This window comes from Numenius arquata, chromosome 24, assembly GCF_964106895.1.
Source record: "Numenius arquata chromosome 24, bNumArq3.hap1.1, whole genome shotgun sequence".
Classification (NCBI taxonomy): Eukaryota; Metazoa; Chordata; class Aves; order Charadriiformes; family Scolopacidae; genus Numenius; species Numenius arquata.
In genome coordinates, this window is record NC_133599.1 from 5,284,879 (window position 1) to 5,548,136 (window position 263,258).

Sequence of the window (263,258 nt, forward strand, 5' to 3'; positions counted from 1 at the left end):
CTCTCAGCCTGTCCTCACAGCAGAGGGGCTCCAGCCCTCCCAGCATCTCCATGGCCTCCTCTGGACCCGCTCCAACAATTCCAATAATTTACTGAAAAATATAAGTTCCTAGTAACAGTTTCTACTGTAATGAGAAAACTGAGTCATACAATAACGAAGCAATATCCGTAACTATCAGGGTAATGTTATATGACATAAAAATTAAACTTCATTTTCAAATTGAGCCAGTGGTTGGATTTTGGATGAAACATTTCCTGATGAACTGTGATGCTTAATACTCCTTGTTAAAGCGAGATGGATTCAGTGTGTAAAGAGCAGGAGCATAGGAATTAGACAAGGCCAGAGCTACAGACACAGATGCCCAGCACTGACACCTACTTTGGCAGGCAGCTGGAGCCGAAGTTCACACCGTGCCAGAGGAGGTTTAACCCAGCAGCGCTTGGTGCCTGGTCCATGGTGGGCACCCAGCTCAGCAGGACTCTCCAGTTGCTTTCAGTTTATCTGTTTGGGGACAGCCTCTCAGGAGGAGCTGCACGTTGCCTGGCCAGGCCATACCCATGTGACGATGCTGCCAAGACAGCAAAACCCTAAACTCTGCTGTGGCCCTTTGTCCTTTACACCAGCCTGGCCAAGGCAGGGTGCAGACATTCTGCACTCCCCAGGACAAACTGCCCGGGGACGCTGGAATTTTTCCAAAACATAGCACCCTGCAATAAAAAATATCTCCCTTAAAGGCTACTATAAGGTAAAGACATTATCCTTACCCTCAGTCCTGGGACCTGCAGCAGGGGTATGACCTCCAAGCGCCACATTACTTTCTTCTGACTCATGGATCGCTGCAGTTCTGTTTTCCACAGAGCAACTGGACTCCGGATTTCTTGACCAGTCTGTCCCACCAGCACAGTTAACATTCATGCTGGGCCTCCGTGATGTCAGGAGTTGGTTGCGTTTCCTGAGAGAAGAGCTGGAAGAGAAAATATCGGGTTGGTAATTTTGGAAGAAACTCCCAAGCAATGAAGCTCAAATCCCTGTATCTGGTACCGCAAAGTCTCTTGGGCTCAAAAGGCTTTCCTTCAGATACTTCACTGGGCTTCAGAGAGGCTTATGATGCTAGTTATGTCCCTACACTAACCTAGGAAGAGGAAAATAAAAGGTATTAAAGTAACCAGGGGTCTATTTCATCTATAAACCTTTGCTTTTTTAAAAGTGAGTCTAAAGCTGCTGATGTCTTTCAATCACGTGTGTGTTGCTGCGAACCCCCTCCCAGCAGTTGCCTGATCTCCAGGCCACTAGAGCCCTTTAAAAATGTTTACACGTCTCTTGATTCCCAGCCCTGGCAAAATGAGCTGTGGAACACAGTGACAGCCCCAAAATACAACATTTTCCCAGTTACCAGCTCCGGCATTGCCTCTGAACCACTCTGAGGTTTGACCAGGAGGTTCCCTGCTCCCAGTGATTGCTTTTTTTTGGGTCTTCCTTCTTGATTTATCACCACCTCCTGTCATATAGTGCTCACCCCAGTGTTTAACCCACTATAGTCCTACGGAAATACTCATATCACACAGAACAGCCTCGACGGCAGCCCTACACCCATCCCACCCTGGCTCAGCCCGATACTCACTGCTTTAACCAACGCCCTCCAAATCTTAAATATTCTTTTGGCACAAGCAGAGACACATCTTTTATTTTTGCTCTTTGGCCATTTCACTCTGAAGTGAAATTCTTTTCCCCTGTTCCCATCTTTAAGACTCGCTTCATTCCACTCCTTTATATTTTCTAACAGATTTCTTTTGCTGTCTCTTTCCCTCACTCTCTCTGGCATCTATTTTGCCCTGCTATTGCCTTGGACAAGAACCAGCTCTCCTTTCTTGGCCTTAAGTGTTTTCCTTTCACTCTCTCAAACATAAAACACCAATTTCCTCATTAATGAATTTTCCCAATTTCCCTCCTGCAGAACAATTGTCCTGTGTCTTTTTCTTGGCAGAATTAAGACTTCCAGGGCCTGCGGGTGCCATCTCTAAAGCACGGCAGAACACTGGCATGGTCAGATACAAACCAGATAAAATACAGCACTAATAAAACAAAACAAAACAAAAAAGCCAACTAAGAGTTGGCGAGTTTTCTGGTCAGGACCTGCTGAGGATGAAGACCTTAATGAGCAGTTCAGTGGTGGGTTTCAAGCCCGTCGTTACTGGCAGGCGGTGTAAGCATTTCATTCTTAATTAGAAATTTGAAAAAAGGAATAACAATTCCTTCCTCTCCATCTGTAGAAGTGAAACCAAGTTGGCAGCATTATTATAACTGTATATTTTTAGAATATCTGTTGCTCGCGCATCATGTGACATTCATCAGAAGGAAGGTTTTTTGGCAATGGGAAAGCCATGTGAAAAGCTACTGTGTTCGTTCTTTTTTGAAAGGCTCTGCCTGGTAGAACAGCAGCGAGGAGCCAACGAGGGTCATCTTGGTTCCGGCAGACTTAACAGAGCATGGCCACGCACCTCTCCTGTCCCCAGCCACCCAGCGCTGGCCGGGGCCATCATCACAACCGCAGAAAACTCCCTCTCCCGATACTTTCCAGGGTGTTTCCCTGGGACCCACTGCCAAACATCCAGCCCTGCTGATAATCAGTCAGGCCAGGCTAACATTATTTTCCTGGCTTCTGTCCTCTCTTGGCATGCCCAAATCCTACACATTATGTCAGCAGAATTAAGGCAAATGAGTAAGGATTGCTTTAGCACATCTGGTTGGTACAATAAATACTCAAACTAGTCATTTAACATGACAAATAAATTGCAATCTCACATACAACCCAGTAGGGAAACCAGTACATAAAGACTTCAGAAGGCCACACTCATGCCCGACCAGCTTACAAATGTCCTGGCTTCCTTTCATGCCTCGGATCAAGGTGAACTACCCGTGGTGAGAATGAATACCTATAAATAATAATTAGCACTATTCACCTTCAAAGCTTTTTACAAATATTAACTGCTCCTTGCTCCTGAGAGCCCTGGGAAGCACTGCAGGGAAGTCTTTTATGAGAGAAAACAGGGACAGACATACTCTTCAGGCCCAGCCCCACTAACCCGGTGTTACAGTGACTTTTCGCACGTTCACGGCTCACACTCCCTGGCCGTGCAGCACACACAGGGAGTGCAGCAGCACAAACACCAACAGGTTTCCTTCTGAGGTCTATTTCCATGCACGTTTCTACCCTTCGGAGAGCATAAGTTGGCCCGTTCCACAGAATTGATCACAAGCAGCAAACAAACACCTGAATTTCTAAGCTCGCTTCTCAATAACTCGTTTGTACGCTCAGATCCTGAAGGACCAGGCAGGGACCACCCCGCAGAGGAGCTGAAGACTCACGGCTTGTGGACAGGTGGATTTTGGGAACCGGGAACTCATGAACATCAAAAGCCCGCTGTCAGGTTCAGCACTAAAGATCAGAGAAAGGGCTCCTAAACAGGTTGTGATTTATTTTTCAGTATCACAGTCCAAAAATCAAAATCCACATCTCACTCTGGCCGTTGTTTTTGCCCAGATTGGAGCAAGTAGGTGCCTCCTCACTCCAGAACACGCAACTGAACAAGCATCTCTGTTCTCCAAACCACGTGCTGATGGTCACGGTCAACTCATCTGTATTTGAACTTGTTTAGAGCCAAGATTTTTGTTGAGAGAATAATATAGAAGTGATATTTAAGTGGTGGTTTTTGGTTTTTTTTTTTTTTTTTAAACACAAGCGGGAAACTAAGTTTTATTTAGCAATGCATCTTTGGCACAAACAATTCATGTTACAAACCTCTTGTCGAGTTAAAAGAGGCTGATCCTTGTTGTATGTAATTCTTAAGACAGAAAGAAGTTTACTGGAATGTAAAAAGGCTGGGATGGTCTTCAGCACGTTATCCTTCCCCACCCTAACGAATCTGAGGCACATCCAAACCCACTTCCCGAGGTACACACTTCTCACCCAGCTACTGGAAGGAGCTGAATGGTTTAACTGGTACAGAGAAACATAAACAGAAGCAAAACTCAACTACAGTAACGTGGCCAGCAGAGACAAAAAAACGTTTAGATGCAGGACATTTTATTAAGCAAAAGATAACGGAAGCACCAGTACTGACTTGCTGGTTTCTAGCTTTTTATTGTATTACTTACTCCTTATCCTTACCATTGGGATTTTTTTTTTAATGAGCCATTACAGAATAGTTTAGGTATCAAGTTTGCAGATGTTCACCAAAACGTCAAAGAAAAACCATGAAAAGCCGAGCTGTCAAAATCCATTGAAGAGAAAAGCCCTTTACTGTAACATCTGTCAGCTTTTGCATTGCTTCCCTGTCATCTGGCATGACAAGAAGGAAGTCAGAAGAGAGTAAAAATAGTAGATGTGAGTAACCTCATTTCACCAGTCATTTGCCAATGGCAAAGAACGACCAGCACGTCGAACGAGTGAATCAGATGCTTAGCAATCTTCCCCTCTTCCTAAACCACAGCGTAACCGCCGTGACTTAAATAAAACTCCAAACAACTCATTTTTAAGGTGACAACACTCCTTTAAATCTACAAAAACATTCCCATGCACAATTATTCTCAGAAATATGAGCAAGCAGGAAACACGCATATGCAGGGTGTGCCTGACCTAAATTCTACAGTCTACTACTTTAGGACAAGACGGATTTTTAATATAATTGCACACCTTTCAAACGAAATTTAGCCTTGCTTTAATTTCTTAAAAGATATCCTTGGAACATAAAAAACAGACAGATAAATTAGCAATGATTGAATTCCTCCTCTGAAGAGAAAAAGGGAAATCTCACAGGGTTAAGATAAATAAACGAGAAGCATTTCCTGTCCCTAAGGATTAACGAATCAGTCCTGGGTAGGTCTGAGCCACCCTGGGGAGGGCAGCTCAGAGACACCCAACCAGGAGAGATCCACCGGCCAAGGCTTTGCAGGACTCACCACTCACACTCATCCTCTCTCACCTGGTCTGCTCTTGGGCAGACCTTGCTATGAAAAAAATATCATATTGGCAAGTAGGCAGCAATCCAACTTTCTAATTTACATAAAAACTACTTGCCGTTCATCATCAGATGCATACTTTCCCGGAAAGAGGGAGGAAAGTATAAAAAACCCATGCTGCTTGTCAGCTCAGCGGTAATAAAAATTCCCCAGTCGCAGGGAAGCATTCCAGAGGGCTGCACAGAATGAGAGTAATCCAACCATTAAGAAGAAAAGCAGAAAGCAAAACTTTCTTCTCTATTAAAGATTGAGAACAGATATGGGGGTCTCATTCTGTAAATATGAAGGAAAACAGCAGGTTTGAATTTGCATGAAGGAGTCTGGAGTCAAACCCGAGGAATTTCGGCCCCAGCAGTTCATTCCCACACCTTTAACTTGGGAGTCCCTGAAGATTTTAAAAAATAAAATGGAAAAAGTATGGAAAGGAAACAGCACAGAAGGGCACTGGAAAATAACCTACCAGGCTGTGCCTGCTCTAGTCTTGACTGAGCTTCCCATCCTATGCTCTGCTTTGTTCCCTTCTGTAATCCCACTAAGAGGAAAAACCAGCACCATTAGGAAACTGGAAAATACAAAATAAGTATTAAAATACAAAATAAGTATTAAAACTGCCTATCAAACCACATCTTCAGTATAAATCGTATAAAACTCTTCTAGAGTTTAAAGTGCAAGAAGCTGCCTTTCCTTTTACAAGTTGCTTGGAGTAAACACAAGCCTATCGCAATTCTTTATTTACTCAATAATAAAAGTGAGCGATGGGCCCACATCGTCAGGATTGCCCAGTTTGCAATGGAAGAAAGGTACTCCTAAAGCAACGACATATCTGGCTTTTAAATCCTACTCCCTGCTTTTGGCCAAATCCTACCGTCTTTAAACATCTTAAGATTCACAGGGGCTCTCAGTCATTAGCAGGTGGTTTGTTGTGGTTTTGTTGTTTATTTTTTAAATAATTTTTCCAGTTGTCAAGTACAAATGTGGTTCCTCACTTACTATTTCTCTTTTAAGCAGAAGACTTGTCTAGAAGATCAGTTTTTATCCTCTTCCAGAAGGTGAAGGGCCATGTGTGAGGTCTCACATGGGCAGAGAAGTTGGTGTCACCAGGTTGCCCTGGGCAAGGGGACCTCCTGGCACAAGGGCCTGAGCCCTGAGCACTGTCCTGTGTCACTGAATCAAAGAAAGGATGCTCAAGGCAATGTAAGATGTGGCAGAGCTGAGGTTGGCTACTCACTTTCACCTGTAGATACACCTGTACCACGGGAGAACACGAGTGCATTCACCCAAACCGCATCAGATAGAAAATCTACCTGGAGCCTTTAATATGCTTTTCTCATTCCTACTAATGATCCTCGCTTCATTTTCTGCTACAGACACGAACAAAGCAGACAGCAAAAGGGTGATTTATAGGTTGAACCAGCACAGGCACATCACAAAAGGCTTCTCCCTTGTTATGGCCTTGTTATATGTTAAACTATTAATATCCAGAGGATTCCTTTTCCATCTGGCTTCGAAATATAGATGGAAAATAATGTCCAGCAGGACTGATGCAACGCAGGACAGCCTGCAAATCCTGGCAAGAGACAGCAAGAAGTCTGATGAAATGCTCGATTGTTTTCCCCTATTCTGCGCATAGTGCTTCACTGTTCCCAAAGTTTATAGGCTTACTCCTTTACTCCACTCTTAACAAAAATCCACTGTTTCTACAAATGCAATTCAAACCTACAGTCGGCAGGATGGTTTTAATAGTTTAATGGTGCACATCCACACTGCGATTTGAGAGCCAGCGCCTGGTTTACGCGCCGAGAGCATCATTTCTTTTGCCAACCTATAATCGCCAAGACTAATATATGCAGAAAACTTGTTGAGATTTATTAACTTGAAGTATCTTCTCCAAAATAGGCAAGTTCTACCGTGGCAGCCTCATCAACTGGAACAGATGAAGTGCATCCAACAATGTCCTGTCACTGGGTGCCTCAGAAGGGAACATTTCTGACTAAGGCAACAGGTTAGTGCTTTTCTAGGGCTATTTCTGCCCCATGAGGCTCAAAGGTACCAGTGTTAAAGAGCACAACCAAGCAGCCTATAAAAGCTATTTCCACTATTCACACTATGGAGTTTAAGACAGTCATCGGAAAAATTATAGTCCTTATATTTGATCCTCGTAAAGAGCTTAACATTATAGTAATGGCAGCTTTGCTAGAGCTATCTGATTAAATATCAGTCAGCAATTTAAATAAAGCTGCCCACGCCAATATAGAATATATACCTCCTTTCTAGGCAGAAGGATGGAGGATGCAGATCTTGCCAGGGTAAGGGCAAAAAACCCTGGTGAAAGATGAGCTGTTGCAAATATAAACAGGATCTTCTTCTCTAGAGACAGGAAAAACAAATGGTCCCCTGCTAAAATACAGAATACTGAGCTAAAGAAAGTTTTAAGCCAGGTGACAGCTATGAGTTACACTTTGTCTTCACCTGTGTTAGATTAAGCTACAAATACTGCTGTAAAAATCTTCAACAGAAGCAACAGCAGCAGCCAAGAGTTTTGCCCTGTATTCTCTGTTCCACTGTTTTCTACAAAACTACTTTCAAAGCTTTCAGAAAAAAACCCCATGTTTTAACAAAGCATAAAACCATGACCTACCTTAAGCCTTTGCATTTTAAAATGCTATTTTTTTCCCCCTCAATTTTTCTTCTTTGGCAGTTAAATCTAACTTGGTTTCAAAATTCACACCAATTCCTACATCTACACTACCAGAAGCCAAACTTCTCAATTATAAACTATATCTAAAAAAGCATTAGGAAAACAGTATTTCTGAGAAGGCTCTAACCCCAAATCCCATGGACCCGCCACGATTGGAACTTCTGAACAGAAATAATCACCCCCATTTCCTCCTGCAACTCCAGAGCAAACCCTCTGCCTAGCCCCCCCCTCGCAAACACCCCCGCTCCTTACTTACTGGCGACTCATGTGTTCCCAGCGCTACCGGCACCAGTATCCCCAAATCCTGCTGTACTGGAGGGAAGCACTAAGTCCCGGCAGAGCTTCGGAGTTTAAACTGTCAGTGCAGCCATGGGCACTCCCCCAAAGCCCAGTGCCTGATTCATGTAAATATTTCACTTTAAAAGTCCTCCCCCCACCCTCCCAGCTGATTCATGAATAGAAAAATCTGTAGGGTAACAACTGGCTTTATTTTAAGCCTCCTGTTTTCAGCAAAGCTCCCCCCCAACAGTCTCTCTCCCCAGATGCCTGGTTGAGCCTGTTTTTGCAGGAAGCACATGGTAGAAAAGGCACAGTTTTATTAAACCCTCGATGCCACATGGTTCAATACAGCCCTGCCACTCACCTGCCACCCAGCCCTTACCCAGGCAGAGAGGAATTAGCCACCAGAATCTCTGAATACGTCCCCAACCATGTGCATACAGATTCCCGAGTCCAGAAGACCTTGGACTTGGGCCCAAACAAACGTACAGTAACTGAGGATAAAATTAGTTATTTCGATACGTTAATTCCTCTCAAGATGCATTGCTAATGAGCCCAAATAAGTGTATTCTTCCCTCCAAGCTGGGGTGCCTCTGCACAGCATTATGCATTTATGGCACCTGGAAATGTTTCCCTCCATCAGTTCAGACAATAAATCAATCTACTGTTTTTCTTAATGCTCTCCCCTAAGATGTATCTTGATTGCTCAGAGACTGCTCCAAACACCATTTCACCGAACAACAGAACTAAATATATCACGTATCATCAATAATATATTGTTTTTAATCGCAAATGGAAGCTGAAGAAGTAGGAAACTATTTTCATCATGACTCACGCCAGTGATAAAGAGTGTGTGTGTGTGTGTGTACTGTCAAGTTTTAAAGTCTGATCATTACACAGCACCTGATGAAGGAAAGATGCCTTACAAGGTATCTTACTTAAAAACAACCCAATCGATCCAGTTAATAAAAACAAGTTGTCACTAATTTACTAACTCATGTTTGTTCTGTACATACAAGGTACTGCAAACACTTTTGGTTTGGGGGCAAGCTTTTAACTCTTTAATACCCAATTATCTGTCCAAATACAGGTGCAATAAATCACCTGCAGCTTGTTAAGGACGTTGGGGGGATGTAAAGAAAGAGTAACAGCTTTTGATCACTGAGGTCTATTGTCCGAAACCGGGTGAGATGGGTCACATTCATTTGGGACAATGAAAACTCCACACAGAGGACATGATGCTCGAGATCAAGGCAGCTTGTTGCACCTTCAAAGCATACAGTAAAGCATTCACCCCAAAAATCAGCGAGGAGGAGACAGCAGGGTACAAATTAACACTTCAGCTCACACCTGAGGGGCTGAACAACCCGTAACCCTCCTGTCTCCTTCACCACAGTGGCCTCAGGAGAGCCAGAAACTGCAGACAGTATCTGAAGCCCAGGAGCCACCATCACCTGCAATTGTGACCTGCAGAGCAGGGTCCCACCACCACCCTCCAGCACCGTAAAGGATAAACGATGCTGTTTGCTTTTGGCATAACAACTACCCGGCGTGGACCCTCTCGAGATGTGGATCGGTGCATTAAGAACCAGTGTATATTGAAATACACAATGGCTTTAACACAAGCAGATTATTTTACGGCAGAACGTCGGTTGAGAGACTATTCAGACAGAAATAAATCCTCTCTTCGCTTACTGAGCTTTTAGTTTCCTACAAAAAGTTGGGTTGATGTTTCTCACCCGTAGCAAAAAGCACCCACTTGCTTTGACTCTTATTTTAGAGAGGCTGCGAGTGGCTTAAAACTCCACCTTCCTTCATTGGAAGGGATCCCAACAAGTAACTGCTAACTCATTCCCAGCTCATCTGCTACAACTCCAACTGCCATTCATTTTTAACCAATTGCACAGCAGCAACTTGAAAAAGACTCACAATAGATGGCAGATTTTTGAAAGTTGAATGCGGTTAGAGTAGCTATTCAAAAGAGATTTCAGAGTAACAGAGCATACAGTATTAAAAAAAACCCAACCAACAACCAGGAAAGCTGCATATTGATTAATGAAACATAATTAAATTTGAAAGTAAATATTCCAGCTTGTCTGTACTGCAGTGAGGAGCTCAGTGCTTGCTGATGGACCCAAATAAGCTCTGATTACCTACAACCCTGCCTGTTTCGGGGCCTGGGGGGCTGTGCGAGGGGGCTGGGAATGGGAAGCACCCTGCAAACCAGCCCCCCCACCCGCAGCACTGGGCCCTGGTGCTCAGGCCAGCGATGGAAGGTCCAGGAGGAAGGACCAGTGTGGAAGAGCAGGAGCAGGCTTGGCAGAACTCAAGTGCCATAACCCAGCTGGGGAGAGCTTTACCTAACTCTGGCCAGAGACGGGCTGGCAGGGGGTCCCTGCCAAGAAGCTAATCTGGCATCCCCATGGGGCACTGCCCTATCTCACCACAGCACTCAGCAGGGCAAGGCACTGGAAACCAGTTGAGATAAAGGCAGCAAAGCTCCAGCTGTCCCCTCCGCTGGGCTGGAGTACTCCCTACGAGCAGGGGCACAAGCAAAGAGAAGACCATCAGCGTTCACCGTAGAAACAAGGGAGTTCTCCCAATCAAGCAAGTTGTTTAACTCACATTAAAATACAGTCAATAACAAAAAGCAAAACAAACACAAGGCCTACCCTTTCAGAGCTACTAGTAAACTCTGCATGTAACAGTACAGTAATCCGAAACCAAAATAAACAGGAAAGTTTTATTTAGCACAACTGTAGCTCTTTGGGAAAGCACATCTTGATTTATTTTTAGGGAGGCGAGAGCAGGGGCTAAAATTTCAGGTAGGTAAAGCCAAGCAGCAGCACTCTGTCAATTTATGTCAGCGGAGAACTCGATACCTTATTTTCAAGAACTGAATAACATCTTGCTCAAGATTTCAAAATAACTAAGGTTTACGATGGTACGTTGGCAAGACACCCCTGGCTTTGTTTACACGTCTGGATAAATATTTTACATGTCAAGCATAGTTATAACACTTTCTAAGAATATTCTGTTACATTCTTTCTTATGTGACTAATAATTCTTTCACAAAAATATTTGGCTAGTGTCGTGTTTCAGCAAAATTAGCCAGGAACTGGAGCCATATTTTGTAGGACTTAAAAAAAAAAAAAAGGGAAAATACCACGAAGAAAAATACAAAATTGAAAAAGCTGAGATGATGCCTATTTCAACACACATAATGAGGTGTTCGTGCAGAGGAAAGGTGCCCATTTGGGCACTGAATAAGGTCGCTCTTGAAAGTGGAAAGTTCTAAAATTGCACTGTATTCCAGAACAGTCCACTCCAGTTCCTTTTTAATTTGACGAGCAAGAAACCCATCAATATTCTAGCCAAAACTGCAGCTGGCTTTGTGAGTGTTTATCTCAAAGACAGCAAGCAAAAGAAAGGCTAGGATTTTTAAAAAATTATTTATTTCAAGGGAACAATCTTCAAAGCCTGTCCTTGTGAGGAATATTCAACTCCTCTGCTGAATAATGCAAGAGATTCACAAAGAAATTAGCATATTCCAGTAGTGGAGCTTATGCATGATTTTAATAATTCCTTAACAAGAAGATAGGTCTTACTGCATCGCCTGCTAATTAAAGGGCTTATTAATGTACAAAGAAGCTCTCTCTAACCTTAGGATTTCACCTCAATCCCAATGAGACGTGACCAAAACTGTGACATTTCAGAGCACGTGGCCTGCGTGAAATGAGTTTGTTATTTCCAACACAGCAGTCAATGAGACAAGACACTTCCAAGAAACCACCGTCACCCAGTGAACCTCTTGGTGATAAACCTGGACCAAACCTCATGGGGGCAGGAGTCTCAGCACACCCAACGCACACCTAACACCAGTGGGTGAACCTTCTTCCAGCACGAGGGTGCTGGGACGCTCATGATGCTGGGAGGGCTGGAGCCCCTCTGCTGTGAGGACAGGCTGAGAGAGCTGGGGGGGTTCAGCCTGGAAAAGAGAAGGCTCCGGGGAGACCTTCCAGCCCCTTCCAGTCCCTAAAGGGGCTCCAGGAAAGCTGGGGAGGGACTCTGGATCAGGGAGGGGAGCCACAGGAGGAGGGGGAAGGGTTTGACACTGAAAGAGGGGAGATTGAGCTGAGATCTCAGGAAGAACTTCTTTGCTGTGAGGGTGGTGAGAGCCTGGCCCAGGTTGCCCAGAGAAGCTGTGGCTGCCCCATCCCTGGAGGGGTTCAAGGGCAGGTTGGAGGGGGCTTGGAGCAACCTGGTGTGGTGGGAGGTGTCCCTGCCCAGGGCAGGAGGATTGGAACTTGATGATCTTTAAGGTCCCTTCCAACCCAAACCATTCCAGGATTCTATGACTGTCAGGGCTCCAGCTGCTCCAGGGATAAGTGAAGCCTTTAAGTCTCAGGGCTGTCAATCTGGCTGGCCCAAGTTCACAGGAGGTTTTGTTTTGAATTGTTATTTTTAATTCAGCTGTGACAGGCTCCTAATTAAAGATAGCGCTAAGTGTCTGCACCACACAGGGTGAGAGACTGGAGGAGAGTCTATTTTCTGCATTAATAATAGTTTCATCTCTCAGAAATGCAATAATTCTACTCTGCAAGTGGTGAAATGGCATTTCCCATAAACGTCCACAACACCTTTAAAATGGTCTTGGAATGACTTAACAGCAGAAAGTGAAGACAGATACAGATGCCACAGCCACAGTACATTAATCAATTCTCTGAAAACAATTGAAGAGTTTCAAAAACAGCTTTTAAAAGGAGAGGCTCACCCCATGATCTTGGCAAAGAACATTTTGTAATAGGGACATTTGACAGACAGGGTACCATTTAAATATAGCACAGCCCTAATGCACTAAGCTCTTCACAGCTTTATAATTAACAGTAAACAGAAATCCAGTTTCCCCCTTGCTCACCCAACACAGGGTAACAGACATAATTAGACTGGTTTCACTTCAGTATCTTGCGCAGCACATTCAAAACCAGCTGTTTATCGCCGCTGCTCCAGCCTGACAGCAAAACTGCACGTCCACGCACTTCCTCACTACGGAATAGGTTCATTTAGGTATTTTTGAGAGCACCCCATCGTACGGCCCTACGAGGGGACGACCATCCCCAGGAGGCTGGGAGAAATGACGCAGGGTTGAGTCACAGCAACCTGTTCATACCACCAAACAGCAGCCAGAACAGCCCGTCCAACCACAGCTCACCCGTACCCGAAAACGGACAGGTTGCTGCAGGGAGGGGGGCAGAGACACCTGCTCAGGCCTCGTTACAGGATGGGAAACGGGGGACTATTCTGGGAGGTGACAATGAGGAAGCTCCTCTCCCACCTGCTGCTCACACACGCCCAAGAAGTGAGCACCATCGATATTTTCCTCCATTAGTGCAGCATCCACATCAATGGTTTTCGATCATATTCGAAAAGAAGGTTTAAAATTGCTGTGCAGTATAGATTAATCCAGAGATAAGCAGGGTTAAGGGTAAAATCTAAAACCTGTCTAGTCCAAAATGACGCAAACGTTAGCTAATTTACACACCGTAAGAACAGATCTCATAGAAACCAGAGATTAGAAAAAACTTGAGGTTTTGAGGTATATTGAAACTAAACCATTTCACAAATATACCTCAATCATCTGATTTGAAGATCACTGAGTAATCTTAAGATTTTTCTTATTTGTAACTCAGTCTGTCTGACAGGAAAAAGAACAAAATAGATCCTGTAGGAAACAGCCTGCAGAAGAAAAAAACATTGTGCTCATATAAAAAAAGATTGTGCTCATATTTAGTAGAGAAACGTCATAGATCATAGAATGGTTAGAGCTGGAAGGGATCTTAAAGATCACTGAGTTCCAAACCCCCTGCAGGGACACCTCCTGATGTAACAAATCAAATTGTAACAGCAAAGCAGCACTTAATAAAAATTGAATAGTCTAGATTTCTTTTCTTTTCCTTAGTTGGCCTCCTGAATAAAGTTACAAGAAATAAGGCAAATGTTTTGAAATTTTCCAAAGACTCCTTCCCAACACATGCAGTAAAGTCTTTTTCTAAAAAGACCGTATTTGTATAAAAGGCCTTTGCTATCGTAAACTTCCATCTCCTGGGCCTGTATCAGTCACTAACACCTGACGAAGGGCAGCCTTCTCCAAAAGCATTAGACTACGAGGAGGTCTGCAAGTGCCTGTCTGAATATTTATATCAATGGATTAGGGAACTCATTCATAACCACCAACTGCTGCAGCAGATAACATTGCAGACAGACGTAACCTCTTCCACGGCCAGAGATTACACAACGTCATGATTTTTAATCCACTCACCCAGAGGAAGAAGAAATTAGCTGGCTTTCACGTACGTTAAAGCTTCCTGATTATGTTTTCCTCCGTTACTGGTTCCAGTTATGCTGAACCAGCAGATGATATGAACCACACAGGATCAGGGAGACTTGTAAAACCCACCCAGCTAATTTCCAGTCCTACTAAAATCTCTGTTGCTGGGGCCGGGAACAGTTCCTCTCTCCCTGCCTTTTCCCCTGCTCACCTCCTTTGTGGACCTTTCACTCCAGTTCCTTCCTGAGCAAGAACTCAGTCATTCAAGTTATAAAACATATCACTTAAGAGAAAAATAATGATAATTATTATTAAACTGAGAAAAATCACCGAAGTTGGGGTACAGGCTTAATCAAGACCATTAACAGGACATTCTACAGCATCATGTGGACTCACAGATTAATTTGAGGAGAGGTGACTGGCTGTTGCCCCAGCAGAGCGAGCCACAGGGCCAGGCTCCAGGAGATCAGGCCACACTTTCTAGACCCAAAACTATATTTACTGAGGAAACCCTTTCTTTTATTAAATACGGCCTCGCTATTTTTGCCTGCCTAATCGATTTTTCCAAGCGATGTTGTCAAAACTTTACGTACAAGAAGCGTTATCAGGCAGCAGCGATCACTAATTATTACACAGCGTTTCTTACTGCTGTCACAAGAGCAGGCTGCCACCGGACTCGCACGTCCTCGCACCGCTCCGTTGTGATGAGCATTAGGCACAAGGTTCAGATCTGCTGGTTTTATGGCTGCCAAGCTCCACTTCCTTCTGAAAACTTTCTGATTCAATGGACTAAACTATTACATCCCAACACAGGGGTCAGGGACGTAGCGCTATTCTATGAGCACTACTTGGTAGCTGCATTCAGTTCCCAGTTCTTTTAATTCACGCTTTTGCCACTGAAAGTATGACTAATAAATTTTAATCCATATTATTTGTCCACACATTGCAAAACCAGACCTGACGCACACGCAGCTCTGCTCTCATTTCTCTATCTTTATTCAATTTCCCCTCAATCCTCTTTTTTTTCCCCCCCCGCTTCTTTTGGCTATTTCAGTATTGGATCCCAGGTAGTATTTTATTCTCAGAGTAAATTGCTGACTAGTTCTCTAGTCACTCTGACAGTGGGGCACATACAACCTGTTCCAATTCACAGTTCACAAGGGTATTACTGTATTTGCCTGTTCAGTAGCAAAACCGATGCAGTTACTGATCATTCCCACACTCAGGAGCAATCCATGGATTAACACCAGTTTTTAATAGCTGCACGTAACACATTTGAGGTTGTTCTGAGGGCAAAAGCCAGGGATAAAGCAATTCCAGCCACTGCAGACAAAATTACTGCACGTTGAACTCCAGGGACTACAGCCCATGGTCAATGCCCCTTCTAAGACTAACAGCCATTGATTTTATTTCTCAATTTCGGGCTTGTGCTCACGGAACAGCTGTCCTTCAAAAGTCCCAGCCCCCTTTTGTGCTCTGACAAGCAGAGCCAAAAAATACACAGGCCAGAATGCGGTCTGGGCTCAGGTCAGAGGCCACATTCCGACCACAAATTAGAACTTGAACAAGAGAAGGGAGGAAAAAGTGCCACAGAAGCTGATGAAACGAGACAGAGGGAAGGCAAATCCCAGGACTTGAGTCACTTACATTATTTCCCCGTAACAGACTCCTGAAACGCATTCACCCGAAGGCCCACTTTGCTCTGCCTTTGTGGTTCTGCTCCGCTACAACCCAGCATGGTTTGGGTCACCAGGCAGATAAAGTGGGGCTGCACAAGACACGCTTAAGCGCTTCCTATTTACCCTGGAGCACAGGGGGTTGGATGCATCTCACCTGAGCCACCTGGATTACGAGTCCCAGCTCCTCTACACAAACACCAGTAAGCAACAAGCAGCAGAAGGCGATTCAGCTCCTCAAAATGCAGATGGGATCAGTCAGGGTTATGGGACAGAAGCTAAAATTTGGGAATGTTGGAATCAGAGGGGATGTCGGGCTCGGAAACCTGAAATCAGAGCAAGTTACATCAGCAGTCTGGCCAAGTCCCCCCAAAAACTGATCCTCTAGTTAAATTTACATTCTATTGAACAATTCATTTAAAAATCAGGATATCCTTTAGACAGCTGACATGGCCTTTATCAGCAGGCACCAAGTCAGCATTTTTCCTGTAAAGAAAGAACTAGTTATCCACACACTCCTCTGGGATCCCTAAGCAAAAGGCAGCAGACCCAGAGTCCATTCCCAAGCTAAAGTTTTAGGGAGACTCATTTTGTATTTATTAACCAGGATTTTGCTTTCTAGTAGGAGGAAGAGTTTCTGACACCAGCTTTGGCAAGAACATGGAACTAAGAGAGACTGCAGGGGTACGTGCTGTTTCTGGCAGCTCTGAAAGTCTCCTTTCATAAGTTATGCCGCTGCTGAGTCGGCCCGTCATCATGCAGTGACTTTCGTAACAGGACTGCAACTTTGTGATGCAATTATTAATACAACCCCACTGCTGCCTACTGCTTGGCCAATATTCCTTTATGATCACAGCTTTTGGCAAAAGGGGACAAAGGTGTTGTTAATTGCTACATAGCACTGAAGTCTTAGAGCAAATTCATCACAAAGGGTGAAGTATTATTTACTTTTCTCTACACCCAAATTTTCTACTTAAGGGTTTTCAGGTATTTAAAGTGGAGTTAATAGCATTATTTTTAAACAGTATTATACTCTGCTTCCTCTGACTACGCTGCTATACTGAGAACTAAACACTTGGCTGCCTGTCACGGGCACATGGAACGAGTTCAAGACAAGGTCGAGTGACAAACACATCGTAGCACGCCCCAAACTTTGCGCTGAAAGCGTCAACTAATAAAACCAGAGATGACTCTCACTTCTCATGACCTGTAAAGACAGACTGAATGGCCACACAAAAAAAAGATGTCACAATATCCTAAACAGAGAACCCAAAGCAGATGGTTATGAAACCTCTTGGATTTGGAGAAGGCAAGACTGAACATGCCAGGACATGAAGGCACCTCAAAAAGACTGAGGGAAGATCAGATTTATGATCGAATCAGCTAAAGGAAGAGGGTTTCTCTAGTCTGATGGTTGAAAATACTTTGGGGAAGGAAACAAAGATTACTGCTGTGTATAGCTCAGGTAAGGCTACCTTTGGAACACAGAAAAATAAGGTATAATATTGAGTAATTTTATACTGGACACATCCATGTGGATCTTAGATGTTACACTTCTGTTATCACAATTATGACCAGTGATGAGGCTTCCTGTTTTTGAGGCTCTGGAATTATGGTCTTACCTTCCACTTAAAGAAGGTAAAAAACCTGTCACAAAACCTTTCCAGGAAATAAAAAACCATGCACTAAAACCATGAACAAAACCCCCAAACCCCAACCACCTTCGCTGCCTGCAGGTCCGTGCAATCAATCTACCTCAAACAGCTCTGATGTATTTGCTATAACTTGTTTCTCATCACTGATGAGAAGTATATAAATAATCGTTTTGGTCCTTTGGACTACAACTTTTTCCAGGTCGACACTTGCAGCTTGACTGGGCCCACTAAAGTCCGCTCAACTTTATACAGAATAACTACAAAACAGAAAACTCCCAAAAAATAAAATTATGTGATTAACTCCTACCAGAAAGATCACTCCTTTTAAGCCCAAAGCAAACACAAAACATTCCCTTGCAACTCTAGCAGCAAAACCCAGTACTGAAAGAGATCAAAAAGCATTTCACGTGCTGCAAATAAATCTATCTTAAAACAAACACTTATTTGGTTAACTTGGCACACACCTATTTCCTTGAAAGCATAACTTACTTCAACCTGCTCTTAATTGCTTTAAGACAAGCTGAAATAAGTCTGGACAATCTTCTGCATGGGTTTTACTTCAGATTAGTCTACATGAACTGCTCCATTTCAACCATATGATGAGACCATATAGGACCCCCTAATGGGGATGTTTTTATAGATTTGCCGGTATAAGCAATTTTGCCAGTATAAGCAATTATTGTACAGGCTGCTTTGCAAAAGAGCATTTTTTTAGTCACACAGAGTTTGTAAACAGTATCAGTCTGTCTATTTTAGCAAAAGGTGACTGTTTCCCTACAAAAAATTGCTCCACTGTAACAAGGGCATGTGTAAATCCAGTCTGAAGAATAATAACTAACAACTCCTCCAAGCAGCTTTGCCTACAGATTAACCCACAGTTTTTGAGCCCAATAATTCACTGTTTTGATGCTTACATCACTGAAAATGCTTCTACAAACTGAGGGCAGATGTATTTATAACCCTTAAATCCAGGTGACTGTCAGCAGTGCAGTCTCCCAGTCCAGGCACGGACTGGGACACACCTCAAAAGGGAGAGCAGAGCCTTTCTGCTGATTCCCGACACACAATCTCCTTCTGATTAACAGTTCGCGATTGCTGCTAATGCCAGCAGGAAGGATTGCGACTTTGTGGTGAGGATAAAGCAGGCACAGAGAGCACAGGTGAATTTTCTGCATTTAAAGCCATAAACCTACTGCTGCAACAGGATTTGTGTTTGTAGCAACCCTGGCAAAGTAATTCAAAACACTCTCCCTACAGAGGTGCGTTCTCAGCCCCCAGGTTTATGCCCAAGATTGTTTATTATTACCCATTCCCTGAAAAGCCTAAGGTCACTGAGAAGGCAGAATCAGAGACGGGAAAGTCAGGACACAGAAAGGTGCCTACAAGCAGGGGCAGGCTGAAGTCTCACCTACTGCACCCATTTAGGGGAAAAACCCTTAGAAACTCCTACTCCCTTTCAAAAGGCAGAGGGGCCAGAGGGAGGAAAGGGAAGATAGACTAAAAACATGCTTAAGAGTAATAATGCACCAGCCTACAACCCCAGAACACGCGTAGGAGGGCAGCGTGACCAACCAGCACCCTGAGAGGACGATGGTTCCTGCTCCGGGGGTGGTGATCACAAGCACTGGCCTCACCAAAGGGTGCTGGGCACACAGCAGGCCCCGAGGCCTCCCCCACAGCACAGAGGAAAGGGGTAACGTGTCAAAGATGCAGGGATGCAGCACTAACTCAAGGGATAACAGTCCCACCCCCGGCCAAATACGGACAGAGTGGAGGAGGTCCCTTCTCCCAGTAAACACGGGCCATGGGGGGGGGAGCATCCCCAGCCCCATAGACGGCCCTCCCTCAGCGCACACAAAGAAGGCCCCATGCCCACCTCCTCAGAGGGAACGGCAGCCCCCCCGGCCCCACAGGCCCCTCCGAAGCCCGTACAGAACAACGGAGCCCGCTGGGACCCCACAGACATTCCCTCGGCCCCGTCGACATCCTCCTCAACGCCGGCAGGGGATAGAGAAGGCCTTCCCCGAACCCTGAGCGCCCTCCTCCTTCGCCTGAGCACACAACGGACTCCCCCAGGCCCATAAGCCGCCCTCAAAGCACAGGGAGAGGCCGGAAGGCCCCCAAAGCCCCCCCCTCCAGGCTCACAGAGGGCCGGAAAAGGCCTCTCCAAGTCCCACAGAAGGCCGGGAAGGCCCCTAAAGCCTCCCGCAAGCCCCACAGAGGGCTAAGGCGGCCCTACAGGCCACCCCGGGCCCCACGGAAGGGGAGGAAGGGCCCCCATCTACCTCCCACCTACCCCCCACCGCCTTTAGGCCTCACTCACCGCGTCCCCGCCGAGGCCGCTCCCTCAGGCGGGCGGAGGGCGGGGTCTCGCCGCTAGGCCACGCCCCCTCCTATGCCGCTACCCGATTGGCCCCGCACTCGCAGCGGACTGGCCAATGGGAAGCCGAGGGAGCGTGAGGGGGCGGGACGCGCCAGGGGGCGGGGCGTCCCGGAGCGCGCGTGGAGCGGCGCGTGCGTCCCGGAGCGCGCGGCGGTGTCCCGGTGCTCGTGGCCCGCAGTTCACGGACCGGTGCGCGTCGTCCCCCCGCCCCCGCTCCCCTTTGGCTCTGGGAACTTCCCCCCTCCCCCCCCCCCCCCGTGCTCCTCCGGTCCCTCTCGCAGCCGCGCTGTCCGGTCCCCGTCGTTCCCGGTGGAGAAACGGGATAAAAACACATGTTCCAGCTGCCCACCCCGCCCCCGGCGTGTCCCGGGACCCCTCCATCCTCCGGCAGCGCGTCCGAGAACAGGGCCCCCAGGGACACAGAGACTCCCGGGGACACCGGGACCCCCGGGCCGGCGGGCCGCCCCGCTCCCGGCAGTGGGCGGGATCCCCCGGTCGGAGGCGGCGGTCGTGCGGGAGGGGACGCGGGGGCCACGGCCCCGGGAGGGGAAGGGAACGACACGTCCCCTGGCGCTGCCCCTCGCCGCTCTCCTGCCTCCCGGCGCTCCGGCTCGTTTCGATTTCGTTTCCCGGAAGGATCGCGCCGCAGCGGCCGCAGGGCCGGGACCCGCCCGCACCGGGGCAGCGCCGAGCCGCGGGTCGCAGCGGGCCGGGGGCAGCGCCGAGCACCGCTGCGGGGACCGGGCACCCGCCGCCACCGGGGATGCAGGTAAGAACCCCCCGACCCCCGCCCGGTCCCGTCCCGTCTCGTCTCGTCCCCCCCCTCCCTTTCTCAATTAGCGGCTGGAAGTTGATGCCCCGGGAGGGGGTGACCCCTCCATCCGCCTCACGGCCCGGAGCAGCCGGGGGGCTCCGTCCCCCCGGGTTTGGGACTGAGCCGAAAGCTGCTCTGACACGTCTGAGGGTCCCTTTTCACCCCCTTTTTCTCACTTTCCCGCTCAAACACCTTCAAGGTCAGTATTTCCCCTTGAAGCAAGGGAACGCCGGCTCGGAAACGTGTGAAAGCAGCTAAACAGGGGAAAAAAAAAAAAAGCAAAGCAAGAATATAAAATTGGTACAAAGTAATAAAAATTAAGGATGCGTCTCATGCCCTTGAAATCTTCAGGAGCAAGAAAAATACCAAACATTCGGCCTGTTTTTATTGTAAATCTCGTCGTAAGAGAGTCACCCCCATGGGAGAAAACTAAAACACCTTTTTGAGGAGTTCTAGACAAAAGCCACCGCTAATTTCTTTCACTTTTATTTTTCCCGTAGCTTGTTGCTTAGAATCAACCCGAAAGAGTTTGCATCGCTGTCAGGCCTGGTCAGAGTTTATACTGGAGTTTCTCTGGTTTCCCTCACACAATATTATGCAGCTTCTTGCTCCGCTAAAACCAGCAACCCCGAGACAGCCAGCAATCGTTACCCCATCCGCAGGCAAATTAACACTCATCCTTCCGCTGAAGAAAACCCCTCGCCCATCACCAAACCACCGCCTTTCTCCCCCTGGAACTTCCCCGCACCCCAGGGAAGTATTTTCCTGGGGAGGGATGGAGCCTTTTGCCCCCTGCTCCCAGTTTTGGGGACACCAGGTATAAGATGTGCCCAACCACCATCTGCTCTCTCAGGGCACTCTTGTGATTTTTTTTTTTTGTCACCCCTGATTTTCAGGGGTGGGGGCTCAGCTCCTGGACCCCCACATAGAGTCGAGAAGCGCTGGCTGCTCAAACCACCTCTGAAAATCTGCCTGAGGGTGTATTGAAGTGTCCAGAGTTGGCAACTGCTTCAGAAAACACTATTTGTAGGCAAAATTGTTAATTTTCCAGAGAATGAAGCTGAGAAATTGCTGGGATTTATGTTAATAGATTTTTAAGGGGAAACATTATCTGCTTGGCTGCCAGTAATATTTCATGATCAAGATGGGGCTGACAGCGGGATCTGGGCTCCCTTCTGCCACACGTGCTCTGGATGAGAGCCCTGAGCCAGAGCGGGGGCGATGGTGACCCCCCTCCTCCCCTCCAAGCCCAGCCGAGGTGCTGGGGCTGGCTCTTCTCCCAGCACTGACCATCTCACCCCCGCTTCGGTGGGGCTGGAGTGGGTCCTTAATGAGCAACCAAGAGGGAGGAGTAATTCTTGAGGGGCTGGGACTTCACAGCAGGAGAGCGAGATGAGTGGACATCTCCCTAAACCCAGGGATGGCCATTTCCACCGATGTCCATATGATGATCCCTAGGGGAAAAGGTAGAGAGATCTCTTCATACAGAGTTTTTAAAGACAAAATCTAGGCAGCTGTATTTTCACAACTCTAAAGAACTGTCCTAAACCCCTTGGGTATCCAACAAGCATCTGAGGATCTGGAGGAAGTGAGAGCCAGCAATGGGGACACTGCAGGCTCTGCCAGTCATGGCTCCATCTTCTGCTTCCCTGTGGCCATGGGGCAGTGGGGATGGATAACCCACATCTGGAGCCTGGATGAGGGCAGGTACCTCCACTAAAGAGAGAAACTGGAGAAAGAGAGGAGGATCTGGCCACTAATGTGCCTTGGGCAACCAGATTCATCCTGGGGCTGGTAAAGGGTCTAGAGCTGGTGTGGAAGAGCTGTGGACAGCCCATCTGAGAAACCAGTTAGAAACTATCTGAGCAGTGGAGGCATCTCCAAAGCAAAGGCAGGTCTGGAGTTGGGAATTTTCCCCCGCTGACGTGTTTGACCTCTTTTCCCCAGGGAAAAGTGGCAATCAGCTCTTCCAGCCCCATTGTCACAGCTTCGTTACCAGCCCCGTCCCGGGCCAGACACACACCCGTCAGCGAGAGGGAGATCTTCAAGCTTCCCGGCAGGCTGAGTGAGTAGATGTTGAGCAAGTCAACGCTGCTTAAAAAGAAAGGAGCTCCCACAGGGCGGGACATGGAGGGTACAGCTGTGGTGTCCCACCCAGGGACCATTCCCTGCCATCAAGGGGCACAAGATGGACCACTCATCAGGGTTCGTTTTCTCTCTTTGGGGTTTTGACCTGTGAGTACTTAATATAGAGGGAAGGTTTGGTGATGGAGAGGACCAGTGCCCCCCCCTGCCCCTCAGCAGTTTTGAAGATGAAGATGGAGACAGTTGTTTCAGAGGCTGCCCCTGGTTTCAGGAATCCAGCCCTCACTGTGGAGCAAGGACGACGTGATCCACTGGCTCAGATGGGCTGAGAAAGAGTATTCCCTTCGGCAAACGGATGAAAGCAAGTTTGAAATGAACGGCAAAGCCCTGTGCATCCTCACCAAGGATGACTTCAGATACCGAGCTCCCAGCTCAGGTTAGACCGAGTGCAAGGGTGTTTGAGGACCATCCAAGTACAGCACAAGCTGTGCTCTGCTGAGAGGGGCTGGATGGGTCCCAGCAGACCAGGCTTTAGCCCTATCTGGCCAGTTGGGTGCTGGAGACAAGGGCAAGCCTCTTCCTTCAGTCTATCTGGACTACAAATGCTTTGAGATGGGGAATGACCTCTTGCTCTGTAGCACAGAAATATAAGCAGCGACATCAACTGAGAATCTCTACTATAACACAAAATCATCTGAGCAGACTTTCCTTCCCTGCAGGGGATGTCTTGTATGAAGTCCTTCAGTACATTAAGACTCAAAGAAGAGCTCTGGTGTGCAGCCCTCTGCTGAGCTCACCCTTCGGGGAGGCCAGGAGCACAGAGGAAGGTATGGTGGAGAATGGTAGCTCTCAGCTACACTGGGTCACACACGTCTAGGGCTTGAAGATCAGCCAGCTGAACCCATCCCACGGTACCTCAGCAAGGCAGGCAGGACAGACCTGGAGATGGTAGCCAGGTCCAACAAAGTCCATGTCATCAAGGAAGCTTGTGGTGATGAAGCAGGTCTAGTCAGAATCAAGTCTAGAGATCACCAGGTGGGTCCATGGAGACCAATCAAGACTATGGCTACTCTAGGAAGTCTTTCTGCAAGTTGAGATCTGGATGGGGGTTGTGGTCAATAGCCAGGCAGAGACATGACCATAGCTGGAGGGAAGTTCTCCTGCAGCATAGATGAGAAAAAACTGAGGGGTCAGGGCTGGGTTTAAATAGAGCTTCTGGGCCAATGGGTAGGGTGGGCAGAGGTCCCAGGTGAGGCTGCTCAAAGCTAGTGAGGCTTCTTAGTGTTCTTGGGGTGGAAGGGATGACCCTAGGTAGGAGTTGGGGTGGGGATGGGTTGGTGGCTGGCTTTGTAGTGTGGTGGTTCTGGGAGTGCTTTCCTGAGCTCTTTTGCTGGCTCAGGTGTAGGGTGATGACCATCTTAAGCTTCTACTACAATTTACAAGGGAGTGCTTGGGCTCTGGATCATTCTCCTATTCCAGTTTTTCTTCTGTGTCTGAACCTCACCCTACTTGGCATCTCCTCTAAACCCCCTGCGTGTTCTACTTCTTTTACCTTAAGAAAATCCCCAGCTTTCCACAGTGCCTGTCTCCTCTGGCTGGGCTGGTATTGGGCTGACAACCAACCTGGGCTGTCCCTCCCCACGTGTTTCAGGGCTTTAGACCTCCTGGGACCTGCCATAATGCACCTCAGGGTGTTTTTTTTTTTTCCCCAGGGACAGATTGTAGAGCTGAGGCTGCCCCGGTTGTTGTTTCCTCCCACCTGGGTGGTGTGGAGCCACTGAACCTCTCCCATCACAGCTCGGAGGGCAGCTGCAGGGCAGAGGCCATCGTCTCTCTTCCTACAACCCTGTTAGCCCCAGTGGATGGGAAAATTGCAGGTAAATCTGAATTTATAGCCTGGTTCCTTGGGTAAATGAGATCATGCTTTGTCCTGCCTGCCCATCTGTCTCCCATGTGTTCCATGCATCAGTGGGTGCTTCCCTGCCTCAGTTTCCCCACCTGAAAAATGGTAGTTCCTGCTCGTGTTTTGAGATCTAGCAATAAAAGTGCTGTGTGTGAGCTCTGGGCTCTTCTTGCCTTTATTATCACTGCTAATGCGTGCAGTCCTGTTGCTGATCGACCCTCAGTGGAGTGTAGGTGCCTTGGTGGGAGCTCTGTGACCATGTATTCTCCACCGATGCCCAGACTGCAGGTTGCTGTGGGATTACGTGTACCAGCTCCTCTCCGACAGCCGCTATGAGCCTTACATCAAGTGGGAAGACAAGGAAGCCAAGGTCTTCCGGGTCGTTAACCCAAACGGACTTGCCCAGCTCTGGGGGAACCACAAGGTAAATGCAGTTGAGAAGAAATTTGTCATTCCTGGGCTTCTGCATGTTGCCTTCATGATGTGTTCCCCCGAGCTGGTGGCACAGGGACTGGGAAGGGTGATGGAGTGGGCACAGCGCTGCTGAGGAGTGCTAACCTCCTGGTAATTAAAGAGGGAGGATTTCTCATCTTCTGGAAGGCCAACCATGATGGACCCAGAAGCCTGTCTGGGTTAGAGACCCACACCGCAGCCTGCAATGCCCAAGACCCACCTCAAATGTCCCATACGTGGTCCTCCTGCAGACAGCCCCAAACCAGGTGTTGGCGTTTGCTTTTACTCAGATCCCTCCCAATTCTTTTCTTCTTCTAGAACCGGATGAACATGACATACGAGAAGATGTCGCGAGCGCTCAGACATTACTACAAACTCAACATCATCAAAAAGGAGCCGGGGCAGAAGCTGCTGTTCAGGTGAGATGGAGCAGATCAGAGAAATGATCTGCTTCAGTGGGGATGGGGCACAGGAAGGTGGTGGCCTCCAGATGTTGGCAGCTGCTTCGTCTTGCTGGATCCTCCATGGTCCAGACTGAGCTGAGGTTGCAACATCTTTGTTGTATGTTGGGGTAATGCATGGGGACATGGTCTGTCTTCTGGGTTTGTGGTGCTGCAAGGGAGAGCAGGGGCTGGTCCCAGCCTGGCCCAGTGACTGAGGTGTCCCACAGCGTCTGTGCGTGTCTCGGAACTGGAACCAGCCTTCATGTTGAGGTGTAAGAGCCTGGGCTGGTTTCAGTTTTGCAAAACCTCAGTGGTCGCTTTTTGGCTTGTTTCTTTTTATCCTTCCCTGCAAATGCAACGCCCCACTGGGTTTGTCTCCAGGCTTTCTCCTGTGACAGCCAGGAGATGGGACACCTGGGCTCTGGGTCCCACCAGGGCTGTGGGCCAGCAGCCTGCCCCAGGGCCACCATCCAGCCGCTCTCCTGCCTGGGGTCCTGCAGTGTCCCCAAGCCCACTTGAGCTGGAAACTTCCCTCCTCTTCCCCAGTGACACCGGGTCTGAAGTCCACCTCCAGACAGAAGAAGGGGTGGAAAGAAGTTGGGAGCCTCCTGTTTTCAGTGCTGGCTGCTTCCCTGGGACTAGTTTGGACTTAAAGCCCCTGCTCTGGGCTGATGAGTGCTGAGCTTTGTCACCCTGGGTGCAAGGCCAGAGCTGGGATCCTCAGCAGAGCCCAGGGATCACAGACACCCTCTGGGAAGCTCCAGAGCTCAGCTGATGAGGGCAAGGGCTCCAGCATGGACGGACTGGTTTGGGGCTGGGCTTGGACATGCCCTTTAAAGCACTTAAAAATGATTGCAGGTTTTTGAAGACTCCTGGGGAGATCATCCATGAGAAATCCAGCAAGCTGGAGCAGCTGGAGAACGAGGACCATGAGGATTTGAAAGAAGACCCAGAAGACCAACTGGAGGTTTCACCGTAGGAAATCTTTGAAAGCTGCATTTGCAGTGTGTCGCAGGCAGATTTGCGCTCTGCTGGGAAGTGCTGGCATCTCCTGTGTCTCCTGGACGGAAGAGCCAGTCCTGCATTTCGAAACCTGCCCTGAGCCAAAGCTGGGACATCTCCGGGGCTTCATTAGCAAAACACAGCCAGAAACTGTCCCTCCAGCCCCGAAAGTGCAGGTGAACGTGTGGGCTGGCCTTCTGCTCGCTCCTCTTCTGTCCTCGGGGAGGGAGCGTGGTATTTTTGCTCTGTAAATTTTGATGCTTGTCTTTAAGGTTCCAACTTGCCGGTAGAGGCTGCTCCGTCCTCGCAGCAAGACGTGAGGAGCAGAGAGCACCGGAGCCCATGCTCCTGGTCAAACATCTCCCAAAGGGCTTCTGCAGTGAGCGGTGGCCCAAAGTGTGGACGCGCTGCTCTGAATCTGAGCCATTTCCCTGATTTGAGGATGGATTTACCCTGCAGACGTGCCGTACTCTGTCATCTCACCGTCTCCTGTGGGGTTGCTGAAATATCCACCCGGATCAGACCTGGCTGGAGCTCCAGGATGCGCGGAACCCCTAAGCTGGGTCTCGTTTCAACTCCTTTCCCTCCATGTAATGCTGTTTGTAATTAGCTGACTAAATAATGTGAAAAGAAACGAAGCCAGTAATGAGTATGAGCTCGCTCGTCGTCAGACACGTGGTTATTTGCTTTTGAGTTGGAAGCAGGAATTCCTGCAACCCCAGGTCCTGTTAGTGACCTGGAAGGAACAGTGTGTGTGTGTGTGTGTGTGTGTGTTTGTTTTTTTTTTTTTTAAATCCAAAAATATCCACTAATATTTTCAGATTGCTTTTCATTGAGGAAATAAAACCCCGTGACTGTGTACAGTTGAAATCCCACTTCTTCCTGGCGGAAGGTCTGAAACTGGGAAATCTGAGCCTTCCTCATTTAGAACCAGCTCCTGTGGGCACCCAAATCTTGTCCCCGAGCTCAGCAGCCCCTAAACCAGAGGGCAACAGCCGGAGCTGCTCACAGGTGGGTGAACACAGTGCAAAGACACGGTGTTTTGTAGCTACGTGGACAAGCACAGGTATACAGGTCGTGAAGCAACATCGTGTTTCATGGCTGATAGGACAAGGTGAGTTCCTTCCAACCTCGGTTTTGCACCACTGCAAAACTTCTCCTGCTGCCTTGTGTCTTTGCTCTGGACCCTTTCCTAAGCCCAAGCTGCCGTCTCACAGCTACATCGGCTTTTGAGGCAGCAGTTCTGGGTCTGGGAAATGTCAGCTTTGTGGAGAACTTTGGTAAGGGTTGGTGACTGAGGTTTCCACCAAAACTGGTTGTTGCCAACCTGAAAGTACAGTCCCTTTCAATGTAACTGGTGTTGCTCCTCTAAAACTACTTTGCACCCATCAACGGGAGCCTGAAGGTACTGGTGGGCTGTACCCAGCAAGAGATGGTGGTGGGACACATGGTGGCTGGTTGGCAAAACATCAACAGTACGATATCTCCGGAAACGCTGGCTGAGAAGTTTCACTTCCAGAAAGAATCACCAGTTCTTTGGCAAAATGCAAGTGTTTGCCAAGTCAAGCGATGGAGGAGAAGGAAACAAGTAGCCCTAGTGGGGTAAATGAGCAAAAGTGTCACAGCCTTTGGGAGGTCCTAGATAAGAAGGGAGGCAAAAATCTCTGCTAGGAGAGGGGCTGGAGGTTACCCAGCACCCAGCCAAGCCACTGCCTGGGGATGTGCCATACCAGGAAGGTGCAGTGAAGCACCCAGACCTCATCCATCCTTCCACCAAGGGTTCTGTTTGCCCCAGAGAAGACTAAAGCCAGGTGGTTTTGGGGATGAAATCTAGCAGAGTCAGAGTATGTCCTGCCCAGCCCTGAGGGACAGCTTTGGTGGGAAAGAAGACCACCTTCCTTGGCAACTGTCCTGTCCTGGCCCTGCGTCACTCTTAGGACACACACCCATGGGTGCATTTTTCCTGACCTTCTCCTAACAAGACATCCCCCATTCTTGGGGGCTTTCTTGCTGTGGAAACAGCCCTGATGACTCCTGAGCACCCCACCACTTCTCCAGCCTGCCCTGATTGTTTTTTTTTGGAGCGGTGGCAGTTGGTGACCCCGGCGCTTGTGCCGTGCTCGCAGGGAGCATGCGAGATGCCCTTTCTTCACCCGGTTTTCCAGCGATGACTAAGAATCCTGCTGGACTTGGCCGGGGATTTCCTCTCCTGGTTGGGAAGCTGCCAGAAACACTCAACCCTCCTTGTGCCACGGCGGCTCCGCAGGGATCCTGGAGGGTGAAAATCAAAGGGCACCTTTGCACGGATGAGCTGCAATGACAAACTCTTTCCATGCTCCCAGGACGCCCTCCTGTCCTCCCCAGGGCAATGTGTCTCTTTTCCCTGCGGTAAACTGAGGCAGGAGGGCTGGAAACCTGCTGCTTTCCTGGAACAGGGACCCATCCCTTTCGGTAAACAGCCGCTCTGCCGGGCTGTTTGCTGTGGGTGTGTGGGGAGGCAGAGCAAAGCAGCCGGTGACTTTTGCCATGTCTGAAGTCCAGGGGCGGTGGCACGACGGCAGGTGCCCCATGCGGGCTTTCCTGAAGGTGCTTCATTCCCTGGAGGGCATCATCCACGCTTCGGCAGCCCCAGGTCCGGTGCTTTTTGGGGCAGGGTGGTGCATGGCAGCAAACGCCTGTGCATGCCCGCTGCTCATCTGCCAAGGGAAGCAGCTAAAATCAGCCCCGGGGCTGGAGGAAAAGAAGGGTTTGCTTTGGGGGCTGGTGCCCACAACCTTCTTGGATCAGAGGCACCACGCGAATGGGCTGAGAGGTTTCCACCGAGGCCATGTTTTGGCTGTGCCGTCTGCCCAAACCGTGGCTGCCCTCAACACCCTGGTCGTGGTTCAGATCTGAAACTGCAGATGTTTTCTCCCTGAGTGGCTGGTGTTGGGTCAAAGGGACCTTTGTGGTCCACTTAAAACACAACCGCCCCCAGCACCCAGTCAGGTTCGCTGTGACTTTGGCTGGCCGAATCTTGAAGACCTCCAAGGATGGTGATCCCCCACCATCTGGACATCAGTTTGAGGTTATCCCAGCCTCCTGCAGAGGAGGTTTTTCCTGATGTCCAACCTCAGCCTCCCAAGCTGTGGCCTGTCTGTCTTGTTCCCAAGAAATTCAGGTGTGTTGACTCATGCCTTCTCCTGAGCCCATTGAAACCCTTTGCACCTCACAACTCCATGGGAGGAAAACCTTCCCTTTGGTTTTTTTCCACCTTCTGGAGCAAGTTCCCATAAACAGGCCAATTCCTGCTGCCATGTCCCTGTGCTTTTAGTTCTGCTTTTCCCTCCAACGTCACTGGCCTGAAGATACCAACCTCGGTGTTGTGTGCTACCTCCACGTGACTGCGTTTCCAGCCAGCTTCCTCGTTCTCTGTTCGTGTTGATAAGAAAAGCAGACAAATTGGGATCTAGATCTCTTCCCCCAACTCTGGAAATGGGCTTTTGGTTTGTCTTGGGTCTCTTGCAAACATATTTTCCACATGCTTTTTTCCCATTAGGTTTGAGAGTGTCCCAAATCCCAGAAGGGACCTGAACTTGGATAAAGGTTTGGATCCGGAATCACAACTCAGGTCAAGATTTGGGTCAATCTGGGTATCCCATCTTCAGGCTGTGTCCAGAAATGCTCCTACACAGAGGAAAAGCCTTCAAGAGGCCGTAAGTCCATGCTGATTCCCAGTGTAATCACTGGGATCACAGAAGTCCTCCATGAGTTGATGGTTGGACTAGATGATCTTAAAGGTCCCTTCCAACCTAGACAATTCTATGATTCTATGACTCTATGAGCAGGGATGATGTTTGGACTCAGCCTTGAATGATCTCCAGTAGCAAGATCTCCAAACTGGAGGTGGCCAAACGGTGCCCCACGGCCAGAGTGGATGTAGGGTTTTTGTTATATGGATGTTGCAGAGAAAAAAAAACCCAAACAACCAACCAAAATTGACTGTGAAACTCCTCACCCACTGGAATCGACCTGCTTACGAAAGGACCTGGTCATACGCTAGTTAGCAGCGTGGAGCTCCTGATGGATGGTTTAATTATTTATCAGAAGGAGATGGGGAAGCTGAAAAACAAAGCCATGTAATTCCTAATCAATACCAGGCGCTGATTCATCCGTGGAGGCTCAGGAGAAACGGAGGGAAATAGACTGGATCTCTCCCAATTATAGGAAATTATAGCACTGAAAGTTTGTATTCAACTTTTTTTTTTTCTGTTTCAATTGCAAACTGAACCCATTATCAGGAAAAGAGCGTTTTTATGAGGGAGGGACCCAGGCAGCACATTATCCCAGCTGCAAACTGGAGGAAATGCGGCGCTGCTCAGAGGGAAATCTTGCCAAGGGGTTTTCCAGCATCCAGCACCATCCCTGCAAGGTGCAGTGCGGGATATTGCCATCAGATGGCAAAATAGCGATGAGGATGACGGGCAGCAGCCGGGCGCAGGGGTGTAAGGGGGTGGCTGTGGGGCCAAGCGGATCCCTGGTGTAAGAGGGTCTGTGTAGCCCAGGGGCTGGTTGCGGATGTTGGGATGTGCAGATGGGTGTTGGGTGGGCTCAGCCCTGGGAGATGCTCAGCCCTGGGAGATGCTCAGCCCCCGGGCAAGGCTGGGTGGGGGCCATGGGGGGACAAAGGATTTGGGTCATGAAGCTGGTCCTGTGTCATATTTCATGTGGGTGTGTGGGCTGTCTGAAGGACCCCAGGGTGGGTTTCCAAGGCGTTGCAGCCTGGCCATGCTCAGGGTTAAGCAACAGCCTGGTAGCACCATGCCCAGAGCATCTGTGGTCCCACAACGGCCCCCAACACCCACATCCCTGGAAGCTCCTGAGATGTGAGCAGGGTGATCTGCTTGCTGCATTGAAACCCATTTATCTGACAAAGTTATGACTTCTCCTTACAAAAACAACCCAGAAAAGCCCATATATGTCATCACACTTATTAAAAAGAACAACTGCGCAACAACAACAAACCAAAACCACATGCCAAAGAGCTGGCTTAGATAGCTGGTTTCAAAGGCCAGTGCTTACACCAGGTGACAGGTGACTTTTATGTTGTTTTGCTGCTGTTTGTCATAAGGAAATTGCTTTCTCCTCCAGTGAAACTCACGCCCGCAGGTTTTCCGCCACGAGGAAGGTGATAGCAGGGATCCCAGGCGGAAGCATTGGCCGCTCTCTTACCTGAATGGCTGATAAAAATAGGACTTAACTCAGCCAGTCCCCACCCTTGGGTATAAAAAAGGCACCTCACAGGAGAGTCTGACAACCCTTAGCACCTGTGGCCGAGGACCTGGTCTTGACATATGTCCAGAACAGCAGAAATACTGATGGAAAGGTAAATACCAAAAGAGCAAATAAAGAAGGATGCGGCGAATGTACCAGAATCAATCAAAGCAGGACGGGGGCTGTTGCTTTGCTGTGGTTTATCAATGGAATGATTTATTATCAGGTGGTCGGGTGGCTTTAGTGTTGGCTTGGATGAAGGAAACTTGTCTTCTTGATCCTAAAAAAAAGGCCAAGTTGGGGTGGGTGGGTGTCCTTGTGCGTTGTGATGATGCTCATCAACCGGCTCCAGGGTGGCTTGCACAGCCAAGCGTGCCGGGTTTCGGTGTTGGCTTCCCCCGTGCTGTTCAGTGGTGGGGAAAGTCTGGTTTGGGTCCTGTTTTCTGAAGGGTGAAATTGGTTTTGGAAGCAGAGCCAGCACGAGGCACGGGCACGGCTCTCTGGTTTTTCAACAGCAGCATGTCCTGTTTAATTTTGTTCGAAAACGCAGAGGAAAAGGGTGTTGGGAAAGGCAGGGACTGAGTGTTCCACGCTCCGGTCACAGCCCTACGCTGGTGACAGCTCGTGGAGGGGCTGGAGCATTGCAAGGTGCTCGGCTGATATTGGCAGTGACTGAGGATATTTGCAAGAGCCCACCTTGCCCTTGGCTTCTCCGAGGGCTGGAAGCCCCCAGCCTTGCTGGAGAATGTCTTTTTGGTTCTTTTAGCAGCCATTACTTCAAGGGGAGATACTAAAAAAGTCCGTGTTGTGTGATGCATCGGGGGGATGGTGCTCCTGGAGTGTAGTTTTTCACTGTGGTACGGGAATACATTGCAACAGGAAGATGCAGCACCACGGTGTCTGGATGACACCCTTGTGGGATCTGACCCTCTGGATGATAACCAGGCTCTGCCCCTCGGACCTGTCCGGCTCATCTCCCCCTTCCCTGCAGTTTCGCTTCCTTTATCAGCGGTGTCTATAGCCCATCATAAAACCCCGTGTGTGCAGCCTGCATAACGGGCACTCAGATAACACCCATAAAAAGGGGTTGATCATTTACTGGGAACACAAACAGTCTTGGACACCCAAAGCACCCTTGGGCTCCAGCGTTTGGTCCAAAATGGGGGTGATTTCCATCGTGCCCAACCTGACAGTGCAGCATCCCGGGGAAAGCGAAAACCGGGCTGAAAATATTGTTTTTTCCCGCAGCAACATGCAGGCTCTGGCTGTGGAGAAGCCTCCGTGGGATGCGGGGAGGCAGCCGTCGGGGAAGATCCTCTCGCTGGACAGGCAAGGGGCCAAGAAAGTGCTGGAGATCTACGTCCAGCGCTCGCTGAGCTGCTGCGAAAATTCTGCTGCGAAGAAGTTCCAGGAGGGATCCAGAAGGCGAGGGAAGAAGGGAGATGGGCTTCAAAGGTCGAAAAGTGACTTCTGCAAGTATTCGTGTGCCAAACTCAGCCCCAGGAAAGACCAGGAGGAGGGACCCAAAGCATCAGACCTGGATGAGTCTCTGGATGATGAGAGCAAAGCTCCCGGGGAGGTCCCTAAAGAGGAGCCGGAGCCCAAGAGGAAAAGCACAAAAAACTCTTCCCAGGGCAAAACCCAACGCACCTGGTTCAAAAGTCTCTTAAATTTGCTCTTCAAGAAGAGCCCTGAGGATCAGAAGGAAAACACAGGGCAAAAAGCAAAGGAGAAAGATGCCAAAGCTCCTCACATCTCCAAACCAGAAGGGGCTAAAAGACCCGCAGGGGAACTGGGCACGTCCCTGCCGCTGGGCAGAGCCCCGAAGAGGAGACCCAGCCTCAAGAAGGTTTTCTCCTTCAAGAAGCACTCGGAGGAGGAGCGGGGAGATGTGGCAGTCGGGGCAAAGGCCAAGAGACCCAGCTGCCTTCCCCTGCGGCACATCCAGGCACCAGCCACCCCAGGTTGGACTCCCACCAACCCTAACCCAACCCTACGGCCAATGGGACCTCCACTGGCCTTCCTTTGGGAAAGCAGTAGGGTTCAGTGCTGGTTTCTAGCCCTAAGCATCACCCTCCTGGTGCTTTCTGGGGGTTGGGATGGGTTTTGGAGACTCTGATCTCAACCTGCTGCCCCAGGAAAGGGGCATCTCCCCGTGCCTTGAGCACACATCGTTGCTCTGACTTGTGAGCACAGCAGATTACCCCGAGCACCAGCCAGGCACAGGTTTCCCCCCCTCTGGCAAGCGAGGGACACGGTGGTTTAGTTTAAACCTGCATTCAAGGCCTGAGATTAAATCTTAAGCCACTCTAGGGCCATTGTGCAGCTGATTTCAATTTGCTGTGGGGAGGGGTGCAGGCAGCTGGCTGTGGTGGCACAGTGGCAGAGTCTGTGGGACACCCCTGTCCCCATCCCAGCCCTTCCCCTGCCGAAAAGCCATCGAAGGGGTTTCTGCAAAGCTTCGGCAGATTCCGGGCAAGTTGTAGCCGCTCAGTTGCAGCTCAGAGAGTGGGATGCACTGGTCCAGGCTGGGCACGAACATCACGTGGATGCAGTCACCTCCGCAGCTGCTTCTCTCTTTCAATGAATGGCCAACGAAAAAATAACCCTCGCTTCTGAATACGTGTTTTTCTTCCCGCAGACGAGGACCAGCCCGACGGTTACTACACACGAGTCTCGGAAGAGATTGGGCTGATCGTGCAGGGCAGTGAGAGCCAAGGAAGCAGAGGACGTGGACGTGGGGAGCCACCACAGCCGGCCAGTGCTGATGCAGTCGGTGAGTGTTGCCCTCGTATGTGCTTCATCACTGGCACGTACAGAAAACACATGGACATGAGACTTGTCCCCACGGAGAGCCTGCACAGGACCCAAACCCTGTTCCAATCCTGACCCAAGGGCTTATGAAGACGTTGGGGGACATTTTCAGCATCAGGGCTTGATCTGGGGTGAGAGAAATTCCAAGGCAGGAGGGGGTTTTTGCTGGCTGAGGGTACCAAGGCACTTGGCAACAGGCTGAAATGGGGTGTGGAGGGATGGAGGTGGATGCAGGTTGCTCAGGGAATTTTTCAGGGGGGGCTAAAGAGGCAGTGCTGTCCCCCCAGAGCGTCTGGGGTTTGAAGAATGGGCTGGAGGTAACGTGGGATCTCTCTCTGCAGATGAAGCCATCAGGAGAATTGTTGCCCTGCTCCAGAGTGCAGGAGATGAGCTGGACAGGCAGGTAAGTGGAGAGTTGTGGTGGGATCAAGGGAATTCGGGCCAAACGCTGTACTGCTGTAAAATAGAGCAACATCGTTGATTCCCTGGGGCAGGGAAACGCTCAGTAAAATCAAGGAAACGGCACCTTTTAATTCCCCGACTGGGTGTGATGGTGGCTGTCTGTCTGTCTGTCCTCCCTGCAATCCTCGCGTGGAGTGAAGGCGTCGACACAAGGGTGACACACCGAGGTATTTGCTTGTAACGTGTGTATTCACCCGCTTCTTGACCAGGTGAGGGAGGACGTGCGGCTACGGATGTTCTTCAGAGACATGTCCTACAGCTCCTTCAAGAACCTGGCCGATGCCTACGTCCACAGGGAAATGACAGCCAGCAGACCTGACGTCAACCCCCAAGAGATCCAGTTCGCCTTCGCGGTCCACCTCACCGCCAAGGTGGCCGGCATCTGCAACCAGGCAGTCAACAGAATCATGGGCTTCGGCACCCGCTACCTGGAAGACTCGTTTGCACCCTTGTCCTACAGCAAAATTCTCCAGGTAGGGAGGAGAACCGGGTCTGGGGCTGAGCTTCCAGCAGCAAGTGAGGGCAAGTGGTGTAATTTTAGGGTGATCGATAGACCTGGGTGGGTAGCAGTGATGCTGGTTCATACTGGGGGGGTGATGGGGTGCTGGATCTTGCCCTGTTTGGGCACCTTCTGTTTTTCTCCAACATGGTCCATGCACACACAAGGAGCAGGACTTGCTTTGCCTGTGGAGATGCAGCTGTGGGATGCCCCGCTGTGCGCAGCATTGCTGTCACGGGGTGTAACCGCAGCTTTCCCCGGGGACAATTTCCTCCTCGAGCCACCTAAAAGACCAAGAGCACCAGCTGCGTTTGGGAAGGGACCTCATGGATGTTTCCTTCTGTCTCAACAGGACAGAGAGAAGTTCAGCACAGACAACTGCGAGAGCCCAGACTGACGTCGGCTGCTCCCAAGGGCCTGGGAAGCCAAGGATGGAGATTTACTGGCGCGGGAGACAGTTCCCAATGGTGGCCTGGATGGGGGGTGGTTTTCTGAGCTGTGGATTTAAAATCTTCTGAGGAAAACCACAGCAGCAGCCACAGCAACACGAAATGCTTAAAAACCACCTGGCTGGGGGCAAAGAAGTCTGAAAAATCAAACAAAGCCCAAATTTCAGCCTGTATTTGTGTTTTAGCTCTCACCAAGGGCGTGTGTTGAACCTCGCGGTTTGTGTTTGTGTATTTATTTACCTGCTTTTCTATACGTATCTGTGAATGTAAAATATAGTTTTTGTAGCTTCTGCTGTCAGCCAAATGTCCAGTTGAGGGAAAAAACCCAAAAACTCAAATAAATTGGTTCCTAAATGACATCCAGTCTTGTCCAATGGGTGATGTCTACGGGCGTTATACCTGGAATAACGTTTGCTTTGCTGTTGGGAGCTGCTCCTTCCAAGCCGGCTGCGGAGCGGCACAAAGGGAGCAGACAGCAGACACACGGCGCGGTCCCGCTCCTTTGTACTATTTATAGCCATTCCCTTTCCAGCAGCAGGAGATTTATGAGCCAAAGCAGCTTGATCTGACACCAAGAACTGGGTAAAGCTTCTCCCGAGTGGCGCAGGAGCTGCCCTGGCTGGCGCTCCCTCGAGGACCAAGGGGATTTATGGCTGCTGGGGTCTCACCTACGAGGCCTAAGAAGATGTGAAATGTCAAAGCGATTAAACCCTAATCGCCGGGAATGTTCCCAGCTAATCTTTGCCCAGACCCCTAAGTAGGACCATGGATTAAGGGAGCTCAGGGCAGGGGGGGGAGGTTTGCCGGCGCTCAGCGTGGTGGCACCAGCAGGAGCATCCCCCTCACCAGGGTTGGACCCAGCCTGGGGGTGAAGGGGACAAAGTTTTGGGGCTTGCAGTGTGCAAGTGGTGGGATGATCCAATGGGATGAAGGAGATGACGGATCAAATGATGACGGATGTTTTGATGGCAAACCAACTCGCGAGGCCTGGATCGGTGCCATGCATGGGGTGACAGTCCCCCGTGGGCCACCTGTGACAGCCCGTGTCTGCCCAGCACCTCTTATCCTGGAGGATCTGGTCTTTTCAGTCCTTTTAAAAACCTGGAATAAAACAAAATGGGGAAGCAGAGCCCTCGCAGGAGGGCAGCAGCCCTTCCCCGCACAGATCAACAGCCCTCTGATCATGAAACCTTTAAGGAAATGCTTGATAGATCCACAGAGGGTTCAATCACCGGCTGCTGAAAAGCCCCAAGGTGGGGGGGGGGGCAAGGGGGGCTTGCAGGGGTCTGTCTAATTTAGCTCAGGGTAATTAGGACCGTGAAAAACATCACATCCCACTCCTGGATCCTGCCCGGCGATGCCAGCACCGAGCACAGCACCAGCACCGTGTTTCCTTTTGGCCGGGAACCAAGCCCAGGAGAGTTTTATTGCGGGAGAAACCGAAACCGCTCTCGCCTTTTTACAGCCCTCACGACATCCCTGTCCCTTCCTGGAGCGCAGGGGACTCTGCCGGGGCTGTGACCGGGGCAGGGCAAGCTGGTGTCGGGGACACGGCGGGGACGTGGTGGGAGGATCACGCGATGGCTCTGCTTGTTTTGCATCTGAGCTCACGCGGGGCCGGGTGTGGGCTGGGATTTGCATGGAGCAGAAGAGGGTTTTGTCTCCTCATCGGCTTCCCAGAGGACATCATAGAATCATAGAATCATTCAGGTTGGAAAAGACCCTTGGGATCATCGAGTCCAACCATCTACCCTACTCTACAAAGTTCTCCCCTACACCATATCCCCCAACACCACATCCAAGCGACTCTTAAACTCACCCAAGGATGGTGACTCAACCACCTCCCTGGGCAGCCCATTCCAGTGTCTGGTCACTCTCACTGTGAAGAACTTCTTCCTAATGTCCAGTCTAAACCTACCCTGTTGCAGCTTGAATCCATTCCCTCTTGTTCTATCGCTATTTGCTTGTGAGAAGAGACCGGCACCAACCTCTCTACGATGTCCTTTCAAGTAGCTGTAGAGAGTGATGAGGTCACCCCTCAGTCTCCTCTTCCTCAAACTAAACAGTCCCAGCTCCCTCAATCGTTCTTCGTACGATTTATTCTCCAGGCCCTTCCCCAGCTTCGTTGCCCTCCTCTGCACCCGCTCCAGCACCTCGATATCTCTCTTGGATTGAGGTGCCCAAAACTGGACACAATACTCCAGGTGTGGCCTCACCAGTGCTGAGCACAGGGGCACAATCACCTCCCTACTTCTGCTGGTCACGCTATTTCTAATACAAGCCAGGATGCCGTTGGCTTTCTTGGCCACCTGGGCACACTGCCGGCTCATATTCAGCCGCTTGTCAATTAGAACCCCCAAGTCCTTTTCCACCAGGCAGCTCCAGCCACACTTCCCAAACGGCACGTGGGACGCGCCCTGCCAGGAAAAGCAGTGAGAAAAACAACTCGTCTCTCCCGTCCCCTTCTCCTGCGCTTTTCCCGATACCATGGCTCAACCAAATATCCTCTTTCTGTGGTCGCTGGACCTTTTCCCACCCGTCGGGGCAGCGCTGCCGGGGAAACAAGGAGTAAAACCTGCACAGCACCTTGCACAGGGGGCTCCTGGTCCCGAATAACCCAACCCACAGCAGGGATGATGCTCCAGCCCGGCACGGTGGGATGAGGATGGGACCAGCCACCGCTCCCGTCAGCGCAGCGTCCCGGGGTTGGTGGCTCTCGCAGCCCAGGTCCCTTCTCCTGAGCGACTCCAGCACCTTGAATTAATCTTTTGATTATAAATTTGAGACCCTGATTGCCTGCGGCCACTGAAGACATTAAGAAGGCATTAAAGAAGAGCAGGTTATTAGCCCCCGGGGTTTTGATCGGTTTCCAACTCTGGGTATTACCTTCATCCTTCCCTAAACACCCTGTCGTGGCTTCAAACAGCTCAGGCGATTGCCTCGCCCGAAAATCCCTGGGATCACGGACACAGGCCATCTGGGCACTGATCCTGCCTGGGCACAAAGCAGCCCCCTGCCCACCCCGGAGCTCCCCGCGAGCCAGGGGGGCCTCCTCTGGAAAGCATCTCCGGCTGCTTCTGGGATCTTGCGTCTCCAAAGTCGTTAGTCCCCGCTAATCCCGCTTTGGTGACCGCCAGGTGGGGGAGGGCGGCTTAGAAAATCAGCCCGGCACTTAAATGAGCCAATTAATGCAAAATTCGCTGTCACTAAGAGGATGACGACGAGGTTTCGTCTCACGGGAGCGTGGCAGCGGGCCAGGGAGGGTGCTGTCCTCTGGGATGCTCTCCCGGGGCCTCGGTGTTTGGAGCGGGACAGGGTGCGGGCAGATTTCGTATCCTCCCGGCCCCTCCTCACCCCCCCGTCCTTGAGAAGCCCCCCCCCATAATTCATCGCAGGACGGGGCAATTTGTGGGAAGTGCTGTGATGTGGCTCTGCACCCCCTCGGCTGGCAGAGCCCCCAGGTGTGTCCCCAAAGCCCGGCTCCTCTTGGGCTTTGAGGATCCCCAGGGCAGCCCAGGGTATCTGAGGGTGCTGTGAAGTCCTCAGGGGTCTGAGCTGCCACCTTTCAGGGTGCTGCCCCCATCCCTGCCAGGTCAAACATCTCCTGTCCTTCCCTGTGCATGGACACTTGTCCTCTTGTCCGTCCTGCCTTGGTCCCTGTCCTTCTCCCGGCGCTGGCCCTTCCTCGGCGCGGGGCTGTGCTGTCTGACGGGCTTTCTCCTTCCTAGGGACCTTCTCGCGTTGCCTGTGCACCTCCCCATGGAGCTACTCCCTTCTCTTCCTGCAGGGATAACGGCTTCTTCATGGTGGAAGGACCACACCATCCTTCATCATCTGGCTCTGGGAACGGAAAATCCCATTTAACACGTTATTTCATGGCAGCTGCAAGAGAAGAAACTGTTCGGAGAAGCCCAAAGGAGCACCCAGGGTGAGAACATCTCCTGGCTCAGCTCGGTTGGGGTTTGTGCTCACGAGATGTTCCTGGAGCACCACATTTTGTAGCGAGTCCAGCTCCCACAAGGAGAACATCCTCGTGCCGTGCGCTGGATGGAGGAGCGTGTTCCCGCAGGTCCTGTGGGATCATTTCCCACTTTCCCAAAGCTTGGCAGCTGGGGCTGGGCTCCGCCGAGGAGGTTGCGAGTGTTGAGTGAAGCGGGAGCATCCCACGCCTCTTCCGTGCAGAGCCTGCCGAATCCCCTGGGGGTCTGGTGCCCGTAATTGTCAGAGTTAATGCACGGAGAACACGGAAACGCTCACACACTTCCGATGTATTCGCCTGTTCGGCTCAGTCCCAGCAAGAGATGACGGGTTTTTGCCCTTGTCCTACCTGCAGATGTTTTCCAGCACTGGAAGAAAGTCCTTTAAATGAAAGAATTTGTTTTCCCAAGGCCTGGAGGAGACGGTGGCGTGAATCACGCAGATCAAAGCCGAGATATCACCCCAAGGCTGGTAGAAAGGCTGGGACGTGTGGGAGACTCACCCAGCGAGGGGATGGTGTCAAAACAACATCAAACACTGGAAAGACAAGAAATGAGAAGACCAAACCCAGTAAGGCCGTGTCTCCACGGCAGGGGGTGGGCACAGGCAAGTGCCCTAATTCAAGCGGTTGTTCACCCCCGGGGTAGTGGAGACCCCATTGCAGGACGTCTGCACGCTGAGAACTTGCTCCTGCTTCTGCTGTTGTCCAGGCAGCGCCGTCGAGGACAGCTTTGGCCATGCCCAGTGACAGCCATCTGGGGGGGGGGGTTTGCAGGCAGATGGGCAGCCACCCGTGAAACCTCAACCCAGGGACATCCTGTCCATCAAGGTGGGGGGGTCTCTGTCCCTCTCATCGTAGGGACCTTGCGATGGCTGGAGAGGCAGAAAACGCGTGAAAATTTGGGGTGAAACAGCACCGCAAAGGTTGTACCAGGATGTTGGGACCGTCCCCTGTTTCCTTGCCCTGTCCTGGCCAGGCTGGTGCACCAACACGGGGATGGAAGCGCTCTCCTCCTGCCCGTTACCATACACACACCCGTGTGTATATACAACCCTGAGTTAACATATGTGATATTCATTATAGAGCGTGCACGCTGTATGCATTTGGACAACATAAGCAACACAGTATTTGGTAACATTTAATAAATACATCTGTTCAAAATGGCAATTTTTATTCTGCATGTTGGCAGCAGCATTAGGTTATTAAGGCGGAAAAGACACCAGAAATCTACTGACTTTCTCCCTGTTTTTTTTTTTTAATTATCACCCAGCCAACGAAGACAGCCCCATTTTTGGTTCAATAACCCCAGATTTGGGGAACACGGTGCTGCTGCGGGTATCCTGCTGGGGCCTTATAGAGCACAGTGCCGGGGGGGGGGGGGGGGGGGGGGAGGAGAAAAGCAAATCCAGCTCCTTGTTTTATCCCCTCCAAGGATATCCAAGAGTCAGGCAAAGCCAAACCCCTTCCAACAGGGAGGGAATATAAGCAACATTTCCAAACCTAACCCGGCGTAACGCCCCGCATCCACCCCTTGTGTAACACCCTCTGCCTTTAAGTGTCTTATACAAGCCTTTACTCACCCAGCACCGAGCTGTGCCTAAGCCGGGATTGATGGAGAATCCAATTTAGGAAAACACCCTCAGATGAAGAAAGCACGAAGCAAAGAGGAAATTTCGCGTGGACGTTTCCGAGTGTGACGGCACCGCAACGCGAGGACCGTCTCCAGGAGGGTTCCCGGGGCAGGTCGGATCCCTGGGTATAAAAGAGGAGCCTGGATTCAGCCCTGAGCATCCGAGCTGGCCGTGGTGGAGGATTACAAGAGCTGTTTTGATCAGGGGAAAACTTCTGTTTTTAGCACAGGTGGCAATTAAAATAGCTCGTGAATCTAAACGCCTCGGGGAGCTGTCATAAAAGGAGGCGGAAAATCCATCTTCTGGCCTCCTCTGGAGCCGGAGATGAGCCTGGAGAAAGCAGAGGAGACGAGAGCTTGAGGTTCACCTGGTGAAAAAGGACCAACCCCAGACGTCGAGCCGGATACGCCGATTTGATCCGGAGATGGCTGAGGAAGATCTCCGGGGTTCTAGCACCCCGTTCTCACTCTCCTTTTCGGGCAGTGGCTTTCTTGCCCTCTACCAGGTCGGGGTGGTGCAGTCCCTCCTGGAACTGGCTCCCGAACTCCTCAAATCCGCCTGCAAGGTCTACGGCTCCTCCGCCGGCTCCCTCATCGCTGCCGCCGTGGTCTGCGGCATCGGCCTGGGTGAGACACGTATTGCCGGCATTTCCTTACCGGGGGGGGTGTGTGTGTGTGTGGGGGGTGGGTTTATTTCAAAATAGAAATAGAGAAGCGAATGCCTGGAAGCCCCGGTGGGGACGCGATACTGGTGTAACTCGTGTAACTCCCAAGGCGTAAAAGAAACCTGCAGATGTTGCCACTTTCGGCAGCCACTGCGGAGCAATTTTGGGTGGGCGTAAGCTGAAAAAGCCGGTTTTTACTGTCTGAACGCTATCTCAGATCGTCGGGCAGATACCGCGTGGGTAAATCTGGATGTACCTGTATTTGACTGGCCCATTTTCCTGTTCCTGCTGCAGGAGCAAGTTTCCTTCTCTCCTGCTACCAGGTCGAAGAAGTGCTGAGATGTGTCTCCAAGCGGGTCTATGTGGCCGTGGTGGGCAGATGCCCACGTAAAGCCCCCTTGTCCCCTATGGATCAGGCCCCCCGGCACCCTTAGCTGCGAAGGGACACGAGTGGCAGTCACACACAGGTTTCGATAGAGCTGACAGCCCCGTTTGCATGTTGCTCGGGGTTGTCCCACTCACCCTTCCCAGCACAAGGGGAGACGTGGCACGATTCCCATCTCCAGATTGAGGAGCACCTTTTCGCTCGGCAAAAGCCCGAGGGCTCGTCTGCGGGACGTGCCCAGGGAGGAGTCGCGGTCCCCGCTCCAGCCCGGGGCTGGGCTTTCTCTTCCTGCTGCAAAAGAGGTTTTCTTCTGAAGCTCTTTAGACAATGTGGAAGCAGCCCCCCTCCCCAGCCCCCAGCAAAGCTCACCTATGTGTAGAATTAATTCAGAACAGTTAATCCACTTTTAATAATCACATCCTCCCATATTTCCAATTAGCGTCCACGTGTAAACAAGCGTACACAAGACTTAAGCCCTCAAAGGCTGATCCAAGCCCGGCTTCAAGCAACGGGGACATTTAGGAGGAGCAGGGATTTTAGGGCCCAAATAATGACGGAGGAAGCAGGGAGGAAAACACGCCGTTCCTAAAACCTCTAGTTGATGCTAGAACCACTCTGCTGGAGCTAAAAATAACTCAAAACTTTGGCAAATATATATTTAGACGATGCAGAATGGGACCTTTCTGCCCATGTGGGAACAACCTCCTCTACAAATCAGCGAGGGCCCCAAAACTCTCCTCTCTGATTCCTCACGCTGGTGTGAATGGATGGAGCTGGGGCTGCCCAGGAGGTATAAATCAGTTTGGTAACTGGTCTTGCTGTGGGCACCAGCGCTGAAATGGGGGTCTGCTTCACCGGGGGTGGTGGGCACCACGCATCTGTAGGTGCTGAGATGGTCTTGTGTCCAAACCATCTTCCCCAGGAGAAGGTAGGACCTTTTGGGTAGTGGTGGCTCCGGTTGGGTTTCGAATAGGGAAAATGAGTGCGGCAGAAACTCTGTCAAATTCACATTGGGGAGAACTGGGGCAAAAGGAGGGTGGAGGGTGTCCTTGGCCACTGCTGGGTGACCCGTGGGGTGGCTGCGATCGTGTGCCCTGACCTGGGCTGGGTGAGCAGCTCTGAGCTCCCCGAGCCAGGCTGTCCCCTGCCACCCCACAGGTGACCTGCCAGGCACGCGTTTGTCCCCAGCAAGCGGGTGCAGGCGGGGACAGTCATGGCATTCCACACCAGGGTCATCCCTCGCTCGCCCAGAGACAAAGCCCCGTCCAGACCCAAAGCCTCCAAAGCTGGGGTCGGTTCTCACCTCCTCCCTGGCAGCCTGTGGGCAATTTTTCCAGGTTTCCCTCCATTTCCAGGACACAGCGCAGCCAGACAGTGCCTGGCTGGTGCAACACCTGCCTGGGGTATCTCCGGCTCTTTCGGCATCCCTGGGGACCCCGCGTGAACCCGTGGAGCGATAATCATCACACCACATGGCCTGAACATCCGCTCAAACCTTTATAACCCCTCTTAATGCCCGTGTTGCTCCGGTTGCCTTCAGGACACTCCATCTAATCCGTCTGTCTGTCTGTGCTTTTAAAGCAACCTCACGAGACAGCCCGGGAAGCTCTGCCCCTACAAAGCCACGGTGCTAAGGAGAACCCATGGCTTTGTGCCAGTGCAAGGTGCTGGGGAACCCCCCTGGGCACAAGGATGGCTCTTTGCAGCACGGAGGAGCCAGATAAACTTTACGCTGCAAGAGTTTAACTGGTCAAGGTGGGGTATTAATAGAATCATGAAATCATAGAGCCATAGAACGGTTTGGGTTGAAAGGACCTTAAAGACCACCCAGTGCCACCCCCTGCCCTGGGCAGGGACACCTCCCACCACACCAGGTTGCTCCAAGCCCCCTCCAACCTGGCCTTGAACCCCTCCAGGGATGGGGCAGCCACAGCTTCTCTGGGCAACCTGGGCCAGGCTCTCACCACCCTCACAGCCAAGAAGTTCTTCCCCACATCTCATCTCCATCTCCCCTCTTTCAGTGTCAAACCCTTCCCCCTCCTCCTGTGGCTCCCCTCCCTGATCCAGAGTCCCTCCCCAGCTTTCCTGGAGCCCCTTTAGGGACTGGAAGGGGCTGGAAGGTCTCCCCGGAGCCTTCTCTTCTCCAGGCTGAACCCCCCCAACTCTCTCAGCCTGTCCTCACAGCAGAGGGGCTCCAGCCCTCCCAGTATCTGATATTCCCCCAAGTGAGGTCCCCATTTCAGCAAAGGCACCAAGCTCTCTCCCTGGTGTCACACTGACCGCGGGGTTTGCTGCTTCCCTCCTGCCCCCATCACTGCCTTTAAAACCCGGTGTCTCCTGAACCCTCGGCCGGGGCTCTGCATTTCTGCTTCTTTAATCCAGCTTCTGGGACATGCAGACCCATGTAATGACTATTAACACCGGCTGGGAGGTCACTGAGGGAGCTCAGATGAGCAGGGAGTCCCAGCACGGTGCAGCTGGGGTTCCTGGCTCACAGGAAAGCCCTAAGTGGAGGAGGTGGATGTCTGTCCCTTCTCATCACCTTTGAGCCATCCAAGTTCCCCAGGGAAGCCTGGGGCTGCCCACGTGCAAAATCGGAGGTGGAAGGAAAACAGGAACGTGTCCTGCAAGTCACACTGGCATCGATAACTCTGTGTCTGTACCCACGTCCCCCTTCCCGGGGCTCCTTGGAGCCTTTTCCTAATCCCCGGCCAGGGTCTTGAACACCCATCTCCGGTGCTGCCGGGGATTTCACCACGCTCAGCAATACATTGTCCTTTGAAGACATCTTAGGGGTGATCTCCCTCTTTCTGCCCCCCATTATAGCAGCAGGATCAGCCTGGGGTCATGCTCGGAGCTGCAAGAGGCTTTATTTGTGTGGAGTGTTAAAATCAGGATTAAAAATAAAACTTTTAGGGCAGCAGGAATATTGATTTTCTCTCTCTTTTTTCCCCCCTCTGCTCCGTGTCAGATGACCTAAAGGAGTTTTTCTTTGCCATGGCAAAGGAGGTCAGGAAAACCATCCTGGGCCCTCTCTCCCCCAAGTGCAGCTTGCTGGCCAACATCAAGACCGTTCTGCAGCGGATGCTGCCAGAGGACTCCTACCAGCTGGCGTCGGGGCGGCTGCACATCTCGCTCACGCGGGTGATGGACGGCCAAAACGTCATGGCCTCTGAGTTCAGCTCCAAGGAGGAGCTCATTCAGGTAAAGGCATCCTCCTCTGATGCTGGAGGAAGATCTCTACCTGCTTGAGGTGGTGGGACCCAAGCGTCGATGTTTTCTACTCAAGATGGGGTTAGTGTCAGGAAGCTCTTCCCAAGCTGCGGTCCCACCACAGTGAGCTCTATCAGGCTTGGAGGGAAGGAGGAAGATGCTGTTAGGACCAGAGCCATCAGGGAATAAATCAAGCTAAAATAGCAAAAGGTTTGTTTCCAGCCTCAAAAAGCTGATGCCGGCATGTCGGCCAGCTCTAATAAGTGCTAATGACTCTTTGCAAAGAGCTGTTACTGCTACCGTGACCTCTCAGCTTTCTGGACAGGTCTCCTCTCAACCAAGTCCCCGTTGGCAGTAATTGTTCTTGTTGCCTCAGCACTTTCCTGGGAGGGAAGAGCTGGACGAAGCATCTGTGCTGCCAAGCAACAAGCAGCTGATTAACCAGTAAATTAGCTGCTGGGGAAAGAATCCCAAGGTAGAACCTTAATGAGGCAGACCATGAGGTGGTGGGCTTGGGAGATGATAGAGGATGACAAGTCCATGGAGACACCAGAGTTCACCCCATGGTACCTGCCTTAGGTCAACCCAGGAGCCCAGGATGCTCATTCCCAGCTGATGAGATTGGTGAGAAATGGATGCAAACAGCCCTGCAGCGGCTTTGCCATTGACAAATCCCCGCAGAATGAAAATGCATTTTGTGAGGATGTCTTGATTTTGTCCAAAACCCCACAAATATGAAAAACGACCCCAAAGTTTCACCTTGCCACCGTCAAAGGGCGGTGTTTGGACAGTGATATATGGATAGACAACTCTAGCATTGCTGGCAGCTTTAACAATAAAAAATGAAGTGCTGTGCCCTTCTCAAGAGAAGTGTTTCAACTTTCTTGAAATGAGATGTTTTCCCTTTCTTGAAAGCTTTCTTCTTGACACAGTCAAGAGCAAAGTCCAGGTGGTACCGACAGCCTGGCTCCGGACCATTTGTCAAGCCTGAATTTGCAGGCACCCGGTCGACAGCTTTTGTCCAGGAGAACTTTGACAGGAACATTTACTTCTGCAATCCCTCTCCTCCCCCAGGCTCTCCTCTGCAGCTGCTTTCTCCCCATCTACTGCGGATTCATCCCTCCGTCCTACCGAGGTGTGGTGAGTGATGTTTCCAATAAAACGCATGCTCCCGGCAGTATGTTCTAGGGTTTAAGCTTTACGTTGCCTTGAGCAGGGAGGGATATACATGTCTTGGCTTCTTTAGTTAATGGAGGATGATAAAGCCTTTCAGCTTGTTCTTCATCCCCTCCTAAGACGATAGCCAGGTGGAAGTGCCATCTGGAGAGCCTTCTCCTGCTTTGCCTGTGGACATAGCCCAGATGACTAGATTTTGCCTTGCAGATCTCCAAAGGGAGATAAGAGGACGCCCATGCTCGGGGACTTTGCCACCCAACCCAGTTATCCTGGGCAGGATCTGTCTGTCGTGCAGATGTCTCCATTAGCTCAGGTGCAGACTTGCACGGCTGAAATATCGAAAGGTGGTGGGAGGATCCTCCCCCAGCCACGTGCATATTCATACTCTGTGAAACACCACAGCGAAGTCAACCGATTGGGGCTGGCTTTTTTAGGGCTCGCTAACCCTCACTGAAGGAGGAGCATTGAGGTATTGGTGAAGCATCTGCAGACGGACCACGGAGCGGCCAATGCACCGTCACCCGTTGGGTGTTAAAGCCAACACAGCCACGACACCAGATTTATTCGCAGCTGGGATAGAGCCAGGATCTTCCCTTGACTCTTCTTGGTCTGCACTGATTGAGTGCTCAAATGTCCGTACTTGGCTACCAGGTCAGGTCTCCAGCTTGCCCCAGGACCTAGAGCCCAGTGGCTTTGCTCCGTGAGGCTCCCCTGCACTGTTATTTCACGAGCATTTAATTCGATCAGCTCCAGTCCTTGCAACATCAAATGCCACCCAGGTGGGTGGCAAATTTCAGATTCCTTTCGGAATACGGCAAATGACATTTTCCTTGCCCAGTGAGTAATCCTCCGGGGATTTGCAGGCGGTTATTAAATGTGGGAGCCCTACTGCTTGCGCTCGGGACTTGAAATTTATACAACACTGTATATTCAGTGATGTTTGGATTGGCTAATGACTGCCAAAATGACTTTACAAAGCTTTGTGAATTAAAATAATTATATTTCTATTTTAATAACCGCTGTGGATTACAGCCCCTGGTCGAGGAGCTGCCTGGGTGCCGCAGGCAGGGCAGCAGAAGGAGCTGGGAAAAGTCAGGATAAAGAGCAAGGGGTGGGAAGAGATGCTGTGGCAAGTGGGAAGGGAGGACGTGCTGGGACTGGCTCGTGGCAGGAGAGGTCGCCTTTGCAGCTACTTGCTCCTTGCTCGGTGACGCTGTGCAAGGCTGTGGCAACTCTCAGAGCAAATCCTCCCCCTGCTCTCCCCCCTCAGCGATACGTGGATGGAGGATTCACCGGCCTGCAGCCTGTTTCCAGCCTGGAGGAAGCCGTGATCACCGTGTCCCCATTCACGGGAGAGCTTGATATCTGCCCACGGGACTGTCCCGCTATCTTCTTCTGCTTCCAGATCTTCAATGGCAGCATCCAGATCTCGATAGAAAACCTCTGCAGGATCAGCTATGCTCTCTTTCCCCCTAGCACCATGGTAAGCCACCAGGTCTTCTTCTCAGCTTTGCTTTGGTTAAAACAAATTAATGTTGGACCCACCTTCCCAAACGCTGAGGTTCAGCTTAGTCTCCATCGTTAATTAATCAGATTTCAAGAGTAGCACATTTTTTTGGAGGACACTGCTGATGGGTGGCCAACATGGGATGGGGTCTTGGTTTGACAACCTGCAAAGGACCAGTGCTTTGGTGGGTGGAAACCAGCCTGGGCTTGCTGCCTTCCCAAACGGGCCATCTCAACCCCCCATAGTCAAACAGCCTTTGATAGAGCCTGATGGTGCCTGGATGGAGGGCTCTTTAGTGACCTCAAGTGTTTCTCCTTGCAGGTCCTGAATGACATTTTCTCCCAAGGGTACCAGGACACTGCCCTTTTCCTGTACAGGAACAGTAAGTGTCACCCCAAGACCCAAAGGGCAGCCTGGAAGCGTGACCCACTGCCCATCGGCACCGTGTGGCCAATGCAACTGGCTAAAAATCAGCCCTTTCTTTCCGTGTCTCACAGATGCCTTTGGCTTTAACTACTTCGATGGCAATTTCCGCTTCGCCACCATGTGTGGGAAGAACGACTCCGCACAATCCAACAGGACCTTCACCGGCCTCTGCAAAAGGGTTCCGCAGCGCCTGGCCCCCTGCTTCCTGCCAGGTAGAGGATCTGGGGGACTGGTCTGGGGTTTTGGGGGTGGTGGGGGCCACCGAGGGCTGCTGCAGTCTTTGAGATGAGAAGCATTATATTTAAGACAATATTTATTGTTGTTAAGTATTTCTATATCTGCAGTAGTTGTTTGCAAAGAGGCTTTGAAAGCTCAAGCTGGACCCTGGCCTGGGCTTCATCTACAGCCTGAGCTGCAGCAAGAGTTGCTGGACGAGAGGGATTACTGCATTTATTGGGTTATTTCTAATTATTGGTCTTTATTTACTTCTCTGTTATCATTCACGGGCACAGGCTTGGCTCTGTGGAAGAAGGAACAGGTGACTGGACTCCAGGATCCACTGTCAAAGCTCCTGTTGCAGCCATACCGGCTGCCAGCTTATGCCAGGAAGGGGTAAGAACATCTTGAAAGAGGCATCGAAGCTGAGAGTGACGCAGAAACCAGCGGCTGTGCCTTCAGCAGCGGCGAGTCAGCTGAAGGGACGCAGTGCAGTATCAGTCGGAGGCCCCAGGCATCTCCACAAGCTCAGCACCGGGGTGCGCAATGGGCTGTGGCATCCTTCAGATGGCAGATCCAGGGGAAACACACGGGGTAGGCTCTGGGGCAGCACGGGCTGGCAACGAGTCCCTCCTTTTCTATGGACCAGGGTGAGCTGATGCACATCTACTGCAGAAATAGGCTTAGCGGCATCCCCTTCCTCTGCAGAAGGATTCAGTATTCCCTGAAGGCAAGCTCTTGGGGAGAGCGGCCATGGCTAGCGGGAAGACCAGAGGATTGCTTGGTTATAAAAAAAAAAAAAGAGTATTACATTTACCGTTAACACCCTCCCCCTTTTGCTGCATTTACTGGTGATTAAAATCTGCCTGTTTATTTTGGTTTCAGGCTGAAGAAGCTGTGGGGGCTGCTGGAAGGTATCAGCTCCATGGTAAAATGGTGTCAAAAGCTCCTCCAAACCATGGTGCCTGGTTTGCCTACAAGAGCCGTGGCCAGGAGGTGAGGAGTCGAGAGATGCAAACCCTCAGCAGGGGGAGGACAAGGCCTAGAGCACCCCGGGGAACCTCCCCCATGGGTCACTGCTGCTGAACATGGCTAAAAATTCCAAATCTGGCGTCCCCTACATTAAAAGTAGCTAATTTTTGTGCCTGCAATATTATTTATTTCGTGACATCTGAAAGAAGCCATGAATTAGCTTAGTGCTTCTTCCCTACAGCAACATGTTCTTGTTCCAGAGCATTTATCTGCTGGGCTCTGTCCCAGCAGGACGTCAGGCACTTCCACCAAGATCCTGAGAGTGTTTTGGCATTAAACTCAAGGATTCAAGGCATTTAACTTTTTCACACAGATAGCTTTTAAGCCCAAAACCTGCTTGCAAGTTATTTCACATGCAGCTGGTGGAGAGACTTGCAGGGAACGATTTCATACCGTAGGCAGCTCCACAATTCCTCAGCCATAAAAAAGCCCTTCGGTATCAAACGTCCCTGGGGTTACTTGTTCCCATTGGATCATTGGCCCTGACTCAACTAACCACCAGTTTGTCCCCTTAGGTAACCATCCTGGATGGGCCCTGGGGGGGTCTCCGACACCACGCCATCCTGCTGCCCCAGGAAGTGGTGGGTGACACCGCGGCTCATTTCACAGTGACACAGCTGTTGGGTTTTATGGAATATTTTGGGAGTGGGTTTCCTTTTCCTCCCTGAGGAAACCGGCTGCTTTTGTCCCCATCGCTGCTTCTGCCGCAGTCTCGCTGCCCGGGCCTGACCTGCTTTACCATGACGGCCAAACCGCAGCCTGTGCAGGGGAGACTGGGCATCTTTACTTGCCCAGCCATTGTTTTCCCTAGCCACTCTGCTTGCTGATCGCCAGCAGTGTCCCTCCCCCTGCTTTAATGCAGATCACAGGGCAGGCATTTGCCAGGAAATGTCACATTTTAAGTGTTTTCCTCCCACTCAAAAACTTTCAGAGATTCATCAAACAGAAATCAGAGAGGGAAAAGCCTTAAGGAGCATCCCTCTGGGCAGGAACTCATTTTTATCCAGTTTCTTGAAGTTATTTTACCAGTTACCTATTCTTGAGCTTCGTGCACCCTCGGTGACCTGCTTCTCCTGCCAGCAGAGGTAGGTGCACATTTGGACCCCTCTGAGTTTGCAGCTGCAGAGAAGGATGGAGAAACCTAAAGATTAACCTTCCCTTAATTCAAAGTCCACAATCTTGCAGATTGCATCTCCTCTTGCACAGGGAGAGCTGACATTTCACAAATACATTAGTTCTTTCCATACAATTTTCTGTAATTCGCTGCTATAAACAGTGTACGGTTCAGGCAAACACAGCTCGTGTTGCTGGTCTGACCGTGGAATGAGCTGGCACTCATCATCCCAAATACATTTTGCACATCAGAGGCTGATGGGTTGGCTGAACCCCAACTGTCTCCCCGTTTGTTGGTTCCCGATGGGCAACAAATGGATCACAACAGCACAAGCTGTTTATTGGAATAAACAGCTTGTTTAACCGCTAAAAGGGAAACGGTACAGAGGGAAGTTTCATCCCAAGTGCCCTAGAGAAACGTGGGGAATAGCTGAAGGCTGCATGGATGTAAACAGATTCAAAGTTAACTATGAATGCTCAGTGGAAAATTAATATAATATGCTCTGCTATCTCTGGTTGAAATCAACGACCCAGGAACATTTTCTCTGCAATGAACTTACTAAAAGAAACTCAGATGCTTCTTTACATTGGATCCATGAGAACCTTCCTCCTGTCTCTCCTTCCATCCTGGATGGATTGACATCTCTCGACGTCCAGCTAAAGCTGGGCTGCTCAAAACCAGCTCGTGAACCGTGAGTGTTCCTGCCACTGATGGAAGTGGGGAGGGGGAAGAGACACCCACTGCTCCCTGGGCAGGAGAGGGGGCTGTCAGCCTGTCATCTGCTTTTGCTTGTACTGCACTTCTGCTTTCCCTCCCGAACAGGCAGTCCTGCTTCTGCAGCAGCCCTTCTACCTTCTACCAGGCTCCTGGTCTTCACAGCAAGCACCACCTCAGGCAGGACATAACCATTTCAGTCAGCCTCAGGCAGCTACACTATCCCTATTCAAGTGGGAATTAAAATCCCCCAAGAGAAAATTCTCACATAGGAACTGGACACCCAAATCCACTAATATTTGTCTGCAAATCTCAGCCACAGACAGAAGCACAGTTTGAACTCCCCACCTGCCCTTAATGGCATGGTGCTTGGTCATACAATGTTAGTAAAACTTGAGAACTTTAACAAAAAAACAGCCTACAAGGAATACCCAAATTAATGGTCACAGCACAGAGCCCTCCTGCTCCAAACCAGCAGAGAAGTGCTAAGATACAAGTATTTAATGACTCTTAATTGAAATTAGCTGTCTTTTGTTTTATTAATCTTCCATCTTTTCAAGAAAGCACACTGGGTGCTGTCTCCTCTGCATGAGCGTGGAGCTAATGGCAAAAGGAGGCTTTGCCAGAGGCAATGGATTGAGGCAAAGTTGGGAATCTCTCTGAATCACCTCATGCAGGAGCTCGTTTCATCCCCAGGGAAGCCAAGCTGGGAAACCCAGCTCACCCAGTTCAAACCAGCTGCAACAGAGCCTGTCTTGAACCTGAAATGCTTGAAATCACCTGGGGTCTGTGGGGGATAAGATGAGTGTTGTGGCCCTGCCTGTGCTGGTGACATTGCTGCCACCGTGTGCTCCTCAGTGCAGCTCGGTGTCTGTCTGCAGGCTGGGCTGCAAGTTGCTCTTTCTCTCTTTAAAACGTGAACTGGTGCTAAAAGGCAGCAGCGGGGTCAAAAATGCTCTTCTGTGGCTGGCACAGCCCTAAAGGGAGCAAAACCATATTGGTCAGTCTGATGGACACTTCTGGAAGTTCCTCTGAGACAAACTGGATTCAAATACCTGATGGGGGCTGCTTCCCTCCCTCCTGTTCTCTAGAGGGTAATGGGATAAGTAGGTTTTGATATCCTTCAAATATTGCCCGTTGTCCCGTTGCTTGCCCTGGTCTGCGCTGACCTCAGCTGAGCTGTGAAGCCTGAGGTGGAGGAGATGAGAGTCTGGAGACAACCCAAGTCAGCAGGAGCTCTCTCTAAAGCTCGATCCCGCCACAGAGCTACTGGGGAGCGCTGGGGTCCCATCCATGCAGCCGTGCCAAACGAAAGCAAACACGAGCCCAGCCCTGCCCGTGTCTCTGGCTGTTGGCTGCAGGTGCTTTATGCCAGACTCTGCGCCTGGTCTCAATTCTAGTGAGGGTGCAGCTCGTTGTGCAACTGTCCTGGTGGGCACATGGATAAAAATGCAGTTGTTCGGGGTTAACCTGCTACTCCTGAGCAAGCCCAAGCCCTGCTGGTGTGCAGCCCCTACTGCAGCAGCCCTCCTTTGGAGATATTCTGACTTATTCAGGAAAATGGGTTGTGTGCAGGTTTATACCCTTGTTTCTTCGGTTACATCAATGATACTATACTATTGTGCAGAGAAACAGTAAAATAGACTTTTCCTGGCCTACATCATCAGGGCTTTTCCTTCCCAGACCTGAAAAATCCAATGTGCTTCTCCCCAGAGACCAAGGGACTCCTGAGAGCCCAGGGCCTGACTAACCTCCAAAGAAACCTGGTTCCTACCGTGTTGCTCTCAAAAGCTCCACATAGTTCAGGGTGATGAAGCCTTTAAAAAAGCAAAAGCACGGAAACAAACCGTATAGCCTAACACAGTGTCCTGCATTTCTATAGTGGGGCTCTCCCCATAGGTAGAGTTGTTTTGTTTTCAATGGAAATGTATCCCTGGCTTTTATGTTTTCCAAGCTTTTATTTTTAGATCTGGAATGGTAATGGTCCTGTTCTTTCGCCTTTATATTCCCCATTCGGTGTCGTCCTTGTGGATACAGCAGAACAATATTTGGGTCGTTTTTTCACTATTTCTTTAATTGATATGGCAACATTTTAAACGATTATCATGTTTCCTAAGCTGACAAATTCTGAAATGTTGAAAGACTCAGAAAGAAAATAAATAATAAAATGAAATGTTGCACTCCAGCACACAGTTCTTTGCATTCTCCTAGTAACAATAAGATAAAGTGGAGTCCGAAATGCTGAAGGTTCACCAGATTTCCATGCCCAAACTGAAATGGAAAAGGGCATTTTTTCGCATAGGATTGCGGAAAACTACTAGTTTGGATTTAAATCTGCCTTACGTTGCTTAAAAATTACACAGGTAGAGGTTTACTTGTAGCTCTAATAAGCTTTTTTTTGCACTGAGGTATTTGCACGTGGCTGCACACCAGAGGAACTACATAGCAATTTTGATTTGACTGGCACAGCAAACCCTGCTCTAATCACTGAGACTCTGCTCCTTCCCTCGTTCTTAATGAACTGATTAATTACCTTTCAATGGCTTTCTTCATAAAAGAGCTCTTTCTCCAAAGAGCCCTTCTGACCTGGCCATAACCTAAGTCCTCAAACCTCACCCAAAACAAGCTCAGCACGAGGCTTCACTAACAACCACTGACACAAGAGGGGACTCTCTCCCATTCCTGATGTTCTCACCTCCTGCAGCCTGCAAAAACCCAGACGTCTTCTTTTGGCAGCGAGAGCCCCGGGCAAGTGTCACTTAGCTAATGAAAACCGATGGAAGTGCTGGTCCTCTACCTTTCTGAAGGTGGAGAAGGTGGCTTCCTCTTCCGCTTCATCTGCTGCCCGGATGGTCCCTGGATTCTCTTGGGTGACATCCTCGGGGTCTGTGGCTCTGTAGCGAAGTACTCTTGTTTCTGGCTTCCAGTGCAGGGTCCATTCACCTTTCTGACGTGATTCATTGGCCAATGAAAACATAAAGTCCTCATCAAGGTAATTTATACCAAATTCACCTGGTGGGAAGAGAATCCAGCTGTCACTGCTTGTTGCTCAAGTCCCAGGTCTCCAGCAATGTGAGGCACGACCAGGGTTGACTGGGAAACAGGGGGACACTGGGAAACACAGCGCACGGCTAATCTGAGGTGGGGTTTTGGGTCAGCGATCACCAAACTTTGCTGATTTGTGCATCAGTGGGTAATCAGTCCAACACCACACCGGGCACACAAGCCTACACTTCTCCTCTCTAGGTTTTGGCGACCCGCATTCCCTGGAAAGCTCTACGATGCCCAGTGAGGCGGGGGAGAGGGGACCTAACACCATCAGAGGGGAAGGGGTGAACAGGGAGCTTCAGGAGAGGCCACAGAGAGGATGGGACACAGGTAATTCTGGCAACGTCAGGAATGCAGGGATATCTCTGCCCCCGTCACTCTCCAAGCACTGGCAGCATCTCTTACCTTCTGTCAGCAAACCAGTGGTGTAAGAGAAGCACCCAACCTACCTGCTCCTCACTTCCAATCACTTACTCAGTCTTTTAATGAAGGAGACTGTGTCCTGGTAGCCATGGATAAAAGTCTGGTCCATAACCTGCAGGGGAGAGGTGGCAGTCAGGGCAGATGGGCCAACTATAGCAGCCTCATGGCTCTGGGTACCTCTAGAAGCAGCTCACTTGACGTGTAGGAAGCTGAAAAATATACTGCATGCGGCAAATGTTTCTTTTGGATATCTGTAGAATACAGTCAGAGAGCTGGAAGGTGAAGAAGGCAGCTGGGCCATCTTTGGGACAGATGTCATATTCACCAGCGAAACCAGACACGGTGATGGTGGTCCGGGTCACGAAATTGGCCCGCCACATGCCGAGTTCCCCATCAACGTAACGCTAGGAGAGAAAACAAGGAACCCTGACATTTTATCTTTTCAGAGAGAACATGGGTTTTTTTTGGGGTTTCTTCCCCACCCAGTCCCAAACTAGACTGAGGTACTGGGGCCAGAGAGATCCCCTTCCAGGGAGCAGCCCTGACTACTGTCCTCCGTGCTCCAGGTCTACACACCCACCACTTCCTCCTTTCCAGCTGAAAAATTACTCTTTAATGAAATTCGGGGAAAATGCAGCAGAAAGAAGTTGAGTTAACCCCATGGACAGGATGAGGGTGGACGCTTTTGGGAGAGGATCAGTTCTGTTCTGCAGTGAGGTCAGATTGTGGGGCACCTGGGTTCAGTTTTTCCCTCTGCAGACACCGTGTGAACGCATCATCAAGCAATTTTGGTGGCAAACATGGGTATAAACATGCTTAATGCCACCACCAGAGAAAGCACATGGGCTAGATGGGCCCTGGGCCTGAGCTGGGATGGAGTCTCCAGCCCACGAGGCTACTCACCACTCCATGGTACTTAGGAAGTGAAAGCCCAAAATACACAGGGATGAAGCAGCTGCACATTATGGCCTGGAGAGGAGAGATGAAAAACACAGACATGAGCAAAGAGCCACAAAAACCTGTTGCCTTTGGGAATGGCGGCCCACAAATGCCAAAATGGGGACCAAGGGCTGGATTGCTAGGCACCACTGACTATCATGGGCTAGACCATGACTGATATCCACAGCCAGGGTTGGAGAATTAGGAAGAGAACTTGTGAAATGCCTCATTTTGCTCCCTGCATACTCAGGCCCTGTAGATCAAATCAAAGAATTGTCTCCATTGGAAGGGACCTTTAAGATCATCAAGTCCAACCATCAACCTAACACTGACAAAACCTACCACTAACCCATGTCCCTCAGCACCACGACTGCCCGGCTTTTAAATACCTTCAGGGATGACAATTCCACCACTTCCCTGGGCAGCCTGTTCCAATGCTTGATAACCCTTTCAGTGTAAAAATATTTCCTAATATCCATCCTAAACCTCCCCTGGCACAACTTGAGGTCGTTTTCTCTTGTCCTAATTAAAGATAATTCAGCCAGCAATAAAAAGGGCTGATTTTTTATTATTACTATTTTCAGCTTGTGGCCCTGTCTGGCTTCAGAGGGTGGCAAGGACAGAAATCACAGCATGGAATACTGGGAGGACCCAGATTTCCCCCAAGGACGCCGTGGGGCACAGGCAGGCAGTAAATGTCACGCAGCTCGTCCCCTCGCAGGGTGGCAGTGGCTGCTCTCACCTGAATGAGGTCCTCCCTGGAGGCAAACTCTGAAACTACCACGCTTCTCCAGTCGTGCACACGGGTGAGGATAATGTTCAGCTTCCCAGATACCAGCTGGTGGGCATTCGGAGGCAGATGTTTGTTCAAGAAATCTCTTAAGATTTTAAGGATTTTTCTTCCAGGAAGACGCATCCACAAAGAGTTTGTCAGAGTATCAAAGAAGGACTGCTTGAGCAAATCTAAAGCAAATCAAAGTAATCATGCGACATCCCTTGTATTTATGGACTTTCTCAGCTGTGCTTCCACCTGGTGAAGGGGCACTTTACCATGCTCATAAAGAGCTGCTATTTATATTAGGGCTGAACATCTCATGAATGGACCTAGATTTCCCAAGGATCTTCAATATTGCAAGAAGCGGAAGTATTTTGTATTCTTTTCCCATTTCTCTCAATTTCCTCCACAAGACATCTTAAACATTTTTGGAGATATGGGATAAAATTGGCAGGAAGCTTTTGTGTAATATTTCCTCCTGTTGGCTCTGTATCTATATCCCCTGATGTATTTCTCAGCTCTGTGACTATAATTTTCTTTTTATTTCATGCAAGAGCAATACTGATCCTCTCTATATTCAATATTTTCTTTCCTCTCTGTGTTTTGGGAATCTACCAACAACCCCAAATTAGTGAGGGCACTCCTGTTTCTTATATTAGATACGCTTACCATTCACCCAAATTAATAAGATGCAATGACTTATTTAATAACTATATCTAGTCTATTTTCTCTATGCTTGTTAATTTACACACCTTTTCCACTATTAAAGACAACAATGAATTAAATTCTGGGAAATTAACCACTGATTAAGAATAATTAAAAAAAAAGATCTTTTGCAGCTCCAAATTTTCCAGACATTCAATCTCTTTAGACACAGAATAAATAGGAGCTCAAAGCCCTTACCTATATCACTCCCACACAATCCAAGTGTGGCTACAACCGATCCTGAAGACGCCCCATAGACCCTGGATGCAGATTTCAGTAGGTCAGGCGACAACTTCTGCAAAGCAGTTATCACTCCGGCTTCGTAGAGCACCAAGAAACTGCAGCCTCTAAACAGTATAGAGAAAGGTTTTCTCTTGTTTCCATTTATCTTCATCACCTCTGCTACCACCAAGCACTCAAGCCACAAGAAAGCAGCTGCCCAGGACAGCTTCAGGGTTTGTTTTTTTTTTTTTTCCTACACCCAGACAATATTCAGCTGTGGCTGTTCCCAACCTGCTGCTGTTTCTGACCACATTCTGGCTGTCTTATATCTCTGAGTCTCGAAGCCAAATGTTCAGTGAAGCGTTAGCAGTGGGCAGAAGTGGATGACGTGATGTCTTAATACCTAAGGCCACTCATTAAAATAAAATTACTACATTGCAATAGGTTTCTAAGGTGTGCACTTAGCTGCTGGGTGAAAGCCCCAGGCCATGTGGAGGGCCATATGTCTCACTGATGTGACCGGGAGGGTCAGCAGCGCCTCAGAATTGAGTCCCCCCAAAGCTGGTGGACTGCTTTAGTGGCACCCTGAGGTCCCAGTCTAAGTTTCCAGCTTCTTGGGAAGTAGGAATCAGCAAATATTCCCTGGTACATGAGAGCCTTACAAGATGGTGCTCAAAACTGCCTTGCCCCACTTGTAACAGGTTACCAAACCCCATCCCAGGGAGTGGGATTATTAAAGAAATCACAAGCCAAGTTGTTCTCCTGATTTCACAATTGGAGGGTTTGGGTTTGCTTACAAATGGGTAAAAATACAGAGTCCAGGTAACAACTCGTGGCTTCATCTGCCTCCTAAATGGCTGAGATTTCAATAGAGAGGTCAGTAAAGAAGTAGAGAGGGCGGAAAAAAAGTCTGACAAACACAGTGATCTATTGATTATCCATCCAGAAATGCAAAGCCTTCTTAACCCTGCAGCTAAGAGAGACACTGGGAAACTGCTACGGGCAAAATCAACATTGTAAGCCAGGCAAGAGCAGAAACGGCTGTCCAAAACAAACAGTAAGAACTTGGACATATTTCTCAGAGATATATGGAAATCTACCCCATGTCTTCAGGTAAAAAGGCTTCCAAAGCCACCTAGGAGATGCTTTTCTCCCTCTTGCTGGGTGTTGAGGCAGCGCTGGGTGAGTTTTGTGGCTGGATGCAGCTCTGATCTATGCAAGGGGACTGCAAAGCAACCCTGATGCTCACGTGGCAGCTATGCTGGACGTGCTGGTGCTTACAGGGTTGTGGTCTCTGCTAAACCCCAAGCTCTTGCTTGAGCACCATCGGCACAGCGTTAATCCAGCTGCAATTCCACATGGGAGCCGTCTATGTCACCACTCAGCCCCACCCAGGAGCCAAGCCACTAAGCTCCTTGCACACACCTTGCATGAACATTGCAGATCCCACTGCTGAACTGTAAAGGACAAAGACCAAAGAAAAACCAGCAAAGAAAAACCGAAGGCTCAAGAAGAAAGGAATAAATACATTCCATGCCTAGTCAAGAGAATAAATGCACTGGAAATAATTTTCCACCTACTCTTTAGTGTAAGGAACCCCCTAAGAATTAACTGCAATGAGAAGAGTCAATTCCAGAAGCTGCTCTGTGCTGTTTATCAGGTGCAAGAAGAATTGAAACCCACTGGTGAGGCACACAAAGGTGATAGGACAAGAGGAAATGGCCTCAAGTTGTGCCAGGAGAGGTTCAGATTGGAGATTAGGAACAATTTTTAAACTGAAAGGGTTATTGCACATTGGAATGGGCTGCCCAGGGAAGTGGCTGAGGCACCATCCCTGGAAGGATTTAAAAGATGGGTTGACATAGTGCTTAGTGATGTGGTTTAGTGATGGTTTTGATCAGAGTTAGGTTGATGGTTGGACTTGATCTTAAAGATCCCTTCCAACCCAGACAATTCTATGATTCTATGATTAAGGAAAACTTCAATGCCCCACTCCAGGACAAGGGCAAAAAAAAAACCACAACAAAAAACAAAAAACCAGACCCAGCCTCGCAGAAGGAACAACATTCCCGTTGGTTCAAGCCCTCCTCCCCTAAGTCAACAGCATGGGCAGGGATCTGAAAATGTGACACATTATTGCACTGCTTTCCAAACACTGCTGGACAAGGGTATTACTCAAAACGCAAACCAAAACCACGGATCAGGCCACACAGGCCACGTTTTACTCTTAATCGTATCTCTGTGTTATTGAGATAGTTTGTAAATCCATTTGTTTTAGCTTCTTACCCAATCTTGCAGCACCAAGAAGTAAATATTGTTTACAGTGGAAAAGTCAAGGGAGGTCAAGTCTCCACCTGCTTATTCCATCACTAGCAGGTGCTGCCTTCTCTCCCTGTCTTTCAAAGCCCAGTGTCTTTTAAAAGGAGCAAAGAGTGAAAAAAAATAATTGCAAATCTGTTTACACAGCCCTGGGTGGGGTTTGTGCCAGTGAGAGGTACCTAGACCTCAACAGTGGGGCTTGGAATGTAGAAGAAATCCAGGGGATCTGAAAAGAGTGACCCAGATGGCGTAAAGAGCAATTGAGAAATCCTGCTGTGGAAATGCAGAAGCTGATTCTTGGCCCCTCTCTGCCCTGCACCAGGCTGGGACACAAACCACGTGCATCCCTGCGCAATGCCCTGAGTTTTAGGTCTGTTGTTTTACCAGGCCAAATGCCCTCATGCTCTTTGGCACGTCTTGTATCTCCATCACCGGGTCAGAAACAGCCCCAAGCAGAGGGACCCTACTCATTTGTCTCTCGTTTCTTCATCCCAGCGTTGGGGACAAAGCCAAGCTTGGCCTCATGGGAACTGGCCATCCAGGGCGGGCCACTTTGAAGCCCCACTTCAGGTAGCCAATGAGACAAAGGAATCCATGTACATTCATGAAATGACTGACAATACAGGGCAATACCCAAAATAGGATTTTCCTCCTATGGCATTAAAACAAAGCAGAAGCCGACGCAGCAGCGCAGTCAGGACACAGCAGGGAACGGGCTGACAGATGCCAGGAGGTTACCTTGGCTCCCCCAGGGTGGCATATTTTAGCCTTGAGCTGACGCTAGGCCAAAATGTTTCTTTCCCAGATCTTCTGCAATGACAAAGCTGTGACCTCGGGGCTGCAGTGTTCCAAGAATCCAGTGGGGTTCTTAACCCACACCGGGTTTCTGATGTGCAAGTCATTTCAAGAGAAAGACTTTGAGGAATTAATTTCTGTGGGACAATGAATCACCTCAGCGCTTTTGAATGAGATGTGCAGTTTGTCAGACTTCAAGCACTAGCACGTACCTCAACAAAGGCATCAAACGTGCAGGGGATGAGCTGGTCCTGCTGTGCTTTGCGGGATTTAACTCGCTGTGAGCTGCAGGTGCATTGCTTCCCACGCAGACCACTGAATGTCCAGAAATATCATCTCCTGCGACTGAGAAAAAAGGAGAAGCCATGTCCTGAATGTATTTTTCACTCAGCCATGTATAAAAATTCATTCCCCTTAGCAGTGTTTGGCTACTCTACATGCATCACCCTGGATGAGGAAGCTTTCAGCACGTTCAGGGCAAAAGGCAGAGGTCAGGGAGGGCTGAGCTCACCCGAGTTCTGCGCTGAGTCACCTCCCAAAATTTCCTACTCCAGCTGTACTCATAGCAGTGCCCAACACGGATCTAAAAGCCCCATGACAGCTGGAAGATCCCTGGCAGGGACAAACCCTGTGCAGCACCAGGAAGAATTTTGAACCCCGAAGCTGCTGATGCCAAAGGCACTTGAAAAAAAAGTTACTGACTGGAAGATGCCGAGCTGGAGAGGGCTCATGGCTCACCAGAAGAGCAAAGCTGCTGTGAGATTTCCAGAACACAGACAGACTGCCCGTTGTTGTTAGGAGTCTGCTTCCTCTCTCCTGGGGTCTGTGGGGATTAGCCTGGGCTGTAATCCTCTGTCACACGTCCTGGAACAAAAGCGTGCAAGTTCAGGCTTTGGCTTCACATTTAGATTAGCAAAACTGTCACAACACTGAAGGATTCCTCAGCTTTGTCTACAGCCCATGTCCTCCTTCCCCACACACAACCCCAGCCTCATTCCCCTGCTGCTTCTGTGAGTAACCAGGAGCAACCTGTGATGCCACAGGGTCCAAACCAGGCATTCCCTACAGCAGGAGGAAAAAAGTAAAGGATTGAGGGAGAGAAAGGAATCGCTGTAGAAATTCAAGATAACAGTTTTATTTTGGATTGAAATCTTCTCATGTAGAGTCTAATCTTAGCAAAAAATCAGTTTATGTCTCTCTTTTCACCTTCATGGGAGCTGAACATTTTTTATTTGTGTTTAAACAGACTGTAAAGTGATTAATCAAGGAGTTTCCTTGGCACCTCCCCAGCTTAGGGCACTGAAACATAAGTGTGAACAAAGGTGTGGCTCTGGCAGTGGCCTGAACTTGCCCACGCCGGGGGAAATGCCGTTTCTCCCAGCTTGGCAACGCGTGCCGTGCTCCATCCGTGCACCTTGCTTGCCTCTTACCGAGCTCAAGTGTTATATCAGCACATCGCACTGACCTGGAAACAAATCACTCGCTGCCTCCTCACCAGGAAAGGCTGATGCTGGTCCCAGAGACCCGGCTCCCGTCTGCCCGCTCTCCTTCCAAAACACCAATTTTAACAGAGTTGATAACGTGATCAACGTTTTTGCCACTGACTTCACCGGCAACCTTTATTATAAGTAGGAAAGAAAAGATAAGGGATTAATGATCCATCCTAGACCTTGCTGTATGAATTAGTATTTCTGTGACTTTGGCAGCTCCCAGAATGTGCCCCAACATACTGTTTTGTTTTTTCTTTTAACAGGAACGTGGCATAGAAACCTCCAGTCTATACTATGTTTACCATTAGTTATAGAAACCCTTCCCCTGCTCACGTGACAAGTATCTCATCCAGGCACATGACATGATGTCAGCGTCTACAGCAGCCAGATGAACTGTGCTGATGGTGGTGAAAACCCCTGACTTCACAGGTGTCCTACGGCTGCAGGCAAAGGCTGTGCCATATGGTGCTCGCAGACAGACAGACGACTGCCTTGAGACCGAGGCTCTCTGCTGTAGGTGCTTTCCTGCTGATAGCTGCCCACGCTTGGGGCTTGGAGGACGAAGAGATGTTTGAAGCAAATCACCTCCAGTCTGAAGAAGGCAGGACAGGCTCTATTTCACATCAGGCTAGCTGAGGTTCTCTAGCCTTAGCAGACCTGTAAAATCACCCTGTTAGATTAATAAAACAGTTCATAGCTCTAGATGTTACATGGTATCAGAGCAAAGTTGCATCATCCCCTCTTTTTAGGTAGGGGAGAAGACGGGGGAAGAAATCCTTCCCCATCAAAAGGCAGCCAGAGACACTCAACCCGAGTGTTCACCATCTGCACCTAGGGAGCTTTTCCATTAAGGAGCTTTTCCGTGCTCTTGGCTGCAGGGTTGCTATTGCCATCCAGGACACCACTTTAACATATTCTGCAAAAGAAAAGCCCAAGGAAAAGGCAGACTTTGCCCCTTAAAAGTTTTAAGGCCCTCAGCAGTGCAAGGATGCAGAAACCTACAGGCCCCAAGGAAGAATCTGAACATCTTGCACAGGCAGTTTAACAAAAAGGGCTATCTCATGCTCTGAAGAGAAAAACCACAACTTGCAGAACACCCTCCTTATCTTTATGGGGGCATTTAGAATTTTTCACCAATAATGCAGCTACTACAATTAGTATAAGCCAGGACATCCAAACTTCTCCATGATGAGGTAGTAGAAAGGAGCCCTGAGGAAAGGGACTTGGGGGTGTTGGTGGATGAGCTCAACATGAGCCAGCAATGTGCACTGGCAGCCCAGAAAGCCAACCGCATCCTAGGCTGCATCAAGAAAAGTGTGGCCAGCAGGTCGTGGGAGGTGATTCTACCCCTCTGCTCTGCGCTAGTGAGACCCCACCTGGAATACTGTGTCCAGCTCTGGAGTCCTCAACACAGGAAGGACATGGACCTGTTGGAATGGGTCCAGCGGAGGGCCATGAAGATGATCAGAGGGATGGAGCACCTCCCCTATGAAGACAGACTGAGAGAGCTGGGGTTGTTCAGCCTGGAGAAGAGAAGGCTCCAGGGAGACCTCATAGCAGCCTTCCAGTATCTGAAGGTGGCCTACAGGAGAGCCGGAGAGGGACTCTTTGTCAGGAAGTGTAGTGACACGACAAGGGGTGATGGTTTTAAATTGGAAGAGGGGAGATTTAGATTAGATATTACGAAGAAATTCTTTACCGTGAGGGTGGTGAAGCACTGGAACAGGTTGACCAGGAAGTTGTGGATGCCCCGTCCCTGGAAGCGTTTAAGGCCAGGCTGCATGGGGCTTTGAGCAACCTGCTCTAGCGGAGGTGTCCCTGCCCAGGGGGTGACACTGGATGGGCTCTAAGGTCCCTTCCAACTCTAACCATTCTGTGATTTGGGAGCACCAAGTCACGGTGGACATGACAACAGGCCTCTTACTTTAACATTTGCCTCAGACACAGCGTAGGAAGGGTCTGGCACCCGCTGGACCTCAGAGCTGCCAGCCCAGGCCCGACTCTGGGGTCGGTTAAACCCCCAAGAAGAGCCAAGGCAGCTGAGGGGTTCCTCAGGAGACCAGTAGCAGAAGCCCAGAGAGATCTGAAGGCCCCACCCCAGCACCACTAATGAGGAGGGTCCCAATGCCAGGCCCTAGGCCTGGCCTCGGTGGGAGCCGGTGGGGCCTGCCCTCGGGCGGCCCCACAGCCTTAGCAGGAAGAGGCCAGGCCTGGGCCTCCCCACCTCACACACCGCCCGCCCAGCCTCACTCCTACCACCCTAGCCTCACACACCACCTCACCCCTCTTTCCCTTCCCTCTCTCTTCCAGCCCCACACCACCCTACAGAGAGAACCGAATACACCAACCGAATAATCCCTTCGTAACAAAATGATTCAAGACCCACCCTCTCCTCGCATTTTTAAAGGCTCCCGTCGTGCGCATGCGCGCAGCCGGCGCTGGCCGGGCCCGCCATGTTGGAGAAGGGCAAGGGTGAGGGCAGGAGGCCACGCCCCCTAGCTCCGGGTATAAAAGGCGGGCGGGGGCAGCCACGCCTCACTGAGGCGATGCTTTGCGTGAGGGGTTGTGTCTGGGCGCTGCGGCCTTGGGCCCTTTATTTCCCTCTTTCTTTTTTCCTGTCTGTTTAATCCCCCTCTTAGGCTGCTCTGTGTATATTGTAGGTGGGCTGAAATCTAAGTCTAAAGCACCCGGGGTATAAAGGCCGAGGGTGTTTGCTAGACCCTGCAGGGTCCCAGGGACACCAAGAGGCCTGAGGGGAGCGAAGGAAGCTTTGCCTGAGCTTTCTCTGCATGTAGCTGCTGTCTGTATTGTAGCTTCTTTCCTTGAAGGTAAAAGAGCAAACAGACTTGTAGGCCTGATAGAGCTTTTTAGGGCTTTTGGTATTTATAGTTAGAAATAATAGGAAAAATTGGGCTGAGTGATCTTAGAAGAAGGCTGTGTAGTCCAGCTCTCCTAGCCAGAGCAGTGTGAGCCAGGGGATCAAACCAGGGGGCTGGAGATACGGTTTAGGTGTGCAGGAGTGCTAGGCTTCAAAAAGAAAGGCCTCCTTGTTTGCAGGAGGAGTTGATAAGCCTGAGTAGATGGGCCCATGTGTCTGAGGGCTCCCCCCAACACTTGGCAATAGTCACAGCCTCATGAAATGCAGCTGCTTGTGGTGAAAGGCACCAGCTGCTTTGCACTGGGAAGAGATGGAAACTGTAGGCAGAATTCAAAATATTTTAGCAATAAGGGCTTCAGCAACTTAAATAGTCAAAAAAAAACCTGAGTTGTTTTCCTGTTCTGGGCATACAGTCAGGTCTGGCTCTGCCTGGTGGCACAAATGCTTCACTGAGGGAGCATCAGCTTGATGAGGACGATGGTCCTGATGCTCCTGGTAGGTGTTGGGTGCTTTCCTGTTCTGGACGTTCAGCTTTAGCACCGAAAGCGACTGCAAACTCCTGGAGACTCAGAAGAAGCAAGACTAAAGCAGCTATTGGGAAGTCTTAAGAGCAGGCTTCCAGTCTTTAAACGCTTTGTACTGAAGTATGGCACCAAGTTCTCAGCAAACAGATGGTTTGACCTTCCTCCTGCCTGTCGTGTCAGAGCGCGTTGGACTGTGAATCGGTGAGTGTCTGTCTGGGAGCAGAGCGGGGCGGCCGTGCCATCTGGTGCCTGGCTCCGGACGCACTGGATCACGCTGATTGTCGGGTTTTTGGGATGTATCCGACATTGATAGGAGCAGCTCTCTGGCAGCACCTGCCTGGTTCAGAGCCCGAGCAATGAAAAGCAGCTCTTGGAAGGGAAAAGTCTCGGTGTGGTGGTGTTGTGCTGTCGAGTGCAATCATGCAATTCAGAATAAAACCCTACATTTGAAGGAACAGCCCACAGAATGGCCATTACAAATGACTGGAGGAGACCAACTGGAGTTTGTTGTCCTTATGTCCATGGCATTTAAAAGCCCAGCGGGCTGTGCAGTGTGTGTTTTGTATTGCGTCATCATGCCAAAGTCAAGTAATTGATGGGACCAGTAACTATATGAGAGCAGTAAATGCCTTGGGAAGATGAAGATGACCCCGGGGAGCCTTTGGCATCTGTCATTGACGCTTCTGGGCAGGAGGAGAATGCCAATTGCTGGGCAGAGATTAACCTGGAGTGGCTTTTGTAGCCAGGACATGTTGAGTGAACCCTTTGGTGTCTAATAAGGCTACGTGTTTCCAAGTCACAGCCCTTTTTGTGCCTCAGTTTCCCTGTTGTAAAGGAGGGGATGCTGCAGGTTGTAGGCACAGGGAGAGTTGCGGCTGTGGATTTATGGAGGGACCCATCTGGGTGGGTTGGTGTGAGATGTACCATTTTCTGTGAACAAGAACCTGACTTGTTGATCAGATGGCGGGGCGGTGGGGATTCGGGTGGAGGGGAGGAGGGATGCTCGGAGGGCAGCGAGCACAGCAAGGCAGCAGCCCTCCCCGTCTGTCCCTCGGCTGTCTCCCTTTCAGAATGAGTCACGTCCCTTCTGTCCCTACGGGAGAGATATGGGATTGACGTGGAAATTTGGGCCGTGCTGGTACGGCCCACGCTGTCACTGAACATGGATTAGAGCCAAAGGTTCCTGCTCCTTCTGGACACAACTTTTGGCTTTAGCAGGCGGGAACACGCTGAGCCCCAGGCTGCTTGCTGTATCCCTGCCCTTTCCCAGTCATATCTCACAGGATAAGCCACCAAATCCTGGTGTCCCATGGAGGCAATACAAAAAATAAGGTTATTGGAAGGAGAGGAAGGGATGAACCCTGCAACATGCTGGCTGGTGCACCTGTTAGGAAGAGCACACAGACACACTCGGGCTTTTTATAATCAGTAGATTGATCACCTTTAATCCCATGGGATCCTGGGGAAGCCCTGGGCTTGGCTGGATGAAGAGAGCAAGAGCTTCTCATTCAGAAGGGGGAATCTCTTGGCTCAGGGCTTTAAAAAACGATCGATGGTAGGATAAAATAGGGTTGAGCCCAGTGCAGGCTGTTGCAGCACTGGTAGGAATGCAGAACTGGTAGCAATGCTTTTTTTGGGAGAGGTGATGGTCCTTAAAGCCCTTTGTTCACCCGCAGGAAATCTTTAGTGCTGTACATTGGGGACAGTCATGGTCTCTTTGTGTCCCTGCATGGGGGAGCCTGGTGTGGGAGCATGGGTTTGCAGAGCTCTAGTGGTGGATTTCTGCAGAGCTTCACAAGAGGGCAGAAAACGGCTGCGGAAACGCGTGCGGCTCCGGGAGCCTGACAGTGAGTTTCTGATGGAAAATTCTTAGGGACGCTCTGGTCTGCTGGGAGGCAGGAGCGTGTTGCGGTTTTGCTGGTGTAAACATGTAGGAGAGAGCAAAACCAAGAGAAGTGTCCCTGTCATGAGCACCCTGTGGGAACGGTTGTGCATTTTGTATGCCACGTCTCTACTACCCTTGTCCCTCTGTCTCCTGGGGAGGGCGAAAGGGGATTTATTCTGGATACAAGCATGGGGAAAATGGGGAGGAGAAATGAAGTTATGGAAGGGTGTTCACTCAAAGCTGTGGGATGTTGGAGAAGGGATGGTGGGTCGTGGTTTTGTGGTTAGCTGTTCCCTCACTGGGCTTAAAGTTCAGCCCCTATTGTCCCAAACACGCTGCTTCTCCTGCTCCCAGCAGTCCCCAAACAGGAATTGTGGTTTACACCTTTGCATTGACCTGGGAATTGGTGTGATGGAAGGAGATGTGTGTTCTCCCTGGTGCATGCAACCCACCAGCCACCACCAGAAGTGCACGGTGGAGTGTCCAGGGAGACCCATTGCCTGGAGTGTGCACAATGGTTCTCAGGGTGGCAGTGCTTTGCTTTGCTTAGGTCCGGCTGAGGGAGAACCCTGCTCTGGCCAGATCAAAGCCTTGGCCCTGGGGAGCTCCACGTTTGCCAGCAATGTGAAGCCATAAGAGGAATTTGTATGTGCAGAACTAAAGTCATCACCCATGTGAGCAGGCGCCTAACCCCCTTTCTCCAGCTCCTGTCAGACGGGGTGCCCCGGGTGTTTTGAGACCTCCTTCCAACAAGCCTCGCTGGTGAAACGAGGCACAGAGCGATGCTGTGGCCTTAGTCTGGCACCCCAGGGAGGAGCAGTCCCAGCTTGTCCTTTCCTCCAGGCCGTGACCGAGCCTCGGGCAGCCCTTCTCCTCGCACCAGGGTCAAATGAGTGTCTTTGAACCCTGAGAAGGAAGCTGGAAGTGCTGATTTTCCACTCCTCTCTTTATCATTGCACCTTGGGCTCTAACTTGTTGGTAACGTGTTTCTCTGGGGCTGGGATGGGTGTTTTGTGTTGTTTTCCCTTTTTCCCCCCACTTTTATAGCGGAGGAGACCACCTCAGGCTCTGGATGTTCTCGCTCCCCTCCATTGATTTGTCTATAGGAGAAGAGCTCAGGAGTCTCGACTCATGTCCTCCCCGATGCCCGTAACCCTGAGACAGCACCCACCCACTCGCCATGGGAGCAGATGGTGAACCCTGTGGAGCAGACGATGCCCCAAAATGAGCTTATGGTATAACCCTACATGGCAGCCCCTGGGCGGGGAGTTTGCAACCTGCTCTGGGTTGCAACCTGGCACCTGGGCACGAACTAAACATCCTGCAAAGCCAAGTCTTATCTCTTCAAGCCTCCCCTGGGAGGTGGGATTTGTCTGGGATGTCCCGACAGCCAGGCTGACTCCCAGGGAAGCGCAGAGCCGCATCCAGCGCTGGTGGCACCTGGGCCACCAGTTTTCCCCAGTGCTGGAAAGTGGGATGTGTTCACGTGGATTTGCTTTAGGAAATCTGTGCCAAAGTGTTTAAAATAATTTACAGGCCAGTTTTGCTTTTCAGTTTTTTTTTTTTAAAGGTCCTAAAAATAAATCTTTAGTTGTAAAGCAAAATAAAAACACTGCCATCTTTCATTCCAGTTATTATACAGTAGCTGGCATTCTTTAGACAAAGCTTAAAATAACCATGAACGTACCAGTGAAAATAAATGGGTGAGTCATGTTTGTTAATGCAGGATTAGAAGTATTGCTCTTGGCTCTCCTGCCGTGTAACATCGCCTGCTCTCTCAAGCAGATACGAGGTTTTGGCATGAAAATTTGGGATCCAGCAATTCCAGGTCCTCCTGAATGGGGCCTGTGTAAGGAGGTTTTGAACCCTGGACTGTTCTTTGTTTATTTGTATGGTCTCCATCGCTGTGGTGGTGTAAGGGCCGTGTGGTGTGAAGTGTCAGTAGGAATTAGACTTACACCTCGGTCTTTGCCTGCGCAAGCCTGATTTTGAGAGGTTTAATGGGGAAACTCAGTCAAATACTCATCCCCAAAGCGGCTGTGTGCTGGTCTGGCTCCTGCACTCCTCTCTGCTTCCCCTTTGTGGATCCTCCCTGGGGCAGGAGGTGCGAGAGGAAGAGGATGGTACCATCACAGTGTTTTCAGAAGTTGCTGATGGGCTTGAGGCCGCATGGGTTCCTTCAGCTGCTCTTTGTCTACAAAAAAACCCAAATTTCTCCTTAGGATGGAAGGGTCTCAGGACTGCTGGTGTTTGGTGCTCTGCCTCCTGCCTGCAGTTGGATGCAGAGCAGGGCAGGATTAAAATCACATTTCTCAACTGGTTTTGGGGGTTCTGGAGAGGGAGGAGAGAGAAGCTATGGAAGTGAAGAGCTGTGACCTGTGGTGATGTGCTGTTGGACATGGCTTACCGGCTTGATGCCTGTCAAAATTAACTCGTTGCGGCCAAAGCAATGGGAATTTGTGACCAGCAGGACAGATGCTAGAGTTTTCCTGTCAGGTTCCTCACACAGGTTTCAGGGTGGTTTAAGGAGATATCAATGAACCTGTGTGTGGAGCAGCTGTGATCTCTAGCGCTTAAAGGCTTTGACAGCCTGGCTCTGCTGAATCTTGCTGGTGCTCTGGAAGGAGCTACCTTCCTGTCTGCCTGGAGGTGACTGTCCCTGCAGGAGGGACAGCTTAGTGCTCACATGTGTCTGTGTCCTGCTGCTGTGGTTCACAGCCTGCCCTGTCAGCACATGCTGCAGATGACAGTGATTGAAGTCAGGTGTGACATTCGGCAGTGAGGGAGGTGAGAGATGGCAGTGTCAGCTGGGTGCCTTGTGTTGTGGGGCCAAAGAGCTGCTGGGGGCACAAATACAGTGTTCTGGCCTTTTCATAGAATCAGAGAATGGTTTGGGTTGGAAGGGACCTTAAAGCCCACCCAGTGCCACCCCCTGCCCTGGGCAGGGACACCTCCCACCAGACCAGGTTGCTCCAAGCCCCCTCCAACCTGGCCTTGAACCCCTCCAGGGATGGGGCAGCCACAGCTTCTCTGGGCAACCTGGGCCAGGCTCTCACCACCCTCACAGCAAAGAAGTTCTTCCCCACATCTCAGCTCAATCTCCCCTCTGTCAGTGTCAAACCCTTCTCCCTCCTCCTATGGCTCCCCTCCCTCATCAAGAGTCCCTTCCCTTTTGTGAAAGAACAGACCCAGGCAATCAGAGGGGACTCTGGGAGACACATGTGGCTGATGTGGAAGATGCAGGGCAAGGATTCAGGCAAGCAACTGGTCAAGGACCTTTCGGAAGATCCTCAGCAGAGTCTCAGCTGAACCAAAATCCATCTGCAGTCGGGTACCTGCCTGCAACTGCCCCGGGTACATCCCGAACCCCTCTGTGAGGGTCTCGAGTGGTGCCAGGTGGAGCTCAGCGCTGCCTGGAGGTGGTTGATGCTGTGTCTGGCTATGGACCTCAGCACCATCATCCACCCAGGGGGCTGGCAAAATGGGAAACACACGTTACCCCCTGCCCTCAACCTTCATCTTTTCTGATATTGGCCTCTCCCTTTAGGGGGATTTCCCTTTCTTCCTCTTTCCACGTCTTTAAATATCCCAGTCCAAATATAGGCCAGCGAGAGGCATTGCTTATACTTCTAGTTATGAAAAAAAAATCCCAACCCACCAGGGATGGGGAGCACCACCTGATGCAGCGTGACTGCCTCTGTGCCTCTAGCATGATGCTCTTTCGTATGTGTTGTGGCTCTGAGTCCATAGGTTGTGCTGTTCGGGACAGACACGAGTTGAGAACCTTGGGAGGAGATTCAGGAAAAAAAACCAACAAAACAACCAAAAAATAATCTCCAAGTGGTGCTGCGTGTTGCTGACAGAAAGCATTAGTGTTCAGATCCTGGGACAGAGCTTGGCTTCATTAGGGAAGTTAGTAGTGATGCATATTAATTGAGGAGGAACACATTTCTGTTATTTATGAAGGCAAGTAATGCTTTTTCATATGAATATTTAATCAAGCACCCCCCTCCTTCCTGTTCTAATTTTTCCTCCTTGTTTCAGCTGAGTTCAAGTGCGTTCCTGGGCAGGAGGAGCCAAACTCACTGCTGTGCTATCTGAAAAGCCACCCTGGGTTGTGACCTTATCTCAGGGGCTTAACACTTCCCTCTGTGGCTCGGTAATTTTCTTTTATTATTGCCGATATGCAAAGCGTCGGAGCACCCGGTCTGGTATGAGCATTCCCCCCATCCTGCTCCTGATGTTGTCTGCCCATGGTGCTCAGGCCCTGCGAAAATGTCCAAAATCTTTTTATTCCTGCAGAGATTGAAAATCACAGTTTGAAACCCCATTCCCAGCCTGGATTTCTGTATCGGATGGAGCAGGATCGTGGCATTAAAGCCAGCAATAGAGTGGATCGAGATGCTTTCTAGAGGAGGTTCAGCCGGCGCTGGGTGTCCCTCAGGAGAAACAGGTCTGCTGTTTGCTTTCCTCATGCTGGAAGAGGTTTGAAACGAGAACTCCCAAAGTCGTTTTCAGTAGAAATACCTTGAGAAATTATTTCTCTCCTCTTACCTCTGGACTTTGTTTTTATCCCTTTGGAGTTCTGGTGGTGGGTGGAGGAAACCGCAAGAAATGTCAGGGCAACCCCGCTTGGCTGCAGGCATCGCTGAGCCTTTTGGGATGACAAAATGACCTTTTCTGAGGTCCCCTGGCAGGGCAGAGGTAGAGGAAAGCTCCTCTTCATGTCCTAACCCCTGGCTGTGTGGCCACAGCCACCCTACATCCACTTCAGCTTGGAGATCAGCAGATTGCTTTGTGTCGATGGGATCAAGCCGAACCGGACCTTTGTCCGACAGGGCGAGCGACTCCTTCCCCTCTTTTCCTTTGGCTCCAAAATGAGAGGGAAGAAACCGGAGGCTGCTCTGCAGTTGCTGTCATTATGGCTGTTCTCCTGCTTCTTTGACAATGTGTTAATTGCTTGCCTGGCCAGCGGCTCTGCTGGGTTGCTTGCTGCAGGAGACCGCAGGGCCTTTTTGGTTCTTGTTCCTCTTAGAAAGGAGAAATAAATATCTGTGAGGAGCCTTGTGCTTTCCCCCATCCCTCCTGGGTTCACTGAGAAATGGGGTGTATCGGACTTGTGCTCCAGGTGCCCAGAGAGCATGAGAACCACTGAGCTCTTCAAACTTCTCTGTGCACAACCTTGGGGAGCAGAGGAGGCAAATTCCCTCTTTGCCAGGACTGAGGATGGACACTGCTCCCTCCCCAGGCTGGGACAGTTTGGATTCATTTGCATGATTCCCACATTCCTTCTGTCTGAACCCCTGCAAAGTAACCAGGAGCTGGCACCTCGCAATGAGCAATGTCTTGTGAAAGAGGAATTTAAACTCGGCTGAGCAGCTCTCTCTCGGCAATAAGCTCCCATGATTGCACCCCCTCGGCTGATGCAACGGCCCAGAAGCCATCGGAGCCGTCTCGCCAGCCAGCCCTGCTCCCTCCCGCCTTGGGTGACTGTCAGCACACAACGGGCAAGGTTATTATGGGTGACAGCCTTGTCACCCCGCTGCTAAATCACGCAGCAGCACGGTATCAGTTGTGCTTAAATTCACTCAAGACAAGAAATGACCGGTCTCTCAATTTAGGTTTTTTTTTTTTTTAAATAGAGAGAATGGTCTCGCTGTTAAAAACCCTGCCTTGGGTCTATTGGGAGCCAAGTGTTTTGGGCAGTTTCTTCTCCCCTCGACTGGCAGCAGATTTTTTTTCTCCTGCCCTGGAGCCGCGGTGGGGCTGGTGGGTGTCTTGTGTGCGGCGCTGCACGGAGGTGGCAGAGCCCCGCTTTGCCCGCGGGCAGCTCTGATGAGGTTTGGCAGCCCAGAAGAGCAGCCTCTGACTCCTTGCCAAACATTTTTCTTTCTGCTTCACGTGGTTTGGCGAGATCGTAATGCCTGGAGGTGGGGGCAGACTGAGGAGGCTTTCAGAGATGGGCGGGGGCAGCCTGGGTGTCTCTTCACTCCTGTTTCTCCTTTGGGGGTGCACTTGGCTTTAATTAGTCCAACAGAGGGGAATTTCTTTCTCCTGTTCCCCTTCCCAGAAGGTGCAAATGCTTGCCATTTACTCCTGACATGGCTTTTGGGGACAGATTCCCATGAATTCCCCTCTTCTCTGCACTGGTGAGGCCACATCTGGAGCACTGGGTCCAGTTCTGGGCCCCCCAGTTCCAGAAGGAGAGGGAGCTGCTGGAGAGAGTCCAACGGAGGCTATGAAGATGCTCAGGGGCTGGAGCATCTCTGTGCTGAGGAAAGGCTGAGGGACCTGGGGCTGTTCAGCTGGAGAAGAGCAGACTGAGAGGGGCTCTCATCGATGCTGAGCAATAGCTAAAGGGTGAGGGGCAAGAGGATGGGGCCAGTCTCTTTTCAGTGGTGCCCGGGGACAGGACAAGAGGTAACAGGCACAAACTGGGACATGGGAAATTCCATCTGAACATGAGGAAAAACATTCTTATGAGGGTGGCAGAGCCCTGGAAGAGGCTGCCCAGAGAGGTGGTGGAGTCTTCTTCTCTGGAGACATTCAAAACCTACCTGGATGTGTTCCTGTGTGACCTGCTCTGCGTGACCCTGCTTTGGCAGGGGATTGGACTAGGTGGTCTCCAGAGGTCCCTTGCAATCACTACAGTTCTGTGATTCTGTGGAAGTGCGGATGCCCCTGAAATCCAGGGGAAGTGTTGAAGCTGACGTGGCTGCTCTGAGCTGAGAGCTTCTGCATTGCCTTGACCTCTTTGGGGTTTGCAGACTGGGGCACTCTATGACTCAGTCTGTGGAGGACCATGAGGTGGAAGGCTGAGATCACAGCCAAATCCCACAAAAACCAGCAGCACTTTTCCTGCAGACTCTGCAGGGCAGGCAATACTATTTTGTCCCGTTTATAGCAGCGTCTAACAGTGAAAACTCTCCCCCAGGAAGCAGAGGTTGGACCCCAGCCCAAGGGTGTTGAAATTCATCTCTACCAAGGATGGAGAAACTTACTGGAAGGATCTCACTGAGCAGCACCCACTCTGAGCAGATGATCATGATTTCCTGGGTAGTTCTTTCATGCAGAGACCTACTGGCCCTATAGACTTCGATAGGGGATGCTTGTGTGGCTGTAATGAAAGGTTGACATTTATGAGTTGTAAGAAAGGATGGAACTCACCAGTTCCTAGACGGGGGTGAATCTGGGTGCTGGACTGGGAGTTTGAGGATGGATCCTTGTCCTGGGTTGAGCGACACAGGACTAACTTTTCTTCTAATGCTGGGGAAAACTGCACTTTTAGAAGACTCTAGTGTCTGAATTTGTGAAAATATTTACTTTACAGCCAGCTCTGGGGTGTGGGATTCAAGGTCTCAGTGTTTTCGAGCTCCCCAGGTTTGGGGATGAGGAGTGAGACCCGGGCATTTTACCCGAGCTGTCGACAGGGTTATTTCATACCATGACTGGCACATTTGATATAAATGAGAAAGTTTGCTGAGGAGTTCTCTCTCTGTCTCCCTCTCTCCCCCTTGACGGCTGTGATCCTGAGAATTCCTTGCCCCGAAGCCCTGAGCCCTTCCCTTCCTCCTGAAGTCTCACATTGGCTGTCCCTGCTGGGAGTGCACGGCTTCCTCTGATAGAATGGGCTGGGGATAGTCCTGGAATATCTTATATTAGTATCGGGATTAATACCAGTTCTTTAGTATTATTGTTAATTATTTAGTCTTATCCTATTAAATCTATTTATATTTCAACCCTTGTATTTCCTTGCTTTCCCTGATTCCCCCTTTCCAGGTGGGGAGGGGTCATCAGGTAGTAGAATCATTGTCTAAACGGCAATAAATTATTATGGATTTTCTCAAACCATAACAATACTATATACTCTTTGCACCAGGGCTCTACACCAGCTTTCCTGGCCATGGCGGGTGAGGGTGGCTGTGTGGAAGGTGGCTCCGTTGCGTGCCCCGCTGGAGTGACGCGCTCCTGTGGCTCTTGATAAAGTGACAGCAAAGTCCTCAGCGGGAGGAGATGCATTACAGTATTGTGGCTTCAACACCAACCTGCTTGGTGCTCGTTGACTGGTCTCGTTAGCGCCAGCTGTGGGACACGGAGAACCCCCTCCTCCCTGCGTGCCCCTGCGAGCGTGCACCGTGAAGGGTTTTCATGTAGGAAATAGAGCAGAAGGAATCGGGTGTAGCATGTGTTCCTTCTAAAGATAGCACGCTGCAGCCTGCATCAAGGATCCTGCCACCCTCGGCATCTGCACAACAGCTCCATCGCCCTCCCTTGGCGACGGGTCTCCTGGCGCCCTGGAAGGATGCCAGACCTGGAGTTCCTGGGACTTTTCTGCCCGGCTGCAGCGGGCTAGGAAAAAATATACATAGAGCCTGAAAACATGGGCAGTGGTGGTGGCTGGGGTGCTTGCTGGCACCCCAGCTGTGGTTTGGGGGGGTCTGCGGCACGGTGCCATAAAGTGGGGCTATTTCAGCCTTATTCGAGCCCGGCTGTGTCACCCGCGTGGCAGAGCAGCAACTCAGCCCTCTTTTATGGCTTTGACGTTGGCTGGTGGCCTCACGTGCCACTTAAGTCAGCTCTAAGGTTATCATAGTACATCCTCGAGGTGCTTTTACAGGAATGACTTGATTTCCCCACCCGAGCCTTGTTTTCTCTCTGGGTATCGGTGTTGTGCCGGGATTCCCTACATGCCGGGAACCCTGCGGAGGCTGGCTGCAGGTGCCAGGGGGCTGCCAGAGCAGATGCAGGGTCTGGGCTCGGGATTTTTGTGGGATTGTTCAGCGCGTTCAACCCAACCGTGTTTGCTCGCCCCAGGGTCCTCCGTCTGGCACGTCGAGTCTGCGCTCACCGGGCTGTTGCTGCTGAGAAGGGATGAGGTGAAAGAGGATGGGAGCTGGGAGAGGAATTTGTCTTCAAAGTAAATCTCCAGCCGTAGATCTCCAGGTCATGGCCTGGTTGCCGTGTGTAACCCCGCAGTTGTACAACAGAGTTTCACAGGGTCTCTCTGGCTATTCAGCACCCTATTTTGCATTAAAATTTGTAGGGTTTGGATTTTTGGGGGATCTAGCTGTGATTCATGGTGTCCTTGTGCAAGGTGCTATGGAAATACATAGTCTCCATGAAGAGCTGGCCCTATGGGAAGGAAGGGAGCAGGGGCTGACCCCGCTCTTGGGATTAAAAGGGAAGAAATGAGCGTCTCGAGCTCCCCCTGCTCTGAAAATCCCCCGTATGCCCAGGTATTGCAGAGCTCTGCCCTCTCCAAATGGCGGGGCTAGCTCCTGCTGCAGAGCGGGATGAGGCTGACAGCTTTGTGGCCATCAAGAAACCAGAAAGAGAGAGGAAAAGACAGACAGTGTACCTGGGGAAAAAAAAAATAAATTAAAAATCATGTCAAGTCATGTTAGAGCCGGAGAATCAGTTGCTGCAAGCCTGAAAGGAAAGCACTGGCTGGGGTGAGGTCTCGTGGGGTTTGAACACGTCCAGCCCTGCCTGAAGAAGGGATTTGCATTCTTCATGAGGCTGGATGGCGTCACGCTCTTTCCATTTCGAGATGCTCGGTGCGGGGATGGGGAAGGAGCGTCCTTGCACCAGTACAGGTTGGGGGCTGACCTGCTGGAGAGCAGTGCTGAGGAAAAAGACCTGGGAGTCCTGGTGGACAACAGGATGCCCATGAGCCAGCAATGTGCCCTTGTGGCCAAGAAGGCCAATGGCAATCTGGGGTGCATCAGGAAGAGTGTGACCAGCAGGTGGAGGGAGGTCATCCTCCCCCTCTGCTCTGCCCTGGGGAGGCCCCATCTGGAGCACTGGGTCTGGTTCTGGGCTCCCCAGTTCCAGAAGGACAAGGAACTGCTGGAGAGGGTACAGCAGAGGACCACAAAGATGATGAGGGGCCCGGAGCATCTCTCTTAGGAGGAAAGGCTGAGGGACTTGGGGCTTTTTAGTATGGAAGGCTGGGGGGGGCACGATCTGATCAACGCCTATAAATACTTAAAGGGTGGGTGTCAGGAGGATGGGGCCAGTCTTTTTTCAGTGGTGCCCAGTGACAGGACAAGAGGAAATGGGCACAAACTTGAACATGGGAAGTTCCATCTCAACTTCTTTACTTTGAGGGTGGCAGAGCCCTGGAAGAGGCTGCCCAGAGAGGTGGTGGAGTCTCCATCCCTGGAGACATTCAAAACCCACCTGGCCATGTTCCTGTGCAACCTTCTCTGGGTGGACCTGCTTTGGCAGGGGTCTGGATGATCTCCAGAGGTCCCTTCCAACCCCATATCATTCTGTGATTCTGTCCTAGGCTGCAGGTTTCCTGACGGGGGAAGTGTAGGTCATGGCACGGCAGGGAGCGGGAGGTGTTGGAGCACATAGAGGGGGGGACTGGAGACATCCCTGGGGCATCTGGTCCATCAGCTGAGTTATTAAATTCATTAATTCATTCTCACCAGCAGCAGCGCTGCAATGGGATACTGGGTGTTGCTGGGTTTCCCCATTGAAGTTTGCTGTGAGGAGGTGGGGAAGCATCTTGTTGTGTGTAGCAGCCCCATCTGGACCTATTTCTGGTGGGCTTGGGGCCCAATCTGAGCTAAAATGACGCCTTCAGACCCGTTTCTCTTGCTCTGTGAGGGTGTCACAGGGTTGAGCACGAAATGCAGAGCCAGGTGTGAAAGCAGCGACCAAACCTTCCCTCAACTGCCTTCATCCGCCGGAAATTCTCCCTTAGGCTCAATTTTTAGTTGCTTGCTGGATTTTAGTGTTTCCCATGACCTGCCCTCCCAGCCTCTCCCTGTTGGGATCCATATATATATATATATATACGTACACCTCTGCTTTTTGTCCTGGTTTTTATGCTCGGTTGTTTTCTGAATCCAAACACGATGCAACAAAACTGCATTTACCAGGGATTAGCTGAGCTTAATCCCATAAATGTGGTTTTACTCAGTTATTAGAGGCAGGTCAGTGTGTAGGGCTTTCTCCCTTGCTCTACCGGCTCTGCCAGAGGGCTTGTGGATCCCCCCCCCCCCCCCCCCCCGCAAACGAAAGGATGGGCTGCTGCGGAGACAGGCTTTTTCTTGTTTTTAGGATTATTTTGATGAGGATAAGGAAAACAGTGGAGCCCAGTGCCTGGGCTTCCAGGTTCAATATCCCGTTTTTTGACTTTCTTGGGCTTTCAGGTTCAACATTCCCCCTCTTTTTTTTTTTTGCTTTTCTGTCTCTGCAACCTCCAATCACTGCAGATTTAATAGAAGAATTATTATTAAAAATAAATAGAGAATGGGGTTGGCCACTGCTGGGCTGAAGTCCCTGTTGACAGGGTTTTTAAGTTTCCTGAAACGACACGCGCTGCTGCTCTAACACTATGCGTTCATTGTCTGCTTGGTTTTTGCTTCTGTATGAATAACCCTCCCAAATGCCAGAAGACAAATAACTCCCGGCCGGGAAGGGAGCTGAGCACAATGTGTCTTCTCATGGCAGGGCTGGTGGTGGGGCACATACCTTTCCCCTCCGTGAGTTCAGTCGCACGTCCGGGTGTATAAATTGGCGGAGTTGGTAGAAAAAAAAAAACCCCGGAGCTGCTGGAATAGAGATGGGAACAGTCAGCTCTGAACTGGGCACTGAGACCTGCTCTTCCCCAGTGACTGGTTTTGGGTGATGATCTCCGGTTGGTCAGATGGAAGTGGTTGAAGATGCTGTTGTCAGGCACTGGTGACACCAAGGGTTGAAGATGCTGTTGTCAGGTACAGGTGACACCAAGGGATGGTGGAGATTTGCATGTTACTGGGCACTCTATTCTCTCACCTGTGAGAAATCATTATCTTTCCCATCCCAAGCTCTCCTCCATGCCCTGGGCTGGCTGGGATGGGATGAGATGGGATGGAATGGGATGAGATGGGATGGAATGGGATAGCGCTTTCTCTGAGTGAGTCCCTGGCCCAGGTTGCCCAGCGAAGCTGTGGCTGCCCCATCCCTGGAGAGGTTCAAGGCCAGGTTGGAGGGGGCTTGGAGCAACCTGGTGTGGTGGGAGGTGTCCCTGCCCAGGGCAGGGGTTGGGAATCGATGGTCTTCAAGGTCCCTTCCAACCCAAACCATTCTGTGATTCTATTTCTATGTGTCTGTGATGACTCAGGGTTGCAAATGCGGGTGTTGTTCCTGTTGCACAGCTGAACGCGTGACTGCACGCTGATGGAGTGGCCGTCTCCACCTTCTCCCTGATGCTGTGTTCACACTGCTGAAGATTTGGAAAAAGAAAAACACCTCTCCAGCAGTCGCATGGCAGCACCTTAAAATAGAGGCGTGCTGGTGTGTCACACATCCCCATCACATCTCACCTGGTGAGATGATGTTGCCCAGGCGCTTGGGTTGGGAATAGCTCCTGCTGTAGCGTGACCCATGGAAATGGGGAGAATTCAGCCATCCTTGTGCAAAGACAACCAAAACGAGCTGCTGTTGGGGCCCCCCTGGCAGCTGTTAAGTGTGTGCCTTCCAGAGCTGAGAGGTGGCTGTGGTTTAGTGGCAGGGACGTTGAGGTCAGGTGTGAGACATCTGCTCATAGTTCCTGAGATGAGGCTGCTGGAGGAAACATTGTGCCTCAGTTTCCTATCTCTGAAACACTTTCAACTGTAGCCTTTTGGAACAAAAGTGATCTTTCGATAGGTGTGTAGGCAAGGCCTGACACAGTGGGTGGCAGAGTCTTGTGGAGGGCTTTTGGATTTTGAGTAAGGGTGGACACACTCTGCACTTACTGTGGTGGGGGTTACCAGCATCAGCTCACAGAAGAAGAGGTGTCCCATTGCATGCAGGATGGATGAAAGGCCCAGAGATGTCTCCTTACCGTGCTAGGGATGCGTGTTGGATGCTGGTGGTGATGCAGAGCTTTCCAAGCTCTCCAGGAGTTACGGGCACATCTCGTGGTCAGCCAGGACCTGTGGCAAGGAGGGACAACCTCTCCTTGGTGTGGGGTCCGTGGCAGGAGCATGGGGCATCCTCTGCAGTGGATTTCAGTGCCATATCAGTGCCCCATCATCATCCCAGTGCCAGACCCGCTACTGAGGATGTGGGTGGTGGCTTTTCTTGTTTGCTGCCCTTCGTTTTCCGGCTCTGGAGAGTTTGCGAGATGTTTTGTTAGTCTGGGAAGGGGTAAATGGGTTTGGGTGGAGGCTCTGCCCCAGCCGGGCTGCCTCACGGACATATCACAGATGCGGGGGCCGAATCTAAGGCTTGGTCCCGGGTTTCTGGGTGGGGGCTATTCTGCTGCATGGCTGAACTTTGCAGGAAGGGTTTTTCTCCAAGCTGGTGCCTAGATTTCTCAGGTTTTTGGGAGTGTCGGTTCGAGGCAAGTGGTGCTGGCAGTCAGTGCTGCCAGCTTCGGTTCATCTCGACTTGCTTAATGGAATTTATAATCAATTTTCTTAACAGCCTTGGGTCTGAATGGCCTCCTAAGGACTTGAATTCTGGACGTGCCAATTCTCGGAGCGCCCTGGGAAGAACAAAGGCTTGTCATTCTCCGAGCAGCTTCCTCTGCAAGGCAAAAAACAAACCTCCTTCTCCCAGCTGTGACTATAAAACGAACACAAAAAAAACCCAAGGTGCAAAACATTTTGTCCCAAATCTCATCGTTAATGATGTTGGTAGAAATGACAGGCTTTGAATAGATATAAAAGTGGGCTGTTAGGACCCGGAAGGATGCAGCTGGTGCCTTGTACACGGGAAAAAAAGGGGGCTGGCAGCGGGCTTGCTGTGGGGTTACCAGTGAGAAATGAAAGATGGTATCAGCTTCCTTCAGTGCTTCCCTATCAGCTGCTGCAGATGGACACGTGGAGTCTAACCACTTCCAGATAAATGTAGAGGTTAAATAGACATTTCTCTTAGAGGAGAGCATTCCTCAAATTGCAATTACGCCTGGGGAAGGAACAAAGGCTCGTATCAGTCGGGTGTTTCTGCAGTGGGGAGATTTGCATCTGATTTTAATGCGTGCAGATCTGTAAGGGAGTCTGGTTGGGAGCTGAAGGCGTCTGGGGGAAGACTCGGGGAAATCTGTGAGGTTTTCTGCTTTCTGGAAAACATCTCCGTGCCTGTCACACACATACACACACACACCCAGGCACACGGGGAGAACTTGAGAGGTGTCAGGGCTCTGCCTCGGAGAAGGAGACGGGGATCGTGCCTGTGTGTAGGGAGGTGTCTGAACGGGACCAAGCTGGGTGTCTGTGTGTCCTCACAGCCTTCCCTGAGGACAGACTTCCTGCCTGGCGAGGCAGGGAGCTGAGTCCTGCAGTGACTGTGTTAAAGCAGAGCTAATAACTATGGACAGCAGGTTTTCTGGATGAACTCGTTACGCTCGGCTGAGCCCCAGTCCCTGGGACCTGCAAAGGTTGGTCTTCAACCTTTGTGGAGTCTTTTTTTTCTCTTATTTTCTCCACCATATATTTATAGTCAGGTCAGTCTGAGATGAGATGAGAAGCGAAAAGGCCACCCAGGGGGATCCTCAGCTTTTGTCCCCAGCATTGCTCCTGGGTGCCCACCTTTGCAGAAGGGGCTGGGAGCTGCTGTGGCAGTTTGTCCCCCAAACCCTGCAGCTCACACGACTTGTCACTGTCTCAGAAAACAGGAAAGAGAAGGAAAAAACCAAAAGGAACAGATGAGAACAGGTTGCCCAGGGAAGTTGTGGGTGCCCCATCCCTGGAAGTGTTTAAGGCCAGGCTGGATGGGGCTTTGAGCAACCTACTCTAGTGGAGGTGTCCCCTGCCCAGGGCAGGGGGATTGGAACTAGATGATCTTTAAGGTCCCTTCCAACTCTAACCATTCTATGATTCTATGAGATGATTGTGAATGTGAAGCCAGGATTTTTAACACATCACCTGGGTATGTGCCTGCACCACTGAAAAATTCACAAGCCTAATCCCTGGCTTTCCTAGACGGGGAATGCGGGAGAGCCTGTATAGCTGGAGGTCAGCAGAGCAGTATAAATAGAGCAACACAGAGATTATTAGGTAAAATGGAGAGAGTGGGGATTAATGCAAGAAGCAGAAAGGATTTGGTCACTGCTGAGCTTGCTCTGCTCGGATAATGCAGAGAAGCGGTTCCCAAGACGAGCAGTGCAGCGTCTTCCTGGGATGTATCAAAAGGAACAGGCTCAGCATCGAACAAAATTGAAGGAGACAAATAGAAATTAAACCAACAGCTTGGGCCAACCGCATTTGTTCTGTCTTTCTGCCACCTGGACCCAGCTGGTGATAAAACAGGATAAGAAACAAACTCCTTGACCTCAGATGGCCGGGATCGATGGCTGTGTTTGCTTCAGGACGGTGCCCAGGGCCGTGGAGCAGCCTCTCCCTCGGCTGCCTCGTGGAGATAAAGTTTTCTTCCTAAGCAAAATGTCATTTTCCATTCAAACTCTGCATCTCACAAAGAATTCATACGAAGCTGGGCTAAGCCGTGTGTCTGTATTTGGTAGGCTCAAGTGCTAAAATACTTGGCAGGGAGATGCTCCTCCTCTTCTCCCCTTCATTTAACTTCTCCCTTCTTTTAAAGCTCCTTTTCCATCATGTTTTGAGCGGAGGCCCTGAAGATTTGCAGTTCAAAGACTATCAGCTGCCGCAGCAGTTAAGGGGCTCTTTATGGAAGCGTCTGTAGGATGGAGCTAAATAAACTCAGCCGTGGAATAAAGAGGGAATGGAAAAACGTAGTGGAAATTTTGCACTGGGATGAGGTGTGACGTTAAAGATCTCCAGCCCTGCTGCAAACCAGGCCTGATGTGGGAATTCCCAGGCAAGAAGTTGTTTTATTTCAAACAGGGAGAAAGACACAATGAAAAGCCTTCCTGCTGGCCTCTAAATCTGTGCTTTGTGCTAACGTGGAACCAGATGTGGGGAAGCCCAGACCGTTTTCTTAAACTCTTTGTGAAACCAGAATGGATTTAGGCTGTGCTTTGGGGACACAGTTTGGGGGATGTTTCCCAAGAAATGGCTAAACTTCGACTATTAGTATTTCAGAGCAGTTTTTTTAGCAGGGAAAAGAGTTTTTACTGGCGTGAAGCTCTTTTTGAGTGCTTTCATAGCAAGTCAGCTTTTTAGAAGAGCTCGTTGCAGGAGGTAGTGGGTGCCAAAAACGTCACCCCTTGTAGTTTTGTCTCTTACAGGATGCTCTAGCGAAGTCCAAGGCACCGGCTCCTACGCCGAGTGTCACAGCTGGACCTCTGAATGGTGTCACCTTCCCTCATCGCTCTGGAGGAGGGAGAGCTGGAAATAAGGTCAGCTCCGTTCCCCAGCAAGGGAGAGGAGATCGATTTGTGCTGCTGGTGGTGGAGGGGATGGAAGGGCAGGTTCTCCTTAGAAAAGGGTTTATAATCATTTGCACTTGGAGGCTGAACATGTGCAGCTGCGACCTGGCTTCTCTCAAGAGGTGGGATTTGGGGAGGTTTCAGGGTAAATGCTCAGTACAAAAAGCAGGAGCCAAAATCTGTCTTGCCCAACCCATCCTTTAATTTAATAAAAAACCCCAAACTGAGACACCGGGGAGCTGATAAACACTCCCCCCATCTATCCTTTTCCTTCTGCCCTTCCCAGTGCCTGGGGTGGGCACGTTCTTGTCATGCCGAGGGGGACATCCCTGCTATGGGTGGCCGTGTTCCCCCCCGACTCCGCCATCCCTGTGTGTGGGGACAGCTTGCCGGGGACACGGGGGACGCCTGGGAGGCTGTTCACCCTAGGGTGACGCCGCCTGTGATGCTTGGTGAGATCAGGCAGCTTAATGAAGTCATCGAGAGATGTGTTGGGTATCCCCGAGTGCAGGATTTGGCCCAGATAATCCATCTGCCAACCAACATGTTGCAGCACAAACCCTCAGTAAATGAAGAATGCTGGATCAGCGCTGGAGCCTCCCTGGAGGCTGCGTGTCCTACATAAGCCACAAAATGGGCAGGAGGAGGTTACGTGACAACCTAGAAACCTGCTCTCATTCTGGGGGGCACACAGCGATTCTCTGGAACCACAAGAAAATGCACCAATCCTGTACCATCCGGGCTTGGTTTTCAACCAGTGCCAACATCCTGACCCTGAAACCGGCTGGGTTTCCTCCATGGAGGAGCCCACTCCTCGGGTCCTGGGGAAAACGTCCCTCCTGGATGCAGTTTGCAAAATACTAACGAAGAACCGTCACTGGAGCACGTGGATTTCTAATAAAACGTACCATCCGCACTCCCCCGTGTCCCAGTTATCCTCTGGGAACACGCGTGTGCACGCACACACACGCTCCCGCACTGTTCCAAGTTCACCATTTTCTACCCAAACTCTCTAATCTCGCTAGAGATGCCCTGAATCCCGAATTTTCAGTGAAGACGGACTCTGTGTTCGCAGTACATCCCGTAGAGCTGGATGTGAGCCATTTCCCAAGCTTTCCATTTCCCATGATTCCCCCCTTTGATTTTTTTTTTCCTCCCCACCATTTCTAGGATTTTCTAGCTAAATTTATAAGGCTGGGTGAACTTGGAGGAGACGGGAATATTTCATTCTGGTTTGGACTCCTCTGAAGTAGCAGCATTTGTGTATTTGGGACCTCTTCAAAGGAACGGGAGGAGACGGGTGGTCCCAGCCCGGCGAACTCCCCTTCCACTCATCTTTTCCCCATGATGGAAGAGCAAAGCAGCCTGTTCGGAGACTCAGGAGAAAGAGAGGCTGTAAACTTGAAAGAGCAGTATTCCAGAAACCCTGGATGACCTGTCCTGTGGATATCGTAGGCTTTATCAGCCAGGGTCTGCATCCTGGCAAGAGCCTCTCCTGCGCTTTCCCACAGTACATCCTATTAGTCATCCCTAATTATTCAGCTCTACTTGAGCAAAGCCTTGTCTCTGTCTTTTTTTTTTTTTTTTTTCCTTCTTAGCCTGAAAACCTATATTTAAATATGAAGGGGTGGGAGGCATTTTTAATCCCAGCTGGATAATTCCTAAAATGCACAGAGGTAAAGCCTCGGCAGACAGCTGCCGTGAGAACCTGCTGTTGCGTTTCTCTGCGCCTTTGGGTGCCTAAAGCCGGACTCGAGCTCGGTTTATCACAGAATCATAGAATTGTCTGGGTTGGAAGGGACTTTTAAGATCATTGAGTCCAACCATCAACCTAACTCTGGTAAAACCCATCACTAAACCATGTCACTAAGCTCTATGTCAACCCGTCTTTTGAATCCCTCCAGGGATGGTGCCTCAACCCTTTCCCTGGGCAGCCCATTCCAATGTGCAATAACCCTTGCAGTGTAAAAATTTTTCCTAATATCCAATCTGAACCTCTTGAGGCCATTTCCTCTTGTCCCATCGCCTGTTCCTTGGGAGAAGAGACCGACCCCCCCTGGCTACACCCTCCTTTCAGGGAGTTGTAGAGAGCGAGAAGGTCTCCCCTCAGCCCCCTTTTCTCCAGGCTGAACACCCCCAGCTCCCTCAGCCGCTCCTCCCAAGACTTGTGCTCCAGACCCCTCACCAGCTCCGTTGCCCTTCTCTGGACCCGCTCCAGCCCCTCAATAGCTTTTTTTGTAGTAAGGGGCCCAAAACTGGACAAAGTTTTGCCGGGCTCTGCCTTGTTCTGTGTCTCTGGGACAGCAGCCGGGTCCTTTCTCCTCTAAATTTTGCCACTGGGTGCTGGATTTGCTGCGCACGCCTCTGTCGGGGTGTTCGTGAAGCCCTTCTGGATTTACGTGCTTTATTCCCACCTCAATCCTGTCGTGGGTGCCCCGTCTCGCCCACGCGGCTCCTCTGATGCCTCTTCCCCCATCTCCCTGGTTTAAGCCTGTTAAACTGCGGGATATTTGGGAGGGAGGGAATTATTGTGGCTCAGCAGAGAGGGAGGACAGAGCTGGAGTAAGCTAGTGTGCCAAGGTGGCAAAGGGGCTTTTATGGGGTAAATTCTGGAGGAGAATTCTGAATTCTGTTTCCTGAATAGAGACTAGCAAGAGAGGAGAAGCCGTGAGACAGGACACCCGACAGGACACCCGACAGCAACCGCGGGCCAGACCTTTCCTCTCTCATTTGTGAAAGGAGCCAGACACAAAATACTCTCTGAAATTGCAATACCGCACGTGCAGTTTCGATACGGGGGTCCAGAGCCCCAAGAGACGTAAATTCCTGACCCGAGGCCATGCGGGAGGCGATGGCAGAGCCTTCGAGGCTTCCTCCAGCCTGTTCCCCACCCTCAGCTCATCTTCATCACGGGTCGCCTCTCCATCCCGTTAATTTGAGCTGGGGAGACTTAGCCTTGCCTTGTAATCTTGATTTGGAGTTTCATTATGAATTACTTGAGTCTCATGTGCCGTTTTAAATTGATTCGTTATGCTAAGTACTTGCCAAATGCATAATGAGGGTCTAAATCGGTCCGTATGTAACAAGGCAGCGATTCAATTATTCCTAACACTCACGCTCTGACAAAAGCCTCGATTATTGCTGTCACTTGCGTTTTGGGACCTTCCCGCACACATACACACACACACACACACACACACACACACACAGAGGGAATCCGTTGGAGGCACTTCATCATTTTTAGCACCCGCCCCGTTATTTATTATTATTATAAACGTTGCTATTTTTGGCTTCCTCGCACCGGAGCACGGGGCTGGGAGTTCGCCCCGTGGGGATTTGTATTAATGAGAATCGGAGCAGCTTTCGGGGGGGAAAATCGCTGCTCCGTCTCTTCCAATCCATTCACAAAGTCCATGTGGCAGCTCTTAAAAGACCGACGGCAGAAATGAAAATTAATCAAATGAAGGGGCTATTAGCCACAGCACATCAAAGAGCCTTCAGACCAACCGGTGAAAAAAAGCTTTTATCTCTTTCTAACAAATGTGGAAATCCAGCCACAACCATGATGGGCTCTAAAAGGCCGTTAGGGTGGTGTAAAAAATTATAATCACCACCGTAATCACATTTTCCCTAGATTTCAGGGCACTCCGCGAAGGAAGGTCCAATACCTGCAGCCCATTTTACAGATGGGGAGACCGAGGCATTCCCTGAGGGCATCGCAGAACCTTGGCGACAGGGGTAAGGGGACGTTGGGTTTAGTCCTTTTTCCCCAAAATTTTGTGCATCTCCGTGGGAAATAGTCCCAAAGCCATCTGTTTAATGGACTAATGAATGACAGGCTGAACCAGACCCAAAAGTGGGCATGGAGTCGAGGCTCCTGGCTTTTCCCTGACCCTGATCTGCAGTTCAGGCATCTTTAAATGGTGAAGCAGCCTCCAAAATGCAGGTCCAGCACCTCCTCCCGTCCCTGCTCCGTGGCCTTATCCCTCTCCTTGAGTCGGGCTGGTGGAGGAGGTGGTTGCGGTGCTGTTCACATCACATTTTGGGGCATTTCTGCAAACGTTGAAGCTCAAAAAACCCTTTTACCTCTTTGCTCTGGAGATTCAGATGAGCAGAGAACAGCCTCGGGTCCCAACCTCGGTCTCTCCTCCATGTGGCAAAAAGCCGGGAATTGCCGGTAGCCATGAGCCTTTCTTCCACGGTCCCCCGTGATGGGAGACAGTGGCTGACACCGGGGCTGGGAGCTGCCGTGAATCATCCTCATTAAAAAGCATTTCCAATTCGGCTTTAGAGAGAGAGTTGCCTCGCACCGGCTTCGCTCCCGTAATGGAGCTATTAAAAGCTGCCGTGTCAGGCAGGCGGCAGACAATAGACACAGGCAGGTACAGCCTGAAAACCCTTTGCAGAGGCCACGGGGTGAAAAACACATTTTCTCACCCATTTTCCATGCCGGGAGGAGGAGGCTGGACCTGCTGGCAGCATTTCCACGGCACAGAGGCTGCTTCTGGGCACCAAGGGACCTGGTTTTATGGCATAGGGGCTCCAGGGAGGCTTGTCTATAGGTGGTGGTTGTCACCTGGCTGTGGGGGAGCTGGGAAGAAGGGTGTATGTAGGGTGCGTGGAGGGTCTATATGTCCAGCAGAACTTCTTCAGTATCCCACTGTGTCCCCAGACCCATATTACCCACATGTCCCAGGGTCTGGCATCGTTGGGTTCCCACATGGTTGTATGTGTTGCAGGAATGGGAGGATTTAGCAGGATTTCCCAATTAAATTCTGGCTTGTGATAACTGTTGAGCGAGGAGTCATCTTTTGGATTGATTTTTCTCTCCCAGGCTCTGCCACCCTCGTGCGTTTCCCAGCCGTGAGTCAGCTCTCACCCTCTGCTCTTCCCCCTCCCCGAAATCATCCGGCACCTCATGAGGTTTGTGGAAGATAATAATAATAATAATACTGTCTTGTGCTGGGTTTTTGCTGGCTCTGCTCTGCCTGAGGGCTGGAAACTCACCCTCCGAGCGAAGGGCGATGGTCGTCAATCGCTGCTGGGTGGCAGGAATTGGGGGAACCCAGCCCAGACATCACCACGTCTGGCAAGACCATCCAGGAACACCTAGACATACTCCTCGTGATGGACCCAACAGGTGAATCAAAAGCAGAAATAAATCCTGGTGATTAAAAAAGCATCGCCAAATTCACTATTTATGAGGAGGGGGTGTCACATAGCTTTGCTCCCAAGGGAGCAACGGCAGAATTATGTCCTGGTGGGGACCCTGCTGATGTCTCAGCTCCCTCCCCAGGATGCTGGAAGCCACCCTTGGGTCCTGCTCCCACCAGCATCTCCGTGCTCTGCCTGCGCTGTGTTCCCATCGCTCTCCGGCCAAAATGACTTTACCAGAAGGAAAAGCTGTGAGAAAAAGGCAAAGTCAACTGATTTTTCTCTCTCTCTGCTGTTCTGGATCTCATTTTGTGCTTCCCCAAGAGAAGAAGGGGAACAAAGCAGCGGAGAAAGCACGAGATTTGCATTAAAAAAGAAAGCAAGCAGCAGGCAAAGAAATAAGGTCGAAGGAAAGGAGAGAAGAGACTTTCAGTCATTTCGGGGAGAATTCTTCTTTTCAGAAGGTCTTCTCAAGTTTCCTCCCCTTTCTTGCTATCTCCAGGCCGTTAATAATTTATTATTATAGTGATTTATATTTGCAACTAAACCTTCCATCTCGGGAGTCATTTCTGTTTGTAACGACTTCAACGAATTAATGGTGGGAGCTGCCTTTTGAACCGAAATGAGATCCTTCGTGGAATTAAACTTTTCCTTGATACTCGCTGATAACTTGGGTTTTTTTTTTTGTTTTTGTTTTTGTTGTTTTTTTTCAATTTTCATGCGTTCCTTTATAATTGAGGTTTCTGAGGGGTTTTTTTGGGTTTTTTTTTGGTTGTTTTTTTTTTTTTCAGGGGAAGGTTAGAGGAGAAGAATAGCAAGGCTCTTCCAGCGATGCTTTTTATGAAGGGTGAGCTGCGAGAGCGAAGCAGGCAGTGAGTCAGCATCCTCTCCTGCCTCTGCCGGCAGCCGGGCTGTTGCTGGGGTTACTGTCACAGGTGACAGAGCGGATCAGCCTTCCTGATGTCCCCAAGCTGAGCCAGGACCTGCTTTTCCTAATATATAGAAAAAACCCCCAAAAACCAACCAGGCTCTAGGAAGCTCCCCCCTCCAAAGAAAACATCCCCAAGTCGGTTATATTGTCATTTGGAGGCTTAGAGAAATGGAAATGAGGAACGGGAGGGCTTTTGCTTTTGCTTTGGAGGTTGCGTAAGAAAAGTCATTTGAGAGGATCGTGTGTTGTTGGCAGATCTCGCTCGTTATTACCAGCTTTTACCAAAAAGACCGTTGTTCAGCAAAATGAACACAGTCCCTGGGGCGCCCATGGGTGACCCCCGGGCAGGACCGTGTCACCCATGGGGTGACCAGCCCAGCGTGGCTCTGCCTGCTCCCAAGGAGGGGGGTTAAGAAGACAAAAACCTGATTTATCTGCTACTCCTTACCCCGATTTCAGTGCGTTTCTCCTTGCAAACACCCCGTGGCACAAGGGGATTTCTGAGCGGGTTTCGAGGGTTTCTCAGGCACGGGCTGTGCGAGAAGGGGGATCCCGGAGAAGGAAGTGCTGGAGCTAAAAAGCGGGAAATCTGCTTAAAAATAAATCACAGGGTTGAGCTGCAGAGCTCGGGTCTTTGTGCTCTCCTGCAGACTCCCCGTGATGCTGCACAGATTCCTTTGCCCCAAATTTTTGCTGGTTTGGTGTTTCCCAGCTGGAAATGAAGCCTTTGCCTAACGGCTGGGAAGCCCTAGGGAGCTCCAGCTTTACCTGCAGGCTTTGCAGGTCTCCCAGCATCCAGATGTTACAGGTAAACACGGGTCTCCCAGCATCCAGATGTCACAGCTAAACCCAAACAAACTCCCTGTCTGTGCTGGAAAACTGCAAGCCCCGTGCAACTGCAGAAAATAACCCCCATATAATAACGTTACAGCTGGGGGAGGGCTTTTGATACCAAACCAGTTCCCAGCACTGGTGATGGAGGGTTAAAGTGGCCGTGAAGATGGGGAAGACAGAGAGAAGGACCCTGAGGCAGGAGAGAATTTCCCCTGGAAGTGAACGATGACAATATTAGCACTTAATGCAGGGTGGGTGGGATTTTTTTTTTCTGTTTCAAAGCACTATACAAACATTAACTAATTAACTTAAGCCAGGAAGCCAGGGCTCCAGTAATGTCTTTTGCCTGGTGACCTGTGCAAGTTTTAATTTTCTATTCAGCCGTTCCCTTTGAGGGCGAAAGCCCCGGGACGGTGTCACTGGGGGACCCCGCTCGTTGGAGCATCCTTGTCTTTGTATGGTGGCTCTCTCATTGCAGCCGGGCAGGAGTCACCCTGTGTCTTTCCATCACTTCATCAAACTCTAGCTGAAGTTTGATGGCTTCAGAATAATTCAGGGTTTGCTCCTGGGTTTGCTAGAAGGCTTAAAGCCATGAGCTCCAGAAGGGTTTTTCTCTCCCCTCTCAGCTCTCCCCTCATGTTGGGTTCCCCATTTTAACCACCAAGAGTTTCACCTCCAGCACAATCTGTCATGTGATTTCGGTGCAAAACCAGAGCGCTTCCTCGCTTTGGCTTTTTGGGTTTAGCAGAGTCTCATGGGGTCTGTGGCTACCCACAGCTGGGTTGGGTAGCTCCCAGTCCCACTAGCCCTCAGGGAACTGGGATGCTCTGGGGGCCGAGCCTGGTTCTCCAAGAGCTGGCTTGTCCCTAAACTAAATATATTGATGCTTATGTTCCTCGTGCTCGCTGCTTGCTGGCACCAAACTTGCTAAATGGTGGCTCTTCCCCAACGATGCCAGAGATGTTTGGTTGATGGAAGCTGTGTCCCACTTGAATCCAACGTGATGCCAATGCCTCGTCCCTCGTTCTTTGCTCCCGGGCTGTGTCCATCAAACTCCTGCAAGCTCAGATTTCGTCTCTCTCCTCTCTAACACGATGTTCACTCAAGTAGCAAGTGAAAAGTCACGGAAAAATTGGGAGGATTGGGCAAAGGCGGAGAAATCCAAGAGACAAAACAGTGTGTGAAAGTCCTTGCCTGCTTTCCAGACGGCGCTGCGGCTGTCACCCGGATCCTGTGCTCGGGTGAGACAGCTCCGTGCCCTCGATAAATCTCCTCCTCCCTCAGCTCCCACTGATCTAATCGCTGGGAGGCCCCGGTGCCTGGTGCCAGGGCAGGAGGGTTGAGGCAGGCTCCATCCCAGCTACCCAACACAGGAAAAATCACTGCATTTCGGTGAGGCAATTTATTTTTCTGAATATAACAGGCTAAAGAGCGGGGAAAAAGGTGAAGAGCGCATGTTCTAAAAATAAACATTTTAGTCTGTACAAGGGATGCTTTGTGCCACAGCGTGACTTATAGATTCTCCAGTATTTTCTAAGCAAAGCAAAATCATATTAAAAACAGAGTTGTTTGTGCAGCTGAAGGGAGTTAGGCACCAATTCACCCTGAGTCTCTTGAGCATCCTCTGAAAATTCAACTTAAAATGCTATTGTGAAGAGACCAGTCCCGTATTTTGGGACAAACTGCTCCAGCCCTGTTCCTTCAGAGGGAGAACAGTCGCTGGGTTTGGTTGTAGGGGCTGATATCAGGAGTTTTCGCTGCCGTGGGATGACGTTGCCCTTCGCTCGGCTTAAGGAGGCTGTGAAGGCTGCGCCTTGCTTCGTGCCGCCTCTCTGGGTGACTGTCACCAACCCCAACCAGAAGTGACATCCCTGGGATAAATAATTCAGGGGCTGAGCAGTCACTCCTCACCTGCCCGACGCTTTTTGCTGCCAGAAATCGGGGGGGTCACATCTTTACAGCGAGGCCGGGTCTGACTCTGCACCGGCATCGCCTCGAGTCCCCGAGGAGTCCCCTGGCTTTGCTCCTCCCCGTCCCTGAAATCCAGGTCGTCTTCCACCCACTCCCGCGGACATTTTTGCCTTCGTAATGAAAACACAGTAACGTGGCCCCGTTGTCTCCCTGGATTTGTGGTTAAATCGCTTTGTCAATGTAATCATATATCTTAATGAGCAAATAATGGCGTGCAACAGGAGCTGCGTAAGAAGTCGCTGGGTATCATTTTGCTGTCATTGGGAAGGCCTTGGAACACGATCCCCATTACAGCGGAATTTACATTAACATTGTTTGGCCACCATAATCCCACCCGGTTAATCACATTTTTAGGATATTAAAATAGGTCTGACTCTACCCTGAGTTGTAACCCCTAGATCCTCAAAGGGTTGGATGGGATTTAGCTCAGGCAGCTCCATTAAAGCCGACAGAGCCACCGAGTAAAATAACGGAGCGATGCAGAGGAACTTGGCTGATCTTTTTTAGCCACCACATCTTGTTCTTTGCTGGCCAAGTAATACTCTTGCTAAATCTACAGCGTCGTGGAAAAAAATATGAAGAATGGCTCCTGTCCACGCTCAGTTATTTTGGGTTAGTGGTTCAATTTTCATTTCCCCCCGTCTATTAACAGTAATGACTGTTCTCTGAAGATGTGCTGCCTTTGGAAGCTGGACTGCAGCAGTCGGAGAGGATCCCAGGGTGTCTGGGGTCCTGCTTGGTGCTAATACCTTCTAAAGGGAGGGATCAGTTATCCCTGCGGAGCTCACAGTGATGCTCTTCACCTGAGCTGAGGGCTCAGCAAGCTGCAGCGTTCAGACAGCGTTGAATTTTCCTCCCTCTTCCAAATTTCAGCATCTTTCTCATTTTCTGCAACGATGAGCGCAGCAAAAGGCTTCTGGTGTAGGATTTAAATAGACTCGAGGTGGGAGGCGAGAAATATTCTCTTAATGTACAGATGAGAAACTGAGGCACGGAGAGATTGAAGGATTCACTCCGCGACTGAGTTACACCCGGAGTCTGAGTAAGACGAGGACAGGAATAGGGATTGTGGTAGAGCACTAAATTCATCCTGGGAAATCGAGATTCAGTTCCCATCCCTCCCACTCCCTCCCCGGGAGGCATCGGCGGAGAATTACCCTTGATGCTACCCTAGAAGCATAACCCTCATGGGATGCTTTTATGGCTTGATGAGGAGCTGAGATGGGATGCCTGATTTCTGGGAATGGGGTCGGTGACCCCATCTCGGGGTACGTTGGGATAACAACACGGCTCTCCTGGAAGGCTGAGCCTCAGGGACTGCGGGAACGCTCCCACCTCCTGTCTCCGCAAGGGAGAAGGTGAGGGTGGGAGGTCTGGAGCTGGAGGTCTCATTGTTCAACTTATTCCTCAGATGCCGAGCAAATAATCATAATTAAATCAGGGATAATCTGGCGGAGAAGAACCAGTTGGAGGCTACAGGGAGGGCAGAGCTGGGCTGAAGCAGAGCAGGGTTAGAGCATCCGTTCATCATCCATTTTAGCTGTGTAACGTATGGATTACTCCAAGTTAATCTTGAAAAGTTGGGTTGATGCTGAACCGTCTGTCTGATGCCAACAGTCCTCTGCAGACACTGTTTCAGGCAGTGATTAGTGACCCAGGTGACAACCTCGAGCCTTTATCTGTAAGGTTTGTCCATGTTACGGCTCTGGGTGGCAGAGGTAGAGCTCGTGTTTCCGAGATGACAGGAGAAACCTCGTCAGGGAATTAATTCTGCCCTGCCTGGATGGAGCAGTTGGGGCTTTGCGTGTTCCCCGCTGTGGGAGGAGAGACAATACATTTACAGTGCATTAAGGTATTACTGTAACAGCGTTTGCACTGAAAGGTTTCTGATCTTCCGAAATAAAGAGTAGCAGATTTGTCCCAGATTTATCAATGGAGGCAGGGTTCCCATTCAGACAGGAGGGAGGGGGAAGCGGGTGAGATCCCACTCGCTGCAGCAGCTGGGCTGGATGCCCCACGGCTCTACCCAGCTGCCTGGGGCTAAGGGGGGACAGAGGAGGTTTGGGGGGAGAAGGACAACCCCAAAAGGCTGCTTGAGAGGTGATGGGGTTCAGGAAGAAGGAGGCAGGGTGCTAAGGCACCCTCTGTGGGTGTGCATGTCTGGTGTTCCCATGTCTGGGAACAGCTGAGGGTCGGGGTGAAGGTCCTGAGATGTTTCCTGCAGCCCATGTCCCCCTGGGGAGGGATTCTGGGGGGGTTCCCCTTGTGGTCTGGGTCTGACTGTGGGAAGAGGGAAGCTGCATGTCCCCTCTGCTTGGAATTCTGCCCTGAGAAGGCCATTAAGGGAGGAGAAGAGTGATGCGTGCTCTGCTTCTTTGTAGAAACCGCATCGGATGTTATAGATCAGGCTGTAGATCATTGCACAGGGGGATTTCTTAAATGGCCGCTAGGAATTAAATTAAATTTGTTGAGACCAGATGCAGCAGAAGAGCTGGATGAAAAAGTGGAGAGAAACTTGCACAGGGAGGACTGGGGCATCTTGCATTAGACAGAAAAGCCACAGCCTTGAGGAGCAGGGTTGATGCCAGGAAAGCGCTGGCTGGGCTGGACATCGCAGAGATGTCCCTTCCCCTGGACTTTTCAGATCTCCTGGTTTTGGGACATGACTTCGGCTACTTCTGTTGCTGCTTGACAAATCTGGGGCTCAGTGCAGTGCAAACCCCTTTGGGGAACACTTGTGGGGCCAGCGGTGGCTGATGCCAAGCAGGAGGCGATGCTGTTGTTGTATCCCCTATGCTGAACCAAACCTTGGCTGGGGACCTCACCAAAAAGAAGGACCTGAGGGGACTTCGCTGGGGAGGAGATGATCTGTCCCTCTGGCCTCACTGCCTGCTCATCTGGCACAGCTTAATTGGCTTTGATAGGATTACGGGGAAGCAGCAGAGGAGTAAACAGGGCCAGGAGGCCACACGGTGCCTGGGGCCACCAGACAGAAGCCCCCGGAGAAATCCTTTGAGCCAACTCGATGACAGACCGAGGCTGCCCGGAGCTCAAGGGTTAATGTCTGCTGCTCTGTTGCAGCTGATGAGGGGTAAGGGCTTAATCCTCCTCCTCCGGGTTTTAAGGGAAGGGCTTTTCCTAGCAGCATCCCAAAGGTCTGCGGCTCTCTTAATAATTTCCGAAGAGTTTGCCCCTGACTGAGATCCAGAGGAAACTGTTGCAATTATGGAAGTTGTGCCTTGTTGCCTCGAGCCTTTTGTCATCAATGAATGTTTATGGCTTAAAGCAGCCCTGTTTGTTTGCCTTAGACCAGATGACAGTGATTTATTGGCAGAAATCCTGGCAGAGGAAAGAGATGAGCCAGACAAGTTTTTAACTGCTCCACACATGTATGTAGTGAGGAGATGATGGTTATTTCATGATCATGAAACCGGTGGAAAATTGAGCCTCAAACTTGGATGTGAACTGTCGTTTCTAGGAATTTTTCTCAACCTACAAGAAACACGGGCAGCTCAAGGGTTAATGATGCTCCAGGGCTTTGCTTCCTGCTGTGTCTGGGGTTTGGGGTGGCTGGGAGATGCCTGTGTCTTGGAAAGAAGGAGTGGACGCTCTTGCTGGGAGCTCGGTGCTGATTAGCACCATTAATTGCTGTAGGAATGATGGGGGAGCAAGACTGGGGACCCGTTGCCCCAACTCCCTCATCCCAGCAGATCTGAAGCCTCAGGCAACATGGGACTCAACAGTGGGGTTTAGAGCCAAGGATGGAGGTGGCAACAAGGGACACGTGTCCAAGTCTGGGGCAAGGTGACATGGCCTGGAGAGGAGTCTCCCTGCGTGTGATTGTGGGTGAATCCCTTCCAATGGCCACACCGAGCTGCTGCCCTACTGCTGCTTGACAAAGCCACCACTGGCCAAGCCAGCACTGGGAAGTTGGTGGAGATGGAGACAGAGCGGGCAGCTTGAGGCTGTGTTGGGTTATGTCCCACAGCCAGGTCCACCTTTTCATCTGCAGAACCTTGCTGAGGCTCGTTTCCCCAGGAAATCTCCTAATTTCTAGTGCCAGAGGGTTTTTTTTTCCCTCTGTCAGCAAACAGGGAGGTGGGCTGGGCTCGCTCAGACCTCATCCACGCTGTTAATCTGCCATTTTCAGACCGGAGTCAGCTCTTACACCAGTATTTATTGTTGTTTCCCCCTCCCGGGTTTGTAGATTTTGTACAGCTTGTTTCTAATTTAAAATATAAAGAAGTTTCATCTTTTCGTCTGTTTTTCTCCCTACCTTCTGGAGGCTGTGCTGGTTAAAAATAACCACGGTGATGAGCTAAAGCGGGGCTGGTGGAGGGGTTTTAACCTCCGTCGTGGTGGGACCACCCGGCCGGTGTGGGACCAGCAGCGTGATTGCCCTTCTCGCCTCTCCCTGACCATCGTGGTCAGGCTTTTTCCCAAACTGGGAACTCCCCGAATTGCCTAAGCCTCGCTTGGCACGTGGCTGGGGATTAAAGTGCTTCTGCTGTCGGAGGGGGGGGGTGAGGGGGGTGGTGGGAAAACGGGGACCCTCCGGCAGGGAGGGGGGTTGGGGGGGGAAGATGGGCACAGCGGGGTGTAGAGATCAGAGGTTGTCCCCGGTGCACGTCTCCTGGGGACGGAGCGTTTCCCAGCGCTGGGCTCCTGCAAGGGAGGCTTTTGCCTTAGAAAAACCCACCCGTTTGACCAAAATTGAACTATTTGCATAAGGAGATCAATTGAAGGGAGGAAAAAAAAAAAAAAATAAAAAAATTTTGGCTTTCTTGCAGGAAAGTCTGAAATGCAGATTTGGGTTCAGCTTGAAACTGCCTTGATCGAGGGCTGGCTCGGCTTCGCTTCTCCATTTATTTTGCTGTGGGGATGCACACGCAGGCACACACACACATACACACGTGTGCAAACACACACATGCACACACGCATGTGCGCACTCAGGCACACGCACCCGCTTTCTCTTCTCTACAGGAAAAAAAAAAAAAAACCAACAACCAACAAAAACCCACCAAAATCCCCAGCGCTTCAGCTGAAACGCTGATTCAAAACAACTGTTGGCGGCTCCGCCGTCTGCTTTCCATTCCCCACCGCCCCGCCGCCGCTTGAAACGGTGACTTGAAACAAACAGGCAAACCCCAAAATTAATAATAAAAAAAAATTACATTTCGCCTTCCCTCCCCCCCCTCGGGAGAAAGGCAGACCCCCCCCCCCCCCCTCTTTCTAAGGCAGCGGTTCTGCCAGGAAAAAAATAAATAATAATAATAAAAAAACCCAAACCAAACAACTCTCCCTGTTTGCCACCCGCTGGGCATCAAAGGATGCTCCTCGGGAGGGGACCGAAGCCCCTCGGCGTGTCGCTGGAGGAGGGGGGGGACGGAGGGTTGGGGCAGGGGCAGGGGTGCCCGCAGGGTGCCGGGGGTGCGGGGCAGGGCCGGGGGGGTGCTGGTGGGTGTCTCCGGGAGCGGTGACTGAGCGAGGCGGTGCCAGGGCTGGGGGCGGATTTTTTGAGAAGAGCCTCAGCTCTTCAGAGCAGCGGCAGCCGCTGGAGGAGTTGGGCGGCTGTTTCTCCCTCTCCGCTCGGAGGAGGAGGAGGAGGAGGAGGAGGAGGAGGAGGAAGAAGAGGAAGAAGAGGCTTTGGCTGCCGCCTCTCCCATCCTCCCCCCTCCCCTTTTCCCCTTCCGCCCCATACCTTTATGGACGAGCGCCGGAGCTTGCTCTACTCTCCGGCTGCCTCCTCCACCGGCCGGCATCCGCGGGGCGGCTCGACCAGCAGCCACCACAACCTGGGCTACACCGAGCAGCTGCCCCCCGCCACCCCCCAGCCGGTCCCCGAGCAAGAGGAGGAAGAGGGTGAAGAAGGGGAGGAAGGCAACATGACGGTGGTGGGGGGCGGCGGAGACCCTTTGCTGGAAGAGCCACAGCATCCTCATCCTTTGCTGGGGGGGGACCGCTACGATCACCCCCCGACTCCGGCCGCCGTCCCCGCCGGCCAGCCCGCGGGCGGTGGGGAGCACGAGTGCTGCGAGCGGGTGGTGATCAACATCTCGGGGCTGCGGTTTGAGACCCAGCTGAAGACCCTGGCGCAGTTCCCCGAGACGCTGCTGGGGGACCCACGCAAGAGGATGCGTTACTTCGACCCCCTCCGCAATGAGTATTTTTTTGACCGTAACCGTCCCAGCTTCGACGCCATCCTCTACTACTACCAGTCGGGTGGGCGCATCCGGCGACCCGTCAATGTCCCCATCGATATCTTCTCCGAGGAGATCCGCTTCTACCAGCTAGGGGAGGAGGCCATGGAGAAGTTTCGGGAGGACGAGGGTTTCATCCGGGAGGAGCAGCGGCCACTTCCCGACAAGGAGTTTCAGCGCCAAGTGTGGCTCCTCTTCGAGTACCCCGAGAGCTCTGGGCCGGCCCGAGGCATTGCCATCGTCTCTGTCCTGGTCATCCTTATCTCTATCGTCATCTTCTGTCTGGAGACCCTGCCTGAATTCAGGGATGACCACGACTATGAGGGAACTGGGGGGACCTTTGGGACGGGTGGTGGCCCTCTCCCACCTGATGTCTTCACCAATTCCTCATCCTCGGCTGCTTCCATGGTATCGTCCTTCACCGACCCTTTCTTTGTAGTGGAGACTTTGTGCATCATCTGGTTCTCCTTTGAGCTGCTAGTCCGCTTCTTTGCCTGCCCCAGCAAGGCCACCTTCTCCAAGAACATCATGAACATCATTGACATTGTGGCCATCATTCCCTACTTCATCACACTGGGCACCGAGCTGGCTGAGAGGCAAGGCAACGGCCAGCAAGCCATGTCCTTAGCCATCCTCAGAGTCATCCGACTGGTCAGGGTCTTCCGCATCTTCAAGCTGTCCCGGCACTCCAAGGGGCTGCAGATCCTGGGGCAGACCCTCAAGGCCAGCATGCGGGAGCTGGGCTTGCTCATCTTCTTCCTCTTCATCGGCGTCATCCTCTTCTCCAGCGCCGTCTACTTCGCAGAAGCCGACGACCCCAGTTCAGGTTTCAGTAGCATCCCCGATGCCTTCTGGTGGGCGGTGGTGACCATGACCACAGTGGGCTACGGGGACATGCACCCCATCACCATCGGGGGCAAGATTGTGGGGTCCCTCTGTGCCATCGCGGGGGTGCTAACCATCGCTCTCCCCGTGCCTGTGATAGTCTCCAATTTCAACTATTTCTACCACCGGGAGACAGAAGGTGAGGAGCAAGCCCAGTACTTGCACGTCGGGAGCTGCCAGCACCTCTCGTCCAGCGAGGAGATGAGGAAGGCTCGCAGCAATTCCACCCTCAGCAAGTCCGAGTACATGGTGATCGAGGAAGGGGGGATCAACCACAGTGCATTCAAACAGGCTGCCTTTAAGACAGGCAACTGCACAACCACAAACAATCCCAACTGTGTGAACATCAAAAAGATCTTTACGGATGTTTAAAACAGAAACCAAACCAAACAGACAGGAAGAAAACCTGAGGATGCGGTAAAAAAAAAAAAACTACAACAATAACAATAGTAATGCAAAGTGACTGTGTACTCGGTGTTGTGTGGAACATGCACCATCGTCGGTCTGTGTGTGCCCTCGTTTTTATACATTTATTTTTTTAAATCCTGCCTTTCTAAAGATTCAAAAAAAAACCAACCACCGACTCCCCCCCCCCCCAAAAAAAAAAAAAAAAAAAGGATTTAAAATTCTGCGATGAAGAGGAGGACGGCTAAAGGGTAAAGAGGAGGAGGATGAAGACAAAACACACTCACCGTCGAAACAGGTGTTTGTTCTGCAACGTGTTGCGGGGCTGCTTTTTTTTTTTTCCCTTGTTTTTGGGGACCTCTCGCTTTGCTCCTGAATTTCCCCCACCCTCCCCCCATCCTCGCCCACCCCCCTTCTCTAAAGGCGACGTGGAGCCGATTTCTCTTCCATCACATAAGCTCACTTGTTGGATTAACAACCCCGGATTGGGTGGGGAGACGAGGAAAACATGTTGCGGAGCGGACTGGAAGGGGGTTGGGGAGGAAATAAGCGTTTAATTTTGCAGAGAGTCTCTGTTACCGCATTGTTAAATGATGCTTAATATTGAAACATGTGGTGTGCCGTTACGGGCACAGCACAGATTCCCTTTTCTCCCCCGTTAGATCTTCTATGAAATTCTAATCTGGTCAGAGACCGAGTGCAATCAAGGCTGATTTAAATAGGGAAAAAAAAAAAAAAGAAAAGAAAAAAGCCCTCGTTTTCTAGTCTTAATTCCCTTCCCCTGCAACCCTACGGCATTATTTCACCCCACGTCAAATTTGTGGCCGTGCAGCGGGTCCGTGTACGGGGAGGAGGGAGGTGAAAGGCAAAATGGAAGGGTTTCAGGAGGCGAGGGCACGCGGGGAGCGATGCCGGCGAGGAGCGGGGGATGCAGGATCCTGTGCAGCCTCCAGCCTTCCCAGCCGGAGACAAAGGGATATTTCCTCCTTATTTTTTTTTTGTGTGTGTGCAATGCTTTTGGGAGAGATGCAGCCGCTTATCGCAAGAAGATTAAAGTGGCGAACACGCCTTCCAGCGGAAGTCACTAATTCGGACCGGAGTGATGCAGTTGCCATGGCGACCCCGGTTTCCTGGGAAACCCCCAAAGGTTGTCATGGCATCCCTTCTCCCATCCCCCTTGGTCCTCGCTCTTCCCGCAAAAAAAAAAAAGCAAACCCAACCTTTCCAGATGGTTCCAGCCCCGTCATCCCGCAGGACACGGCGGCTCTGCCCTGCGATGTGACCCCATCCCGGCACCCCCTTCCCGGGCCACGACCCCCCCTCCCCGCAGCTTCCCCTGTGCAGAATAAAGCATCCGTAGGCAATAAGCACACCCCGAATCCAGCTCTCCCTCGCAGAGGAGCTCACACCTTGGCAGTGAAATTTGGGGATGGAGTCTCTCATCCTGGCAAAACACGAGCGCCCGCTCCGCCGACAACCGCCAAACCTGCGTTTTTTCCCCAAACTCCCTGCGAAATGGGGTTTCCCAGCGGGAAAGCTGGCCTGAGAATCCCCGGCAGCTTTTGGAAACCGGGGCGGGGGGACAGATCTATAAAAAAGCAGGATTGAAAAGTAACCAAAAAAAAAAAACCACCCCGCTGGGGAAAACACACCGGCTTCATCTTTACGTGTGCACCAGGGGCCACGGGACATCTGATGGGATCAGGTGAGCTTTGCACGGGGTAGGGTTTAACAGCATCATAAAGTATTGTTGCTTTTTGGGGACAAACCGCACATTTTCCACCGCTTAAATTTTATTTTTCAGCTTATCCTGGCCTCTCTGGTATTTTCCTTAGGTAAAGCTGGGTACCATCCTATAGCTCCTCTGCTTGTATTTGCTTTTCACTTTGCTTTTTAGTGCTGTGCTTAGGAGGAACCACCCCCCACCCCCTCCCGTTTTTTTTTCTTTTTTCTTTTTTGCAGCTGGATTTCTTCATTTCTGTGCTAAAAAGGTGATTTGCAGCGCTTTAATGCTTCGGGCCGACCCCTGCCATCGAAGCAGGCTGAAGGCAGGGCCCGGCTGCTCAGCCTCGAGCGCCTCGGCTCCAGCTTTGCTCTGGTTTGCTGGGTTTTGGGTTAAATAAACGCGGATTCCTTCCAGGTAGTGAGGTGCCCAGGGATGCTGTTAGATACCTCCTAGGACAAAGAGAGATTTGCCCCCAACCTGAGCGAGTCACAGCTTTCCCGAGTGCGTGGAAAGGGGCGTTTGTCCTGAGAGATGCCAAAATCAGAGTTTAACTCGGATTTTACCCAGACTTAAAAGGATCAGGACAGTTTGTAACGCTCTCCCCGAGCCTCGCCTTAGCCCCAGGTAATAAAACCCTTAGACCATCAGAGCAGCTTCTCAGCTAATGGTATGTGACAGCTTTATTGGAGTGACTCCAGTTTTCACCAGCTGAGGATCTTACAAATGATCTTTATGAGGGAGATGCTCTGGAGCATCGCGGGAGGTAACAAACCCGGGATCCCTTGTCCGGGATAACTGAGATCCCTTGTCTGGGATAACTGGGAACACCCCAGCGGGCCTTTTCCCCAGGATGAAATGCCATTTCTGCCTATGAGCTCTCACTTTTTGTTGTTATTAACGCTTTCCCGCACGACTATTCCTAAAAGGAGGATTTGAGTTTAAAAGCAGGGGAAACGGTCCCACTCGGGAGGGTTTGCAGATGAGTTTTGTTTCTGCATTTTCTCTGTGGCAGCTGCACGGGGTACGGAAACCACATGTTCTCCTGGAAATGGCACAGTGTAATTTTCGGTTTCTAAAATAAGCAGAAACCTTGCAGGTTGTTGGTTGGCTTTCCTGGCTACTCCCTCCCTTATTTTTGTAGCGGCAGAATCATTTCAGATGGATTTTTAGGGAGAGTAAAAGGTGCTGTATGGGAGAGGTGGCGAGGAACCCACTTCAGCCACTGGGGTTTTGCTCCAGGACCGGGTGGTATCGCTGGAAAATGTAAAAGCGCTGCTGCTCTGTCTTTAAGATAACGTGAAAAAATGGGGATATCCTCTCGCTGCTCTGCCCCATTTCTGTCCGCCTCTTCCCTCTGCGCTGGCTCGTTGGGTACCGTTCAGCAAGATAAATGCTTTCTGTTATTCCACGGTCTGACGGCTCCTCTTACACTGGCTGCCGCGTGCCTTGTGCCAGGAATTGGAGAGATGGCTGAAAGATTGCTCTCTTTGCAGCCAGCTGCCTTTTTAACTTACTTTGCTCTCTTGCAGTGTGCCTCCGATTAGGACTTAGGGCTGTTTTAACATTCCCTGGGGAGTTAAAGATGAGCCTCAGCCTCCGCAGCGCCTTGGACTCGCCTGTTTCTAATGTGCTTAGAGGGGGGGGCAGCATTAGGAGATTAGTATTAGCGGCTGCTGTCTGGCAACCTGCTGCAAAGCCTTCCCAAGGCAAGGCGAAGGGCTTGCCTAGACCCAGCTTATTGCATTAAATGGAAGGAAAGTGCATTGTGGAAAGCTACCGCCTGATATTTAAGATGCCGCAGAAAGCGAGCAGGGGAAAAGGCAGCGTCCCTCGGTAGTCCTTGGCGTGTCGCCTGCATGTGTGGCGTGGCAGTGATGCCCTCTGAAATGTCCTCCTCCTCCTCCTCCCCTCTCTTTCCTACCTGTCAGCTGAGGGACAAAGTGACACAGCAAGGACGGGAGGGGGCAGGTCCAGCCCCGGGGATGCAGCCCTGAGAGACCGCAGCTGCCTCCCTAGATTTTATCCCTCCCTTTATTTTATCCCTCGATTTTATGTATTCGATTTATATAGGGGCACTGGGCGATATAGAGCCTTGTACAGCCTCCCACCTCCTTCCCCAGGCTCCTTTCCCTTCCCCTCTGCTTGTATTTTGACGGGGGTCGGTCTCTTCTCCCCAGTCACAGGCGATGGGACAAGAGGAAACAGCCTCAAGTTGCGCCAGGAGAGGTTCAGATTGGATAGTAAGAAAAATTTTTACACTGCAAGGGTTATTAGTTATTGGAATGGGCTGCCCAGGGAAGGGGTTGAGGCACCATCCCTGGAGGGATTCAAAAGCCGGGTTGACATAGAGCTTAGAGCCATGGTTTAGTGATGGTTTTTATCAGAGTTAGGTTGATGGTTGGACTCAATGATCTTAAAAGTCCCTTCCAACCCAGACAATTCTATGACTCTATTTTAGGACCCGTTCCCTTCCCCTGTTTCAGCCGTGGATGCCACCTCGAAACACCTCCTTGGTACAGGGGGATGCAGGGGACGCGCAGCAGCCCCAGCCCTGGCTCCTCCACTCGGTACTGTGACACTGTCACCTTTTTCTCCTGCTTATTTGCCCCTGTTTTGTGTGTGTTTTCAGGCCTGAACTCTTCTCAAAAGGTTCTCTTGTTCCTCAGCACAATAGATGCCCTTCAGGTGCTTGGAGTGGCCAGAGGAGCAGAGCCGTATCCATCCCACCCCACGTGTAGCCACAAACAAGGGCTGGGGGTATCTTTTTCCTCCAGGAGGGTTAAATTTCTTTCCGGGCAATTGTTTCTGCTCCATCACTTGACAAAAGAAGTCGGGTTTTGTTTTTAGTCCCCAGTTTATGGACGGTTATGAGGAGGCAAAGGGCGGGCAAGTGGCTTCCCCAGCAGAAGGGAAGGAGCCACCCAGAGCCCGTGGGCTGCTGGGGGGGGGTGTCTCCGGGCAGAGCTGTAACACGGGGAAAGGGTCTTTTGCAGGGGTTGGTGTGTACGGAGAGCGTTCTGCATGAAATCTCTTTAACTGTGTAGTTTGGAGCCCTCTTCCTGCCAAGCTTTTAAAATATGCATATCTCGGTGAGAGCACATGGAGGCTCCCATCGCAGCCTGATGGAAGGCAGGGCCTTTCTCCCCCCACCCCGTTTTTAAATGTTTTAACAAGCCATCTCTGGGCAGGCTGCAAACCCGCGAGTGCAAACAGACAAATGGGATTTAAACGCGACTCATTTTGCCCTTCGGTCACAATTGCTGCGTGTACCGGGAAGGAGAGCTCAGAGCAGTGGCACCCCCTTGCAAAGGCAGCCGTATGGGCGATGGGCGCAGGGAAACAGGGGCTTTCTGGATATTATAGGATGTGTGGGCAGGGCAATATCCTATAAATTGTCTCCTTCTCTGCTGTGGAGCTGGTACTATGCTTCTGCACCCTTCCCTGCTATGAATCTGCACCCACAGTCTGAACCGGGTACCCGGCTCGACTTTTGGGGGTGTTGTACAGCTGGAGGACGGGTTAAGGATGCTGCTGCCTTTCCCTGTTTCCCTGAGGGCTGTTTACGTGGCAGAGGCTGCGGGAACGTGGCACCCGCTGGGTCCCGTTGACCCCGATGGGTGCTGGGTCCCCGTGCCAGGGGTGGGAGTCCGGCGTTGAGCATGGAGAGCTGGAGCGATGCGCTTCTCCAGCAGGAAGGTTTCCTTGGAAAAAGCTGTGGGACTCTGGCCAGACATTTTGGGGATGTTTTGGGATGGGGGCCCCGAGGTGCCTCATCCAGGCGAGGAATCATTTCTCCAGCAGCGGGAGGGTTGTGGCTTCATTTTAGGGGGTGGTGATAGAGGGTTTTCTCAGGGCACACACAGGGATGAGCTTTCCCACACTGGGGGCACCTTCGCTGCTGGGGGGAGCCCCTCAGAGCAGCCCCAACCCTGTCTCCGCAGCATCTGGCTCTTGTCCCAGCTGAAGCTCTCCCGGCTCCGCTGTGGTCGAGCCCTGGACACAATCGAGACCTTGTACTCCCGTACTTGGCTTCCCCAACAGGAAGATGAGTAATGGTGTCTCCGTCGAAACGATATTCATCCCACCTGACGGGACACGTGTTTGCTGCTCTGCGCTGGGAAGGCGTCAGGGCTCCTGCTCTTTGTCACCCGATGAATCCCATTTTTCCCTCATGGGAACCATCCTCCGTGCGGAAGAGGGGTGTGTGCGGGGTCCCTTGTAGCTGGAGCCCTTTTATCCCCGTTGCCGGCAAAACTCAAGCCACAAACACCCTGAGAAAAATCCCCTGTGAGCTTTTCCTTTCACCAACAAGGTGCTGCTTTATGAGACCCCCGGGTTTCAGGGTCCGTCTGTGTCTCGTCACCACCCGGAGCCTGAAGTTTCGGCGCTGAGGATGCTCGGCAGCCGGGCAGGGAAACCTTCACGCATGAACCTCCCCGCAGGGCACCGTCAGTGTTCTCCTCCTTATGAACCAGGACACGCTCAAGTAAATGAAAACCTGTCTCCCATCTCGTTCAGCTTCTCGTCGGGGTGAGGAGTAGCTAAAATACCTCCTGATGGTTGGTCTTCCCTTAGTCACAACCGGAATAGCCTTTACCTGACGGCACTGGATGCTAATATTAAGACATCCCCCCCGGCTCAGCGATGCAGACGGCAGCACGCACTGCCGGGTCGGTTCAGGAATGATTCATTTCCTTAAGACTCGTAATTCAGAGGTTTTTCTGAGTGTGGTTGAGCTCTGTCATGTCTGTTGCTTTTTTTTTTTTTTTTTTTTTTTTTTTTCCCCCTACAGTTGTTGCGCTTCATTTTTAGCATCTTTAACGCACGCCGGGTGGGAAGGCTGGGGTTTGGGTGCCTGGCTCGTGCGGCTCGATTAGCGAGCGGCTATCTCTGCTCTCGCTGGCGAGGATGCAGAGATCAGGCAGTTTTATTTTGATGCTGACCAGCACCAGCTGCTTTGCTTTGCTTCCTCCCGAGCCCCGTCACCAATAGATAACGGAAAATCCTTTGGGGTTGTGTCATGGTGAAAGCACCGGAGGCTCAGCCTGTGCGGGGGCGGGGGGGTCCGTGCTCGGGGTCTCGCTCTCCCGGGAAGCTAAAATTGCAGTGGAGCGTGGACAGGACGAGCACACGCTTTGCAAAGAGGTTTTTTGCATTTTTTAGTACAAAAAATGTTTGCCGTTCAACTCAGTTGCAATAAATTAACTGAGTGCGATGCAGGGTTGGGGGGGCTGGGGGGGATGCTGCCCTGCTTAGGGGGATTTTGGCCTGGAGTTGGTCCATGAAAACGCGCGTCCCTGTATCCTGGACCTGGGAATGGGAGCTGAGTGTTCGCTGTTGGTGCTGGGGGGCTGTGGGGAGGTCAGCTCCTCCGGGCCTCAGTTTCCCCATCTCTAGATGACACTGAGAAGCTTTATTAAGCGCTTGGAAATGCAGCAATGGAACACGCTGTGGGAGGAAGAGGCAGCTTTGAAACACAGAGCAAGAAGTAAAGGATCCTCCAAAGGCTCTATGGAGTTCAGCTTTTCTGAAACTTGCGGAGCATCCAGACCCTCCCCCTGGTACCCCATTAATTCCAGTTATTTTCCTCAGCTGGAGGGAAGCCCGGGGTTCCACCCAGCTCCCTGGAGATGCCAGCTCTGCCCTACAGCTCCCCTTCCCCTTACTTCCCCATCCTCCTCTCCTCTGGTTTCTTCATTCTGCATCTTTACACCTGTTTTTCCATCTTTTCTCCTGAAATCTCTGGGCATTTGTAGTCAAAATCCTTCTTCTCCCTCCTCGCTGGCCTCTGCTTGGAGCTGCCACTGCAGCTGGGTAACGATTCAAACCTCAGGCTGTTGCAGCAGGTCAGAAATGAGACATAAGAAGTTTGGGCTCAAAATGAATCCTCCTGCTGCAAATTTGAGCTTGCAGGAGGGATGGGAAGGAGTTTTCTGTAGCATTGCAGGGTGGGGGGGGGTCTCCTATGTCTGCATGGGCATCGGTGGGTGCTGGCACCCAGCGCTTGTGCTTTACCCTTCGGGTGCCTGAATCCCGTTGGGCAGTTCAGAAATCTTCAGATTAAAGGTGGAAAGCTTTCTGCTGCATCTGAAACAAGCCTGGGTTGTTCTCTCCTGGGGCTGGAAACCTTTCAGCGAGATCTCTCCCATCTTGGTTGCAAAATGCTCTGGGAAAGCCAAGCGTGCGCAAGGAGATGGGAACCAGTGAGCGCGACCCGGGTCCAGCTGGTTTTCTGGCTTGTGATATTTCCTGGGAATTGGCTTTACTGCTCCGTCTTCTTAACTAAGCTGCCATGGAGAGAGAATTACACAAGCATTTACCTTTATCGGCCAAACATGGAACTCGGTAAGAAGAGATATCAAGTTAATATGATAAGATCTGCTTTCCCTGCCCCTGCGTTGATTGGCATCAATTATATCTTCCTCTTTAATTCTGCATTAAGACTCTCAGCTATTCCTCTATATTGTTTGGGATCAGCAACAGATGGCCAGACCCATCATTTTGCAGGTCACTTTGTTTATCCCTTACAAAATTGGCCCAACAAGGAGCTATTTTCCAGTCCTCTGGATTTTCACCAGGTCCAGGGCTCAAGAGATACGCAAGACTCGCAGTCTCACGAGCTGCTTCGCCAGCTCCGAGTGCTTGGATACAAGTTATTTGGCTCAGCTGATTCAAAAACATCTAATTTTTGCGGCTGCTGTTTAATATCCTCTGTTTCTCTTGGAGTGGAGAAGATTTCATCGCCCCCATATGATGGGAATACATCTGGAACCCTTCAGGATCCAGAGCAGCGATATCTCCTCAGTGCTCCTGACTCCTTACTCCCACTGCTGTTCTTGCCGAATTCGGTGAAATAATGTCATTGTTAGCCTGAGGATTGGGGGTTTCTTTCTACAAGGGCAAAGATACAGCCTGAAAAGACAACCAGCGTACCCCAAAGCACTGGATTATTTGCCGGCTTTGAGAAAATTGCTATTTACCCCTTAATCTGCAGAGCCCCAACTCTGCTGTCCCCTTCTCAGCCAAATCGATGGTATTTCCTGGGCCGTGCTGGGCTGAAGGTGTTATTTGGGTTTTATTTGTGTAATACTCCAGCGATGCTTGAGGATGCCGGCAGTTTGACCATTGCTTTGCAGAAAATAAAGCAAGAGCCCTTGCCTGCTGGCAGGTGGGAGGGGGGTGTAATCCCCCCCTACAAGCCCAGTCCAATAAAGCATAAACCCCAGTTACCTCTAAGCCTATGAACAGTCCTTCTGGCACTTCAGGATAAGCCGGAGCTTGAATAGCCGGCTGGTCCGAGACCCTTGCGAGGAGCACTAAGCCCCGCTGGTAGCTTATTTCCCCCCGAGTGCTGCACTGCCTTGTGAGGGGATCTTTGCTTCTTGTGGGAAATCTCACACACACACCCCCCTCCTTTCTCTGCCTGCTTTTAGCATCCCTGCAACAGCATCCCTGCATCATCAGCCCTGCAACAGCATCCCTAATACAACATCCCTGCAGCAGCGTCCCTGGAACAGCATCCCTGCAAGAGTCTCCCTGCAACAGCATCTCTGCAACATCAGCCCTGCAACAGCATCGCTATATCAGCCCTACAACAGCATCCCTACAACAACAGCATCCCTATATCAGCCCTACAACAGCGTCCCTGCATCAGCATCCCTACAACAGCATCCCTGCATCATCAGCCCTGCAACAGCATCCCTGCATCAGCATCCCTACAACATCAGCCCTGCAACAGCATCCCTACAACAACGTCCCTGCAACAGCATCCCTACAACAACATCCCTGCATCATCAGCCCTGCAACAGCTTCCCTACAGTATCAGACCTACAACGGCATCCCTACAACAACATCCCTGCATCATCAGCCCTGCAACAGCTTCCCTACAATATCAGACCTACAACGGCATCCCTACAACAGCCCTACAAGAGCATCTCTGCATCATCAGCCCTGCAACAGCATCCCTGCATCATCATCCCTGCAACAGCATCCTTAATACAGCATCCCTGCAGCAGTGTCCCTGGAACAACATCCCTGCAGCAGTGTCCCTGGAACAACATCCCTGCAACAGCATCCCTGCAACAGCATCCCTGTATCAGCCCTACAACAGCGTCCCTGCATCATCAGCCCTGCATCAGCATCCCTACAACATCAGCCCTACAACAGCATCCCTACAACATCAGCCCTGCAACAGCATCCCTACAACATCAGCCCTGCAACAGCATCCCTGCAACAGTGTCCCTGCAACAGCATCCCTGTAACAGCACCCCTACAACAGCCCTACAACAGCATCCCTGCAACATCCAGAGAGCAGGTCTCACCCTCCTGCCTGCATGGATCCTATCCCATCTTGCTTATCTCCATCCCGCCTCTCCCTTTGGGGAAAATTGGCCCATTTTGGGGGATGAGCTGGGACCCGGCAGGTCCCGGTGCGTTAGGCTGGGCTCTGAGCTGGGAACACAGATCCTTCCTCCCCTCATCTCATCACCGGCTGCTAATGAAGCATCCGGCTCACGTAATCTGATTTGGTGGGAGCGTTCATCTTATTAGTGTGCACCACACACTGGTTTTAATATAGTTAATGAACCTCGCTATAGGAAGCTTTACTAATTCGCACTTGAAAAATCACCGTGAAAGGGGCCAGAATTTGGGGGTGTGAATCCCTCTGACTTGCGCGGGGCTCAAACCCTTGGGGTAATTTGGCCGTGCCCCATCCGCGGGTGGGCACAGAGCCTGGGACGTGGCACGGCGGGAGGTGGGATGCTCCAAACTAAAGGCAGAGCGTATGATTTCTGTAAACGAGAGGGATATAAGCAGTTGTGTGAAGTTTCTAAGAATTCCGGTGTCTTAAAGACAGAGCAGAGCATCTCACTGTATTAAAATAGGAGTCAGGATGGACTCCTCGATGCTTCAAAGCCGACCTCTTGCGATACCAGCTTGATTCATGCCCTCCAGAAGCTCGGCAGCTCCAGCACCACAGATTTTGGGGGATTTTTTTTTTGCCCTTTGCTACTCATCTCCCTCCCCACATCAAAACGGGGTCTGGGGTTTGAGCTCTGCGGGAGGGACTCTGTGGTCCGAGCGCTGGATGTGGGATCTGCCCCAGCTCCTGCCGTCCTCTCTATCAGATTTATAAGATCAAGCAATTGCTTAATATCGTGTGAATCATATCGGGTCGGAACAAACCTGGCTTGATTAAGATAAAAATATGATGAGGAAAACCCACTTTGCGCTAATTATTCTGGATTTGGAACTTGCCATTACTGTGAGATAATAGTTAATAACCGGAATATACTTAATGACTATTTTTTCTATCTTTAGCCCGCTTCAGACTGTGTTGCATTTAGTCCATTAAGCAATTTTAATTAGCAAATTTTCACTTTTTTTGTTGGTGGAGAGGGGGGATGTGAAATTTTCTGAGGGGACCAACGAGCAACATTAATTCTCCTTTGCCTCAAAAAAAAATAATTAATAAAATAATAACCTGTTGCTTGTTTTCCAAACCAGACTGTGCATAAAAGCGGTTCTTTGCTCTGCCCAACAGATACCAGAAGAAGTTTCAAAATTAAGACCTTCAGGACTGTGTTGGGAAATCAAACCTCTCCAAGGAAACGGCAAACATCATGGACACGGCGACTGATGCTGCCGCGGACCCGTCCGACGGAGGGTCTGTCCTCCCCAGTTAAACCCATTTCATATATTTCCTATATCTCCGTGAAATATTTGCCACGTTCTCCGTGTTTTCTAACAAGTGCATTATGTGGAAGGGAACATCTTTGCAGGTGGAAGTTTATCTTCAAACCATGTGCAATATAACGAGACTGAACAAAGCCAGGAAGAAGGAGGAGGGGAGGTGGAAAGCATTTGGACATTATTTCAGTCTTTTTGGTTTTTTTCTTATCTTAAAAAAAAAAAAAAAAAAAATCTCTTGAAAGATTAAGCAACCAGAAAGGAAACGTTAACCAGAGCTGCTAATAAGCAGTCCAAAATAAGTGTTTTGCTAGGGGTGGGAGGGAGATGGGGGAAATTCGGTTGCTCTCACTGTTCCCTGTCGAAGGACACAGGCTGTTTTCAGCGTTGGGATATGAATAATTTCTGTTCCCTTTTTCTGACTTGCCTGTAAATGCTCTTTCTAAGTAGGGATGTGCTGCACCAAAGGCTGTGATTTACTTTAAGTCCTTATTAAGAAAGTAACGTCTCCACCGATGCTGAGGGAAACGGTGTCTGACAGCCAACAAGTTGTGCCTTGCTTTCAGGATGACTCCATGAAAAACTAAGGAAAAAAATAATCTTATTTCCAGGGGTGGAAAAGGTGTAAAACCCAATCCTGGCAGGTCGTGCCTCTGCTTCATTTCACGAAAGCCCGCACGCCCTTCTCTGCTGTTCCACGGTACTTCAGCCCCGAGGGAATATTACAGTATTGTGTGGCTAATACTGTAATAAACGGGAAGTTCCATCGCTCCTTTGCCTGTCGTCGTCACATTTTGGAGGCTGGTTGGTTTTTTCTGTGGCTGTGGGTTGCCCACGCTGTGCTACAAAGCTGTTAAAGTTGGGGTTTCTATAACCTCACTGCATTTCCTGAGACCATAGGGGTAAATATTAGCCCGGTGCAATGGGCTAAATGGTCTGCAAAAGGATAAATGGTCTGGCAAACGGCAAAAGTATCGATGGTGTCTTCTCCTTCTGGCTTCCCTCTCTCTCTCCAGCCTCATCCATCTCGGCCTCCTGCCTCCGTTCCAGCTTGGAGACTAAAACCCACCTGGGACATATTCCCTCGGAGGAGCCAAGCGATACTCACGACAGCGTTGGATTTCTGGGGGAAAATAATGTGGGTGGGACTGAGGCGAGCACGGGAACCTCTGCATCTGCTTTGCAATAATTCACCGGGGATGGTTCGGGGAACGTTAACTTGGACTGGACCAAGCGAAGGGAGCTGGAGCTCGCTCCCAAGCCGAGGATGCTCACGGGGATGTAACGGGAGACAAAATTGTTAGGTGTGTGAAGCAGACTCTTGAATTCATGCCCTGATTGCTTTGGGTCCGTGTCCGAGGACCAATCTGGAAGTCCCCACTGGGTGCCTGGAAAGTGGAGCCAGGACCACTCAGCCTGGAGGGCAGCACCAAAACCGGGATCCTTCACCAAGCAGAGCTTTTAACCTGCATTTCAAAGCAGACCCCGGGCAGGAGATGGGGAACATCCACAGGAGACACACATGGGATGCTTCGAGGCACAACCCAAGTGAGGACGTGCTTAAAAATAAATGCCCTACCTGGAAGGAAGGCTCTGAAATGGGAAAGCTCAGGGGAATATTGGTAGCAAAGCAACTGGCTGCCTGCACCATGTGTTTCTCCTCGATGAAGAGCTTCAAAGACGAATGAAACCCAAGTGGGTTTTTGAGCCATCGTTCAGGGCTGGGATTGCTCCTGACCTGTCTGTAGGTCAGCAGAAGAAGTCATCCTCCTTTCTGGCTGCCCCACATGCAAACTTCAGCTGAAGTTGGGATTGAGAAATTCCCTTAACAGTGGGGAAATGACGTGGTTCTTAAAGGAATGCATCGACTTTGGTGAGGTTGCACTTATTCTGTTTGGTTTTTACATACGGATAATTTCTCGGCTTGAATCCCTCCTCCTGTCATGGCATCATTGGTGATGGAGACCTTGTTCATGGGAGAAGGACTTTAGGATCCCAAAGTCAGAAGTCTCTGGGGCTCTGCTTAGGTTCTCCCCAGTCTCTGGGCTGGGGAGAACGGGCTGAGATGGCGAGAAAAGAAACAAAAGTGAAAAAACCCAGCCTTGGGGAACAAAGAGCAAGTGTGGATCTGGCCCTTAGTGGGACATTGCTCCTTGGGCTTGTTTGCATTTATTCCCAGCGTGGTAGAAACCCCTGTGGCCATGGAGCTGTGGAGAAATGAATGAGTTTATTGTGGATTTTGCAGGATGAGGTGCAGAGGGAGGTGGGATGGGACCAGGAGTGGTGGAAGAGCCTGAGGAGCAGGTCCCTGAAGCCCACGGGGACGAGCTGAGGGTGCCAGGGCTGGACAGAGGGATGCTGGGGAATCACAGAGGTGAAGCAACCCCACGGTGTGAAATCAATCTGCTGTGAAAGCCGCCTGCACAAATTAAAGCTAATTGGAGCGGTGGCTCTCATTAACTTTGTGTTTGGCCATCACTGAGGCCAGCCCGTGGTGGGGGGAGGGAGAAGGAGCTCCTCTGTGGGATTCTCCAGCAAATTGCTCTGCCGGCAAATCCCCAGGGATCTGGCAGTAACTGTGGCACCGCTGCAGCCGGAGAGGTCTGAGGATGGGCTGGCAGAGCTTTTTGGGTCATGGCTGATTGTATCTTAACGTGGCACAGCCAAAACCCACCTCCCAGGCATCCATCCCATCCCCTGCAGAGGGGAGCTGTGCCCCCCCTCATCCTGCAGCTCCTCGGCACCAAAGTTAATTAATGCTCAGACCATAAAAAATCTGAGACCTTAAAAAGACCCCTTAAAAAAGACAACTAAAAGTCCCCAGTGTTTGGGGAGAGAGGGCTGAGCCTGTTTCCATCACTGGGAACCCCAAATAACCGAGCTGTGGACCTTCCCTGCTGCCAGGGACGGAGCTGCCGGCAGCCTGGGGGAGATGGGGCTGGGCTTTTTGGGGAGCTCTCGCCTCCAAAACCACTAAGAAGCTTCAAAATATGTTTGTTCGCAGCCTTCCCTGCAGCGTGACGGGTTCGTAGTGTGCTCTTGAGGCTGCAAAAGAGATTGAACAAAAGCTTTAACAGCTCTGAAATCTCGAGGGATTGACCCAGAAAGCACTTTTCTACCCTGCTGGTGGTTTTGGGGTGCAAACGGCCAAAACACCCACTGAGGGTCGGATCCAGCATCCCCCCCCAGCCCTGCAGACGGCCCTGAGTTGCCCACGGGGGTAACGGCACATTAAGAGGAGGAGAATTGATTTTCTGGATTGCAACACAGACCTGGATCTTGGGAAGCCCTGGTCCCAAAGGTGTTAAATTTAGTTTCTTTTGGAACATGATCTAGTAGCCCTTAAAATGGGGGATAGAATGTATCAGTACTAAAGTTATTTTTATTTTTCACCGGTGTTACAGAGAGCTTTTTTTATGGCACGTTGTGTATGTAACATAATTATACCTCGTCTGTTTTCAACAGCCACTTTGTTAAAGCGTCTCTCTGTTATAGTTCAAAAGGGGCATTTTGACAAGCAAAGGGATGGGGAAAAACCACATCCCTTCGCCCCCTCGGGGCCGGTGGGTCCCAGCCGTGGGGCCGGTGGGCAAAAATGCCAGTTTCCCCCGGACCCACCCCCCGGACATCTCCCACCCGTGACAATCCTGCCAAATTTCACCCTCTTCTCGGTGTTGTACATAACTGGCGTTGACGACGTTGCTCCACGCTGTTGGGTTCCTTTCGCTTGGTCGCTGAGCCAGCTAATTGTGAATGTGCTTTTTTTCAAAATAATTGAGAGTTTGATAGTCTTCAGCTGTCAGTCCAGTGTATTCATCTGTGTTGCCACGACTCTGACTCTAGCCTTGTGCGTTTTAAAGATAACCATCGTATCAGGACAGCCGTGTCGAGGTGTCGTTCGGGGCGAAGGACTGGATTTGGCAAGGGAAGACAAATTAAAAATGTATCCAGTCGATTAAAAAAAAACAAAACAAAACCAAATACACACACACAAAAAAAAGGGAGCGATTTAATGACGGCTGACATCAAGAGAAGATCCAAAAAATAGCGTGCATTGATTCCCATAATCATCCCAACGCAGGCTGCTCATCTTTATTCATAGCCCCTCAAAGCCGTGCTTCGAGACGCTGAGAGCATCTCTGAGATGCTGCACGTTCACCGTGCTCTTGAGAAGCCGAACACGTCGACGTCCCTCCTCTGCCCCCAGCGCAGCTGCCGTCCCCCTTCCCCCTTGTAATTTTAGGGTGCGATCAAAGGGGTGAGAGCTCTGCCGGTGGGGTCCAGCCTGGTGGATAGGCAGGAAAATGAGATGTGGGGAGCTGGGCTGGTGCAGGGTCACATCAAACCACCTGTTTTAAGAATAAGATTTAAGAAGGCGGCAAAATTCAAAAGCAGAATATCTCAGAAAGGGTTGAAGGGCACTCAGAAAGGTTGGGTGGACAGAGCGGATGGGGTGGGACGTAGCGGCGTGGTTGGAGGAGGCTTTCAGAGACAGCGTACAACATGATGCTTTGCTTGCCCTGCTAGATTTGGGGAAAAAAATCAGGATTCCTGCGGTCCTGTCCTGGCCTCCAGCCTCGTCCCACAGGGGCTGGTGAAAACCCTGCAGTAGGAACGTCTCAGAAACCAGCCTCTGAGCTCCCCGGAGGCTTCAATTACGCACACACTTGGACGTTTTCTGAGACAGATGTTCAAATGCTGTTATCGAATCCTTTTAAAATGCAGGAATTTGTGGGATAGTGTTTTTCTCCCCTAAAAAGCTTTGGGGGCTGGTGTGCTCCCCACTCTCTGGCTTTTTTTCCCACGGCACGGAGTCAGCTGGAATGTTGTCCCTTGGGCTGAGACTAAAGCCGAGGAGCAGCCCTGGGTGAATTAAATTACCCAGCTCTGCAATCCTCCTGTTTTCATCCACCAACCTCTGGTAACAGGTAAATTATGCTTCTTTTTCACGTTTTTTTCTGCCTTCTCTGAGATAACACCATCCGGGCACCTTTAAAAGGGATGCTCTGAGATACCGCTGTCACCGATGGGTGTTTTCCGTGACACATCAGTTCTCTGGCCAGGCCAGGCCACCGATGCTGCATTTTAAACCCATCACTCTTGTTTCCGAGAAGGATTTTGGAGCAGGACAATTTATCTGGCAATACGCAAGCCATAGGTAGAGCTGGACTTGCAAGTGCGATGGTATGAAGGGGAAACGTAGCCGGGAAAGTGTAAACCAGTGCCTGAAATAGGGCGGTTTTTATGCAGAACGATGTGTTTGCTGCCATGTCCCTCGTGCTGCCGGGAGTGCTTTGGACGTGGGACTTGGTTATTCAAATTGCTCAGGTCTTGCAGGAAAATCACCTTCATTGCTGAAGGTCGGGTGTTCCCATGGCTGAATTTAGCATCTTTTCAGGAGAATGGGCTCTTTATTCATCACCTGAGGTCCCAAACCATTGCATCCACCATCCACTTCCAGCGCAGGAGCAGCCCGTGTTTCTTAATTTCCCATCCTTTACTATGCAATTTATTTTCACGGTATCTTCCTGGGACTGGGATGGCTGGATATAATTTTGACTTTGCTTTCCCTCCTTCGCCTGCGCGGCCGGGTGATGCCGAAACCTTCCCACGACCGTCTCAGCTGGAACAGGCGTCGGGTACGTTTGATGGGTGAAATATTGCCTTGTGAAATTCAGCGTATCAGACCGGGAAAACTACAGCCTTCTCCGCAAGAAGGCTAAATCCTGCCTAATGAGGTGCCACAGAAACGATGCAATTTAGGAGTGGAGATGTAAAGCGCGGTTCTCTCTCTCACGGTTACTCGGGAGTCGGTTGGAAGCGCTGGTTTTGCCGGGGAGCCGTGTTGCAATTGTTTAAACTTCTTCTTTTGATACCAGTCTGATGCTCAAACAAGCTGCTGCATCCCGTCGTCCTGGTGACCTCCACCGCCGTGTGGGCCTTGTGTTCAGTTACCGGTAAAAAAAGAAGTGATTTTTGATTTTTTTTCATGGCTTGTGTGATTTTTTTACCTGATGTTGAATTTATTTTTTTAATTTTTTGTTTGTTTGTTTTGGTTTTTTTTTCATTAGAACTCGAAACTGTTATTTCATACGCAAAGTTCAATAAAATGGCTGAAACACGCAGCGAGTGGCGTTTGGAGCTGAAATGGGGCGGGGGGGAGATGCTGGGGACGGGAAGGACGGTGCGAGGGTGAGGTTTGAGATGCATCCCCTGGAGGAACTCATTGTCCAGGATGAAATCAGCTGAAATTCAATGCCATTCCCAGGAATAAAATTCACTCCAGTAGAGAAATCAAAACTTGGGGTAAAATCTGTGCATTTCCAGCATCCTGACCAGCCATCCGGAGAGCTGCGCTCTCTTTATAGACCGAAGAAGCTCCGGGCAAACCTTTGAAATATTAATTGTAAGTGTCACAAGAAGGGTTGTCACTGGCGATGCTTTGGCAAAGCGGAGGTGCCGGCTCTGGAGCTGAACCAGCAAACGCGGCCAAAGCATGTCAGAGCGGTTTTTTTTAGGTTACCGGTTGTCTGAAAAATATTGAATAGTGAGAATGGAAAAAGGAATTAGGATTTTACAAGCCGTGTTTAATTGGCAGCAGCTGTGACCGGTCTCACCCACAGCCTCCGAGGAGAGGATTTCCAAGAGCAGCTGAAAACTGGAGACTTTGCTGCTTCCTTTTGCTTCTAAATCACCTGTTTCTGGTATTTGCAGATTTAATTTAAAAAGCAAGATGCACATTCCTGGCTTGGGGAAAGCAGCTGGAGATGGCGGAGCGAGCGGATGTTTTTGCAAATCCCATTCCTAGGACTGAAATCCAGGGAGAAATCCCAAAGGAGGCTCCCGGTGCTGAGCTGGGGGGCTCAGGACTGGGAGCAGAGGACAGGCTGGAGGAGTGGCTCTGCGTGAACCTCATGAGGTTCAACCAGGGGTCCTGCACATGGGTCAGGGCAACCCCAAGCACAAATTCAGGCTGGGGGACGAAGGGATGGAGAGCAGTTTTGAGAAGAAGGACTTGGAGGTGTTGGTGGATGAGAAGCTCCACCACAACGATGCCCTGGCAACGTGCGCTGGCAGCCCAGAAAGCCCCCCACACCCTGGGCTGCATCCCCAGCAGCGTGGCCAGCAGGGCGAGGGGGGGGATTCTGCCCCTCTGCTCCGCTCTGGGGAGATCCCCCCCAGTGCTGCCTCCAGCTCTGAGGCCACCAACATCAGAAGGACATGGAGCTGTTGGAGCAGGGCCAGAGGAGGCCCCGGAGATGCTGGGAGGGCTGGAGCCCCTCTGCTGTGAGGACAGGCTGAGAGAGTTGGGGGGGTTCAGCCTGGAGAAGAGAAGGCTCCGGGGAGACCTTGGAGCCCCTTCCAGTCCCTCAAGGGGCTCCAGGAAAGCTGGGGAGGGACTCTGGATCAGGGAGGGGAGCCATAGGAGGAGGGGGAAGGGTTTGACACTGAAAGAGGGGAGATGGAGATGAGATGTGGGGAAGAACTTCTTTGCTGTGAGGGTGGTGAGAGCCTGGCCCAGGCTGCCCAGAGAAGCTGTGGCTGCCCCATCCCTGGAGGGGTTCAAGGCCAGGTTGGAGGGGGCTTGGAGCAGCCTGGTGTGGTGGGAGGTGTCCCTGCCCAGGGCAGGGGGTGGCACTGGAGGGGATTTAAGGTCCCTTCCAACCCAAACCATTCTATCATCCAGAGCAGCCAAGCATTCCCATAGCCACTCTGGGCAGGATCAAACTAGGGGAACTCTGCAGTGATGGAGAACCTTGAATTATTGAATTTTACGAAGCATCTTGTTTGATCCTGTTGTCCTCAAGGAGCCTGAAAGGGTCGAATAAGTTCCTAGAAAAGCAGCGCTGAGTGCTGGGAGTGGGTTGTGTGGTTTTGTCTCTCTTTGTTTTCTAGGTTTGCTGTGAGCTCCAGGTCTGCTGGAGAAGATGAGCCGGGTGGTGGATGACCCGTGATGAGCTAAATCGCTTTGCATCAGCTTCAGCAATTATTTCCAAATTCTCTCAGGATGGCTGTACTGGATGGGACCAAATTAGACCCCGGTCAGTGTTGGTGGCTGGGGCAGAATTAAGGCTGGGAGGAGGGAGCCTCTGCTTGGGTCCTCAGAGCTGGACCAGTGGGTTTTAGCAGCTCTTGGTGCTTCTACTTTTGCCGTGACCTTGATCTCTGTATCAGCTTCCCTCAGGGCTGTGGTGCCTCCAGCTGCAGGTTTCAGTTGGCGTGTGGTTAACTGGGGGGGGGGTTGCTTAAGCATTTGCAAAAAACAGGATGTCACAAAGCTTGAGATGCAGACAGCAGAGTGAATACCATCAGCCAAAACCAGCCCTGGAGGAAGGACAGGCACAGGGGCCACGTCTGGCATGTTGTCACCTGGGTTTGCTTGAAGAGCAGTAGGAGACAGCTTCCACGGCAACCACTGATGAGTGGAAGGCAATGTTCCCATACCCAACCCATCTCTGGGACCCAGGGAAACCTTGAGGTGAGGTGCACACCCAGACCTCATGGATTTTGCAGGGTTTCCAGCCCATACCCGGGGTCATAAATGGGGAAGACACTGCGCCAAAGAGCTGCAGAGGGACTGGACGTGGTCAGTGCTGACAGCTCATCTCCCCCAAGTCACATTTTATAGAATCAGGGAATGGTTTGGGTTGGAAGGGACCTTAAAGCCACCCCCAGTGCCACCCCCTCCCCTGGGCAGGGACACCTCCCACCACACCAGGTTGCTCCAAGCCCCCTCCAACCTGGCCTTGAAACCCTCCAGGGATGGGGCAGCCACAGCTTCTCTGGGCAACCTGGGCCAGGCTCTCACCACCCTCACAGCAAAGAATTTCTTCCCCACATCTCATCTCCATCTCCCCTCTTCCAGTGTCAAACCCTTCCCCCTCCTCCTATGGCTCCCCTCCCTGATCCAGAGTCCCTCCCCAGCTTTCCTGGAGCCCCTTTAGGGACTGGAAGGGGCTCCAAGGGCTCCCCTTGTCTTCTAACTTGTTGGCTTTTGGAGGGAGGACCTGAGAAGAGCGCAGAGGCTGAGGGATGTGGGTCAGCCTGGGGGTGGCACGGTGTGACAACAGGCTGGATGGCTCATGCTTCATCTCCAGAGGTTATGAAGGGCAGCGGGTAAATGCCACCGTGGCAGTAACACAGCAGAGAGGGTTTGGAGCCACACAGGGAGCGAGCACTGGTGCTGCCTGGGTTTGTGATGTACAAATTCATCTTAAAAAGGGTCTGGAGGAGCTGGGCTGATGAAGGGCTGGTTTCTGCTGTTCTTTTGGCTGGTGTTTTGCTCACCTCCATACCCGAGCATCCCCGTGTGGGGACTACGTGGTCGCAGGCCTTCTCCAGTAGCAGGGCTCTGCACACCAGCATGACGTGAGCGATAAATCCTTCACTCGCTGCCTTTAAATTTGCTGCTCGGAAATTTCCCTGGGTGCCATTTCCTTCTTGGGTTATGAAGAAATATCGATTCATCACTCCCTACTCACCATCTCACCTCCCTGCAGGGTTTTAATGACCTGTGTCGCCTCCTTCTCTCCAAGCCAGAGCATCCCGCTCTTCCAACTGTGACTTCTCCCGGATGCTGCAGATGGGCTCTTCCAGAACAGAGTCAGGCTCCTGCTGGGTATTTCCTCTCTCCCCAGACCCTGCCTTTCTAAGGAGGCCTCATTTTAGACACTTCAATTCCTCTCTTCCCGAAAGATGTTGGTACCCGAAAGGGTCTTCCTTTCCATTCCAACCAGAGGGGCATGGCATCCTTCTGCAAGGGTCGTTGGCCATCTCTCTGCCATCGTGTTTACCCATGGGAAGGCTAAATTATAATTTCCCTCGTGGAAATCTCCTTTACTTAACACCACCTGGTCCTGGCCATTTGCTACTAATCATTTTATTGATATACTCTTGAATTTCTTCTACCAGAGCTTCAGTTTTAGGACCTCCCTGTGCTCGTCCGCAGGCAGCACAGATACCGAGGATTTAGGCAGCATTTCTGCCTTGCCTGTTTGTGGAGGGTGGAAGCAGATTCCATCTCCTGCTCTTCCAGGCCTCAGCGTGCTGAGGCACCTCTTGATTTATCCATCAGTGTGAATGAGATGCGCCAACGAGCATAGATGGGAGGAAGACACCAACCAACGAGAACGTCCTTATGGAGGTGGCACATGCTTGGCTTTGCAAAGTGGGGAATGACAGAGGGGACCATAGTGTCCTTGTCTGTCCCAGGTGGTGATGACCATCACGTGTGGCACTCGGCTCCATTTGGGCAACCTGCCTTCATCCCAGTATGGGGCCCAATAGGAGCTGGTGTGCACAGAGCTCCTGAGCTTCAGGTCAGGGCTGCGTGGGGCTACCTGGGGCTTTGTCTCCTCTGCGACCGCAGGAAAGGAAATATTCCTCTGGCTTCATGGGGTCGTGGAATCACAGAGGATGCTGCAAGGATGGGGGAGATTGAGTTGATATCTCAGAAAGAAATTCTTTGCTGTGAGGGTGGTGAGAGCCTGGCCCAGGTTGCCCAGAGAAGCTGTGGCTGCCCCATCCCTGGAGGGGTTCAAGGCCAGGTTGGAGGGGGCTTGGAGCAACCTGGTGTGGTGGGAGGTGTCCCTGCCCATGGCAGGGGGTGGCACTGGAGGGGCTTTAAGGTCCCTTCCAACCCAAACCATTCTATGATTCTATGATTCTGTGACGGTTGTTCCCCAGGGACCAGCCCAAGAGAGGTGGGGATTTCAGATGTTCCTAGGACCTTCCTGCAGAACGGAAGCATTTCCTTTATACCCCAACATGTCCACAGCCCCAAGGGAATTAAGTACAAATTAAGGGGACTGCCAGGATCTGGACCACACACCCGAGCAGGGACTAAAGCTGCTCTTGCCCCAGCTGAGTCACCAGCCACACGGGTGGTGCTGTGACGCCCATGGGTGCTGGGCACGGTGGCAGCCCTGGTGGGTGCTGTTTGTCTGGGAAAGCATGAGCTGAGAGCGAAAGGTGGGGAGGGGGAGAAGGGGAAGCCGTGGCTAAAAATAGCTATTTTTGAAAGAAACGGATGAAAACCTCTTTGAAGAAGTGAGGGGAGAGGGGGAGGGTTTCCATGGAAACGGGGAAGTCTGTCTCTTCCCAAAAGAGGGGGTGGGAGATGAAGAAATAGTAAATACGGCAGAGAAATGACGGGGAAGAGGATGCTGCGAGTCGATGGCATTCCCTGTGGATGGAGGGGAGGGAGCTGTGGGGTCTGAGCACACCTGGATCCCAGGGGAAGCAGAGGGGGCTCTGACACTGCCTGCCTTGTGTAGCCTTGGGCATGTCACCTCGTGTCCTCCCCATGTCACCTGCAGCCCTGTGCCTGTCACCTGCGCGAGTCACCGGTAAGAACAGTAAGCCCAGAGCTCCTGGGGACCACCATGTCGCCACCATGGGGCACCTCCACTGCTCCCGGCAGCTGGCAGCAGAGATAAAATAAATGAATTTCTTCCAAACCCTTTCAGAAAATGCACAAAACCTTATTATTTTCTACTAGGAATTTTCCACCATGGCACGGCCATTTCATGGGGAGACCCTGCAGGGAAGGGAGACACTGGGCAGCGAAGACATGGGGGTCTTGGCCGGACGATGAGGGAACCCGGGGGCTTACAGTGTGGTTGGGGTTGGGGATTTGGTTCATCTCCCAGTCTGGCACGAGCCACGATTCGGCAAAGCCCATGACCTGGTGTGGGCCCACAGTTTGGCACAGCTCATGATTTGGCATGGCTCACAATCTGGCACGGCCCATGGTTTGGCACAGCCCATGGTCTGGCATGGCTCACAATCTGGCACGGCCATGGGGCTGGCATGGCCCATCGCTTGGCCCAGCCCGGCATTTGGCCCATGGACTGGGTGCTCTGTGCCGTGCCATGCAGTGCCATCTCCTGGCTGAAGCTGCCACGGTGCCACCATGCCCACAGTGTCATCGTGCCCATGCCACAAAGCCATGGGGAAGGTGCTCCCCAGCCCGAACATCCCCACCACCTGCATCTCCTCCCTGCAGCATCTCTGTGGGGGAGGAAGAGGCAAATCATCCTCTCAAGCCGCTTTTTCTCCCAGCTGATTTGCAGTCCTGCTGCTCCCCGGGGAGGGATGAGTGTCTGGGGTGATGGGAACATCTCACCCCACTCCATGCTCCCATCTGACCTTCAGCAGCTCTTGGCCCCCACCCTGCACCAGCAGACACTTGGGCTGAGACCCACAGGGTCCAAAAATAGCCTCTGTGGGACTGCTTGTCCCATTTGTGCTGTGATGGGAGATGCTGTCACCCTGGTCACCTGCATGGGGAACCAGTCCCAGAACTGATGGCTAGAAGGGGTTGTGCCCCATCATGGCAGTGCAGAGAGGACCCTGAGGTCACCTAACTGCTCCCCCAAGGCAAAGGCAATCTGCCTATAGGTGCTGGCCATCCCCACCAGAGGTTTCTTCATCTCCCCTTAGTCTTCTCCTCCCTAAGCTCAACAACCCGAAGGTTTCAACTTTTGGCCCTGTTTCCCCGCTTCTTCATGAACATCATCGCCCTGGAGCCGGAGGAAGAGGAGGTGTGCTCCATCCCACAGATGGGCACGGGCTGGCTCAGACCTGGGGAAAATGAATCATCAGAGAGAAAATGAGATGTTCATCACTTCTGCTCTGGCGTGGAGTCACACGAGCAGCCCTGGAGTTTGGTTGGTGTCTCAGATAAAGGCATGTTTGGAGCCCTAAAGTGACTCTACTTCTTGGTCCCTTTGGTACAGCCCACAGGAGGACTGGAAGGAGGAAGAGTGGAAGGACAGAGGGACATAGTTGGGTCACCTCGGCGTGGTGGCAGTGGCCCACAGCCAGCCTGTGGTGACACAAGAGCTCAGCTGACCCCTTAAATAAACCCCCAGCCCTGGGGAGAGAAGGGGGAGCTTTATCCACGGGCGATGCCGAGGCTTGTGAGCCAGCGGGATTTCTTTCCAGAGCTGAAAGCACCCGCTCCTGGCTGGAAGGAGACTATTGATTTTTTTTTTCCGTTTGCTAATTTGGCTTGTCCTGTCCTTTTCGTTTGTGCAAGTGAAATAAAGCGGCTTTGAGAGCCTTTTAACCGGAGTGGCTGGAGCAACCCAAATGGGAGGCACCCACCCCGGACCGGCAGCAGGTCCATTAGCTCTCCTGGAGCGAGCAGCATCCTGGCATGAAATATTCACCATCACCTCGGCGAGCTCCAAAGCCCTCAAGAACTAAAGTTCTTTACTGTGTTTCAGTCGAGCTAAATGACTTTTATTTTCAATGAATGGTGCCCGGCTCCTCTCCCGTTCAGGCTGTTGGAGCATCTTTGGAGGCAAAGATGTTGCAACTCAGTGATCTCGATGGAATGAGAATTCAGAGCAGTACCCAAAGGAGTTATTTTTAAAATAATCAGATATTTTATTATGGAAAACCACCTTGGAGAAATACAGAGGGAGAAAGTGTTGAACATTAACTTTGCAGACAGGCCATATTTGCTATTTTTCCTTTGGCCATAGTGTGCCTTCCCAGCGACCAGGAGATCCTTCCATGGGCCAGGAGATCCGCCCAGGAACTCGGAGATTCTCCCATGGACCTGGAGATCCTCCCATGGACCAGGAGATCCTCCCATGGACCAGATCCTCACAGTGACCTGAAGATTCTCCCATGGACCAGGAGATTCTCCCACAACCAAGAGATCCTCCCATGGACCAGGAGATCCTCCCAGGTCCCACAGAGCCCAGCATCGCTTTTTGCTCTGCTCTTCCTTCCCTGCATAACCTTGGGCAAACCCCTGATCCTCCCCCGCCTCCCCAGACAGGAGGAGCCTCTCTGACCCATCTCACCACGATATTTTGGGATCCACCAGCAACATCTGCTGTGGAAGAGCAAAGTCTGCTCCGCGGGTCCGTGTCACTATGTTCCCTGGCTGCCTTCGCTTTTAGATGCTGTGCCACCGCATCGGGGTCACCGATGTCTCTCAGCATCTCCTCCTCTTGCCACCATGCACTAAGGTGTGGGTGCCGGGGTGCTGGGGGACAGGAGCTCTCTCCTCTGACGCAGGCGGTGGTGGGAGGTCGGATGCTTTCCCCGAAGGGTGACTCAGCCCCAGGAAACCCACTTACAGCTTTCACAGCTCCTGAAATGACACGGGGCCCAGTTACGTCAACCCCTTTGGCTGGAAAGCAATGGCTCAGATGGAGATGGGGACTCAGCACCCTGCCTTATCCAACCCTGCTCTGCTCAGCACCTTGCTCAAACCTTGGTCAAGCCCGTGCCTTCCTCCTGACGTGGCTGCTGGTGTCCTCTCCAGCCCTCAAAGTCCCTCTGGCTTTGCAGGAGGTGGCATGGGATCTCCAGGGGGGACACTATGGGGAGATGCCACCGTCTGAGGCTGTGCAGGACACGTGAAGGTGGCGGGATGTGGTCTGTCCTCTCTGGAGAGCTTCTCCCAGCCCTCCCCAGGAGGGAGTGAGGGAGCAGCCGGGCTTAGGGCAGCACAGGAGAACATGGGTGCCTGGGATGACAATGTGGCATGGGGCTGGGTGTGGGTCGTGCTTTGCAACGTGACTCTAGGGCTTGAGTTTTGCTGCTCTGGATGAGGCCACTCCTGGGGACACCCTGTGGGTTTCATCCATGGCCACAGCACCACATCACGGACCATCCTCCAAACCCACCACCAGTATACTGGGGAGGAGAAAGGGGAAAAAGCATATTTTTGCTTTTTGTTTATAAGGTGTGGGCTGGCTGTAAGCCCATGAAAGTCTGAACAGCCTTTGGGATCTTCCTGGGAAATAAAGGCAGGAAAACAACGGGAACTCATCTGCTTCCTGATGGGACCTGGGCACCAGATCGTCTGGTCCTGGGACATCCTCACACCAAGTGACTTTCCCAGGGGCCACACGCACAGGGATGGGGTAAGACTTCCAGTTTGGATGACTATGAAGTCCACGTGGATAAGAGAAGTATTCCGGAAGGGGTTTATTTTTTAACTGTAATATCGATGTGAAGACATGGGCTGGTTAAACCCGTGTAAAACAGACAAGTGGGTGCAGCGCATCGGCTCGTCTCCGTCTCTGAAAGGCCGGGTTATGTCGGGAGCTGTCAGCGCGGCTGAGGGGGGGGGGGGCGGGTGCAGACACACAGACTGGAATAATAGCTCCACAATTAGGAGAGTAAATCAGGAGAGCGTCACTCGATTCAGAGAAATTCCTCCGGTTTGCTAGAGACGAAGGGATTTTGGCTCTTGGTAAAGGAGCCGGTGCTGTTTATACGAAAAATCCCCCCGGTTTTGCGAAACCTTCGCAAGGCGGCAGCAGGAATAACAAGTTAGAAATTCGGCTGGGCTGGGATTGTTCTCTGCCCGGCCTCAGTTTCTGCATATTGCATAAGGATTAGCCTCAGGCAAATCATTTTCTGGATTCAGCCTACCCTGCTATGGCAGATCTGCCTTCGGAAAAAGCTAAAATGATGCAGAAAACATTAAAAAAACCCTCCTCCAGAGTGGCCTCCTGCCCGGCTGGATGCGTGCAGCAGGAAAACCTGTACCTCCAAGGGCTGTTCGCGGCAGGGAGCGAAGGATTCCCAACTTTGCCGCAGGGCTAGAAATTCCTTTTCAATATCAGAATCTCGCTGGGGTTTGGGGAAATAGGTTCTTTTTTCAAGACGAAGAGGAGCGTTGGGAGGAGCGGTGGGCGATGGCATCCCCCTCGCTGCCCCCAGTCCCTGGCTCTGTGCCACCCGCTGCTCCTGGCACCTCGGGGACCTAAAATAATACGGTTTAGCCCTACTGTGTCCCCGCACCCCCTGGCTAGGTTAAGGTTTAGCACTGATTTTCTTGGCTGTTCAGGGTGGTCCATGCCCTCTCTTCCCACCTCGGGCTGTTGTCCCTGGGGCAATCGCCGCCGGCCCAGGCAGCCCCTTGCAAATTTGACCGCGGCACATGGGAATAGAAATATTTCCACCACCTCCTCTAGGGCCCGTGTTTGCCGGGTAGCAGGAGCCCTACAGGACTTGTTGCTGCCCCAGTGCTCTCCTTGGGGGCTGTGGGGTGATGGCAGAGTGGTCCAAGCAGAGGCATCTCCCTCATGCCCTATTGCAGGGATCGATCCATAGATCTTAATGCCAAGTTTGGAGGAGCTTGTCCATGTCCCTCCTTTGAGGGTGGGAGATGCCTCCTTGTGATGAGAGGTCTGTAAGTCAAAGCGATGTAAAATCACCACTTTTTACCTCCTCACCCCAGCCAAGAGCAGGATGGTGTGGTCCCTGTGATTCTGATCCTGCCCCATCTCCTTCCCCAAACCCGTGCGGAGCTGGTGGTTCTCCATTCCCCCCCCCCCCCCCCCCCCCAGATCTCCCCGAGCAGATCCAGGCTATTACCGAGAATATGGTATGGATGGGAGCCGCACGGCAAAGCAGCATCACGTATCCAGGGATATGATTATTTCCCAGTGGTTGAAATCTAGGTCTCTTGCTTGGGAGGAGGGAGGCGGGAAAGGGAAGGGGAAGGGGAAGGGGGGGGGGGGGGGAAGATGCTCATATTAATCTTATGAATATTCATTGAGAAGCTCTGCTGCCTTCGGAGGTTGCTTCCCGGGGTAGGAGTTTGGGGGGCCGTAGGTGAGAGGTGCCGGCGGCGGCAGGGAGCCGAGCGGCTGCTTGTGCATTCGCCGCATGCCTGACTGCAGAGCCAATTGTAAGTTGGTGCCTTTTTCTCTCCCCCCCCCCCCCACCTTCTTTGCATCCTTTCCTTCCCCTCCCCTGCCGCTGCCCTGCTTAAACACTGCCTGCCCATAAACTCTGCAAATGGAGGGATTTGTATTTCAGTCGCAGGCACGACCTTGTCCTCGACATCTCACCCCTCCGAAATACCGGCATGGCTCCTGCCTGCAGTCATCTCCGCAGGCGGGGAGAAAACTGAGGGGTCTTTGGGCAAATCTTCACCTCCTCCGTGCTCCCAGCCCCCAAATTTGCATGAATTAACCCCAAAGATGCTTGAGACGGGGGTAGGGTGGGGTGTATTTGCTAGGAAAGCGTGCGATGGGGAGAAAGTCGGAGAAACTGAGTGTTGGGATGCGTGATGTCAACTCAGATGATGCCGTAAACGTCTCCGATCAGCACCAAGCATCACCGCTTGGGCTTGGACTCGGAGGGAGAAGCCTAGACCTCGCGCCAAATAAACATCAACATGTTAAAAATATAAATAATAAGCAAATCTCTGTGCTGTTAAACAAACCAGAGGGGCTTTGGGAAGGGAGAAAGGGAGGAGAGAGTTTCCAGGCGGGGGGAAAAACAGAATTTAGAAACAAAAATAATTCAAGGTTGATTGATTTTTTGGTGAAATGGGGGTTTGTGGCTGCCGGGTATTTTTTGCGGCAGCAGAAGGATGGTGTTTGCGGTGCTTTCGCGTGATGCTCGGAGGAGCCAGGGAAGGTCAAATCCAGCCGAACTCCTGAGCGAGTCGCTGGGGAGCGAGCGGTGGGGAGAAAATGCAGGAAAAAGGAGAAAAACTGGGACAAATGCAACCTCCTCTGCTCCGGGCCTGGCAGAAAAGGGTTAAGCGAAGCGGTTGAATGCTGCAAGCCTTGTCAGGGTTGTACTATTTTTTCTAGTGCATAAGGAGAAGGGAGAGGAGGGTCGCAGGGAAAAGGGAAATTTCCAAGAAAAGAGGGATCTGCAGCGATATCTGCACCTGGGGTGATGAGGAGAGGAACCAACGGGCACAAATGGCCCCGAGGCGGCTGAAATCTTTGCCGAGGAGATTGGGACCGAGGGGTTATTTTCCACCTGCCTCCCCTGCCCGGTTCTGTAATCCTGGCTCAAAGTAGACAAGTCGAGTTGGAGCTGAAGAAGGGAGGTTAGAGGTGTTTTTTTTTTTTATTATTTTATTTTATTTTTCTCTTTGGGAGGGAGAAAAAACAGTAAAATGAAGAAAAAATCAGAGGTTGGTTGGACTTCTCCGGGTTGAGCATCTCCACGGTGTGAGGCAGTGCGGGATGACCTAAAGGAGCGCTCGTTAGGAGCAGGGATGCTGATGACCCGGCACCCATCGGGGACCAGACCCTCAACATCCCCGTGAGAAATTTTGCCCACAGGAGTCAAATTCCCACGGGGGGGAGGGGTGTGTGTGGGTCGGATGGGGAGGTTGGCTTTTCGGAGGATGAGGAGGGTGGATGCAGGTCGCGTGGATCCACGGTTGGGACCGCGATGCTCGGGGCTCCTCGGAGCCATCTGGGGTGGGGTGGGGGAGTGGGGGGGGGGGGCGGGTGGCCTTGTTGGGGGGTGGGCAGAGAGGGACCCGGTGGGGGGATTCAGTCTCGCAGATGAAGCTTGGAGCCTCCTGAATCACCCGGGAACGCGACGCGATGGCGTGGGCGCTGCGCCCGGTGGGTACCACCGACTCCGGGATGCTCTGGGAACCCATCGTGGCTTTGCAGAGCTTCAGCGGCCGGGGTGGCGGAGGTGGGGGCTGCGTTGTTTCCTTCCCCCCCCCTCTCTCCTCTTCCCCCCCCCCCCCTTTTTCCCTTTGCCTGGCACCGGCTCCCACGGGCAGCCTGGCCCTGCTGCACGCCGTGGCGTTGAGCGAGAGCGGAGGGAGATGGGGCTCTGGTTTTTTTCCGCCTCGCCGCTAGCGCGCTCTCGCCCTCCTCTCGTGTTGCAGTGCAGGTTGGCCAGGCAGCGGGCAAACAGCTCCCGGGGAGGGAAAAAAGGGGTGCCTGGAGGAACGGGGGCTTTGCAGAGGCACCTTTGAAGCCCCCACCCCCCCCCCCAACAGCTCGCTACCTTCCCGGTGTTTTTTCCAGGCGATGCCACACCTCCCGAGGACACTGGGGACATCGGGTTTTGCTGAGCTTGGCATCTTCTCACCGTCGTACCGAAGGCATCAGACAGACGCTCATCTGCCCTGAAGTGCAGATCTGCAACAGCTACCGAGAAGACTCTGTCTCTCTGTCTCTCTGTCTCTCTTTCTCTCTCTCTCCAGTCCAAACCATTACAAGACCCGACTTCCACCATCTGGGAATCTAACCCCTTTTATGTCCCTTCTCCTTTTTCTGCGATGACTCACCATTATTTTTAACTTTGAAGAGAGAGGAAATTATGGGGATCTTGGAAGCCTGTATTTCTCTCTAGGATTTCCCCAAGGGTCAGATAATCGGTGTTACTAAGAGACACTAAGATTTGGCTTCTCCAGGTAATGTGATTTGTTTTCTGTGTGCCATGGTGGTTTGCAGAGGATGACAGGAGCCGGGACACCAGCGGTCGAGGAGGGGGACTGCAGTGGTCGGCGGGGCAGCTTCCATGGCCGGCTGCGAATTCCAGTAGCCGCAGAGCTTGCCCGGTGGGCTGCAGGCAGGGAGGGCAGCATGTCGCCTCCCCCCCCACACTCTATGGCCAGGGCAAGAGGCTGGGGAAGGTGGCGAACTTAAAAAAAAACACGGAGAGGAGGGTAGATTGCCTGCGATCGCACGGTTAAATGTTAACCCTTAATTAGCTGCATGCCTGGAAATGAGCTGAGCCTGCTCTGCCTCCCCCCCCCCCGGCACCCTACGGGGTCCCCTCCCCACCTGCGGGCTGGAGAGGGATATTTTTCTTCCTTTCTCTTCCCTTCCCCTCTCTCCCCCCAGTTTGTGTTTGTTTTTTTTTTTAAATTGGGATTTTTAATTTTTAGCCAAAAAAAAAAAAAAAAAGTTCTGGTTTGCCAATGCCAGTTTTTCCGCGCTGGTTTTCAATAGGTGACGGTTCCTCAGGTGTTTTCTCTCTTCCACCTAATGGGTTTAGACGGGAGTTTTTGAACTCAGTCCCAAAGAAGACAAATTAACCCCCGCCGAGGAAGGGGATAGACATGGTAGTGAAGGGAGCTGCTCTCCTCCCCCCAACTTTATTTCATCTCTCTCTTTCTCAGCAGGGGCAATTTTCTTTCCTTTTTTTTTTTTTTTCTCTCTTTTTTTATTTTTTTTCTCTTTTTTTTTTTTTTTTTTTTAATCATCCCTTCGCCTTTTCATGAGACACTTCCAAACCTACGTACCTGTCCTTCTGCAGGATAGTAGCCCTGCCCTGAATCCGATCCCACCACCGGGCACTGGGAAGAGTTTAGCATAAGGATTTCTTTTAAACCCCAATATGACAGTTGCTACCGGAGATCCTGCAGATGAAGCTGCAGCTCTTCCCGGTCACCCGCAGGACACGTATAACCCTGAGACCGACCATGAATGCTGCGAGAGGGTGGTCATTAATATTTCGGGTCTGCGCTTTGAGACACAGCTCAAGACACTCGCCCAGTTTCCAGAGACCTTACTAGGGGATCCTAAAAAGAGAATGAGATATTTCGACCCGCTCCGGAATGAGTATTTCTTTGACCGGAACAGACCCAGCTTCGATGCGATTTTATACTATTACCAGTCTGGTGGGAGGTTGCGGCGGCCGGTTAACGTGCCCTTAGACATCTTCTCGGAAGAGATTCGTTTCTATGAACTGGGGGAAGAAGCGATGGAGATGTTCCGGGAGGATGAAGGCTACATCAAAGAAGAGGAAAGACCGTTGCCTGAGAACGAGTTTCAGAGACAAGTGTGGTTGCTCTTTGAGTACCCCGAGAGCTCGGGCCCTGCCAGGATTATAGCTATTGTCTCCGTCATGGTGATTTTAATCTCCATCGTCAGCTTTTGCCTGGAAACGTTGCCCATTTTTCGGGATGAGAACGAAGACATGCACGGCAGCGGGCTGAGCCACCCCCCCTACTCCAACAGCAGCATGGGGTACCAGCAGTCCACCTCTTTCACAGACCCCTTCTTCATCGTGGAGACACTTTGCATCATCTGGTTCTCCTTTGAGTTCTTGGTGAGGTTTTTCGCCTGCCCCAGCAAGGCTGGGTTTTTTACCAACATCATGAACATTATAGACATCGTAGCCATCATTCCCTATTTCATCACCTTAGGGACGGAGCTGGCCGAGAAGCCGGAGGATGGGCAGCAAGGCCAGCAGGCCATGTCTTTGGCCATCCTCCGAGTCATCCGCTTGGTGCGGGTCTTCAGGATCTTCAAACTCTCCCGACACTCCAAGGGGCTGCAGATCCTGGGCCAGACTCTCAAGGCCAGCATGCGGGAGCTGGGCCTCTTGATATTTTTCCTCTTCATCGGCGTCATCCTCTTCTCCAGCGCCGTCTACTTTGCCGAGGCCGACGAGAGCGAGTCCCAGTTCCCGAGCATCCCCGATGCCTTCTGGTGGGCCGTGGTTTCCATGACGACTGTTGGCTACGGAGACATGGTCCCCACGACCATCGGGGGGAAAATAGTGGGTTCCTTGTGTGCCATCGCTGGCGTATTAACGATTGCCTTACCAGTGCCCGTCATAGTGTCTAACTTCAATTACTTCTACCACCGGGAGACGGAGGGAGAGGAGCAGGCTCAATATTTGCAAGTAACCAGCTGCCCAAAGATCCCCTCTTCCCCTGACCTAAAGAAAAGCAGAAGTGCCTCTACTATTAGTAAGTCTGATTATATGGAGATTCAGGAAGGCGTAAACAATAGCAATGAGGATTTTAGGGAGGAGAACTTGAAGACAGCCAATTGCACCCTCGCTAACACAAACTATGTGAATATCACCAAAATGCTAACCGATGTCTAGTCGCTAAAATCTAGTAACGTATTTAAAGCTGAAGTGGAACAATTGCAGATATTGAGTGCTGCTCTGCATTGTAGTTAATACAGTATTTTCTACGGTGTATATTTGGTTCTGCATGGGAAGCAATAGCTGTGTAAGTGACTTTTAACCTTTGATTTCTGCACCGAATAAGCGTTCGTGCAAGAAACAAAAACAAAACCCAAACCATTTTGTTTCTCTTCTCCCATCCCCAGGCTTGTGGGTTTCCAAAGATCTGGGTTCCTAAAGATCTGGGTTCCTAAAGATCTGGAGCAGTCGGGCATTTCGAGCAATGGGATGGGGATGCTGGGCGGGGGGGGGGGGGGAGGTGCAGCTCCGGGCCATCCCGGGGGTACCAGGAACGCCGGTCTCCATCCCACAGAGCCGGGTGACAACAGCCTTCCAGGTGTGGGGAAGGGCTGGGAAAGGTCAGGCAGAGCTCGGTGAGGGGAAGACGCAGTCGTGGGGCCGAATTGCCTGAAAGCTGAGGTTTCCGCCCCGGGAATGCCAAGTGCGAACGCATCGCCCAGGCTCATGTTTCATAACGGAAAATGCTGCATGCTGCAATAGTTTCAGCCACTGCAGTATGCCAGTGTGAGGCCCAGGGGAGGGATAATTAGTATGACGGCACATTATTTATTAAGTCTTAAATTTTCTATGCTAGGCATCGTGAGGGATGAGTAAATAAATCAAGCGCTTGGATTTTATTTATTTATTTAGATGACACTTCCATCACCAGTATTTCCAGGATCACCAAAGACACCTCCACAAAGACACATTGAAAATGAGTTGGAAAAAGCATCTTTTTTTATATCTATATATAAAACTGGAGCAACTATGCTGTGGCCTATAATGTATTTATACTGCAGTGAAATTTAACCAGTAATACAGTACAGCTGCATGGATATTTGTTGCATGAATCTGAATATTTAATACACACACAAATATATATTTTCTTAGTAGACTATACAGTATTCATGTTTATAGTGTTTATAGATTCTCCGGTGGCTCGAAGGAGATTCGTGGAAGTTTAAAAATCTCCGTTATATTTAAAAACTGGATGAGGAAAGCATGTGCTGACAACAGTTTGATAGATAACAAGGCAAAGCCTGAGTGTCCGAGCATCCAGACACGAGAGCCGACTAACGCAAGCGAGGGAAGGTGAGCTGAAAGTTAAACACCTGCACTCATTATAGGGCGAGTAATTAGTCATTAATCTTGGTGTCATGAGCAGAACCCATGGCAGATCAGAGAGGGCACGAGGAGCAGGTGGAATAGCAGGTACCGGCTCTCCTGACTTGTTTGTTCAGCAATTTTCAGCTGTTTCCTGTATAATTATCGTGTGTGTGTATATAGATATTTAGAGAGCGACTATAGGGCCGAATCCTCAGCAAATGTGAGCACTTGGAGCATCAGGGACTTCTTGGCTCAGGGGTTCTGGGATGGTGGGACATGGGCTGGAGCAGGATGACCTGCCCCTGGGTGCCCATGGGATCACCAGGGCAGGATGCGTTTTGGGCTGAAAACCACCTTTTCAACCATGTAGAGAATGAGGACTGGTGGTTTATTCCTTTGTGGTGGAGAGGACACGTGCTGAGGGTGGGCTGGATCCGAGCTGGCACCTCTGAGCCTTGGCTTTGCCTCCTCCCAGGGTTCTAGGAAGGGTGAGTCGAGGTGCAGAGCCCCCAAGGTTGTCTCTGTTTCTTCTTCATCCCGGTGTTATTTGGGGATAGGTAGGGGCTGTTGGTCTGGGGGGATCTCACCTGCTTTCCCCACTCCCGTCAGGATTTCCTTGTGTTTCCCCCCCCTCATTGCTGCCAATCCCCAGGGATGGGCATCCCGTTCCTCTGCCAAGCCAAGGAATAGAGGGATGCAAACCTCTTCTGAGGTCGTGGTCGAGCAAAACCTCCCCCTGGGGTGTGGGATGGGGTTTAGCAGCCTGTTGAGTTGGGGTGAATTGGGCCACAGTCAGTGCTGTACCTCTGCGGAAAAGTGTGGGCCCAAGGAGGGAACCCCATTGCAGAGCGTGCGAGGGAGGTCAATGAAACCCTTCCTGAGCTCGGAGAGGAAAACCATACTAATAACAATAAAATCAACGGTGCTAGCGTATTCTACAGCAATGGTTCCAAATGCTGCTTTAGGGCCGGATCCATCTCTCGTGCTGATGTGGCTCCACTGGGCCAGGTGGAATCACTCCTCATTTTTACTTTATTGATTGATTGATTCAGGCCTGGCTATAATTAATAACCAAGTGTCCATGATTAGTGCATGAGAGCCCTGGCTTCTGCTGGGTGGAGAGGACCAGCAGCATCGATGTGTTGGGTCTTAAAGGTGCTCAGCACCACACAGCATGGGACCCCCCCCCCCGGCCTGTCTTTAATTACGTTATATTAGGAGCCCTCTTCTCCCTCTCTGCTGCTCCAGCTCTGAAATGGGAGCCCCTGAAGCCTGTTAACATCTTAAATGCACACAAAAAAAGAAGCAACGCAACTGAAAGCAATAAATCTCTGCTTCTGAAGCTCATCCCGTGGAATGGGATGGGGCTGGAGTGAGCCACCAGCTCGGGCATGATTCCTAGGGCGGTCGGCCAGCTTCCATCCATTTGCCTCATGGTGGGTCTCAGGAGAGATGTAAGCTTGCATGGGGAAGCTGCCAGATGCGCTGGGATGCTGCCTGCCCACCCATGGGTGCTCCCACCACCGGCAGTCCTATCCATGGCAGTTGGGAAAGCATTGAGGGCAGGTTTCCACAGGTTTTTGGGGAGGATGCTGGCCCTCAACGAGACATTGCAAAGTGCCCGGTTGTTTCATGCCCGTGGGCTTCGGATGGTTTGGGGTGAGCATCTGCCAAAGCGCTGGCTGTGTCTTGGGAGCTTGGGTGCTGTTGTGGTTTGGTAGGGATCATGAGTTTTTTGAAAGAGGTGTTGGTTTGGGCATGGTGTCCCTGGGGGCTTTCCGAGGCTGGGCAGGAGGGGAGAGCGGGTCCGTGGGCAGGATCAGCAACCTGCTCTAGTGAGAAGTGTCCCTGCCCAGGGCAGGGGGGTTGGAACTCGATGATCTTTAAGGTTCCTTCCAATTCTAACCATTCTATGATCGGGCACGTCCAAACCCACATGTCAAGCTGGGGGGTCCCAGCTGCCTTGGGAAGCCCCAGAACCACATCTCAGGGATGAACGGGGCTGAAGAGCAAGAGGCCACATTCCTCCTGTTGTCACCGATATGAGCTGACATCTGTCCCCATGGCAGGGCCAGCATGGCCAGTCCCTTCCTTAGGACGGATCCTGCACCTCTTGCGCTGACCCAGGCAGATGTTCCTGGGGAAATCGAGTCCTGGTGGGAGAGCATCTCTGCTGCCCTCGGCACCATGTCTGGGAAATAGGGAATGCACCCGGATAAGCACTTGGATGTTTGGTTCAGGGCAAAAAAGGTCTGTGGGGGCTGTGGCTGGAAGCGATCTGTCAGGCTGAGCAAAGCAGAAGGGTCCAGGTTTCTCCCCCGCACAGAGAAATGGTTCCCCTATAGCTTTTAATGGGATTTGTGCCTGCAGGTCGGAGCTCTAGTGCTATTTCTAGCTTTGCTTCTGACTCACTGATGTGATCTTGAACCAGTTTTTCAGGAGGAGACTGTGAATTTTTTTCTTTTTTTTTTTTTTTTTTTTTTTTTTAAATTCTTGAGGAATTTGGTTTGAGAGACTCTGGGCCCTTTTCTGCAGAGATACTCCCCTTGACTCTGGAACTGTGCAAAAACGAGCTGCAAAGTGGCTCAGACTGAGGATGCTAAATTAGGGACTGGGGAGGGGGAAGAGTCCCACTGTCTATGTTAGAGTGCACCAGGCCACCTAACGTAGGTGGTGTGGTTACCTCTCCTCCTCCCGTGGAGATATTTGCTGCTCTGCAGAGCTGGGATGGAGAACTGAAGCTCTCTGGTGTGAGAGGGTGCTCCTGGGTTGGCACCCACAGGAGACAACACCTATATTCTAGTTTAATCCTTTTTGCCATGGTTTTGGAGAGGTGGAAAGTGGTGGTTACAGCACGGGGTGTCTTCTAACACTCAACCACATGCCTGAACCTATGAGCAACCCATCAGCTCTTTAATACCTTCCAAAATCTCTGCTAAGGGCAATGGGTTGAGGCTCATGTATGAGCTGGACACCACCAAGTGATTAGGGCTGCGAGGAAAAAATTATCTGTAGGGGGTGATGTGTTTCATCATGAAAACTAATCTCTGCGGCGATGTGTTGTGTCAAAGTCCTACAGATCTGCATCCTGAGCTGTACGAAGAAAAGGATCTCTAGATTGGTGTTATGGGAGTGTAGCACGTGGGTGTATAAATATGGGCATATTTGTGCATAAATACACAGAAGGAGAGAAAAAAAGACAGAGGAGGAGGAGGTATTTCAGGAAGGGCCTTGCTTTGTTATCAGATAATTCCTGGGTCAGCCCTTGAAATTGCTGCCAAAGTCTTGTAGCTCTTCCAGAGCTTGCGATGCGCTTAGGGACAGGTCCAAGCGATGGAGATTGGGATCTGGCCTTGGGAGTGGGAGCATCCTGAGGGGCTGGTGGCATCCGGCTCCTCATTCCTCTGCAAACCCACAGCTTTGCAGCATCTGGATCCCGAATCCCTGGCTTGGGCCCATCAGGACTGTTTCTGTGACTGTGCAGGAAATGTTTGCGATGCAAAGGCTGTGCTGCACCAAGTGGGGGTTTGGGGTTCTTTTTTGTAATGGCTGGATTTCAAGTCCCTTGAATCATGCTGGTTTTTGGTCCCAGGTTGGTGGCAAGAAGCATCTCCCTGTGTTTGGAGCCAGGGTGGGTTTATCTCACGGTCTACATCCCTGGAGGAGTCCCAGGGGTTTCTTCTGTCAGTGGGAGCCGCTCAACGTGCTGCTACGGAGAAAGGGGCTGAGGGGCGAGGAGAGGAGGAGTCAGCCCCAAACTATTTCATTTTGCACCCAAAAAAATGCTGTGGCTCCCTCCTTGGACTCCTGGCAGCATTCAGCCTCCTCCATGGCCACCGCATCCCTTGGTCCCTCCCACTGAGGACCGGCTACTGCATCCCACTGGGAGCCCAAAGGGGGGATAAGGTGTCCCCCCCCTCCATGCACCAGCCACTGTCCTACCCTCAGCCAGAGCACTGCCCTTCCCAAGCCCCGTGTGAAGGGCACCCCACGGCCTCCCTCTCCCCATAATCTTATGGCATTTGGTTGCCCAAATTTACCCCTCCCTTCTCAGAAAGGGGTGCTCCGATCCTGCCGCATCCCATCACGGGGGAGAGGGACCAGCCACTGGTGGTGTAAATCATCCCTGAGAGCGCAGCACTGGTTTACACCTGGGGATGAGATCTCCCAGCCCAGTTGTATGTGATGAAAGATAAATTCCTTCTCTCTGTTTTTTTCCTCTGGGAGGGACAGTTTGGCTTGTAGGAGCTGCTGGATGTCACATAACCATGCAAAGTCCATCCATGTGGACCCTTATGGGGACCATGTCCCCTCCCCAGCCCTACCTGGCTGTCCTGAGCTTGAGGTTGGTCTTTTGGGTGTTGGTTTTATTATTATTTATTTTTTTAAAATTTTTCTGCTGCCTATAAGACTGTAATTATCCGTTTGCACTTGCTCCCTCATTGCTTGAGACTGCGCTCTTGTCCTCCAATGTCACACGCCAAAGCGCAAGGGGAAAATATGGGTATTGGATCAAGCCTGCGTGTGGTGCCTAATTTGAGCGAATCGATAGGAAGAGGAAATCCAAGAAGGACTCATCCTAAGGATGCTGGAGCTGAACCTTTTGTTTCCATGGTTACGGGAGAAATGGGACCAGGAATGGAGAGAGGCCTATAAACTGTTAAAGGAGGACTCGTGGGAATTTCAAGTCATTTAACCATGCGTTTGCTAGACAAAAATTTAGACACCAGCTGTATCCGAATTGCACAGTGTGTATAGACGTTACTGCTCTTATTGACGCCGCGGGAGTGTCCTGGGGGTCGGGTGGATCTACGGGCTGCGAGGCACCCGAGTCAATAAGGCTGACCGTTGTATATAGGTATACAGATCTGTGTACATACATATTCCAAATGAGCATTTGCTGTCTGGTTTATCATGAGTGTATATAATTTATTCTTCACAGAGTATCACAATTTTTGTAAATATCGGCACTAATTAAGAGAAAATAAATATGTATATTATTGAGGAGTTATTTTGATATCAGTTCTGTGGAGGGTGGGGAAGAAAAAGAAAAGAAGCTATATTTTTGGTAGGCGGGGTATTTTTTTTTTTGTAGGTCTAAACCTTCTGTGAGAAAGGAAAGAAACAGCCTTGAACCGTGGAAAAACCAGTTTGTGCTCCACCATCAGCCAGTCTGCAGGGGCTGTTGGAGGGCGAAACCCCTGGGAGAAGCTGATGGGTCTCTTGGTCATGGGCACCAGCGAGGACAGACACACTGCATGGTCTGTATGGGATCCCCCATGGGATTTACTCCAAAGAAGCTCCAGCAGCCACACAGGTGGAGGAGAAGGGGCTGGAGATGGGGTCAAACCCATGTTCCCCATCGTTCCCCACTCCACTGACTGGGATATCAGCCACATCCATGCAGGTAATGGGGAACGGGTGGTGCTGGTGGGAAACCTGCTCTTGGGAAACCCTGCGGGCACCCAATGGGTACTTTTTTAAGCTGGTGAACCCTCTTGGGAGAGGGAGAAACAAACAGGCAAGGATGGTGATGATAGCACATCCTCTGTGGGGTTACAAACCTTGTGTCCCCAGAGATATCTCCTAGTAGGATCTCCAGTGGGGAATGGATATGGACATCTCAGGATGGCTTTGGCTCCTCTTGCAGAGGAATGTTTGTTTGCTCCATCCCCGGAGCAATATTTTCTCCTGCTGTTTTGTCTTCTCCTCTCCTATGAGTGTCTTGGGGCAGCAAAGGGGAGGGAAGGTTTTGGGGGGACTTGATACTTGTGTTTTGGGTTTTGTGATCATTTGCTTGGTGACTTTTACAGGCAGTGTGGCTGTTCTGGGCTTCCCTTCTTGCAGGGTAGAGCCGAGGTAGCCCACCTACTCTGTGTTCATGGGACGAAGAGTAAAACATAAGGAGGAGAGATCCTTCTTCTCCCATGGCATGAGGTGGTCCTGCCCAGCTCTGGGAAGTGGCATCACCTTGTATCCCAAGCACAGCAGTGCTAAACCTCCATCTCAGCCACCCCAAATCCCCTCACATTGGTTGTGGAGGAGCTCCTGACATGGCCTCAGTGTCAGGGTCCTTGGGTTGGAGTGTCGCTTGTGCAAGCAAGGCCCTGGTGTGACCCAGGGGACATCGTGTCCCATTCTGTGCCTCAGTTTCCCCATCTCTTACACAGCTTGCTAAGCTTTCTCCAAGGAGCCAGCAAATTGCAAAGCTTTGCTCAATATTGGGACAGCAAAAATGCTTAAATGGGTGGCTGAACCCACGGATGGATGTTGTTAGGAGAAGTGGAGGTATTTAAGAGCAGCCAATTCTGAACATTTAAGTACGGAAAACCATTTGTGTGCATAAAAAGTAACATTAGTATTTATGTGCAGTGCATCCTGAGTGAAATGTCACAGTGTTTGCTCTAATGCCGAGTGGAAGCAGCCCCCAAACTGGGCCGGTTTGTGTTCCTCAGCCCCATTTCCAAGCCCAGGAGAAGCTCCAGCTGGCTGCGGCAGATGCAAACCCTCCCCTTATCTGTGTCCCCTTGGCTTGTGGGCTCATAAATATCTAAACACAAAGTGGTACAAGGAGTTCGCAGAATAGAGTCTGCTCTGCACAGGCTCTCTGAAGAGATGGCAGGAGGAGGCTGCGGGGCAGATAGAGTAATTATTTTAAATTGCCAGTCTATCAGCGTGCTCACCATCCCGGCAGTGCTTGGAGCATGCGGGAGATGCCGTCAGGGGTCTTGCATCCTCCTGCCAGCCGAGCTGCTTGTGCTTTTCCACCCTTCAGAGAGACAAGGAGAGGGATGGAAGAATCACACCGTCCAACACGGAGACCTCCCTGTGCTCGGGCAGCCCTTTCGGCATCTCCCAGCCCGTGATCCCAGCTGCGGCGGGCGGCTGATCCCCGCTGAGCACAGCACGGCTGGTTACGCCTGTGCTAAATGACCTACTTTCCTCCACTTTCTTTGCCGAGTGTTGCCTCTCTGCCAGGCGAAACCCCACAAAACCCCTCACGGATCCTCTCCAGCTCATAAATTAAAGACCTCCAAGGTGGCGCAGTGATGCTCTTCAGGGAGGACCACGCCGCACGCCTTTGCAAAAGCTCCTCTCTCTGCTGAGGGGCTCAAGCCCTCAAAATCCTGCTCGTTTACATCGAGGAAGGAAAAGATTCAAGTGCCAAGAAAGCACTACCTCCATTACTGGTCCTGAAAAGCTCAGGATGCTCAAACCCCATCACAGCCCATCGCGTGTGCCCCAGGGAGGAGTGGGAATTTTTAGCCCTCCTGGCTAAGTAAGCGAGTCTGCTTCCATTTGGCAAAGCGGACACTTGGATCTTGAAAGCATCTTCCCGACCAGAGCTGGGAAGAGGCCATTAAGTGAGATGCTGAGAGCAGGGAAGGGAAAATGATCCCGCACTCGGGATACTGCCACCCTGCCAGTGTTGCTCTGTGGGTGCCCGGGGCAGTGGGGCTCGGGCAGAAGCTGATGCAGAGACAAACCATCGCTGCTGTGGCGCCGTGGAGTCGGAGTAGCCTTAACCAAGCATCTAAAGTGCAAAAAAAAAAAATATATATATTTAAAAATTGCAAGTGTGGGGGTGTGAAGCAGGGCCCCCGCAGCCTATCTTTAGGTAACCTCTAGGCAAAGGTTTGGCGCTTGCACAGCTCTCGCCGAGATGCACATTTATCCTGCAGCTCTGGAAAATCAGGCCAGGTCCCTCTTTCTCCTTCCCACTTTCTCTTTACTCCTTCTTCTGCCTCCTTTGCATTTGTGCTGGGTGTTGAAAAACCTATTCCTGGGCACAGCGCTCTCATCCGCATCCCAGTGTGGTGTGTGGGGCAGGAGAAGGGGAGCTTTAGGCAAACGAGAGCAGTATCAGGGTATTAAAGAAACATAAATCTCGGCTTTTACGGATGCAGAATTGAGTTTGCTGAGGCCCCGTGAAGGCAGGATCTGCTGCGGAGCTATGAAGCGTTAAGGCAGACAAAATAATGAGGTGTGATCCAAGGATTAAAACCATCTCCACCCCAATATTTAGAGCTACCCCAATATTTAAGCCCCTTGCTCCAATGTTACCCTGATTCCACGGGGAAGGCAGGTACCCAGCTGCCTTTCTCAGCCTGGGATGCTGAGGTCCTGCTTGGACATGGCTTGTGCCTCTCGGTGCTGGGGAGATGCAGAACAAGCCAAGGTGAGACCGCCTCAGCTTCTTACCCTTAAAAATGGTGGGAGAAGCTGGATCCAGGGTGCCCAGGACGTTTTCCCAAGGCTTAGCAGAAGGTTTGTCCCCGTGCTGCTCTCTGTCCCTTGCTGTCATCGGGGCAAAGTTTGTTCAGCGCCCCGCGTGGGCGCAGGAGATGGGGACATTGATCCAAGCCTGAACTGCATGATGCTCCACGGATGAGTCTTGGGGAGATTATTGGTCTGAAGGATGGTTTGCTGAGTTTGTGGGGACCCGAGGGGATGTGGCTCTGCAGCCTCAGGGTAAGCAGAGAAACCCCAGGGCTGATGATAACCCAGGGACTTGGGGTTTAATGCAGCCAAAATCAGCTCCCGGCAAGAGCAGCGCCGGGGTCCGGGGAGCTGGAGATGCCAAGGTCATCCTGCTCCTCGCATCCGCACGGAGATCAGCCAGGCACGATCCACCAGCTGCCCCCGTATCTGCCCCAAACCTCCCTCCTGCAGGCATCGGGCAGGATCCGACCCCAAGGACATGGTTGGTTGTTTTTTTTTCCTTCCCCAGCGAGAGAGGTGAAGGTGGGGGACAGCCCAGGGAAGCAGAACAAATCTCTTCTGCCAGGCACCTGCTCCCTGCCTTGCAAAAAACCGCCGACGGCGCATCGTTTGAGAGCGTAGCCTCTTCCGCTTAGGCACGGGGTTGTCTTCCACCGTCCTTTTATCCTTGGCTAATTAAAGGCAAATCTCTGCCGAAGGAACACAGTTCTTCATAGCTGAGCCCTAATAACTAGAAAATGGTTGCAAACGCTCAGAGGCAGTTGCAGAAATCCTGGGCAGAAATAGCATTTTCATCTCGCTGCTCACCAGCTTCGGCTCCGGGGATAATAAATTTCCAAGTTGTAGAAAGCGGCGACAGCAGATGCAGCCCCGTGTTGTCCGAGTTTACAAAAGGATCAGTTGGATGGACCAACTAAACTCCCCGGTCATCCCTGGGGAGGACCTTGGAGATGATGTGGCCGTGGTGAGGTCCCACTGATCGCCTGGGTCCCCGGGGATGCCGTGGGGACCAGTCTGGGTGAGTCCCACCTGAGCAAATGAAGGCGTTTGCTGATCTCTGGGCACCCAATTTTTCTCATCCCCAAGGAGATGCCTACAAGCAGTTGAATCCCACCTGGAAAGGACATCACCCCGCTGTAGCTGCTGGAGAGGAAGGTGAGGGAGGTCCCAGGTCCCCGAGGTTGGGTGAGATCTTTGAGATGGGTCCTGGGGAGCCCAAAACCAGGCTGGGAAGGCAGAAAGGGCAGAGGGAAGATGGACCACGGCGTTTGCCTTCCCATTTTGCTGTGGCCGCTCTTTGCCCCCTGCCAGCACTGCGGGGTGGAAGGGCTTTGCTCCAAACCTCGTGTTTTATCCCGTGGCAGGGGCTGGGCAGCCCCAGGGGAAAGGAATGGGGCTGGAAGCTGTTTCTCCAGCTTCAGCTGTCTCAAACCAAGCAGCCTGGTCTGCTGGGGTACCTGAGGCTCCGTCTGTGCCCAATGGAGAGACTGGCACCTCCAAGGGATGGAAGGATGAAGTTCCCCTTGGCTGTTGGCTTCCCTCCAGCAACTGCACAGGGGGTCCAGATGGTTGCAGCTTCTTCCACTTCCAGACTGGTCCGATCCCTGCTCTCAAGCATTCACATGCTGGTTATTTCCACTCTTTAAAAGGCAGAAGGAGAATTTAACCCTGAAGGACCTCCATCAGATGAGAAGAATGCTCTGCACTTGTGTAACGTCTCCCAGCCAGGCAGCCCAAAGCACTTTAGTCGCAAATGTTTTTAAAGGTTTTGGGTTACTGTAATGCCCTGAAATGCTTAAGGATATCTTAAAAAAAAAAAACCAAACCAAAACACAAACCCAGTGGAGCATTTGGTATAGCAGGGCATAATTTCGTGAAGACAGACAGACACACACACACACACAAAAAAAGAGTTGTGGCATCCAAAAAGGTTGGCAAGAGGCAGGCAGGCATTGATAGTAACTATTATTATTCTGCTGATGACGTTACGTGGCTCTTACACAGTGCTTTTCATTAGTGGCTCTAAAGTGCTTTAGGAAAGAGGAGATTCAGATGTCTCGCCCGTCTGCAGCGATCTGAGCGGAGGAGCCCGGGCGATGGCCCTTACACAGAACCTCTCGCTGAGCAGCTCCCGGCCACCCTAATGGCCTTTCAGTTTTTCTTCAGCTTCTCGAAGTCTCCCTGCGCTGCAGGACATCCAGGGATGTCTGGTCAAACCAGTGCACTGGCCAAACCAGTGCAGAGCTGGGAGGGGGAGAGGCACACCCCTTCCCATGAACAACCCCCTCCCCTACAGCCTCCCCCCGCCAACATTCCCATTCCACCTGCAATAAATGCAGCAGAGTGATGCCAAAAAAATCTCAAGGTTTTTGCCCATTTGCACAGTTATGTTAGCAGCAAGCTTCCCGCAGTGGGAAGGGATGCTGGGTTCCTGGGAAGGGGGGACACCCCCATGGTTTCGGTCTGCTCCCCCCACAGGGTTTTGCTCCACGCAGGCTGTTGCAAGGACAGAGAGAAAGGGCATTGCAAGGGCTCCCTGGCACAAATTCCCCTCCGGTCTCCGTCCCTGCTCTGGCTGGGAGCCAGGCAGGTAACATTAACCGCCCTCCACCATAGCCCCGTGGATGTGGGTGCATGCTGGGGCTCCAGAGCACCTGGGATCGTCCCCGAAGCAGCAATAGCTGCATCCTCGCAGCGTCGGGCCAGAGCAGCCTCACCCGAGAAGATCCGTCCTTGCCTCCGTGCTCCCCACAGCATCCATGGGCTGGGAGGAGCGGCTGAAGGCGAGCTGGCCTCACGCACCGCCTCGGTGGAAATACTGCTTTGAGAACAGTTAAAAGCCCAGCCCAAAAGCAGATGGTGCTGGTGCCTCATTTTTGGGGCCCCTGGGTGCCCTCCGAACCCACCATGAATGCTCCTGGGTGCTGCTGACATCCAGCCCGCGTTGGAAGGAGACCAGGTTTGATGTCAGGCGCTGCCGACTGTCTGTGGGGGTTTGCAGTAAGCTCAGCCTCATCCCAGGGGCTCCCCACTGCATGTAGCACACCCCCCCCCCCAACCACGTGTGGGACTCAGGGTTTCAGTTGCCTTTCTCATTTTGGCTCCTTTAGCATTGGAAAATCTCCTCTGCGTTGGTGGGCAGGGGGGTACCCCAGCGTGTGCGTGCCCAGACCGGCCAAAGACCATGGGACGTGTGTGTGGACGCACTCTGCTATGTATGGATGTGCAAATACACCCAGCAAATCCCAGTGAGCACCGGTTTCAGATCCCTCCATGCCCTAGTTCAGCCTTAGCGATGACGCTGTAGGGGAAAACAGCCCACGGGTTTAGCTCAAGCGGTTCCCAGGTGGGATGGTGGCACCTTGGCCATGGTGGGAGTTGTCACTGGAAGAAAACAACCCCTGATAGCTCCAGAAGAAGCAGCAAAGGCATCTCTGACCGCAATGCAGGCATTGCCCTGGTGCTGTGCAGGATAAATGGGATGGCACTGGGATGCTCTGCTGGAGGGAGAGGGTTTGCTCTGGTGGCTTCTCCCTGGCAGGGACTCGGGGGCAGCTCGAACTGGGCTCTGCTGCGCTTGGCAGCTCCCGCGAGCTCGTCCTCGTCCTCTCCCTCCCCGCCAGCATCCGCAGAACCACTGGCTCAGCACAACGCTGCGACACCGCGGCTCGAGGATTAGACATTCATTTGCCATAAATAGAAAATTGGGGGAATGTGTTTTAGTGTATTAAATATATTCCGAGAGGCTGCTGATGTGCAGGAAGATGACTGTCCTATCGATCCCTGTCCTCATCCTCCTCCCCACCTCCCTGTGGGAAGGGATGACCCTCTCGCCCTGTGTCGACCCCAGGGCCTGACCCTGTGGCCAGGAGCTGAGGATTTGTCACCGTGGTGGTGCTCTTTGGGAGTGAAGAGCCCTAGAGCCGGGCTTCCCACCGGGCTGGTCCCCTGGGGGATGTCTCATGCCTATGGAGGCATCCCCAGGAGGATGTCTCCATTTGGTCTCGGTGTTGGGAGCCCTGTCACGGTCAGCAGAGAGAAACTCCTCCGCATGATTCATCCGGCTTAATTTAGCCATTTGCCCTGGGGCTAGAAGAGGCATGCCTTAAAAGAACCCATTTTTCTGCATCCGTGGTGAAAGGAGTCAGGGAAACAAGCTCGGATGCCCACTATTGGTGCAAGGGATGCCACTCGGATTTCCAGGGCACGGATGCCCGGAAGACCCTCATTGAGACCTAACCATCAGGAGCTGCGTGGGATGGGATGGCTTTGATAGATGCCCAGGCAGAGTAGTGCTGAGATGTGGGATTCGCATGGCTGCTCCCCATCACCAGCCCCCATGCCTAGATCCATATTTTCACTGCGAAGCCAGAAGGACGTGCCCCCCGCTCTCTCAGCTGGTGTTTTTCATGCCTACAGAGAAGAGAGAAGACCCCTCTGGATGCTCTTTTCTGGGCCGCGTGCCTTTGGCGTGCTGGGGATGTGCTTTCCCGATTGCCCATGCTCCTGCCGTCTGCTGCGGTGGCATGATGCCCGCTCCTGCCTTGGCCGGATGGTTTCCCAAGGCAAGCTCTTGCCAAGTGAAGACGGGTTGAATGGCCAGCCAGCACAACGCTGCCGGTGCCACGAGCCTTGGCGATGGCATGGGAGAAAGAGTTCTGGGGGCAGCAGAGGACAGTAGGGTCCTCAGAGCAGTGGCTCTGCTGAGTGACATCCCTTGCACCAACAGTGAGCATCTATGGCTCATCTGAGCTTGTTTCCTTGACTCCTTTCACCATGAATGCAGAGAATTGGGTTATTCTAAGACATTCCTCTTCTGGCCTGAAGGCAGATGTCTAAATTAAGCTGGATGACTGATGTGGAGGAGGGCTTCTTTCTCTCTGCTGACCATGACGGTGCTCTTGGCAACAAGACCCCATGAAGTCCTCCTGGGGATGCCTCCATGTGTGTGAGAGGTGAGGAGATGAATAAATGGGGCTCCAGGTTCCCGTAGGTGCCGTCTTTCTGAACAACAAATACAAGTAATCTCTTATTCTCGAGTCGTCACTGCTTCTAGCAGTGGTTTCTGGAGCTGCAACAGGAACCCAGAGGAGGACCAAGGTTCCAAGGATCGACAGGGCTTCGTGGCAGCTCAGCGTTGTATTCTCTGTGCTTCTGAGCTCATTCGTCCCCAGCTGGACAACTCAGAGTGCCTACAGCTCCCAGTGCTGCCGGAGCCCAAGCACCTCTCTACCACCGCTCCGGTGTCCTAACCCTGCACGTGTCCCTGGATTTACTCCAATTTTATGCCTGATGAGGCTCAGGCCTTACGTTGCCAGTTAATGGACCTTAAAATGCCTAGACATCCTGGTTCTGCTTCCCTGGCTTCATCAAGGGTGAAATTTTGCTCAGGGAGGGTGATGGTGAAGGTGTAGGTGCCCAAGTCCCCTGGGAGCAGGGAGGCTCATCCCTTTGGGTCCCATGGGAGAGCCCAGACTCTGCCTGCAGGTGGATATTTTGCGTGCGTGTCCATGACCATGTCTTGTAACCCCATGCAATAGGAGCTACATGGTGTTCTTTCTAAGAGAATCCTCTATTCCTTTCTCTCTTAATATTGGGGGAAGGCCATGCCCATGGGAACTGCCTCATGACTACACATTCCCAAGCCAAGTAGATGTGTCCTCTCCACCAGTTTTGTCTAGAAGAGGATTTCCATGCCCAACAGAGGAGCAAAAGATGCTGCAAGGGACCTGACGAGGCATCTGCAGGGAGCTCAGGCTGAATCCACGTGTCTTGGGAGTGAAGAACATCGTTCTCAGCATGTCCTGGTGATGTTTCCACCCTGGAGCAAAGCCACTCCTTTTTAGTGACTTCCTGCTTTGTTCATAAAAGCATTGGGAAGGATGGGATGATATTCAGTGGCCTTGGGAGAGACAAGAAGTCTCTTATGGTTCTTCTCCCTATTGATCGGACCCTCCAGATAAGACCTTCCTCTGAAAGCTATTGCCTCGGTTGTCCATTTTTCCTTCAAAATCCTCCTGCAACGGCTGTAGCTGGCTGCTGTCTTCAGTGGTTCAGCTCACGCTCGCATCTGCCGTTTTTATAAATAAATGATGAGTGGATTGATTAGTCACTTCCCTCCGACTCCAGGCCTCTCACCCCCGACCGTTTGTTGGCTTAAATGGAAACTTCTCCAAACTCTTCTAGATGGTACCAAAGTGCTATTCACCTTGGGATGAGGTGGGGGGTGTTTAGGCGTCAGGAAAATCTCTCCTTCACCTTTCCCCGCCTCCGTGCTAGACATAGTTTATCCTTGCTCACCCGCTTACCCATGGGTGATGTGTGCAGATCCTTGGGGTGGGAGGAAGAGGAGGTGTTAGTGGGGTGGTTGCACCCACTCTGGCGTCCTCCCTGTGGGGACTTGGCCAACGTAGGGGGTACATTAAGGCAGGATCATTCCCACAAGCCCACCTAGCCCCGTGCATTGCAGGGAAGGATGCTCTGCCTCTTTTCTCCTTCCTACAAGGCCTTGGGCAAGTCCCTTGAACACAACGTCCAACCTCCCCTCTCCCCCCCCAAAAAAAGGGGCTTGGTGCCCTGTGGGTGCTTTAAAAACCCCATCCCCCTGCAATGAGTCACTGCCCGTGGTTGTGCACAAGGTGGCTTTATCCTGGGTGGGAAGGAACATGTACTGGGGTGTCTCCACTCATTAACCCCTCACCTGCTGTTAAATGAGCTTGATGGGAGAGAAAGGAGGGAGGGCCCCAGCCAGCAGCCCCCACCTCTGTCCCCTGCCCCCCCGTGCCAGATTTGTGCCCTCCTCCGTGTGGTAGACCGGCAGCTGCATCTTCCTATTTAGAGGCAATCTATAAACCACTTAGTACAGAGCGAACCCGCCAGCCTTTCAGTGGCCTTCTGCGGAAAATTGATCAGCCAAGGGTTTCATCTTGGCTTTTTCTCTTTTTTGCCCGCCTTTCTCTCTTTTTTGGGGTTTTTTTGTTTTTGTTTTTGTTTTTTTCTGAAGCCACCTGGGCCACCATCAGTGGCAGCACCCGACAGGCTCCATCCTGCTCCCAGACCTCTTGCAGTGGTGTGAAGCCCCATGACTGATGTCCCCATGCCCAGTGGGCTCCCCCCATCGGGTCTGGGGTTCTGGGAACAGTTTGGGAACATCCAGTCCCAAGGTCCCATGGAGTGGGTATCTGAGCTGCCTTTTGGCTCTGCTGCAATCAGTGTGGTCCCTGGGCTGAAATGGGGTGATGTCACCCCCGTGAGATGCTTCCATCCATATATGTTGGTAAAATCTCCCCGGTGCACAGACATTTCCTTCGTTCTTCATATCTGGAGGTGGGAAGAGCAGCCAAGAGCTGTGAAACCATCCCCAGCTGATCTGCACATTGATGCTTAGTTCATCTGCCCGCTCTCCTTCCCCTTTCCAGGCTCCAAAATCTCTGGGGGATGGGTGGAACAAACCAACCAGGCAAAGCCCATGATGCCAAAGAGGTTGTAGATCTTGCCATCAACCTCAGAGGAAGTAAACCCTGCCCAGACCACCTGAACCTGCACCTACACCCAGAAAAACCCCACATCTGACCAGGACCCACCACAATTGCTTTGGCCCCAGGGGCTGGTGCAGAAATTAGAGCCATTCCTGAGCAGGGAGCTGGGGAAATATTTTGGGTTTGTTTTTTTTTTTTTTCACAGAAAAATGATGACTCATTGACTGAACGCCTTTTGTTGTTGTTGTGGGAAACATATTGCTTTGATTAATATCTTGGCTTGGGGATGTAGATGAGGAAAAAGATTTGAAGTTTTCCTAGCGTCCCATTGGGAAAACAAAATCTCTTTTGTTTCAAATGTTGAGTTGGTTGCGAAAAGGCTTTTGAAAGGTTAAAAGTGAGTGAAATGCTTGGCTTAAGAGCAACACTCATTCAAATAGTCAAATTGCAAAATTTTTTGGTGTCCCAAACTCTTCATTTACTCGAGTTCTAGGGAGGAAAACCAGCCAAACCGCGCAAAGAGCCTCCAGAGGTGGGAAAGCTCTTTCCAGCCCAAAAATTGTCTTTAAAAGAAGGATATATAGGGTCAGGCTCTGTGGAAGTACCTTGGACCTGTTTTTCATCCGAGGATGACCCCAAAGCCACAGTGGTGATGGAGCTGTAGATCTAAGCCACGACACGAGTGGGAGCTGCCGGTGCTGGCTGGTCCCCCCTCCCTGGGTGACAGCTCGGTGGCTGGGACATCTCACCGGGGTGCAGAGCAAAGGCTGGAGCCAGCGGCAAAACCCCTCCTGGGTTTTGGGATTTTTTTTCCCCTTTTCACTGGAGGAAGATGAAGGGATTTGCCACCAAAATCTTGCTGGGAGGAGGACTGACAGCACCTCGAGCATGTCCTCATACGTGCAGGCTGGTGCAGGGAGAAATGCACGAGCGAAGGGCACCCAGCACTTTTAAAGCCACTTTTGCAAAGCTGGAAAACCCCCAGTTCTGGTGAAAACCACTTAAATCTCCAGGAAGAAAATGCCCGGAGTTTCAGCAGCTGAGTGCATCCCCAGAGGAGACTCCAAGCAGAGCCTTGGGGAGACGCAGGCTCGCTGTGCACGGTGGGGATGAGGTGGCCGGCGAGGGACACGTCAGCAGAGGACCCAGGAGCAGCACGTCTCTGTGGACACGGTGACAGTAATTGCTCCAAACCATTACCTACGGGAAGGGTTGCAAAATGCCGACGTGATGCTGAGGCAGGAGGAGATGCTCGAGCACACGGCGGCTTCCCAAGAACATGCTGTTCTGCGTGTTGCAAATCAAAATAAAATAAAACCAGTGTCGGGATGGGGTTTGTCCCTGGAGGGGATCCCAGGTTCCTGCAATGAGCTCCCAGATGTTCCCAATCCATTGGGATTAGGTAAATATCCCCAGTAGCTGCCCCTCGTGTCCTGGCTGGATGCTGCACTGGGACCTGGGAGACAGCACAGGGCTGCACGTTATTTTAACGTCAGATAATGGTTTTTTGTTTTCCAGGTGGAGATCAGAGCTCGGGGAGCTGCAGACCGGAGCAGAGGGGACTTGCGGATTGGTTTTGTGGCGATCATAAATTCAGGTGAAATTTCTCTGAGGTTTCAAGCCGGGGGAAGGCAGCGAAGGAGAGAGGAGGAGAGTGCTGGAAGTTGAACTGTGTTATTTGGATACTCCTTTCAATAAAATGTTCACCACTTCCCTACACTGGAAACGAACCCCTTTTTGAACTGCCACTTTTTTGGAAGGTCAGAAAGGCTTGGACATTTGCTCCTTACTGAGATATAAATAAGTTTTTCCCCTAGGACTTCCCTTGTCCCTGCCCCAGTGCGCACACAGCCAAAGAAATGTCCCATCCTGTCCCCATGGCATCTGCCACCCTCCCCGTGCACCGTCCCCCTCCACGGGGCTGCCCCCCAAGCCGGAGGCTCCGCTCAGGTTCATCCTCCCCGAGTTCAGCTCGAGACATCTTGGTGCTATTTAAATATTTACAGCAGACGGTGGTAAAAAAGATTGAAACATGAATTATTCACAGGTTCGCTTTTATCTTGGCAGGGGCTGTTGTATTTAGCCGGGAGGATTCCTCCGGCGGAGGGATGGGCCCTGGTGGAGAAAGTGGTGGGGAAAGTGGGGAGGAAGGGAGAGTCTCGGGGTGGCTGAGGGGAAACCGAGCAGGCACCTACAGGGCACGGCGAGATGAACCTGGCACTGATGCAAGGTGTATTTTTTCCTCCTTCACGTCTTTCTACGAGGCACGGGGCTGGTGCATCAGGAGGACGCATCAGGACCTCCTGATCACGCTGGAGGTCTCTGGGTGCAGGAGATGCTGTGACACCTGCACGGTATGGGTGATAAGTCCTGTCCTCCAGGCTTGTCCCCAAGCCTGTGTGTGCCTGGGCCTGAGCAAAGGGGAGATTTCAATAGGGTCTGTGTCCCACGGCCATCACTTTGGGCATCCCTGGCACCGGGTGCTCTGGTAGCCCAGCCTGAGCAGATCGAAAGGGAGGGATTCCCCGCAGGTAACACTGTTCAGGCAAGTGATTTCCAGCAATTGGGGAATATGCTGCAAGTCCCCCCATATTCCTGCTCACCCCCGAGCAATTTACCCCAAGGATGCTCAGAGAAAACATAGCCCAACCCCGCTGCAAGACACTTTTTCCCGGGTCTCAAGGGCTTCGATCACACCCTGGAGGCAAAAATAAGTGTTCAAAACCTCAACTGCAAAAGGGGGATGGAAAATCCTCTTTGTCCCTGGCAGCTTCTCCCCATCAGGACTGACTCCCACCAGCCTGCAGGTGGATTTTATAGAATCACAGAATGGTTTGGGTTGGAAGGGACCTTAAAGCCCACCCAGTGCCACCCCCTGCCCTGGGCAGGGACACCTCCCACCACACCAGGTTGCTCCAAGCCCCCTCCAACCTGGCCTTGAACCCCTCCAGGGATGGGGCAGCCACAGCTTCTCTGGGCAACCTGTTCGAATTTTGATGCCGTTTAGGATGTAAAGGGGAGCAGGTGACGTAAATCGGAGTCAGTTTTTGGAGGGGAGAAATGGAGGAGAAACACACTGGAAAAAGAAAAACCCCCAAACTTGTGTCTCCTTTCCCTTGGGTTAGATCTTGTTCTCAGACTGGTGGCATCTTGTCTGCATCCAAATAAACCTGAGCGTTTCTGGACCAGCCTCACCAGTATGGCCATAGAGAAGGAGAACCCAGGAGCATCCTGCTTGCGGTGGCCGAGTCTGGCCCTGCTAAACGCCCCATGGAGCGGGAGGGAAGCCAGCACCTGTCTCACCCTCCCTCCTGCAGCACCAAAGTGCTGGTTTGTGATGAGCAGGACATCCCTGTCCCTCGTCTCTGCTGATTTCCACCGCGGGAGGATCTGTCCCTCTCCGGCTTTCCAGGCTGTTGCATTCTCGTTGCCTGCAGCGGGAGGCGTGGAGGGAGGCTCGCTGATTTGCAGCTCTGTTTCCTTCGCCATCCCCGGCGAGAGCGAAGTTAAAATGGGGTTTTATAGCTCCCGCCTCCCCGCGGAGGCTGCAAATCCTTCACGGAGCAGCAAGAGGGGGGAAGGCGGGCGGCCAAATGGCAGCTTGTGACACAGCTCGGAGCAGGATCGGGCCCCGTGGAGCTGCCAGGGCGGCGTAGAAGCCAGTCCCTGCTGCCAGCCTGGCCCATGCCCAGCACCAGAGGCTATTCCTGAAGGGCACTTTCCCATTATTCAGCCTAAAAACTCCCACTTCCATCATTGCTGACTTGCTGGGGACACCCCGCGTTACTCCAGCTGGGCATTTGGCCCCTCGATTTCATAGTTGGGGGGGGTTTGCACCCTTTTGGCCCCAGGCTCAGCTCCCACGGCCCCGCTGAACAACGATCCCTCCGTGCCTCAGTTTCCCCATGCCCAAAGTAGCCGCCGTACAAAGCTCTGGGGGGTTTGGTTTGTAACTGGTGGCAACATGGGATGTTTTAGCTTTTCCTGGGAGGGTGTTTCCTTACTTTTCCCCCAAACCCCAGGGGAATCAAAGGCCAAAGAAGGGAGCATTTGGGTGCCCGCACCCCGAAACCTGGGTGCTGTTGGGGAGGAGCAGCACCGGTTGCACACACGATGAGAGACTCGGCATCATCAACCTGCAAACAGAGGGTGCCCTGGGTTTTTGCGGATGGGAAAAGCTGCGTTTCCTTGTTTGTGGGTGAGTGGGCACATACCACCACCGGGGCTTCCCTGAGAGGTTTTTCAGCCATAATAATAAAAAAAAAAAAAAAAATAAAAAATCATTAAATGATTCTGCGTAATTAATCCCAGAGATACCCCAGCGAGGGCTGCGTCGTGCCGGTGGGGTGGGAGAGAGGGATCATTCCTACTTAGCGGATGGAGAAATGAGGTGTGAGGAGCTCATCGGAGGAGAGGAATTCAGAAGGTTACACCGAGGGCTTACCCAGCCTCCTAATTAAGGGCTATCCCTTCCCTGGGAAAGACCCGTAATTAATTCTTTGCTCCTGGAGGAGAATTAGTCATTGCTGGCCCCAAAAAAGATATGCTTTATTTTGTCCTTCTCATTGCCAGCGAGGACAGAGGGTGCCCAAGACCAAGGGCTGTCCCTGTCCCTGTGTCCAAACCAGGGCCAGCTCCAGTTTGATGTGGGATTTCAAGGGGGTCTCCCAATCCAAACCCCTCCCTCTCCACCAAAAGCCAACCTCAGGCTACCCAAATTTCAGCCTCTCCTCGGGCTTTCAGTGCGCTGCAGCAAAGCTTTCTCTCAGCTGGGATTTGCTGGGGAATAGCTTTAATATTTTCTTAAAAGTCTTTTCCAAGAAGCCCCCTGGAGCTGGGGGGGGTGGTAGCAGGTTGCAGGATTGAGCGAGGTCATGGGCTGCCATTGGGGCAGGTAAAGTTCAGATGAAAAAGAACGTTTCTCCTTAATCCTGGCAAAGAAAGTCAGTGCTGGAGAGGAGACAGCCCAGGGAGCTATTTCCCACTTGGGAATTACCTCTGGAGGTTCCCCAAGGTTCAGGTCTCCGAGGGGTGCAGCACATCTTGCAGTTTCTGGGTGCAAACAGAGACCCCATCTACCCCAGGATCCTCCAGGAGTGATCAACATCAGCTGCCCGTGGAAGAGGACAGAGATGGGGACACCATCTCCAGACCTTTCCCACGTCACATCTCCAGGGATATGTGTCTTGGGGACTGTGCTGCAGAGGTCTGCCTGGTTCTGCATGAATTTGTCCCTGTGTGTGATTTGTGGGGCAGAGAAGATGGGCCAACCCTCAGGTATGGTCCAGCACCTTCCAGCGATGATCTGGCATCTTCATCGCTCCTTTTCACCCTCTTAGTAAAGCAGTGGGGAATGGGGAGGGAAGATTCTGCAACCAGTGCTGGAGATGAGGTCAAACTGGGTGCTGGTGACCACCGAGACCCTTCGCCTTCCAATTTCCTCCCCAATTCCTGTTTTTTCACCCAGATTTTCAGCCCAACGGGCACATCTGGTCCTGACCAGCAAAAAAACCTGCTCGTTAGCCTTCCAAAGCTGTGAGCAAGTTGGGCTCCTGAGGAATGAAGCTGATAATCTGGTGAGTAGCTCCACCTGCCTGAGGTTAGAAAAGGACCTCTGCGAAGACAAACCAGTCTGGGACCATCCTTGGGGCTGCTGGTCTCACTGGGGCCATCGAATATGCTCTGCTCTTGGGTTAAAGCAGGTGAGCAAGGCCACGCAGAGCTCAGACGGGAGGAAGGGTTGTGTTGAGATCGTCAGGCAGCAATAAAAGCCAAGATGTGACTATTTGAGGCTGCGGATCCGTATTTCACATGCAGCAGTGCTGGGGATGTTGTGACAGTTTTCTGGCAGCTCCTGTCTGCATCGTCCTCCCCTGCGGGATCCAGGGAGGGGGAAGAGGGTTTGTTAATGGAAAGGATGAGGAGAGGTGGGTTTCTGTGGGCTGTTTTGTTTTATACCAGGGAATTTTGCTGCTTTGCTGCAGGGCACACACTGCTGAAGCGTGTGAAGGGGGTGCGGTGCTGCCTGCTGAGCTGGCAGGAGCAGGGATGGAGGGGGGACCTTTTTGGGGCAACGATGAGAAACCAGCCCCCCAGGAGCCACCTGGAGTTAGGAGCAAAAACCTCTTTTTTTTTTTTTTTCTTTTTTTTTTTCTTTTTTTTTCAGAGTCTCTTTTTAATACTTCACCCCAGGGAGGCTGTGGGGTGCGATGGCCATTAGGCTGATGAATATGTCAACATCTAAGAGCTCCACTTGAATATATCAGTGTTTAAGAAGGTCTGAATGTAACATCTCCCTGCCCAAGGGACTGTGTGAAGGTGCTGAGTGGGTGGGTTTTTTCCCTTTTTTACCCGAAAGGAGGTACATATTGCAGAGGGCACTGGTAACCCTTTAACTTCAGGAGCATCACTGCTTCCAGGCAGGTTTACAGCAGCTGAGGATCCACCGCAGCTTTTTTAAACATCCCGTTGGGGGTGACAAAGGGAGAGGGTGGGTGAAGGAGGGAGAAGGGCTCCCGTCTGTCAGGTCTTTTTCCTGTCACTTCTGCTTGGTTGTGCACGGCGGCGGAGGGGAGTGACGGAGCGGGATGTGACAGGTCCTCACGCCGACTTGCCAGGCTTTGGGAGTTCTTTGGAAAACAGATTTTGGATGGCAAGAGCTGAGCTTGAGGAAAGAAAACAGCATTTAGGGAGAACCCTGGAAAGCCTCATCTCCACCAAGACCGATCCTGAACCGTCACGTTGCCCTTTGCATCCAGCATCTCCGCCTCTGTCTCAGGAGTGAAGCTTTAGGATCTAACACTTAGTTGTCACCAAGCAAAGTGCCTGTCTTTTCCCCAGCTCTGGCAAGGGCTTGTTTGAGCTCTAAGCCACCAGAAAAGTGAGGGTTTTTTGCAGCAGGTGAACAAGCTGAGGAGGCTGGGAGAGGGGAAATGGGACCTTTCCAGTGCCTGCAGCACCCTGGCTGATGCAAACGTTAGTACCCATCACCAAGAGTCCCCTCTCCCCCCTGCCCTGGGGGAGCGAGACTGAGAAAACACTTGTTATGGCACAAGCCTGGCTTTTCATCCCAGGGATGAATGATTTTTAGAGGAATATATATAGACTTGAGGTCCAGAATACGAAAGGGCTGTGAACAGACTTCCTCTTATTGCAGCTCCTGAGAGCTGGTGCCAGAATCCCTTGGACAGTTTGATCTTAGATCCCTAAATCCAGTGTTTTTTGGTAGCAGAAGGGTCCCTCCCTGTATTCCCACCCTTGTTTTCCTCCCTGGAGTGAGGAGCATCGGCAGGAGCCTGGTGCATGAGCGGGGCCTGGCAGGTTTCCAGCTCTGCTTTCACCCCAAATCCTCAGCTTTTGAATTACAAGCGAGAAATGACCCCGGGCAGCCTGTGCCAGCCCCTCTGCAATGGGCAGGTCTCATCTTTGGGGTGAGATAAACCACAGCTTGGGGTTAGGAGGGTATGTTGAGATAGAGGAAACACTTGAACGCCCGTTCCTGTGTAGTTATACCTATCCCCATGTTGATATGTATGTGTTTGCATTCTCTTTTGTCTCTCTGTAGGTGTGCAGGTAGAGGAATATATATATATATATATATGTACCTGAACACGCTTTATCTCCTTCCCTAGAGAGCAATGGCACCAGCTGCAGCAGGTTCCTCTACACTTTTCTAATCAGCCCAGTAAGTCCCTTTTTCAGTTGAGGTGAAGGTTTTCCCCCAAAAGACCAATTTTTTTTGTCCCCAGGCTCAGCCTCCATTGCAATGCATCCCTGCTCCCAGCATCCCAACAGGCTGAGACCTGCTGCGCCCAATGTCCCATCCAGCATCTCTCAGCGCAGTGGTTTCATTCATACCCACGGCTGGATGGGGTTTTGTCACTGGGAATAGACTCGACCCCCATCGTACCCTGCCGTGTGTGTTGAAAAGGGTGATTTTAATAGCGAAAAGGGGACCTAGAGCCCTTAAAATCCCCCTTGGTGCTTGTGCATCCATAGGTAGCGTGTCCTGAAATAAAACATACGCACCACTGTCCTCTTCTGGCTGGAGCTGTTACGTCGCAGCCACTTGCCGAGACCTGCAGAACCCTTTTTTTGTTTGTTTGTTTTTTGGATAAATTTGCCCTGTGCCATCCCTCCCTGCAGCAGAGGATGGCATTTGGGGGCCCGACTTCATCAGCAGCCCAGCCCTGGATTTGGGCAGCGAGGGAGGGGGGTCTGGATGCAGCCATCGGATCCTGGGGACCACGGCACGCTGCGCTGGCTTGCCCCCCATCCCTGTGAGATTTAAATAAATGCTGTGACATGCTGTAAAAATACCGGGTCTTGGACTAAGCTGCTATATTTCCATCCCCCAGACAGGGGCAGTGTTGGATTTAAATCCTGCCACAAGATATTTTGATCTTTTTTTTTTTGGTTTACGGTCCACTAAAGCTTCTCTGGGAGGGGCCCGAATTCCCCTGCGAGGTGAATTTAAGATTACTGACAGTAACTTTAATTTTCTTGGGCATCTTTTCAGAGGCACCCTTAGCCAGCAAGACCCGGTAAACCACAGAGCAGACAGAAACTGCTGCTTTGGAGACACCAGCAAGCACTTTCTGATGTTACCAGGCTTTAGCTGCTGCAGGGGCATGATTTGGAGGCTGAGATGGAGTAACTTGACCGGGCAGAACTTCTCCCTCGAGCTGCTGCCCGTGGATTGAAGGAGGAGTGGAGGGAGCAGACCTGCACCTCCCTCACCCCGTGTGAAGGGATGTTTTGGCAGCTCAGCCCTCCTGTGTCCTCCGTGCCACAGTTTCCCCATCTGTAACCTCGCCGTGGGCAGGGTTTTGGGGCGGTGAAGTGATGCCGTGCTTGGCTTTATATCTCTGTAAAGCTCGGGATGGATTACGCTTGTCTCCTGCACCGCCCAGGAGGGAGCCTTCCCCTCCAAAGAGGCTGGTTACAACCAGGGCAGCAGACCCATCTTCTCACCTTCCTCTTGGCTGTCCCCATCATGTGTAGGGAGAAGAAAGGACCTAGAAGAGGGCCAAATTTCAGACTTCCCCCCCCTTGCTCCTTCATCTTTGCTTCCCTAGTTTGCAGGGGCACCAGAGGAGGGGTATTGCCACCCTCTCTTCCTCGCTGCAGCCTTTTATTTTCCATCTGTCTCTCTCTTCTTCCCTGACGGTCTGAAAAGAAACCGTCTCCCTCTCCTTTGTCTCACTGCTCGCCCCAAAATGTGACACAGCCACATCCCCGCACCAATCCAGCGGCAGAGACAAGGTGGGTAAGCACATCCCCTCCTCCCTTTGCTGATTGGAGGGGGGGGATTCTGCCCCTCTGCTCTGGGGAGACCCCCCCCCAAGTCCTGCCTCCAGCTCTGGGGCCACCAACATCAGAAGGACATGGACCTGTTGGAGCGGGGCCAGAAGAGGCCACAGAGATGTTGAGAGGGCTGGAGCCCCTCTGCTGTGAGGACAGGCTGAGAGAGTTGGGGGGGTTCAGCCTGGAGAAGAGAAGGCTTCAGGGAGACCTTCAAGCCCCTTCCAGTCCCTCAAGGGGCTCCAGAAAAGCTGGAAAGGGACCCTGGATCAGGGAGGGGAGCCATAGGAGGAGGGGGAAGGGTTTGACACTGAAAGAGGGGAGATTGAGCTGAGATGTGGGGAAGAACTTGTTTGCTGTGAGGGTGGTGAGAGCCTGGCCCAGGTTGCCCAGAGAAGCTGTGGCTGCCCCATCCCTGGAGGGGTTCAAGGTCCTTGACGGGTTGGAGGGGGCTTGGAGCAATCTGATCTATTTGAAGATGTCCCTGCTCATGGCAGAGGGGTTGGACTAGATGACTTTTAAAGGTCCCTTCCAAACCAAAGTATTCTATGTTTCTATGATTTCTGTGATTTCTATCCTTTGGCTGATAGAAAATGGACAAGCAATGGCCCCTTCATGGAGGAAGCTGTTGTGGTGTTTAAATAAGGGCTGGAGATGGATGCTTTGATGTCATCATGGATGTTGGGGTGAGATGCTGCACTCCCCAGGGAGGAAGCAATAGTGTGAACAGATATGTGCTCTGGTCAGAGGTGGTGGTGAGAGTGTCTTATTACTGATACAGAATAGCCTGATTTCGGTGACCAGGAGCTGCTGTGACGTGGGTTGGGGTCATGCAAACCCACCGAGAAGGTGAGGGGCCTGGAACAGGAGCCTGCCCGCTGATGGGACAGCATCAAGTTGGGCAATGAAGACCCACAAGGTGGAACTTCATCGGGGTCAGTGTGGGGTCCGGGGCGATTAGTGACAGCGTTTATAGACAGCTCGATGAGGGGGTGGGGATCAGATTGCCCCGGCACGAGGGATAACATAGCACAGCCCATGAAATCAGAGTGGGCAGAGAAAGTGATCACCAAAGATTAGAGAAGGAGGGGGGAGCACTGGGGAAACGGGGCCTCGGGGCACAGGGACAGGGATGGTGGGGCCACCATCCTCCGGTTAAAGAGCTGGTCCGAGGACTGGGATGCTGCTCCTGGCTTTACCTTAAATGGTCTTCACCTCCTTGGTGTGTTGGGGATGGGGTTGTACCACAGACCTGCCAGAGGTCCCCAACTCAATGCAATAGGAGAGGGTTAATCTGTCTGAGCATCCCTTCTTTTCTGTGCTTCTCCGGGAGACAGCCTCAAAGGCCAGGGGTGGCATGGTGGGCTCTGAGATGCTGAACAACACTCTAACAGACTTTGGCTTCCTCTAAACCTGTTGCATGGGGGCTCAGGAACAATGTTTAGAGCTCGGGGAGGAAGCGTCTGGTGGGAAGGACCCTGCTGGTCACAGGATCAGGTGGGTACCAGGGCGCTGCCCACAAATCACATGGGAAATGGAGCTCGGGAAGGCGAGAGGGGAAACTGCTGTCCCTGATGGAACCGGAGCGGGTGGCAGTCCTGCTGTGCCCGTAACCCAAGCGGCTGCTCAAACCTGCTGCGGCGTTATCCCGGATGGGGATGCTCTGACACAGCAGATCCCTGCCCTCCCTGGGCTTTGCGGTGCACCCAGTGGTGCAGGGAACAGGGAGTTCCCCAAACCTGCTTTTGGGGAACTAGTCTCAGCTTTCCCTTCTCCTGGTCTGGCTTTTTGGGGTGTTGAGGACCCCAACTCCCAGGTGCATGGAGCAACCCCTCCTTTTTCTCCCCCTGTGTTGTTTTCCAACCTTCCCCTTCCCTCTCTGCCTGCCAGGGACCTGCTGGAGCGTGGCCGGAGCGGAGCTGCTGCCGCTTGGCTGCCTCCATCGCCGGCAGCTCGGGCTGCTCCTGCCGGGGCCGGGCAGATGGCAGGCAGGGCAGGTGACATCCCGCAAAGCCACCGGAGAAAGCCACCAGGAGAAGCTTTTGTTTTGTTGCCCGGAGCTTCTCTTTCAGGTTCAGCGTTTCCAGGTCGTGGATGGGAACAGGAGCAGCCCTGGTGTGATAGGGGGAAGTGTCCAATCCTCCTTGGGGGTGGCCAGTGGTCCCCTGTCCTGCTCCAGATGGATGTGGGCAGCCAAGACCTTGGAGGGAGGCTGGATCCAGCACTACAGCTTTGGAGCTTTTATCGGTGAGCAAAGCAGGAAATTAAAGGAGGAGAAAGAACCAAGTGGGACAGAAACCAGGGGGAAAGGAGGTGATGGAGAAGGCAGGGTGCAGTGCGGAGGGAGAAACACAATCCACCCAAGTGGGTACATAATTTATTTGCCCATTAGCTATTAATAAGCCGGCCTTTTGTATCAAGTCTCCCAACGTCCTTGTAACAACTTCAGGCCTTTCTGTGGAGCATCACCCTTTCTGGGTGTTCCTGTGCCACTTGCCATGCTAACATGATTCTTGATATGTCCCGTGCCTTCGTTACCACCATTCAGCTGAACGAGTAATTAATGAGATTCCCCATTACTACAGTGTAACAGTAACCTCTGGGAAATACCCGTGAGGTAGTACCATCTCCTAGAGATACTGGGCATGCATGGCTTTGGGTGGTGCTTGAAGGATGAAGTAGGTCTTTGGGGCTTCCTTGTGAGTTGGGTTACAGCAGAATGGCCAAGCTGATGACTTGGGCAAGCCATGGACCTTTCCTTCCGCCATCTGCTGTTCATGATTACTGCAGGATCAGACATGGTACCTGATACCAAGATGCAGATCAGCTCAGTGTAGCAAGCAGTGTGGGTTGTCTCTCCTGGTCAACGAGGAGAGGTGGATTGTTGACCATCCTGGTCCAGAAACTCATGGCTACCCTGCAGCCTCTAGCATGTACCTTCATCTCATCCTCACCAAGCAGAAGACAGATGGGCTAAGGCTATCCCACATATTTTTGGAATAAGAATGACCAGTACACCATATCATAGGCTTGGAAGGACCCATCAGAGCAGCCAAAGTCTCCTGCAGCTGGTTCTTGGTGGCTAAGGGAACGAGGGGGGTCTTTGTTAATGGGAAGACCCTTCTGTGACCTTGGGGTATGTCACCTCTTCCCTGGCATTGCCTGATGACAGGCAATGTGGGGGGAGAGCCAAATGTGGGGCCGTTTTTTGAGCTTGCCCACAGTGTGGGATGTTCAGGGCCTCCTGGCAAACCCTTTGAAAGGCTCCCAGGGCCTCCCTGGGACATGGAAAGGCCACAAGTCAGCTGGCTCCCAAAGTATTGGCTTTGTGTCCCTTAGGCATTGCACAGGGAAGAGTGGAGAGACCAGGACCCAAACCTGAAGCCACGCAGCTCCCGTTGAGGCACCAACATGCCTCGGTGGGACCAAGAGACTGGACTACAGCCCACATCGGGGCAGGTAAGAGCTGCTGGACCCTTTGATGCCTTTTAGTCTTAAAATGTGAATGTTGCTTCTTAAAACAGGTCTTGCTTCCCAGTGGGAAGCTCTTAATGTCAAGGGGAATCCCTTGCCCCATGCATACATTGCCCATGGAGCAATGCTGGGGACAAATCTGCTCCCAGGTAATGAAGCTGTCACTTGGGGGGGTTCACTTGGGGGTACAAGCCCTCTCTTGGGGCCGGTTGCTGGAGAGTTTGGGTTTGTTGGGGGCTGTTGTTACCCTCCACGAGTGAAGATGCACCACAGCCCTGCTTGCAGCGCCACGTCTCTTCCCCGTGTTTCCTTTAAAGCCAAGGACAGCAAGGCGAGGTAGGGTTTCACGAGGATATAGGGTTTCTGAATCTGAGTCTTTCCTGAGACAAACTCTTTCTAATCCTTACCTGTGTGTTCAGAGACGCGCGGGCACCAGCCACGTCCGTAACCACCCAAGATACTCTTATTGCTTGAGGAAGGGCTGGAATTTAGGCTGGCTGAACGGGGCTGCAGGTGAGTGACCGGCTTTAATTTTATTTATTGCGCTTATAAGAGTCTGTTACAGCATTGATGATATAACGGAGACGTAACTGAGCCCAACACCCATGGAAAGTTCCCACCTGTACTAAGCCACTCCTTTTATTTTACTTTATTATCGCTAAGATGTGGAAGAATCACCTGGTTGAAAAGGTTTCCATTTATCTCCAGCTAAAACAGTGCTGGGCTCGTGGTTTTGTACCAAGTTGTGCTGATACAGGATTTTCGGATGCTCTTGGGTTTGTGCCTGAACCCAGACAGATACGCTCTGTGCTTTGAGCATTTACAGCCTTTGTTTCTCTTCCAAGACTTAAATAAAGTAGTTACTCTTGGCTGTGATCTTTTTAATGGGCTTGAATGCTTTGCAAGTCTTCCATTAGAAAATCATCAGCCGTCGCAATCTGCTTTATTGGAGCATATGCAAGAAGCCTTGAAGACGTTGAAACGCGCGCGAGGAAGTATTAGTCACCTTCAGCCTGCTCAAATTAAACCGTAAGGACCTGGGGTGAAATAATTCATCAGGATTTCTGACGGGCTGAAATCCGTGGCTGCCAAGTAGTCACTTAAATCCTGAAACAGCGGCGGGAGCATCCGTTCTATCGGGGTGAATTAAATGGGGATGCAGCAGCAGACGACATCAGATGCAGGCTGCGGTAATAAGAGTTAATGGGTTCCTTTTAGGTTGGCTGGGTCTCGCCTGGAAATAATAAGGATGTTTTAGGTGATCCCAGGGGACTGAGCGTGGGAATCCCCACTGCACAAATCTGCACAGGGCTTATCCCAGTGATGCAGAGCAGAGTGTGGGGAAGGTTAATGGGAATATTGGGCCCAAACTGTTTCTAATTCCAATGGATTCAGTACAGTTTGCATTTAGTGGTGAAGAATAATGTGATTTTCACGGAGTCTGGTTTAGGTCATCTTCTCTGGTCTTGTGGGTTGGTGCAGGAGCACAGACAGAGCTGGTCCAGGCGCTGGCCCAGTGCTCACTGCGGCTCTCGCACTAACGAACGCTTCCATCCTCTAAGCACTAATGAAAAAGCCCATGGAAAACCAGGTACTGGGGGTAGAGGTTGGATGAAAGGACTCAGGAGGGGCCAAAGAGACTTTCCTGGGTTAATAGTGGGTTCAGGTTCAAGCAAACATCATCCCAGAGTTACTGCATGAGCACCTTCAGGGTTGTTCCCTGTGTGATGTGTGATGAGTTGCACAGTTTCAGGGGGAGGCAATCCCTGTAGAAATTGTAGAATTTCCCATAGTAGCAAAGCCTTGACCCAATAAAGCCTCATTTTTAATGGGGAAAAAATGATTGTATTGCTGATTCCCGGAGCAATACAGTCTGGCTCCCTCAGTTGAGCCGTTCCCTTTACATTTCCCCCAACCCCAAAGTGGCTTAAAACTGCAGCTTTTACAGCCGAGATCGTGTGTCTGTGTCTCCGTGAATGATTTCCAGTTGCATCCCAAGATGAAATTCAGCTCATGGCACACAGTTGGGAAAACCACGGCTTTGCTGTGATCACTTAAGTGCTGCCCTGGGTGAGGAAGGGGGGACCAGGGCACCCCATCCTGGGGTGGCCCCTCCGGGCTCGGCCGTATCCATTTTCAAAGGTCACGGGAAGGAGATTGGGAAATTGCTCCGAGAAAAAATCAGCTCCAACTTCTCACGAGGAGCCTGGGGCTGGTGGGGCAAGATGACCCCAAGGGGCAGCTTTTTGCTTTCTCTGAGCCTTGAGATCTCTTTTTCCCCACAGCTGGGGGGAAGATTTTCCAGGATTGATTTTCCAGGATGTTAACAGATGGTCTTTTTTTGTTGTTTTTTATTTCCTTAGAGGTGTGGGTTTTTTTGAGCACCACCTCTGAGAGACCCCTACTTTGTGCACCCCGCTGCTGGGATGCTGCTGAAAGGGCTCGGTGCAGGCTGATCTCGATATTTTCCCTTTCCCAGTTCAATGGCACAGCGTGGAAACCTGCCCCAGTTACACAGGCTGGAACGAAGCTTGAGGGAAAGGCTCAGCATCCCAAGCTGCTGGCAGGAGGATTTGGGATGCAGGGGAGAGCTGGAGGGGTGGATTTTGGAGGTCAGTTGGGAGATGCCCTGCCTGGTACTCGCCCCGTTCCTGTGTGCTGGGTCCCTTTCCAGGGTGATGCTCTCTCATTTTTGCCTTTGCTTGGGAAGTTTGGGGGCAGGGAAGGAAGGGAATGCTCTCTGCAGGGGCTGGGGGAAGAAATGGAAAGGGAAATAGCTACAGTTTCATCAAATCCTGCTGGCGAAGCGGGCAGGGGGTTGAAACTGCAGCTCAGCTGCCTTTGCTGAAGGCAATAGGGGATGCTCACAGACACCCCCCTCCCACCCCCTGATGGCTCTTTGATGGCTCTGAGGGGTTATGGCCACATCCAGCAACCTCTGCTCTGCCCCTGGCTGGGGCTGTTCTTGGCTGCCTCCAGGGTACAGCCAGGATTTGGTGTTGTATGGGCAAGGTATGACACCACCCCTGCCCCCCCCACCCCTCCCGCGGAGGTTCAGGGAGGAAGGGGCACCCCTGGCCACAGCGATATGAAAACAAGATGGAAAAAGCCCCCAGGGGTGCCATTCCCACCCGTGAAGCTTTGGCAGTTTGGAAGATCCCATCTGCGGATAACAGCAATTAAGCTCCCAGGAATGAAGGATTTTTCCGGGATGAAATCAGGCCCCAGATGTTGGCAGCCACGGAGGAAGTGCCCGGCCAAGGGGACATGTGGCTGGAGGGGCCCTGGATGCCCCCACCCGGCTGGTACCTCGGTGTTGCAGCAATGTCGGAGGGAGCAACGGAGGGTCCCGAGTCTCTGCCTTCTCCTTCCTTTCTTTCAAGCGGGTGCAAACAAACTTGGGGTCCCCGGGAAATCGTCACCATCACGGCTGAACATGGCAGAGCAGCCCTGGGTGGTGGGGGGGGACGGGGGGTGGGGGCAGAAAGGGCTGCAGCTGAGCATCACCTCCTCTTTCTCCAGTCCTTCCTCACCCTCGCTTGGAAAGCAAAGGCTGTGCACGCTTTTGCGGACGGGAAGGTGGTGAGTTGGGATCCTGGATGCCGCCGCCGCTGCTGATGGTGGTGGTGGTGGGCAGGCCCCAGCAAGGGAGCAAAAAAAGGGAGGAGAAAAAAAAAAAATCAAAAAAAGAGAAAAAAAAAAAAGAAAAAAACCACATTTCAGGCACAAGGAGAATGAGGGCAAGGAGTCCCACCGGGCTCACGTGGGTACCGGCATCACCTTTCCGCCCCGCGCAGGAGAGGTACGAGCATCCCCGCGCTGCCGGGACCATGCGCCCGCGAGAGGCAAAGGGGCAGCAGCGCCGGGCAGCCCCCGGCCAGCCCAGCTGAAGGAGGAGGAAGAGGATGGAGGCAAGAGGAGCGGGCGCCCCACGCGTTGGGGGAGGATGAGGATGATGCAAAAGCCGGGTTTGTTGCTTCCTCCTGCTTTGCAGTGGGGTGAAGGAGAGGATGGGTTTGGCGGGTGGGTTTGGGGCAGTCGGGTGCTGCATTCCCTTTTTGTTGGGTATTTTTTTGGGCTGTGGTAGTGACCAGGGGAAAAGTTTTTAGTTTGTCCTTGGAGGAAAAGGGAGGGCGAAGGGCTCCTGGTCGCCGGGTGTGTGCTATGAGTAGCCCCAGATTTGCTGGGAGCTGGGGGGTCCCAAACTGGCACCATCTCAATCACTTTAAGTCTTAAGTACTTTTTGCTGCCGGGTCCAAATTATAATGTCCTCACCTGGAAGGGACGGTGGGGTCAGGGGCTGCCGTGATGTGCCTGGAGGAGCTGCCCCGACCTCTGCGGCGGTTCTGGCTCAGCACACAATGCCGCAAGCCCCGAGTGACACCGGGACCCCAAACCCTGCCACCGGCTCTTTTTAGCTGCTGTTGCTGCAAAAATCGGGATCAATGCAGGTATCCGCCTGACCCCATTAGTGGCTTCCTATTGCTTTCCATGTACACTATATATCCATTTTTGGCTTTGCTGCCAGTGCGGATTTTGGAGGGGAGGGGGAAAAAGTCATTTCTTTGTCCCCAGGAGCAGACTGAGGTTACAGCGCTGAGCTCTGGATGCTGGGTCGGAGGGGCTCTGCCTCTATCCCAGCGCTTTTGGACAGACTGGGAAAGTTTCCCATCGATTTGGGATCGGATTGTCTCTATCGCTTTACAGCCACCGTAAGCAGGGAGGGTGGGAGCGGGGAGGATGTTGCCTCCCCCCCGGCCCCATCCAGGCGCCCTGAGGGAGCCGGGATGCTCGAGGGGAAAGGGGTCACTCTGTGCACCCCCACTTTCAGGCACTTTGCAAGTGCTTTGTGTCCATCTGTCCATCCCCTGGCCGCTTCCTAGAGCGTGTCAAACGCTTTGCGGCGGCAATTGCCTCGCGAATCCCAGGGCAGAGCAGATCACCAGCCTCCAAAAAGCCCATTCAGCATCCCCCAAAACCACCGCAGCACCCTCAGAGGCAAAAATCTATTTAAATCTTTTCCTGAATCAGGCTAAAAGCCCGATTCTGAGCACGGGGGAAGATGAGGAGGGCTCAGCTGCAGCCTGGCCCAGACCCAGGCTATCGCCAGCCCCCTTGGGCAAGGAGCCGGCATCGCCGCAGAGCTCATTTCACCCCATCTGGCTTTTCCTGCTACCTGCGTTGTTCCGCAGCAGCTTTTATATGGGGCACCCGGTGCGGGACCACGACGTCTCCCTCCTTGCCAGGAACTCGCCCTCACTTGTTACTAAATTACGTCCTGACCCGGTTAATCCATAGCTGATTAATTTTGGACTGTATGGCTGGATATCAGGGAGGTTTCATCTGTCTCATGGCGTGTACTGTATGTACTGGGCTCTCCGTTAATCTGATTTTTTTTTTTCTTTATATAAAAAAACTATGGGTGGAAAAATGAGAATGAGGTATGCAAACTTGGCGGGGGGGGGGGAAGGAGGCAGAACTAAAGGCATCTGGCTGGGAATGTTTCTCTGCCTGCCATGGGGTTCAGCAGCAGGGGACCCCTCTGTTCCAGCACCAGGAATCCTGCTTGGGATCTTCCTCCTGGGCATCTTTTCCCACAGGGTTTCCGCTTGGCTGCGTAGCACATCACCAGCTCTGGGGAAACTGAGGCACGGAGATGAAAGTAAAGGATAGGAGTCACTGGTTCAGGCTGATCATCATGTGTGATTTGTGGCTTTAATTGTTGGGGCTCATCCTGGCCCCCCCTTGCCTAAGACAGACTTTAACCTCTCCTTTTAAAAGCAAAGGTCTCACGTTAGAGGGTCTCAGACCGGGCTGCTCCTGAGCTCTGGGCTCCTTTGGTGCCGTGGGGCAGCAGAAACCTTGGGGTCCCTTTGAGCCACTGGGTTATTTCAGCATATTTTGGTCCATTTTCCATTTCTCCATTGTTCCCGCATGGAGGACTTGAAAGCGGAGGTAGCTTTTGCCAGACCCTTATCATCCCCTCGAAGGCTTGAATTATTCTTTACTAATTTTTTTTTTATCATCCATAAACTACCAGTGTCTCCCTTCCTGCTTGTTCCCTCGCAGCTGCGCGCATTTGCCTTGAATTTAAAGAGCTCGATTTGCAAATGTCTCTCCTGAGGAGGGGGATGAGCCACAAACTTTTTCAGGCTCTTCCCCAACAGCAAACCCAGGAGCTCCTCGGTTTTCTTCCAGGGATGGTTCCTGCCCCATTCCCAGTAGTAGCAGAAGCCCCATCCAACTCACTAAAGCCTCCAAGGATGCTCCGTGCCTGAATTAGAGCTCAAATACTCCCTTAATTATCACCACCCCTCATTTTGTGCCGGGGCAGCTGGAGTCGGTCCATAAACCCAGCCCTAAACAGAAGGGGGTTGAAGGATTTGAGTTGTGCTTTTGCCTATTGTAACCCTTGCGTGTCCCCCAAATTCCAGCCCTCCCTAACGCTGGGGGGGGGGGGGGGGGGCGTTGGGAGGGGGTTGCTAATTTTAAGGCACTTCATGCAGCGCTGGGAAATAAGAAAAATTCACCCCAATGTTTCAAACCACCCCAGAGGTGCCGTGGAGCCAACCCAGCTCCATCCAAGGACCGTGTAGGCGAAATAGCAGCGCTGAACCCCAGCTAATTAGTTCTGCTAAGAAAGGAAAATTAGCAGGGGCTCATTACCGCAGTAAATGGCTCTGTGGACTGAAGCGGGTGCCTGGCGCGGAGCAGAGCCCGGCAGACGCGCTGCTCTGCACAAGTCTCTGCGGGCACCGTTTTGCTCAAGAATTAGTGGGGGGGGAAATCAAATTAAGTGGCGTTGCCTCGTTGCACGGGAGGGGCGAGGGGGGTCTGCGGGACCTTCTCCTCCTTGTTCCCACCCTGCTCCACTTCGCCTTTATGGCTCCACGGGGGGAACGGGTGTGATGAGTTGGTCAGTCCTCTGCCCCCTTCCCCACAGGGAAAATCAAGCTCCCTGTGCAAAGCAATAATTCAGGGACCTGCTTTAAAAAAAAAAAAGCCAAACAATTTTGCCAACTAATCTCTCTCTGCAGCAGGGCAGGGTGTCTTTTCTCTCCCCTCCCGTGGCCGGGCTGTGCGTGCAGAGCTGCTGGGCAGCGATCCCATACCAGTGCTTACTGGATGCTCATCCATCCTGGCTGCGGGACGCCCTCTGGGGTCAAATTTGTCCGTGGGATAAATCCCGGATGCCAGGAGCACGGAGGAGAGGATTAGAGGGAAAGAAGTGCAGGAGGAGTACAGGGTGCTTGGGGTATGTGTGTGTGTGTGTATGTTAAATCCTTAGGGCCAGAAAGGGTGTTTAACGTCACCTTGGTTGAAGGCAAAGGCAAAATTGTCCCAAGGTTGTCCAGGGCGTAGTATAAATCTCTGGAGATGACCAATGGTTGTGTAACCATCCTGCTTCTTGGAGGCAATGACGTTATTCAGGGCTTCTTCCCCCGTATCCATCTCCCCTGGACCATCACCCTGTTTGGATTTCAGGGATGTTCCTATTAACAGCGGGTTTTTGCTAGAGCTGATTTCTCAGCCCCAGCACGAGCCAAATCACCAGCTCTTGTGGACGGTTTTCACCCTCCAGGTTTCCCTCTGTCACAGAAGCTCTTTGCCCAGGTGCAGGATGTGCCCCTGGTTAGTGCCAAGGAGATTTTTGGTGGAAAAAAATCCCCCAAAGGGGTCAGGTTTTGCCCACAAACACCATCATCCTGTGGTCAAAGCCCTCCTGAAGCTGGGTTTGGAGGGGAGACTGGCACAGGCTGAGGCTGAATTTAGGTGCCAGGAGTATCAGTTTAATGCCTTTTTATTAGTAGATCTCCAGCTGCCTCCCTGGGGTGGGTAAATATAAGCACTTTAGTCTATAGGGATGCAGAAGAGGGTATATAAAATGATAACCCAACCCTGAAGGGCCTCATCAAAGGTCTGGATGATGTTGTGTCCCCTTTCCATCACAGATGGATGGAGATGAGTATAAGATGCTCCAAGCCAGCGAGTCCTGGGCTCCCCTCCGGGACGGGGCAATTAAATGTGCTCATTAACATCACGGGGAGGGGGAGGAAGAGAAATAGCTCAGAGGACAGAAAAGGATGCTGGAGGGAGGAAAATCAAGGTGACCGGGTCCCTCAAGAGCAAAGGAGCGTCACCGTGGAGGAATTCAGGCTGAAGCACGTGGGGAGAAATGTGCCACCCCCTCCCCTGCTTTCCCCAAATGCAGAGGCCTGGAAGGAGATGGAGGAGGAAGAGGAGGAGGAGGAGAGTGGGGAGGTCACCTGGGTGAAGGTGGAAGTGGGACCCATATGAGGCCACCCAACAGGGATGAAACCACCATGGAGCACCCCCATCGAGGACATCCATGAATTTAGCAAGCTCTGGAAAGGAAAGAAAGAAAAAATGGGGAAAGAAAAATGATAGATATACACATAAATCCCAGTTATATCAGTGAATGGTGCCGACCTGGCTGGTCCCATCCACCCGGGGCATTTATTTATTTATTACTGGAGGTTATAAGCCCGGCGGCGCCAGGGTCTGAGCCAGAGGCCGGCCAGCAGCCAGGCGTGAAGAAAGGGCACGTCCCCTCTCTCCCTCATCCCCCGCCGATGCCCTCCGCAGGGCTATGCCAGCCGTACCTGCTGCTGCCACCCATCCCGGCCACCCCCAGGAGGGACGGAGATGTCCCACGTGGCGGTGGCACCGTGGCCGTCCCCTCCTGGAAAGGAGCCCGCTGTACCCACGGTCACAGGCAAGAGGTAGGTGGGCAACGGGGGATGCTCCAACCCTTGGGCTTTCCCCTCCCCTCCTCTTTTTAATATAATTATTCTATATTCGTAATAAAAAGAGCCCTATCGCCTGCTGTAAATCTCTCTGCTGGTGCCAGCGGTGTGCGGGTCCCCGTCCCCCCTCTCCGCCTCCCTCCCGGGGACCAGCTCAGACCCCGCCACATCACAGACAAGACTTGTCCCCGCTGGACCATCCGGAGCATTACTGGGGATTAAAGGTGGCATCCGCCAGAAGGGCACGTCCTCCCCCGTCTCACTCACCGACGAGCGGGTGGGGGCAGGAGATGGGTGGCTGGGTGCGCCCCCCCTTCCCGGGCGAGCAGGGCATGGGGGTAAGGTGTCCCCTGCACCCCATTACTCCCATTTCCCCCTGCACCCCCTGGCTCTTTTTAGGGCTCCCAGGGGGATGGCGGGGCCGAGGCTCCGAACCGTGCCGGATCCTGCCTCTGTGCCTGCCAAAGCCCATCCCCGGCGCGCGGGGCTGTCAATTATACAGTGAACCAAATAGAGACGAGCCTTTTAAATGACATTGCCTGCTTTATCCCAAAGGGACCTTTCAAGGGTATGGTTGGACTTTTTTTTTTTTTTTCTTCCTATTCTTTTTTTCCCCTCCGCTTTCCCTACACATCCCTATATGTGTTTGATAACTCTCTTCCCAGATGCGGAGAGTGTTGGCACTTCCATTCCCTGTGCGGGTAAGTCCCTGTAGGTGATGGCGTCGGGGGGCTTATGGAAGGAATTACCTCCTTTCTCATCCCAGCACAGGGCTGGTGGGGAAGGGACAGGGGGGGAAAGAGGCTCAGCATCTCCAATTTTCTGGAAAAACTTTGGAAATGGCCGTTATTCACCCAGGAGCACAAGGGGTCGCTGGGTTTGGAAGGATGACGGGTAGGAAGCAGAAGGGAACGGCAGATGGGGAGGTTTCGATGGTTGCAGAGGGGTCGGTGGAAACCACAGCCCCCGTTTACTGGGATGTGATGGGCAAAACACAAACTCGCTCCCTCAAAATGACCTTTCTCTTTCGTCGTCTCTCTCCCTCACTTTATTTTTATATATTTATTTATTTATTTATTTTCCCCAACCAGGGATTTCAGCTGACGGGTATTAGTTAATCAGATTCGGAGAAGCAGATGTTAGGTGATTTAGGAGGAAAAAAACGAGGCAACTTTCTAGTTCAAGCCTCCGCTGGAGCCCGGAGCGAGCGTGCCAAAGCTTTGGGAGAAGGTTTTGTGGCTTCGGGCAGCACCATTCGTTTTGGTCTAAATTAAAAACGAGACGGATAGGGTGGTCTGGGGGCTTGGGACTGGTGGGCACCTATCTCTGGTGATGAGGACAGGGAGACGTCAGCACGTTTTGGGGCTTTGAAGGCAAGAAAAGGAAAGTCAGAGCCCTGCATCCCTTGGGCAGCTGCCCCAAGGGCTTCAAAAGGGGCTAAAAAGCACCTCTCTGTGTCCCAATGGGGAGGATAAGCACAACTTTCCACCCTCAACCATGACCATGACATGCAAATTGTCTCTTCACAGCTCCATGCCTCACTTTCCCCATGAGGCACAATGCCAGGGGCGCTCAGTTCGATGTGCATGGGGGCTCTGGAGCAAAACCAGATTTCAGGATATAATGGTTACTTCTCTGACGAAAAGTCTCAGGTTGAAGCCTTCCTACCAAGCAAGGGCTGGGGGATTCTCTTGCCCGTGGTGCCAGCGTTGCAGTATTAAGAGTTAAGCACACTTAATGCTTAAAATACCAAGATCATCTCACGGCACTGCCTTAGGATGCAGATTCATGGTCAGCTTTAGCTGCTCTAACTTTGCTCCACTGTCGAGAGAGGCTCCCGGGCACGTGGTCCCCTCGGGGGTCTCCCACCAGGATGGAGATATGGTGGGACATGTGGTGGGACGCTTCAGCTCACCCATCCAGCTGAACACTTAACACTCTCTTGATTCAAACTGATTGGCTTTGTTTTTTTCTGATTTAAAAGTCATCTTTGGTGGTTTTATATTAAGGAAAAAAAAAAAAAAGAGAATACACAAGAGGGGAAAGACGTGCTGCCTTTCATTTTTTCTTTACTGCTTGTTTTTCCCTCAAAAGGTTCAAAAGAGCTTTGTTGGGGCTGAGCTGATCCCGGTATCCCTTTGCCTGGCTCCTGATGCACTGAAGCATGGGTTACTGGCAGCTCTTGGTTGCTGTTTCCCCACTGAGGTTGTGTTTCACTTTTTCATTGCTGCGATGGTCCATCTCCCCCTGCCCTCAACAGCTTTTCAACAGAGCCACCGAAAAGCCCACCAGGGCTGACTCTGGCCCCACGGAAAGCCACCGTGCCTTGGGCATGGCCAAGCAGGATACGTGTCCATCGCTGGGGCTGGAGGGCTTGGGTTTGGAGTCATTTGGGCTCCTCAGCTTTGCAGCAGGTTGCTTTGGGGGGAAAAACTGTGCTGCTGTTTCCTCCGGGCATCATTTCTGCCACATTTCCCCAAATAATATACGTCCCCACGTGGGAAAACTGGCACAAAACCAGCCAGAAGCAGCTCTACAGAGGTGGATGCCTAAGAACAACCATGCTCCTTGGCCTTTTTTTTTAAGCGGATAAACATGATCTTTCAGTAACATGATAAATTGTGGGATTTGTCCCCAAATCCAGAATTTCATGGCGCTGCTGAGGTTGAGCACTGGTCTGGGACATGGATGCTGGTCCTGTACGAAGGTTTGATTTGGGGGTTGTAACGCTGAGAGCAGAAGAGGGAGGATTTGTAGCGAGCCAGGATGTTGCCATCTACTACAACGGATTTGGGTTTTCAGCTTGTCCCACCCAACTTCACCAGCAGTGCATGGGCATGGATGGATGAGTCCCCTTCTAGAGAATGGGGTAGGAAAAACTTCAGAGCCCCAAATGGCTTGAACTAAATAGGGAGGTTGGGGCACGGGGGGCAGCTGGGTCCCCATGGACAGGATGGGTCCCTTCCCATCACCTAGTTTCACAAATCAAAGCCTGTGGTGGAGAGTGGAGAACACCCCTGTGGTAGGACCAGCCCCAGCACCGCTGCTGCTCCACGCAGACATGGCCTCAATTGCATTGCTATTCTCGGCAGTCGAGGGCATTTGGGCTTTTTCGCTCCCTCTCTCTGAACTTTTCTGGATAAGAAAGCCAGCGTGCCCTTGGTGATTAGCGGTCACACGGAGCAGCTCTGTGTGTCCTTCTGTGGTTTCTCATGTTTGGAAAATATATCTGGGAAGGAAAGAGCTGAAGGGCAAATAAACCAGGGGGGTGAATTTGCTTGGAAAGTGCATTTTGGGGCAAATCTCCCTAGAACCATTACCCATTAACCTCTAATTTCTATTTGTGCTTCTCCCTGAGGCAGGACAGGTAATTTCCCAGCTCCGTAACTTGGCCTGGTCCCTGGGCTCCTCATTGAGTTTGCCTTTGAGTTCAGTACAACAACAGTGGTGTGTCAGGGAGACGTGCACCCAGGAGTATTTTTGGGGACATGGTGTCTGTTGCTGAGCACCTGACAAAGCTGATCTGGGAAAAAATCCACCCCATGGTCTGAAATATGTTCTCCAGCTTCTCCAAGTGACCTGAGTGTTCAGTCCTGTCTTCTTCCTGTGGCTGGGAATACCAGGTCTACCATACAGAAGGCTAAGGAGAGCTCTGGAGGATGTCACCTCATCCACTTGCCCCAATGTCTGGATTAATACAAGGGATCCCAGTTCATACCCTTCTTCACGCAGAGCAAAGGGATTCTCCAAGGCTGGTGGACATGTCCTTCTCCTCTCCTGCCTTCCTCATGGACTGCACTCCCCAAATCCCAGTGTGGTCCCGAGTTTGAGAATTGCTTTCCCAACGCTGGTTGACCCAGCTTCAATGTGCTGATGACATCCTGGGGTTTGACCCAATGCCTTTCCCAGCTGGAGCAAGGACTGCTGCCCTTGTTTAATATCTCCAAATATGTTTAATATCTCCAAATCCTGCTCAAAACTCCAGACCCATACCTGGAAATATCTGAAATGGCCCCTTGCTCTACAGGGCTGGGGTTACTGGGGAAAAGCTGGGTGGGACACCTGGGTTCACCCGCTTCATCTACTTCTGCCTGACCTTTTATCCTTGGGTGCTGCAAATGGTATTGGGAGGTTTAAGGATGGTAATGAAGCCACGCCAAAAGGGCTTGCAAACTCTGGAGATGAATGACTTCCTGGAAGTATAAGGCTTTTGCCAGTCAATGACATTAACGTTCCCATTAAAAAAACACAGGAGTTTCTGACCTCAGATTTCTTTTACTCTTTTCAGTCGAGCCAAGCGATCCGTATGCACAATTCAGCTCTGTCTCCCTGTCCGTTCACTTGCAGATCCTCATAGCGTGGGAAAGACGCAAGCTGCCGGCATCCGACCCGGGGATTTATGCTGTTAATCTGATTAGTGTATGATGGACGTGTCCAGTTGGAAGGAGATGGAGGTGGCACTAGTCAGTTTTGACAATGCTGATCAGATCGTGGAGGATCCCTGTTATTCAAACGACCTCAGCCCCGCCGGCCAGTCGCGGAAAGGCCATTCCAGCTGCGCCAACCTTCTCTCCAACTTGAGAATCCTCATCAACAGCGAAAACGCCAACAATGAGACCATTTTCTCCAGGTTCTCTGCCGAGTTCAGTGAGCACCTGGTGGGGGAGAGGGTGGGCATGGATGAGGGGGATCAACGAGTCATCATCAACATCGCTGGGCTAAGGTTTGAGACGCGGCTCAAGACCCTCAACCAGTTCCCTGAGACCTTGCTTGGGGACCCGGAAAAGAGGATGCGTTACTTTGACTCCATGAGGAATGAATATTTCTTTGATAGGAACAGGCCCAGTTTTGATGGGATCCTGTACTATTACCAGTCTGGTGGGAAAATACGGCGCCCGGCCAACGTCCCCATCGATGTCTTTGCTGATGAAATCACCTTCTACGAGCTGGGTGATGAAGCCATGGACCAGTTCAGGGAGGATGAAGGGTTCATCAAGGACCCTGAGACCCTCTTACCAACCAATGACTTTCACAGGCAATTCTGGCTGCTCTTCGAGTACCCCGAAAGCTCTAGTGCGGCCAGGGGTGTAGCTTTGGTCTCCGTCCTGGTCATTGTCATCTCTATCATCATCTTCTGCATGGAGACCTTGCCAGAGTTCAGGGAGGAAAGGGAATTTAAGTCCACCCAGGAGCTTTCTAAGAATCTGACAGACAACTTTCTGGCCCACAGCACCTTCACAGACCCTTTCTTTGTCATAGAGACTGCCTGCATCATCTGGTTTTCCTTCGAGCTGTTCGTCCGGTTCATCGTGTGCCCCAGCAAGACTGAGTTCTTCAGGAACATCATGAACATTATTGACATTGTGTCCATCATCCCCTACTTTGTGACGCTCACCACTGAGCTGATTCAGCAGAGTGAACTCAACGGGCAGCAGAACATGTCCTTGGCCATCCTGCGGATCATCAGGCTGGTCAGGGTCTTCCGCATCTTCAAGCTCTCCCGGCACTCCAAGGGGCTGCAGATCCTGGGGCAGACCCTCAAGGCCAGCATGCGGGAGCTGGGCTTGCTCATCTTCTTCCTCTTCATCGGCGTCATCCTCTTCTCCAGCGCCGTCTACTTTGCAGAAGTGGATGAGCCGCAGTCCCATTTCTCCAGCATCCCTGATGGCTTCTGGTGGGCAGTGGTTACGATGACGACCGTTGGCTACGGCGACATGTGTCCCACCACCTTGGGTGGGAAGATCGTGGGGACTCTGTGCGCCATTGCAGGGGTATTGACCATTGCGCTGCCCGTCCCCGTCATCGTCTCGAACTTCAACTATTTCTACCACAGGGAGACAGAGAACGAAGAGAAGCAAATTCTGCCTGGGGAGGTGGAGCGAATACTCACCAGCGTGGTGACGGGCAATGGCAGCATGGAGTCGCTCAATAAGACCAATGGGGGTTACCCTCGAGACAAGGCCAAAAAATGATGGTTGAGGCCGTGATGGGACTAGGCACTGTCAGGTGGGATTGGCTGGATAAGGTATAAAACATCCACACATCATGATTTTTTTTTAAACCAAATGTGCTGCTGCTTTTTTTTTGGTTTTGTTTTGTTTTTTTTTTTCCTAGGTATTTTTCAGTCTCTGGTTTCCTGTGGCTATCCAAATAAATACCATCTTTCTTATCTCTCTTCCCTGCCCATCAGTCTGGTTTTTATTATTTGATGTTCATCTGCTTGACATTTCGCTTCTCTGTCCATGGCGTCAGAGCGGAGTTTCCCATAAACAGAGATTTCCCCCATTTTCCAGAGGGGAAAAAGGGGCAAAATTACATTAAATGCTTTGCTCGGTGGCACCCAGCTGTCCAGGGATGAAGGTGAGTCCAGCTCCCTGCTTTTCTCCATCCATTTTAAATAGTTCCTCTGAACCCACCTCTCAGGATCTGTGGGGTCTGACCAATTCCCAGACCTGGGACTGCTCTGGATGAAAAATAAGCTGGCAAAAAGAATATATTAAAAGTTATATTTTTAGCTTAATGATTTCCCTTGTCGGCCTGCCTGATTAATTGGCACACCAGGGTGGACAGTGACGAATGGGACCAAGCCACTGGGAGGGGGGATTAGGAGGAGAGGGACGGTGACGGGTCACGGTGGTACAGCCACCAAGGAAGGTCCAGGGCACCATGACTCAACACCCACTGGGGTTTCTGCTGGAAAACTAAGCTCTGAGAGAGGGACGGGGATTTCTCCAGCAACAAATGCCCGACTCAGGGGTTATCTGGCGTACAAATGCCTTTGGGGACGAGCCACCGTGACCTTGTAGCTTTTATTGTCACTTACGTTGCTGCAAACGGGGCAGAGAGTAATGAGGGCTGGCGTTTCCCAACAGCTCGGCTTCCCCTTGGAAAAAGGCACTTCTGGTTTTCTAAAACATGCAAATTTCCATCCGCACTTCTGATGGGAGAAGCCAGCAACAGATCATTTTGCTGTTCTCACTAATGCCAGCAGGTTTTCTTCCGACAAAAACATTTTGTTCCAACTTCACTGCTTCGCTTGGCTTTTTTTTTTTTTTTTGGATGTTTCTGCCTACATTAAAATCACAGTTTCTCATGCAGTGTCTACACATCCGCTTTTATGTCCCACATCTGCTATACTCAATGTCTCATCTCCTAAAAGGTTCGACACAATCATTACGCAATGTGCCAGCATCTCTGCTTTGCGACTTCATTCAGAAAGGAGCTGTGAAAGATGGATTTTTATTTATTTATTTATTTATTTTGAATTCCTGGTCTGATGGAAAATGTGAGTTTGGGCATGCTGGGATTTTCCCAGTGGCAGAAATCCTGCATCCTGCCAGCTCTACTGCAGAGCTTGTGCTGGCTCTGGTCGGGGAGGTTGTTATTTAGGGGTTTTGGGGTCTTTTTGTGGACTATCTTTCTGCAATGAGGTCTTTCGCACCCCAGGGGGGTGGATCTGGGATGTGAACAGCACAGCTCCTTCAGAACAGGTTTTTCCCTCTGGGACAAATCCCCCTTTTCACCTGCCCTCCCTGTTTTTTTCCCATTCTTCCTCTATCTTCTTCCTCACCCCATCCCTCGTAACCCCCAGATCATCATCCTGGACAGGAAGAGCAGCTGTGAGGGCTTTTTAATCTGCTTCCCACCGTGTTCAAGTTCTCATCATCCACAGGGATGGCTGGAGGAGGCACAGCTGGGCACAGCTGGAGACCAGCACCCTGAGACAACCCCAGCTCCTCTCCATTCCCCCCTCAAGTCTCTCCAGCCATGTCACTATCTTTATTTCATAACAGATTCTTTCTCGTTTTCCTTAGAAAGCTTGAACTTTTTACGTTCTTTTATTTTTTTAGCACTCCCCTCCCCAGACTTCACTCCCACTTTTGGTGTTTATCACTTGGGAAGTCACCATGAGAAGCCCTGGTGAAGGTTTGGGTTTGGAAATATTCAGCCTGCTCACCATGAGCACATCTTCACTGTTCCTGCTCCCTTGGCAAACAGGGACTGAAATGGTGCTGGGATGGATGGATGGATGGATGGATGGATGGATGGATGGATGAGTGGGTGGGTGGGTGGGTGGATGGATGGCTGGGTGGAAGGAAGGAAGGATGAACAACCTGATTCTTATTAACTTGTAAACTTTATTCTCAAATAAAAGAATAGATGCTTCAAAGTCTGGCATGCAGAAAAATACTGTTTATTTGGACTCGACTTTCTATTCTTGGCTTTGTGCTGCTCCACAGGAGCTGGTCCCCAGCTGGGAATCGTGTGTGGGAGCTGAGACATGGGACATTATAGACCTGAAGGCTCCAGATCTGTGGGCTGAGGAGAAGTTCTGCAGGGGTGTCCCCAACGCTGTGGCTTACACCGTCCATTTTGGGAGGCTGGGTCCAAGGGGATTCCCTGATTTATGCTATGAGGATGAAGTCAGAGGCATCAAAACTCTCCAGACACAGCTCATTTCCGATTTATCGTGAAGCGAAGAGAAGGAAAACCAGGCTATGAATACCCAGTGTCAACACTCAGCTGGTGCTTGACAAAAACCTGCCAGAAAACCCATTTTCCCCCGCAATTTGCAGCTTAGTACCTTCCCAAATACAGGCCCAAAGCTCAAAGCTCAATGAAATCCATAAAAGGCTCTTAATAACTGTACTATTCCTGAGTCAGGCCTTAATGAGCCAATCTGTCATGTCCTCTAGCACGCAGGCTGAATTCCCACTTGTGATTTTGTGCTGCCACAGAAAAAGCTAAAAAGAAGACAAGAAACCTCTTTGCTTGGTCAGAAAGACGTCCTGCCTGCTTTTTATCCCTGGAGCAAGTTGGAACTTGTGGCCACAGGTGAAATATTTGTCAGGAAGAAACATCTCCTTCCTCCTCTGAGCTGAAGTTTCCAAGCAAGCCCTGGAGCATCCTTTTGCCACCAGGCAGATACTTCTGTGCTTCTCAATGCACAGGAGGACAGTTTTGGCACTGCAGCCACGAGATGGCACTCCAGGATAGACATTTCCCTGGATGTAGACACGTTTTCCCCTTCTCTAATTCAGGCTTGGAAGCTTTTAGCTGGTTTATTTCTTTATTGCATGTGTGAGCGTGGATGTTGGAGGGGAAGCGTTGGCCATGGGGGATGCTCTCATGGAGGATGCTCATTGCAGGGTGGTGTTTGCCGGGGATTCTTGGCACTGGTGCAGAATAGCCATGCTGGGAGGGTTTAGGAGCTGCCTCCTGGCACAGCATTTGGGCTATTGGTCCTGCCTGGGACAAAGACACGGATCTCCTCTCCTGTCCCGCTCACGAGGAGCACAGCTACAGCCCCTGGGTGTTCCTGTTGGATCTTGTCCATGCTGGGAGGGGCTGGTCCATGGGTTTCTGGTCCTTGGAGCCATGGTTCCCACTGCACCAGGCTCATTTCCTGTTGCTCATAACAATGAGGAAATTCTTGTGATGGACCCGAGGTAAAGCCTTGCCTATCCAAAATCCAGGCTTGTGTCCCTCTTGGGCACAAGGGATTCCCACCTGCTGGGGCTCAGTGACCCAGGGCTGTGTGAGCTCAGGGAGCTGGGGGGGGATAAATCACATTTCCACCATCCCACATCATATACTTCTTTCTAGTCGGCTCAAAGAGGCAACAACTTCTGCACAGTGAGAGGAGACAAAAATTAATTTCCAACACCGACTGCCTGGATCTCTCCCTCCGCATCCCTGTTCCCATCAGGGAAGCAATCTCCAGGGCCCATCGATGATGGAACCTCAGTTATCAATAAATAATGCAAATAGCCCCTTATCCCTCAGCACAGGAGAAATGAAGAAGCCGCAGGGACTCCTGGATCTCTCTCCTGGCCGCCTGCTGAGCGCTTCCACTGCAGCTGCTCGGGAGGAGAGATGCAGCCTCCATTTTCCATAGGGCTTTATAAGGATGGAGGTAATTTCCTTTTCAAACGTGGGAACTGTGACTTTAAAGGAATGAAACAAAATTAGAAAAGGAAGCATCCTGATCGTTGTGAGGGAAAGTGATCATAAGTGTGTTAGGTTTTGGTAGGCTTTTTGCACAGTAGTAAAGTCTGTAACTGAGGACCAGCCGGTGTTTCCAGGCTCATGGTGACCATCTCACAGCACAGACTGGTTCATTATTGGGAGAGGGGCATTTAATTGAGATTCCTTATGGGGAAACAACTGGATTGTTCTAAACTATGGAAGCTGAAATAAGAGATCACCTCTACACATGCACAGTCATGGATGTGCTCCTGTAAAAGCCTCCCAATGGGAGGGCATGCATTGGGTGGGAGCCATCTCTTGCCCTGCGCTCTTGGGCGATCCAAGGAAAAACTCCAGCCAAGCAACATCCTCCTGAGTCACTGCTCTGAGATGTCTTTGGCCTACAGGACACTGTGTAGGGGACACAGGGAGAAAACCTTGAGCCAAGGGACAGGGAGCTGCTGGGTGAGCTCCTGGTGGGACATGATTGTGGGTCTGCAGGGATCTGCTCTGATATGGGCTGTGTCGGGGATGGTGAGTTCATCCTCCCTGGATGGAAGTTTGGGTTTTCCAAGGTCACCTACATGATGTAGCCCGTCTACAAGAGCCAGCTTTGACCTCCCAGAGACCACTCAGCCCCTGCAGACCATGACCGCAGCTCCCAAAGGCCTCAGTCTTGCTGCATTGATCAAATGCTCTGTAGCCACCACAAAACAGCAAGTGAACGACAGCTCCTTCCTAATTCTTGCCGTTTTACCACAAACAAATGTGCAGCCACCAACTCTGAACCATCAACACTTTATTTGTGCACGAGAGAGGGATTCCTTATGAGAGGAATCTCTCTTGCTGCACCAAAATCACAGTTGTGGTCTGGTTGCGGGATGAGACCACATCAACCACTGGCATCGTGGTGGATCTAAATAGCCTTGGCCAGTCCAACGCGGTTGTTGGCCCGGTCAAAGATGCTGTAGTACACCCTGATGAAGACGTCTCCCAAGATCCAGAGGTCCCCAGAGGTGTTCTGGAAGCTGCTGATGCAAGGTCCTTGGTCATTCTGCAAATGGGGGCAGAAAAGTCAAATGGGGGAAATATGGGCTGGTATCTTTTCTTGCATTGCTCTGGAGGCCCATGGCCATCTCTTCCCTGTCTCCCATGGGAATGGGAGAATCCAAGGCAACCAGAGCCATTGGAGAAAGTAGAAAGACCTTGAGAGAGGCTGCTGAAACCAGGACCACCTGGTTCCCCCCTACCTGCTCGGTGTAAGCCAAGGCGGACACAGGATACTGAACCCCATTGATGACAAAGATGACATCAGGCATGGCAGAAATGGAGCTGCAGTTCAAGTTGTACTGCAGAGAGCAGAGGAAAGAGGCTCTTAGGTGGGGAACAACATGTTCACAGGGTGAGGAGTAAAGGGGTTTGATTCCACCAGTATAAACTAGAGACTGGGACTGTCTCATGGTGGTGTCTATTGGATGTATCAGAGGAGTGGGGCTGGTTTGCCATGAGCAGAGATGTGGTTTCCCTGTGCATGGAGGCAGTCTTGGGGCTGGACTTGGCAGTGCCAGGCTCCCGGGTGAGCAGAGCAAGCCATGGGTGCTCTTACCTCTCCGTACATGTCCTGCCTGGCCCCGACTGCGCTCTGGATGTTACTAATGCCAGAGGGTGGCCCAGCCACAAGGGAAGTGCCTGTGTCGACGATGGCTTGGCAACCACCACTGCAGGCAACCTCCTGGTTGTTCACGATGATGCTGGGGGGACAGACAAAGCACAGGGTTGTTAAACAACCAGCTGGATCTTAGTGACAGTTTAGAACTTCTTTTATAAGACTCAAAGCTGGGTGACCCAAAGTGCTTGCTCTTGAGCCTTTTGCTGGTTGGAGTTTGCAACGCCAGTGGGTATCACAACCCCCATCACACACCTGGATCTGAGGCACCACCAAACACAGCCCAGAAGTTGGGACCCAACCAAACTCAACAAAAGTATTGTTGGACCATAATTTTGCTGTGCTCATCACCAGAAACATACCCAAGAGCACAAGCTTTGTGGGAGAGAAAAACTAGAGTGTGTCCCAAGCACAAAGCACCCCCGTTTGGGTGCCAGTTTCCAAAGTGCTACGAATTTTGGCCCCTTGACCTTCTGCATACCACAGCCATGGGGTATTAGATGCCAGTGGGAAGCCTCTGATATTGATGGGTCTCAGATCTCTTTGGAAATGAACATAGCTCAGCAGAGCTCTTTGGTTACCTGTCCATGGAGATCTGCCAGTAGCCTTGGTAAGAGACGGAGACCCAGTTGATGGAGCCAGTGAAATAAGACTCATCGATTCCCCCAAAGATGACCACGCTCCCCGTCATCTCGCTGGAGGATGCCGAAAAGAAAAAACAGTGGAGGGTTTGCCATGTGGCTTCAGTGCAGGTAGCTTAAACCAGCAGGGCTGTGTGTCCCGCGGGGCAAGAAGCTGCTTGTGAGGCCACGGTCCCCTCCTCATTCCAGAGCATCCGTGGGGCAGTGGCATGACAGCAGTGTGTGTCAGAATAAAGGGAAAAAGGACCCAGAAAAAAAGGGTGGAAAGAGAGCCATGGTGGAGCATGTGGCTGGAAACTAGAGAGGTTTTCTGGTAAGCCACAAGCCAAAAAGGGAGCACAATTTCCCTGGTGAGGCTGGTGGCCACCTGCAATGAGCCCACCAGTCTTTGCATGTCATGGCACAGAGACAACAGCTTGGTGGCAGCAGTGACAGCAGAGCTGGAGCCACCAGCAAATGCAATGACGTGCATGAGATGCATCTCCCAGCCCTTGAGACCCCAGTGTCTTACCGGGACAGATAGACCGAAAAGAGGTTCTCCTCCAGCAAGCTCTCGTTCACCATGTTATCAAACACTGGTGTGATCCCATCAACAGCCAGATTTGGGTAGCCCAAGCCCAGGATCCCATCAAATTTGACATGGACAAAGAATTGGCCGGGCTCGGTGGTGCTCAAGCCGAAGAGCTGGTTGGTGTCCACGAGAGATGCAACCTAAAGATGGGGACGGTTCTGTGAGACCTGGATGAGGCACTGCAATACTGATGTTAAGCAGGTGGAGAGGGCACAAAAGATCCCCACTGGAAATGCCATCGTGACACTCACGGTGACGGTGTCGGAGCCCACGATTCCCTCCATGTCACCGGTGCCATAATGAATAGACATGTTCTGCCCTGTGCTTTTGTAGGTGGAGGACTGCGATGGGTTAAACGTCTGATGGTTTTCTAGGAGGTGAGTGGGAAAAATCAGAAATGAAGACTTTCAGCAAGGCTGAGCCGTGAGGGACGCGTGGGAGGAGGAACCCTGCTGAATTGCTGTTTAGACCTGCCATTTATTACCCTGTTTTCAGGAACAATTTAGCTGTGAGTGTTTGCTGTACGTCCCTGCCCCTCCTCCAGCAACCAGGGATCTGCAGGAAATCCCATCACCTCCTTTGGACAGATGGGGAAACTGAGGCACTGAGCACTAAGGACATCACTGAGCGGGTCCTACACCCCAAATGCTCATCCCTCCAACACATTTCACAGACCCTATGGACCCAGCACCAAGGGGGCTGCTCATTGCACTGGCTAGGTGGCCCCCGGTCCCCTGGCGATGTAACCCAAATCTTTGGGCTCGATTGTGCAGTTATGAGCCCAGGACGTGCTGCTGGACCCAGCTCTGCCGAAATGGGGAGCCCTGCCTGCCCCTACTTACGACAAGCCAGGCTGGTGCAGGAGACAGAGGGAACCCAGAGGTTGGAGGAGCCGGTGTCGAAGACCACAGTGAAGTCCTGCGGTGGGGTGCCAATGGAGATGGTCCCATAGTACTCCATCTGTGGGGCAGCAGGATCAAGGGTTGTTTTTAAGGCATGAAACCAAACCTGGAGCTCCCCCAGGCTTTCAGCCTTCATGATCCACTTCTTCATGGGGACACCCTGCTTCTAGCAGAGCTGCTGGGGGGACATTTCACAGAATCATAGAATGGTTTGGGTTGGAAGGAACCTTAAAGATCATCTCATTCCAATCTCCTGCCAAAAGCAGGGACACCTCCCACCAGAGCAGGTTGCTCCAAGCTCCCTCCAACCTGGCCTTGAACCCCTCCAGGGATGGGGCAGCCACAGCTTCTCTGGGCAACCTGGCCTGTCCAGGGCCACCAGCAAGGGCAGGAAGGGGCAAAGGATGTCAGCTGAATGCTTTGGGGTAAAATGGTTTGGGTTTGGTCCGTGCACAGTACAGACATGGGGATGGGTGTCCCACAAACCACCCCGGGGCTGCGTCACCAGGGACAAAGCCAACACTCACGTCGAGGGTGTTCAGCAGGGGCTCGGTGGCCACGTCAGTCCCGTTGGGAAAAGCATGAGGGAATTTGGTGCCGATGTCGTAGCGGTGATGCTGGAAGAAGCGCTGCAGCAAACCCTTCTCCCTGAGGACTTCTCTCAGCTTCTTCCCCCTTTCCAAGGGCAGCCTGGCACAAGCGCCAAGGGAAAAAGAAGAGTTAGAAAGGATTTTGCTGCCTGCAGCTCCTGCAAGCAGCATTTGACACCTCCAACGTTTGTGCTGATCCAACCGCAGAAGCACAGCGGGATCCCCGGGAACCCTGAGTCAGGGCGATTTCTGCAAAACCCCAAAGCATCTCTAGAAACCAGACACACACACACACACCCCCCCCAGGCACCCCCACCTCCTCTGCACCCCTGGGGCAGCTTTCCCAGCCCTCACCTCCACTTCCCAAAGCCAGTAAAAGGCTCTGAGTGCTCATTTTCCACCCTTGCCTTGACTCGGGTGGCCCGGGAGAGAGATGCTGGTGTCACTTACTTGGTGACACCCTGGGCGAGGGCAGAGGCAGCGCAGAGAAGAAGGAGGAACCGCATCGTGCCGGGGCTGCCAGGGCAAATGCCCGGTGGTTTATATAGCCCCTGTGCACCCCCTCTGCCGTGCCAAGAGCTGCCAGGACCGCCGCTGCCCTGTCCCCACCCAGGTGGGCACCTGACCAAGGCAGGTGACACCCAGGGACAGAAGGACACGGCAAACATACGTCACCCAGCAAGGTGGGGGGACGGTGGCAATCACACCGTGCTCACCGTGCCCCCCCTCCTGAACCCTCCATCCTTTAGCACCCCAAATCCTTCATCCCCACCAGGCACCGCCTGTTTCTGAGCATCATTCGGGCTGCTCATTTTGGCTTCTCATTTCAGCATCCAAAACTGTTGCCAGCACCAGTGGGACCCCAGCTTTGCGCATCCCCCCACCATTTATGGGGGTCTTTCCCCAGTTGGAATGGGGAAGGGGACCCCGTTGGGTGCCAACGTGCGTGTACACCCCAGGGAGGTGGGTACGAGGGGTTTGCGCACGTATTGACCCTCCGGTGCCCGCCGTTATCTGCAAAAACCAATTAGTGCAGTGGGATGCAAACAGGCTGCGGGAAAGGTGACCCTGCAGCACGGTGACCCCTCCCAGCGTGGTTTGCACAGTGATACGGGGACCATTAAAACAGGATTAAAACTCTTAACGAGCGCCTGGGTATCGCCTGCAGCGATAACGGCTCGGGGCATCAGCTCAGGACACGGCGGGCGAAGGACACGGGGCGATGCTGAGCGATGTGGGATGAGGATCCGCTCGGTGCCGCTTCTATTTCAGCCACTACATCCCCCCCCCCAGATCCCCCAAACTCGGTGGCAGCTGCTGTCGTGGCAGGAGGTTGGGTTTCTCTGATGACAGCATAGAAAAGCTGATGGATCCTTTTTTTTGGGGTTTATTGTTTGAATTTCCTATGGGCGATGCCACTATTTAGGAAGGATGCTCTGTCCCCGTGCCGCTGGGATGGTCCCCTCCGCTGCGGGGGGGGGAAGTTGGGTTTCTGCGATGGGGCTGGCTCTTGTAGTGGAGTAAAGCAGGAATTAATGATGATTTATTCAGCAGAGGAAAGGGAAGCAGCTGAAATTGTCTGGTTGATTTGTACAGGAGTGGGAAGGGGCTGGGGCTGGGCTACGGTGGCCAAAAAGGCAAGGAGGTGCATCCCCGACTCATCCTGGTCTCAGACAGGAGTTCAAGAGGGATTTGAAATGAGGAAAACCATCGGGAGGAATCGCAGAAACCCCCTTGGGAACAAAACCTCCCTCCAAGCTAAAAAAAAAAAGAATACAAATAATAAATATAAATAATAAATATAAATATAAATAATAAAATGTATTCAACTTATAATAAATAATAAAGATACAACGGTAGAAATATTCATATATAATGTACAATTAATAATATAAATAATAAAATAAAAAATACAAATAATATATTCTAGCTTTTTATATAATATAAATATATAAAGCTCTCAAAGCCCAGTCTTCACCCCGCCGTTAGCTCAGCAGCTTTCCCGAGGCTGCCATCTGGGTTCAAAATTCCCCCCGTGACACTGGAGCCAAGGGGTGGCAGGGCCCCCGCTGTCCCCTCCCGCTGTGGGAGCCACACGTGGTGCTGGGGTCACCGAGAGGGGCTGGGGAGAGAAACGTGGGGTGGGAGCAGTGATTTATGCTGGGGGTAAAAGTGGGGTGGGTTTGATGTGTATTTTAGGGGGGGTGGGGGGAAAGAAGGGAAGGGAAGGGAAGGGAAGGGAAGGGAAGGGAAGGGAAGGGAAGGGAAGGGAAGGGAAGGGAAGGGAAGGGAAGGGAAGGGAAGGGAAGGGAAGGGAAGGGAAGGGAAGGGAAGGGAAGGGAAGGGAAGGGAAGGGAAGGGAAGGGAAGGGAAGGGAAGGGAAGGGAAGGGAAGGGAAGGGAAGAATTAGGCTAGAAAGAATAGAATAGAATAGAATAGAATAGAATAGAATAGAATAGAATAGAATAGAATAGAATAGAATAGAATTAGAGTAGAAGATAATAAAATCGAATATAATTAGAGTGGAAATGAATAGAAATGAATAGAAATGAATAGGATAGAATAGAATAGAATAGAATAGAATAGAATAGAATAGAATAGAATAGAATAGAATAGAATAGAAGTAGAAATGAATAGAATAGCATAGAATAGAATAGAGTAGAATAGTAGAATATAATTAGAGTAGAAGATAATAAAATAGAATATAATTAGAGTAGAAATGAATAGAATAGAATAAGAGTAGAAAAGAATAGAAAATAGAATAGAATAGAATAGAATAGAATAGAATAGAATAGAATAGAATAGAATAGAATAGAATAGAAATTTCCACCTGTTTGGAAACCATACATGCAATTATTTTAGGTGTTCAATATTCAGGGCTGGGAGCATCACTGGGACGTGGCACTGGGTTTGTGACACCCCGGCCGTGTCCCAGCCCTGTCCCAGTTGGGTCCCAGCCGTCTCCCAGCCCACACTGGCTCGTGCCGCCGGGCAGGGATCACCTTGGGGCCAGAACATTAAACAGGGAGTGGGGAATGGCACGTGCGGGGGGACGAGGGGCACCTGGCACCGCTCGGCGGGGGGAAAGCAGCCGACGGGACGCAAACAGCCCCCGGTGCTCTTGATTACCAGGGGGTGTTCACTTCCCCCCCTCCCCAGCCCCGGCCCCGCAGCAGGACGTGAGCTTTTGTTTTCCTGCTTGTGCTTTTTCCCCTGCACGGGGATTTCCACCTCTAGGAAAACAAAAAAAAAAGGGGGGGAAAAAAAAAAGGGATTTGCTGGGTTTTCTCCCCTAAAAAGAGTTTGAAGGCAGCTTAAAAGTGTTTTTTCTCTGCTCATCCCTAATCTGGACTACTCATGACTGCTTCAATTTACAATTTTAAATCAAGGAGGAGAGGCTGCTGTTGCAACGGGGGCGTTCCTCTATAGATTTATGCCTGAATCGAGTGATTTCCCACTCAATTTTCACCTCCTGCAGTTCAAAGCCAGCGGGAGATCGGTAATTCCCACCTGCCAGCCCTGCTCCGGGTCTAGGGAGTCCCCCCCAGAATGGGAGTTGAGGATGGTCAAAAGCTTTTTAGTTCTTTTATTTCTTCTTCTTGTTGTTGTTTCTGCTGGGAGAAAATCATTTGCAGTATTTTCCACTGAGATATGTCTAAAAATTAAACAAAAAATCCCCCAACAGTAGCCCCTTTGCACATTTCCAAGCTTGTGGGAAGGCCAGACGCAGCTAATAAAGTGAGGCAGCTTAGGAAAAGAAACCCAAACCACGAAACTATATATTTTTTAACACTGTTATGAAATATTGTGCTTTTTTTCCCAGACTTTTTTTCCCCACCCTCTAACGCTATGGGACCCCTTTCTATTTGGCGACCCACGGTGTTCCCCGAGCCCTTCTGCCACGGTCCCCTGTGCAACGGGTGTCACAAACTCACCTGTAATAAAATCAACCCAAGTCACTGCAATGTTTTATTTTCACCGAATTTACAATATTTTTTTTGGGGGGAGAAACAAGCGCGGGGAAGCTTTCGCTCAGCACCGAATGCCAAATCGGAACGACTTTCCTCTCCGTGATAACACAGCGTCCGCCCCAGCCCTACATTTGGTGGCCTTTGGGGACTTTAGAAAGAGAAACAGTGGCTGCTGTAGCACCAAAACCCACCAAAATCAGCCGAACCCCCCCAAACTGGGAGGGCCCAGAGCCCCGGGGGGTGACGCTGCCCCCAGCACGGGACCCCGAGGACTTTCCCGGAGCAGCTCAGCACACGGGTGCATTCAAACCTCAAAAAATAAGCTTTATGTATAAGCACTGCTTCTGCTTGAAGGGGAACCAGCCAAGTTTGGGGTCCTTTTTGCTGCAAATGCTGATTATTCTTGTTTATTTCCTATATTTATTCCTTTTTATTTATTATTGTCGGAGTTGCTGTAGGAAGCGGGAGAGGAGCTCAAATTGACACACAAATTTTTCCACCTTATGTTTGTAAGAGGGGAACTGAAAGCACGTGTCTGAGATGACCTGCAGCACTTTTAATTAAACTTTAATATCCCGTTTTCTTCTCAAATTCGACCGACATAAAAGAGAGGCTCCCAAACCTCATACAGGGCCTGAACCTAAGGCAGATGCTGAGGCTGGAAAACATTTTCCTCCGTCCCAAATACCCCCATCTGGTAGGATGAAGCTCCAGCCAGCCCTGCTTCAGCCTCTGCCAAACACACTGCGTTGCTTGAATTTGGGGAAAAACCCTTTCCCTAATTCCCCACGGCTACTTGGTATCGATTCCTTTTAATTGCCGGGTAGATTAGACCATCCATCGCTCGCTTCCAGGAAAAAAATGGGCTGATAAGACACATTCAGGCAGCATCACGATGGAAATTATCCTTACAGGAACGGTTTATCCAGTGGGAATTGCAGGAAAACTGCTCCAACCCCCCCTAAAAGGAAATTTCTGTCCCTCTGATTTTCCTCTTAGTGAGAAGTGCCAAAGAAGGGACAGCCCGGTCCCCACCGCCCCCTTCGCCCCTGCAGACCCTTCACGAGGGAAATGCTGCTGCTCAGCTTCGTGTCCCTGATTTTATCGTGTGCCCGGGATAAAATCCACGGGAGGCAGCGCTGGGCGCTCGGCATCTACTTTCGCTCTTCCTGAATTACATCACCCTGGATTCTGGCTGTATCAAATGAAGGAGGGAGGGGAAAGCTGGCTGACAGCCTCCGCTGCACGCAGACAACATCTCGTGAAAGGGATTTTGGAGGCCACAGCCACTGTCCTTCGAGCCATTCCCGGAGGCTGGAGCCGGGTCCAGCTCCAGGCTGGGGCTGAGCTTTGCTAAACCACCTGTTGGAGCAGCTCGGCGGGACCGTGCCTCAGTTTCCCCACATAACATAGAACTTATAACACCACTGAATACCTTGGAAAAGCACTTTTAAGGTGGCCTGGTGCTGTGTGGGCACCCGATGGCCGTGGGAGAGGGTGATAAATGGGTGCTGGAGGCGGGGGGGGGGGCTCACAGCCGGAAAGGCAGGAGCATCACCCTAAAAATCAATGTTCTTGAAGTCGAGGGAGCAGCGGTAGCGGCCATCGAGGAACCTGGAGCAGATGAAGTTGGGTAAACAGGGACAAGTGTGGTGCTGGCGCTTCCCGAAGAAAGGGACCTGCGGAGAGATACGGGAGAGACGAGGGCGTCAGGGCTCTGCCGTCGCCAAAGAATTATCAAATGGGCTCAAATCCCTGAGAAAATCTCTGGCTCTTCTCAGAGGTTTAATGGGGATCTGCCTGAAATTAAGCTTTGATCCCGCTGAAGCCCTTCCTTGTGCGAGCAGAAGGCACGGCGCCATTCAATCTTGCTCCCAAGGTGCAAAATCGATGCCGGAGCACGGAGCGGGGACGTTCCTCACCCGCCCCCCCCGGGGCCGGGATGCGGCTCCTAAATCCTGATGGAAGAGGGATTGCTTCAGCCTCGCGCTTTGAGCTAATCCCAGGGCGCCGGGGTTTCTTATCGCCCCGCAGTCGCGGCGCTGGGGGCGACTCGGCGGCATTAACTGGGCTTCTCCTGGCTTGGCAGAGCATTTACGGCTCGGTTTGGAGCAGCTTTTATTGTAAATGACGGGGGGGCAGGCGGCCCCCTCCCAGCTCCCAGCCAAAGTCCACAGCGCCCGTGGGGCATCCCGAGGATTTCGGGTGGCACTCACGGGCTCAAAATACTTTACAGAGGATGAAACCAGCTGCGCGGGACCAACGCGGGGACCACCATGATGCTGCCTCATCCCAAACCCACCCCAGTCCCCCCCCCCAACCCCACCCCGACACCGACCCCCCCCTTCTCCATCCCTGGGCTTTAATGGAGCTTTTCTCCCACGCGAGGAGCTCAGTGCCCTTTTCCCAGTCCTTGTCGGCCCCTGCAACATCCCAGTCCCACCAGGCAACCCCCACACCGGTACCTTGTGACTGAAGGGGTGGCACTCGTCCCCCTCCTGCCCCAGGGGGGTGCACATCCGCAGCCCCCGCAGCCAGAGGCTGACGGCGCAGCAGGTCCCGCTGCCGCACTGAGGGTCCCGCTCGCAGGCCTGGGGAGAGGGACAAGGGTGGGTTAGTGGGACCAGTCTGGGAAAGAGTCACTAGCCCCCTTCTTGGCGGGATGGGGGGGAAGGGGGGAGGCGGGCAGCAGAGAAATCAGCCCATGTCAAGCCGTTGGGTTCAACCCCTTAATGCGGGAGAGGGGGTGGTTGCTCCTGGCTGTCCCCGTGGGGGTTATGGAATCATGGAATGGTTTGGGTTGGAAGGGACCTTAAAGATCATCTCATTCCAACCCCCTGCCCTGGGCAGGGACACCTCCCACCACACCAGGTTGCTCCAAGCCCCCTCCAACCTGGCCTTGAACCCCTCCAGGGATGGGGCAGCCACAGCTTCTCTGGGTCAACCTGGGCCAGGCTCTCACCACCCTCACAGCAAAGAAGTTCTTCCCCACATTCAGCTCCATCTCCCCTCTTCCAGTTTGAAGCTGGGGCAGGCACAGGCTGGATGGGGGGTGTTGGGGGTTACAGGACGAAGGGGGAAATCCCTCGTGATGGGGGGGACAGAGAAAAACCTTGTAGCTGCCTAATTTAAAAGCAGGGTTGGTGCCACATCGGGGCAGCGGCGTTGGGGAATAAACTCACTGGCCAGATTGCCCGTGATGCACACACGTCGCCCGTCTGAGCCCGTAAAATCTGCTGAATAATGCAAATGCCCCCTGCTTTTTTTTATTAGAAGGCAGGAGAGTGATGCCAACAACTCAGCCCCTCCCGCCCAAGGCAGATGTAAAATGGGAAACGGTCAGCTGGGATGGGGAAACTGAGGCACAGATGCAAATGTGCACCACCCCACCTGGGAGCCCAGGAGGATGTTGAGAAGAGGTGGATGGGGGCACCTCGAGCATCAGCAGGTCCCCTTTTGCCTCCCCTCCCCCCACGCCCAGGCTGTTGACCATCACTAGCGCAGCTCATCCCACCCCCCACCTATTTTCCTGATGTCAGGTTGGTGGCACAAGAAGCACCCAAACCCCCCCTGGGGTCACCCCCTCCTTGGGGCACCGCCGAGCACCCTGCAAACCAGGAGAGCCCTAAATAAGAACCTATCCCTTCCCCAGCGGCGTGTTTAGAAAGCCCCCACGTAGGGTTTTGTGGCCCTGAGCTGGTCATTCCCTGGTGCTGGGGGGGGGGGGGTGGAGAGGAAAAGGGAGCAAATTCCCCCCTGATCCAAGTGCTGAGCCCTGAATCTCCCTCCCACCATCTCCCAGCCGGGAGCACATCGCTCGTACAGGTGAAAAGGAATGGAAATTGCAACTGGGGAAAAAAACCCCCACGAGGGCGATGGATAGAGCAGGGTAATTTTGGGGTGCAGCTCTCTCGCAGGGGAGGCAATAAAGGGATTTGGCAGAGCCTTCCCTTTCCTGAGGGGAACCTAACTCTCCCTAAGCCTCCAAAGCACCTTGTAACACCCAAATACTGGTAAAAAAAAAAATCAGATATTAGCGACGATGGACCCTCGTCTGCAAACTCAGGGGGGCTGAAGGCAACTGGGTGCGTGTAGGGGTTGGGGGATCCAGCCAAAAAAAATCACAGGCTTGAAAGAAAAAGGTCTGACTGTAAGAAATGTGCGGAAAAAGAGGAGCCGAGAGCCTGTTGAACCCAACCACAAAATTCCCACCTTTTGGGAAAAGCCGGGAGGCAGAGAGGCAGCCGGGATGCAAACACATCCTCTTAGTTTTAAAAAGATTTTTCACTGCCAGGGGAAAAAGCTGGGGGGGAGGGAGGGGGGGGGGGGGCGGGGGTTCAGCCATGTCTGAACCATCCCAAAAGCATTTTGACTCCTGAAGTGCTACAAAAGCCTGGATTCTGTCCCCAAAACCTACTGCTCCTCTTGCTTTTAGCATCTCCCTCGGTCCGGCTCAGCACCGAGCTCTCGGTCTCTCCGAGCCCCCCGTTAATACAGCATTAATACATCGTGCCTCTCCTTTGCATCCCGATATCGCCCCCCTCTTTAATAATTTCGCTTAATTTGGGAGGGAGAAAGACAATCTGGGATGCTGGAGCCCTTGTCCCAGTTGGAAACATGCTCCGGGGGATGCCTGTAAGAATATATTATTTTTTCCTTGCTGGAAAACTTCCTAAAACCCCCCATTTCCCGGCGTGCCGGCTCTGAGATGGGAAGCAGAAAGAGCAGCTTGAGTTTACACTCACGTGGGCTGGGACCGGCTGCGGGAACAGCACCCACGCCTCGGAAAAAGGAGTAATAAATTGAGGGGTGGGGTGGGGGGGAAGGATTTTTACCCCAAAGCAAACAGCGAAAGGCACCGATTCCTGCCTTATTTCCCCAAAATAATAATAATAATAATAATAATAATAATAATAATAATAATAATAATAATAATAATAATAAATTTTAAAAAATGAAGTATTTCCCAGGTTGGGGAGGGGACCCGGCACTCACCCCGGTGATGACGGCGCAGGGGCAGGGGGTGATGAGCAGGAGGAAGCAGAGGGTCTGCAGGAGCCAGCCCATGGTGCCGGGGCAGGAGCCGTCGCCTCCAGCTCTGCAGCATCCCCACACCTCTCCCCCTATATAACCCCTCCACCCCCGGCTTCCCACCCCCCCCCCGCCCCTTCCCAACGATCTCAGAATAAGCAGATGAGACCTGAATCTCTAATGGTATCAAAGAAATATCAATAACCCACCTCTCCCATCCCCACCCACGGCCCAGGGTTATTTTTCAGCCGAGCCGACACAGCTGGATTTTCCAAGTGCACCTCTATATCCATATTTATCCCTGACGGGCGTACTTAGGAACTGAATTAAGAATTTGTGATTATTTAGCTAAAAGAAAACACGGGAATAAAGTTAGCCAGCTACTTCTCGGCTCATAAGAGCACAATGTGGAATAATGCGGCTCCGTCATAAATATTCTGTAGAAACAGAGCCTTGGCTGCATTTATTTGTGAGAATAAAAGGCGGCCGAGAGGGAATAATATCTTTTTCAGTGATGAGGGTGTGTTTGCATTCGAATTTAATGTGTGAATAAGCAGATTTATGGCTTGAAGTATATCCCCCATACCTCAAATTGCGTTTGGCGTATCTCCTGGGAGCACAAGGAAATAAGCCCACAGGTTGCTAAAGTGGCTGAAAAGGCAGGAAAAGCTGGAATTATCGGCTTCCTTTTTAATTTGTGCATCTTGGGAGGATGCAAGGGATGACACCCCGATGTGCTCGGGGATGGGGGGGGGGGGGGCTCCACAAAAGCACCCACCAGCCCCTACAGTCGCACCCATCGGGTGAGAGAGGAGCAAGAAATCCCTGTGATGTCCCCGTGGAGCTGGGGCTGTTTGTCACCTGCCGCCTCGTCCCATGCAGCCCCTTTGGGAGCTCAGGGATAAAAAAAAAAGATTAAAAAAAAAAAAAAATTAGCAATTTAAACACCCTTCCATGGCCAAAGCATGATCCTGGGCTCCCATGTTCCAGCCTGGATTTGGCTGGGACTCCCCGGACAAGCTCCCAGAGAGCCTTTGCACAACAAGGGCGGGAAATAAAACTCCATTTTTTTCCCCCAAAAATAAAGTTGAGTTTGCAATTCTGACCCAGAGAGATGGATTCTTCCAGCCCTGGACTGCTAGGGACCATCCCCGTGGTGTCAGGGCTCCTCCCCAGCGTTATGAGTTTAGTCCCTTCTGGCTTTTCCCACTGAGGAATAAACATCCCTGAGCCTGATTTTGGGGCTGGTCCCTGCCAGACCTGGTCCCCAGGGGCAAATTAGGGACTGGGAGCAGGCGGGGGGGGGGGGGGGGGGATGGGGGCGGGATCAGCCCCAGGGGGAAACATGGCCCGAGGTGATGGGCTGGGATTTGAAACAGGGACTTGATGGGAACCACGTTGAATTTCTGTTGAATTTCTTCTGCAAAGTATCAGCCCGGTGCTAAATCGTCTATTTAATTAGTTAAAAATAGCCCAGGCATCTCCCCGCCCGGAGACCAGCCCTTCTTTTGATGTGGCAGCTCTTCCGCTGCTTCGTTAAAGTCTCCTCCACCTGGGCTTGAATTAATTAAGCCCCCAAATCCTGTCCCTGCCAGAAATCCTGCAGCTGGGAATGGCTCAGGAACGGTTGTTTTGGGGAGGTTTCCTTGATAAGATGCTGATGGGGAGGGGATGCAGCTCCCGGCCCTCGTAGGACATATTTTTGTCCTGGGTTGCTTCCTGGGGGGGTGGGAAAAAAAAATCTCCCCCCAAAAAAGGCAATATAAGTCCAAGGCGTCTCTGTGGGGCGGGATGCAGGGGGGAGCCCCTGGGCAGGAGGGATCGGGGTGCTCGGCGCTGCCTGAGAGAGCTCCCAGCTGGATCGAGGGGAAAGAAAAATAAAAAATGAAAAAAAAAAACAAACCCAAAAAAAAAGATAAAAAATTAAAAAATAACGACAACCCTGCCGCATTTCACTTCCCTGCCCCATCAATAACATTTTAATTTTCCCACCTGACAAGCCGAGATCTACGGCCGGGCGCAGCCGGGAACGGCTTCAGCCGGCACCTTATTAGCGTCGCCGAGCTTTGCGATGCGCCCACCATAAATCTCCTCCTACTCCCTGCTGGCAAGGGGGGGCACACACACGTTCGGAGGGGTCATTTTGGCGGGGGGAGGTGTCAGTTTTGGGGGGGGCTCCTCACAGGAGAGCCAGGCTGAGCGTCGCTTTTAACACCCTCTCTGCCCCATGGGACCGGGATGGGGGTCTTGGACACCCACCCTCCTCCCCCGGCACCATATGCACCAGCACAGCGTGGTCCTTCCTGCTGCAAATATTGGGCTCCTGCCCATGTCCCCGTGTCCCCATGTCCTTGTGTCCCCATGTCCTTGTGTCTCCATGTCCCCGTGTCCTCATGCCCTGTATCCCCATACGCATGTCCTCATGTCCCCGTGTCCTCGTGCCCTTTGTCCCTGTGCCCCCATGTCCCCATACCCGTGTCCTCATGTCCTTGTGTCCCCATGTCCTTGTGTCTCCGTGTCTCCATGTCCCCATGTCTTCATGCCCTGTATCCCCATACCCGTGCCCCCATGTCCTTGTGTCTCCATGTCCCCATGTCCTCGTGCCCTGTATCCCCATACCCATGTCCTCGTGTCCCCGTGTCCTCATGCCCTTTGTCCCCGTGTCCCCATGTCCCCATACCCGTGCCCCCATGTCCTCGTGTCTCCATGTCCCCATGTCCTCGTGCCCTGTGTCCCCATATCCATGTCCCTATGTCCCCATATCCATGTCCCCATGTCCTGGTGTCCCCGTGTCCTCGTGTCTCCATGTCCACATGTCCTCTTGTCTCCATGTCCTTGTGCCCTGTGTCCCCATATCCATGTCCCTATGTCCCCATACCCATGTCCCCATATCCATGTCCCCATGTCCTGGTGTCCCCGTGTCCCCATGTCCTGGTGTCCCCATGTCCACATGTCCTCGTGTCCCCGTGTCCTCGTGCCCTGTGTCCCCATACCCATGTCCCTATGTTCCCATACCCGTGTCCCCATAGCCGTGCCCACGTGTCCCCATGCCCGTGTCTCCATGTTCCCGTTTCACTGTGTCCCCATACACCCGCACCCTCGTGTCCCTGTGTCCCCATGTCCCTGCATCCCTGCCATGGTCCAGCTGGGAGAGGATGCTCTGCCCGGGAAGGGTGCGCGGGGTCACTGCTACTAAAAAAAAAAAAAAAAACCCTTGAATTTCATTTTGGGGAATGATAATTTGGAGGGGGACAGGGACTAAGCGCGCTGGGGAGTATGAAAAGTGGAGAAAAGGGAGGAAAAATACCCTAAAAACTACATCCGTGCCACCCACTCTGCAGGAAAACAGCCGCCGTGGGAGGGCTGCTTCGGGGAGCAAGGGGGTGCGGGCTCTGGATTTGCAATTAACCCCCCCAAATTAGCGCACGTATGAGCCTGCGGCCGCTGCTTCCTCGCCCAGAGCCCCGGGGGGCTCCCGGGACCGGGGGACACAGACAGAGGGACGGGAACGGCTCGGCCTCGCGGGTAGCGGTGGGGGGGGGGGGGGGCCGCCTTCGCGCAGCGAGGCCTTTTGGCCCCGCGGAGCCGCCGTCCCCGCGCGTCACGTGGGTGACGCCGCTGCCAGGAGCGGCGGGGCAGGGCGGAAGTGGGGGGGGGGGCGCGGGGCCCGGTAGCATGGAGGGGACGCTGGAGCAGCACCTGGAGGACACGTACGGGCCCGGGGGAGGGAGTACGGGGGGGACACGGGGGACAGAGGCAGAGCTGGCCGTGCCCCACCGGGGCCGCGGGTGGCGGGGGAGGGGGAGCTGGGCCTAGGCCGGGGGGTGCGGGGCCGGCCCGGCGCTGATCGCTGCTGTCTCCCCCCGCAGCATGAAGAGCCCGGCCGTGGTGGGCGTCCTCTGCACCGACTCGCAGGGGCTCAACCTGGGCTGTAAGTAACCGAGCACCGCGGGGAAGGGTTGGGGAAGGCCTAACCGGGGCCTGCCCCACCGGAGACCCCAGGTTGGGGGGGTACCGGGGCCGGCCCAGGCGCTGTAAGGACTCCGGGGGGTCGGGGGGCACCGGGGCCGGGCCTGCGGGAGCCCACCCTGTTTGGGGGCACTAGGCCTGGTCTGTGCAGCGGCCTCCCACACACAGTTTGGGGGCACCGGGCTCTGCCTTGCGGGAGCTCTCCAGGTTTAGGGGCACTTGGCCCAGCCCTACTGCAGCCTTTCCCCTCCCAGCCTGCTCCAGTGGGGTCCCCAAGGTCCCCCTGGCCCCCTGCCGCACCCTGGGACTCTGCATCCCGCCCCCCCCCTCCCCGGGAGGAAAAACTCCCATCAGCTCTTCCTGCCCCTTAAATTCAGGCCAAAAATGGTGGTTTGAGGGCAACAGTTAGGGGAGAAGCTGCATCAGGCCACAGGGGAGGCAAATGGGCCCAGCGCTGGGGGAGGCTGTTTCACACAAAGTGCTGTCACAGCCCCCGTGGCTTCAATCAACATCTCCCACCCCTCACAGGCCGAGGAACCCTCTCGGATGAGCACGCTGGTGTCATCTCCGTCCTCGCCCAGCAGGCAGCCAAGCTCACCTCCGACCCGACCGATACGCCTGTGGTGTGCCTGGAGTCAGACAGCGGGTGAGCGTCCAGCCCGGGGCGGGGGGGTCCCACTTTTCCCCTGTGTTTGCCTTTTCCGCCCAACCCTGGGGCCCTCCCCAGAGTCGGATTCTGAGAGCAGCTCTACTCACCTAGAGCTAAACTGGCAGATGTGGAGGAAGCCCCATCTCTGAAGCCATGGGGGCAAGGTAGTCACTGCCATAGGCACGTGAATTCATAGAATCATTATGGAATGGTTTGGGTTGGAAGGGACCTTGAAGATCATCTCGTTCCAACCCCCTGCCCTGGGCAGGGACACCTCCCACCAGACCAGGTTGCTCCAAGCCCCCTCCAACCTGGCCTTGAACCCCTCCAGGGATGGGGCAGCCACAGCTTCTCGGGGCAACCTGGGCCAGGCTCTCACCACCCTCACAGCAAAGAATTTCTTCCCCACATCTCATCTCAATCTCCCCTCTTCCAGTGTCAAACCCTTCCCCCTCCTCCTATGGCTCCCCTCCCTCATCAAGAGTCCCCCCCCAGCTTTCCTGGAGCCCCTTTAGGGACTGAAAGGGGCTCTAAGGTGGTGTATATATATAAGGTATAATTTATTAGTTTAACAGCACCTCAGGGAGCAGTAGGAAACCTTTCAGAGCCTGGTGGCTACTGCAGCTCAGTACTTCTTCCCCGCTTGGGCTAATTAAGCCCAGGCTGCAGCCGGTCAGCGTGGAAGGCAGAGACTTCTCATGGGAGCAGGCAGAAGGGATGCAGCGAGCGACAGGTTTAGCGCAGAGTTGGGGATGCTGCAGCCACGCAGTGACAGCTCTGTCCAGTTTCCCACCCTCCTCCTCCTCGCTGGCTTCTCAACCACCTCATTCCTTCTTGTTCTAGGAATATCATGATCCAGAAGCACGACAGCATCACCGTAGCAGTGCACAAACTGGCATCCTGACCTTCGGGAACCCGCTCAGAGTTCCACTCCCCGCTCCGGCCCAGCTCCTCTTCACTGGATCCCCCACTTCCCTCTGCTGCTCCGGCGCGGAACGTGCTCCTAATCCCAAACCTGGGCTGAAGGCTCTCCCTCTCCACTTAACAGTTCCTGTGCAGCTATCGGGGTCTCCAACTCACATTTTAGTACTTGTTCTGCTGAGGATGAAACGCAGGTCACTCACCAGGCTCGGGTGATGATCAGATAGTACGAGGTGTGTGTGTGTGTGTGGCCTTATTTGTCGGAGAAATCAATAAATGACCTGCAAAAACACACTTTTGCTTTTCTTTGCTCTGTGAAAACCATTGCCCGTTGCTTTGCCTTCTTTCCGTACTTCTCCCAATTCCTTATTAGCGTTTCTCCAGGGAAAAGGAGCAGTACACAAAGGTTTGAATTAACGGAGGCTCCTCCAGCGGAAAAGGTAGAAGCACTATCCGAGGAATTTCTCCTGGGAAATGTTTAGCTTTTCCCAGTTAAACATTCGTTGCGAGAGTTACTGGCTTACTCTGCCTTGGATTGAAGGTCAAACCTAAACGTGCTGGCCCTGCCTGGTCCCTGCGTGAACTGTGAAGGGATTTTAACATCCTCACAAATCCTGGCCTCCCTCCTCCTCGCAGATTCGAGCAGGGAAACAACCCCACAGAAAGGTTCCCGCCCCCCCGCCCTTGAAAATCTGCTGCACCCAAAGGCTTCCTGTGTGTAAGGGAGTAAAAAGGAGCTGGGCTGCAGCTGTGTGTGTGTGTGTGTGTGTGTGGAGCAGGAGGGAAGCTTCGCAGCCGAGCAGGAGCTTACAAATTGGGCTGGATCAGGGAAAAAAAATGACATTCGGGCTGCTTTGACGGTCACAGTCTGGCAGCCGTTGCTGCGGGTGAAACGGGCAGCGGGGACGAGCCCACCCTGCGCATCTGGGCTCCCTCGTCTGTCCGGGTCGGTGTTAATTCTGTGTAATGACATTAATTCTGCCCAACGACAGGCCTTGGCGTGTCCAAGCTCTGCGGGGGTGTTGAGGGGGTCCCTGTGTCCCCTCTCCCTGGCAGCCCGCGGGGCTGGGAGCAGCTTGAGCCTGAGTTTCTCCTCCCAGACATCCCAGAGCTCCAAGATGCTGCCTCCTTCTCCCCGGCAGCCCCCTGCCAAGCCCCCCCCCCCCCCCCATCCTTCAAACCGTACTCACTGCAAAAACCATTCCACTTAAATAAAAGCTTAATGCACCTATTAAAAGTCCGACTACAGGGAAAGCTCCTCCACGGGCTCTGGTACCTCCTGGGCTCCCGCAGTCGGGGGGGGGGACGGTGCCTTCTCTGCCAAGGGAGGGGAGCAGAGATCAGTATCAGGATTCCACAATTTTATCTGCCCTCAGGAATGCCAACTGGGGGTGACGGGTCAACCGAAACGGGGCGGGAGGGGGGAAGAAGCGTGAGGGCTGTATTTACCCGGGAGCTTGTGCATATTTACAATGGAGGCACGGAGCCAACTCAAACCCCGCTCGGCCGCCAGCTCTGCTCAAGGGCTGCTCCGCTCCGGCTCCGGAGCATCTTAGCTGGAAAACCTCAAGCTTTTCAGACTATCCCCTCCTAAACGACGCAGTTTCCCGGGCCAAGGGCCATGCAGGCAGAGCAGGCAGGGATGGGGCTCTGCTCCCCACCAGCCCCAGGCTTGGCTTCAGTCCACCGTTGCCACCTACTGCTCTGCTCAACATCTGGCAAGACCCGGGGCTTTGCCTGGAGCTATAACCCTTGCAGGCTTCCCCTCCTCTTTTCCTCCCAATAGGATTTCTGCTCCGAAAAGGCCTGGGTTTCCTGCTCCCGGCTGGGGAAGGGGAGGGACTCCTGGCCCTGGGGCCCCGTAAGCCAGGCTCTGCCTCCGGGGAGGAGGAGGACGGGCTCTGGCCACGCAGCCCCAGCGTTTGCCGGGCTCCATGTCCCGCTTCGGGACTCGTCGGGAAGGACAGACACTGTCATCCTCAACGGAGGCGAATGAAGGACCAGACTTTGGGGTGCCAAGTCAGGAAAGGGGGATTTAGTCTCTGGAGCAAATGAAAAGACGATTCCTCTTTGCAACCGACTGTTTCGGGAAGGATTTTCCAGCATGGAGCAGCGAGGCGGTAAGGAAAAGCTTCAGGTTCATCACCCCCAGCTGCTCCGGGGTCCCGCTGCTCCCTCGGGCAGGATCCAGCCATTGCCAGAGGTGCGGGATGGGCGAGGGGAGGGACAGGAGATGAGCAGAGGAAGACGAGGAATGGAGAGTTTCCCAGGGGAGCTCACAGACGGATACAGACCCTGAACCCCCCAACTTCTGGCACAAACCAACCCAACTGCCCGCTCTACAGCAGCTGTTAAGGTGCTGCTCGCTTAAAATCCCTTAAAGCTTAAGGAATTTGGTGGGAAAGAGAAAGGATATCACTGCTTGCAAACAGCTTAATAGTATCCAACGTAACATCTGTTGGCAAAAAGGTTGGGAAAAGCTTTGCCCACCCTCAAAAACTCTTATAAGCTGAATAATGGGGTAGTTGCCACTACTTATTAACAGCAAAGGAGGTAAAGGGCTCAAAGGCAGCTGATGTTGTCACGGGAGCAGTTTTTGAACTGGAACAGCAACGGAGCAAGGTGTTAACGTGTCCTGAAATTCTCATTTCCAGGGAAAAGGAAGGAGGAAGAGCTGGAGGCTCCGGCAGCCGGGAAGAGCCCAGGCGCCGCAGCCGGAGGGTGGGCATGGGGAGTGGTGTTCCACTTCTTCCTGGTAAGCAGAGAACACGTTCACCTAAACCCTCCCGGGGCCGGGGTGGATAGAAAGTCTCCAGTCTCATCCCCGCGGAGCAGAGGACGGGACAGGCTGATCCCACCGAGCTAAGGGCAGAACCCAGCCGTGCCTTGCCATCACCCGTTTCACCGGGGGCTGAGCAGAGACACACCTTCCCCTACGCAAATGCCACCTGAAAACCTCTCGGTGATGTATAAACGAAGGCGCCCAACCTGCAGCCCAGGGCCAAAAGACAGCTTGCAAGGATGAGGTGACTTTTCCCTACTCATACCCACCACCAAAGGAGTGTCAAACCCCAAAGGGGTGTCTTCTACTTCTGGATAAGGGTGAAATCCCACCTTGGGAAGCCAAGGATCGGGGCGGAGATGGGTCCCCAGGGACCGATTGCGGGTGCAGGCAGCACACACACACTCCGTTACTCTCTCTCGGGAGGACGGAGCATCTCAACACCACTCAAAGGCACTAATTCTCCATGTCACAGGCTCCTACCCCACACCACCTTCCCATCAGGGACGAAGGCAACGCCATCCTCCAGCGAGGCAAGCTGGGAAGCGCAGGAAAGCTTTCCCCGCTTCCCCTCCATCCCGAGTAACTCGCTGCCAATCATTAACCTCCCATGACCTGGGAGGAGGGAGGGAGTTAAAATTAAGGACACAAACTGTCCTTTGCCCCCGTTGTAGGACAAGCCTGGGAAACCGCTCCGGCTGATGTCCATCCCCGCTCAACACCCCATCAGCTGCCAGCGATCCATCATGGAATCACAGAACTGTCAGAGTTGGAAGGGACCTCTAGAGATCATCAGAGTGCCAAGTCACGATTATTTTTTAGTATTAAAAAATAACTTACAGAGAAAAAAAAAAAAAACCCGAAAGAGTCAGGCTCTAGAGTTATTTTATTCCTTTATCTTCACAAAAGCCAGTTTGGACAGACGGGTTTTTGAGGGTCTGTTACTAAACCGCAGCGTGGCCACCACCAATCCACCCTGCTGCTATCCCTCAACACACACCACACCAGTTAACGCGTCCCAGTTTGTTTCTCCCCAAACACAACAAATTACCCACACAAGAAGAGCAGAAGGAAAAGCTTTTTCCTCCTGCCTGACCCCTGTGGCATCTTACCTCCGTCCGCTTCCGATTCAGGTCAACGTCCTGGTGATGGGGATGCTCAAGACCTTTGGGATTTTCTTCGTGGCTTTCCAAGAGGAGGTGGGGGGCTCCTCGGAGCAGGTCAGCTGGATCGGCTCCATCATGTCCTCCCTACGCTTCTTAGGAGGTGAGGGGGTGGCCATAAGGGTGGGGGCAGCGCCTCAACCTCAAGCCCATTTCATATAAGGGGCCCTGGGGATGTTCTGCAGATCCAATCCATGTCCATCCCAGTCTGCTGCAAGGACACCCACACGTGTTTCAGCAGGAGCATGGCCCAAGGACAGGGACCACCTGTGTCACACCTCTTCAAAATAAACCTAGCAGGTTTATTTTATACATTCAGACCAAAGTCTCGCCCCTAACACCAATATTATTGCCTCTGAGCAAACCCACTGCTGAGTAGCTCACGGCCGCTGAGCGTGGTGGGCGTTAGGAAGCACGTTGAGGGTGGTGAGAGCCTGGCCCAGGTTGCCCCGAGAAGCTGTGGCTGCCCCATCCCTGGAGGGGTTCAAGGCCAGGTTGGAGGGGGCTTGGAGCAACCTGGTGTGGTGGGAGGTGTCCCTGCCCAGGGCAGGGGGTGGCACTGGGTGGGCTTTGAAGGTCCCTTCCAACCCAAACCATTCTACGATCCAAAAGTTTGGGCTTTGATCCCCCCCTGCCCCTTCCCCTGAGCTCTCAGAGTACGAGGCAAGGTCTCGACTGTTCTCCAGAACATTAACCCATTTCAAATCTCTCATGTCACCCCCTCCCTCCTAGGGTGGCACATGGGCCACTCGTGGTAGCACCAGATGAACCGACCCCAGTACAAGTCCCTGAGCCCTGCAAAGAGTCATTGGGCACCTTCAACGTGAGATCTCCTCCCTCCTTTCCCTTCCAGCCCCGCTCGTGGCCGTGGTCTGCAGGAAGCTGGGTGAACGGCCGACCTCCATCATCGGGGCCGGCCTGGTGGGAGGGGGCTGCCTGCTGAGCACGCAGGCCACCAGCGTCCCCTTCCTCTGCGTCTCCATGGGACTCCTCCTGGGTGAGCGACTCACGGTCGGGCAGAGATCGTCCTGCGCACGATGAGTAAAAGCAGCTCCTTTAATGTTAAACCAGGCAGTTCCTTCAACAGCGAAGCATCCCCAGCTCCTTTCGATGAGATCAGCACGGGAAGGACATGGAGCTGTTGGAGCGGGGCCAGAGGAGGCCACGGAGATGCTGGGAGGGCTGGAGCCCCTCTGCTGTGAGGACAGGCTGAGAGAGTTGGGGGGGTTCAGCCTGGAGAAGAGAAGGCTCCGGGGAGACCTTGGAGCCCCTTCCAGTCCCTCAAGGGGCTCCAGGAAAGCTGGGGAGGGACTCTGGATCAGGGAGGGGAGCCATAGGAGGAGAGGGAAGGGTTTGACACTGAAAGAGGGGAGATGGAGCTGAGATGTGGGGAAGAACTTCTTTGCTGTGAGGGTGGTGAGAGCCTGGCCCAGGTTGCCCAGAGAAGCTGTGGCTGCCCCATCCCTGGAGGGGTTCAAGGCCAGGTTGGAGGGGGCTTGGAGCAACCTGGTGTGGTGGGAGGTGTCCCTGCCCAGGGCAGGGGGTGGCACTGGGTGGGCTTTAAGGTCCCTTCCAACCCAAACCGTTCCATCCTTCTATGTTGTGTGAAACCCTCAAGCTTCATGCTCAGGAGCATAAAATACCAGCTTCTACACACTAGACCCAATTAACCTTGCTTTTTTTTTCTGGACCCAACATGAATCCTTTTAAAATCCCTTACTCAAGGTACAGGGTCTCACCCCCACCCCCCCCCCCGACACTAACCTCCACGCACGAAATCTTATTCTCCACTGACTGCAACACCAAAATCCCCCGATTCCAGCTCACAAACCCTGCAGAGCAGCTCGATGGGGGACAACGAGCTTGGGACGGCATGACTTTAAAACCCCTAAGGTTCACGATATGAAGCAAGTCACTTTTTTTTTTTTGGGGGGGGGGGGGGGAGGGAGGGGGCTGGACATCTTATTTCTGCCCTCGTCGTAGGTTTGGGCTTCGCCTGCCTGTACCAGGCGGCGGCGGTGATGACGGCCAAGCGCTGCAGGACACGGCTGGCCTTCTCCAACGCCATCGCCCGCTCCGGGATGGGGCTGACCTTTCTGATCGCCCCCTTCACTCAGCTCCTCATCGATTTTTACGGTTGGCAAGGTGAGAGCATCTCCCCGTTTATTCAAATCCGTCAGCGTTAAGAGGGCGTTGGGAGGATATCCCGGCAGGGCAAGAAGTTCTTTTTAAAAATTAAAAATTGGACGCACCGAGGAACAACTCACTCTCTCTCAGGAGAGTTTGGGGACATCTTGTTAATGATTAAACACTTAATCAGTCATTAAAGTGAAGTCAGCATCAAAACAGAGCCCTCAGAAAGCAAAACCAAAACCGAAAAAATCCCTACTTTTACTACACTGATCCAAGGCCATCTTGAAGGGCCGTCACGTGTAACGGATTCCCTAATGAGGGAAAATAAAACAAGCTCCCAGATCCCAGAGGTAGCTCGGGATTTGTTGCGTGCACCACAGCGATTTCCAGCTAGAAAACCAGGAATAAAAGCTCCTGTAAGATACCTCTTCCTTACGCCAGAGCTTTCTCCACATTCAGTACAAACTACACCCCGTTCTAGAAAGATCGTTTCCTACAGCTCCTGCTTTCCCAGGCCAAGAAAAAAAAAAAAAAAGCAGCATCTTCTCTCTTCCCTCAGGTACTCTGCTGATTTTTGGAGGCATCATGTTAAACCTCGTACCTTCCAGCATGCTCCTGCGACCCGGCAGCCCCCGGCCACCACAATGCCCCTCTGCGGCAAACCAAGATCATGGGTCTTTGATGGCAAAGGAGGATTCAGAACCCCCTGATGGATGCTTGGATGGAGCCACTCAAAGGGAAATACAGCTCCGCGGTGCACAGGACCTTCTCACCACGGAGGGAGTCACGATTCCCCACGGCAGAGATGTCTCTGGTCCGGTAAATACACTGGATTTGGAAGGATTTGAGAAACTCCCCGTGGAGAGCTGCTCACCAGAAACAGCCGCTGAGGCCAAGAGAACCTATAAATCCCTTCCACCGACCGAGAAAGAAAACCCACAGCCTCTCCTCGACTTCTCCCCGCTGAAGGATCCCATCTTCGGCATTTTCACGTGGTCTTTCTTGTTCAGCCACTTGGCCTATTTCGTGCCCATGTTCCACCTGGTAGCAAGAGCCAGGACGCTGGGCATCAGCAGCATGGATGCCTCTTACCTCATTGCAGTGGCTGGTAGGCAAAAGAAGCTTTTAAACCTATTTATAATTACAACGATACCAAAATAGGGAAGAAAACCAACGCAAATCTTGCCAAGAAATAGTCCCAAGTATGTCCTACAATAAATCTTCATGGGAGAGGTTTAGCTCACGGCCCTCACCCCGCTTCGGTATATACAGTGTCGCCTTCTGTAGGTGTAAAAGTCGCTCTCAGGTGGTGGGTGGTTCTCTCAGCCGAAGGTAGATGATTCCCCAGCCTCGCTGCACCCAACAAACCCGAGTTCCCGATGACATGGGTGCTATCTCTCCTCCTAAAGCCTTCCCACCACGGCCCCTGCTCGGCTCAAACCCACAAGCCACAGGAATCCGGAGTCTTTCGGCATTCCAAGACCTCCCGCTTGACCCAGGAACGGGCGCAGAGAGAGGAAAAAAACCAATACTGGGGGAAAAAAAAAACCCACCTTAACGTGGATCTGGCCATTTTGATTGGGCACATTCACCTCCAAGGGAAAAAAAAAAGCCAAAATAACCCCCAAAAAAACCCAACATGCCTGATTATAAGCAGGGATTAAGTAGCATTGGGTTAAGAAAGTGGCTGCAACCTCAGTCATGATAAAATATTTTATTGTACAAAAATAAATTTTACTTCCACACTGCCGTATAATATATAGAAATGACAAACGCCCTCAAGGGATCCAGAAGGAGAACAAAGTGATTAATCTGATATTTGGAATTAAGAGTAGGAGGGACACAGCGGTCAGCAAGATCCTGGCTGACAGTGAGCGCTCCTCCGGTCTTTAGTTCATAAAAAAACATAGTGGGAAAATGCAAAATCCAAGTATCAAAAGTTTGCTGAGCCTTTAAAAAAATGCTGGTCTTCTGTCCTCCTTGGCTTCTTTATAAAAATTAACATCTCACGAGTGTTATTTCTCTATATTCTGCTTTTTCCTCTCTCTCGAAAAAAGAGATCGAACAGCAAGATCCTCTTTCCAATTTTTACTGAAGGGCACTTGAAAGATTTTCTGCTGAGCGCACAGCCCTTAATTGAATTTTTACAGACCACTCGTGCACCCACAGGCACTTGGCAATAGAAGGCACCGAGGTAAAGGAAAAAAAAAAAAAATAAACCCATGAATTTTACAACAGCCTAAAAACGCCTTCCTGTAACTTCCCGGCATCTCAGCCCTTCGTGGTTCTTACAGTGAGCGGGAGGTGGAACCGGAATGCGTTTCAGACCAAATCAGTGCAAAATAGCGAAAATTAAATAAAATAATAAAGTCTTTTTCGAGGCTCTGGTGAACTCCTCTCTCTCCCCCAGGCGTCACGGAGACGGTCAGCCAGTTGCTCTCGGGCTGGGTCGCCGACCAGAACTGGACCAAGAAGTATCACTACCACGTGGCTTACCTTGTCCTCGGCGGCGTCACCAACCTGCTCTGTCCTCTGGCCACCACCTTCCCCTTACTCATGACCTACGCCGTGGCCTTCGCCGTCTTCTGCGGTGGGTTCATGGCTCTGGTCCTTCCTGTGCTGGTGAGTAGGATATTCCATTTTTAAAAAAAGAAATTAGTACGTGGCATTTCCAACGGTATTCCAAAATTATCCGAAAACCCTCTCGGAAAGCTGAGTTACCCTGGGCAGCTGCAGACCTGCATGAGAGAGTTGGGGGGTTCAGCCTGGAGAAGAGAAGGCTCCAAGGAGACCTTCGAGCCCCTTCCAGTCCCTCAAGGGGCTCTGGGAAAGCTGGGGAGAGACTCTGGATCAGGGAGGGGAGCCATAGGAGGAGGGGGAAGGGTTTGACACTGAAAGAGGGGAGATGGAGATGAGATGTGGGGAAGAACTTCTTTGCTGTGAGGGTGGTGAGAGCCTGGCCCAGGTTGCCCAGAGAAGCTGTGGCTGCCCCATCCCTGGAGGGGTTCAAGGCCAGGTTGGAGGGGGCTTGGAGCAACCTGGTCTGGTGGGAGGTGTCCTTGCCCAGGGCAGGGGGTGGCACTGGGTGGGCTTTAAGGTCCCTTCCAACCCAAACATTCTATGATTCCATGGGAATTCCATTCCCTCCCTTCCAGCCTTCCAAGTCTGAGCCACTGGAGAGCCCCAAACCTCCTCTCTAACCCCCTTTCTGGTATCCCCAGCCCCAGTGCCACAGAAGCACTGGGAATTCCTTGCAGATTTTTAATGACCTGGCTCTGCTAACTGCCTTCCACGCTCTCCTTTCTAAAGGAGACTGCTCCAGCTCACAGGAAATGAATGCATTCATCCCTTTCCCCATCTCACTTCTGCTAAGACAGAGGGTTGTGCATGTTGGCTCCCAGTCCCAGAATTATCTCTGAGAATCACAGACCAGTTACGGCAGGATCCGGGTATTGAGGCATCGTTATAATCTGCCCTTTCTTTCTGGGAAGGAATTCAGAGTTTAAAACACCTTCCTCAAAGCTGTAGCAGCGTTACTGGTTTGGGGAGGTGCCCAAGCAGCTGGGAGGCAAGAAAGCATCTCTCATCCCAGTAATTTCCATGCTGGCCTTAAGGAGGCGAGCGGATTCCAGGCTGGATCAGACCTAGAGGTGCAAAGTCCTTGCAAAACCGCAGCTGAAGAGGAAACTCCCCAGGAAAAAAAAAAAAAAAAAAAAAAAAAGTAAAATAAAATAAAATAAAATAAAATAAAATAAAATAAAATAAATCTCTTGTACTTGCCTGTTCACATGAGCTCAATCGATAATTATCCATTTTGTTTAACGAACAGGTAGATCTGGTGGGAGTTCAAAAACTCCACAGCTACTTGGGGTTTGCTGCCTTCTTTGCTGGGATAGCAGCCGTCGGCGGACCCCCTCTGGCAGGTAACTCTGATTTTACGTATAATTTACACCCACCACAGACACACAGAGACCAAAAACGCTCCTGGTTCACTCTCCTGCCCAAATTCATCCAAGGAGGTTTTTTCTGTTCCAAGCTGGGGGGGGGGGGAAAAACCAACCCCAAAACATATCTGGGCTCCCCAATTCAAGAGGGATAGGGAACTACTGGAAAGAGTCCAGCGAAGGGCAACGAGGATGATTCAAGGATTGGAGCATCTCCCTTATGAAGAAAGGCTGAGAGAGCTGGGACTCTTCAGCCTGGAGAAGAGAAGGCTGAGGGGAGACCTTATCAATGCTTATAAGTATCTGAAGGGTGGGTTGAAGGAGGAGGGAGCCGGACTCTTCTCAGTGGTTGCCAGTGAGAAGACGAGGGGCAACGGGCACAAGCTGGAACATGGGAGGTTCCACTCAAATATGAGAAGAAACTTCTTCACAGTGAGGGTGCCAGAGCCCTGGAACAGGCTGCCCAGGGAGGGTGTGGAGTCCCCTTCTTCGGAGATTTTCAAGACCCGCCTGGATGCAGCCCTGAGTAACATGCTCTGACATGCTCTGGGCAATCCTGCTTCGGCAGGGGAGTGGGACTAGATGATCTTTATGGTCCCTTCCAACTCTAAAAATTCAGTGAAAATTCAGTGAAATTCAGTGAAAATATTTCCGAAATTGATCTTTCTACCCAGGCTCGGGAATTTGCAAAACCCAAGCAGCAGTTTTGGAAAAAAAGGAGGCTGAACCCCAGGTGCACATTTTAGACCACAGCAATTAGAGTAACGAGCACGTTAGCGTGGGGTTTACCCCCAACTGGGCATCGTAACCCTGAACTGGGAAGAGAGGGATTGGAGGGGAGGCGGGAGAGGAAGGTAAAAGAAGGACGGGCTCAGCAGCAGTCCCACCAAGCAGAGGCACCGGAACAGTCCCAGTAATCTCTTGTTTTGAAGAAGATTATGCAGCTCAACCACAACAGCTCCTGGGCCCAAAGATAAGGAGGATGAAAAGCCTTCCCTCTTCTCCTGCTGCCAGAAAACCAGAAAAAGGCAGTTTTGAGGATCCAGCAGATTTCGAGCGCTTAAAAACGAGTCTCCAGTCTCTGCTTAGGAGCGAGGGGCTTGTTCTCTTCCAAACATCTTGGCCAGGACAAAGCTCTTCCTTGCCCTGATGACCCTTGAGCCAGACTTCATGGCTGGAAACAGGCCCTGAGCTCTTCCTGGCTCCTCCTGATGCAAACAAACTAGAAAAAGGCTGCAAGGTCCAGTATCAGGGTGAGCGACGTCCCGTCCCCCACTGAGCCAATGTATTCTGAAGACGGAAAAAACACTTGGCAACGCTTAAAAAAGCATGGCCAGCAGGTGGAGGGAGGTCATCCTCCCCCTCTGCTCTGCCCTGGGGAGGGCACAGCTGGAGCACTGGGACCAGTTCTGGGCTCCCCAGTTCCAGAAGGAGAGGGAACTGCTGGAGAGAGTCCAGCAGAGGCTACGAAGATGCTCAGGGGCTGGAGCATCTCTGTGCTGAGGAAAGGCTGAGGGACCTGGGGCTGTTCAGCTGGAGAAGAGCAGCCTGAGAGGGGATCTCATCGATGCTGAGCAATAGCTAAAGGGTGGGGGGCAAGAGGATGGGGCCAGACTCTTCCCAGTGGTGCCCGGGGACAGGACAAGGGGCAACGGGCACAAACCAGGACACGGGAAATTCCATCTGAACATGAGGAAGAACTTCTTTCCTTTGGGGGTGTCAGAGCCCTGGAAGAGGCTGCCCAGAGAGGTGGTGGAGTCTCCTTCCTGGAGAGATTCAAACCTGCCTGGACACGTTCCTGTGGGACCTGCTCTGGGTGACCCATCTTTGGCGGGGGTTGGACTGGATGATCTCCAGAGGTCCCTTCCAACCCCTACCTACCATTCTGGGATTCTATAAACTTGTTCTTCATTTATTGCTTCCTACCCTCTGCTACCAGCCGCCCCACGCCTGGGGAGGCACTTCTGCTCGAAGCTGCCAAGGATTTGTTAAACACCAGCTCCACGCTGCAAAGTTTTAGCACATCGCCGCTGTGGAAAAAAAACACAAATCGATTTCCCTCCTCAATATTTCCAGGTTGGCGAAACTCCGTCTAGGGATGCAATTTTGAGCAGCTAAAGCGTTCCATTGGCAGCGTCCTTCACGCTGTCACGGTGATCCACAGCCTATATCGGATAAAAACCTTTTCTGCTGATACAAGACGAATGTCCACCAAAAAAGCAATCCCTGAACAACCCAACCACCGCAGTAAATCCCCCGACGCAGTAACGTAGAGTGTGAAAACAGCTAAATAATTTGGCTCTCTCTTATCCATGCATCATACGTGCTCAGGCAGCGCTTACGCTTTCATCCGCTTCCAATATATTTTCCCTAATGAGCCTTTTTTGCGCCCAGCGCTCAACGGCGCGAACTCCGCTGGATTTTGTAAAGCAAGCAGGATTCCTGCAGGAAAAAAAAAAAAAGAAAAAAAAAAAGAAAAGAAAAAAAAAAAGAAAAGAAAAAAAAAAAGAAAAGAAAAAAAAAAAGAAAAAAAAAAAAAAAGAAAAGAAAAAAAAAAAGCCTTCCACAGGAATCACTCTTCTTAATACCGGTGGGATAAATAAAAGCCAAATAAAAGCCAAGCAGCAAAACCTTCGCTGATCCGAGTCACCGTAGGCAGAGCGAGAGGCAAAGAATTCAGAGCTGAGGATTGAGGTTTGCCATCCAAGATAAATTCTGCAATTTTCTCTTCCAACGCAGCCGTATTAAGCGTGAAAAACTGAATATGCCCAGAAGCTACTGATTTAGTGTCCAAAAGCATCTGCTCCTTACAGAACAAGGCTGAAATGCCACGTGAGACCCTGGAGTTCGGTGCCTCTGACCGCTGCTGACCTCCCTCCACCTTCACTTCAGAACTACGATTTTATAAAACTCAAGCATTTTTAATGCAGCAAAACCCAAGGCGCAACGAGAACCGCAGAGGTTAAAAACCAGCTTATTCTGTGTACTGTGTACTAGAACAAAGCCTAAGCAAAACGCAACGAAAAGGTGACTTACCTGTAAAGCTCTTTAACTAAAAGCCTTTACACCCGGAGGCAGAAGCCCCCCTGGAAGCCCAGGATGAAAAGTTTGATGGTTCCTTCATCGCTCCTCATCCTCCAGCGCCGCAGGATGCCTCTGCCACGCCGGAAAAACCAAAAGAAAACAGAACAAACATTAATTTAGCAAGCCGCGAGCGAGCTGAGGAGAAGAGGGTGCATTTTATTTCCATGAGCGGTACAAATCAGTAACTCAAACTGCAAAAGAAATACAGCAAACCGTGTAATCCAAGATTACAAACCAGATTCCAGCACACACCCCCACACACACACACACCCCCACCCCCCCCAGCCCCAGCAAACTGGGGTGGCGAAGTGGGGAGAGGATGGAGTTATTAGAAAGCTGTGCTGGCACGGGCATTTAGATGCTCACATCTAAATTTTACCTGCATCTTCACACCAGGAATTGCTGCTCGGGGCATCAGGAATAGACAAAATTTGGGATTAGAGACGGGCAGCACAATGTAAAGGGTCTGACCAGGATTATGTCTACTTTGGACCACAGGGGTGCCAGGGGTTTACCGGCATTGCTTCGAAAACTGCTACTTTGCTCAAGTTTGCACTCCATGAGCTTCTAATTCAGCTTTCTGCAACAGGAATGAATTATTTTTCGGGTGGGGAGTGGGGGCACAGACACCTTTAAAAGGCTGGGGAGTCGTGCGGTGGAAGGCGAGGGCTGTGCTGCCGGCACGGAGGCAATGCCGGTCTTTCAGCACCAAGAAAAACCAGAAAAAATTAAAAATATCCTGAAGGATGCTTAAAAATGATAATTTAAGTAAATAAATCAGAGCTCCACTGGAGCTCTCTGCCTTCTGCATCTTACCAACGACTACGCGAGCATCCCTTCTCCTGTCCAAATCCCCCCGACTTTCAGCCAGCAAAACCAGATCCCACCTTTGAGAATAAACCGCTCTGCAAACCGTGAGGGTCCCGGGAGAGCCCCCCACATCCCGCGTCACGGGACCCTCCTTTCCCACACCAGGCTCCGTCTGCGTCGTGGCTCACGAGATATCCCTGAGGAAAAAAAAAAAAAAAAAACAAAAACGCAGAGCTGAAAATCCCCCTGAGAAAGGCAGGAGACAACAGAGAGCGAAGCCGGGGCAGAGCAGAGCCGCCCACGGACATTCCTCAGCTTTGGAAACCCCTCCTGCGGCTGTGAACGTCTACAGAAGGAAAGTGTCGGCACCTCTGGGTTGTCACAGATCCCCAAATTTTCCCGGCACCGTTTCCATCCCCACCCGGAGCCGCAGCGCTCGCAGACAACAGCGGCAGCCACAGGGCCCAGACCGGGGTCTCTGGGGACTCTACGCATCCCCCTCCCAACCAGGGCTGCTTTGAAAAATCCCAAATTTGGGCCGAAATATAAATCGTGGAAGTCCACGGAGGAATTATTGCATTTTCCATCAGCAGCAGATCTGGCTCAGCTGCTCTCCCGCCCCGGACACCCAACCATCCCGCGCCGGCTTTGGGACTATATTAAGGGTTGTTTTTTTTTTTTTTATTACGTGTAGCAGCTTTGTATATTTTAGATTCAAACCAGAGGAATTTATCCACCTTTAAAACGATCGTCTAGACACCAGATAACATGCTGGAACTAAACAAAACACTTTGAGGTCATTTTAAAAGTCCCCCTTGGAGATTCCTGAGTCTTTATGGAATTTGTATTTTCCTTTTAAGTGTTCACAAAGCTACTTTTAAGCAAGTTCCCGTCAAGCTCCTGGGATCTCTCACATTAGACAGGTTGCATTAAATCGGGGCTGCTCACAAGATTCTCCGGAGAAGCCGGGAGTTTGCAGCCCAGATGTTGCAAACACCAACACGTGCAAGTCATCTCAAGAGCCCAACGGGATCTTCCATCTGCTCCAGCAGCTACTTTTGGGCGGTTTATTTAAACAGGGTAAAAAAAAAAAAAAAAGAAAAAAAAGAAAAGAAGCAGGGATTAAATTTAAACAAATTAAACCCCACGTCCACTGCAAGGGTCAGGAGAAGTCAGCGCCGGGAACGACCTACAGTTTTGCCTGTTAAACCAACAGCAATAGCCCCAACTCTCCACGCACCGGCTGACAGCAGCAGGCACACCAAGAGTTAAGATAATTTAAAGAAAATATCTGAGGAATTCTTAAATGAGAACACACGTCCTTTGCTCGCCGCCCACCTCCCAAAATGATGATTTTTTTTTTGATTTTTTTTTAATTTTTTTTTTTTTTTTGCGGTGTGAAAAATCCAACAGCTTTAATAACAGTCTTTCCTCCTGCAGGGTGGCTGTATGACTACACCCAGACATATGTCTGCTCTTTCCTCTTCGCTGGAGCCTGCGCTCTCATCTCACCTCTCTCTTTCTTCTTTGAACCTTCGGCCCAGAAATGGAAGCTAAAAAAAGCCAACCCGAACAACGGCCCCACGCTTGGCTGAAGCCATTTCTGCGGCGGAGGTTTTAAAGGACTGTCTTTGATTGCATCCGCGATCGGAAGGCGATCGCTGGCACAGACCTTCTGTACCGGGGAATAGAAACGGCAGCAAAAATGAAAACTGGAATTTATTTTTTTTTAGATGCCACATTCCCCGTTTGGATAGCTAGATATTTCTCCCGCACGTGTGATTAAAGCCATCTCAGAAATATAGAGTGTGAAGCATTATTTGATGGGGAAAAAATAAGGCCCACGGCCCGGATGGACACGGGCTCCGCTTTGACTTTGCTTCTGAGCCGTGTCCTTCTGTATCTCAGGTTCATCCCCCTGTGTTTGGTCCCACGGCTCGGTACCGGAGCTGCCTCCCCCCCAGCTCTCCCAGCCACCGCGAGAGCCAAACTGACTCACCTCTTGGGAGGAGGCAGCCAAGGACCTCCAAAGTGCCAAAGCACGGCAGATTTTACCTTATTCTGTTTAGCCTCGAGGAGGGATGCAGGGACAGGGACGGCACCGAGAGATTAAGGATTAAACTTCCATGAGGATACGGAGAGCGGCTGTTCCACAAAAACCTCATTTCCACGGAGAAGGAGGCTGCGCGGTGGCCGCTCGCTCTCCCAGGCACGGGGTTATTTGCCACAGCACAGAGGACCTGCAAATTAGAAACCAATTCTAATCAAAGCCAGTACCAAATACAGCAAACTCCAAGACCGTTCCCATCTCTCAGACCCCTCTCCCCTCCCTCTCAAGCATCCAGCGGCTCCCTGGGATCCAACAAACCCGGTTCCAGAGCCCGGCAGCAACGCTGAGCCCATGTGCAACCAGCATCCTAGATTTAATTGGGCTGGGCAAGATGGAACACAGCTGCTTCCACTTTCTTCCTGCTAGTAAGGTCACAATTTTTTTTGCATTATCACCAGATATTTGAATTTATGACACTCGTCTGGGATATCGCAAGGGTTTTTACACACAACCATCCCGGCTACTGGCATTATTCTTCCTTTCCTCCCTGCTTTTTTTTTTTTTTTTAATATTAAACCAACAAGAGAGTTGTTTCCTCTATAGAAACACTCCTTTAAACTGTCAAATGGGTTATTTCAAGCACGAAATCGAGCGGGCTATATTTAATAAAAAGCTACAGAGCGTTACAGCGGTGTTAAGGAGCTAAAAAACGTTGCCGCGGGCAAGAGTTCCCTGGCAGAAAAAACAGGCCAGGGAAATATTTAGCCTTGAATTTGCAGGAGGTGGGAAATAGCAGTACTCCAAAAGGGTTAATTTTTATGACGCTGATTCACAGCATCCTTGACTCCTGCAGGAATCCGCAGGCGGCGAGTGCTTCAGGAATTGTCCTTTTACACCTTAAGCGCTGCAAACCCGCTCTGTGATTCAGTGGTACCAGTTAATACCTGGATCCCCGAGAAGATCCCTAGGTGGGTCATGTTCCGAGCAACCGGCGTTTAAGGATAAAACTGTTTCGGAAGCGTTTAAGGGAGCTTACGAGGGGTGAGCAGGTACCCTGCAATTTGGTTCCAGCGGGGCCGGAGCTTTCACTTGCCAATTGGGGCTTTCGCCTCTTGAAACATTCCAGTTCATCACCCTCCTCCTGAATAAATTACCCACCACCGGCAGCGCCGGGTTCCTGCCGTAACAGGAACTATTGGGAACACTCGGCTTCAGCTTTTCCAATCCAAAAGCTTCAAAACCCCCTCTTATTCTGCATTTCTCTAGTACCTATTTGAGCTCATTTGTGCTTTTCGCTATTAACAGTGTGAGACCCAGCAGCCAAAGCAACACAGGGATGGAGAAGAGGCAACACACCACGTCCTCCTCCTCCTGCTCTCACCCTACACGATTTCTAGCCCCGATCCCCACACTCCCATCTCTTCCTCTCCCCATAAATAAAGCCACTCGGCTGGATCCTCCTAGAAATCCTCCTGGAGGGATCCACCTCCTGGAGATCTCTCCACACCATCCTCCTTTCAGCACAAGCCCTGCTACGTTTTCGCCTCTTTTTCCACCAAGAAGGGACTTGCAGTGGGATGCGGCGTCCACACCTCCCATCCATCTGCTCCAACAAATGGGCTCCTTTTAAAAGCTCCAGGTTTTACGGAGGAGAGTCCTCCCCTGTCCTCTCCAGAGTAACACGGGCCACCAATTCCTTCCCCTTATTTAGAAAAATGGGTCTCCCAAGTGCTCATACTCTCTCTTTCCTCCTGCGAAGGAGCAAACGGCTCAGGAGCTCCCACCCAGCATCTTACCCCCCAAGATGGGCACCACCAGCCTTTACTTGCCCCAAAACTAATTCCGCAGGGGCCAAGTACCTCTCTCTGTCTCCAATCGCCTCTCATCTATCAGAAGAGGTCGAGGAAAACAGTCCCCATAATAAGAACCTCCTCCCAGTTGCCCTGCCCAGTCCTACCATCGGGCTGGGAGGCGGGAGAAGAGTCTTCAAAGCCTTGGAATTTCCAACCGAGCAGATTCGGGATAACCTCCATCCGTCAGATCGGCTTCTCTCCGCTCACACCGTTGGCTGAGGAGGCAAGCAGAGAGCAGAGGGGTTAGTTCCCTTCGCAGCCCTGAAAACTCGTGCCAATTTATTTGCTTTACAGGCAACGTGTGCATTAGAGAAACAAACAGCAACAAGGATGGGAACATCTGCCCGGAGGAAGGTTGGGTTGTTTTTTTTTCCATCCCATTGAGGTCACCTCGCCAAGAACTTCATAAAGGCAGTTTTGCATCGTAAAGAGCATCACGTGCTGTTTGGATAAACGCGAGAGCGGGGTTTGCTGGGATGCAAATGAGTTGAAAAGCTGTAAATCTCTTAGGTTGACCAGGAAATCCCCCTCCTGCCTGCTCCCTGACTCAACCACCGAATACACAGAATCACAGAATCTTCATGGTTGGAAAGGACCTCTGAGGTCACCGAGTCCAACCACACACACACACACAGACACACACACACACACACACAAGATCCCCCACAATCTCGGGCACTAGAGCGTGCCCTGAAGTGCCACGTCTACACGTTTCTTAAATACCTCCAGGGATGGAGACTCCACCACCTCCCTGGGCAGGCTGTTCCAGTGCCTGACCACCCTCTCAGTAAAGTCATTCTTCCTAATTTCTAATCTAAACCTCCCCTGCCCCAACTTCAGACCATTTCCTCTGCTCCTGTCATTATTCCCTTGGGAGAAGAGGCCAACACCCACCTCTCTGCACCCTCCTTTCAGGGAGCTGTAGAGGGCAATGAGGTCTCCCCTCAGCCTCCTCTTCCCCAAACTACACATGCCCCGTTCCCTCAGCCTCTCCTTATATGACTTATTCTCTAGACCCCTCACCAGCTTGGTGGCTCTCCTCTGGACACGCTCCAGCAGCTCAATGTCCTTCTTGGAGTGAGGGGCCCAGAACTGAACACAGCGCTCGAGGTGAGTAGAGAAAATGAGCAGCAATGGCTTAATGTGATCTTCCGCGCGAAAAATGCTTTGCTTAAACCCGGTGCCCTCCCCAGTTCTCCCCTCCTGGTCCCGGGAAAGCAGCAGCTCCACAGCACAGAACTGGGTCTCCCCCCGCTTTCCAGCCCGTTTCTGCCTCTCCAGCACCATCTCTGCCCTTTGTAGTGGAAAGAAATTGCTACCAACCTCACAGAATCACAGAATGATATGGGGTTGGAAGGGACCTCTGGAGATCACCCAGTCCAACCCCCTGCCAGAGCAGGTCCACCCAGAGCAGGTCCCACAGGAACGTGTCCAGGTGGGGTTTGAATGTCTCCAGAGACAGAGACTCCACCACCTCTCTGGGCAGCCTCTTCCAGGGCTCTGCCACCCTCACAGGAAAGAAGTTCCTCCTCATGTTTAGGTGGAACTTCCTATGTTCCAGTTTGTGCCCGTTTCCTCTTGTCCTGTCCCTGGGCACCACTGAAAAAAGACTGGCCCCATCCTCCTGACACCCACCCTTTAAGTATTTATAGGCGTTGATCAGATCCCCCCTCAGCCTTCTCTTCTCCAGACTAAAAAGACCCAAGTCCCTCAGCCTTTCCTCATAGGAGAGATGCTCCAGGCCCCTCATCATCTTTGTAGCCCTCTGCTGTACCCTCTCCAGCAGTTCCCTGTCCTTCTGGAACTGGGGAGCCCAGAACTGGTCCCAGTGCTCCAGATGTGGCCTCCCCAGGGCAGAGCAGAGGGGAAGGATGACCTCCCTCCACCTGCTGGCCACGCTCTTCCTGATGCAAAACCTCCTGTGGATCTTCCCAAAAAAATATTCTAACTTGCCATAAATAAAAAACGACCCTGTAAAAGTAACACAGCCCCAGCACGCCACCCGGAGCCCCTCAGTGTAACCTGTCCCTGCCCCAAGCTCCTCTTCCACACATGCAGATTAGGGCTGCTCTTCCAATTGGGTGAGAAACCCCCTTTGGAAGCATTTTAACAAAGATTTCTCAGTTTGAAAACCTTCCTCAAATTCACGCCAGAGAAACCAAACGTTAAATATCCCTCCAAAAGCTACAGTGAGGTGCAGGCTCCCAGAGCTCGCCGGCCAAGCATCCCAACGACAAAAGGCTTTTTAATTAGAAGCCCAAGCCCAATTCTCACCGTATCCCAACAGAAACCTGGTACGCCCCAAATACCTTCAAAAAAAAAAAAAAAAAAGGAATAAACTTAATTTAGATAAAAAGTTTTCTGTACCAATGGACAGGGGACTGTTACCCTGAATCCTGATTAATTTTAGCACCGCAAAATTAAGGCAGGGGGAAGGAAACGTGGACTTGGCTCCTCCAACAGGACATGGCAGCACACGCCATAGGGTCGTTACTCCCGGGTTTGTTTCATCCCAACAACGTGACTGCGAACCTACTGCAATTCCTGGGATTTACAGCTGGGAAAAATGCCTTTTTGTCCTTATTCAGTGATTTATTCCCAGGTACAATCCTGCAAGGCAGCTCCGGGAGCCAGAGCTCTCAGCAATTAGGAGAGTTAACACAGGAGCGTTGGGACTTTGCTGCCACCTCAGCCCTGCCCAGAAGAGCCTGGTCACCCCCTGTCACCCCCCTGTCACCCCCTGCAGGTATTTCGGCAGGTCTGATTTATGGAGAGGGCACCTGCTGGATCATAAACCGCCCCCCCCCCCCCGATTTTCACATAAGCCAGGATAAAAAGCTGCTAAGACTCAGCTGAGGTCTATCAAAGCTACGGAAGTCAACGCAATTGGAGACGGCATCAAGAATAAACCCTTCACTCACGCCAAAATTATGTCATATTATTATTTTCTACACTCATCGGCCGCCCCCGAGGGCTCTGGCTGTCGCCTGCAGGTTCCCCCTTCCTCGGTCTGTGTTTGTGGAAACCTCCTCTGGGTCCTTCAAAGTCAGGGCAGAGATTTTAAAAAAAAAAAAACAAACAAATTTAGCCGTTCCTCAGCACACAAAATCACCTCTCTCCCCGCTCACACCCTCCATGATCAGTCTTTATTTTTTTATTTTTTTTTTTAATCAAGAAGAATCTATAATAACCAAGGCTGGGACGGTCCCACCTCTCCCTGAAGATGCCAACAACTGATAAACCCAGGGACTAAGTTCAGAGAAACCTGATCCTGATATTTATTGCAGAAATTTATTGCGTATAATAAGCGACAATCGTTATATCGCAATAAAATCCCCCTTTTATTGCGTTATATCGCAATACATATATATATTGCCAAGGGCTGGGATCGTTTCAGCCCTTTTCCCCATGCAGGGGGTGAGGTGGGAGCCCAGCGGGAATCCCCCGTGGCCGCCCGGAGCCCCGAGACCAGGGTGAGGGGCGCCAAGGGTTGGGTTGAACCCATCACCCGGGGTCTCGCCCTCTCCTTTTCCCGGCACCTGGGTCGCTTTACGCACAAAAACCCACTGCAAAAGCCACAGCTACGGCCACACCGTGAGAAACACCCGCTTTACAGGACGCTCATTAACCACTGGGGAGGAAAGAAATAGAATCTACATAATTCAGATTTTAAAGGAGAACAAGGAGCTTTTTTCAGCAGCAGGCACCCGTCCGGTTTTTGGGGGTGAGGGGGGGAGGTACCCCCCCAAACCGAGGTGCTCCACCTCCCACCACCGCTCCTGAGGTTTCTGCTTTTACCTTAAGCCGCAGGAAGAAAAGCGGGAAAAAAACAGAAAAAAAAAAAAAGAAAAAAAAAAAAAAAGAAAAAGCAATTTAAAATAGCTGGGTGAGGATATGACAACGCAACCTTCCCAGCAACAGGAAACAGGGCTGTTCTTCCTTCGCCCGCTTGTTTGGCAGATACCGCGTGCGGTTTGGGCTGTTTACTTGCCCTTACACACGCTGATAAGAGGAACATTTGGCTTTTTTGTTTGGTTTTTTTTTTTTCTTCTTTTTTTTTTTTTTTTTGTTGTTTCGGTGCTCGTTTCCCTCCCCTGCCTGGAACACATCCCGCAGCCGGGGCTCTCGGATCCGCCGCCTTCGCGACACGGAGCCGTACTAAGCTGAAAAAAGTTTCACTTCCAGGGAGATGAAAGCCTCCACAGGAGGTGGGGAGTTGTCTTATTCCTTAAAAAAAAAAAAAATAAAATAAATCTTTAAAGGTAGCGTAATGATTTTCATTGAAGTCGATGGGAATTTATCAGCTACCCTCGTGAGCAAAAATTAAACCAGATGTTGGAAAAACCAGAAGTTTTACTGTAACTAAGAGGTCCTCAAGCCTGTGGTGACCACAAAGGAGATGATCAGAGCTCTTGCTCACGGCCATGGACAATCTCAAAAGTAATTCACGGGTCAAAGTCTCCGCTTCCGGAGCGGATCCAGACTTCGTCTCCGAAGTCACTGCCGAGCTCTGCAAAACTTTCCCCTGCAGATATTTCTCACGTGAGCAGGATCGGGCAGAGATGTCCCTCTGGCTCGGGGCGGGGGGCAAAGGGTGGCTTTACAGCCCCAGTGACTAAGAAAACGCAAATAAATTGATTTCCAACCCCTCCAGCCTTTGGTCAAGAGAGGAAAGGGAGCCAGGGCCAAGCCGGTGGAGATACGGGCTGTGGCAGGGATCGGGGGGGTATAGGAGAGGGCTCTCCCAGCCCCAACCTGCTGCTGGGACACGAGTCTGTGTGCAATGGGGAAAGGAGTGAAGGTATTTGTTAAAGGCTGTTCAACAGCCAGGAACGTGTCTATGCTGATAGAGAATCACAGAATGGTTTGGGTTGGAAGGGACTTTAAAGCCCACCCCCAGTGCCACCCCCTGCCCTGGGCAGGGACACCTCCCACCACACCAGGTTGCTCCAAGCCCCCTCCAACCTGGCCTTGAACCCCTCCAGGGATGGGGCAGCCACAGCTTCTCTGGGCAACCTGGGCCAGGCTCTCACCACCCTCACAGCAAAGAAGTTCTTCCCCACATCTCATCTCCATCTCCCCTCTTTCAGTGTCAAACCCTTCCCCCTCCTCCTATGGCTCCCCTCCCTGATCCAGAGTCTCTCCCCAGCTTTCCTGGAGCCCCTTGAGGGACTGGAAGGTCTCCCCGGAGCCTTCTCTTCTCCAGGCTGAACGCCCCCAACTCTCTCAGCCTGTCCTCCCAGCAGAGGGGCTCCAGCCCTCCCAGCATCTCCGTGGCCTCCTCTGGCCCTGCTCCAACATGCCTCGGTGCAAGAGAAGAAACCTGGGCTGGCAGATGGGAACCATGAAGTCTTGTATTCACCCACTCAAGAGGAGAAACACAAGAAACAGCAACGTCCCCTCCTTCACCGTGCCTTCCCCGTGAGCCTCAACAACCACCTCGGGTGGTCCAGAAGTTCCTCCTGCACCCAACCTCTGCCCCAGGATGGCGCTGGGTTCGGGGCTGGAGCACCCGAGGTTGTCCTGCCCACACCACAGGCAACGACCGAAAGCAATCCCTTGGCCAAACGGGCTGCAAACACCCCCGTGGTCCAAAGGGCAACTCCTCTCCCCCGACAGCCAGAACTTAACAACCACCCTCCTGAGACCTCGTTGGCTTCCCTTAACGAGAAACCCTTCTGCACCCTACGTGTGTCCTCAGCCATACCTAAAATGTCTAACTTTAAAGGCTTGAAAAGCACTTGTACGTGACGGGAGACACAGACTGAAGGGTCTAAGAGCTCACTTGCTACAAGCGGCAGAAATTACAGGGAAAATTGCCAGTTCGGGACAGGCTGCCGGATTAAGTTGTTGTACACGTCGCTAGAAGTCAGCCTGACCTATCACCGGATCTGGGGACAGGAAATACTGGAGATAGCTAAAAATCTACAGACCGATCTACAGATCCGGTTGCAGAACTAGGTATGAAGGTCAAGGCGGGGAGATAAGCAGATGAAATAGCTGTTACCCACAATTAACCTACGACTCATCCGTGGAAGCCGACCACGTGCACACACAACCCATCCCGAAACAACACACAGGAGCTCAAACCCGAAAGCACGGGCACAGGAGCTGGGCTGGGAGGTGACAACTCATCAAGCCACCGCAACACCATCATGTTTGACAGCGTCCATACCTCGATTCTTCAATCACATTTAATTAATACATCCCTGGAGCGGGATACAAAGGATTGACAAAATTGTAGACCTTTGTGCCACCACGTACACATTCTCAGCACCTTCTAGAGGCACCTCAACACCACCAGCACATGGACAAAGAGGATGAACACCAGCAGGCTCTTGTTGATGGGTCCCGAGGAACCCATCCTACCGAGTCCTCCAGCAGCTTCCTCTGCCCTAAGAGTTTCCTTCACCCCTTTCTCAAGCCAGCTATAATGAAACTCAGGCACGCAGCTCCTAGACAACAACCCAAGGAGACGCAACAGGAACCACAAAGCCATCGGCCCAAGACACTTCCCAACTCCTCTCCCTGGCCTTTCTGCAGGCGCCTTCCCTGATGGACTCGCACCCAAACCCAGGAACACGTGGTGAGAGCGTATCCTCAGAGAGCATTTGCCATTTGAGAGTAAACCAGCAGCACGAGGCAAACAGAAGCTCGTTATTAACGAAGAGCAGAATCTGGGCCATCTGATGTTTTAAACTTCGCTTATGAATTCAGCCGTGGCTGGTAAAAGCACAACTCTGGAAAAAAAACGTGTGAATTCAAATAACCAATTCTCCATCTAATCCACTCCCAGCACTTTCTACTGCGGTGCAGTTAATTAAATGGTTCTCTTTATAAATCCACTTTCCCCAGAAGTCTCATTAGCCAAATTAATATGATCCATATAGAGCACTTAAGCCTTCAAAGAGACTAGTTTTAACAAAAGCCCGGCTTTACCTGGCAGCGAAGCGTCCCTCGAACCAACGCAGAAGGCAAAGGGCAGACCCAGCACCGGAGAAACAACTCGCTATTACAAAGCCACCGGAGGAGAATCATCCCCCACCAAATCCCACGACACCTCCAAGCCTCCGGAATAAATACCGGAGTAAAGGAGACGGGGAACGACCTCCCGGTTAAATACCCAGAGTGAAACCTGAGTCAGAGCTGAGAACGGCCACCGATGGCCACCCTTGGCCAGAAGGCAACGAGTCAACGCGGACCCAAGGAGCGGGAGAGTGCCCAAGCCCCAAAACACGTGCCCGGTTGCCCGAGCGGCCACCCAGCTTGTCAAAACCACCGCTTTTATTTGGGTGACGCTGAGAGATCACTCATCTCCCATTGGCATCAACACCCAGCCCAGTCAGAGAGGCTGAAACGTGCCTCCCCTTATTTACGACCGGCCCCAAACCTTCTGTACGACACTTCAAATTACACCAGAGTCGGAGGCCATCACTCAACAGAACACGGAATACAGTGCGAAAATAGGAATTTTAACTACAAACGGCAACTTTTGGAAGAAACGGCATCTCACGAGTCTCCCCTCCCCAGTTCCCTCCCCTCGTTCCCAGCAATATCTACAATTGCTCCCGTTCACGACAAACATCGAAACTTTTACGCCAGCATCCCCATCAACACGGAGAGCTTCGCCTGAACATCACCTTGGCTTTCCGTACCAGCATACGCAAATTATAAATAGCATTCTTGGGTTAAAGCAGCGTTAATTCAAGCAGTTCACAAAGTCAAAGCTGAAAACCTTTAGTTTTTTTTCTGGGTGGGCAGAGGAACCACCCGTTCGTTCCCGGGACCCCCCTCCCCAAAGCAAACCCCAGAAGTTACATCCAAGAGTTGGGTCCTTCGCTCCCATCCCCAGAGCGGTAAAACCCGTTAGTCAAAGTTAATTACAAGGCAAACAACAAAACCATCTTCTTTTACATAACAATTCAGTTCAACCTCATCAAACACAACACACACACACACACCCCTTACCTGATGTAGGGATTTAGAGAGCTCTCTCTGCCCCGGGAGCAGAACCTGGTGGAACACAACCACGGCATCCTTTGGGTAGAAGGCACCTAACGATGCTCCCGCAGGGCTACCTTCGTTATCCACGGGAGGGTAAAGGACGTCACAAGGCAACCAAGGGCAAAACTTTGGGCTTCAAGGTGTCTTCGTCTGCGTGTCACGTTAATTCTAACAAGCACAAACACACCAGGGTTCCGAAGCCAGAAGATGCAGCAGCTTCTTCTCGACGCCCGCGGTCGTCAAACGTGCCCCGAAGTCTCCGGAGAGGTAACTCCTGCACTGGACCAGCATTCCAACAGCTCAGGAGCCCCCAGTACAAGAGAAGGCGGCGACTCCGGCACGCAACATTTCCAGGCCACCTCCTTTTTTTTTTTTTTTTTAAAATACATATATATATATATATTTTTTTTTTCCTCCTCTCACCATCTGTACCACCCAGGGAGGCGACTGCAAGCAAAGCCGCCGCGGGCCCTGGGACGCGATCAGGGTGCATGCACATCCGAGGCGGTGCGGGACCGTCTGCTTCAGAAACCGGTCAAAATAAGGCACTGAGACACTCAACGCAAAGGTTTTGGTTTTTGGGTTTGGTTTTTTTTTTTTTTTTTTTTCTCTAAATTACCGACTCTAGCGCTCGGGAATTCTTCATCCATTCAGCAACTAAACCCGTAATGGCCGGAAAAGGCCCCTGGAGATGGAGGAGCGCCTCACGGAGGGCAGGAAAGGCTTTATTAACATCATTTAAACACGTTTAAGGACTCATTTCTCTCTTTTTTTTTTTTTTTCTTTTGGCAATTTTGGTGCAAAGGTTTACGTGCAAGATTCAAAGCAATTTCAAACTTTTTTTTTTTTTCTTCAAACTTAAAAAAATTAAAAAAAAAAAAAAATAGAATCAAAACTAAAGGCAAACCGTGGCGGGTGAATCAAAATAAATCAGGAAAAAACATAAAATTCAGGAACTCCAGCTCTTCAAAACCAGCGAAGCCCCAGCCTTGGACACCGTTCTGAGCCGCAGGGGGGTGATGCTTCCCTGCTTCTTGTCCCGGCACCGCTTCCCCGTCCCGGCGAGGAGAAAAGCAGCCAACGACCCCCTTTTTTTTCATTCCCGGCAAACCAAGGGGGTGCCACAGCAAAGACAAGCAACCAGATTCCTTCCGATTCGGTAAAAACCAGGCCGGTCAACGCGAAAAAGTGTCGGTTTCTCCCCGTTTCTTGCTCAAGACCCACAACTATCAGCTCAACCATCGAGCAGCGGCAGCGAAGCAACCCCTTTCGCCGCAAACAAAAAAAGGGGGGGGTCAAACGTTTGTCGTCAATTCACTTCCAGGCAGAAAACCCAAATTTTCCTCAAAAGAAACAATTTATTTAGAATGAAACAAAATCAGCTCAACTGTGAGCGCCATGTTTGAGTGACAGCTACTTTTAAGCTGTGTGAGCCATAAAAAGGGTATTTTTCCTTTACTTTTCCAGCAATCTTGTGTACACAGCACAAAGCAAAGAGGTCATTTTTTTTTTTTTTTTCCACTTAAAACACGGGCATCGGCATCACAATAGCAGATACACAACTTTTTTTTTTTTTTTTTTTTTTTTTAAAGCTGCCATCATTTTAGTAAAATGCACAAATACTAAACAGATAAGCTTTTTCTTCCGTCAAGAGGCCCATGGGAAATTCCAAGGGAAGCCCCAGCTTTCTCTTCCCCGAGGTCCGTTAGAGCTTGGTATCCCATGCGGTTTATGTCTTCTGCAGTCCACCAGCTTTGCTTTGCAGGAGGAAAGAAAAATGTTATTTCCATACCAAATGTGTACAACAGGTTGGTTTTGGTGGGTTTACACACTCCCCCCCCACCCTCCCCCCCTCCCCATTACCCCCCTACGTTATACAGATGAACATAAAAGAGCTACAAGGGTCTTTCTGAATATTCTACTTGGATTTCAAAAAAAAAAAAAAAAAACAACCAAACAAAACCAAAAAAAACCCCAAAAATAAAAGCACCAATGTCACCCACGGACACGAAACCTTGAAATGAAGTCACCTTCCGTGTATCGACGCGTAACAAAGTAGTGCCGGGCTTCGTTTTGGACCTAGGCTTACAGTACCGATGATTATTCAACTTTCAGTAACAGTTAAGGGGACGCACGGAAAGAATTCAGCCTGAGAAAAACCAACCGGATTTACGGGCAATTCGGTTGACTTTCCTCAAAGAGTTATTTCCACCCACCCACAAAGGCAACTCAGCGACAAAAAAAAAAAAAAAAAAATACGAAACGTAGTGTTACACAGTTTATCTTCTCCTGTTTGCTGCGGAATCCGAACAGGAGACAACGCCAATATTAAAGAAAAGGGTCTAATATCATTTAAAACTGTTACTATTCAAGCGATGTTCCTCAGCCATCATTTTCACGCGATCAAAACCGCACCAAGTTGAATATTCGATTAACCATCCGGTTAAGCCCGCTTTAAGCCTAATACAAAAATCATCATCTCATCATTTTTCTTATAAATCATTGGAATATCTGTCCTTGGGTGCTATCTGCGGAAAGGAATTCAAAAAAAAAAAAAAAGGGGAGGGAGGGAAAGGGGGAAAGAACCCCAAAAGCTCTCGGCAATAATTCCATCCCCTCTCGTGTCCATGGGACCGGTGCACGGCAGCCTCCCCGGGAGAACTGCCCTCAACACTGTTTTGTTTTGTTTTTTTCCTTAAAAGCCAGGAATTATGATTTTCCAAGCCTTTTTTTTTTTTTTTTTTTTTTTTCCCTGAGTCCTCAGAGGTTTTTGAACCTGTCTTCACAATTTTGAGTCGCTCCTCCTCCCCGGTAATACTTTAAGGCCTTTCACCTCGGTCACCATGGACCAGATGGTTCCCCTAATCCAAAAAAAAAAAAAAAAAACCACAAAACACCTCTTCTCTGCCCTCCACAGGGGGCTGAGTTCTCACCGAATCATTTCAATCCTTTAAAAACTTCAAAAAAAAAAAAAAAAGAAAAAAAGAAGAGAGGGGAAGATTTGTCTGCCTGGGAGGCTGAAACCTCTGGAGTAACCCCAGTGTCGGAGCCGCAATCCCAGTTAAGCGCAGACGGGAGCAAACAAAGCCCCTGGCCGGCAGCCAAGGAAGTTGCGTAAAGTTTCCAATTAAAAAAACAAAAAACAAAACAAAAAAACAAAAAAAAACAAAAAAAAAACAAAAAAAACCAAAAAAAAAACCAAAAAAAAACCCCACCAACAAAAAAAACCCCAACAACCAAACAACTAAAATCTTAAACAAAAGTATGAGTCATTTGAGGTTCTTTCCCCCAAAGTATAAAAAGCTTGCTATGAAATGATTGAGGAAAAGGACATCCTTTTTTTTTTTTTTTTTTTTCCCTCCGGCTAAATCCAACAAAGTCGTGAAATAAGGGAACATCAGCTGCGCGCAACGTGGGGAGAAACACCCAGCTCTCGCTCCCCCGAGGTAATGCCGAACGCCGACGAGAGAGCTAAAATCTGCCACATCTGCTTCGCTCTACGCAGCAGTGGTCTCACACCCGCGTTTCTACTCGCCTTCAGCCCTGGCCAAGCCCGTTTGTTCGGGGACGAGTGACTCCAACGGTGCCCAATTCCGAGGCGAAGAGAAAAGCCCAGCTCTACCAGCCTCCATGGCAGCATCCCGACTTAAGAGCCGGCAAAATTTAAAAAAAAAAAAAACAAAAAAAAAAAAAAAAACAAAAAAAACCCCAAAAAACCAAAAGGAGGAGGAAACCGTTGCCAGTCAACTATGTTTTGACATTAAGAACCCTCAAAGGGTTGTTAAAATCCTCGCTTACAAAACCAGAGCAGCAACCACAAATAAACCAGATTTAAAGAAGCAGGTACTCCATTAAATAAAGGAACCAGAAAACCTGGAGTCAAAGGCAGCCTCGCCTGTTCCTCGTTACCCTCCGGCGCGGGGCGATTTTGACTCATAAAAGCCCGCGGCAGGAATAACCACCGCTATTTTACAAGGGGGGAAAAAAATAATAATAATAATAATAATATGGAAGTACACCGGGATGCTCTTTCCCAAAGGGTTCCCCCACTGAGTTTTGCTTTGACAAGCTCCGTTGACCCCAAGTTTTATAGGTTTTAAAAACCAGGTGCCTGCTGCGTATCAGCGTTAACGAACGCCGCTCTCGGCAAGTTTAAGCCTTGAATACAAACAACGTTGAGTGCTTCCTTGTCTTTTTTTTTTTTGGTTGGTTGGTTGGTCAGTTGGTTTAGATCGGAATTCCCAGCGCTTGGAGCTTCTTTCCTTCAAAACCCCGCGCTTCTCAAGTGACCGGGGATCGGAGGCGCCGAGAAACCTCACTTGAAACGCGAGGGGCGCTTGGAGCGAGGCAGCGGCGGCGCCGGTTACTGCTGACACCCAACAGGCACCCACCAGAATTAAAACAAGACATTCTTCGCAGTAAAGTGGTAAATAGGCCGTATCTTCTAAAACACGACAGTTATTTGCCTTATCGGTGTCGGTTCGAAATAGTCTCATTGTTAATAGTAAGACGACCAGCTGAATTCTGCCGTTATTACATTCACGCCGAAGGACGACAACCCAGGAATCCTGGATTTTCCCCTCAAACATTTAAGAGCATTAAATGAGGCTTGTTCCTTTCCATTTAGAAAGAAAAAGAAAAAAAAAAAAGGAGCTCTAAAACCAAATCTCCGTTTTCAAGATAATGCTGCCACATTCAAGTTCTCCCTTCCCGGCGACGCTCGGGATTCTACGGCTACTCATCCCCGTCAGATGAAGGAAATCAAAGCCCACTTAAACCAAAGCACTCTCTGACGAGTGGGTCAGAAAAAAGAAATTCATGTTTTTGTGACAGGGAAAAATCAAGAGAGCGCAGTCACACTTCAGAACTGTCGTGCCCGTAAAATACATTCAAGACATTTCCTCCTTCATCCGCTACTCGCTACTCTTTTGAATTCGATTTTTGTCGTTCAAGTCGAAACAAAAAAAATCAACTCGTTCCCGGACCAGTGGCCCAAGGACTATCGTGGAGGAGCGACCGAGGGAAGCGGCATGGCTTTCCCGTTGCCCAAATCTCCGCAAACGGGGCTAAGTGCACGACTACATTCGGGGGTTTAAGTGCAAGATTACAATTTCGGGGCCTGTAAATGGCTACAAGTCAGATTCACACTTCAGTTCCGAAGCTGACTGCAACACCCCTTGGGTTGTTCAACCAAAAACGACAGGGATTTAAATCCCTTCTTCCCTCTCAAATGCAAGCTGGAGAAAAGTGCCCAACGAATGGGGGGAAAAAAAAAAAAAACCACCATGAGAAAAGCGAGTTCTTTGGGAAAAAAAAAAAAAAAAAGCAACCTGTTTCCTCCTAGAATCACAGGAACAAAAGCTCCAACCTCAGAATCTCGGAGGACTTTTAATACTTCTCCAAGAAGTTAAAAACACTTGACTCCAGCTGCCTATAAAATGAGAAACCTCATGTAATGCCCACTGTACTGTACCTGAAGAGTCCCGAGCAGACAGCAGTTTCTTGCTATTAACAAAGAGGTAAAAACGTTAATGAGAACTTCCATGTAATTAAATTATCACAGAATTAAAACCATCTCTGGAGAGAAGCACACTTTGCTCAGAGTTTGCACTGTGGAACCAGACCCCACTGTACCTGCAACTCTTTGAAAAAATAAAAATAAAAATAATAAAAAAAGGCAGTAAAAACAAAAAACCACAACAAACTCAAGTTCTTCTTAAAGCACCTCCTTGTTTCTCGCATACCAGAGTAAGCACAAGACATTCATGGTTTGTAACAAAGTCCTCAGCTATTTACCAACCATCGTCGCTGCTACAAACCCAAAGTGCATTTATGGGATACAACAGAACTCGGAGAAATAGGAAAAAAAAAAAATAATACACCTGTTAAAAATAAAATAAAAAAAAAAAAAAATAAAGCATACTTTCAGTGCATGCGTTTTGAAAGGGGCTGGATGAAACGCTCAACCACCCAACTAAAGGAATTCAATGTTCTGCAGTACCCGAGAGCAGGTGCTGGTCACCTGAAAAGCCATCGACCTCGAGCCACGTCAACTCCAAGGGAAACCACCGAGGCTCCGGAGGAGAAGGGATGGCACTGGCCAAAGGGCCACTGGCCTCAGGCCGGCATGGAATTTCAAGGACTCCAAACAAAAAAATAATAATTAATAATAATAATTGAGTTGACACCAGTCCGCTAGTAAGTATTGTGGTTTTCCATTTTAACTACTGAGTGCTTTAAATCTGGTCTTTTAGGTTTGTAACTCTTACCAAGGATGAGCCACTGAACTCGCTTTAAAAATACATGAAATGAAAAAAGGACACAAATCGAAATTAAGAAGATGGGAAGTTTGCTCTTTCCCCCTCCCCCCCGTTTTTTCCCACCCCCACCCCCATTTTTGTTTTTTTTTTTTTTTTCCTTTTTTTTTTTTTTTCCTTTTCTTTTTTCTGTAAATCAAAGCAGGCCTAGCCTCCCCGCTATCCCCCCCACCCCACCCCCCCGACGGAGGGATCCTCAAAATCTCCTATTCACACTAATGGCTAACCAACCTCTCTGGCTTCTAAATTTATAGAAAGAAAAAAAAAAAAAAAAAAAAATGTAGTAACAGAAAAAAAACGGGCAGGGAAAGTCACCTACAAACAAAGATCTAATTTAAAATAACGACAGGGCTGGCTAAGGCTGTATCCCATAGCACCTGGCACACGCTGGAGGGGCTGTGTGGAGGAGTAGGCAGGGTTGGGTACAGAGAACACGAGGGGCTTTAGGACGCCCCCCGGACAATGACCATGACCAGATAGTCGTCCTCTGATTTGGCCAGCGCCTTGGCCGTGGAGTCCAGGAATTGCTGAGAGAAATCGCAGGGCGGAAAAGCGTGCAGGACCCCGCTGTTCTCCTTGTCTTTGTTCCCCCCAACGGGGAGGCTGATCACCCCAGCAGCCTGCTTTTGCTTTAGGTAGGACACCAGATTCCTGAGCGGCCTCTGGGTGGAGGTGGTGGTGGCGGCGGCGGCCTCGGCAGCTCCGGTTGGGGAGCGGTTGTCTGATGCGCCGGGCACAGCCAAAAGGATGGCGTAACCGTTGGGACCCGCCACTTTGATGCGTCGATTGACCTCGTCCAGCTTGGGCTGGTCCAGACGAAGACGTTGGGTGATCTTGAGCTGAGCTACTTTCCCACCAGTCGCTCCCTCCACCAGGAGGCTGCTGGCAACACCCAGGTCCCCCTGAAGCAGGTGCATGTTGGAGGGGAAGTTGCTGTTCTTCAGCAGGAGCATCCCCTGCCAAGCCAAGCACAGCTTGGGGGCTCCCCCGGCCTGCGACGCTCCGTCCTGCTGCTGTTTTTGAGGAGGGGGTTTGAGGCGGGAGCCGCCTCCGCCGCCTCCTCCTTCCGTAGCCCGTTCCTCCTTTTTGGCTGGACTTTTGCACTCCTGCGCGGCGGCTGCCACAGAAGCGCGATGTTTCCGCTCCCGTTCAGCGGAATTCTTGCGGTCGCGCTTTTCGTTTTGCCCCCGCTCCAGGCTGCCCCTGCGCGATTCCCGGACGGGCGAGGGCCGCTCCAAAAGGAGCAAACGGGAGGACGAGCGCTCGGGGTCACTACTGTAACGCTCCCTCCCTCCGAGGAGCTCGGGGCTGCGGTCCGGGGGAGAGGTTGTGGTTAAACAATGACGCTTACGGGAGGAAGAGGAGCGCTCGCTGTCGGGAGAGCGGTCCAAGTGCCGGCCTCCATCCTCCGCCAGTCTCCGTTTCCTAGGCTGATCCCTACTACTACTCCCCAATTCCCTCTCCCCTCGGTCCCGCTCCAAGGACCAACCATCCCGGCGGCGTTCCAGGCTTTCCAGTGGGTCGTAGGCAGCTGCCCGGTTACTCCTATCCCGTACAGGGGGTGGGGGGGGCACCCACTCTGTCTCAGGATAAAGGTCTCTGTCGCGGTCTCTATAGAGTAACGGTGGCGTCCTGTCCCGGGCCCCCCGAAGAGGATCAGGTGGGGCTCCCCGGTGAGCCCCAAAAGCAGCCGCCTCCGCCACCAGCTCGTAATGAGCCGGGGGTGGCAAGGGCAGAGGTTGCAGGTAGGGCTGCTGGTACCGATGCTCAGTGTCGGCAAAGTCTACGCGGAGGCGGCGATCCGGCCCCCCCAAGGGAAAACCACGCATGTGGGTGCACGCTGCCTGCGCCGCGTCCAAGCTCTCGTACTGGATATAGGCCCACGAATCACCTTTGCGGTAATCGATAGTGCGAATGGTGCCAAACCGATCAAACTCCCTGGCCAGGGCAGCGAGGGGCACCCAGGGCCCAAGGCCACCCACCCAGAGCCGGGTAGTCGGAGTGGCTTTCCCATACCCGATCTTGATGGGGTTGCGCAGAAGCACCTTTCCCGACATGGCCAGCTTGGCCCGGTGCGCCATGTCCAGATTTTCAAATTTAAGAAAACCATAGGTGCTGGTCTGCCCGCGCCCCGGCCTTTTGATGTCCACTTCGGTGATGACCCCAAAACGGTCAAAAGCTCGGCGTAAATCTGACTCGCTCACGGTGATGTCCAGGTTGCCCAGGAACAACGTGCGGTTGGCTCTCTGGTCATCCTCGGGGCTGATCTCCTCCTCGCTGGCGGCTCCGGCGCCCCCTCCTCCTCCACGAAAACCCCCAGCGGCCGCCACACCGGCCACCCGCTCCAGCCCATAGGCCGGCCGCACTCGCGCTTCGTAGAAACCCCCGTAGTCCCTCTCCCTCTCCAACTCCCTGGGGAGAGGGGGCGGAGGCGGCAAGCGGCCCAGGGCGAGCTGCTGCAGCCGGTAGTCTCGATAACCCAGGGCCCCGCCGCTACCGGCGGGTGACAAAGCCCGCTGCGTGGCCCCAGCCGGCGGGTGCCGTACAGCCGCCGCCGCCGCGGCCGCCACACCGACGGCCGCCGTGCCGTAGGGTGACTCCTTGTCCAGCAACGCCGGGGAACGGCTGCTCCGTCGCCGGCTGCTCCCTCCGCCACCCCCGACGTAGACGGCCTCGATTTTCAGCGGGCGGTCGTAGAGGACCAGGCGGCCGCGGGCGTGCTTGGCGGCGCGGGCGTCCTCGGGCCGGCGGAAGTTGACAAAAGCCACACGCTCGTCGGCGGCCCCGGTGCCGGGCGGGAGGCGGCTGATTTTGACACTCACGTCTCCGAAGCGCTTGAACTCGTGGAAAAGCCCGTCCTCCACCGCCTCGTCGCTCAGCGCCGAGCCCAGCTCGCTGATCTTCAGAGTCTTGTACTCCCCGCCGCCGCCGCCGCCGCCCGACTCGGAGGAGGAGGAGGACGGGGCCGCCGTCGCCGCCCGGGACTCACCCCCACCGCCCCGGCTGCTGCCGCTCCGCGACGCCTCCGCCGTTTTGCCGCTGCCGTAGCCGTGCCGGCTGCCCCCGCCGCCCGCCGCCGCCGCCGCCGCCCCGGCCTCGTACTCCCGGCTACCGGCGCGGCCGGCCTTGTCCGGGTGCGGGGCCCGCCGGCTGCTCCCGCTGTTGCTCTCGTTGGAGGCCGCCGCCGCCGCCGCTTTCCCGCCGCTGCCGTTGGAGCCGCCGGAGCCGCTCGGCTTCTTGCTGCTCCGCTCGCCCCGCGCCGAGGAGGAGGAGGACGCCGAGTCCTCGCCGCCGCCGCCCCCGCCGCCCCGCGAACGCTTGGCTTTGGCCGGCGAACGCTCCTTGCCCTTCATGGCGGCGGGCGGCGGGGCCCCCTCCCGCCCCGGGCCCTGCTCCCGCCGGCGGCCTCACCGACTGACTGACCGCCGCGCTCACGCACCCGCCGCCATCTTGGAAGCCGCGGCGGCAACCGGCCCCGCCCCCTCGGCGCCCATTGGCCGCCGGCCGCCGGCCTGCCGCCCTCGTTGGCCGCCGAGCGCCTCACCCCCCCGCCCCCTTGCCCCCGCCGGGCGGAAGTCCCGCCCACTCCCCCTCGTTGCCCTTTTCGATTGGCTCAGCCGGCTGCCATTCCGCCCGCCGGCCTCGCGCGCCTGCGGGAAGGGGGCGGGAAGAGCCGCCCCTCCCACTCCTCCGCGCCCCGCTCGCTCATTGGACAGTTAGAAAGGGCGCCGCCTTCTGATTGGTCGTACTCACCTGTCAATCGTGGCCGCTCAACCATGGGAGGACTATCCCTGCTCATTGGCCGTTGGGGCGAACGTATCTCCTCCTTCTGATTGGCTCGGTTACCTGCCAGTTATAATGGTCCTGTCGCGGCCCCGCCCCACCCTTCCCCATTGGCCCGCTCACTTAGACGCGGGTTCCCATCGTCCCTCTCAAACTCTCGCGAGCTGCTCTTTCCCCGCCCCCTTTCCTCATTGGTCACTGATAACCTTCCCTGCGCTGCTCTGATTGGCTGAAGCTTACGCCACTCCCGAAGTAGCGCGGGCTGCTGCCCGAGCTCCCCTCTTCGTTCGTCATTGGGCGAGAAAAATCTCCCCAGGCATCTGATTGGGTGCAGTCAGGTAGCTTGCGGATAGGCTAAAGCGGAGATCAGTCATGCTCCTTATAGCTCTGATTGGTCGAAAGGGTGAAGAGGGCGGTTCCCTGGCCGGGTTCGCCGTGCGGCCGCGGCTGAGGGCTTAGAGCGCGCCGGGCTGCGGCGCGGAGCGGATGGGCTGAGGGATTGTCATTTCCACCCGTCTCCTCAGCCCGCAGGGACGCGCGAATGGCCAGGGAATAAACGCCACCGGGGTGGGCTGGGGCTCAGCTTCACCGGAGGGGGAAAGGAGAGAGCGTTGAAGCGGGTTGCGGTAGCTCGACATCCCGTCAGTGCCTGTTCTGCCCTCCGCCCATCTGCTTGTACGTGTGTCCGTCCGCCCTGGGAAATGCACTGAAACACCTCCCGGTGCGGTGGTGGGAATCCCGCAGGTCTCCGGGCCGGCAGCGCGGTGGGGTCAGGTCCGAGGCCCGACCCGGCCCTCCCCTCTCGGGGGTCGGAAGCGGAGGGTCAGCAGCAGGGAGCAGGGCGGGAGACTGCCCGCCTGGCACGGGCTCGCCTCAGCCTGGCACTGCCTCGCTCCAGGTGTTCAAACCATTTGCAATATTCCCCAATTGAAGCATCACAGAAGACGTTAATTACACCCATAGGCTTTTGCTTTGACCAGCGGTCTCGTCTTTCACTCAGTGGCTGGAGCTCAGGTGGAGCATCTCCGTGGCCTCCTCTGGCCCCGCTCCAACAGCTCCGTGTCCTTCTGCTGTTGCTGGCCCCAGGGCTGGAGGCAGCACTGGGGGGGGTCTCCCCAGAGCGGAGCAGAGGGGCAGAATCCCCCCCCTCGCCCTGCTGGCCACGCTGCTGGGGATGCAGCCCAGGGTGTCGGGGGGCTTTCTGGGCTGCCAGCGCATGTTGCTGGGGCTTGTGGAGCTTCTCACCCACCGACACCCCTAAGTGCTTCTCCTCAGGGCTGCCCTCCAGCCATTCTCCGCCCAGCCTGGATTTTGGTTTGGAATTGCCCCGACCTATGTGCAGGACCTTGCACTTGGCCTGATGGAACTTCACGAGGTTCACAGCGGATCCGTGTATCCTGTGAGGATCCCGCTCCCCAAGCGCTGCCGCCTGTCCCCCTCAAACTCTTCACTCCTCTTTGCACCCCCCTGCTCTGCCTGTGCTTGTGTAGAAAGGAAAAAGAAAGGTTCAAAGGGTGAGAAAGCCGTGGCAGGGATGGACCCCGCCATCCCCCATGGAGGTGCTGCCCCTTCATCCTACTATCCCATCAATAACCCTAATTAACCCTAACTCTAATTTCCCCCCCCTCAACAAGGATGTGCTGGAGAGTTATCCATTCGTTCTTTGTGGCTGCCGTCGGAACACATCGAAATCCAGCGGTACCTGAGGAGAAAAAAAAAAAACCCCGCAGAACCTGCAACCACACTGCAGTAGGAAGGACTTCATTTAACCCAGCGATGCTACAGCCCCCCTGAGCCCTGTTTTATAATCACAGCCTCAAAGTGCTTCGAAATGAGGAGAGCAGAAAGCGCAATGTTCCCTCGCTGTGCCTCGGAGTGAAATGTCCTCGCGTCTCCGTGTCACCCCACGGAAATCAGATCGCTCCCCGGGAACGTCTTCATCCGATTGAGGGAGAATTGAATCAGATGTGTGGGGTTTTTTTGTTGGTTTTTTTTTGTTGTTTTTTTTTAATAACGGTTCATTAGGCTGCGTTTCTCCCCGTCGTATCTTCTCCTCCTGACAGAGACGCTGCACAGAGGCTCCCGAAATTGTGGGTGGGTTTTAAGCGGTGGCTAAATAGCTGCTGCCTAAATATAGACCTCGGAGTGGTAGAAATTGTGTTTGAAGTATCCGTTGAGCTTCTGAAAATGAGATCCTCCCGTGGAATGAGATGGAGTTAACCCATCCGGTGTCCCGGAGACAGACCCGCAATGATACGGGAGCTCGGCTCGGGTGGATGTAATTAGCGGTGGATGTAATTAGCGGCGAGTCTATGGGAGGCAGAGACAATTAGGTGGATGGGGACGATCCAGATGAAGCGATAGGGAGGGACGTGAGGGAGGTGCGGAGGAGCCTCGGCTGAGCCAGACGTCAAGAGAGGTCATCCTCCCCCTCTGCTCTGCCCTGGGGCAGCCCCATCTGGAGCACTGGGACCAGTTCTGAGCTCCCCAGTTCCACAAGGACAGGGAACTGCTGGAGAGGGTACAGCAGAGGACTACAAAGATGATGAGGGGCCTGGAGCATCTCTCTTAAGAGGAAAGGCTGAGGGACTTGGGTCTTTTTAGTCTGGAGAAGAGAAGGCTGAGGGGGGATCTGATCAACACCTATAAATACTTAAAGGGTGGGTGTCAGGAGGATGGGGCCAGTCTTTTTTCAGTGGTGCCCAGGGACAGGACAAGAGGGAACGGGCACAAACTTGAACGTAAGAAGTTCCACCTAAACATGAGGAGGAACTTCTCCACTGTGAGGGTGGCAGAGCCCTGGAAGAGGCTGCCCAGAGAGGTGGTGGAGCCTCCGTCTCTGGAGACATTCAAACCCGCCTGGACACGTTCCTGTGGGACCTGCTCTGGGTGGACCTGCTCTGGAAGGGGGGGTTGGACTGGATGATCTCCAGAGGTCCCTTCCAACCCCATATCATTCTCTGATTCTGTGTGATTCCGTGATCCAGACGAAGTGATCCGGAGGGACACGAGGGAGGCGTGGAGGAGCCTCGGCTGAGCCAGACGTGGAGGCTCAGCCAGGGCTTATCGCAACCCCTGCTCCCCTTGGGGTTGAGCCGCTTTCCTGGGGAGACACCGCTGAAGGAAAAAGCTCAGACATCATCTTCCCCGAAAAAATATGCTGTTCTGTCAAGGTGTTCCCATTTTACAGAAATATCTCACTTCCAGCGCCAACATTGCTAGAAAGGTTTCTGGAGGCTGGGATGGGATTGCTTGGGGAAGGAGGCCCAGCCCAGAGCGGGCTTCGGAGAGCAGAGTATCCCAGTTTCCCAAAAAATTCCCAGTTTATCCCAATAAAACCCTATCATTTTAGTCTGGATCAGATGCTCCCACAGCCCATGCAGCCACCCCTCCCTGCCAGCTCCCCTCCTGCGTGTCCCGTGGCGTCTGTCAGAGCATCCCAGAGGAGCTGAGGAGTGGCTCCTCGCCTCGGTGAGAGACAATTGTGGGGAAAAAAAAAAAACAAACCCTATTTTGCCGTATTTCGGCTTCGTCTTTGAGGTTACAGCTGGTAAAACCTGGTGCAGCTCCACCGCCTTCGAGAGGAGATCCTTCACTTCAAACAGCTAGCGATAGAGACTGCTGAGGTTCTAACCGCTTCCTCGCGCTGCCTGGGCTCGGGAGCAAAAAAAAAAACCAAAAACCACCCAGAAATTAAAATTCCTCAGCTGAAGGAATTAAGACAAAATAAAAGCCACCTTGGGGGAGCACTGGGTCACATCACCCCAGGGACGGGCCCTCCTGAGAGACTTTTAATCGGATTCCAGCCCTCCTGACCCCCTTTTTTCGCAGAATCACAGAATCTTCATGGTTGGAAAGGACCTCTGAGGTCACCGAGTCCAACCACACACACACACACACACACACACAGACACAGACACACACACACACACACACACACAGACACAGACACACACACACACACACACAGACACAGACACACACACACAAGACCCCCCACAATCTCGGGCACCAGAGCATGCCCTGAAGTGCCACGTCTACACGTTTCTTAAATACCTCCAGGGATGGAGACTCCACCACCTCCCTGGGCAGGCTGTTCCAGTGCCTGACCACCCTCTCAGTAAAGTAACTCTTCCTAATTTCTAATCTAAACCTCCCCTGCCCCAACTTCAGACCATTTCCTCTGCTCCTGTCATTGTTCCCTTGGGAGAAGAGGCCAACACCCACCTCTCTGCACCCTCCTTTCAGGGAGCTGTAGAGGGCAATGAGGTCCCCCCTCAGCCTCCTTTTCTCCAAACTAAACATGCCCAGTTCCCTCAGCCTCTCCTCGTGTGACTTGTTCTCCAGACCCCTCACCAGCTTGGTGGCTCTCCTCTGGACACGCTCCAGCAGCTCAATGTCCTTCCTGTAGTGAGAGGCCCAGAACTGAACACAGCCCTCGAGGTGAGGCCTCACCAGCGCCCAGTACAGAGGCACCATCACTGCCCTGCTCCTGCTGGCCACGCTGTTCCAGATACAGGCCAGGATGCTGTTGGCCTTCTTGGCCACCTGGGCACACGGCTGGCTCACGTTAAGCCGGCTGTCCACCAACACCCGCAGGTCCTTTTCTGCTGGGCAGCTCTCCAGCCACTCTTTCCCAAGCCTGTAGCGTTGCCTGGGGTTGTTGTGACCGAAATGCAGGACCCGGCACTTGGCCATATTAAACCTCATCCCATTGGCCTTGGCCCATCGATCCAACCGGTCCAGATCCCTCTGTAGAGCCTTCCGACCCTCAAGCAGATCAACACTCCCACCTAGTTTGGTGTCATCTGCAAACTTCCTGAGGGTGCACTCAATCCCCTTATCCAGATCATCAATAAAGATATTGAACAAGACTGGCAGATATTAAACAAGACCGGCGAGATCCCCTTTCCAAGGGGGAACAAGACCCCCTTTCCAAGGGGGAAATCTTCTCCTCTGGGATTTTTTCCCCCTCTGGATCTCCGCAGCTCCCAGTTCAGCGGCGCTGGTGGGGTTTGGAGCGGGTTTTGGCACTGGGAAAAGGCGATGCAGCACCTGGAACCAGCCCTGGAGAAGAACACGCTTTGTCAGACCATGAGACACGCCCCGGCGTAAGCAGGAATCTCCCCCCAGGCCTGGGCTAGATAAAGAGGGCTCTGTCTGCGCTTATATATATGTGTATAAATAATTAAGGTGCCAGATGGCCCCTGAGCCCCTGGCCTAGATACAAACAGCTAATTACATTTGGTGTCCGTGGGAGTTGGGTATCCAGGTCCCTCTGCGGAGCTGGGCTCATTCTGGAGGATACTTGGGTGTTGGAGGAGACTTGGATGTTGAAGAACCAAAAAAAAAAAAAAAACCAAAACCTTGCTGTTTTCCTGTAAAACCACTTTTTCTAGGTGTTTAACTCTGCGTCTTCTTTTCAGCCCCTGGCTGGGGATGGTGGCGGAGGAGCAGGTCGGTCCGAGGGAGGAGGAGAAGCAGAGAGAGCTCCCTGGCAGGATCCCAAAGCCTGAGCCCCGCTGATGGACACGGGCAGAAGACTCGCCAGCATCTCCACGGAGGAGACCTTTGCTGGTTTTTTTTGCATTCAGACAAGCTGCTTTTCTTCTCGGAGATGCTCTTCTATCCCAGCTGGCCATTAGAGACATCGGAATACATTAGCTTCACTTAGGCGAGGCCACAAGAGCCCCCCCGGGACGGGAGCTGCCAGCCAGCCCAGAAGTGAGCTCTGGTGCTCTCTGACCCGGAGCGGGGGCCGAAGCTTCCCCCGAACCCTCGCTGTGACTCTCGTGACGATCTCCGCCGCGGCCCAGCCCTCCCCTCCGCCAGCAGGAATTAAAATACAACCCAAAAAACTGGAGAACATCCACCCTGCGAGGTACCTCGAGGAAAGCCGGGAGAGAGCGGATTTCTCCCCACCGCCAGGAAAGCGGGGCTCAGGAGGACGATGGGGGGGGGGGGTGTCAAGTTCAAGTTCAAGGTGCCCCCCGCCCTCTTTGCCCAGGTTCTGCTCTGTTCTGCACCGTCCCCGAGGGCTTTGGGGATAGCCTGTGCCCCGGTGTTATGGTTTGAGAAAACCCATAACAGTTTATTGTCGTTTTGACAATTCTTCTCTCACCCGATGAGCCCTCCCCACCCGGGAAAGGGGAATCGGGGAAAACAAGGAAACTCGAGGGTTGGAATATAAATAGATTTAATAGGATGCAATTAAATAATTAACAATAATAATAAAGAACCAGAATTAATCCCGATACTAATAAAAGATATACCAGGACTATCCCCAGCCCATTCAATCCCAGGAAGCCATGCCCTCCCAGCAGGGACAGCCAATGTGGGATATCGGGAGGAAGGGAAGGGCTCAGGGCTCTGGCACCGGGGCAAGGGGTTCTCTGGATCCCAGCCATCAAGGGAGAGAGAGAACTCCTCAGCAAACTTTCTACTTTCTACGGAATGTGCCATTCATGGTATGAAATAACCCTGTTGGCAGCTTGGGTCAAGTGCCTGGGTCTCGCTCCTCCTCGTCCCTCCTTCTCAAAAACACTGAGCCCGTGAATCCCACAGCCCGGAGCTGGTGATAAAGTAAATATTTTCACAAATTCAGACACTAGAGTCTTCTAAAAGTGCCTTTTCCCCCAGCATTAGAAGAGAAATTAGTCCTGCGTGGCTCAAACCAGGACAGGCGGTTCCCCAGGCAGAGTGGTCCCCGTGCCGCATCCCACCCATCGACCTCCTGGGAGCATCCTTGCAGCCCCCGGCACCCCGCTGCTCCCCAGCCTCCTCTCCCCGCTCCGGGGACCCCAACCCCGTGCCCGGGGGGCTCTGCCCTCCCCTGCCGGTCCCGCTACCGGCAGAGGGCAGCGATAGCCCGTGAATTACCGGGGCCTGATCCGGCCCCGTTGCCGCAGCCCTGCCCGGGGCCGGCCGCAGGAGCCGGGCCCTCTGCCCTTAGCGCAGCCCCCCCTCTAAACTCCCCCAATCCCCCCCCGCTCCCTTTTCTTCTCCATTTCATCTCTTTTCCTCCGCTGCACCCGGAGTGCTGGAGTTTAATAAGTAATGAAGGAATTTATGGAGCCATTAGCACAGTAATTGTTCGCTTTCCACCTAATATTCAGAGATTAATGGAGAGGGGAAAATAAACCCCCAAAGTACAGAGAGGATTCGGGCAGGATGGGGGATCCAGGACCACAGCGCAGGGCCACATCCTTCACTGAAGTCCTGGGTCCCGAGGAGGGCTGGTGCATGGACATAAATCTATAATTACAAGGATTTGAGCACCCAGGGACCCTCCGTGCTCTTGGCCTCCTGCCCTTTCCAGCCCCCAGACGTTCTCCCTGGGACACGTCGGGGGGACACATCGCCCAGGACAGCGATGTCCATACGGGATGGTGGTGGCCACCCGCGGGGATGCCACCCGAGGGAGCCAAGCAGCACCCTGGGGAGCTTCGTCCATCCATGGGCTTCAGGTGGTTTGGCTCCCATCCGCTCCATCTGCCCCCTGCAAGCTGGCGCCCTTGCCTTCCAATCGCTACCCGTGGAGCCCAATTTTACATCTTCCTGGGCTCCGAGACCCTTCCACCGAGAGGCAGCAATGTGGTCCATCGTCCCTTCCGCGCCTCAGTCCCTCTGTTTGAGGGCAGGGAGGAAAACGAAGCCATTCTCCCGGGAAGGAGCAGCGCAGCCCACGGAGACTCAGCCCGTCTGAGCTCACACCGAGCAGGGCTGAGACTCGCCACGACCCCGGTGGGCAGGCGCCTTTAAACGCCAGAGCCTCTGCTCCAGCCATTGCCATGTCACCGCAGGGTGACACGGGCCAGGAGGTGACAAGCGAGCGCCACCGCAGCCTCCCACGAGCTGGGTCTTGTTGGGCAGAGAGCAAACAAATAGGTAGCGGGTCCGGAGGAAGAGGGACCTCACGGAACCACGGGGCCCCAAAATGACCCAAACACCTGAGATGTGGCTTGGTCTCAGCCAGGGCTCCTGGACGCCTTTAGTGGAGGAGGATTCTCCTTGGAGAGGGAGAGAGAGGAGACCCCCCCCCCCCCATCCCTGCTCTGAGCTATAACGTCACCGCCGAGTGTGACGTCTTTGCAGGATGAGTGGCACTTGCTCCGGGAGGGAAGGGCAGTGATAAGGGATGCTGTGACAAGCCAGCCAGTGTCACCCGTCCCCAGCTCCCAGCAGCTGAGACCTGCCCCCGTTCCCTGTGTCCTGGCAGGGAGGAAAGCAAGGACATGGCCTGGGGCAAAAGATGTTTCTCAACCATTTGCACAAGCAATTTGCACAAGCAGAGGGGACGGGAGAAGCTGGGCAGGAGCCTGCGGGGAGCTCAGCACCCACACTGGGGGGACCAAGGGGATGGATCCCCAAGTGCCAGCCGGCTCCTGGGCACCTCACGCCTCTCCTCCACCCCTCTAAGGATCGGTACCTCACTCCTGCTGTGCCAAACGCTGTTGCAAAAACGCAGAAGTCCCCTGTCTCCCTTTGGTCTTCAGGGTGGCGTGTGTCACGTCTGGCAGCTCTTCCCCGTGACACGCTCCAGCCGCGGTGGGAGCAGAGAGCATCATGCCGAGCAGCACGTCCTCGCCTGTCCCATCAGGGCATCTTTGCCGGCAGCCCTAGAGGTGAAGAGACCAAGTCTTCACGATGTCTTCCCTCCCTTCCGACACCTTCCCAAGCGAAAAAGGCCTCAGGCTGAAATGCAGACAAGATGAGGAGCCCAGAAAGTCCCAGGGACCCCTCTGCCTTGAGGAAGCAAGTGCTGATGACAAAACTCTGGGGTTTTTCCTTATTTATCCCCCCTGCCCACTCTACCACCTGCACGGGCAGCCCCACACTGGTTTCCCTATCACCCATAGACAAATTCCCACCTCCTCCCAATCAGTTCCAGTGCCTCAGTTTCCCCACACTGGGGGTTTTCAGAGAGGGGTTTTTCTGTGCCAGGCAGGTGGGGGTGGATGATGCCCCCACCAAGCACCAAATGCCCCCCAGCATCTCCCAGCCCAGGTACTCCATCACACGTTCGTTATGTCTTCATGTCGTTAGCGGGGAGGGAAAGACGGCAATTAAAATAAATCAGAGGCTGGCAGCTCCGTTTGTCATCTGGAGGGGAGCAGTTACAATCTGGAGGGGGTGGGAACTGGGGCAGGAGACAATCAATAAAGCCTGCAGGTCTGTAAGGAGACACCCACCAACCTTCAGTGGGGGCCCCAAAGTCAACCCCCCCCCGACTTTGCTGTCGGAGTGACTCTGGGCTCAAGGAAGGAACGTGCGAGTTGAATTCCCTCGAGCTCTTGGGTTTCCGAGCCGACAGCCCTGGGCAGGGCTTGGCTGCTCAAGGAGACCCTTCTCCAGGGCGTAATGGGATCCTGAGCACCACGGAGGAGCCGTGAATAATTCATTTGCTCTGGCTGATCACACAGCTCCTGGAGCAGAGCTGGGAAACGAGGGCTGCTCTGGGATGGGGCCTTTAGCTCCAAGGAACGAGGGGATCTTCTTATTCCTAAAGGACTGTGGGAGCTGGACAACACTTTGGGATCTCCATGCCAATGGTGTGAGGGGCCTAGTGCTGCTCCTGGACATCCTGGCGCTTCGTGTCCTCTGAGCATCTCCCTCATGGTGGTTTCAGACTCTTCCTCCCATAGGACCACACCTGCTACTCGTTTCTCCTCATGGGCATTGTGTTGCAGATTTGATGCCATGATTTTCCATCCCTCTAGCTGGTCCATCAGCAATTCCCTTCCCTTCTCCAGAAGGGCTGGGCTCCCTCATCTGCTCCCAGCCTTCATGGGGACAAGGATCCAAGCTGGGCTCCTCACTCAGGCAGAGGGACCAGTGCAGGTTACTCCTGAGGGAGGAAAACCATGATGGACAGGGTGGTAGTACCACAAACCTGCTGCATACAGGCTTGGTGAGAGCCCTGGCAGCCCATGGGTTCTGCAAGGATTGTGTTGCCAACCCTATCCCATCAGCAGGAGCCCTGGATTTGGCCTGATGAGACCCAAAAGGCTCAACACGTGGCTTTGCGCAGCATGGGGGCAGTTCACAGGCACAGGAGGGTGGCTGAGAGGAACCCTGCAGCCTCCTGCCCCGGGCACGGTGTAGGATCTCACCCATTTCCACCCCACGAACCTCTTTCCCCTCTAAGCTGTGCTAGATCCCATGGGTCTTTATCAAAAACCACTCCGTACATTTGGTGCCTGGAGCTCCCTCAGCCATGGACTATGAATTCTTGCTAAATATATATTTAAGGGAGACGTGGGGATATTTTTAAATGACCCCTGAAGCTATTTCTGCTTAATTTCCCTCACTTTTCCTCCGTGTCTCTTCCCGATCTTCTCCTCCGCAGAGGACAAGAGCTCATTTTCATTTCTCCTGTCTGGGAGATGGGGTGCCTGGCTGGCTGGTGACAAAAAAAAAACAGTCCAAAAAAGAGCAGACAGGACTGAGCAAGAAGAACAGCCAGAGCTCACCCCGGGCAGAGCACGGTGGGGTCCATCCCCCCTCCTGCTTCAGGGTGCTGCTAACCACCGGCCGAGAGCAACCAGGGTGAAACCTTCCCCTCTGCAGCCCTGCCCAGGCACCCAACAGAACTTTTAGCCCCTCTATAATCTTAAATTTGATTAAACCTACACGGTCAGGCCAAGATCTGCTCACGGTCCTGATGCTCTGGGCCGGTCTTTGGTCCCTGCTTAGAAGCGGAGCCACATCCCCGCCGTACTCAGCTTCCGCGGGGAAACTGCGGGTCCATCCAGAGCCCCCCCAAACCCAATTTACTTCCCACCCCGGGCCAAGCCATTTCACTGCTTTACATCTCCATTTTCTCCATTTGACACCTGCGGATAATCACCCATCCCTGGAGCTAATAAGGCCCCCTGGTGCCTCCTGGCCACGAGCCACGCACAGACCCCGCAGATGGAAGAGGTTATTTCCAAAGGAAGCCCTCAAGGGACGGACAACGTGGTGTGTGTGTACACACATGAGGGTTTATTGCACCTAAGCACTGCAAGGGGAGAAATACAAACCAGTAGAAACCCCAAGTTTTTGCTGCTGATGAGACAGTGGGTTGTTAGGTTAACCCTTTCGTCTCCGCCACGGTCTCCTGCCCCGTCCTCTTCCTGCTGATGCCCTTGAGAAGCCGCCGTCGTTCATCTTGGGTGAGCGGCTCATTCGTCTTCCCCGCGGATGTGATCTGCCCTTCAGGCTCTGCCCCTCGCCCTTTACCATCCCTCCTTTCCACAGGCGATTAACTCCTGGCACTGAGCTCCATCCCGGAGGCCGTCTCCCCCTGTGGCAGCCTCCCCCTCCTCCTGGCTCCTTCGGTTTGGGCATTTCTTCGGCGGTCGTGGGGATTCTGTCTGGCTCCTTTGGGTGGGTTGAGTGGGAAACAGCAGGATTGCCAGGATTCTTTGCTTTTTCTCCATGGTTTTCCATCCCTGCCTTCCCTCCCAAATTTCCTCACCTGCAACCCACCTTTAGGGGTTTTTTGGCGCTTCCCCAGTGGCTCAGACACCTCCAACCCTTGTGAAGAGTTGACTCACTGGGATACCTCAGAAAATACAGGAAAAAAGCACATAGTAAACCAGAAAATGGGGATCCTGGGGATGGGATGGATCCCTGCCGAGGTCACAGAATCACAGAATCACATAGGGTTGGAAGGGACCTCTGGAGATCATCCAGTCCAACCCCCTGCCAAAGCAGGTCCACCCAGAGCAGGTCCCACAGGAACGTGTCCAGGCGGGGTTTGAATGTCTCCAGAGACAGAGACTCCACCACCTCTCTGGGCAGCCTCTTCCAGGGCTCTGCCACCCTCACAGGAAAGAAGTTCCTCCTCATGTTTAGGTGGAACTTCTTATGTTCCAGTTTGTGCCTGTTCCCTCTTGTCCTGTCCCTGGGCACCACTGAAAAAAGACTGGCCCCATCCTCCTGACACCCACCCTTTAAGTATTTATAGGTGTTGATCAGATCCCCCCTCAGTCTTCTCTTCTCCAGACTAAAAAGATCCAAGTCCCTCAGCCTTTCCTCTTAAGAGAGATGCTCCTGGCCCCTGGTCCTGCTTCCCAGGGAGCTCCCCCAGCCCCTCTGCCCCGGGGCAGGATTTTAACCTTCATCTGCACCATCCTGGGTGAGCAGCCCCAGCATTTCACCAGCGGGATTTAACCATCGGGGACCAGCCTGGATTTCCCAGCCAGGCTCCTCCAAATGGTCCCACAAGGCAGGGGAAGGAGCACAGATACAAGAGCAAACGCATCTCAGAGCCTGAGGATGCTCAGAGCTTCCATTTTGGTCCCAATCTCTCCAGAAAGCATTAAGAGACGCCGGTTGCTTTTTCCTGGTGCTTAATGACCCCGAGGTAAGGGCTGCCGATAATCAGGTTACCGTCGCTCCGCTGAGATGCAATAACCAGTGCTGACACTCTCGGTGCATTCACAGCAAACTAAATTGCGTGAGCTGGAGCTGGAGCAGCCCGTTCCTCCCCGGGCGCTTGCTACACGTTCGGGTTTTGGCACTGAGGTTGTTTCTCACACCTCCGCCGAATGCAGGGCTGGAGCCGCTGGGAATATATGTCCGCTCGGTGGAAAAAAAATCTCCCCAAATTCTGCCTGGGAGATGGGACAGAGGAGCTGAGGACGGGGGAAACCGTGTGGCTTACTGTAAAATTCCTTCTCAGCCAAGGTCCTTTGAAAGCCCTGGAGATGTTCCATCAACTCCGGCAGCCGTCTTTCAGCTCAGGACGGGTCCGGGATCCCTCTCTCTTGGCAGCTCAGCAGCACCCATGTGCAACAGCCCGACAAACACACCCAGACCACGTACAGGGGGGGCGAGTGCCCTTAAATGCCTCTAAGAGGGGGAACCTGACGCCAGGAGACCACCAAGACTTGGAGAGGAGATCCTACACCTTCAGAAAAACAGTTCACCGAGCGAGAAAAGCTGAAAACCGCAACCTACACACCACACCTAACCACGTTCCTCCCTGTCCCTAAGAGCTATGGATTAGCCACAAAGCCCCCGGTGCTCCTGCTGGGGCCGGGACAGCCCCAGACCGTGTCCTCAGACCAGCCAGGCCAGTTGCCAAGAGCTTCTGCAAAGGCGAATTGTTTGCAGATGCTCTTGGTGCAGGTCCAGGACACCCCGAGCTGCTGGAAGCCAGACCCGGGCACGCCGTGTAGAGCAGCCCCACGCTGCCAGAGGGACACGAGGAATGGAAAGGCAGAGGGAGAAAAATGGCCGGAGAAATCATCTCATTTGCTATTAACTCGGTTTTAACCAAGGAAGAGTTGCTGTCCTTCACAGTTCAGTGAGGACGGAGTGCTCAGAGCCGGTGGCTCCCGTTGCACGGGGGGACAGGGGTCCTCGGAGCTGGTGGCTCCCGTTGCACGGGGGGACAGGGGTCCTCGGAGCTGGTGGCTCCCATTGCAGAGGGGGACAGGGGCGCTCAGAGCCGGTGGCTCCCGTTGCACGGGGGGACAGGGGTCCTCGGAGCCAGTGGCTCCCGTTGACAGAGGGGGGACAGGGGTGGGGTTTTGCCAGTGACCAGACAATGGGGCACTTAGGAGCCCCTCGTTCCCCCTCTGCCTCCTGCTGCTTTTTCTTCTCACCCACTTCTTTCACCCCAATCCTTTTCCCCAGCACCGATGGGCTCCCACCCCTTCCCCCCAGCAACCCATAGCCCCCTGCCCTTCCCTTCCAGTGCTTACCCTTCCTACAAAGGGTCCCTAAAGGGTTCTGCTGGCAGAGGGTGGCTTACAACCAGCTGTGTGTGGCCACCCAGCATGTCCCTGACACAGCCCTGGGGACCCTCCCAAATAGAGACCGCACAACTCATTGCAGCGATGACAAGAGCCAGGTCTCAGCAACGAGCACCAACAGCCCGTGTCCTCCCCGGAGCCACCCGGAGAGGGTGGCTATTTTGGGGGTGCTGGCACAGCGTCGGGTGCTGCATGGTGGGAGAGGTGGCACTTGTGTGTGTTGCTGAGTGGTGACACTGCCACGGGAGAGCATCCAGCATGGCAGGAGCAGAGGGGACCAAGCAAAGCTGAATCCAGAGGCTGGCAGCCCATGGTGAGGGTCCCTGGATGAGGTTTGAGACTGGCTTCAAGCCACCCAAAGGCAAGACGGTTCCCCCAACCTCACCCAGAGCAGGCTTTGCCTCTGAAGACATCCCTGGAGGACCGGGAAGGTCTTTCCAAACCAAAAAACATGGGGAAAAGGTCCTTCCTCAGCCACCAGACCAGCACGCATCTCCCCTCTGTGCCCGCACCGCTTGCAAAGGCAGAAATCAAGCAAAATCCCCCCCTGACCTAATCCAGGTCCTGCTTCAGCCCTGGTTTTCTGTTCCCCAGGGCAGCTCCAGCCCCTCCATCCTGGTCACCACATCCCTTCCTTCCTCCAAGCTGCAGCGTCACGGTGAGAGCTCGAGCAGACGTTGCCGCCCAGAAAAGGACTCCCAAGGACACCAGCCATGGAAGGTCACACCACGCTTGGCTTGATTAGATGGATTAGAGACCGGTTCCTCACCCTCCTCCAAGGCCAGCGGAGCAGAACTGTGATCTTCCCAGGTGACCGGTTCCAGTTTGCCTGGGGCTGATCTCCAGTGTAAAGGAGGGGAGATGACACCCACCTCCGTAGGAGCTACGTTGTCCCCAGGACCAAGCCCAGGGTGCAGCCCTGCAGCGTCCCCCCTCTCCTCTGCCCACCGTCCCCACAGGGAGCCAGGCAGCAGCTGAGATAATTTACCATTTAATGTGGGCAGATGGCTTAATTTAAACAAAATCAGAAAGGAGGGAAGGCAGCCTGTGAACGTCTTGATGACTTCAGCCCGCTCTCCTGTCTCTCCCCCTTCCTGCACTGCCCTTCTCCAGCAGCAGGTAAGGTCCCCACGTTGCCTGGGGGGGTGCTGCAGGGCCGGATCCGGCCCCAAGGCTCCTCAGATTCTTTCTCCTCCCTGAGCTTCACTGTGCAGGAAGGAGAAAAAAATCCATATATCCAGGTGCAGCAAAAATTCCAGCCTCCCCCAAGTCCCTTTGCAGCTCAGTTTGGTCTAGAGAAGCTCCTGAGATCTTCACCCTGGGGAGCTGGGTTGACCGATGACAGGTATTGGCATGGCTAGAGGTGGTGGCATGGTCACCCAGCGGTGCTGTCCCCAGGGACTGTGGGGGCAGAGATTGTCCTGCCAGTGATGGAGAGAGGGGCTGAGCTGGGCAGAGCAAAGGGGAAACCTGCCAGGGTGGGAGGTGGGTGTGGGGAAGATGCTGAGCAGAAGAAGGGAGGGATAAAGACCAAAGGGACTGCAGCTCCTAAGCTGTACCAGGCTAAATCCCTTCCTCCTCCTGTCCTGTTCCTTGGGGACATCATGGTGCCCAATTAACCCCTTCCTAAACTCCTCTCGAAACTGCACTCCTCAGGCTCTGCGCCTCCATCCAAGACTTCATCACGCTTCCAGCTCTTCCCCATCTCAAGGTTTTCCTCTGTCTCAGGGCATCTCCTCGCTCTTGCCTTCCACCCGAAACCAAAGCTTGCTCAGACTAAAGCCACACAGCTCCCGTTTTCTCCCTATCAAGCCGCTCGCACAGCAAGGTCCTGCCCAGACTGGAGCTTCCAGGGCTTAAAAACCCCACCACCAGCTCAGCCGCTCTGGTCAGCGGGGGCAGAGGAGGCAGATCTGAGCCAAAACCATCACCAGAGCCCGGTAGCAAACACGGAGGATGCTCAGGCAAAGGTAGGATCGAACATTCAGCACTTTGGTTTCCTACCTGGGAATTAACCCGGCAGGATTCCCCAAGCTCCCGAGGAGAGCCAGGCAGCCAGCCCTGATCCGGGCAGGCATCTCGGAAGCAAACGCAACACCTCGGGTTGCCAACCACCACCATCTCCACCTGCACAAGCAACGCAACCCCGTGACGGGGGGAAAACACCCACAACAACTGCGCCGATCCCCCTAATTTCCAGAACAAACACGGCGGGCTCTTATCTGTCAAGAGAGGGGGGTGATTTTTCCTATAATTACCCACATCCCCTTTGCACGTAACAAATCCACCCTGGATCTGCAGAGACTTTTCATAACAGGTTGCACGGCCGTAGGTGATTGCTTTAAAAAGCTCCCCACCCATGGAGCCGCACTTTCCCTGCCTGTTCCCTCCGCAGTAATAAACGCTAATAATAAGGCTTAGTTCCACGCAGCATTTTATGGCCTGTCTAATGCAGGAAGTCAAAGTTACTGAACACAATGAGACAGAAAAATAAGCATAAGCCAAAGGAAAAAAAAAAAAAAAAAGACAAAAGCAGGCTTTTGGAAGCCGGCAGAGCACGCTGGCAGCTTTGATTTGGGACATCAAAGCTGAGCCTGGGAGTTAAGCGATGTGCCCGAGGCTAAAAAGCCTGTCGGTGGCAGAACCCAGGGCTGGCGATTTGCTCCTCTCCCACCCGTGTCCATGAGCCTGCCTGGAGTGGGATGGGTTCGTACTGGATTATTCTCATCGCTCCCCCCCAAGCCCCCCAAGCAAATTTTCTCCCCCATTAGACTAATTAGTCCCCTCCCGCAGTGGATTGCCCTTATTCCCAGCCTGATTGTGTGGCTCCGCCGAGGCTGGGGGGGTCCTGGGGAGCTGCTCGGTGCCGTATCAGCAGGAAGCAGCTGCTTTGCCGTGGCTCCGAGCGGTGATTTGCAGGGCTGATAGCCAGCCAGGACACCCTCCTCCCCGTTCCAATCAGGGCAGGCAAAACCCATCCGCTTGCATCCTCCACGGTGGGGGGGGAAGATTTGGAGGGGGGAGAACCCCGGGAAACGCTTCTTCCTGCATCTCGGGAAGATGCTGATCCCGTGGAAACGCAGCCAGCAATGGGGTGTTGAGGTGGGATTGGGTGTGGGTGCCTGCTGGAGTGGAGGGCATGGTCTTGTCCTGCAGGCTGGAAACCCAGAGGGTAAAAGCAGCAAGGAAATGTGGGGAGAGGAGCCAGGAGCAAAGATGATGGGGCTCACTTAGAAATTTCTCTTTTTTTCCTTCCTCCTGGTGAGGTTTTAGGAAGGATGGGCAGGGACTGTGGCCACGAGACCTTCCACGAGCAGCTCCTTGCCCACTGTGGAAGTTGGGGATCTCCTCTTGCGCCTCTTTTAGGGTCGCCCAGCAGCAAGGAGGGACCCGAGCCCCTCAGAGACCCGTGAGCCATCCTGATTTACACCTCAGCTGCCCCCCCCTGCACCCCTTTCACCCTCAGCCTGCCAGGGCGGTGCCGGCTCTGCCGCAGAGACAACGGGATTAGCATCGATTTGCCGAGAGCAGCATCCCCGGCGCGGGCTCCGCACGCTTCCCCGAGCACCCGGGAGCACCCACCGCCCCCGTGGCTCCCTCCCTGCCTCCATATCCCCACGTCTCCCCCCCTCCAGCCACCAGCAGATCCTTTTGCAGAGTGTCTCTGCCCCACGTTACCCCAAACAGTGCCCACGGGAGAGCAGAAAAGTAGATCCTGACCCAAATCTACCCAAATCTACGCCGCTCAGAGCTCAGCCTCGACGTGTGCATCACCTCCCTCCTGCTGGCCTGGCTTTTTTGGGCACGGCTGCTGTAGGACAAAGCTGTTTTCTTATATATAAGAAAAAAGCATCCCTGGGACTCGTTTTATCCCCCAAAACCTCTCTGGCTCCGCTAACGCCCGTGCAACTCCAGAGGGAAATGGGGAGAAGGGGAGAAAGCGCAAACGGGACAATTCCCAGCGCACGTGCTGCGTTTGGGGATGGGGAGATGCCTGCAGCCCCCTGCTTTTAAATCGTTTTTCATAGAAGCCCGGTCCCTGTTGAGGTACCCAGGGGCACAATGTGGCCCTGCCATGGGGCCAGCAGCCCCCCCAGCCACGCCGAGGCCCTGCAGTCGCCAGCGATTTCAAAGAGGTGCCGGGGAACGGAGGCACTTGAACATTTTTAATGATGCATGTTCCCCATCAGCTCCGTGCCGAACGGGAAGCCTTTAAAGTCGGGCTCCCTTTGATCAGACAATGGACCTGGAGAGAGAAAGGCTTCCTCGCCTCCTTCTCCCCCATCCATCTTCCTCCATGCCCCTCCTGCCCCCAGAAGGGATAAATTTAGAAGTGACAAACCCCATGAATTGCAAGCAAGGGGCAGCGGATGCTGCCTGGGAGCGGAGCAGCAGCCCCACAACCAGGGACATTTAGCCCGCGGTGTCTCCTGATGGGTTTTAGCAGAGGATGGGGGACACCACGGGGGGTCCTCACCACCCACCCCCAATTTATATCCATCATTTTCTGGGATACAGGAGCCCTCGTTCTGCCGCACAGAGCCCATGGGTTTCCCCCCATCACGGCCACAACCGAGAGCGGAGAGGAGAACCCACATCTCTCCCAGCTTCTCCCTAATTGCCTCCCCAGTGCTGCTCTGGAGGGGTTGTTTCAGTTCAGCCCCAGCCTCCTAAAAGGCCATTTCTCCCCCCAAAACCCAACCCTGCCAAGCTCGTCAGCTCACGCTGGCTTTCAACACACCAGTCAGCACCGAGGACGCGTTTAAACCAGTTACAGGAATGTGACATCCTTCTCCGAGAGGGACAAGCGCTTGGGAAGCACGAAGAGACCCCAGCTCCAGCTGACTCCCAATTATCCCGCTCAGAAATTGCTCTGTGGTGTTTTATATGGTTTTTTTGAGTCGTTAACATGTCATTAAAAGCAGCCCCGTTAAGCGGAGCTGGCTGGCAGGGAGCTGGGCAGAGGCAAGGCTGGAAGGAACCGCAGCTCTCCCCTTATGGTAAGTTTTCCAAAACCCACTAGTTATGTCCCTAAAATAGTTGCCTTTCACAAACAGCGAGAGGGTGTCAGCTGCTCTTTTTAAAAACCAACAGCAGAAAATAAAAAAAAAAAAAAAAAAGAGCTGCAAACGGCAGCTATAAATGCAAAGCAGAGGCTGGAGTGTGGGGGTCCCACGGAGAGGGACCGGGGGTGGGGTTTGCAGGGAGCTGGGGGACACGTTCAAAGGGGACGATGCCAGTGCTGGCCCTGCGAGGTGCCACCGCAGCCTGGCAAAGCTGCTCAGGCAGGATTGACCTTCCCTTTGCCTGTAAGTCTGGAAGGAGATGATATTTATTCCAGCTGGAAGCAACCAGAGCATCCCTACTCCAAGCTGCTCTTTGGGGCTTCTCCCTCCTTCCCCTGGCCAAGCCTCCTGCAGTCTCCACTGCACGAGGGAGGACACGATGCTCTACCTCAAACAGGGAGACGTTTCCCACCAGGGCTTAAATGCAACAGGTTTATAAACTATCTCCCCCCTCCCCATGCACTGCCCAGCCCTCCCTGACCACCCCCGATGCCCATCGGTGCTGGGAACGAAGCTGCACGAGTCCTCCTCTCCCAAAAGAGAGCCACAGGGTCTCACGGAGAAATTAGCCAAGTTCCAGAATCACAGAATGACATGGGGTTGGAAGGGACCTCTGGAGATCATCTAGTCCAACCCCCCTGCCAGAGCAGGTCCACCCAGAGCAGGTCCCACAGGAACGTGTCCAGGCGGGGTTTGAATGTCTCCAGAGACGGAGACTCCACCACCTCTCTGGGCAGCCTCTTCCAGGGCTCTGCCACCCTCACAGTGGAGAAGTTCCTCCTCATGTTTAGGTGGAACTTCTTACGTTCGAGTTTGTGCCCGTTCCCTCTTGTCCTGTCCCTGGGCACCACTGAAAAAAGACTGGCCCCATCCTCCTGACACCCACCCTTTAAGTATTTATAGGTGTTGATCAGATCCCCCCTCAGCCTTCTCTTCTCCAGACTAAAAAGACCCAAGTCCCTCAGCCTTTCCTCATCAGAGAGATGCTCCAGGCCCCTCATCATCTTTGTAGTCCTCTGCTGTACCCTCTCCAGCAGTTCCCTGTCCTTGTGGAACTGGGGAGCTCAGAACTGGTCCCAGTGCTCCAGATGGGGCTGCCCCAGGGCAGAGCAGAGGGGGAGGATGACCTCCCTCCACCTGCTGGTCACGTTCTTCCTGATGCACCCCAGGATGCCATTGGCCTTCTTGGCCACAAGGGCACATTGCTGGCTCATGGGCATCCTGTTGTCCACCAGGACTCCCAGGTCTTTTTCCTCAGAGCTGCTCTCCAGCAGGTCAGCCCCAACCTGTACTGGTGCAGGGGGTTATTCCTCCCCAGGTGCAGCACCTGACACTTACCCTGAATATTACGGGAATAGAGGCGATAGATGGCTGAAGTGCTGCGATTTGGGTTGGGGTTTGATATTTTATTTTATTTTTTTGCTGCAGGCTGTTCCGCAAATATCATTCCCTGTGAGCAGAAAGCAAAGCTGAAGACTCGCTCACCCCAGGGAAAAAACAAAAGGCTGAGGCTGGAGCAGCTTGGGCGGCCGGCGGTGATGATGGGCGATTCATTTGGGTGTGTGTTTTGTGCTGCCTCTGAGACACACGTGAAAAAAGGCCCCTTGTTGCCACCGAGCATCTGGCAGGGCTGAGAGTACGGCCTTGGCACATGGTCCCCAAGCCCAGGGACACCCCTGCCATGGTGACACACTAGCTACCCAGCAGGGTGACACCTTGCATCCCAGTTGAACTGCTGCCCCTAAATCCAGCGGCATTGAGGGTGCTGGGAGGTTAGTCCTCTACTATCCCATGCCAAACATTGGCCAAAGCCAACATCCAAGAGCAGAACCACGAACCTCAGACACCAAAGCCCCTCCAGAAGCACCCTCTTGACTCCATGGGCAGAGAGACAATTTCCAAGACCACATAAAAACAAGGAGCTAGGCTGAAATATGGCTTTTTATCTTTTATTACCCAGAACAAGGAAAACACACCGTTTTCTGAACGCAGCCTGAATAGGAACAAGTCTGCCTAAATTCGCCATGAACAGAGATAAAAGCCCATCGTGTGGGCTGTTTCCAATCCTGGAAAATAACCCCTTGGACAGGAGCTGTTTCAGGCACCCTGAGTGCAGGCTGGGGACGGTAGAACAGCTATTAATGAAAGTGGAAGTGGTTTTTCAATTGAAAAAAAAAAAAAAAAGCCGATGACAACAGTTTTTACATCAAAAGAAGCCTTCTCGCAGAAAATATTCTGTTTGGGCAAAAATATTAATCAATCAGGCTGAAAAATGCTGCAGTAAAAAAAAAATCATTTTCTTTGGTACAAGTTCTCAACTTGGATTTTGCTCGGAGGACACGGGGTTTTAAACATCCATTTCTCTTTTAATGAAAAAGCCTTTGAGACACCGAAGAAGTTTTTGCTGCAGATGGGATTTCATTCTTTTCCCCGGGTGAAGGATGGGAAAGCACAAACTCCGCTTTGAAAACCGAGTAGATTTGTTCAACCGTGGCTGCTCTTGACTGGTTTGAAAAATCAAAATACCAAACCCCTTTGCAGAGAACGTGGCCTCGAGTTACCCCATTGCATCAGGGGGTTGGTGGCTCATGTCTCTGTGACCTCCTTGCAAAATCTCCACTCCATCTCTCCAGGAAGCCCATCTGCCCTCAGATCCTGCTGTAGGATGAGATCTCACCAGGAGATCTGGATTTGGGGAGCCCTTCTCCTCCCAGAAGCAGCTCATCCCTCCAGAGATGATCCATCCCAACCCTCCCCAGAAGCTGCCCCATGTTACACATCACCCATGGGTCTATCCCTGCAGATCCAGCAGCCCCATGCAAGGATGCAGTGGTGGGACTGGCCATTCCAAGAGCCAGCCCTTGGTATCTTCATATCACCGTGCTTTACTGCATGGTTTCAGCCTCCATTGGGGCAGCTACAAGCGGTCCCAGGCTGGGTTTTCTATGTTTCTTCATTCTTCAAATCCCATCATGGTAAAGGAAAGCAACTGGGAGAAAACGCCTTGGCTCCAGCTTGGATCTCAGTGGGTTCAAGGACGAGGCTTTGCTTGGAAAACTCATGACCAAGGCAAGTCCCTGCTGCTGGGGCCCATACGAACAGAGACCAGCTCCTGGGGTTCACCATACAACCCATGTCCACATCCCCATCACACCAACATCTCCAAGGGTGCCACTGAATGAGTCCACAGACCAACCACCTTGCGGTTATTAGGACAAGCAAACGGTCATCTCATTGCTGCAGACCCGCCAGCCCCAGGTCTCTCTTGCCAGATCTTCTCCAGTACCAAACTGGGAGCACTGAGTTTCCCCACACACTGACCCACTTTGCCACCCAACACTGTCACTGCACCAGCTGAGATGAGCCCCCACCACAGTGCTGGGGACAGGCAGGAGAAATTATAGAAATGTCTGATAAGAACTAATATTTTTCCTTCCCCCTCCCCCCTCCAGATTTCCCAGGAAGATGCAGCAGGAGTGAGACAAGAGGAGATTTGCCGAGCTAGAAAATGAAGAACAGCAATGTTTTGGCTCTCTTCTCCATGGGAGACTCTTGTAGCCATCTTTACATGGATCAACAGGCAAACCAAGACAGTTCCACAGTGGGATCCTAAGCAACCATCTTCATCCTCATGTCCTCTTAAAGCATTTCTGCTCCCTCACTGTGGACTGGAGACGACCTGCCCCTGGCAAAGCCCCCTCAGAGGTGCCTCAAGGCAGAAGAAGACACAGTCCCAACATGGGTAAGAGGATCTGCTGATTTAACTCATTTAATTCCATGAGATGGGGGGGGTGTGTGGAAATTCCTGGTCCCACCATTCCAGGAGAGCAAACCCAAACCCATCTTCTCCTCGGCACCATGTCCCTCCTTTCTTCTGCAGCTTCCACCACCACCTTAGCAAAGCCATCACCTAGAAAACTCCTCCAGTCCCCAAAAAAACCCCAAAGAGCTGTGGGATGGGACGAGCAACCCAGCCTTTTAACGGTGTTTCACAACCCAACGCCCACATCTTCTTCCACGCCTGCGACCCAGGTGAGGCAGGACCAAGGATTTATAGCCACCATCCTCCTCCTGGAGCCGGAGCTTGGCCATCCCTTGTGCCCGCTCCTTACCTGCTGCCTTTTTTATTTATTTAAATTTTTTTTTTTTTTTTTTTTTGCAAGGAAAACGGGTTGCCCTGGAGCTGGGTCTCCATGGAAACTTGGGTTTTTCAGACACTCAATGGAAAACGCTGGCACGGAGAGGCTTGTGCAGGAATACTGATTCAACCCCAGCGTCTGTAACACTGACTGCATTTTAATCCCGCTCCGCTACCCGGCGAGCTAAAAATACCCCGCGCTGTCGCCTCCTGAACTCGCGTAAACAGCTTAAAGCAACACGGTGATGCCAGAGCAGAATTTCATGAATCAGCTAAAAAAAAAAAAAAAAAAAAAAAAAAAAAGAAAAAGGAATGGGGGAGGTAACTGTGGGGTCTCAGCCCCCATCATGGCATGGGGAGCGTGGGGAAGAGCGTGTCCCCCCCACCCTCCAGGGATGGAGGGGAAGGACCAATCGGTGATGTGCACCCTGTGGGTCTTCGGGTTTTTGTTTCACCTCTCCAGGATGCCCTTTTCCAGGTGTAAAAGCAAGTAAACAAGGTTTCTCTCGGTCCTCAGCCAGCTGGGAGGAGCGGTGTATTCAGCCAAGCTCAACACGTAGCACCAACACACGGGCTGGGGGAAGGAGCCAACCGTCCTCAGCGAGGGGTTTGGGGACAACCTGGGGATGGGGTGACCTTGGCTGCCCGCCGGTGAGCCGTGACACGGCACTGTGCTTTCTCCTAGCATCTCTTTGAGGAAGAGATGGCAGGTCCAGGAAACGGTTCCCTCCGGGATGCGGGACACGGGGGCCATCCGCGCTGCCAGCCCTCGCTGTGCCCACGGCCGTGTGTCAGCCCAGCCTCGCTGGGACCGTAATAGGCAAATAAGATCATGCTCTCCTCTCTCCAATTAGCTGGGACTGTCCTCGCCTGACTCCCAGAGCTGCTTTTTGGTTTTTTTTTTGCAGAATACACAACCACCACCTTTTTTTTTTTTTTTTTATCATTTTTTAAAGGTTTTCTCCCAGCAGCGCACCCTTCCCCGGGAAGAGATGCCCAGATGGGGAAACTGAGGCACAAACCTGCTCGCTCCAGACCTGTCCCAGTGAATCCAGGTTTCCCAGTTCCTCCAGCCATGCTGGGAGTCAGGCGTTGCCCTTCACCTCCAAAGCACCACAGCCTGCAACACCCCTGCACCCATCACAGACACCCTCCTACCCCTAATTAGCCCTGCCTCCTAATTAAAAAGGCTCTCAAAAGCCCAGGGCAGTGGGATGACCCCACATCCAGGTGGTTCCGTGGAGGCTCATCCAACCCAGCAGCTGACTGGGAGAGTTGGGGTTGATTTTTCTGGGGAAACTCTGCATTTACACATTTGTTTTCATCCCAGCTGAAACGGGGGATGGGGGGGCACAGGGACGGGGACACAGCCAGCATTCCCAGGATGCAACTTCAAACCTTTGCTTCCACTGGGAACTGGAGAAGCAGGAGAAATGTCATCCCCAGCTCAGTCAGAGAGTTTAGGGTGGGTGGTAAACAGGGTTTTGCAGTGGGAAATTGCACCCTGCCCTGCCCAAAGCAGGAAAAGGCAATTTCCCAGTAAAAAAACATTTCGGGTGATTTTTTTCTAGGCTGAAGACAGGAGAACTTGCTACAGGACAGGAGAACAGGCACCCTGGGGTCTCTCAACCCCTTCAAGCATCTCCCCTGCTGACCTGGCTTTCTCCGCCCATGTTACAGTAGTGCAATGTAAGGAGAGGATGAAAAAAAAAACAAAACAAAACCATTTTAGGTCACTTTTTGTGCATTTTACAAGCTTTCTTCAGCAACAGTAGGATTAAGGCCATTGGCTCTGCGTAGCCAGGGAGGTAAAACAAACCCATGCAAGGCTCGAGTGGCCCAGCCAAAAACGGGCTGCAAGTCTCATTCCTTGATGGTAAAGAAAAGCCATTCCGGGCTCAAGTTATTTATTAGATTTCATCACATTAAACGAGCAGGAACTGGACATAATCGACGCCACCATCCCCAGCCCTCTCTTGCCAAAACCCTCTGCGCCAGCCCTATTAAACTAAGAGCCTGGAGCGTCACCGACGGGGAGGGGAGGTGCAGAGATGCGGGAGCCAGGGACCGCTGCCGAGCTCAGCGGCTGTAAATCTCCCCAGGGATGGGAAAAGGGGGGAGTTCATCCATCCCAGCCCCACGTTCCACTCAGCACCCCATGCACGTGGCAGAGGTTCACCGGGCAGAGCCATGCCGGGGAGGCTGGGACAGACCCCAGTGAGAAAACCGGGCATTGAAATACCTTTGGGAGAAATCCTGAACCACTTTTCACAGAATCACGGAATTTTCAGAGTTGGAAGGGACCTCTAGAGATCATCTAGTCCAACTCCCCTGCTGAGGCAGGGTTGCCCAGAGCACATCACTCAGGACGGCATCCAGGAGGGGCTTGAAGATCTCCAGAGAAGGGGACTCCACGACCTCCCGGGGCAGCCCAGGGCCAGCCCTGCCAGCCCTCCCAGGGCTCTGGCACCCTCACCGGAAAGAAGATTTTCCTCATATTTGAATGGAACTTCCCATGTTCCAGCTTGTGCCCATTGCCCCTTGTCCTATCACTGGAAACCACTGAGAAGAGTCCGGCTCCATCCTTCTTCATCCCACCCTTTAGGTACTTGTAAACATGGATAAGGTCTCCCCTCAGCCTTCTCTTCTCCAGGCTAAAGAGCCCCAGCTCTCTCAGCCTTTCCTCACAAGGGAGATGCTCCAACCCCTTAATCATCTTAGTTGCCCCACACTGAACTCTCTCCAGTAGTTCCCTGTCTCTCTTGAACTGGGGAGCCCAGAACTGGATGCAATATTCCAGTTGTGGTCTCACCAGTGCAGAGTAGAGGGGGAGAATGACCTCCCCAGAAGCAAACTGGTTCCAGTTGCTTCAGAGTGGGGTGATGCTCTGGTAGAAATAGGGATGGTGGGAAAAAAAGCTGGAGAGAGACTGGGCTGCAAAGGGTTTCTTGAGGGATTGCACTGAGTTTGGGGAAGGCTGTCCATTCATGCACCCATCCCGGCCCATGAGGTTGGGGCTCTGCTGTGCTGCAGTGGGGCTCAGCAGGAGGAAGGGACTTCAGAGGATCCCACTGGTCCCAAACAGAGCAAACCATCCCCTTGTCTCACTTCTCTTACCTTGAACACCCT

General features: G+C 52.1%; 11 protein-coding genes across 13 annotated transcripts in view; 7 read left to right on the forward strand and 4 right to left on the reverse strand.

The window, feature by feature from the left end:
* Positions 1-7,984, reverse strand: part of KCTD20 (potassium channel tetramerization domain containing 20) — a 16,163-nt gene extending 8,179 nt beyond the window's left edge. Inside the window, exons 1-2 of one of the 3 annotated variants that reach the window (XM_074163313.1) lie at positions 7,974-7,984; positions 767-964 (exon numbers count right to left, since the gene is read on the reverse strand). In XM_074163313.1, coding sequence (XP_074019414.1) covers positions 767-964; positions 7,974-7,984 — 209 coding nt within the window. Of the gene's footprint in view, positions 1-378; positions 569-764; positions 965-7,973 lie in introns of those variants that run through there. The other 2 variants (XM_074163315.1, XM_074163316.1) reach the window with 2 other exon arrangements.
* A 12,066-nt stretch (positions 7,985-20,050) lies between these two features.
* ETV7 (ETS variant transcription factor 7) lies at positions 20,051-27,363 on the forward strand. Its single transcript, XM_074163543.1, is given in 10 exon segments — positions 20,051-20,111; positions 20,320-20,533; positions 20,535-20,634; positions 20,636-20,807; positions 23,209-23,373; positions 23,657-23,764; positions 24,650-24,814; positions 25,122-25,264; positions 25,612-25,712; positions 26,595-27,363. Coding segments are annotated over 10 exon segments (1,350 nt in total). The 3' UTR covers positions 26,716-27,363.
* Positions 27,364-42,249: 14,886 nt separating this feature from the next.
* PNPLA1 (patatin like domain 1, omega-hydroxyceramide transacylase) lies at positions 42,250-148,376 on the forward strand. Its single transcript, XM_074163544.1, has 6 exons — positions 42,250-42,451; positions 45,846-46,078; positions 47,162-47,227; positions 48,534-48,746; positions 49,092-49,152; positions 148,345-148,376. Exons 1-6 carry the CDS (start codon positions 42,250-42,252, stop codon positions 148,374-148,376), a joined length of 807 nt encoding a protein of 268 aa, XP_074019645.1.
* LOC141475046 (potassium voltage-gated channel subfamily A member 3-like) lies at positions 99,143-101,113 on the forward strand. The gene has a single exon (XM_074163169.1). The coding sequence runs from the start codon at positions 99,143-99,145 to the stop codon at positions 100,892-100,894; it is 1,752 nt and encodes a 583-aa protein (XP_074019270.1). The 3' UTR covers positions 100,895-101,113.
* Positions 132,429-133,937, forward strand: LOC141475050 (potassium voltage-gated channel subfamily A member 2). Its single transcript, XM_074163176.1, has one exon. It carries the CDS (start codon positions 132,438-132,440, stop codon positions 133,935-133,937), a length of 1,500 nt encoding a protein of 499 aa, XP_074019277.1. The 5' UTR covers positions 132,429-132,437.
* Positions 148,377-176,795: 28,419 nt separating the features above from the next.
* Positions 176,796-178,346, forward strand: KCNA10 (potassium voltage-gated channel subfamily A member 10). Its single transcript, XM_074163205.1, has one exon. It carries the CDS (start codon positions 176,796-176,798, stop codon positions 178,344-178,346), a length of 1,551 nt encoding a protein of 516 aa, XP_074019306.1.
* A 4,913-nt stretch (positions 178,347-183,259) lies between these two features.
* Positions 183,260-187,219, reverse strand: LOC141475132 (embryonic pepsinogen). Its single transcript, XM_074163343.1, has 9 exons — positions 187,164-187,219; positions 186,651-186,813; positions 186,064-186,181; positions 185,473-185,591; positions 185,162-185,361; positions 184,591-184,704; positions 183,950-184,094; positions 183,594-183,692; positions 183,260-183,397 (listed from the first exon to the last, which is right to left on the reverse strand). Exons 1-9 carry the CDS (start codon positions 187,217-187,219, stop codon positions 183,260-183,262), a joined length of 1,152 nt encoding a protein of 383 aa, XP_074019444.1.
* A 5,024-nt stretch (positions 187,220-192,243) lies between these two features.
* On the reverse strand, positions 192,244-195,751 carry PROK1 (prokineticin 1). Its single transcript, XM_074163428.1, has 3 exons — positions 195,680-195,751; positions 193,150-193,275; positions 192,244-192,363 (listed from the first exon to the last, which is right to left on the reverse strand). Exons 1-3 carry the CDS (start codon positions 195,749-195,751, stop codon positions 192,244-192,246), a joined length of 318 nt encoding a protein of 105 aa, XP_074019529.1.
* A 3,602-nt stretch (positions 195,752-199,353) lies between these two features.
* On the forward strand, positions 199,354-201,539 carry LAMTOR5 (late endosomal/lysosomal adaptor, MAPK and MTOR activator 5). The gene is made up of 4 exons (XM_074163446.1): positions 199,354-199,425; positions 199,585-199,646; positions 200,213-200,330; positions 201,177-201,539. Exons 1-4 carry the CDS (start codon positions 199,391-199,393, stop codon positions 201,235-201,237), a joined length of 276 nt encoding a protein of 91 aa, XP_074019547.1. The 5' UTR covers positions 199,354-199,390; the 3' UTR covers positions 201,238-201,539.
* A 1,819-nt stretch (positions 201,540-203,358) lies between these two features.
* SLC16A4 (solute carrier family 16 member 4) lies at positions 203,359-216,967 on the forward strand. The gene is made up of 9 exons (XM_074163383.1): positions 203,359-203,374; positions 203,909-204,009; positions 205,170-205,302; positions 206,053-206,196; positions 207,183-207,344; positions 207,892-208,440; positions 209,743-209,954; positions 211,162-211,255; positions 216,611-216,967. The coding sequence occupies exons 1-9, from the start codon at positions 203,359-203,361 to the stop codon at positions 216,763-216,765; spliced, it is 1,566 nt and encodes a 521-aa protein (XP_074019484.1). The 3' UTR covers positions 216,766-216,967.
* Positions 216,968-233,529: 16,562 nt separating this feature from the next.
* RBM15 (RNA binding motif protein 15) lies at positions 233,530-236,747 on the reverse strand. The gene has a single exon (XM_074163397.1). The coding sequence runs from the start codon at positions 236,745-236,747 to the stop codon at positions 233,838-233,840; it is 2,910 nt and encodes a 969-aa protein (XP_074019498.1). The 3' UTR covers positions 233,530-233,837.
* Between the last annotated feature and the right edge of the window lie 26,511 nt (positions 236,748-263,258).

Excerpts from the sequence above, each read along its gene's own strand:
- SLC16A4 (XM_074163383.1), top strand. Across the intron at positions 208,441-209,742 it reads TTACCTCATTGCAGTGGCTG|GCGTCACGGAGACGGTCAGC; the intron begins GTAGGCAAAAGA and ends TCTCTCCCCCAG. Across the intron at positions 209,955-211,161 it reads CTCTGGTCCTTCCTGTGCTG|GTAGATCTGGTGGGAGTTCA; the intron begins GTGAGTAGGATA and ends TTTAACGAACAG.
- LOC141475132 (XM_074163343.1), bottom strand. The coding sequence starts at position 187,219 with ATGCGGTTCCTCCTTCTTCTCTGCGCTGCCTCTGCCCTCGCCCAGGGT. Across the intron at positions 186,814-187,163 it reads CTCGCCCAGGGTGTCACCAA|GCTGCCCTTGGAAAGGGGGA; the intron begins GTAAGTGACACC and ends CGCTTGTGCCAG. Across the intron at positions 184,705-185,161 it reads TTTTCGGTCTATCTGTCCCG|CGAGATGACGGGGAGCGTGG; the intron begins GTAAGACACTGG and ends GGCATCCTCCAG.
- PNPLA1 (XM_074163544.1), top strand. The coding sequence starts at position 42,250 with ATGGCTGAGGAAGATCTCCGGGGTTCTAGCACCCCGTTCTCACTCTCC. Across the intron at positions 46,079-47,161 it reads CCAAGGAGGAGCTCATTCAG|GCTCTCCTCTGCAGCTGCTT; the intron begins GTAAAGGCATCC and ends CTCCTCCCCCAG. Across the intron at positions 49,153-148,344 it reads CCTTTTCCTGTACAGGAACA|GTGCCGTCTTTCTGAACAAC; the intron begins GTAAGTGTCACC and ends AGGTTCCCGTAG.
- RBM15 (XM_074163397.1), bottom strand. The coding sequence starts at position 236,747 with ATGAAGGGCAAGGAGCGTTCGCCGGCCAAAGCCAAGCGTTCGCGGGGC.
- LOC141475050 (XM_074163176.1), top strand. The coding sequence starts at position 132,438 with ATGACAGTTGCTACCGGAGATCCTGCAGATGAAGCTGCAGCTCTTCCC.
- LAMTOR5 (XM_074163446.1), top strand. The coding sequence starts at position 199,391 with ATGGAGGGGACGCTGGAGCAGCACCTGGAGGACAC. Across the intron at positions 199,647-200,212 it reads GCAGGGGCTCAACCTGGGCT|GCCGAGGAACCCTCTCGGAT; the intron begins GTAAGTAACCGA and ends CACCCCTCACAG. Across the intron at positions 200,331-201,176 it reads TGCCTGGAGTCAGACAGCGG|GAATATCATGATCCAGAAGC; the intron begins GTGAGCGTCCAG and ends TTCTTGTTCTAG.
- PROK1 (XM_074163428.1), bottom strand. The coding sequence starts at position 195,751 with ATGGGCTGGCTCCTGCAGACCCTCTGCTTCCTCCTGCTCATCACCCCC. Across the intron at positions 193,276-195,679 it reads CCTGCGCCGTCATCACCGGG|GCCTGCGAGCGGGACCCTCA; the intron begins GTGAGTGCCGGG and ends CCCTCTCCCCAG. Across the intron at positions 192,364-193,149 it reads GCCACCCCTTCAGTCACAAG|GTCCCTTTCTTCGGGAAGCG; the intron begins GTACCGGTGTGG and ends ATCTCTCCGCAG.
- KCNA10 (XM_074163205.1), top strand. The coding sequence starts at position 176,796 with ATGATGGACGTGTCCAGTTGGAAGGAGATGGAGGTGGCACTAGTCAGT.
- LOC141475046 (XM_074163169.1), top strand. The coding sequence starts at position 99,143 with ATGGACGAGCGCCGGAGCTTGCTCTACTCTCCGGCTGCCTCCTCCACC.